Raw genomic sequence first — 256,178 nt, 5'->3', positions numbered from 1 at the left:
CACTCATGCATCATGTCTTGTACAGAGTTGTTTGGTGAAACATCATCTCACCCAGGTGACTTAGACCCCCTACAGCCTAGATTTGGCACACTGTGACTTCTGACTTTTCCCAAAACTAATTGAAAGGGAAGAGATTTCATATTGTCAATGAGATTCAAGAAAATAAGATGGAGTAGCTGATGGCAATTAGGAGAACTGTGTGAGGTTCCAAAGTGCCTACTTTGAAGGAGACTAGAGTGTCATTGTCCTGTGTACAATGTTTCTTGTATATTATATCTTCTTCAATAAATGTCTCTATTTTTCATAGTACATGGCTATATACTTTCTGGTAAGACCTACACACATATAGGGGATATATGTACTCTATTGGTTCTGTTTCTCTGGACAACCCTAATACAAATGGCAAGAGTGTGAATTAAGTGATGCAGATGACATGAAGTAATTAGAGCCCGGTGTGCACAGCCTTGAGGCCACAGTGAGGACCCTGGATGGAATTAGAGCAACCAAGAGGGTGGTGTTATCTGACCCACATTTTAGTACAGTCACTCTTGCTCTTGTTTGGAAGACCAGAGTAGAAGTGGGAGCCCATTTATTGCAGTAGTCTAGGTGAGAAGTAATTATACCAAGTGCTGGTGCTAAAATAAAGTGGGTAGATTTGACAAATATTTTGAGAGCCAAAAGGACTTACTGATGATTGAATGTTGGAGAGAATGGGCTAGCTGGTGAAGGAAAGAGGACCCAAAGGCAAAAACTGTTTATATTCATCTCCATATCTTCAGCCCCTAGAATAAAGCCTGGCACATTGCAGGTGTTCAGTAGCTGTGTTGAGTGAATGTACCCGTTCCATGTGCTGAGCTCTGTGCCCTGTCACGGTCACCTTGCTTCTTTCATACAGGGCCTCCTCTAGCCCTTATAGCATCTTCACAAAAATTAGAAAAAAGTGCCCCCTCCTTCAGGTAGACACGACCCATCACCAATGTGCACCGATCAATGAGCAAGCATGGGCTACATTTTGCCCCCTCCTATTCCTTCAACTGGCATCCTTGTGCAGTCTGCACAACCACATACGGCAGCCCTGACTTAACAGCCCTGGGAGATAGTTTTGTGGCATTAAGCCCTGTATGCATGGGGAGCATTTGAGCTCCAGGGGAAGGACGCTGCCTGCCTGGGGACACGGGCCTGCTGCTGTGGTTGAGATTCAAATCTGCCCTCTGAATCCCTGTGGGCTCTTTAGCCTTGGAGCCGCATTGTCTCTCCCAAATCACTCAGCCCATCAATAAAAAGCTAAATTCAAAATGGTGACTTTGCTTCCTTGAGTTTCTCATCTGTCTCAGTTACTATTGTTAGAGTATTTCACATTTACATAGTATCCAGTAGTGCTCAGTCCCTTACAAAAGGCAGCAAAGGAACATGAAACCAAAGGATCTTTTAAAAAAAATAGAATAAATAAGGAATGGCTGGTTTACAGGGAGTTTAGCTCTTGGATAAAAATGAACTGTGGTATATTGATTTAAGGGGATGCTATAAACAATACAGAAAAAAAAAAGAACGCCCAAGTGCAAACTTTTTTCTCTGCACACCTGACCATGAGGGTCAAGGACTTAAGGAGAAGAAAGAAGTGCCCTACAGGAGGAAAGGATTCTCCCTTTAGTAAACAATAGCACTTAACACTTAATAAGTGCTTCATGTGTGCCAAAAACTGTGCTAAGCCCTTTATATACCTGATCCAAATCAATCCCTGCACAACTCTATTATTACCATCATTTGACACTGGGGAAAGCTGAGGCCCAAGGCTATGCAGCTAACAAGTGACAAATCTGAGATTTGAACCGACACAGTCTGGCTCTAGAGTCTGAGCTCTCACCTCTAAATTACACCACCTCTCATGTCAGCTCACCTGTTTTAACAGTGTGACCCTTTTGAGCCCTAGGATAATTAACAGAGGATATCTGGTTCTCAGGCTCTTAGGGATTCCATGTCACCTGTCTGCTCGATGATTAGGGCATGGCCATCTCAGCCTAGCTTCAAAGTAGACAATTTGAACAAAGCATGTCAGAAAAACCCTGCTGGGGGACATTTCACAATCTCATCAGAGTTTTAATATTCTCCCGATATAATACCATAATTACTCGGATGGCACGGGAGATGGAGGAGAAAATGTCAGCCAGGAGAGAGACTAAATGAGCCTGGCCCTTGGAAATGTGGGTCCTGATTGGTCCCTTCTGACTCAAGATTTCTTTTCTTTTGTGGCTTTCAGCCAATAAGCACAGAAGTATCCAAATGTTATCGAGCTTTTAGGTCCTTGGTCCCTGCCATCATAAAGTGCTACCATCAAGAATTCTATGGGTCTCAGGCATCAGCTGGAGGGAATGTAAGACTTTTTAGAACAATAGGAGGTCAGGGTATCAATGGGCAATTCCCATTTACTTCAGGAAAAACAAGAGAGAGAACTCATGAGCAGCAGTGACTCCAGACCCCCAAGCCTAAGTTAGGAGCCAGACAACTGTCCCAGCTCTGGTTGAAACTACCTTAAAGTGGGCATGGATGCAACTATTGTTTTGGTTGACTCTCTGGGTATGAGGGCACAGCATCTGATGCTCTTATCCAGCTGCCGGCTGTGCTGGCACTCCCTCCCCACCACCACGCACACTCGCACTCACCACCACCTCACTAGCTTTCCTGCCCCAAGTCTACTCTGACCACCTCTTGATGTCAGGACGTGTATGACAAAACTATCTAATGCCTCGATGCCGGTGTGGAGGGAAGGCCTTGGTGACATTAAAGACATAATGAGAAATAGTGTTGTAACTTCTGCTACCTTGAATCTCACAGCTCCGCTCAGATATTACAAGTCAGATACCTAGACCTGGGCTTTGGGTTCCCACACAGCATCATCTCTGCCCTGATTTGACATTCTCAACACCTGCCTCGGGATGTGCAGCCAGCCACACCTCTTGCCCCAAGGTGCCATCAGGAGTCTCTGGAATGCATCCAAAGCTGTGCTGAGTGCTGACCTACAAGGCAAAGTGGACGTGAACAATTTTTACTATTATAAAGTGTGTAACTTTGGGTGATTCACTAAACTTTGGATTCCTCATCTGTAAAAATGGACACCCACCAAGTGCACCTATCTCACTGGGTAATCATGAAGATTAAGTCACCTAATGGATGAGAAATGGTTCGGTAAACCACAGAGGCCTAACAAGAAGAGCACACACATTACACAAAGTTTTGTTCATAAGGGGCAGAGATGAGTAGGAAACAAACAGATTTTTTTAATTGCAATACTAATTATTTTACCTTAAGGTGGTAGTAGAAGCAGAGTGACCCTTCTTCAAAGTTCCCTTCCCATCACACAATCCCTCAGTCCCAGACTCCTTCCCACGGCCCCATTGCACTCAAAACATCACGCTCCCCTATAAAAAGTACCTAGCAGGATACTTATATTCAGTAGAAAATTGCTAAATATTCATTAAACAATCATCTCTTCTACACAACAACAGAACATCAAGAATTTAGCTATACGTGTCACATAGAGTTACATTCTTAGGGATCCTCTAGAATTTGTAACCCAACCCCTCATCTTGGGCAACGGGTCCACAAGTAGGCCCACTTAACTAAAGAAATTCAAGAAGCCCAATTCAAGGCAGACAGATCTTCTTGTTTTACTTCCAAACCTCCATATTACTTCTCGCCTCCCTCCCTGTGTACATGCTCCTCCCTTCTGCCTGGAATGCCCTCTCTCCTTCCTCCACCTCCACCAGGATCCAACTCATGTCACCTCTGTAAAACATCCCCCACCAACTCCCCTGGACTAACAAGTCACTTCTGCCTCCTCCTCTCAACAATCCTTATAAGACCTCCACCAGCTCTTAATTACTTGTGTGTCTCTACCCCACCAGGGCAAGCGTCATAACTAAGCACCATTTGTGGTGTATCAGCCCCCCAGTTGTTTACAGGATGAACTAGTCCTCTCTCTGTTCTTTTAGGCAGGGATGAGACAGCCAAAGGCAAAATCAGAGGAAATCAAACAACCAGGAACTTTAGTTTACACTCTGATTCCTCAAGAACACTTTTGCAGGCAGCGTCACCACCCGCCCCCCTCCCCCCGCCCCGACTCAATTCCTTGACCTCCAAAAATAATCTTGCAAAGCATGGGATGAATTACCTGGGCATAGGCAGGACTTTACAAAGAGTAATTCTATTTGACCTGATCCCTCTACCCACCCTTATGTTGGTTTAGAATAGTTAAAGATCACTGAAGCTGAATAGCTTGGGTTTAACTTCTAGCTCTTCTAATTACTAGGGGTGCAACTTTAAGCAAATTATCTTTCTGTGCCTCAGCTTTCTGATACATTAAGTAACAAGAGTGGTGACAACACAGAAGGTGGGCAAGGCTTATAAGAACTAAATGATACATTCTATGTAAAGTGCCCAGCTCTAGGTACACGATGTGTTCCAAAAAAGTAATTGTAAGGAGTCCAAACTTAAAGATGACAAACCCATTCTATTTAAATCTTCAGAAGGCTGGGTTTGTTCCAGGACATCCTGGGCAGAGAGCAGGTGTTGGGGACATTCTGGAGTTCTGACTGGAGGCTCAGCCAACTGGTGTCATCGACCTTTGGTTCTAAACTGGGTCCATCAACCAGCTGTGGCCCTTGCCTAAGTAGCTTATTTTCCCAAAGCCTGATGTCCCCAGTAGGGCCAGCAGTACTGAGCTATCTCACGAGGGGGTGCGGGAAAGATCAATTCGTGTTAGCAAAGTGCTTTGGAAATGTAACATGCTAAATATTAATGGGTCTCTCTGAGTGTCGGGAAATGTGCAATCTGAACTCTGCTCAGGGCAAGCTGAAGGTGGGGAGAGCAATTCTGGGCAGCCCGTTGCCACATCCTTGGTCTAATTGGGAGGTGGTGCTGATGAAGGAGGGGTGAGTGCAGTGAGCATCTGGGGGCTGGGCAGGGCTGTGGGATGGCAGCTCTGAAAGGAAGGATGTTCTGAGGAAGCACCTAAGCCACAAAAGACAGAGACCTGGGGTAAGTTTTGGATGAACCCAGAAAAGCCCTTGAACTTTTTCTTTTTTGACAGAAAGCAAACACAAGTTTACTGCTCGCTCTCCTCTCATTCCTCAGTTCTGCAGAGGACAGCACTGTGAAGATGTCAGCCATCTGAGTTCCCATCCTGCTCTCAGCCTCCCAACCATATGGGCAGGGTGATAAGTAGAAATTCATTTAACCTTAGCCCAACTCTCAGTTCAAAACATTTAGTGTGGCCAGACATCAGCCCGTGCCATTGCTGAACAGCTCTGGAGTACGGTATCCCTTAGCACACAATTGTCACCTCTTCCAGGAAGACTTCTTGGGCTCAATCAGGTTCAGCTGGGAGCTCCACTTTGGGGCTCCCATAATGTTCTGTGATTGTTCCTATAAGTGCATGTAGTAGACTCTGTCAGTGCTCTACCCACATCCTTTTGGCACCATCATTTCCTATACACCATGGCTTTCTACTACCTATGACCACACGTGTGCCCAGCCAGAGGTCAGGGCAGGCCAGAAGGTGGGAGTTACTGGGCGATTCTCAGATTCTCACCCTCAGTGAGATGACACTGAGACAGCTTCTGCACTAGGCCTGAGCAATCCCCAGGGGGCCTGAGCTCCAGCTGCCCACAGCAATAACCTGCTCATTAACACATCCTATTTCAGTTTCTTTTCCTTCTCTGTCTCATTTATCTCACTCCTCTCCTGGAACTTCCTGGGATCACTGCGTAGGAACCACCCCTCGGGCACGCAATCTAAGACAGAGCACTTACCCCACTGCATGAGAGGTATCTGTTCCTGCCTCTCACTCTCACCACATGTAAGCAACTTAAGGGAAGAGACTGTGTCTACTTCATCTTTCTGTCCTCAGTGTTTTGCATCACACCTGGAACATAAAAGTTCATTAACTATTTGCTGAATAAATGAATGAATGAATGAATAGAATATTGAGCCCAAGGATGATGTTACTAATATCTGTCACTTGCTGAGTTCTTCTATAAGATTTGCATCACTATTCTCAATAACAGCCCAGAACCAAGGAATTCTATTCCAGAGGTTAGAAGAAAAACAAATACCTGTAATAACTGAACTTTCCAGATGTAGTCAAAAGTTGCTTGCACACCCAGGCAGCGAGCTGGCATCTCAGGCGGACTGCTCCCGAGATCCCTGCATGTCCCTGCAATTCTGGCCTCAGGAAATTCATCACTTCAGGCAGGACAGCTGCTTCTGCCGTGTATAACAGCAAATGCTCCTTTCTCCTCATGCCAGCTCCTCGGGCCTCCTTTCTCTTTTCCATTCTTCACATTAAAAAAAAAAAAAAAAAAACCCGGCTGGCTATAGTTCATGAATTTTCTGCAGTGTTGCCTTTCTTCCTGACTTTTTTTTCTTTCCCAGGGCTGAAAGAAAGGGAAGAGCTGAAGCTAAAGAAGAGGCCAGCGCTCCCGGAAAAGCTAAAAGCAACCGAAGGGACTTGACGGGGTGTCTGGAGAAGAACATCACCGTGGAAAGTGTGGCAATGTGTGCGTGACATACACAAGGAGGTCAGGCTGTTCCACGTCTGTTTTCTCTCACCTTCTTCAATCTTTACAAAAGTGTTCAAACTCGAAATTGCATGATAATCAATGTAAGAACGAATAGAATTCCAGCAGAAGGAAAGCACCTAAGCAATTTACAGGGAGGTCACCTCCTGCACATTCAACTATTGGCATTTGGGGAAAGAGAGCCACAAAGAAAGCGAGAGAGAAGGAGCAAGCAATTACAATGTAAGTAGTCTAGAACATTCTGCCTGCCTGGCCACCCACTGAGCTTATGCCCCAGTGTGAACATGAGATGGGAGCTAATAAAATAATTGGTAATTAGTAATGGAAATTCTTATTATGTACCAGGAGCTAGTCTATGGACCTTCATGATGTCATGAATTTGGTCTTCAATATAACCCGATAAGGCAAGTACTATTATCGTCCCGTTTTACAGATGAAGAAACTGAAGCATAGAGAAGCCGAGTAACTGCCTGAAGTCACTCAGTAAGTGGTGGAGCAAGGATTCAAAATTAGACAGTCTGGCTTTAGTACTCACAAGACTGAGTTCCCAAACACCCGCTACAGGAGAAGCATCTAAGCAGCTGAGAGTGATTTGGGTTCAGAAATCCACATTTTTCATACTGCGGGGCTCCTAATGCAAACAAGCTAAGGTGTACAGCATCCTTGGGTGCACAGCTAAGAATCTGTTGCCGTGCTAAGGATATTCAAGGGAAATTTTGGTGATATGCCACTTTTAGTTTTCAATGCTGACCTGAGAATGTAAGTGTTACGCTGGATGTGAATCCTCTGTGCGTGCGATTCGTCTGGGCCCTAGATGGAAACCCTCCCAGACAGCCGAAAGGACTTGCAGGTCTCAGACCTACAGTCAAAATCTTTGAGAAGTCATGAAAGTAGGAAATACAACATTTGGGCTCATTTTCAAAGAAATTCGTCTTGTTTCTACTGAATAGTTATTTCTACCAACTGTAGTCAAGGAGGCAAAATGTTCCTATCTGCTGGAATTCTACAATAGACTATCAAGAAGATTAACTCATTCATTTAGTAAATTCAATATTTACTTTGTATCTATTACAGGCCAGGGGCCCTATTCTTGGCACTGGGGATACAGCAGGAACAAAACATAAAACCCATGCCTTCACAGAGCTTGTATTCTATGGGAGGCTGTCAATTAATAAATAAATATACATATAATTTCAGGTAGTGATAAATGTTATTAAGCAAGGCAGGGTAAGAAGATAGCGAGTGACAAGTTGAGGCCGAGGGTAGATGTTGGCTCTCTCTGACATCTGAGCAGAGACTGAATGAAGTGAGGCCTGAGGAATGTGCACAGTGTAAAAGCCCTAAGATAGGAACCCCGCAGGTTGGAGGGACAGCAAGGAGGTCTGTGCGATAACAGAGGGAAGTGCAAGGGTTCATGGGGATGATGAGAGGTGGCCAGGTGCCGGGCCATGTAGAATCCCATGCAGTGCTGTAAGGACCTGGGGTTCATTTCTCATTGTGCTGGGAAGCCTTAGAGACCTTGGAGCAGGAGAGTAATGTGATTTGATCTGGTTTTTAAAGAGATAATGTTGACTGCTGTCTGGACAAAGGACAAGCCATTACTGTTCTCGTCTTTGGAAGTAACTGCCTTTCCCTCTGTAATTCCACAATATTTAGCCCATTCTCTATTACAACATTTGTTTTACTGTTTTTCATGCCCCCCCACTAGAATGTAGTTTCCTTGGAAACAAAAATCTGAAAAATCTGAGTTAATTTGTCCTTGTCCCTCCACTTTGATTGCTCCTAGGAGAACTCATGTCTACTGGCACACACAATGCCTAGAACAGTGCTGAGCAAATTAAATACTCAATAACTCTCAAAAATGACCAACATTGTAATGAGGCAGGTTTCAACTGAAAAGGAGAGACTTTTTGAACAGAGGAGTAAAAGAATTGAATGGCCTGCCTTCAAAAACGAAGTTTCCCATTAGAGAAGACATTCAAGACCTCCAGTCTTTTGCAAGGAATGCTGTAGCATGGCAGTGCAATCATTACAAGGATGCTTATGCCTTTTAAGGATCTTTGGAACCCTGAGCTTTTATTATTCTGAGAATAATTGTCAAGTCATAAAAAATAACAGAACTTGCTCCATATAAGCATTTGTGTGATCCACCCCAAAAAGTCATGGCCACACTTCCACAGAGGTTCTCCCTATCTAAAGACACCTTGATGTACCTTGTCAACCTGGTGAACTCTTTCTCACCTCCCGACACTCACCTAAATGCCCTTCTATGTTAGCTTGTAATGTGAGTCATTAGGGTCCCAAATGAAGTACTGTGTCCACATTGGGCAACGCAAATTAGGAGGAAGGTAGACAAACTGGGGCACAACCACAGGAGGCTAACTAGAAAGTTGGGGGGGTGGTCTGCAAACAAAATACTATTAAGAAATGGCTGAGAACACTTAGATTTCCTCTGGAAAAAAGGACCAAGGTGGGAGGGCAGGGGTATGGGAGACACAACAGCCATCTTCAGGTAGTGAAAGAGCTCTCACAGGACCTAGGGAGAACCTTACTATGCACTGTCCATAAAGCAGGTGTAGGACCAATGGAAGACATGACAAGGAACAGATTTCTGACCTGCCTAAGGAAGTACCTTTCTAATATTTAGCTCCAGGCCTTTCCTGCGTAGAAGCACAAGGTGTTTTAATTGAATTGGAGGGTTAACAATTCGAGCTATTCAACAATGAAATAGACTCACAAAGCCTCCAGAGCAGCCCTCCAGAAAGCAGTAGAAAGGAGTCCTACTGGAATAAGGTATATTGGATTAGCTCAGGAGAGGCAAAAGCTTTTACTTGAAGTCCCAGCCATGAACGTTTGGCAGTGGCTGCCTTAAACACTGCTGAGAACACTCTGAGGCTGTGTCTCTGCTTGGCAAGCAAGCGCGTGGACGTCAATGGGCAACGTCTGCTGCGAGTAGAGGACTAGGGAATGGCAGCGGGAATGCCAGCCCCTATATCTCAGGACTCTTTCAACCCTTTAATTGCGCCTTCTTCTGCTGTTATATGCTTTCGTGTGAGGCCTTCGGTGGCCCAGGGACAACTGCAGGTATGGAATACACACAGTGAAGTGTCTCCCAGTCTCCCAAGCGGGGACACATTGCTGCAGTCTGCAAAATCAGCATGGAACGTCCATCCGTGGGCCCCGTGGCTTTCAGATGTGCTCAGAGACCTGGGGCGGCTGGCATTGATTCTGTTTGTTTCCTTAGAAGGAACAGTATTGATCTACTGCACCATGAAATCTGCTCCTGGGTCAGGTAGTTCCAACAAGCAATTCCCTTGTCTTCGGCAGCCATTTCAAAGTCCCCTGGACACTCTACTTCTATTTGGCTCAGCCTCTAGCTAACAGGCTACTGATGCTGGGCACCGCTGCGTACCCCCTGTTTAATCAGTATAACCCCCTCTTCCACCTGCACACAAAGACACATTGAGCATTCACCTCTTGGGTGCCAGGAACAGGGCTGGGCACTCAGCATAAGGCTGACTCCAAACCTCAATGTGGTGTGGACGACAGATAAACAGATAAATTACCAACTCTGATACAGGCAATTCTGGCAAAGAAAAGTGAAATTTTAAGGCTGGATAACAGCATAGGAGAGAGATGGAGCTCTACAGTGTTGGCCGGCAGCTGCTGGGAGGGCTTTGATGGACGGGTCAGCAGAGGAGGCAGGTGCGTCTTGAGGACTGAGTAAAGATCTCTCCTAAAGTAATTAGTACAATGCTATAGTTTGGAAGTTCCTCTAATGACCTGACAAGAGCTCCGAAGATTGGTCAACAAAGTGTGAAATCAGAGTCAGGGCTGGACAAGTTGTGAGGAAGATACGGTTTGGCATTTCCCTTCTTCCTGGATCCTCTCCTGCAAACACGGACCCTCTTCCACAGGCCTGGGATGCCCTCCCATCCTCCAACCCCAGCCCACCCAAGAAGAGAGCACCCTGGGCCCTTATGTTTCTCCTTTGGAATGAGGGGTTTGTTCAGGGTTCTACCTATGTCCTACTTTCTGTGAATTCTGCTCAGCTCCAGACCACTCAGGCTCCTGCCATCAAAACTGACCTTCCCCACCCTGTCTGTAGCAGCGTTATTCCCAACAGCCAAAATGTGGAAGCAACTCAAGTGTCCATCGATGGATAAATGGATGAATATAGTGTGGCGTATACATACTGTGGAATATTTATAAGCCTTAAAAAGGGACATTTTGACACATGCTACAACATGGATGAACTGTGAGGACACTCTGCCAAGCGGAATAAGCCAGTCACAAAAGGACAAATATTGTATGTTCCACTTACACGAGGCACCCGGAGTAGAGAAATTCAGAGAGACAGAAAGCAGAGTTGTGGTTGCCTTGGGCTGGGGAAGGGGAGAAGGGAGAGTTGTTGTCTGATGGGAACAGAGTTTCAGTTTTGCAAGATGAAAAAGCTCTGGAAATTGGTTATACAACGTGGACGCACTGAACACCACTGAACTAAATACTTAAACGTGGCCGACATGGTAAATGTAATGCTTTTTGTATGTCACCACAATTTAAAACATTTTAAAAGTATCAGCACTAAAATAAAAAACAAAAATTCACCCCAGCCTTCCCCTTGTGCCGTCCTCCAGGACCGAGCGCAAGCTCCTGAAGGCAGCTGGCCTCGCCTGCTCATTCGTCTCACCACCTCTGAGTCTCTGATCTCTGCCGGAGAAGCCAGTTCAGCCAACAGACAAACTGTGCTAAATGGGTGATAATCAGATAAAGTGACACTCCTCCCAGTCAGTACACTCTCACCGCAATCGTACGGAAATCGGCCTGGGAAGCCGAGGGGCACACTCGGTGAGGAACAAGCAGGAGCTGCAGCAGTCCCTGAGGCGAGGGGTTTCAGAGTCCTCGTTGGACCGGAAGCTCCAGGACAGGAAGCCCGTGTCTGTCCGCACCACAGCCACTGCTGTGCCCTAGCCCTTGGCGCTGGGCCTGACGCTTATATCACACTCCAAATGGTTTTGTTTTCCTCATCAGACTGAATGAATACATTAATGAGTAAATGAAGCTGGCCCCTTTAAATGATACAAAGTAAGCAGTTTTAAGCAGAAAGCATCTTATGGGAAATGGTGTGTTTTCTGTTGTGCGCTGAACAAGTTGGTTCAGTCTGCCAACACCCTTTCCTTTGGAGAAGCCTCTTCTCCCTCATTCCTGTGGTCTGAGGGCCTGTCAGCCACCGTGTCCTTCTCTGCAGGCCACAGGGACAGGCATGTGGCCCAGGGTGGCCACTTCCTTCGAACTCACTGACTTGTCCAGATGTGGGCACAAGACCCAAGCACGGTCCATGAGAATCCTGCTGGGAGATTTGCACGTGGACACAAAGATAGAAAGAGCCTCTCTCCCTTTTGGTTTGCCAGCCAGTATTCAACCTTCCCATCAAACGGAGAGATCCTACCTGAGAACAAAGCCACAGAGGCAGGGCCCAGAGCTGCAGAAAAGGAGACAGCATCCTGACTGCAGCGCTTTAACCTCTGGATGCAGCTGCGCTTAAAGCCAGGCCCACTCTAGAACTTCCCAATTATGGCAGTCAATGCATTTTTTTTCCTTAAGCTTGTTTGAATTGGGTTTGTGGGCCTCACAACAAAGAATCCTGACAAATACAGTCTGTTCATTTCAGTCTGAGCATTCTCCATATGTGTTTCACCTTATGACATTGACTATTTTTAAGAGGCCACAAAATGTATTCTGCACGTCTTTGTAGGCAATGCACCAAGACACAGCATACAAATCTGGAGAGAAAGAATTTGAAAAGCCAGTGTTTGTCCTAAGGGACATTCTAATGAAGGTGAAGGGCTGGGGGAAGGAAAGAATTTCATTTAGCTAGTATTTTAAAGTTATCTGCTATGTGCCAGCTGTTTTCACAAGTAATTGCAGTTAATCATCACCAACCCTGAAAATAGGGGACTAGTATGTGTACTTTATAGATAAAGTCATGGTTCCGAGAGGTTAAACAACTTGTCCAAGACTACCCAGCTATTAATAGGTAGAACAAGATTTCAAACTTAAGCCTCTGACTCCAAGGCCAGTGGAACTTGCCACTGTACAATCCTGCCTCTGGAACAGGAGATAAGACAAGCTCACGAATAGGATGAAGAAAATAGGGGAATTCGTTCACTGATTTACTCAGCATATACTTATTTAGCATCTGCTATTAATCAATGTCTGTGAAAACACTTATTATAAACCAGTATATACACATAAGTGTAAAATACTATTAATATAAACAACGTACCATGCTAGGCACTATAGAAGGGGGGGAATAAAAATAAATAAAATACTCTTTTTTTCCTCAGGGGCATGCAATAGAGTAGACCTAGAAATATTACATGGCAAAGTATGATTAATGGCATCAGGGAGGCTCAAAGTGCTGTGAGAGTTCTGAACAGGAAATGCTCACATCTGATGGAGGGAGCTGGAGAGACCTGTCTTTAAAGAAGCATATTAGGTAAGTGCAAATGAATGCACTGCTAATGATGTATCTACCCAGGTGCCCATGGGATTTTGGGGGGGGGGGAAGAAAAGAAGGAAGAAATAAAAGAAGGGAGGGAGGGAGGAAAGATAGAGATGGGAAAGGAAAAAAGGGAAGGGAAAGGGAAGAGAGGAATGAAAAAAGGGAAAAGGACCAAGGAAAGGGAGGGAGGGAGAGGAAAGGAGGTGAGCAAGCAGGCAGAGGGATGCTGCCAGGGAGCCCCTGGCTGCGGACTAGGTAGAAGGTTGTGGAGGAGGGATCTTTCTCCAAAGACACTTTGCTAGGGCAAGTAACCTCTGGACTGATTACTCACTCATCCATTCTACTTATCACTGCAAAATAACTCAAATTGTTACTTAATCCAGTAACCCCCACATTTTAGGAAGCTTATAATTGAAAATTCTAGAGGCTCTAACTTGAGCGGGAATAAGAGTCACCTGGGGAGCTTGCTGAAATGCAGACCCCAGGCCCTATCTCCAAAGATTCATTTTTCAATAGCACTGGTTTGAGTCCGGGGAACTTGCATTTTTTAAAATCACTTGGGTGAATCTGATGCATGTGTTCTGAGGGCTGCACTTTGAGAAACGCTGAAGCCTAACTATATTGTTTCACACATAAAGAAGCAATAGAGTCCCAGAAAGGTTAAAAGATTTTTTCAAGGTCACATGGCTAGTTAGTGAAAGACATCCAGGTGCAGAACTTGAATCTATGGACTCTCAGTCCATTGCTTTTCCCCACTATCCTTAATAGCTATGCAGCTCAAAGTCTGCCCTAAATATTAACATTATAGGGAGGAAGATCAGCCCTTGGCTTCCAGGAACATCCATGTGGACCACATCTTGAGAACCACAACTCTGAGTCATCCCAGGGTATAAGATTTCAAAACTAACTTCTCTCTAATTCCAATGTTAACTTGCACATAGTTATCACTAAATAGATATTTGTCAACTTGATAAATCCCTAGCTGGAATATAAAAAAGAAAAAAAGGGGCTTTACTGAATATTCAGGTAAAAAAAATAAGACTTCTGGGCAAGTTCTTGTATCATCTTGCCTCCATAAAGTTGCCTTTGATTCAGACTAATTTAATGAGTACCTACTATTTTCAAGGTCCTGTGTTCTGTACTTAGGGGCTACAAAAATAAAAGTCAGCCTTTCTATTCTGGTGAGTGACACATTATACAGGTTCAAAAAAGCAAATACTTACCTACTCAGGGAAACCAGAGTCAGAGTATGTTATATGTCATATGTTATTGAGATTTTTTTTAGATGAGTCTTAAATAACACATAGGATTTCAATAAACAAAATATGAAGGGAAGGTGGTCCAAGGGGAATTTCCCTCACTGGCAGCAAGGTGTAGAAGAAGTAGTAAATAGCCCAGTTTGGCTGTAGCTTGGACACCAAGGAGAGAGTAATGGGATTATAAGACTAGAAAGATAATAAGAAGACCCTGTAATAGAGGACAGAGATTTAGGATTAAAAGCTGGGGTTAAGTTTGAAACATGCTGAGAAATCCTTAAAATGTTTGATTGCTTTGGGGTTTTAGGAAGATGTTTCTGACAGAAGTGTTGTGCAGGGAGGGTAAATGCTGGGCTATCTAGGAGGCAGGAAGACCAGCCGGGAAGGTGATCCATCTGAGAGAGAAGTAATGAAGGTCAGAGTGCAGCCACAGGCAAAAGTATGAAGTCATCGTGGCTGATCGGCTATAGGATGTAAGGGAGAGGAGTATGTGGTGACTCTAAAGTTTCAAACTTGAGCAACTGAATAGTCCAATATGGAGAAGCAGGGAAGCAAGGTTGACTTGGTGGTGGTGAATATGTTGGTGTTAGATGCTAAGATGAAAACTTCGTAGACAACATACAGCCACTCAACAAAGAACTAGCATTGCTGGAGATGGAGGTGAGGAGGCAGGTGTTAGCTAGGGGTATAAAGGAGTCATCTACATAATGTGACCATGGAAGCTCCTGGAATGGGTGAAAGCAATGAGATATAAAGGGAAAACAGTGAACAAGGGTATAATGGTTATATGTTTTAATTACAAAACAGAAAGACCTATATTTTATTATTTAAATAATCCAAAAAATGTATTGGCTCATGCAACTGAAAAATCCAATGGAGTGGGATTCAGACATAGTTCAATCAGGGATCTGGATCCATTATGCTTCAGTTCTCTAAGCTCTGTTCTATTCTGTGTTTTGACATTATCTTCATACTAGATTCCCTCAAGGTTGTAAGATGGTGGCCAACAACGAGTTATGTGTGTGTGTGTGTGTGTGCGCGTGTGCGCGTGTGTGTGTATTAATGATTTTATTTATTTACTTTTAGAAAGAGGGGACGGGAGGGAGAAAGAGGGGACGGGAGGGAGAAAGAGAGGGAGAGAAACATCAGTGTGTGGTTGCCTCTCCTCCAAGCAACCCAGGCATGTGCCCTGACTGGGAATTGAACCTGAGACCTTCTGGTTTGCAGGCCAGCACTCAATCCACTGAGCCACACCAGCCAGGGCTGAGTTTTATATTTTTTATCATTTATACCTGACAGGAGAGAAAGAACTGGCTTCCCTCAACTATGCAAAGTCTTGAGCTTCACCCTAATTGAATCACCTAGGTCACATGTAAATTTCACGTTAATTTCTCTGGTATGCTTTTCTGTGATAGGAAGAATGGGTTTATACCAACAGGCTCAGGTCACTTATAACTTATCATCAGAGCTGAAGTTGGGATCAATTCCACCCAACTCTCCTGCCTGTTATACGAAGGAAGGTAGAGATCATTTAAAGTTCACTATGAAGTCCAAGAACAGCTTCTTCTAGAGCTACAACGTTGGTAGGATAGGGGCTCTAAGGAAATTGTACTGCCATGGAATCCCAGACAGGAGACAATTTCAATGAGGATACAATAGCCAACAAGGAGGTGGGGCCATTTGTTTGGGTGATTAAGAAAATTATCAGTGGTCTTGAGACAGTTGCTTTGGTTGAAATGTGGTCGTTAATGAAAGCAAAAGATTGAGAAGGAACTAGACGATGAGAAGATGATATTTAGACTATTCTTTCAGGAAAATGGATGGTGATGGAAAGAGAGAAGTTCAGGGGTAGAAGGAAAAAATTGTTTATTGCTTTTAGGAAAAGAGAGACTTGAGGATATTTGCAGGCTGTGAGGAAAGAGCAGGAGAAAAGGGAGAGATGGATGATGTGAAAAGAGTGGAATAATTAATGCAACATGGTTTTGAAGAGCCAGGAAAGAATGAGGTCAAATACGTAGGCAGACAGTTTTGTTTGAAAAGGAAATCGGACACCTCTTCATCAGAGATCGGCCTAGAAGGCGAGCCAGGGTGAAAATGGACATGCTGACATGGGAAAGAATTGAAGAAACTCAGGGACACGTGCCTGTGGCTTTCTCAGTAAAATCACCTCTGGAGGGTGAGAGTGGCTGGGTGCCCCAGGCAGACCCAGAAGATTTGGAACAACTGCTGGAGGAATTCATTGGGAGAGACTATGAAACATGAATAAAAAGGCTGGAGAACTACAAATTAGTACAGTTTTTCTGTAGAACAGTCTGACACCTTGCAACAAAAACCATAAAATAGTTTCTAGCCTTTGACCCAATAATCCTCCTTCTGGGAATACAATGAAAATAACTGAAAAGGAAATATAAGCTATTTGCAAAAAGATGTTTATTGCTGCCCTGTTCATAATAGGAAAACCCTGGAAACCACCCAAATGCTCCACAATTGAGGAATGGTTTAGCACACTATGGAACATTAATGTGATAGAATATTATATAACGATTTCAAATGATAAATATGAGTTTTCTGTCAATACGTGAGAAAGTGCACACAGAAAAACTGTTAGGTGAACAAGGGAGAGTATGAAATAGGAGGGATAAGTTGATTTCTACCCTGAAAAATGATGTTTATATAATGATGGGGTTCATAAAAGGTCCCTGAATTATGTAAACAGTTGGCATAAGCAGGTGAAGAGATTTTTTTCCCCTTTAGAAAATTGTTTAAATACACATTTTTTAAAGAGTTGCCAAAGAGCTAGAGAAAGGCAGCGTGTATTAATAATGATGCTGATCTGCAGGGCTCTCGGGCAATCTCCCTCTGCAGAGAGAAAGGTATTAAGAGTAGGGACATTCAGAGCCAAAGACTGGGAAGGTAGGTGGTGGGTCAAAAGACAGGGGTCACCAAGAGATGACCAACTTCTTTGTTAATGTGGCTCACGATGGTGCAGGATTCAGAGGGAGGTGAGCGAAGACAACAGCTAAGGGGACTAAGGAAATTGGAAGGAGGAGAGAGACTGAAGACAGGAAGGAAGGGGAGGGAGGTGAAGAGTTGTGCTAGTGGAAATAAAGGAGTGGGAGCGTGGGTGCTCAGAGGGGTGGTACAGGCCTGGGTCCATGGGATGACAGGAAGATGGGAAATAATTGAGTGGTGGTTGAGGGGAAGGTAGAGAAAGGTCCCAGGAGTAAATGTGGTTGAAGGATAGTAACAGCACATAAACATATCTGGAGTAAATAGGAAGTACAACAAACACAATAGCCATTCATCCATTTACTTACCCAACAAATACTCAATGAGTGCCTACTATGTACCATACATTGCTCTAAGCATTAGGGAACCAACAGTGAACAAGACAATGTGATTTGCCCCACCAGGGACAAATCCCCACTGGGTGGCCCTAAACCACATTTCCTCTCTTTGCATATGGTTGATTTTCAGTTACATTTTGTTAAATGAATATAGAAATGAGATAAATTCTATTGGTCTTTTAAAGCAGGGTCCATTCAGGATACTAGAGCCCAGAAGCACACGGAGGGAGGGCATCAGGGCTGTTGGCCTGCTCTGGGGCAGCTGGGAAGTTGCCGCTCAAGCAGGTGGGCACAAGAATGATGGACAGGTCAGGTTTGCAGGGATAGGATATATCAAGAGAGAGAGTGATGTATTGCAGAATGTATTCATGGACTGTTCATCATATTTTCTATGAAGTCATTCATTCGCCATTTACTGGGCATTACCTGGGCGCAGCTCTGGACTCAGGACTGTGGGGCCTGTAGAGATGAAAAAACTCAGCTGCTGTTCTCAGAAAATTTACAAAGTTGTAAAATTGGAGTTGGTCTTGAAAACGGGGGCATAAGAGGAGAGGAGCTCCTTCTGAATGCCCCGGTGAAGGAGGGCGCTGTGACAACTGCTCAGGCTCCGTTCCCCTACTGAGCTACCTGAAGCTGGACGCTGTGCTGTGCAGGGTTTCCAGGGCCTGGCTGGAGGCTGGAAAACCACTGGGGACTGGGGTGCTGGGGACGGGAGAGGCTGAAATGCCGAATGCAGAGCAGAGATTAAGGAGGGGAGTAGGAGGGGTGGGGAGGTAGGGATACCTGAAGCGGTTGCTGGACGAGGGAGAGGGAGAATGGTGGAGTGACAGAGGCTAGTTCTGGAAAGGTGGCAGTGACCTTTTTTTAGGGCCTTACCCTGTGGGGGAGAAAGTGGACAGAGGACTTCAGAGGAAGTGGTATGATGCCCTGGAGGCAGAGGAAGCCGGAACTCACAGTGATGGGGAAGGAGATGGATCAGTGGGACTGGCTCGGGACCTAGACAGCAGCACAGGCCCCTCTGCAGGTCTCCCTAAGGGGCTCTGGCGCCAGGGGCAGGGTGGGTGTGTGGTTGACAAACCTTTATGAAGCTCAGACAGTCCTGGCTGCTAATTCCTGCTCTGCCATAAACCAGCTATGTGTCCTTGGACAGGTCACTTCTCTTCCCCAAGCCTCAGTCTCCTCATTTGTGAAATAGCTTAATCACCTGGAGGATTACATGAAATAATTCATAGGAAGGATCTTCGGAGTGCTGGCTGAGCCATCAGTACATGCTAGTTGGTATTTTTATTAAGAACTTTACCCAGTTCTGTGAAAGACACAGAGAAGCAAGATAGAGCCCCACCTCCTTCCTGCTGGAACTCCCTGTAATGAGGAGAGACAGATAAAAACAAGGGATTATTATCAACTAGAATATAATGCAGTAATTGTTAAAACAGTAGCATGCCTACTAAGGGAGTCTGAAAGAGGAAATAATTAGTTCTGCCTGGAGAGGTCAGGGAGGGCTTCCCAGAGGAAGGGACACTGGAGCTGGGCCATTAAGCAGATCACCTGGCAGAGAAGAGGGAGAAAGGCGTCACAGGCAGAGCAGCCGCATTGAGCAAAAGCAGGGAGGCATGCAAAAGCAGCGTGGGTTTGGGGAATAGTAGTGAGGAGTGCTGCTTGCCTGCAGCCTGGCAGGACCAGGTGGCAGAGGGCTGGAGGGTCTTTGGGGGCCAGAAATTCTGGGAACAGCCTTGAGCTAAGGGCCTGGGCTAAGGTGTGTAGATGGATTCCTGCCACAGTGGGCAATTTCTGAGCTCTTGTCAGCGACAGAGTGACATGCCCAGGAAAGGACAGAAGGAAGGGGGTGAGAGCCAGTGCAGGGAGACCAGCAAGGAGGCTGTGCCTCAGATCAGGCCCTGCCCCCTGCAGCTACGCTGCAGTGCCCCTTCTAAATGAGTTTGTGCTTAGGGAGCCAGGGCCTCTCTGCAGCAGTTAGTCCTCACTGGTACCCAGAGTGCCCAGAGACTGCTGTTGCTGCTGCCCACAAGACCCCTTGGGAATACAGTACCGAGACCTCTAGGTACACTCCTGCCATTCTAGGGGTGCTCTGTGAGCCCCACACTAGTTTGGGGGCCCTCAGGAGGAGTGAAAGGACAGTCCCCACCGGTCATGTTGATTTTTCTTTAAAAAAAAAAGAGAGAGCTTTACTGATTAAGAGTGATAAGTGTCTCTCACTGATGAAGAAAGGATTTTAATAACGTCTGCCGATGACTCTTGCCCTGCTCTGCAGAGATAGAACTCACTCTTCTGTCCTTTAATAACCCAGCACTGCTGGGGAGCCCACCCTCGCTGCTCCCTCCTCCTCACCCCAGTGGCACGCCGCCCTCTGCCCCCCAGCTCTGGTCTTCTCCTGCTTCCTTAGTCGCTCTCTTGCCCCTGCTTCCAGATTCCACTTTCCGCTTCTTCCCTCCCATGTCTTCCCATTTCTCTGAGAGGGTCATGAGGCTGGAAGGGACCTTATTAACAGGAAACTCATTCCGAAGAGATGGGTGGGCTGGCCAGTGTGGGAGATCCCCAGCACCCCGGTGATGATCACGTAGGCCAGAGATCTGGCTGAGGAGATTCGTGTGAGCAGATAAAATATGATTCTCAGACTTCAGTTTACTTTAATTCATGTATGGAGCTTACTGAAAACATAGCTCCAAACCTAGTCCCTGAGCTTGGCTCTCCGGGTCTGCAAAGGGCCCGAGCATTGTCATTTCCATGGGAGACCGAGGCAGGACGCTGGCAGCTACTCTGTGAGAAACAGGGGCACGCTCCAACAGTTACTGCCCCAGACACTCCTGCTCGTCCCATCCAAGAGCCTTTCCTCCAACTCCAGCTGTTTTCAACAGTCTACCCAAGTCCGGAGCCATTTTGATGGTTCGGGCACTTGCATGGTATGGGATATTAAAATTGGTTTTGCAGCCCAATGTTTATCGACCTTAGGCATGTAAAGCATTCAGGTGAGCACTTTGTATGCTCTCATCTAATGCCCCACCATGCTGTCAGGTGGGTCTTATTATTCCCCGTCCAAATATTAAGTGACTTGCCCAGGGCTTAAGGCAGAGCAGAGATCCAGGCCTGAGTTGTCAGTCCTCCCAAACCCACCCCCTCACCCCAGCTCCATGCCACTCACAAAATGAGTGCACTGGAGGTAGGCCAAAGGAGAGGAAACATTTGGGAAATTTCTTTTATGGAAACTTCTTTTCCCATGAGAGGTTCAAAGGAAACTGCTCTTCAAGAAGAAAGGCCTGTTTCCCCAACTGTTGCCCTTTCCCCACGCCTTCTTACGTTTGGTTGACATCCCCCTCCCAGGTCACTGTCTCTCCCTGCTCCACGCCGCCCCTGGACTCAGTTCTGCACCACCCAGTCTGCCGTCATTCTCCCAGGCCCTTCAGCCGGCACTGCGTAAGTTCCACTTGATACCCTCTCTCCTTCAGCCCTTACACCAAGCCCTGGGGACCCCTCCACTGCAGCCTCTCTGGGCTTCATCTCCTGATTATTTTCTGGCCCCCCCACCCACCTCTGCTACCTTCACCACTTCATGCCTGGAAGACTTCCTTCATTACCTTCCTAGCTAGAGTTCCATCCTCCAACTTTCCAATATCCTAGGATGGCAGCGTCAGTTATATCTTCCTAAACCCGCGGCTGTCATCTTGCATTACTTTGCTTGACCATCTACTTTGGCTCCACATTGCCCTACCCACTGAGTCTAAACTCCCCTGCCACCCAGCCCACGGCTCCCTGATTCAGCAGCAGTAATTCTCCTTTCCTGTAGGTCCAACCCTTTACACAAGGTTATTTCCAGCCACTAGGTCTTTGTGCAGTGTTTGCCCTTGGACAAGCCCCCTGCCTCTCGTTTTCTCTGATCTCAATCCTTCCTTCCTTCACCAGCCCAGTTCCAAACTCTTCGCCTCCACAAAACCTTCTCCAGCTGAGCATGCTTTCCATTATGTTTAATTCCCTAATGCTCAGTGTGCGTGGTTGGTATTGCACGCCCTTAAACTTACTTATTTGTTGTCTTAGAATTACTGTAAGGTTGTTTCCGGTCTGTGTGTTTTTCTCTCCCCAGCCAGACGCTTTTGATGGCTAAGAACAATAACCAGACCTTCTTGCTCTTTGGTATCCCCTCCCCCAGAACACAGTGAGTGGCTTTAGTAACTTTGTATTGAATTGAAACAATTCCTAAATGACCATCCCTTTAATTACAATGAATGACTAGAAAGTCTAAAGCCAGTGGAGTGTGTGCTTTGTGGATAGAAATGATCAACTGAGATAATGGGGACAAAGAACCCTGGGCTAAAAGGTAGGACACAGGCTTTGTAACCACACATTTTCTTCTGAGCAGCTGTGTGACCCAGGGCAAGTAAGTCCCTCCATTTCTCTGTGGGGAGGAGTCAGATCAGATGTTCTGTGAGCCCCTTCCCAGCCCTCACATTCTATGGTCCATGCTAATCCACCCACCCTATCTCCTCACCAATGATCAAGGGCACATGTGTCCCTCTGGACCTTACCTTACTTACATGTGAAATGGAAACTATAGCAAGAGTAGCTAATTTATATAATTGTCGTAAGGATTAAATACAACTAATTCCGACAGCTCTTAGCCTAGAGCCTGGCCCATAGAAAGTGATCAATGAGTGGTAGCTGTTATTAAGTCACTTGGCCAGGGCGAAGAGAGTGGGGTGTGCCCGTGAATGAGAAGGAGGCTGACCCATAATGTCCCGATTTTAGTAGTGAGTCTGAGAGCCCATGAAGCCATCTGAGCTCTGGAGAGGTCAAGGTAGGGCCCCGATTCTGGGGCCCTGCCCAGCAGCCTTGCTATGACTGGAGCACCAGCTGCCCCGTTAGTGGCAACACTGCTGGCAGTGGGGGTGACCCTGTTGTATAGTCCCATTGATTTTCTCATTGCCTTTAAAAAAAAGATTTTATTTATTTTTGAAGGGTTATAGAGAGAGAAAGAAACATTGGTGTGTGAGAAAGAAGCATCGATCTGTTGCCTATTGCACATGCCCCAGCTGGGGACTGGCCCCACAATCCAGGCGTGTGCCCTGACTGGGAATTGAACCAGCGACCTTTTGCTTTGTGGGATAATGCTCAACCAACTGAGCCATGCCGGTCAGGTCCCATTACCTTTGAATGCTGCGTATTAAAGGCTTTGCAGATCCACTCTGTTACCTTCTTTCTTTATTATCTCCAGAGCCTGCCCAACTGCTTGGGAGAATTAAATTGCTTGGATGCAGTAAACCTTTCCACAAGATGAGGCATCTCTTCTTGGGCAGAGCTCAGAAGTCAGGAGCCTTGGAGCTCCTCCTGGCTCTCTCCTCAGGTCATGTGCTCACCGACAAGGAACCTGCCGGGGGCAGATTGTGCAGGTGTCTCCTCTGGTCTCACCTGGTCTCAGCCTGCTCCTGGTAAGTAACTCTGCTTGATCGTCCTCTCCTGTGTTCCTCATCGTCCTTCCTGTTGGCCCCTTCCATCCTCGCCTAGATCCCAAGATCCATGCTCTGGCCCTGCCTCCTGGTGGTCTCTTTGTTGGGCGACTCCATTTAGTATTCTGGACCCTAATACATACATGGCTTTATAAAAATCCTTATTCTGAACTCAAGTCAGCCTTGACTTGCTTATTTGTGAAATGGGAATATGAGTTCTCACCTCAGGACCAGAGGGAGATGAAGTCCATGTGGTTCACTAAGCAACAGAGGCCAGAGTAACAAGCACTGCTCATTATTTTTGAGGGAAGACCAAAGATAACGAGGTTGATATTTCATAGTACAATATATCTATGCAAATTAATTTTCTCCCGTTCACCCTGAAAAGCAAAACACCAACTTAGAGATGTGACTGCAACCCACTCTCAGCTGGCATCCTCGTCAGTAAGCCTCTATCCTCTGAGGGTCCAGTGAGTTTTTAATGTGGTCAGTCAGAATTAAGTCTGATAAAGAAACTAAGTGATCAAACATAACACTCTTCTCCTCCCTTGCAATGATATAAAGAAAGGGTAGACTTTATTGTTAAATTAGTATGAAGGGTCATCTCAATGAGGAAGTTTAAAAAATAGTTTGGAATAAGTGTTGCTTCCCAAAGTGACAGCTTTGAAGGCAAATGCATTTACATGATTAAGCTTTGATCTATTCGTATGTTAAATAGGACTTTCTTGGTGGTGAGCGAAAGAAAAAAATCCCTAAGGGGAAAAATAATTTATTGCTTCAGTGACTGAAACATCCACAGTTAGGTCTTATTTCAGGCATAGCTGGATCCAGGAGCTGAAATATATTCAAGACCTAGACTTTCTTGATTTCTCAGCTCTTCTCTTGTGCTTTCTTTTTGTTCTCAAGCAGGCTTTCCAAACAGGGTGGTCCCCAGTGGCTCATAATTCAAACCCAATGTAAAAGAATGCTATATTTTCTCACCAGTTTCAACAAAAGCCCCAGGATGGGCTCTTACTGACCTGGCTTCTGTGATGCCTTTCCCTAAACAATCACCTTGGCCCAGGGGATGAAATTCCCTGCGTGACAAGGCCTGGGTCATATGTACATTCTTGAAACCAAATGTACCCCACATGACCCAGAGTGGGGAAGGGATGGCTCCACAAGGGGAAAATGAGGTGCTGGTACCAGAGGAGGGGCAAATGCTTGCTTGGCCAACAAAAACAATGGGGATACATTGTGGCCTTCTTTTGAAATGGGCTTCCTTCTTGCCATATTAAAGTGGCACAATCAAACAAGGTTTTCTTCTAAAATTTTACCTTGTTATATTACAGTTCATAAAATAAATAGAACCATAGATGCTTCTCAAAAGCAATTGATACTTGAGAAAAGATTTTTTAAAAGGAACTGCTTTATTCATTTCTGGTTGCCTCTTACAGTGTCCTTGCACTGAAGTATGGGGCATTTTTCTGGAGAGGTTTTCAGAAAGGTCCAACCAATTAGCATGGACATGTCCTCATTTGTTCTCCCCTTTATACAACATCTGGCTGGCATGTTGGGCAACACTCTGTGGTTATAGAATAGATGAGTGGTTTCAAGCCCTTTTTAAAAGCAGAACTCTTTTTTACAATTGCCATTTCCCCAACTTCTCAAACAGATGACAGCAGAGCTGCTCTGGGTCACCTGGGGTACAGAAGTTAAATCCCATCTGCTAAGCTTTCTCCTAACCCTGTTCTTCTGCCCCTCTCTGCCAGCCTCCGATTCGTGAATGCAAGGCCCAGAGGCCCCAGGAAATACAATTAGAAAACCACTGGAATATAGCAAGGTAATTGCCTCTTGAGAACAAATTTGGTTTCAACACCACAGTGGGGAAAAAGCACAGAATGGACATTTTGGATGCTATACCTTCTTTATCTCATTTAATGCCCATGACAGCTCCATGAGGTAGCAGTTATTACCCCCTTATTCAGATGGGATGACTGAGGCTGTCCAGATATGGAGATGGTTTTAAAGCCAGGTCTCTCCGATTCAAACCACCCCATGCCTCCTTGGATATTTCCAGAGTGCCTGCTGTATGCCATGTGGCACACTGGGTGCTTGGTTATGACCTACTTCATTGGATCATTACAACACCCTCTCCCCCCGAAAAAGAATCCAGATGCTAAAGACCACCTACTATATGATTTTGTATAAATTTCAAAAATACATCCCCCTAACCTACAATAACAGAAATCAGAAGCGGCAGTGGAGCAGGGATGGATGGATGGTGGGTGCGGGCTGGGAAGGCGTCTGAGGCAGCCCTGTGCAGAGCTGGCAAAGCTCTGTATCTTGATCAGGATAATGGTTACGTGGGTGTACACAAAGGAAAAAATTAATCAGCTGTACACTTAAGAGTTGTGTGATTTATTAGATGGAAGTTATACCTCAGTTTTTATTTAATTAAAACACTATAATTTTAAGAAATCATCATTGTAAATATAAGGAAACTATGGTTCTGGAAGATAGCTTGTCTCCATCACACTGTCAGGACTGGGACCTTCCAAGGACTCTGTGATTCTGAACTCCCGGCACGTGGGCTCATTTGGGCATTTTCAGTGGCCTTTGGGGAGGAGCAGTAATGTCAGGGATCGTCCTCCAGAAAGAGCTGTGGTTGCTCCAGATGGTGGTCGGTCACTTCAGAGACCCATGGCCACGTTCTCTTCCTCGGCCTCCCCCACCCCTGCCACACCCCCGTCCTCTTCTCTACTGTTTTGCTTTAGTTCAGTGGCTCCTTAGCTCTCTCTAATGTTTCTGCGTTGGTTTGAATGCTACACAAGCCCTCCCTGGGGAGGAGGACGGAGCACGGGGAAAGGCATGGGCTCGGAGCCAGGAAAGGCACGGGGGCAGAGGTTGTGAGTGGGTGAAGGAAGGGAAGCCATGCCTTCCCAAATGCCACCAGGGATACTTTGTTGTCGTTTTTTTTTAATGTACATTATATTGATTATGCTACTATAGTTGTCCCATTTTTTTCTCCCCTTTATTCCCCTCCTCCCTGCACCTCCCTCCCACCAGCATTCCCCCCTTCACTCATGCCCATGGCTCATACATATAAGTTATTCTGCTTCTCCATTTCCTATACTATTCTTAACCTGCCCCTGTCTACTTTGTACCTACCAGTTATGCTTCTTATTCTCACCAGAGATAGTTTGTCTCCTGTCAAAGGCCTGGCCTCTGCTCTCCTTGGTGCTCAAAGCCTCCTGGGCTAGTCCCCAGGCTGCCCAGAGAGCCCTCCAGGTATCGCTTCTGCCTTTTCATACCCTGCCTAGGTCCTTTGCCTCTTCCCTTACACTATAAAAACAGCTGCTATTTTTAAGCTCCATTGTAAGGGAGACCCTGGGATTCAGGCCAGGGATCCAAGGAGCTGGGAAACCTCAGTCCCAGGGGCCAGACCGGCAGCATAGCTGAGTGGATAAAACGGCAGTAGCTTGGCACCGACTGGGTATAAATCTAAGTCTGATGATGAATCGCTGCGAGGCCCCTGGTGAGCCCCTTGCTCCATGGATCTGAGGTGCTGGGTTAGGGTCACGTGCAGAGTTAAAGGTCTGCCTCCCTCCAGTCCCCTCCCCCTCAGATCCATTCTCCATGAAGCTTTAGGGACAAATCAACGCCAAGCCCAAATCTGGCCACATCACTCTTGCACCTAAAACTCTTCAATGCCTCTCCTTTCATCCGGTAGCACAGGGGAACCATCAGAGGGTTTAAACAAGGAAATAAGTGCTATAATAGAGTTGGCGCCTGAGCCAAGTCTTTCAGGAAATGTGCAGAGAGCCCCCGGAGAGGACTTATGTGAAGTTGGAATGACTGAGCAGGACAGGTTGCCACTGTCAAGGCCAGGCTGGACTATTCAGACTTCATGTATAGGCACAGGCAATAGTGAAGATTTTTAAACAGAAGAATAATTTGGCCATGGTGTTTACCAAAACAAAACAACAACAACAACAAAAATATATATATGTATATATATATATATATGTATACACACACACACACACACACACACACACACACACACATACACTCTGTAGGCTGGAGGCAGGAACATCATTTATTTACTCATTCAACAAGCATTTACTGAGCACCTATTATGTGCTCACTATGAGGGGTCCTGAGGAAATGGTGGAAAACAAAGATACGGATCTTGGCCTCCTGAAAGATATTGTCAACGGAGAGGAAAACTATTGGACAGGAAATGAGCCATGTAATGTGGGATGGGAAGAAGTGCAGGGGGTGGTGGGGATGCTTATTGGGGAAATCTCATCTAGTCTGGGGTAGTTGTGATATTTCAGCTGAGACCAAAGGATAGGAACAAGAGGTGCCAGAGGAAGCATTGTAGGCAGAAGGAACACACATGAAGATCCCTGAGTCTGAAAACAGGAACAACACATCTTTGGAATTCTTTAAAAAGTTGAATATGGCTCGAGCTTAGAGTGGAAGGGAATCCTGGTGGATGAGGCTGGAGAGGCAAAGGGCAGGGGTCGTGGGGGAGGCTTGAACCGAGGGCCTGCGGGAAAGCCCACTTATCATTTTAAAGGTAAACTCTGGCTGCAGGAGAATGCATGAGCGGAGGAGAGAAGAAGGATGTGGGGCAGCGATTTAGGAGGTCATTGCGATGCCAGGAGAAAGAGGTGGAAATGTAGCGGCAGCAGGTGGAGAGGAGTGGACGGATGCCAGGGCCCTGGGGAGGCGGAACCTGCAGGACCTGTTGGGGAGGGAGAGAAGGAGAGGAGCCGGGGAGGGCTCCAGGGGTGGGTTGGAGATGGCCACAGCAGGACGGTGAATGCCTCTTTCCCTTTCAGCCCCTCCTGAACACAGAATCATGTGTTCCATGCTTTGCCCTTTCGTGGAATCATAGGCTCTTGGAAGCCAAATACCAGGTCTTGCTTTTCCCTGGACAACACCTGTCCCAGGACCTTCTAAGTAACAGATACTCAGTGAATAGCTGCTTCATGAATGATAGCCATTGAGGAAACATTTGAATTGATCCTGTCTGTGGCTAGTTGGGCCAGTCCTGGCCAGGTCCACCTTTCTCTCACCTCCACTCCCCACTCATGACAGGCAGAGCCTGGGGCAAGGGGCAGAAGCAGCTTGTGGGCACAGTGCCACCTGGAATACTTAAAACATGAATTGCGAGTCAAGTGGCCCCTCTCACAGTTAATCGATGGCAGCATATCCTGATCGCTTTCATTATTATTATTTTCTTATGCATGTGTGATCGGGAGATTTATTGTTGAGGCTACAGAGGCAAAATCAATTATTCATGTTATAAATTAGAAAATGATTTATGTCTACAGGAGACGGGGCCTCAGCCAGCCGAGCCCATTACAGATAAGCTTTGCTGAAAGGACCAAGATTTATCTGTAAACTTCACAAATTGCAGCTCGCCAATCCAGTCCTTGCCCCAAGCCCTCCCCCAGGGCACCCATCCCTCTTCCCGAGTCCTTCTCTCTTACTCCGTAGTCCACCATCCCTTGGACTCTTATTTCCACTCCCTGCTTCCCACTGACTTCCTTTGTTCTTCTTTCCTATTTTTACCTTTGACAAGTGCTTACTAGCATCTATTTTGGGGGCAGAGATGCTTGAAGCTCCTAAATAAACTTTCTGGTCTCTGGGTACAGCCTGTCCTGTACTGGGAAGAGTTAGCTAACAGAATGAAGGGGAAGAATCCTCTTCATTCAGTTCATCTGCGAACCTGTCCAGAGGAGGAAGGACTGAATCATATCTCTCAGAACAGCTAAATCCTGCCTCTGGTCAAACCACTGCCCAGCATTTGCATTCTGTCTTTCTCTGAGAGACAGAGAACAAGGTGATGAGAAGCAATGCAAAGATGTGGAGAGCACACGGGCTGCCCTGCCAACTGTGTGACCTTGGGCACGTCATGCTCACTGAGCCTGTTTCCTCATCTGCAAAGTGGGTTTCTAGCAGCAGCCCTACCTCATGGGACGGTTGCAGGAATAACAAAGAAGGAAGGCAGGAGCACCAAGGGTGGTGGCCCCGCCTGTCACAGTGCCTGTCACACAGGGAGTGCCTGCAAGAGGTTCATTTCCTGAGATTAGTTTCATTTGGGTGTGTGGACAAAAGATTGTGAGTGGAATATCCTTCTGTCTCTCCTTCCACTGTTGAACAAGAACAGCTAGCTGCCTGGGACCCGAAGAGGAACTGAGCTGGGATCCTGATAGTAAGGGAGAAGTAGGTCCCGGGGCAGCCTCTTCCAGGGAAGACATCACAGGCGTGGGGAGTCAGAAAACCCAGGTTCCAGACTTGCTCTCTTATGAACCTGCAACTAGGGCAAGTCACGTTACTCTCTCATTTTCCCCTCCTGTCAAATGAGGACGGGAATGCTTGTCCTGCCTACCTCATAGGTTTTTGTATCACATGAAAGGAAGGCTCTACAATGGCTCAGAAAACTCAGAGCCTCTCAACAATCTTGATAAGAGTCACAACACCTTACAGCATTCTTACTGGATAATATTATAGGAGAAAATCTACAAAAAAGGTTTTTGTTGGTTGGAGGGACACTGTGGCAGAAATACACTTAAGGAGAATCAGTCTTTTAATGAGTGAACGTAACTAGAATGCCTTGACATAGCTGCAAATGCCCCCAGGGGAACTGTGCACTGGATCAGGGGCTGTGGTGGCCCTGCCAGCCCACCGATGCCTAAACTCCTGGCCTAGCCAGACTCTTAGATCCAGGGCTAATATGATGGCATAGTCTTATGTCTGATTTGGTGCAGTGGCCAGGAATTCTGGCCCCAGAGAGCATCACCTTCCGAGAGCCCACAATGTGTCAGGTGCAGGGGATACTAGTGAGCAGCACACCAGGCTCAGTGGCTGCCCTCAGTGGAGGAGATGGACATGAAACAAAACCACATACACATGCACACACCTACCAAGTGCAAACTGCAAGAAGATTCAATGATGAAGATGAACACGGAGCTCTGCGGTCCAGGCCAGTGGCCCAGGTCCAGTATGGGGAGTCAGGCTAGTCCCTCATGAAGATCTGGGTCTAAGCCAAGACCCAGAAGACTGAAGGACAAGTAGGAGTCCTTCATATCTAAAATACAGGTAGCAGCATTCTCCTCCAAGGTAACAGTAGAGTCCACATATTTGGGCAACAGATAGAGCTTGGGGTTCAAACCTAGCTAAGAAGAGAGAGGAAGACTAGAATCGGGGCAGAGAGAAGGGGAGAAGCATTTCAGAATGCAGTGTAGGCCTTTCCCCACAAAGCTGCTTCTTGGAATAGAGCCTCATTACTAAGGTTGATATGAGATGCTGCCTGTGAAAATCGCAACTTAAGTGTTAGACTGCTATACATATCATAGTTATCATCATCTCTGAATTATCAAGGAAGGAAATCAGAGCTTCGGAGGAGAAGGAGGTAGCAGACAGAGACTCATGACCGGAGCCAGCAGCTGCCCCTGGGACACCAACCAGCTTGGATCAGGACGGGAGCTTCAGCTCCCGCTGGAGAGGGAAATGCAGGAAGGTGATGAACTGGCTTTGGCAATGCTTGGCTACCTCGTTGTGCCAATAAAGTCACCGGGATTGAAAAATGGAATGAACTCCCTCCCTTGCCCTTGTCCTCGGGTGTTCTATGTGTCTGAGCTGTTCTTTTTGCTGCCAAATTACCTTTGCTCCCCTCCTTCTGAAAAGCTGGTGGTGAAATGACCCCACTATGTAGGTGATACAGCTACGCTGAATACAGTAATGATGTGGATGGTACTGAAACTAAAGGTGGCTGGACTTACAGGAGAGGGGAGATGGGTCTGAAGGGAAAGGCCGTCTGGCCTTTCATTTAAGGCAAGAGGCAACCTATGGGGCTTTGTTTAAAGGTTAAAGGGAATCAGTCTAAAGTGTTTACCAGCAGAGGGTCAGAATCAGGGAGGCCCAGAATGGAATGGAATATGGATTCTGCCACTTTGCAGCTGTGTGATCTTGCGCAAGTTACTTAACCTCTCTGAGCCTCAGTATGCTGTTCTGAAAAATGGTGGAAATAATATCTACCTTACTGAGTTGTTATAAGGGTTAAAGTTACTTGTTTAACTTAACATCTGATGGTATTATAACTGTTCAATAAGTGGTAATTGTTGTTGTTGTTGTTATTATTATTATTATTCCTGCCACCTGAACCTACCAGCTTTCTCTCAGAACCTGGAGAGAAGGCCAGGAATTAAATTAAAGCACACTAAGAGAAAGAAGGTAAGGTTGACAGCAGGAAAATAATTATGCCTGAGAAGAATATAGGCTCATGTAGAGAGCAGACTTTATCAAGTACTTGAAAGCCTGACCCAAAACCCCATTTTGCAGGTCATCAGTTGGAGGGTGGGCACAAGAACAGAGCAGCCGACAAGATTTATCCTGCCTGGCCCATGCGGGGTGCAGCCGGGTTCTGAGGTGGGAGCCAGACGGATGTAATCGTAACTGAGTCTGGGCTTTTCCTCTTTGAAAGAAACTCTAAGCCTCTGTGCAGGGAATAGTTTAGTATAAATGTAATAAATTCTCAATAAATTATTGTTGAGAGGCAGGGAGGTGGTAGGGAGGATAAGAGGGAAGAAGGGAGAAGAGGCAAAGGAAGGCAGACTCCAAGGGAAGATGCAGTGGGAGCAGAGTGGGGGTCTGGGCTCCCACCTGTGCCCCGTCTGCCATAGCTGCCAGGTAAGCAGTCCGCATCTGGTCGGCGGCACTGCCTCAGAAGCTCGGCTGTGTGTGCGTGTCATAGAGTCTGATCCCTCTCCACGCTGCTCTGAGGCCTCCAGCTGGTCCACAGCCCCTCCCTGCAGGTCCTGGCAAGCCTGCAGCTCCCTCACCTCCAGCCCCAGTTTCAGGCAGGGCAGCACAGGTAGGAGCTAGCTACTCCCAGGCCACTTTCTGCTTCCCTCCTCCTCTGACCCCACGGATCTTTTCAGCTGCCATCCCAGCTTCTCTCCTTGCTTCACTGACCAAGCAGCTCATCTGCGCGTGGTCCCTCAGTCTCCAGAGCCTTCCACGCCTTTGCCGCATTGGCCTATTCACCCTTCCTAAAGAGCACCATTGTCTGAAACCTCCCACATCCTCCTGCCTGCTTGAAAGTGCCTATTCCCTCGCTTCCTTGTTACTGATTCTTCCCTACTCCCTTACTAAAGTAGCTTCTTTTGTCCTGTCCTTCGGATGGTAGTCCCACTTAGTTTTGAATTGAATCAATGTGTCAGGTTCTATCCAGGTCATATTAGGAGAGACCCCTCTCCCCAGAGACACCTCCAAATTTCACAGTCTAGTACATTGCATGCCACCCTCCACCCCTCTCCTCCTGCCAAAGTGTACAGGTGGTGCTTCCATAAGTCCCTTCATTTACCTCCTCTCTCCCAATATTGATTGCATAGAAGACCCAGCTCAAATGCCACCTCCTCCGTGAGGTCTTCCCAGAGCTCAGTCATCAGAATCAATCACTAGCACTTGGCACACAACAATGTTTTAAGCACAACTCACAGGCTGCCTGCATTAGATTCGGTCAAGTGCCTGCCTCCCCACCCGATCCCTACTCTAATTTTATAAACAAGAGTCCTCCCTTACACATCTCTGCATCCTTGGCACCTAGCTTGGGTACTACAATAATGTTGACTAAATGGTGGCCACTACGGTCTGGCAGGCCTACCAGGTACTCAGCTCCCTAAAAAGATGAAAGGTGTTGTTAAGAAGGACATTGCTTCAAGTTCACCATCCCCCAAGGATGGAGCAATGAGCTGGCAATGTTCCCTGTCGCTCCCCGTGGCCTCCAGTGCACACAGAGAACGAACGGCCCCTGTGTGTGCAGTTCCCATCTGCCTCGCGCTGCCGGGTGGCGACTGTCTCCTGCAACAGTGCTGGTTTCTCCCAGGACCTCCACGTCTCTCTCGTCCACACGCGTACCCAGCCGCTGAGCACTTCCCCCACCTCCACACACTTTTTCACTTACACAGTTTCCTTTGTCCTCTTTGGAGAATAAAAGATACATAGTTTTGACCCATTAGCCTGTATAATTACCAAAAATCATTGAATTTGGGCCATAATTCATCTTTGTTGCTTTCCCAATTTCCATTTTCCTTGTCAATGACACCTTCAGGTTAAAAATCTCGGGCACTTGAGTCTCTTCAGATTTGATCCTTCCCCAAAGCCAAGGAGTCCATTCATTTTTGGGAATGTTTCTGGATTCATTCTTCCCTTCCCATTTTTAGAGCTGCCATTCATTATCAACACCTCGACAACTCATACCTTGAGAACAGCCTGTATGGAATGCTAGAACAGAAAACAACATTGGAAATCATGGCTGAAGCTTCTCGTTTTAGAGATGGGGACGCTGAGGCTTAAATGTGAACTAACTGCCCAGAGTCACACTGAGAGACAGTGAGCGCCCCATGAGGACAGGGTCCGTCCGTGTCTGCCATTTCGACTCAGTACTCCCAGCACCTGGCAAAGTGGTACATAGTGTCCAACTTAATAGGTACAAGCCCTGACTGACAGGATAAATTCAGAGCTGGGTCTTCTGACTGCTGGCCCAGGGCTTTTCCACTCTGCCAGTGCAATGGCCACCTGGCTCATTCTGAGCCACCAGGGCACACCTTACGAGCTAAACTGCTTTTTTCCATCCAACACATGCTTCCTCTGTCTGGCCATTCTGCTTCTGAATGCAACACAGGTCCTTCTTTATTGCCTCATAATGAAACATGCTGTCCCTCCTTTCTCAAATCATAGGGGCATTAATTTTGTTCTTTCAGAAAGAGTCTAATAGAGTATGTTGTTGAAGGTGTTAGAAGAGAATGGGCTTTGACATCCTAAATTCATGGAAATCCAGAGCCGATCTCCCTGCAGTAGGATCCTAGGCCATGAAATGTAGTGCTTGAACTGGCCTGATGTTGATAGTAAGGACCAGGACATCAGGGTGGAGGTGGGGGGCACAGGGCCAGGCACGAGAAGGTAGGGAAGCCAGAACTGTGGGAAACGTAGACTCGTCTGGAGAAAGCAGAGGTCTGCTGTGACCAAAGGCTCATCAAGTAGGGAGAGGTCAGGACAAGTTCAGTCTTCAGAATAAAAACCAGGAGGTGGTTTCACATAATAGGAATTGATATCGCCACTGAATGTTTCCCTGTCCAGGGGTCTGGAGCTATGCAGCTGAAGGGAGGACTATCTCCAACTATCCCAGTGTCTTTAGTCAAGCACCCAATACTGTGTTTCTCCCTCCGCATGAGTTTGCTTGGGCTGCCGTAACCAAGTGCCATACAGACTGGGTTGGTTTCATGTGAGGCCTCTCTTCTTGGCTCGAAGACAGCCATCTTCTTCCTGTGTCTTCACACAGTGTTTCCTTTGCACTCATGCATGTCTGTGTCCTTATCGCCTCTACGAGGATACCAGTCAAGTGGACCAGGGCCCACTCTAGTGTCCCCATTTTAACTTAGTCCCCTCTTCAAAGATCCCGTCTCCAAAAACAGTCACATTATGAGGTACTGGTCTCCTTCAACATATGAATTTGGGGGGGACCAAAATGTAGCCCATAATGCCCTCTCTGAGGACAGAGTCCAGGGGTGGTGTGGACACAGGATAAAGGCTGCAGAGGACCTGCCTGGCTTCTCCTTGACATGTGTCCATGGCCAGGGAGGACTTGAATAACAGCTGACGAATGCCCACAGGTGTAGGGTGTCCAGTTACAGAGCTTTTAGCAGGTGCTGCTTCTGAGACTGTGGCAGCAGTAGACAAGTTCTGAGCATGCAGTGTCTTCATTACTGTCCTAGGAAAGGCAAACTCAGACCAGAGGGGGACATCCAAAAGTCTGCTTGGGCAGAATCAAGGTGTGGGATTCAGCTTATTGTCCCCCTGGTGACAGGGGCTGAGGGACTCCAGGCAGCAAAGAACTCCCTACAATGAGGGTTGGGAGCCAGAAAAGCAGCTCACTCAGCAGGACCAGGATAGTAGGAAGTAGAGAAAAGCAGCAGAGCCAAAGACCCCGGGAACGGAGGCCTGGTGTTAGACTGATTGTGCTAATGGCTCCAGTTAATAACCTTGCTGAATTGCACCCTCTACTCTGTAATTTGTAGTCCCACCCACTCTGATTCTGGACTCAACCGTGTAATTTGATTTAGCCAACAAAATGTTAGCAAACATGTTTGCAGGCAGAAACTTCCTAGGTACTTATGTGTTTCCATTCTTTGTATGTTGGAGTTGTTGGCCGTGCACTCCAGCCATGCCATGAGAATATGTATGGGGGAGCCTGCTAGACACTGACAGAGAGCTGAGTTATCTCATGCATCCCAGTCATCCAGCCATCCAGTGGCAGCCATCCTAGATCAGCCAACCGCAAACCAACCACCCCACAGATCCAGCCATTACAGGAAAGTCTTCCAGCTGAGCCCAGCCTCAATCATTGGCCCACAGCAAGTAAATAAATGCATATTGTTTTAAGCCTCTGAATATTGGGGTACTTCATTAGACAGCATTGTTATGGCAAAAAACCCCAAAAACCCCCCAAAACCCTAATTCAAGAGACAAAGCAAGACAGGCAGCATCCAGCACCAGACAACAGTCAGTGATCCAGAGACCACTGATCTGAGGGAGACTAACAACTGGAGACCCTAAAAGCACAGTCTGGCAGAAGGCTGGAGGCCAGCTACAGCTAGACTTGAACCCTAATGTCAAGGCAACTTCCTCCTTACCTTATACACCCAATTCTCCCAAAATCCTTGACTAACCCTGCCTTTAGTCAAGGTTATTTGTACATTTGCCTAATTCTCATACTAGATTTTATATGCCTTGGTTTATCCACCATTGTCTCTCCCCTTCTCTCCATTTCCCAAAGGTGCCAGAAAAACATACTGAACTAAGAGCCAAGAAGCCTGGCTCTTCTAATACTGAGTGACCTTGGACAGCTCACTCCCTACTGATACTCAGTTTTATTGTCTGTTAAATGAGGGGTGGGGCCAGGTGCCTTGTAGAGTCTCTCCAGCTTCGATATTCTAGGACTCCCTGTCACTGGTGACCCCAGATTTTTAGTTCCTTGCAAGTGCTTTCCCTTTACTTTCCACCCTCCAGTTGTTTTCCTTGTCTTCCAGTCTGTATGCAGTTTGTTCCAGCTACCTGAGAAATAAAACATTAAAAACCTGTGCACTTCTGGTGTCATCTATTATCAGCTTTCCCTCATCATCTATTAGGAAGAAACATTCCCCCTTATCTTCCTCTTGTTCCTAGTGTATTTTAAAGAATGTTTTTCTATTTCCTTTTATATGTTTTGCAGGGTGCATCTCATTTCTTTCTCTTTTTTTTTTTATTTTTCTCTTCTCACACCTATACATTCTGGCTATTTCTTTGTTCTTTTCTTGGGCAATTGGGCCAAGCTTCCTGTTTTTGCCTTTCCAACTGGCAGATCTATCTCTCTGCAGCTTTTTGTATGGCCAATGAGATTTCTCCTGATCACTTACCAACCTTGATCGTGTTGGAGTTTTTTCAAAGTCCTTTAATTAATTCTGTATGCTGGAAAGCTGGTTGATAGTGATAGCTCTGCAACTTAACTGAGTGACCTTGAGGAGGTCCCTTATCATCTTACAGCCTCAGTTTCCTCACCTGTAAAATAGTGAAGTACCACCTGCCTTACTACTGGCCAGAGAGGTTATAAGGCTCTGAGGAGGAGATGGTAAGACTGTCTTTGGTAAACTGCAGAGAACTGCATAAAGAGAGGGGTCATTGTTTTTGTGGATAGGCTTGATCTTCTGCCTCAAAAAGTGAACTCTTCAGGTACAACCAAGAAAGGGAACTTTTTTTTTGGTCTGGAATAGCCTTCTGGGCAGGGCTGCTCACCTTTCCTGGGCCTGTTTCCCACAACCTCCCCACTTTGTCTCAGAAGGTAAGACCAGAGCACATATTTTCATTTGCCCAGGCTGACTCCCCATCATCTTCTGCTTCTTAGAAAAGGTCCTCCCTCACTTCAGGTGATGCCACTTGAACCACCATTCATGTGCCATGTGTGTCCTTTCTCCCCAGCAGGCAAAACCATGAGACTCAGGCTGAGCAAACACAGCAGATGCACATGACAATCAGAATGTTATCTGTGACTAATGCATGAAAATTGGGAGAGAGAAGGTACTTTTCTCCTGGTGTTGCAAATCAGAGACAGTGTGATGCTGGGACTCCTGGCAGCATGTCGTGAGAGCCTACCTCCAGAATAAAGCGAAGCAGAGAAGGAGAGCCAATGGAACGGGCAGAGCCGTGATGATGTCATGTGTGACGTGCCTCCCTCCTTCTCCCCTCCCCTCCAAGATTCAGCATACCTGAAGCTCGATCTATATCTAGATTTTTTAGTCTTGGAACCTAATTACATACTTTTTTGATTAGGCTTATTTAAGTTGGAGAAGTTATCATCATCCTTGAAGATCTCTGCCTAATACACCTCAAATCATTCTGGAGACTCTGCTGCTCTAACCACCGGTTGTTGTCCTAGGTCCAAGACACCAAGGAAGCGCTTAAAGGAGGAAGGAGATCAGAGCTGGTCTTTTCCCCTGTAAGTGCACGTAAGCTGAGTACAGACTAAAGTGTTTCTTCCTCCCATGGTGAACTTATGGGGGGAGTCATGAGGATTTAGAAAGACCCCAGCCTTTGGAGGGAAACAAACATGAGCCTTGGTCCTGCTCCACTTGTAAGCCATGTGATTTCAGGCCCATACCTTCTCTGGGCTCCTGTCCTATGGAGCTGCTCAGAAAAAATTTATGTACAGAGCCTGACTTATAGTAGACTTACACTCAATAAATCATACCTACTATGAAAAGTTTTCCAAAATTCTTGAGTTCAACTTTCTAAATTGAAATGGTCTTTCTTTTGTGTTTCCTTTTTCTCTTGGACATCTGGGTTTTTATAGTTTTTGACCATTTCCTGCAAGGTTCCTTCAGACTTTAAAATATTCAAAGATTTCTTCCCTACTGTACCTGGATATTGCTTGTGTACACTAGGCCCTCAGTGACTGTTTGTGGGATGAATAAGTAGGTGAATACTGAATTGGAAAGTGCATTCACTTCATTATAGTTCCACCTTCAGCACCATGGAGCTGTCCACAGCACTTGCTGAAACCAGAGAGTCGAGTCAGAATTTAAAACATAAATATGAATTGTCTAGCAGACTTCTTTAACTATTTCAAGTGCATTAATTGGTGTCTCCAACCCAGAGGCAGGCTCCTTGGTAAGAGGGAACTTTTCATGTGTTGTATTTTTTCTCATTCTTCCAACAAAACTTTATGCAAGTTCCTGTGTTAGGGAGGTATCTATTGCTCTCAAAGGGCCTAGAGACACCCCAAAGTAAATGTGCAAAACCAAAAACTATCCTCTACACATTTCTAGACACCATGATGTCTGCTCCATGGGGATAAAAACAGAATCACATGATACTAAAGTGGAAAAAACCTTAGAAATTGTTAAATATCACTCTTGGTACCACATTTCACCTTCCCAACCACACTTTATTTATAAATGCAGAAACTGATGGCCCATGACTTTTCCAAGGCCACACTTCTACTTTGTTATTTGTTTTTTAAACAACTTCCATACATTCAGGTATTAAAAGCTTTTAATTTAACATTCTTCCTACTTCTCCCTGTGGTCAATGGCCGCGTGACACTCCTTGCCATGAGTCTACATTGCTCCTTTTTCCTCTGTCTTCTCCAGAAGATCCTCTCTGCTTTGTGTTCAAGGCCACAGCACCAATCTTTCCTATTTTCATGTATTCTTTTTTCTCACATTCATCTGGCTGCAGAGCTGGCCACAAATTCCAGTCATACAAATATTATCACAGCCACCAGTGCCAGGAACCCCTCTGAGAGAGAATGTTTTGCAGATTGCCTCTGGGAAGTCAGGATCCCCCTGCCAGAATATCCTGTGTTCCTCTCCATCACTTTGGATATAGAATTATTCACCATGTCCTCTCCCTTGCATAGAGCAGGAAAACGCTTCCATCCCCCTATTATTTATGACGTCCACAGGGGGTGGGTATTATTCAGACATGGTACAAATATCTGACTCAGAAAGGGAGAAAAGAATCACCTGGTAAAGTCAGAAAAGTGACCGCCTAGGTAAGATCTTTAGGACCCTTTCAGATTGCTCCTTACACACTGAAGTCATCCATTATTCTCCCACTCCAACACCCTTTTATATGGACACATCAACTCCACTTTCCTCTACCCATCTCTGGAAGAGACTTTCTGAGGGACAACTGTGCTTGGAGAAGAGGAGAGCAGAGAAGGATACACGCATGTGTACATTTGCTAGCTTATTGCTGGCTGACTCCCCAACCAGACTATAAGCTCCATGAGGACAAAAACCAAGTTGATTTTGTTCACATTGTTTACCCAACCCCTGACACATGGCAATTATTCAATAAATACTTGTTAAATTAAGAAATAAATAAAAACCAAAGAGAAACTGGAGAGGCAAGCAGAAGAGAGGCAACTCCCTGCTCACATCTCTCTGTCTTGCAGCTAATGGAATGGGATGGATGAGAGGGCAGCTTATCTTCAGAGGCTTGTCCAAAGGGCTCTCTCTCTCCCTCCCCTCACTCAAGGGCCAGGGTTGCTTTCCATGACTTCTGATCCAGGGCTGACATTAGTCTTCAGGGTAAGACACAATGAGCAGCTGACTCTCTCTCCTTATCCTTGTCCAATCATCTGTAACTGTGACAGATGGCGCCAGGGAGGGCTGCTTGTGAAAAGAGGCAGAGGCAATGAAAAGACCAAGGCAGAGGGAAAGGAGGTACTTTGGGGTTTCAAATTCAGGTCACTCCTGAGCCTTCCTTTGGTCTTCCAATATAGGCTGAGCTGTCTCTTCAGCCTGACATAGAGGGTTCTGGGGACATGGGTGTCCTGGCCAGCTCGTAACAATCTATGTGCAAGGCATTGCAGACAAGATCTTTAATGAAGGGACCAGGAGATCAGAATTTATCTTAGCTTCTTTAGAAATGCCCAGAAGTGCCATGGGCTCTGCATGTCTTGGCTTGATGATCTAAGCCTCCATTATTTGACCTTCAAATGACTTTACCAGCCTCATGGCCCATTATATTCCCCCTATGCCTCCTGGCATTCCCTTTATGCCCCCTATGACTTTTCAGAGAATTTGATTAGCAACTTCTAGAACTCTTACAGAGAAGTCAATATGCAAGTATAGCCATGACTATTTTGAAAAAGAACAAAGAGAGGAATTTGTCCCATCAGCTGTTAAGTCATATTGCAAAGCTCTATGGATTTAAATAATGTGGTACTGGCTCAGGGACAGAGCAAGAAGACAATGAAACAACAGAATCCAGAAATAAACACAAGCATTTAAGGAAATACGATATAAGAAAGTTGCTGTTTTTAATTAGTGAGGAAAGATTAACAATTCATTATATGATTTAGAACAAATCATTCATATGGAAAAAATTAGGTCAGATCCTTACCTCACACCACATGAAATACATTCCAAATAGGTTATAACCCTTAAATACTCTCTATTTTATTATTTACATTTATTTAAATATGTACTTCCATATCTATCTGCCTTTGTAACAATCCCTCCATCTACAACAGTGATTTTCAACTGGTGTGCTGTAAGAATTTTTCAAACATACAATATCTGACTATTTAGTCAGGGGCACTGACCTCCATCCCCTTAGATTTTCAAATGAAATAGTGAGAGTAGCCAATACAACAACAGATGCCTGGTATGAATGAATCAAAATCATAGCTAGTTTTCCATCAGATCAGCAAGAAATACATTTTTTGGTGAACTGTAGAATGTTGCTAATTAGTTATGTGTGCCATGAGATGAAAAGAGTTTGAAAATCACTGGTCTAGATTAGTGCAAGTCTTCACTCTGCCTCCCATCTCATCCAAACAGCTCTCCCCTGAAAGCCCAGGCTACACACACCTCCACTCAGAAGCTTTCTGTCTTTTCCGCATTGAGGTGTAAGCTCAAGGACAGGACCTGTATCGTACCTCTATATACCTATTTTCAGAATCTAGACAAGTCGCATGTAAGAATAAGGAGCTCTGAAATCTGAAAATATAGACAAATGGCAATGATTATGGTGATGATGATGATGATGATGGTGGTGATGAAGAAGTTTGACTCAATGCTTTGGTAAATAGGATAGATGACTCATGGTTTGCAAACAAAATAATCTTCATCAAGCACCCTAATTAGATCAATAATCAGAGATTCATGTTCAGTTCCTTCTCTGACAACTATCTATTAATTCCTGATCTGGAAATCAAACTTAAAATGATACTTGTTAACCAAGGCCATCCAAGAACTTTACTGGCCTATATTCAGGAAGGTTAAAATGACACCTTTTAGAAATAAGCAGTATAATCATAGGATCAAATTTTTTAAAAAATCTCACCACTAGTCAATTCATTAAAAAGCATTTATTGAGCTTTTTCTGTGAGGCAGAATCTACACAAGATACAATACAAAGGGCTGAATTCAAAGTTGTCAGCTACAAGGAAATATAGCAATATATGCCATATTCTAGTCTTGTGATTAACAACACAGATTTGAAATCAGAAATATGTGGATCTAAATCCTGACTGTACCACTTACTTTCTATGTGAGCTTGAGTGAATTATTTTACCTCTATAAGCCTATGTTTTCTCATCTAGAAAATGGAGATAATATAAGTATTTTATAAGGTTGTCATGAGAATCAAATGGGATGTATGTGAAGCACTTGGCACTTAGGATAGCAACAGACATGTAGGAAACAGTCAATATACACTATCAGTACATTTTTTGTTGTTGCTGTTCTGGAACAGTAGTTTCCAACCTGTGGACAATAGATCCTAATGAGGCCCCAGAATTATTACAGGGGAACTCGAAGTCTGCAATGACAACTAAGTAAAATCTATAGAATGAATAAATAATATGCCTCTTACACATGTATCTTACTATTTTTCAAATGGATATAAATACTGCTATAATGAAAAAGAACTGATCTTAGGTTAGAAAGAAATATCACTGTTCACTTTATCACTTGCTATTTTCCCAACTTGCAAGCTACAAAAAATTAATTAATTAATCCTAAAACAGAAGATTTTGCTTCCTTTTCCTTGAGAAACTCAGAAACATGTGTATGAGTGGCAGACAAAGGATCCTAAAATCATTCTCTGCATAAGAGTCTTGAGAGAAAAATCCCCAACTGGGTATTTGAGCTGGAGGTTGTGCATTCTTCTCATTACCTTTCCTTCCACCTGAAATTGCTCAAACATGGGAACCAAATCACCAGGGTCCTTCCTGATATCAATGCTCAGCTCAAGGTGGCTATGCCACAGCTAATCCTCCAGGTTTTTCATAACCATCACTACAAATAAGGAGAAAAGCCACAAGCAGAAGTGGGTCCACCTGAGGAGGGTGCTGGTGAAGAGAGACCCAAAGCAAGGTGAAGGGGCCACTTCTTAATAGAGCGTAAGGGATTTGGAATTGTGAAAAGCAACATTAAGATTGATTTCCCTACAAAGTGCCTTTTCGTAAATGCTATCTTTGGGTCTTTAAGTAGATAATCTTTATTTTCAGGAACTTTTCTGAGAAAATTGAACTTGAATCTTTTAAATGCTGAAGCTTTATTTATTGAAACCCCTTTTGGTCTCTGGTGACCCAATATTTTGGTCTCCTCTAAAGTTATTGCCAACTTTAGATTTCCCAACTGAAAAATCCAGGCATGTACTGGAAGGTGTGGCTGAGAGGGTATGTGTGAATAGTGGGAGTCAGCCTAAAGAGACTGTAAGCATCTCACTAGGCAAGGCCCAGACACAGAGGCCAAGTGCTCAACCGTCCAAGCCAAGAGAGAGAGTTTTGCTTTATCAGCTTCCAGAATTACAGAATCAACAAGCCACTGAAGCTCAGAGAGGGAAGGCTCTTTCTCAGGGTCAAGGAATGAAGGTCTAGAAGAGCTGGAATTAGAATTCAAACCTCCTGGCTCACAATGACACCTTCTGAATCTGCCACATAGCCCTTTCCCACAATGACACCATGGAGAGGGAATCAAGGAGCCAGGAAGCCCCAGAGCTGAAGATAGAAAAAGACTACACAGACCCACCTTCTGCCATGCAGCTTTTGATTAGTGCCAGAATAAGGATTTGGGGGAGCCATAGGCTGGAGAAGGAAAGAGGCTAGGCAAAATTTCCCCTGGAACGTGGCTAGGAATTCTACACAGGACAATCACTGATTGCTAGTCCCTGTTCCATCACCCCCAGAAACTCTGGAGGCTGTTTCACTTAGCATCCAGCTTACTCAGAGATAGAGACTTGAGAACAGATTCAAGGAGTCTGTTGATGGAAAAGTAAGTAGCTCTGGGGTCCACAGTGTGTGGATACCAGATGTCCTGAGCTTATTTGAAATGTAACGTGGTCCATTATAGTGTACTCTACTAGCTTAGCAACCCCCAAGAATATAACTCTGGTCTAACAGTTCCACCGCAAACCTATGGTAGGTCTCCTACTGGCTCAATTCAAGTCACATTCTTATTTTTGATCCAATTACAGTGGCCAGGAGAATACAATGTTTTGATTGGCTAAGCCTAGGTCATATGCTCACTGAAGTTCCAGGGACAGATTAGAAGAGGGATGGTTCCCCAAAGGAAGAGCGGGATGCTGTGTCCAGAAAGAAGATGTAGGGCAGGCAAAGACAACAAGTACCCACTGCACAAACAAACCATAACTTCTTAGCATCACTCTCCCAGCATATCCAGGGCATCAGCTGGCTTGCTTGACACCTAAAATGACTGAAGTGTTATTGTGCACCAGTGTGTTAATGTTACCCATTTCTCACCACATATTTTTATACTTGCTCTTTAATGAAAGGCCCAATATCACACCTTCTTTCAGTGACCAATGGTGAAAAATCACAACTCCCAAAGCCAAACAGGGTTGGGGGAACTTTGAGAGAGAACAGCCTTTGAGCTGCTTTTCAAATGCCATATGCCATCAGCAGCATTTCCTCTTATCTTCAAAGAGCTGACCCTAGGCAACACCGCACTTTACTTACAGGTATTTTAAATTCATCATTTAAAGGCTAACACAGCTGTTTGTACAATAAAGACTCAGGTTTTTCAGCACAGTGTGTTTATGTATTTGTGTACATGACTGAGTCTTATTTCAAGCACAAACAGCCCGGCTTGAATCGTTAAAAGACTTGATCATTTCCAAATATACAAATATACCCGCTCCATCTTCCAACTACCTTTGCCCACCCTTCAGACTTTGAAAGAATTCTGCTGGGGTTAAGACTGCCACCACTCCCCCTAGACAGCCTGAGACAGGGTTAAACTTTGCACCATGTTGAAAGAAAACCAATAGTTTAGCTAACTAAGCGATTTGGCCTACATCAATTGTTCCAACTGCCACAACACTGGCACTGCCCTGCCAAGAAATGACTCAACATTATCAAGAATTCAGGAGCAGCTAGAGAGAGAGAGGTTTATCTGCCAGCCAAGAGTGCTTCACTCAACCTAGAAAATCATGTGATAGCAATGCAAGTCAGTGGGCAAAAGACAAGGTGTTCATGAGACCATGCTGTCCCCTAACCCTCAGGTGGAGTTCCCTGATACTTTCTACAACGAGGGGGCAACCGAGTCTTTAGACCATCATGAATCTGCACCCGCGTCCTGGGCTCTTCTTCTTGAGATTATGTAAAACTGTGCCACAGAATTGAAAACTTTTAGGTTTGGAGATGAGCCAGATCTAAGTTTAAGTGTTGGCTCTGCCACTTATCTGCTCTGTGACTGTGGGCAAGCCTTAGTCTCCACATTTGTAAAATATGGGTGAAAATGCCATATCACCCATATGCCTGTCTGTTGGCTCTCATAATTTAACAAATATTACTGAGCACCTACTCAGTGCCAGACTCCAGGGTTATCGTAGGGAATGAGATATGTGGTCTCAGTCATCACAGAGCTCTAATTATTTAAGTCACCTAATAGTGTATGCAAAGTAATTGCCCATAGGAAATGATAGTTATTAGTAATTAGGGAAACCTAGAATCCTAAAACCTTGCCTATTTGCAGGGAGGAGGGGGTGACAGAAGGAAGCAGCATGGGAAACAGCTCCAAAAGACCTAGGAAAATGGGCTGAACTTTGAAGTTCTCCATCAGTAGAAGAAATAGTTTGTGGATAAACCATTAGTGAGTGCTGACTTTTAAGTAGGAAAAGTCTTCAAGACCTAGTTGGAATAATCAGAACTTTCTCAACCTTAAAATCATGTTAACACTCATATATTGTTGTCTTCATTTCACCTATGAGGGAGCTTTGGCTCTGAGAGGTTAAGTGCCTTGCTCAAGGTCACACAGCTGGTGATAGAGCTGGGACCAGTACCTGAGTCTGCCCAATGCCAAATCCCATGCTATTAATCCCTGTGCCATAGCTCCTGGAAAGGACCATGAAGCTCTCAGGCTCTAAAGGAAGCAGCCTTTCTCCTGAGGGCCACATTGCTGCTGCAAATACTGAGCTCAAAGTTACTCTGAACAATAGACACTTGTGTATTTATTCAATAAATATTCATTAAGTCCAGGTACTGTTTGGCTTTGGGCATACAACACTGAACAAGATAGACAAAAATCCCTGTCCTTATGAAACTTGTATTCTAGTAGGTGTGAGAGACAATAAACACAATAATAAGTAAAATAGACAATAGGTTAGATAGTGATATGAGACAGGGAGAAAAATGAATCAGGGAAGGAGGCTAAGGGGTGTCAGGAAGTTGAAATTCTAGATGGAGTAGCCAGAGAAGGCATTGCAGAGGAGCCTGTAGTGAAGTAAGCTATGCAGATGTTCAGAGGGAGACTAGAGAAAGAGTCAGAGTCCACTGAAGGCAGAATGAACCTGTGACTTGGCTTTCAGCCTACCAAACCAGAGGGTCATGGCAGCCATGAGGATGTGCCTGACAGATCGCCAACTGTAGGGACAGGATGGACCAAGGCTCTCAGTGCCAGGCTCTGAAACCCATCATCCAGTTTCCTCCAAGGCCCTGATTCCCACAGGCTGTTCTAAGCATGAGAGCATGGTGGGGATGCTCGGCAGGCCCAGGAGACACTTCACTCCTCCGACAGCCAACCCTGCTCAAGGATGCCTTGCAGCCTCACGGACCCTTCCTTAGCTCTCAGGGCAGTGAAGCATGCTTTTGCTCAATCTTCCTTCCTGCACTCAAGGTCAGACCTGCATTGCTTCTTCCTGCCTTATTTAGCTCCCTCCCCATTTTTTTCCATACAGATGTTTCCCCAAATAAAATTTGTGCACCTTTACCCCATCTTAGCATCTGCTTCTTGGAAGACTCAGACTGACATAGGTTGGGGTGGGGGCAAGGAAGGAAGGAAGGGAGAAAGGAAGGAAGGAAGGAAGGGAGAAAGGAAGGAAGGAAGGGAGGGAGGGGGAAACTAGAGAAGAGAAAAGGGAAAGGAAGGGAAGGAAAAGAATGGAAAGGAAAGGAAACAAAACAACAACAACAACAAAAATCAACAAAGGAGGGACCTGGGCTTCTGGTGGTAGGCTGTGCTCACTGAGCGTATCCTAAATTATCTTGGTTGAAGTGTCCCTGTTCTGCAGACTCATCCATTTCTAGGCTTTTGTACTTTTTTTCCTGATTGGTTTTGGTAATGTCCTAGTGGAGTTCCTTTCAAGTAAACAACAAAAGCTCCAGCATTGTCTCAGCTAACCAAAGGAGGGAAGGCGCTCATCCACAACCCGATACACACACAGCAGAAGTCTTGATATCGGCAAGGGGAGATCAGGAGCCAGATGTGATGGTGGCAGCAGCCAGCCCTGTTGGAGGCTGAGAAAGACATTAATGCTAGAGGCCATCTGAGGATAAGAGTGGGGAGGAATGAGAAAGGACAGCTGGGAGTACATATCTCACCTCCTAGGCTTGGTTCAGTGATGCGGTACTGGGTGGGTTGATGTGTGGGTATTCCTGGAGGGAGGAGAGGAGGGCTGAGGATATGAAAACCCTTTGCAGGGTTCAGCAAGGTCTATCTTAGGCTCACTGACTTCAGTTTCCCTATTGGTTTGAAGGCAAGTAAGTCATTGCTGGCTGTTCTGCAAACATCAGCTCCAATCGATAGCATCAGAATCGTTTCTTTGCCCCATTTGTTTTCAACAGCCTGCCACTGGCGGTCCCCCACGCTGGCTTTCTCCAGTGGCAGCTGTGTTCTGTGTGCTCTCAGGGCTCCCTGTCGGTGTACAGCCTAGGTCCCCAGCCGAGCTGCAATCACAAGTTCAGGCCTTTAATCTCCTGCTCAGAGGGATAAGGCCCTGGTTCGCCTCCCTGAACAGATTATAGGCACTTTCTGCACAAGCAACAAACAGTCTTCTTTTCCCTTGTTCTGCGCTTGCTCTTGAGAATTGCACTTCTGGGCAGGCAGAACCTTCCTACCCAGAATCTCCTAAAAACTCTGTAAACCTCAGCAGCTTCAGGAAAGGCTAACAACTAGGCTTCTAGGAACAAGAAGCTCATGCTTTGTTTCCCCCTACCACTGCCCCCACCAAAGGATTGGGTTTGCTCTTGAGTAATGTTCTGCCATGGCCAGTCATCCCCATCAAAGCAGATCACTAGGTCACTGGTCCTGCCTTTACCCAGGTAATTCCAAGAAGCTACGATTATCCATTTACCTGTCTATCCACATTTCTTTGGCAAATCTTTCTGAGCCCCTACTGTGGTAGGCAGTTAGACAGGCATGAGCAGAGCAAAGATGATAGTCCAGGTACAGAAGGTCACCAGGGTGGAAGACCTGGGTGTCTAGCAATGGGATAAACTGGGAAAAGGCCTCACCTCCAGGGTAACCTTTCCTCCCCTGACACATCTCTGGTCATGCAGTTGAAGCCCCCCGACCTTTCATATCACTGGTCATGCAGTTCAGACCCTTCCCTGACCTTTCCTCCCCTGGCATGTCACTAGTCATGTGGTACACCCCCTAGAGGAGGAACAACGGGCTGAAGAGTGTCCTTATGAGACTCCCATGCGGGCTCTTGCACGACCACCCCTATTTATTTATTTTGCTCCCTGTTTCACAACCACTCCCTCAAATGATAATCCCTAGGGATAACATCTAGGCCTCAGTTGTGTTTCTGTTCCAGGCCCAGAAAAGTGGCAAAACCAGACAAGCCATGCCATGGCTGACATCAGGACCAGACCCACTGACTAATGACCCCTGCCCTGGCACTGATCAATCGGTGGACACCGTGACCCTGAAAGGACACACCTGGAAAGCTGATGAATATTCTATTGGGATCCCCCCCTAAGACCTCCAGATGAATACTCTCCAGCTGGAGGGCCCAGAGTGGCTGTCTCTATTGAGGATGCTCCTGCCTTTCCCCATTCCCTTCCATTAGGCACATTGCCTCGCCTCTCCTTTTCTCCTAAGCTCCAAGAGCCCTTCTTTTGCCCCTATAACTTACTTCCTTAGCTTACTTTCTTAGCTTTCTTCTTTAGAAAGTCACTTACTTCTGTGACTTTCTAAATAAACTTTTGCTTATATTCGAGTCTTGGCTCTGAATTCTTTCTTAACCAGAACTCAAGCACTGAGGTTGCTGAACCGAGGTCTCATCTGGCTCCACCAGTTTAACACCTGGTGTCGTTTCGCCGCCAAGACTACTGCGTGTCTGGCTCTATGTCACCCATGGTGTGCACAAAGCCACCCCCAGTGACTCTTCAGAACAACAGAAGAGAGGGCTGTGTGGACAGCCGATTGCCACCACTCATTTAGCCAAAAAGAAATGGTCTCCACATCCTGGAAAACTGCACAGTGGAGCATGTGACTTGGGGAGGGGATGCTATTTGCTTTGCCACTTATTCTGTTTTCCTTTATATGTTGGTTTATAACCAAGTCTGACTGTGCCAGGCCATGGATTTTAGCCATGTTGGGGACTGTTCTATATGGGAGACTACTGACTCACAGAAAATGCCAGCCAATGAAGTGATAAAAATGGGAACTAAATAAATACATTAAGTGAGAGGGGTGTGGGTGGAGGGAGGTAGGGCATTTAAACTACTTTGCTCACTGCTATATCCCCGACTCCTAGCTCAGTGACTGGCACATAGAAGATCCTCAATACATACTCACTGAATGGATGTTAAATAAATTGACAGAGAGGGGGGCTAATTTTAAAATTAAGATTGGGGGGGGCCATAATGTATTATTCATTAACAACAGAAAATAATGATGAGCATACTTCCTTTTATAGCTAAGCAAGAGTATCAATGGGAGGAGACACAGGAAGGGAAGCCATCAAGGTGATGGCCAGGGGAGACACCAAAAGAGAGGGGGAGTAAAGTGCAACCAGTGATTGGGGAAGGTCCCCATTTCCCTTTTTCTTCTCTGACCCATCTGGTATTCCTTGTTCACGGCATGCGCTCTGTTACTCAAACACTCACCAAAATCCACCCTCAACATGACCCAGATTACAAATATTTCAAGCCTCTGATTCTTTCACTGCCAAGGCTGGCCAGTCCAGAAGATCCACGTGTGCAGCAGAAAGGACAAGGGTGGAAAACAAGCTGGATTATCTCATTCGGGCCTCAGAACAGCCCTGCAAGGTCCATGTTCTCATCCCACTTTGTGGATGGGGAAAATTGGGGTGAAGAGGAAGGTATCCAAGGTCACACAGTTAATAAGCGTCACAATTTGAATTTTTCCCAGGTCTGACTTGAAACCCTGTTCTAGTTTTGCTCTGCCACTACCCATGCAACTATGGCCAAACCATTTCACCTATTTGGGTCTCAGTTTCTCCATCTATAAAATGAGAATCTCATGAGATGCCCACCTAGTACAGTTCCACTTCCAGATCTGTCTTTCCATCAAGGCAGATGCCCACCAGTCCTCCTATGTGCTGCTGCCCAGACACCCCACCTCTCTCAGCAGCTTGGACCTCCCTCCAGCAAACAGTTCCCAGCAAACAGAGCCCAGCAATGCCACCACTCGCCTTCCCCAATCACAGCCAGCCTGACTCCTAGATTTACTGCCATTCATCAGCTTCCTGTCTTCCACATCCCCTCCTCCGCTGAAACTATTCCCTCTTGCCAACCTTCAAACCCCAACCAACCAGGAACCACTGTCTCCATGGAAGCACACCAGCTCAGAGTGAGTGACATGCCTAGGGACAGGGCGGGCCCTCCTCAAATATCAGAGCCTTCCTCCACGTTGCCATTACAGTTGTTGGCCAAACAAGCAGATGCTCAATTGAATCTGTTGCTGTAAATAGTGAGAAGTGGGCAGGGGAAACAATCTTAGAAACATGACACAGGCCACACACTCTTTTTGCTTCTTCACTCCTTTTCCCTGTATCCCATGTCCCGGGACCTGGAGTTTGGTCTTCTCAGAAGTGCAACACAGCATTTATCTATTTATGACAGACAGCGGTGCTTTGTGGCAGGATGAGGTAGAGGACAAATCAGAACAAAGGTGATAAAACTGCAGCAAGTGGCTGGTGGAGGCTGGCGATGATTGGCTGCCAGCGTTGGGAGCTGGCCAGGGCACCTGGGCGAATGCACTGGCAAAACAGGGCAGTGTCTTGGCATGTCTTCTTATTCTGAGATTTAGGTCGAGTTTTGGGCTGGAGAACAAAAAGCCTCCTCTTAACTCCTCCAAGGGAAAACTGGGAAAAGGGGGTGCAGAGCTGGGCCTTATAGAATCAGGTGGAGAGGTCTGTTGTCACCAACTCTGGCAGAATCACAGGTGGCATATTGCCTCCAGGCAGCTGGGACGCTGAGAGTTGCTCAACCAGTAATGATAATGACAATGCCTTTTATTAAGCAATGCTCAGTGTTTACAAAGCCTTCACACTGAGACCCAGTCCACACAACAGTTCTGTAAATAAGTAGGGCATGAAGTCCCCACTTTACAAAGGAGGAAACTGAGGCCAGATCTGACATTCAAACCACAAATTCATAAATTCTGTCTCGGCCTGGGCACTCCTCCTCGCAACAAGTTCCCTAACGTGGTTATCTGCACAAACAAGACAGAGCCCGGAGAAAGGTGCTTTCCTCTTAGAGAGACAACATGGTGCAGTGGTTAAGCGCATGGACTATGGGGCCAGACTTACTGGATATGAATCCTGGCACTACCACCTACTAATGGTGACCTTGGGCAGGTCATTGCTTCCCCTCCTCATGCCTCAATTTCTTTATCTCTCATAAAGGGATTATAATAGGACTTACTTGCTAGGTTGTTGGGAGAACTACATGCATTTAATACTTGGCACCCTGCTACGTAAGTGTTAGTTATCACTGTCACAATTAGGTGGAGCTTTGAATTCATATCCCAGAAGGCAGGACTATGCAGGAACATTATTTCCTTCCACAAAAGGAGACCATTTATTCCCTAAGATATACAGCTCAGTCTGAGAACATGATACACCTATGGGATACAAGGTCACATCGAGCCAAAGGAAGGGCAAGAGAGCAGGAGAGGGGGCTTGTCCCAAATGCCTGGAGTGAAGCTGTTATAAGCCTCCTCCCCAAGGCTCCTTAGGTCTGGGCAGTAACACCAAGTGTGACTTCTTTAGGGAGAAATGAAAGGGGGATAAATAATAGCATCTTCTCACAAGGGTTGCTGGCATTAGACCATAACCCAACGTCACCATCCTTGGGAGTGGGGGAAAAAGTGAGGTGGCCAGGAACAAACACGTCATCTGATAAGGGGCTCACCCCCAACTGCCCTGTGCCTCTTCACCAAGCCTCTGTAGTGGCCCAAGAGTCCTTGAATGAGCCTGTTTCATCAAGCTGTTTAGAGGCAGACCTTGTCCGTAATTCAGATCCTCTAGCTCTTGCCTGCCTACAGTGTTAATTTCACTCTGCACATCAGCTCTGTTGGCCATTGTCCCGAACACCTCTGAGTCTTTTTCACCATTGAAAAAATGGGGGTCATAATTCTAAATGAGCTCACAGGTGTGTTTGGAACTACTCTGGGAATGGCATAAAAGGCCTTTGCAGATGGGAAGGGCATTTTGGACTGAATGAATAGCTAGTTTAGGCTCAGGAACAGTGCTTCTAGAAACAAGCAGCGTTGGACAGGTAGGACCGTAGACTCCTGGGTGCTGGAGGAAGATCCGAGGGAAATGTCTCACACCTGGAATTGCCCCAGATGGCCACAGTGCTGACTCTACTCTTTCTCCACACTCTAAGGAACTGCACACACTCACTTTTAACGGCAATATTGGGAAACTATAATTTCATGACCCACAGGCAGTGTTTCTTGACTTTTGGGGGACTGTGGACCCATTTGGAAATATAAGTAAAGTGACAGGCTCTGTCCCCAGGGCCATGTGTTGCATATGGATGCTCACAAAACTTTTCTAACTGTTTTGAAGGTATCACAGTCCCCTCCGAAGACTGTCCCTGGATCCCCAACTTGGGACACATCTTTGTGGTTAGTGGGTATATAGGAGTGAGAATTTCCTAAGCAACCTGTAAGTCATAAGAACTTTTACATTTATTGAAAACGCCACACTTTACAAAGTGTTTTTCATTTCATATTCTCACAGTTCTTACAGCCATTATGTTCATGATGAAAATAAGGCTCCGAGGAGTTAAGTGATTTTCGCCCATGGGCACACGGTTACTACTGATAGCTACAGTTTACTACAACTACCTGCCAGCCATTTCAGATATGTTAAATCTAATTTCCCAACAGGATTTGAACCCAAGACTGCCTGAGTGCAAAGCCCATCCTGTCCATGTAAGGGATCCTTGGAATATAGAATAAGCATTTTTGTCATAATAGGGCTGTTTGGTTAACAAAGGAAAGGATTTTGCTTAAAAGGAGCATTTGGATAGTGTAGTTACATTGGCATTTCTCCAATATAGAGCAGGCAAAGAATGTGTATTTAGATATACTTAATAGTCATAACAGCCTGCCCAGATTTGGGTTTTTCAACCTGGCCAAACCACCATGCAGCTGGCCCCAACAACAGCAGGCTCTGGACGTACCAGGCACATTAGCTGTAAAAGCCCTGGATGCTCTCAGCGCATGCCCACTTTTGCTCCTTGATTTTTCTAGCACTTACTTAGCATCTGCTCTCTTGGCTTATCTCCTACACAAAGCTCCATTCCTGCTTCTCAGACCTGATGACCAATTGAACTTTACTTCTGTTGGAGCTCTGGCTTCTCTTTCAGATGCTGTTCAAGCTCAGCCTCTGTTGTTGCTCTTGCCCTCTCTGGGATCAAGCCTATTGGGTCAACATTCTCCAGCCAAGCATGGGCCCCTCCCCCCAGAGCAAATTAATATGCTGCATTCTGGCTTAACAATCAGACTCTTGCTAAGTAGGTTTGGTTGGCATGAATCAGCCATGCACTGATCCAACTCAGCTCTACCCTGAACCTGAGTACTAAGTCTCCTGGTGTCCTCACTCCCATGCTCTTACTATGTAAGTCTGAGTGCTGGGAAAACATGAGAGAGCCATTCAGTTATGCATGCATCCATTCACACATTTGTTGAGCACCTACTGAGTGTAAGACCCTGAGGTATAATGCTGTGGCTATATCATGGGAACTAATATCTTCTGAGCTCCTACATTGGGCCAGACTCAGGGCTGGGTGTTTTTCATATATTCTTATTCAGATCAAGATAATCTCAGACTTAAGGTGTATAGCTTTGGGAAAAAAATGGTAACAAGATATGTAAAACTAGCTTAAACAAAGAAAAAAGGAGGAAACTTCAGAGGTTCATGGAAGAGATAAAATACATGCAATAATCACCATATGTGAGTTACTGTTAGAACAAAACAATATGAACATTTGAGGGAGCAAGATGATACATGCTAGTAGGAGGTGTCTTTATATTAACTTTTCCATTAAATGGGCTTCTCTATATTTTCCACAGTGAGTCCCTATCTTCTCAGTCATTAACACATGTATTTTTCTTTTCTACCCCCCAGACAGATAAATAAATGTCTTGCCCATCGTATGACAGCAGCAATTCTACTCATTCAGGCAGCAAATCAAGGCAATGATACGGACCCAATGCATCTTGATTTCCGAATGGCATTTGACAAATGCTTTACCTGGTGCCCTTGAGGATGTGATGGGGAAATGAGAACTGGGTCAGAGGACAAGGAAGTGGAGTCATAGCTGAATGAGCAACCACAGTCAAAGAACGTTGATTAGTTTTTCTGTGTCAACCCAAAGGAGGGCTCTAGTGGCATGCCACAGAGCTCTGTCCTTGGCACTGACCTCATTGTCATTGTTACCTGTGACTCAGAAGACAACTGACAAGCCTGCAGCAGACACAGAGCTGGGAAGCATAGCTCCCACCACAGATGACAGAATGGAAATAAGAAATGACCTCAACAGGAAGGAACACAGGGCTAAAACCAACATGATGGAAAGAGAAGAGAGAAATGCAAAGTTCTGCATTTAGGTTAAAAATTAATTGCACCAGTACCGGATGGGGTAGACCTGGTTTGGCAGCAGTCCATGCAAAAATGACCTATTTGTTTGTTATTCTGTAAATTGTCTGCTAGCTCTGCCTGGTCCAACTGTGTTATGTGGTTGATACCTGATACACAAAGTACGCACGATCTTGGCTACATTAAGGGAGGTAGAGTGTCTCTGGTCTAGATCATAGCATGGCCTCGGTGGGCTCAGAACTAGTCAATTCTGTCTGAGTACAACCCTCAACCTTGGGCGTGACTGGGGAAGAAGGGCCTTGAGAAATTGGAGCATGTCCTGAGAATGGCAGCCAGATGGTGCAGAAGCTGAAAGTCATGTCCATAAAGAAGTCTTAAGGGAGCTGGAAAACTGCAGACCAAGAGAAGGAGCCAATCAAGAAGCACGTGAGTGCTGCCTCAAACATGTGACGGGTTGTCACGTGGAAGCTGGAGTGGACTTCTTCAGTGGACACCTCTAGACCCACCATTGATTGGTTGGGACCCATGGGACAGACACACTCCCATGGCAGACCCTCATTTTCAGACTGCCCACCCATACTTGCAGGAAAGTAAAGAACTTACAATAACTTGTCGTTGTCACAATTAAAGTCACATTAGTCCTGGTGACTTGGCCTCCAGCAAGAGTCTGGTGGTTGAGGAAATGTCACAGCTTCTCTCCCTGCCCTCCCCCACTGCCCCCGCGAGGAGGAAAGGTGTTCTGCAGACCGTGAGGTCTGAGAATGCTGACTAGGGGCAGAGCCTGAGTGGGACAGGAATTAATAAACCCACGGTGTACAAAAATGCTCTTGGTCTCTTGTGCTTTCATCTACTTCTTGCTGACAGGTGCGGCCTTTTCTTTCTTTCCTTTTAAAAAATATTTGTTGTATTTTTTCCATTACCATTTAGTCCCCTTATACCCTCTCCCCACCCCCAGCAACCACCACAGTGTTGTCCACGTTCATGAGACAACATGTTTCCTTTTCGCTCAATCCCTCCACCCCCTAACCTCCCCCTGCCCCACCAGCTGTCATCAAATGTGGCCTTTTCTTAACTTGAAATATTCAAAGCCAACAGTTGGGTAGGCTTTTTCGGTATGGAAGTTGGCAGAGTGGCCTTTTGGCTGGCTTTGGTCTTAGACTGTCCTCCTTGGTGGAGCATTCTGTAAAGGGTCCAGCGCGGCTCACTGGAACCCCACACCGAGGACTCGGCCTGGAGTTAATTAGGGTAATAACCCATCTTTTGCCTTGTTCCCTGTGTTCCAAGATTCCAGGGACCTCCCATGGAGATGTGGCAGGGGTCCCTTACTTAGGGCCCTAGACAAAGACTATACGAGTCTCCCCAGTCACCTCTGATTGTCATGGGACAACTGAAGACATGGACTTGTCTGTCCCCCAAGATAGACAGGCCCGTCTACCTCTTCAGGGCCTTTCTGGCTTGTTTGCCAGTGTGGTGACTCTGAGCGAGTTATCTAACCTGTCTTGTTAATTTCTTCATTTGTAAAATGAAGCTAATATGGGTCCTACCTTCAAGGATTAGTGTGAGGGTCAGGTGAGATAATACACGTGAAGTTTTTAGCACACTGTCAGTCACAGAGTAAGTGTCCGAGCTCAGCATGACTGTTGACCCTTCTTCCCTCTGCTCCCTTACTGACCACTCTGGGCAGAGATAGATAGGGTATGGGTGTGCCCGGTGCCCATCACGTGTCAGTAGCACCACACTCTTCTCTTCTAATCAAGAAAGTGTCCAGGAATGCATCCTGGCTGGTGTAGCTCAGTGGCTTGAGTATGGGCCTGCAAACCAAAGGGTTGCCGGATCGATTTCCAGTCAGGGCACATGCCTGGGTTGCAGGACCAGGTCTCCATTGGGGGGGCATGTGAGAGGCAACCACACATTGATGTTTCTCTCCCTCTCTTTCCCTTCCCCTCTCTCTAAAGTTAAATAAATAAAATCTTTAAAAAAAAAGAGAAAAGAAAGTGTCCAAGAATGCAAGTGAGTAAGTAAAAGGGACACTATTATAGAAATATTCTTGAACCTGCACAGTTTAATTTAAGGAGTAAATAATTTGCCAACTTCACCATTTTATTTTTAGGAAAAATTACTGACAGCATATGTCACAACTGATCACACCGTTGGGCTCTGTGACACCACGCTGAGAGCCTTGCTTATAGCACTGAGTGTGTGTGTGTGCACGTGTGTGTGCGTGTTAGACAGAAAGACAGGGAGAAGGGGGAGAGAGGGGGAGAGAGAGAAAAAGGGCAGGGGTAGAAGGAGAAGGAAAGAGAAAAAAGGAGAGAGAGAGAAAGGGGGAGAGGAGAAAAAGGGACTGAGAAGAAAGACATATGCAGATTCCCAGGCCCTACCCCTGGTGGTTTTCTTTCCGTAGATCTTTGCGGGGCACTGGGCTGTGTGCCATGTTTTCTGGAACTATGAGAAGCACAGATCCAGAAAACAGAACCAGAAATTTATGCAATTGAAGCATTCTGTAAAGGGAGGTTCAGTAAAAAGCAGAATTTTCTGAAAAAGTAGAAGGTTTTGTCAGGGGCACTGTGTGCCCTGTTCTTGGACTCACACAAGGGCTCAGAGGACCCGTGGGCAGAGCAGGTCAGTGATCGCCCTGAGGACACAGGCCCTGGCTGAGCCTGCCTCCTCCTCCCACCACGGGGTCTCCGTGGAGCTGGTAGGGATGTAGGCTGAATTCAATGTGAGCTTCACCCCACCCTGCAGCAGAACTAAGAAGCAAAATTTGTTTGGAAGCAGCTCTCTTTTCTTTCACTGCTACATCCTATGTGGGTGGCAGGGAGGTGAGTAAAGACTCAAGGTCAGAGCCTCAGTCTCTGCTAGGCCACTCCTCAACTGCCCTGGCAAAGGCTCAGAGCATCCTTCCTCACAGAGGTGTCTACGCCTTAACAAAGGGACTTCTAATATTGACAAAGCCCCATGAACCCGTCTTTAGGATCTGGTGGGGACTTTTCTATCATGTCCTCACCTACCACTGTAGCATTTGCAAACCCTCACCGCTGCAGACAACACAGTGGGCAGCCATGAGCAGGGGTTCTAGGCTACACAGTCCCCAGAGATACAATGCGAGCTGCATATGCCATTGAACATTTTCTAGTGGCTACATTAAAAATAGAAAAAGAAAGAGGTAAAGTTAATTTTAATAACGTATCTTATTTAACTCCAAATATATCCAAAATACTACCACTTTGTCATGTAATTGATATTAAAAATTATTAATGAACTATTGTACATTCTCTCTTCCTCTTTATACTGTCTTTGAAATTGAGGTTATAACTTACAATTAAATTACATCTCAATTCAGACTAACCACATATCAGGAGCTCAATAACCGTATCTGGCAAGGGGCTACCTGATTGGACAACACAATTCTAGTCCCTAAACTATCCTGAAACTTCATAGCTTTTCTACTTACTAGCACATGACCACAGGCAAGCAATTTGACTTTTCTTTATCAGACTTGCCTCCTTCATAATTAGTGATGATAGTAATAGTGTTTCCCTCATAGAGTTGCTAGGAGGGTTAAATGAGTTAATATGCATAAAGTATATGGAAGTGTGGCTGATACATAGTGAGTGCTCTGAAATTCAACCCTGCCAGCTCCATCACATAGGAAAGGCAGGAGTTTTCATCTTCTTTTCTAATTTTTTAAAAAAATTAGACACGCACATTTATTAAGCCTCTCAATATGTCAGACTGAGAGATAGAAGTCATGATCTCATTAAATTCCCCAGTAGCCCAGAGAGGAAGGGATGACTGTCATGTTTTAAAGAAGAGGCTCAGAGAGGTTGCCTAACTGGTCCAAGGCCACACAGTAAGCGCCTGGCAGGGCAGGGATTCAAACCTCAGTTCTCCTGATTTCAAAATCCTCTTCTTTTCACTGAATTGTGTGGCCTGAAAAGAGGTGACCCAAGCTCTCAGAGCAGGTGGTATGAACTCAGAGGGCGAGCCACCACCTGGTTTTCCAGCGATGGTCTTCCAGTCCACCACGCTGCCTCTTGGAGAGTGGAAGGGTGGCACTGTAACAGCGTGAAGGGGACATTTTTGGTGAACAGATCCTTCCAGGAATTCCTTCAAATTGCATCTCTTTAGGTGGCTCCCCGAGTTTGCCAACAAAACTGGGCCTCGGAACCCGAGCTAAAGGTACAGGGAAGATGAAGGGAATGGGAGTTTTTTTAGATTCACCAAAAATACTTCACAACGTCAGAACCCAATCCTTGCTCAGTGTCTGCCTGGTTTCTATGTCTTTAAGTCCTCAATGTCTTGAAAGAAGGAAGTGGGCACCCTGGCCAGAGTGACACAGCAGAAGGATGGGTCCGGTGCCTCACCCTGGCTGACGCTTGCCCGGGAGACCCCAATGCCCAGCCTGCAGCTGAGAGCTGATCAGGGGAAAAGGACTAAAAAAAACCTGGGAGATGCAGGACCCAGGATCCAGTTACAGAGAAAAAGTGGGGAAAAAGAGATAGTGAGAGAAATAGAGATCAGCAATGCAGCAAAAAGAGCTTTTAGTGATAATTAATAATTAACATTTCTAATGATGTCCTGGCGACAGGAAGAGGCCAGCCCAGGGCTCTGGGGCACTCAGGGTGACGGCGACCTCCAGAAGGAGCGGCAGTGCGAGCCTCATTAACCTTCCTGAGCCCCTCCAACGCAGCCCTCATGCAGCCATCCGGCCGCCTGCTGCTGAGATGGCCACTGTCGTGATGAGTCCGGGAGAAGGCAGGGGCTGGGGGAGTGATTTCAGGGAGATGGACTTCTGGTACAAAAGGCTTCTTGGGAATATCTTTTCTGGGCTCCCTGAGCCAGCTCCTGTGAAAGTCAAGTGCCCGGCTTTCTCTTGGCCATTGCAAACCACCGAGGGACGGCATGTTCAAAGAGACAGAATATTCCTAGGGAATGGCAACATGCCAAGAGCCGAAGGAAGGAAGGGAAGCAATGGAAGGGAGTAAAGGCAGGGGAGCGGCTGGGTTGAAGCGGGCAGCTGTCCCAGGAGGAGGCAGGTATGGCTGAAGCCAAAGCGGAAGCAGGGGGGTCTGGTTACACAGTTACAACTGTGATGGTGGCAGTCAGACAGGGTAGCGATGGTGCCCCCAGAATGCATACAGTGGAGACCCTGCCTCCCAGAAGTAATTAAGGTTAAATGAGACCATAAGAGTAAGGCCCTACGCAGTGGAGTAGGTGTCCTTATAAGAGAAGGGGACACCAGAGAGCACCCCGGCCACTACCTACCCAGAAGGAAGGCCACGTGAGAACACAGTGAGGGGGTGGCTGTCTGCAGGAAGCAAGCTCTCCCTTTGATCTTGAACTTTCCAGCCTCCAGAACTGTGAGGAAATGAATTTGTTGTTTCAACCACCTAGTGTATCGTGTTCTTTTAGAGCAGCCAGAGCAGATTAACCGTGGTGAGCAGAGTGATTGAAGCAATGAAACCACGGGTAATAGGCTCTAGGGTGAGCAGCCATCCGCATTTGCCCAGAACTGAGGGGTTTCCCAGCACACAAGGTTTTCAGTCCTAAAATGGGGACACTCTCAGGCACCCAGGATGGCTGGCCACCCTGGCTGGTAGGAATAACAGCAACAGCTATCATTTATACCGCATTTATTCACAGTTAATCCGCCCCATTCCCAAAGGATGTGGACGCTTTAAGCCCTTGTGTACTTGACGGATGCCGAGCGTTTCACAAACACATCTGTCCTGTCCGCTGGAGCCAGCTCTTTGCCCGCCAAACTCAGGCTTGGCCCATGTTACCCCAAAGGCCAGTGTGGACCCCGCCAGCTGGAGGGACCCTCTGCAGCCAAAGTCCTCGTGGCCCTGAGGAGCCCTGGCCCCCTCACTCGGCGCCAAGCAGATGCCCAGGCCTTCTCCCTGGAGCTCGGATTTCTTCGAGCTGGGCGAGGCTGGGCTTTGGCAGGCTTCGTGAGCTTGCCAGGGGCTTCTGAGGAGGAGCAGGGCTCCGAGTGTTCGACAGCAGCTCTACCCACTGCTACGTGTGTCTATTTTATCTGTTGTGATTTTTTTTTATTTTGAAATAATGCCAAATTTACAGAGAAGTTTCAAGAACTTTTTTTTAAACTCTCAAATCCCCTTAGTCACATTCACCAATTGGCCATGTTTTGTCCCTTTGCTTAATATTTCTCCTTTTTTATTTTATTTTTTATTTTATTATTATTGTTTTTGGTTCTTACCCGAGGACATGCTTATTGATTTTTAGAGGAGGGGAAGGGAGGGAGGGAGAGGGAGAGGGAAACATCGACTGGTTGCCTCTCATAGGTGCCCTGACCAGGGACGGAACCCACAACCCAGGCATGTGCCCTGACTGGGAATCAAACCTGTGACATTTCAGTTTATGAGATGATGCACCAACCAACTGAATCACACTGGCCAGAGCTCTCTCTCTCTTTTTTTAATCTAAAAATATAAAACAAATTAAGCTTTCCTAGTGTGATATAGATAGAGAGCAGGGTATATGTAGCATATAAGTAAATGTACCCATATATTTTGGCAGCTCAATACTTGCTTACTAATAGAGATGGGCCATCATAACCTTTGGTGGCAAGACCGTGACTGCCTAGGGCTGGGCGTGAAGGATGAGGAGCAAGGAAGCTCTGGGGGGATGATGGAAACATTCTGTATCCTGATGTGGTAGTTACACAAAGATATAAATGTGTCAAAACCCACCCCTCTAAATGTATACTTACCATAGGTACATGTTACTGTAGACAATTTATACTTCAATAAAGTTGACTTTTAGAATGTATCTTTTTTTTTAAGTTTAGTGGCCTCAGTTCTGAACGACCCAGCAGACAAAAACTAATGCCTGAAGAAGCATGGATTTTATGCCCTTAATTATCATACATTTATATGGCTCTCATATGTCAGGCTCTGCCTTAAGCACTTTACAAAAACTCATTTGATCCTGACAACAAGGCTGGGAAAGGGCTATCACAGTCCCCGTTGTACATACCAGGAAGAAAGGTTCACTAGTGGCCCAGGACGGTGCAGCTGGAAAGTAGCAGAACATGACTTTGCGCCCAGGCAGGCTGGCACCAGAGTCCCCGCTCTTTGATGCTGTGCTGAGCTACTTTTTTAGGTGATCATGAGAAACCGGGTTTGTCTCAATGTGGACTGTCCAGGCCATCGCAGAGACGCCCCCGACCCCCTGGGACCAGCTGTTGGGCGGGGTGAAGCTGACTGTCCCAGGGGCTTTGCTTTCGAGCACCCACAACACCCGCCTTTCCTCCACTCGCCCCCACCCTCGGCACTCGCCGGGTCTGCCGTCCTCATCTCTAGTGCTGTTCAATTGCTCAATTTTTGGAAGCATCCAGATGCCACTTAGCCCAGTGCTGGAGACAGAGTTGGTCATTTGAGCCACTCTGTCTGTCTCCAGGAGATATTAACAGAAAAATACCAGTGTGTGATTTCCTGAAGTTCTGTATTTCAGGAGCTGGGGCTGGTTTCCCAGTGATGGTGCAATTCCTGTAAGTTAGGGCTCTGCGGTGTGGGGGTGGGGGCATGGGGCCAAATCTCAGGAGACCCAGTTCACTCACGGGCTTCACTACTGAACTGCTGTGTGATGTAGGGCGAGTCACTCCTGTCCTCTGGGCCTCAGTTTTCTCACCTAGAATAACAGGAGGTCAGAGCAGATCAGAGCTTCTTGGCCTTTGGATTCCCCAGAAAGTCCATGGATGGGCTTCAAATGCTCTAGGACACCCGCCCCCCACCAAATTTGTATGTGGTGTTTATAAATATGGTTAAAGGGGAACATAGACTCGTCTGGTTTTCAAAGGGATCCACCATTCCTCTAGAATATCCATACTCGCCCACCAAGGTCCTCTCTAGTTCTAAAACTCTAAGGTTCTATATCTCAGTCTAAGTCTCCGTGCTAACGTCAGCCCGGAGCCTTCACTCACAGAGAAGGACAAAGGAGACCTGGGACGTTCATCAAGCAATGACGGGTACGTTGGGCTCCTGACTGCGATGCAGTCTTTCTTGTTTGTGTGTATATTCAATCACTCATTTACTCAGCACATATCTATTATAGTAACTATGACAAGATTCCAATAATTTGATCAGTAATTTCACAAATGCCCAAAGCCTCAAAAATGCCCCAGGGCTTGACACAATACCCAGCACATAGTAGGCATTCTATGTATATTTAGCGAATAAAACAGTGAACTGGGGAGCTGGCTAGGTGCTGGGAATGGGAACATGGGGAGAGGAGCCGAAACCCCAAACCAGTGGACCCGAGTTTCTACCTCAGCGTGACTCCACGCAGCGCCTCTTCCTCTTTGGACTGTCCTCGTCTGTCTGTAAAGTGAGAGCGCTAGACCAGCCACGCTCCCAGGCACCTTCTGGATTGAAGGGTCCAGGATGCTGAGACTGCCCCAGGCCACTCAGGTAGGGTTGTGGGAAGAGCGGTGCCTAAGGGTTCCGTGTCTCAGGCAGCTCTCTCGAGAAGTGCATTGGTTCTCTATTCCAGTGCAACAAATTAGCCTAAATATTAGCACCTTACAGCAGTAAGTGCTTGCTCCTTCTCACCGTTTCCAGGGTTGGGAACCTGGGTAGTTCTGGCTCAGGCTCTCTCATAAGGCTGCGGTCAGGTGTAGGCCTGAGTGGGGGTCACCCGAAGGCCTGAGGGGGGCTGGGAGCTCTGCTTCCAAGCTCAATCACGTGGCTGACGACCGGAGGCCTCCGTTCCTGGCCACATGGGTTTCTTCATAGTGATGCTCATGCCGTGGCAGCCAGCTTCCCCCAGAGCAAGTGGTCTGGAAGAGAGAGAGTCACCAAGATGAAGGCTGCAACATCTTTGTGACATCCTATCACTTACATTGTGTTTTATTGCTTGTACAGCTCAGTCCTGTCTGAGTGAACTACATGGGGCGTGACTGCTGGGAAGTGGGGGGCGTCAAGGGCCACCTGGGAGCCTGGTTGCCACACTCAGGCTGAAGCTGAATTCCACGAGGCCCCCATTTAGACAAGGCCACTGCTCTGAACTTCTCTGGTGGGGGCAGTCTGAGTGGGGAGATTGGGCATAAGCCAGCCAGCATCATCCGCAGACTGTCCTACCTGCACCTTTCCAAAGCAAGCCCAAGAATTCTGCAAAGCTCCTCACTGATACCCTACTGCCCAGCGCAGCCCTGCAAGGGCAAGGTCAAGGTCAAAGCTGGGCAGGGGGCTCAGCAGGGACCACCCCACACAACCCAGCAAAACCTCAGTTAACCAGAACAAGGTGAACCAGGACCCTCACTTAATCATATTTTTCCTGTATTCAACTTCCCCACACTGGTAAATAAGTCTAAATACCATGGTCGATAATAAAGAAGCAAATGGCAGAGAAATATGTTGCTATTAAGGATTTAAAGAACACCTTGCGGGGTCTACATCTGTAAGTTTGTACGCTCGACATCTAGAATATTGCAAGACGCTGCAATATCCAGAGTGACCAATGAATGATCTGTTACCTTACTTTGCTCATTAAGGCGGAAAAGTGAAATAAAACATTTCAGAAAGTTTTTTTTTAAATCAACATGTCTAATAATGCAGGCCTTTTTTGCTGAACTTCCATCTAATTAGGAAATTAAATTAACCAGACCATTTCACTTCCTCTGTAAATGGGGTTGAATTTCTCCTGGTAGCCGACTCAGACTCCTCTCTCCACTTCCCTGACGGATCCGGCACTTCCCGCCCCGCCCTGCAGCCTGGAGTTGTCGGGAACCTGGAGATGGAGTGCGAGGTGGGTTCCCTCTCTGTTCCGCTTCCTTACATCTAGGGCCTTTGGCCTCTCCGAGCTCCTTTCTCACTTACAAAAGGAGAGTAAAGTACACGATTCTCCCAAGAAGCACCAAAACAAACAAACAAATAAATTACACCATTCTTTGGGTCTCTTTTTGCCCTAACATTCTAGGACCCCTTACACGGACCATTTGCTCTCTCTTCACTTCCTGATATCCAACTGCTTTTTCAGGATGCACGTAAAATGCTGTCATGAAGCCTCCCTAACCTCTGTGGACAGAAGTAATTCCTCCCTTCCTTAGGGTCCTTAAATTAATAGGCTGTTTTATGTGTTATGTACAAGATACTAAGCTCTTTGAGAGCAGGGGCCTGGTCCTTTTCATCTTTGTATCCCTTAGTACTGCACCTAGCACACAGTAGGTGCTTATGCTGTGGTTTGAAGGCAATCCAGAGTGTTGAGATTTTGGGGCACACTGCTGTATTGGCCGCCCCCAGCCAGCAGGAGGAGCACATGTGCTCCTTCAAGCAAGCCAATTCTGCACCTGCCGGGAGCTGATGGATGGATTTACCTCGGAGGATGAGAGAGGCCCATGGGCCTGGGATGAAGGCCGGGATGAGAGAGGGACCGTTCGTTGTGACTAAGAAGCCATCATTTATCCTGCAACTTGGTAAACAGAATAACATCTCAAGAACAGAGAGCAACCTTCATGATAAACTCAGAGAACTTCCTTCCTCTAGGGCCTGCAAGGAGTTACACTGGTGATACATTCTTGATTAAACACTGTGTAACTTGGGGCATTACCTCTGTGATAAATTGGGAGATAGAGGCCTGCAACCTCATTATTTTTAAGGATATTTAATTACAAAATTCTGTAACAAAATTACAGCCTTATTAAAACGGTTTTTCACCAAAGAAGGGATCTTGAAAGGTGAGATGATGCCAATAGGATAAGTGCTGTGCCTTTATGGTTTTCCAAGAGCTTCCCTGTGCCACTGAACTTGAGCCAGAGATCAGAAGGAGGATATAAATAGCTCCCTACAGAAAACAGCCCCTTGGAGAGGGTAGTCTCTCTTTCTACCTGCCCCCACCTAGGAAACTAGGATTCTATTAAGGAAGGCTGTTTGATGGATAAACCAGCTTCTCTTTAAAAGAACAAACACCTTCATGTAACAGGTGGCTCATTAGTCACTCACACCTTAGTATGAATTACACTACTCATCATATTCCAGTGCCACATCCCCCTAATGTGGGGGAGGGGATTGTTAAGCCTGAGAATGGTCAGTTTGATTGTATATTAGAAGTCATAATTTTGAAGCACAGGGTACTCTGGAGGAGGAAGGCCAGAGTATGAGCCTTTGCAGGAAGGCTAAGGAAGCCAGAGTGGTGTGGCAGACATGGAACCGAGGGGGCACCAGGAGGTAAGTAACTATTCTGAGAACCATACTGTTAGCCACTGCCCCTGGCCTCTTTCAAGATCCTGCTCCTCACCAGTCAATGCATCAGACCACACAGCCTAAATGTTCATCCTGAAAACATGGCAGGCTTGGTGGTTTGACCCTGAAGTAATGGTTTCAGCTCTCAAAGACTGAGACCTGATCTCCTCAACCAGCAAATAGAAAGAGTCACCTTACTCCCCTCATAGGAGCCACGCTGATGAGTGCGTTTCTCTGCCTGGTGCAGCAGTGAGTCCACACTGTTGCTGCTGCTGCTACTGTTGCTGCTGTTGTTGTTCCTGCCGTTGTTTTTGCCATTGTTGCTGTTGTTGTCAGTACCTGGCATATAAGAGGCCCCCGATAAACCCTGGCTGGTATAATTACAAAATCACTCTGTGTCCTGCAGCTAGGGTCGGCCCGTGACACAAGGTCTGCTGCTCATTACTTATATCCACGTTAGCGTCTCACCCCTGAGCTGCCTAATTAGGAGCCAGAGAAAGGTGTTGAAATAAACCAAGAAACCTGACAACCCCAGCTGTGCTCCTCTTTTTCACTGTGCGGACCCAGTGTATTTGAGCCTAGAAGTAGCTCCTCAGGAGGTGAGGGCTCCTTCTAGGAATTTGGTATTCTGGAGCAAGGGTAGAAATGGTTTGTAAGTGCCAGGTGCCTCATGGCAAAGCTCCATCAGGTTCCAGCAATGTCACTCCAGGCATATCACTTCACTTCCTTTTTTCCCCTTGTTATCTGCAAAGCAGAGACCACGTTGGTGGGACTACTGTGAGGACCTGATGCCACCGTGCCCACTCAGACCTGATGCAGAACAGAAATTCTACATCATTTGCTTCCTTTCCTCCAGCTCCTTCTCCTGTCCCCCACCTCCTGGTAAAGGCCTAGAACATCAGAGCTGCAGGGAATCTGAAAGACCAGCCAGCTCTGTCTTATGTTTCCAGATTAAGAAAGGACATACAGCGAGACAGAGGCGGGCCCGGATGAGAGGCTGGATGGCCCGCTCCAAGCCCGTGCTCGTCCACGGTGCGCCTCTGCCACCCTATCATTAGTGTGGGGCTGTTGGCACGGAGCTCCACTCTCCTGGTTCTGTTTAATTGGGATTGTGGCTCTCCTCATTCTCTGAAATTACATCAGTGAGGCTCTAATGACCATTAGCCACTGTGGTTTTTCCCTTCCGAGGTCACTCATGTCTTTGGCTATGAACTCATCGGTAAGCATGTGTACTCGGCTTGTATTTTCAGCCAGATCTTAAGAATTGTGCCTGAGTCTGGGCTTTTCCTTACAAGTACAGGACTCTCAATGCAAATTCACAAGCCAGAGTCTATTTTCTGCAGCACATTCAAATGTGAGTGAGTGAGAACAGATAGTTTATAACCCCAAGATGCTAATCTACCTTTCCAGGTTCTGAATGTGGCAGCAGAAGTAATAAAGTTGGAGAACAGAATAGGTTCTAGGCCTGAGTGACCAATTAAGCCTCCAATTAAATGACCAAGAGCAATATCTATAAGATTCAAGCTAATTACAAGAATTAATAACAACCACTACCAACAAGCTCCCAGACACTTCAACTAAATCAAATACTGAGGATAAGAAATGCAAAGCATCTTATTTTCAATGCATCTGATCTTTTACTGCCTGCCTGTCAAATTAAACCAAGTCCTAGCTCTGGTCGCAGCTTACCTCTGGTCTGGGACATAGAGGAGAGTGGTCCAAAGAGGAAGGAGGCAAGGATGACAGGAAACCACGAGAGGGACAAGAAGGCCTCTGAGTTAAATGCACAAGATACCGGTCGAAGGGCCTCTTCTCCCCTGCCACTCCAAACAGTCCTCCAGTGAATATTTATGGACTAACTCTTCACAAGCACTAGGGACTGGGGATTCAGCAGTCCCTGCCCCCACGGAGTTGACATAAGATAAATAAGATAATCTCAGAGAGTGCTAAGCCCTAGAAGGCAATGCAGTAAGTTAATTGGACAGTGAAGAACTGGGCTTGCATAGGAGCGCCTTGGCTGGATGGTTGGCATCGATAGCATCTCTGCAGAGGTGACCTCTATGAGCTGAGCCAAGCCACAGGACGAGATGGGAGAGGGAGGCGGTGGCCCAGTGGTACAAGGCGTGGGGAGGCCGGGTGAGGAGAGGTGTTGCAGAAGCAGGTCCTGGAGTCAGACAAACCTGTAATCTCTGCCCCCAGGTTTAACAGCATGGTGACCTTGAGCAGGTTACCTAACCTGTGAGCTTCAGCTTTCTCATCTTTGAAATGGGGATGATGATGATGATAGGACCAACCTTACACGGTTAATGTGAGGAAGGAATGAGAGAAGCCATCTGAAGGGCTTAGTGGAGGCCCTGGAATACGGTCAGTAAGCTCCACCTTCTGTTATGAACTTCACCTCATGCCTCCCAAGACCAGTGCTCCCAGGCCCTGTGCTCATTGCAGCCACCACCAGTGAGGAAGCCACCAGGTGGCAGTCTTTTGAGCTTTTCTGGTTTCCCCGGTGATGGTCAGGACTATTTTGCCCTTGTTTTCACCCAGTGGGAAAGTACAAAGACCCAGTCCAAAGATTAGTTGGGTACAGAGTCACTAGAAATATACAGGAAGTATTTTCTGATTTCAGCAACAAAATTCAGTGGAGAGAACACCAGAACAAGAGTCAGACCTGGATTCTAGTCATACCATCCAGCTCAGCAATGTATTTGATCTGTCTGGGCCCCAGTTTCCCCATCTACCTATGCACCACGGGATCGGTGTGAGGCCCAGATGAGGTGCTGTGTATGGAGTGACTAGAGGTTGTCTGGAGCATGCCTGAGCGACAGTGTTACTACTTACTGGCTGTTCACTTAACCTCTCAGCCTTCTCACCTGTAAAATGGACATACTGACAGAATCCCAGGCTTGTGGGGATGACTGAAGTACCTAACGCATGTGAACAGCACCCAGCACATGTAATACATTTCTAAGGGTGCGCTGTCACCATGTGTAAAGCACGGTGTAGGCGGACCAGCGGGGGAACACAGGCCTTGGTGGCTTCGGTGGGGTGGCCACTGGGGAGCTGTAGAGGAGAAGAGCGGCTGACAAGGGAGGAGCTCCCAGGACATCACGAATAAGCAGAGAGAGGAGAGAGCTCCGCATGGGGATGGCGAGGACAGGCCCACAGCCACCGAGTCAGGGAAGCCTCTCCTGCCTTGCCCTTGTTCCCAGGCGGAGATGACAAGGTACAGGAGGGACATCACCTATTGGCCCCGTGTCCCCGGCCCATTCCTGTCCTCCCCGTCTTTCTGGTGAGTTGAGCATCGATTCTCTGCTCTATTGTATGCTCCTTGAAGGCAGAAAAGGTCTTATCCATCTTTGTTCCCCCACTGGCCTAACACCTAACAGTCCTGGATAAATGCTGGCTGCTGACCCATCTATCCTTGGCCATGCTGAGAACTGGTCACATCCCAGACGCCCCCGGGTTGTGCACTGAGCCAGAACTCTGCCAGCCCTACTCTGCCTGTGACCTGGGGAGGCTGGTGACGCTGTGTTAATGTCCTTATCTGTGAATGTGTGCGGAGCATGTCAGAATGACAGGCAGGAGGAGAAGCACAGGCACCGGCTGGATTTCCTGGGCTTCCCATTGGCCCTGGACCTGTCCCTCCCGCCCGGAAGGCTCTGAGGTGGGGGCACAAGGCAATGAGTGCTGTGTAATGGAAGGGAACGAGTGCGGGGAAGAATCAGAGTCTCGGGGAAGAGTGGCAGGTGTGATGGGATGGGCCCTGCGTGCTGCAAAAGGGCACCCACATCCCCAACCCCGTTTTGCCACTTGTGAATTTTGTTGCCAGGGAGGGATAATTTCATCTTGCTGGGCCTGTTTCCTCAACTCCACTACAGGGAAAATATAAATATCTACTATGTTGTCACAAAGGACATGGTGCCTGACCCACAAAAAGTGCTTACATGCTCATTGAGTAACTTGATGAGATAGTGCATGAGACAACGCTTTGTTAACCCCAAAGCAGCCCTGTTAAAGCTTTTCTGCCCCAATACTCAAAATGCAGGAGAAAGGGTCATCAAACACCCTCACCTTAGAGGTCTGGGGCAGGGGCCTGTCTCATCCAACAGGATGTTGGGAAGATCTTTTCAAGGCTCATGCTTTGTCTAAAATACGCATGCGCAGTTTTGCATTTCATTCCATGACAGACCCAGATTTGCTGAAATGAAAAGTGCATTTTCAGTTTTTTACCCATAAAATTACCTACCACCCCTCCTCTTGCCCCCTCTCCCTGACACATCTAGTAAAGATGGCTGCTCCAGGAAGATGTGGCACTTTTATCGGGCGTAATTTGTGGACCTGGAACCTTTCCCAAACACTCCTGTTTAAGGAACACGGTGAAAGAGAGCTCTTCAGGTTCAGTTATTTGTATTTACTACTTTGGCGGGCCAGCCTCTGCACCCTGCTTTACTTAGACAGACTGCTTGGCTTTGGCGTCTGGGTCCCATCCGCCCCTGAGGGGCCAGGATAAGCTCCTTGCCTCCACGCTGCGGCGCTGACCAGCCCCAGCCAGCAGGCAGTCATTGAACAGATAAGGCACCAAACAGCCTGCAGGCCTCTCCACTCAGAAATCCGTTCTTGCCACCAGACCCTTACCTCCTGTGACCCCGGGGCCTGCCCTCCCTTCCCTGTTCCAAGCCCTGGCTCTGTCTTGGTGTTCTTGCCCACCTCCCAAGATATCCTACACCCTCCTCCTTGCTGCCCGTGCCCCGGCTCTGCACTCGCAGCCATCACATCCACCTCTTGCTGAAAAGAGAATTGTGCTCTGGCTCTTAAAGACCTCCAGGGGAGCAGTTTCCACAACCTCTGCAGGAATCTCGTTCTAACATCTCACAACTCTCACGGAGAAGAAAGCCTTCTTTTCATGAAATCTCAATTCCTTTCTTTCTGTTGCTATGAGCATGGAGTTGCTTTTATTCTCAACTAGTTTGAGCTACACTTAAACAACCATAATTCCTTGTGATTTTCTCCCTGCTTCCCAGGGTGTGGAATTTGGCTTTGCTATAGTCAGCCCTCAGCTATTGTGTGCACGGCCCTGGGGCAGGGCCGGCCCTGTGCCGGGCAGAACAGAAGGGCGCTGGCTGAAGCCCAGGGACCCTTCCACCATGGAGGCGGGGCTGAGCCAAGGGTGACCTTGCACTTCTCTTGCACTTGGGTCCAAGTGACCTTGCACTTGGGTGCCTGGAAGAAATGAATCAACTGACTCTGTGGGCCAGACCATAAAGACGTTTATGGGAACTATAAGACCAGGTCTCTATCCTCAGGAATATCAATATGAAAGAAGCAATTACTCAACTCTGTGGGCAGAGGGCAATGCCCAAGAGACTTAAATTCATGTCTCTCCTCTGCCTTATATTAGCTGTACCACATTGGACAAGTCGCTTCATCTTTCTGAGCCTTTGTTTATACGGTTTGCTGTTGTTTTTTAATTCTGTTAGATGCAACACAAATGAAAGGATTACTATAGATCTGCGTGAGGAGAATATAAAGGCAGGGGGACCTACAGATCCGCCATCTTAGTAACACAACTTCCAGGGGCTAAAGGTCTGGAAGTAAAGAGAGAGACGCAAGTGAGTGGCATTTCAAAGGAAGGACAGGCAGGTGGAGGTGGCAGGCTGGGAACAGAGGCTGGAGGAGAAGAATCACAATGGTTAGCTCACTCGCTATGGAACACTCACTGTGCCCAGGCACTCTGCTGAGTGCTTTGCATACTTTGTCTCACGTGTTCCTTCGTAAAGCCCCAAAATGGGCTTTATTATCCTCATTTTACCCTTGCATCTAGCAACTCATAACAATACCTCCAAACTCTAAAGCTGAAGTTGTGAGAAATCCATTCTACCTTTAATGGAATTTGGTGTCAAGATGAGGTGGAGTTTAGGACAAATCAGGGAAGAACCAAGAGGTACAAAGATAGGTGGTGTGGGGGAGGAGTGCTCAGTGACCCCTGGTTAACGAGGTCAGGATGGAGTAATGATGTCCTTTGATAATTTCAAACATGGAGCTTTTTCCCCAGAGGCCATTAATTCCTGCCCACCTGTTCTTGTTAGCCCTCCCCTTCTATCCTACTTCCTCTTGGAGCAGGCTGTCTTCCCACTCCTTCCTCTGTCTTTTCCCTGTGTGTATCTGTCTGTCTGTCTTGCCCCCCACCTCCTCCCACCCCCTGGCTCAATTATCCTTTCCATCTTCTTTCGCGCCAGTGCTTGACTCTTTGCTGATGAGAAGAATCTTCATGTGCAGTTCAGACATTCAACTCAGGCTAGAAACATTCCCACCACACCCTTTGCTTCTTTTCCTAACACCCTCCCCTCCCTTTCTCCCTCCTCCTGATTCTTTCCCTCCCTTTCTTCTTCCTATTCACTTTCACCCATCCCTCTGTCTTACCTGAGGAGGAAAGTGGCCGGGGCACCCCTAGCCCAGGAGCTCCCTGGCATTTGCTGCTACTAAATGGCTACTACCATTCCCCAGAGGCCACCAGGTTTTTTTCTTCTTCTTTACACCATGACCATGAGCTCATGTCTGTCAGAAACTTGGCTGGGTTGATAGCTGGGTGTGCCAGACCAGGAGGGGCTGGAACCTGGATCAAGGCTCACACCCCCAGGCAGGGTCAGGATCTGGGGAGGTCCTGGCAGCTGGTAGTGGTAGGAAGAGGCCAGGCTGAGGGCGTGTCAAAGGAGGCTGGCCTGAGGCAGCAGGGAGAGGCTCGAGGAGGAAGGTGATGTCGGGAATGTGAAGCAGCAGGTGGAAAAAGACAGCCATGGGGAGGAAGTAGCGTGTCCAGACCCCTGACTCCTAGTCCCTAAGCACCAGCGGTACCAGGGTGGGAGAATGCTACAAACACCTCGTTATTAGAGCTGGGGGTACCAGACAGAGAGCCCTGGCAGAAGAGAAAGGTAAGAGCAGGCTCTAGGACTTAAGAACAAAGCAAAGTAGGACCATGGTCAACAACAAGGCCAGCCTTTAGAGTCAAGATGAAGCTTCCCTGCTGTTGATTTAGGCTCCAGGGAGCCAGCTACACCCCATGGAGGGTGTGGCTGGCTGAGCTGCAGCAGGCATAGGAGCCATGCAGTCAGGGGTCACCATGGCTTTCCCTTTTACTGCCCGTCTCCTCCATATCGCAAAGCCACCCATACAGTGTGGGACAAGTCAAAGCACTCAAGCCATCTGGCAGCGGAGTAACCTGATGAAAGGACACCTGCATTGTTGTCCCGGACTCCCAGTCCCGAGAGGTGCTGACTTTTCCAACCAGACTCTGCTAGGACTCCAGAAGCTCCTCCTTCACTCCATCTCCTTTTCTCAGGTCTGCCCTCTGTCTGCCCAGAGCAGTCAGCCTGCAGCCCGCACCCCCAATTCAAACTTTTCTGAACTAACTCTCTCCGACCACGTGGAAGTTCACCACGGTTTGTGGATTCTCTGCAAGAGCTTCTGTCATCTCACCCCTACCCGCCTCCCCTCAAAAGTCCACTCTTCACATCTGCCACTTACAAGACACTGTAAACACAAGTGCTCCTGAGCCTCACCAGCCGCCTGATAAACATGTACTCCATAGAAGAAAGGACTACAACCCAATCCAGCTCGGGGAGAGAACAGGTGATTTCCTCGTCCTCCCTTAACTCTTACTCTGTTCCTAGCCCATGACTTCTCGTGTTGTTAGTGCTGCTGCTCATGCACACCCTCACGAACATCCATGTCTTTTGGGACAACCGAGCCTAAAATGTCATTCCACAATCCATTACCTGCAATTCTCAAATCTGCAAATCTCTGAAAAACGAGAGGTGGATTTTGAGTTGTTTGTTGTTGTTGTTTGCAAGTGTAGCGCCGAAACCCACCTGGCCACAGACACCCCAGGCCTGCACTGATGGGAAGCTGCTTCATCCTCACACTCATGCAGCACGAACATTCATATATTTTACTGTAGAAATGTTAACGTGGCTGATTATGAGATACTGCCCAAAGCCTCGCAAGGGATGTTTCAGAATATATGGTACCTTTCGAATCCTAAAACATCTCTGGCTTCGAGCCTCGAGGAACTGTATCAACTTCTCTTTTCTTTTTGCAACTGATCTGTTCAAACAGAAACATCTCTAAGAGCTGAGGTCCCCTGGCCTTTCCTCTCCATCTGGAGAGTGAGAAGACAGCCAAGTACATTGGTGAGGGTCACAAGGAAACCAAGGGTAACATGTCTTCCGATTTGGAGAAAGAAGGGTTGACTTTGTGTGACTCTGAGCAAGTCGTGGAGCCCCTCTGAGCCTGAAAAATATGTGTGTGAATATGTATGTATATATGCATGTGTGTGTGTATAAATATATATATATACACAGAGAGAGTGCGCGTGCGTGCGCTTGTGCAGAAAAGGTCCAGCCGTTGTTAATATAATGAGAACAGTTTGTGTGACATCGATGTGTGGACTGGAATGCACATGCATAAACAATGACAGCTTCATTGTACTAGTCAGTGGGGGCGGTAGAAGCCATTGAGTGAGTGTGTGTACTGTGTGGCCATCAACATTCAAAATGACTGAGCAGTGGAGCAATGAATCTGCGTCAAATTTTGCGTTAAGCTTGAACGTTCCTCCATGGAATCTATTCAGGATGATTCAGAAGGCCACAGCTATGGGCACTGGTGATTGGCAGCTTCGTCACAACAGTGCGCCTGCTCATGCAACACATCTCATGCAGTTTTTTTGTGAAACATCAAATCACCCAGGTGACTCAGGCCCTCTACACCAAATTTGGTGCCCTGCAACTTCTGGTTTTTCCCAAAACTAAAGTCACCTTTGAAAGGGAAGAGATTTCAGACCATCGATGAGATTCAGGGAAATACAATGGGGCAGCTGATGGCGATTGGGAGAACTGTGTGAGGCCCTAAGGTACCTACTTTGAAGGGGACCGAGGTGTCATTGTCCTGTGTACAGTGCTTCTTGTATCTTGTATCTTCTTCAGTAAATGTCTCTATTTCTCCCTCCCTCTCCCTCTCTCTCTCTCTCTCTCTCTCACACACACACACACACACGCACACATACGAGGTCTGTCCAGACAGTTTCCAGCCACGTGTTATGGGGTGGGGAGAGGGGGGATATATATTAGCTCCTGAGGCCCCTCCCTGCTCCAACAAGCTTTCAGAATGATTGAAATGACATAATCAAAATTTCTTGAGTTTTTAGAAAATAAAGTGCTACATAAACTTTTAAGAATTTTTTTGAAGAGTAAATATGTTTCATTGGAATAAATCAACCAGCAAACACTGTGTGTTCCCTCTGTGCCCAGTTTCATGCTGGGTTCTATGAGGTAGTCGAGTATAAGGTACAAACTCTGGATTTAAAGGGGCTTTCATTCTGATGGGATGGCCAAGCTTTATGCGTGAGAAACAGTTAGAGAGAAAAGAGAACAATATGCATAGTAGAGTGCCAAGATGTTGCAGACCTGCAGGAAAGCTGAAAAGGCAAAGTGCTCTGGCTAGAGCAGTTTTGGAAAATGGTATGAGGGGTGAGACTTAGTTTGGGTACCCAAAGATAGAAAAACAACATTTTAGGTGAAAGTCCTGAATGAGTAAGTTCCAGGGACAGTGTGGAGAGAGACTTCCCGAGAGTGAAAAGGGCTGGAGTCGAGGTATGGGGAGGAGGCTGAACAAGCCAGATGGGGTAAGGAGCGCGCTGAAAACTCGTGTCTTCCTGCTTGGACTGCCACGACGAGGCACCACCTGTCCGTGTCCTCACATGTCTTTTCCTCTGTTCCTGCCAGAGAGGGAGATCTCCACTGTCTTTCTCTTCTTATGAGGCCACTAACCCTAAGGAGCAAGGTCCTACCCTTTGACCTGATTTTAACTTAACTGCCTCCTTAAAGGCCCTGTCTCCAAATACAGTCGCATTGGAAGTTAAGGCTTCAACACACGAGTTTGGGGGTGGGGGACTCACTTCAGTCTATGAGCTGTTCCTGTGCCCTGAGAAAGCAGGGTGCACCTGCGTGATTGTGAGGGTGAAATGTCCACCATGAGATGGGCGGGACAGGGCTGGAGTGTTCAGTGGACACAGGCATGAGCTGAGCACTTGGACATGGAAGACGTCAGAGGAATTAGAAATTTCAGGATCAGGACAGCCTGGCCCACGGGCTCAACCCTGACAAATTCAAGTGCAGAAACCAGATTGCATTTCCTGGAGAACTTCCTGGAAAGAATGTGTCCTTCTGTCATTTCTCGCCTTTCTCTGTCCTTCCCCAGCACCTCTGGTCTGTCGCGCCCTTACCTGGCTAGCTGCAAGAGAGTGTGAGATTATTACAGGGCTCTTTGGTGCAGAGAGCCTATTCACATCTGGGTGGCTGATACCGACAATTACTGCGCTGGTTACTAAATATGCCAGGTTCGGGTGAGGTGAGGCTCCACAGCTGGGGCTGCTGCTCACAGCTTCACCCGCAGAAAGAGAGGTGAGAACGAAAACCAAGAAAGGTGTGCTCAGATGCATGGGATTGAGTGAAGCTGGTTAATTACCAGTCACTTGCTGTCTCCCTGAGTTAGAGTTTCTGGGTTAGGAACACTCATAGATCAGACAGAACATGACAACCTGCAACTTATTTCCACACTAAGAGGGTGGTGGGGACCAAGATGCAGAGGCAAGTGTGGGAACGGTTTCTCAGATGCCAGGGCCATCATCACATGACTCAGATGCCCTCAGACGGGGTGGAGGCGTGATGCAGCAGGGTGCAGAGCAACTGGGCTCCTCGTGGGGAGAGCTGGGGGTCAGGTGTGCCCTTGGCGCTGAGTCTACCTGCTGCTAGGTGAAGCCTTAATCTGCGGTCCTAGATTAAGTTTCAAAGGATCCATAAACCCCCCAAAATTGCATGTCAACATGTATGTGAGTGTATGATTGAGCATTTTTTTCCTGAGAAGTAGACCCATAACAATAATTAGATTCTTGAAAGGCTCACGGCGGCCCTGTGATCCCCAAAAGGAAGGTGGTTATAAACTACTGCCTCAGACCCCTCGAGAAACGCGTGTACATCAGGCAGAGAGAACCCCAAGAGAGACTCGGAGTCCCTAATGATCCTGAAATTATACTCGAGGTGTGTATGTGTGTGTGCTCTTCTAAAGAAAGAATGCAATAATTTTTGTCAGATTCTCAAAAGCATCTGAGGGTTAAGAACTACGGCAAGACCGGTGGCCTGAACATCTAGAAGGATAGCCTATGCTTGGCTACTTCTTTCAAAGGGCAGTCACAGAGACCTGAAAACAGGGCCCAAAGTAGGCCCTGGAGGCTCTGCTCAAAACGTGGGGTAGCGGGGCCTGCGGCCAGGGGTCGGCTAGCGGGCTCTCCATAGAAGAAACACTGAAGTCATGTTAAGAGTGAAGCGCCCTGATGTCAGGGCGATGGTGACAAAGGCATCAATAACTGGGAGAACAGTCCTATCTCCCTGTCTCTCTGATGATTTATTACCAGATGTTTCTCTTCGAAAGCCCTGTCTGTGCCCCAACTTTCAGAAGCCCAAAGCCCTTCCTTAGGAAACCTCAAAATTCATTCAATACACCCTCACTGGGCGCCTGTTATGTGCCAGGCTCTATTCTAGGCACACACATAGGGGAATTAAGACTGTCATCGACCTAGGCTCGTTTCCTGCCCGGCACGCGGGTATTGGAGCACTGCTGTCCAGGAGCGCTCTTCCCAAGCTTGGCCACCACGACCCCGGGTCCTCAGGGGTTGAGGCCACGGCGCCCACCGCAGCGGGCTTGGGGTGGAGGAGGAGGGGCAGCAGTACCTGTGAGCAAAGCGGTGAGGAAGCCTGGAAGGACGCACGGGACCAGAGTGGGTGGGCCGGGCTTAGCCCCGGTGCTGCCGGGGCAGAGGCCGGCGGGGTGCGGTGGGGGCTCAGCCCGAGCGCCGGCAGGGGACTGGGGGAGGGGACGCTGCCGCGGCCGCCGCGCCTAATCTCCGAGCGGTGCTCGCCCGCTCCCCTCCCTCTGCGGCCGTCGCGAAGCTCCGCTCTCCATACAGAGCAGTCCCCCGGAGGCGCTCGGACACGTTCCCAGGCCAGATACGGATCGGCTCGGCGCTCGCTCCGCAGCGCGAAATCTCGCCCTCTGCGCGGCTGGCGCGGCCGCTCCGGCCTGGCCCGGCGACGCCAGGTCGCTCCCGGAGGAAAAACGCGAAGGCAGCGCCGCCACCCTCGGCCCTGAGCGCTGGGGCGGCCGCGGGGCCCCGGGCTCGCTGCCCTTCCTTCCCTCCCCTTTGCCTTCCTTCCCGGCGCTGCGTCCCGAGGGACCCATGCTTCCCGCCGGCCCCGGGCCCCCAGCGTCCCGCCGGGCGCCCTCGCCCCCCTTGCCAGGCCCCGCTGCCTTCTGAAGGTTACGCGCCGCAGCGGCGGGGCGCTGGGGACGCCCGCCCTCGCCGCCGCCTGCGCCGCCGCCCACCCCAGCGCCTGCCGCGCCTGGCCCAGCCGGGCTGGTCGTGCTGCCGGCTGCTGCCACCGCAATCCCGACTCCTAAATCAGCCCGGGGAGGCGCGCCCTCCCCCACCCGGCTCCCCAGGCTCCCCGGGCCGCGATTGGCCGCGCGGGCGCCCCCCGCCCCCGAGCCCCGAGCTCCAGCCGCCGTGCCATTGGCTGCGGGGCTCCGCCAGCCTTTACATAAGCCCCGGCGCGCTCGAGTGGAGTTGTATAAAGCGGGCGAGCGGCGTCGGGGCGGGAGGCTCGAGGCCAGCCCGGGACCGGGGCTGGGCGCTGGAAGGCGGCGGCGGCAGAGGCTTCAGCGGACGCCCGCGCTCCAACGCCCCGGGGAGGTGGGGCCGAGAGAACCGGATGGCGGCTCCCAGTGCTGACCTCGGCGTGAGTACCCGCTCCGTGCCCCCAACCTCAGACGAAGAAAGTTTCTCCCGCCCTAGGTTCCCCTCCCGATCCGCCCTCAGGGGGTGGCGGGGATGCCACCCGGAACCGGGGAAGACAGAGACCGCCAAGGTGGCAGCGGCTTGCTTCCAACTTGCCAGTGGGCTGAGGACTCGACTGGCGCGCGGAGCTTCCCTCGCGGGCTGGGGGCGAGGCGGGAGTGGGGTCGGAGGTGGCGGAGAGGTGGGAGCAGAGGTGTGGGGCGACAACCCTCACAACTGGGGGCGCGCTGGAGGTCAGCTGTTTGGGAAGGGGGTACTGGGGCTGAAAGGGGGCGGAGCAGGTGAGGAGGGTTGTGCTGGGGACATTGGGGAGCCACTCAGCCAGGCAGGCTCCGCTCCGGGCCGGGGAAGCTACTGGCCTAGGCCGGGTGCCTAAGCTTTCAGATGGGAAAGAGCCGAGGGGGGCTGGCGTTCCTTCCCCGGGGAAGCCGATCTCTCCCGCACAGCGCTGGGTGGCAGAGAGCTCCGGTAGCCAGCCCCGCGCAGCGTAGCTGACAGCTGCCTTTGCTGGACCGAGGTGTGGTTTCCTCGCGCCAGCCTGTCTCAGGCAAGCCAGCTTCAGGCATTCCAGGGGAGCCGGAGGTCCTCCTCCAACCCTGTGGGAACACATAGAGGCTTCGGTGGGGCAGCAGGCCAGGCTTGGGGGCTTGCCCAGCAATGCAGCGTGCCTCTTCACAGTACAGTAGTTGGGAGCCCAGGTGAGTCCCAGTTCTGCAGAAGCCAACTCAAGAATCCAAAGTCATCCCAGCCACCTCGGAGTGGCGGGGAAATGCTCTCGGGGTTGGAGGAGCACACGCCCCTTCCTCTGGGGATGACTAATGAATATTGCCGCTGCTGGTGGTAGGGGGTGTGCCTGGGGTGGCTTCTGTGTGCCCCAGGAGCGCTTCAGCTCTCGGGACAGGACACATTCTTGGGTCACACTCGAAATGTCTTCTGGGATGGGTGCAGGACTTCCCAAGTGAAGCCAGGTGGAAAGGAAGGGAAGAGGGTTCCAGGAATAGGGGACAACTCTAGTGCTATCTTGAATCTGGGGAGAACTGGTGCAGGAAGAGGCACGCTATGGATAAGAGACTTCTTGACCCTGATGCCCTGGGGCTGGGGACACCCGAGACTGAATTAGAGAGAATTTGGAGCCATACTGTACCTGTACCTCACTCTGAGCCATGAGGAAGGGGCGAAGGAGGATGGAAAAGTGAGAACATGGCGGTTGTTCCAATATGGCCTTTGAGAACGCGTTTTCTCTCCCTCTGACTTGATTAAAAACATCCTTCTGGCAGCAGGTCCTAAAGTTAATTTAAGAGGCATTGAAGAGAGTTTCGGGTCTTGATGCTGGCACAATGGACCACGATTAGACGATTCAGGTTTCCAGGTGGTACTGCTGGTCTCTGGAGAAGGTCAAGGGCGGGCTTCTCAGTTGGGGCTGAACCCTTCACCTGTACCCCATCCCTGAACATGGGTGCGTGTTTTGAACTCCTAGGGTAGCTGCTTCAGCCTGGAAATCTTTTATGGGGGCTATCAATCCATACTCCCAAACCCAGCTCCATCCTCTGCTTGCAGTCAACATTTTTCTGCTGCATTTCCCAAGACTGCCTTTCCACTGGGGATGTGTAGGGCAGACTATCTGCTTGTTACTCTTTCTACCCTTCTGTCCACATGGGCGGCACCTGGGGCTCTGAGCCCTCGTGTTTATTGCTTGGCACCTTGATGTCTGGTTAAGAGTTCCTGTTGCTGTACATGAGTGCCCCTGTGAATGTGTGGCCCAATGGCCTATATAATTCTGAGGAGCAAAACATAGACGTTTCTAGTGAGAGGGCCACAGACGAGGAAATTTGTCTTTTTAAAGAGCTGTGACAGTCTTCTGTCTTCTTGCTGCCTGCTGAAGCAAGTGAAACTGCCCTGCAGGCTCTTTGGTGTCCAGTAGGGGGCAACAAAGGCACCCAGCTCAGGACCACTGACTTTCTTACTTCTTGCCCTTCATTGGCCGTAGTAACTTAATGCTCTAATCAAGTAAAGGCCACAGCCCACCACGGTGACCTTCATGATTGAAACCCTTTCACCACATGCTCCCTGGACTTCAGGTGGTCCTGCGACCTCAGGTGCAATGGGGCAGATGCAAATACGACATTCCAAGGAAACAGAGCTGATGCTTAGCCCCACGCGCCCTCACTCTCCAAGATTGTCCTTTTGTGCTGGGTGTCGGTGTGCTCTTTGAACTCAGTAAGCACTCACAGAGCCAAAGACGGTGAGCGCTGGGTGAGAGGAATCTTGAAGAGCATCGAATAGTCCAACCTTATCTCATCTCCAACACTCACATGCACACTCATTTCACTGATGACAAAACTGAAACCCCATAAAGGCAGGTATCCTGCCCAAGGTCACATGGCTGTTTGGTGGTAGAGATAGGACTGGATCCTAGGGAGTCCTAGTCCTCTACTCAGAGCTCTTTCCACTCCCTGACCTGCTACCTCTTTACTACGAGCTGGATGTGTGTTCCCTGCGCGGCAGATACTCATAATTGCCAACCGATCAGAAATAAGTAAATTAATGAATGTAGTAATTTGCAGAGATCTCCTTTGAATCTGTTATTTAGAGCGAGGCAGTGAGGAGCAGATAGAGTTCTTATAATGTACATATATGAGTAACAGAAATTCCTCATTATTCTTTCCCCTTTCTCCGTTATCTCATTATTCCAAGTGGGTTTTTTAGGCCAAAGCAGTGTGACTCCAGGTTTCTGTGTGTCCAGTTAGGAGTCAGAGGGGCCCAGTTCCTCGCAGTGGCCTTGAAACCCAGGCCTGGAGCACTTCCTGTCTTCCGCTCGGGTGGGCTGGAGTGGGGTCTCTGTGTCCTGCAGCCTATGGGGCCCCCAGCATGCAGATCCTGGATATCTGTGTACTGGAGTGTCCAACCACTATTTGCCCATTTCCCCATTCTCGCTGCTCCCAGCTCAAGGTCAGACTGCTAGAATGTTCTATTTTTGCAAAATCCTTATGTTAGGGCTTCTTGGGTGACGTGGAAGATACTACCATTTCCATTGTCCTTTTTTGTTCCATGAATCTGCCCGGCGACATCTGAGCTGGGCCTGGGAAGGTTTGCTGAGTGGCCTGTGGGCTGGCCCCTCTGTTTCCTCTCCCACCCTGCTCTTTTGCACACGGTGTGAGGTTCCCCTCGGAGCCTCAGCTGACGTGGCAGTGACCCTCAGGAGGAACCATTGCTGCCTGCCACCTGAGAATTCCAGGAGGTGGATCCTCTTCTGTCCCCAAGGCTCACCCAGGGAGTGCTTGTTGGCAGGGAAGATGCTTGCGTTTTCTCATCTCCTTCAGGCTCACAGATAAGTTGGGTCTTTATCTTCAGGCGGAGGAGGGAGGCAGTAGGATAAGGTGGACCACCACAGAGCAACGGTTCCTCCGTTAAAGTGGGGTCCTGAGAGGCTGTGCTGGAGATCCGTGCCAGCTCCCAGCTTAGCTAAAGACTTGTGCCGGCATTCCCAAAGCTCGGTCTGGTTCTGGACAAGGCCAGAGGAATATTACCTAAAATACAGCCGTAGCACAGGGTTTTTGTTTGAAAGGGAGAGAGGATATAGAGTTTGAGAAGTAGTATTACACCCTTAGAAAACAAGAAGTCGCCTCTTTCATGAGCCCTCTCGATAACTGACCTTACGCCACTCCCGCTGGGAAGACAGCCCAGTGCAGTGGGAAGGACACAGGCTTGGAATCTGGCTCCCCTGCTCACTGGCTTAGAGATCTCAGACAAACCACTTAACCTCTGTAGGTCTCAGTTTCTTCCTCTGCAAAATGGGGAAGCTGGCAACGCTGTGATGAGGGTAGGGTAGTGAAGACGGAGGAAGACAGTCTCACAAGCCCCTGCCCTCGGTTAAATGTACACCGGTGTCTGGTTGGGAGAAGATGCTATTGCAGGATCACATTGGGTCTTTCTTTTCCCAGCAAATGAGACTGAGTGTCCAGGTCTGCACATGAGCTTCTGCTCGGAGCAACACTGGCAGGATTCCTTCCTTGCCTTCTTCCCTCCCCCACCTTGGGGCTTTCATTTTGAGGTTTTGCCATGCTTGGGGAAAATAAATTTTACAAGTCCCAGGATAATTCTGAATGTGATGGAAGGCCCTGAGCTATTGATTCCTAAGGAAGGATCTTTGTGCTGGGAGAAGCCTTCCTCGGAGCCCAGTGATTTAAGAGTGCTGACAAATCCGTGCTCACCGAGCCTCCTGCAGGCTGCAGATACAGGCTCCCGGGCCAGCTGGGGCTCTGCGAGGGATTTCTGGGGAGCCAGGCCGGTTGCTTAGGGGACATAAACCCATGAACTCTCCTTAGAAGAAAGTATGAAACCAATTGGTTCATTATCACACCAAGCACACCCTGGGCCACTTAGGGCATTTAAGAAATGAGAAATAGAAAGGGGCTGGGAGGTTGTGTTTAAAAGGTGTGCATGTAGGTATGAGGGAGTCAGGGAGAGAAAGGGACAGAAAGATCTTTTTCCACCGAATCACTCATGATCTCGACTTTATTGAAGTGCTTGGGCAGTCTTGGAGGGGTTCCTTTGCGTCCTAGACATTTGCAATTTTGGGAGACATTTTTGGTTGTCACGACTGGGGCAAGGAGTACTACTGGCATGGAGCAGACAGAGGTCAGGGACGAGGCTGACCATCCTCGAGCGCACAGACGGCCCCCCACAAAGAGCGTGGTCTGGACTAAAACACTGGTAGTGCCGAGGTTGGGAAACCCTGGGCTGGAAGCGCATGGCAGCATAGAATCCAAGCACATGCAAGGTGGGAGGGGTTTGAGAAGTATTCTCACCCAGCTCTCCCACTTCGCAGCTGAGGACCCTGAGATCCAGAGAGGTGAAGACACCAGCCAGGGTCACACAGCAAGCAAGTGGCAAAGCTGGTCTGAGACTGACTTACCCAGACTCCCTCCAAAGTTGTGGTGGAGATTAAATATGAGCTGTGAAAACACTTAGAAAATTATAAAGAGACCATTAATATTGCTATTATTAAGAATTGGGGAGTTTGGAAAGTTCTATTTCTGGCTATGCCACTGACTCATTGTGGAACGCTGGGTGCATCATTCCCCACCCCCATGCCTCTCTGTGAGTGAGAGTGTGCCGGGGGCTGGTCTCAGCACACGGGAAGTATACCACAATCAGTGTCTTCAGAGAAAAGTCCGAAGATTTGCCCTTCAAAAACCCGAGGCACTTAAAAAAAAAAAAGATAAAAATTTTCCTTGAAAGAAATCGTGTTGACTTCGTAAGAAGCAAAGCGTTTGCTTCTTGGACAAGTTCCAGTACCCTAGCCTTGTAAGTTGGTTCCAGCCCAGGAAATCTGATCAACATCCGGAGGAGAAACTGATAGCTCCGCAAATGACAAGCAACTAGATTTGTCCCTACTCCCTCCGGGAAGGGGGGGCGGCAAGTCCTCTGCCACCGTTTCCTGCTCAACCCTCTTGGCACACAGAAGTTCCACAAGGGACTTCAAGGAGGGGTGGGAAGGTGTGTTAGTAATTAGTAAAATCCTACTTACTTAACGGGCATATACTTAAAGATCTCTTCCAAGGGACATTTTGACATATTACTTTAATTAGCCACAGAAGAATTGTGAGTGCAGAGAGTGTAAAATGACCCGTGCAGTTGTTTCCAGTTACTCTTATCTTTGTTTGCACCTGACAAGGACAGTGACAAGGTCACAGGAGTCACCGCTGAGCTCTGGGTGTCCCATTGACCGGAGGAGGGACCGCAGGGACTTCCTAACAGCAGTCTCTGCCTTCCTAGATAGTGGCCCCGAGTGGCTATGTCTTACTGTCACCTCTGCCCTCCTTCGATGGCTGTCTTTAAGGGCCCGTCAGGACTCCCTGGGAACCCAAATCCTCGCCACCCCCACGGGAAGAGGAGCGCTTGTAGGGCGGGTGGGAGCAGCCTCTCATGGAAGGCTTTGGTTGGTGTTTTCACAGAAGGGCGTTCCCTGGTCTGCCCTCCTTGCACTCGGGATTGGAGGTCGGAAGCCACTTGAGACTCACCTTAGAGGACCAAGGTTACACTCTTTCTTTCCCCAGTTGGGGGGTGAGGGGGTCACTCCATAGACCTCACCCATCCTGTTCCTCCATGAACGTTCTGCATGTGAAGGGCAGGCCTTTTGGCCCCGGGGGTTCAGGCCTTGTCATCAGAAGGGCGGGGCAGAAAGGCCCTTTGTACCGCCAGCAGTCCTGGCACCTGCGTTTTGTCATGTTCCCGGTCCCCCCGTCTCTAAGAACAGACCGTTTTTTGGAAATTGTAATCATGCGTCTCACGTCTAAGAAGCTATGTATATCCAAAGAGACTTTTGCAGGTGGGGAAGTACGAGTCCCAGATGGATAAATGCTGTTTTGCAGGCAGGGTGGGAGGAAGCACTCTGTCTTTTGTTCTCAGCTACACCCTCAGTGCCTAGCACGGTGCTTGGCATGTGGAAGGGCTCAATGGGCGCTCAGGGGGTGAACAAATGAATGAGTGAACATAGGTGTCCATTCAGATGGGGAGGCGGTTCTTGGTAAGAAAGCAGATCGCCAAATTGGACTGGGTCAGTAAAGCCAGTTTCCCTTCCAGCTCCTTCCTTCTTCCCAGAGCTGGCGCTCGGCACCTGGGCTCTGTGAACTTCCGGAGGTCCCACTGACCAATCAGGGTTTGAGGAGCCCGTGCAGGGCCCATCCTGTGAGCTGGTGGACAGCTCTTGGCTTCGAGCAAGGCCAGGCTTCTCTGGATGCTCACGCCACTCCCCCTTCCTCCTCCTGCTATAAGGGGGCTCAGTGCAGGCTTCCCTGGCCCTAAGCAGATAGAGAGATGATCATTTGGATTTCCACTGAAGACAGACTAGGGAGTGGATCCCTGCTTCACAAAAAGATTCCTGGGAGGATGCTTTTAAATAGCCTGGCCCACAATGCATGTTAAATGATTTAGAGAAAAAAATCTGACCCGCAGACACCCTGTAAAAGAACTTTGGAGGTCACCCGGTGCTGTGCCCCGCCCCCACCCCAGGATGTCAGACCCCTCTGTGATCCTCTCACTCGCTTTTCAGAAGCTCAGCCAGCCCAGTTGTCCTGCACCCTGCTGCCCCAAATCTAAAATGCTCTTTCTAAAATGCAAATCTGATCATGTCTTGGCCCAAGTTCAAAACTTCCCTCACGGTGTGACTCCAGGCTTCTTACCTCAGCAAAGCAGGCTCTCTAGGTCCCAACAGCTGCCTCCGTGCAAGACTGTCTCCACCTTCTCTCGCATCTTCCCTTCTTCTCCCTCCCGCTCCACACCCCGACACTGCATTACAGCAGCAGCACCTGCATTTGTGACGTGCACCAACAGTGCACTCTGTCACACCCATGCCTTCGATCCATGGGCCTCCACCACCTGGGATGCAGCTCCCCTTGGGATTCCCTTTCTCCAGGGAGCCTTTGCTGCCTGCCCTTTCCACCCGCCGGCGTTAGCTAGCTCATGCCTCCTTCCTATGGGCACTGTCTGGACATTATACCTATTACTACTCTGAGCTCTGTTAATACTCTCCCCAGTATTATGACTTGCTCTGGTAGACTGCAAGCTCATTGACTTCAGAAGCCATGTCTTATTCATCATTTCCAACCTGGCCCATAGGTGTCTACAAAATGCTTGCAGAATGAATGTGTATATTACAGTAAACTGAGGGGTTCCACCTTTGAAAAGCAGTATTTAAAAGTCAAAGAACTCCACTAGGTCCCTAGACAAATTAGAAACAGAAGCAAGCTTATTCTTCAAAGTCTTACAGTACCTTGGATCCCACTCAACATTTGGCAGCTACTCCTGGAAGGGGAACACCTGGTGGGCCTGGGTCCGCCTCCTGAGATGCGCTCATTCATTCAACAAACATTTATTAGCTATAGTAATAGTCTGAGTGTTGCTACTGCTACCTACTATGTATGGGCTTTCTACTTGCCAGGCATTGTGCTCAGCACTTGACACTGTCTCATTTCATTTTCCCTTTTCTAGACCAGGAAGTCTGAGCTGTTAATAATACTTACTAAGGACTTGCTATGCCTTGTGCATAAGGCTAGGAGACTGCATTTGTCCTCTCACTTTCAGAAACACTATTTCATTAGCCTGCTGGTCTCTGTGACACCTCCTAGCCTGGGTCCCTTGAGTTTTCATCTGTCTTTCCTGGAGCAGGACCAAGTCTCCTCTCCGTCTGAGTGTAGCTGCAGGCAGCGTCTGGAGCTCTCTCCAGGTAGAGGGAAAGAGAAGGAAGCCTTGTATTTTCGTGGTGCTGGGGAAGATGCATAGGAAAGGTGGCCCCAGGGAGGTGGGGAGGTGCAGAAGGTCTAGCATTTGTCTTCCAGGCTGGCAGTGCAGAGGACCAGGATGGGGGCAGGCTGGAGAAACGCCAGTGACTAATGCCAGTGACTGAGGCATTTGAATGTACACTCCGTGGGAGGAGCAAGGACTTTATTTTGTTCTTGCTGTTTTCCCAGCATTCAGAATAGATCCTGGCATAGAGTAGGTGCCCAAGAATATCAAATGAATGAATGAATGAGTGAATGGCACCCTCCCTCTGTCTGTCCCACTGGGGCCATGGCGTCTGCTTCCAGCCCCGCCCCCCACTGCTGCAGTGTTCTTTCCCACACACCACTCCGACCAGGCCACTCCGACCAGGCCACTCAGACCAGGCCACCCCTAGCCCTCTGACTCGTGTTTCTCCTGAGGCCTCCACAGTCCTTTCCAGCCTCCTGCACCATGCCCCTCCCCCCAGCTGCCCCACCCCCACCCCCACCCCGCCCTCCTGCTGCACAGAGCTTCATGAAGCCACACCGGCCTGCCTGCCCGGCTGCCTGCACACACTGGCCCTCAGCCTGGAGCGGCTTCTCTGCCTTATCTCTGGCCAGCTCCCCGCCACCTCTCTCAGACCTTCCCCAGCTGCCCAGGTAGAGGTGATTGCTCCTTCCATGGTCTTCCCATCTCATACAGTCTAAGACAAGTTTGGTGTAATGAGAGAAACTGTTTAGCGTCCAAGAACACCACTTCTGGAGCCAGATGGCTTAGGCACAAATCCCAGCTCTGCCATGTACTAGCCGGCAACTCACTTAGCCTCTCTGTACCTTAGTTTTTTGTGTTTTTAAAGATTTTATTTATTTATTTTTAGAGAGGGAAGGGAGGGAGAAAGAGAGAGAGAGAAACGTCAATGTGTGGTTGCTGGGGTTCATGGCCTGCAACCCAGGCATGTGCCCTGACTGGGAATAGAACCTACGATGCTTTGGTTCGCAGCCCGCACTCAATCCACTGAGCTACACCAGCCAGGGCTATATCTTAGTTTTTTTCTCAGCTATAAAATGGGGACAATAGCAGCGCCTACCTCATCTACATGAAGGGTCAGAAGGATGCCTGGCACTTAACAGTGGGTGTTATTATTACTACCCATTCCTCTCACAGTACTTGTTACGGGAGATATTCCTCATGTAGCACTTGTGACGTGAAATTGCAGTAAAAATCCATTCGCCTTGTGTGCAGGGTCCCAGGAGTTCAGCTAAAGATGACATGCTCAGCTCTGAGACCTAGGAAGGGAGTTCTGCTAGCTGAGAGGGGAGCCACTGGCAAGTATTTGCTGTTGCCCGGATGACAGACGGGGTGCAGATCCCCGGCAGTGGGGACAGAACGTCAGGGCAGCTTTGAGAGAGATTCGTGAAGCAGAATCGACTCAGCCAGCAGTTGCCAAGAATGAGGAAGAAGCGAGAACCAAAGATGACACCAGCTTTCCAACCTGAGTGGCAGTGCTGGGATTTGAAGGGGCCCAGGGAGCAGCATCACACATCCCTTCCAATTCAGGATCAATGGACAGAGAGAAAGAGGGAGGGAGAAGGGAGGAGAGAGGCAGGACTCAGGCAGATGGAGATTAAAATGCATCATTACAGATACAGCTGTTTGGAAGGCCCGGCTCTGGAGTGCGGTCCACGGGGCCTGCTGCTGCGCCTGGACCTCCCACCGCAACCCTCCCAGTGGGCAGGGGCCAGGGCTGACCCTGCCTGGCCAAGCCCAGAACATAGCAGAGAGTGGCCTCTGCAGGGAGGCGGGTCCAGAAAGGGCTCTCCAGGCCCAGTTCTTCCACACTGACCAATCTGCCCCTGCTCCTGCCCTGGAGAGGAAGGAGTGGGAGAAGGAGAGAGGCCAGAATGTTACACTAAGCCAGGGTCTCTCAATCTTGGCGTTATTGACGTTTGGGGCTGGATAGTCCTTGTAGTGGGGGCTGTCCCATGCATTGTAATATGTTCGGCAGCATCCTGGCCTCTATGCATGAGATGCCAGTAGCACCCCCCTTCCCCGGCCATGACAACCAAAAATGTCTCCAGACACTGACAGGTGGTTGGGGGCTAGGGAGGGAGAGCAGTCATCCCCGGCTGAGAACCACTGCTCTAGTCTCATGCAAGTCCGTCTGGATGGAAACCTGAGGAGTGGGAGAGGAAGGCTTGCTCCTAACTTGTCCCAGCAGTTGGGGCCTTTAAATAGGCAGCGCTAGAAGGGTAGATGGGGGTGACAGCTGGGTCCTCCAGACCTTTGAGGCATCTGCTCTCTGTCTTCTCTTCTTTCTCCTTCCCTCCCTGTCCTGCTAAGGTCTTAGCATCCTTTGAGGTCTAGCTACACCCCTACCTCTAGGAAGCATTCCCCAGTGCTCCTCCCAGCTGATCTAGACAGCTGTGTGCTCCCTCCTCCACTGCACCCCTCACCCTCTCTGGCCAATATTGACCAGCTTTCTCCTTGTGACCCCAGTGCTGCTGAGCACAATCCCCGGCTCCTTGGGGGTCCACAGGAAGTTTCGATGTGAGTGAATGAGCCAAGGCAGCTTCTCTCAGCTCCTCTCCAGTGATGCCTTAGTCCTGGGCATTCCTTTGTGGGTCTCTGTGCAGCTTCTGCTCTCCCTCAAGCCCCTGCCCTCCTACTGTGTCTGGGAAGGCTCTGTGCTCCTTGCTCACTCCCAATATCTGAAGCATTCAGGGCTCTCGCTTTTGTGAGAGCTCAAGGTGGTATCCTTGGCTCTTTCGATAATTGCTAAATAACTGCTTGCCCCGAAAATTGCCCTGGAAGCCTCTCCCCACAGCTGCCTGGACCCACATCAGACATCTAGGTTGCTTGGTTACCAGTTTTCAGACCCAATTCAGGAAAGTCCCGAGGCCACAGAAAACTGAGTTTGGCTGCCTGTGACCTGCAGCCAATGTCTAAAGACTATCTAACCTTACTTAGCACAATCTGGGGAAGGAGGGGACGTGAGCAGTGAGGCGCTGTCCTGCCTGGCCCCCCGCAAGGTCTTCACCAGTTCACTTGACTTTTAAAACCTGGGCACATCATGTGATTCCCATGCTACAGACAAGGACACTGAAAATCAAAAACGATTCAGGAGCATATCCAAAGTCACCAGAGAGTTTATGGTGGCTTTAGATCCAAATCCAGGTCCCCAGCTCCAGGCATTGGGTTTTGTTTTTCCTGTCTTCATTCTGCTGAGGTTTGGTCAAGAAGTTTGCTTAGAAAGCATTTTTAAGAAATTATTACTAAAAGCAATTCTTCTTACTGCCTGACACACAAGTCCTACCGTCTCTCACCCTTGTCGAGACCCCTCTTTTCCTCCTCCCCACGCCTCCTCTGCAGGAGCAGACGCCTTCCTTGTGGAGGCACCAGCCCTCGGGCCTGCACCCCTCTGCCCACGCACTGCCTGGGATGGGTGGCCTCGCCTCCTCCTGCTGGCGCACTTACACTCGCTGCTGGGTGTCGCTCCTGCCTGCAGGCACCACTCGCAGCGCTGTGATGCCGATGCTCGACACCCAGGCATTCAACAGAACAAAAAAGTTCTGTCCAACCTACTGTTTAATTCTATTTTTAACTTGTCTCCCCAAAGATTCAGCTGCTCACAGGGGTGTGACAGGAGGTTCCCCGAGCCAGCCTTGTGAAATGAGAGGTCACTCAGGGTGCCTGCTGCCTTGCTGCCGCAGGCAGTACCATCCTCTCTGCTTTCTTCCCCAAACTCCCTACTCCGCCTCCTCCTTTGACACTCTCCAGCTAAATAGATTTTCTTCATATACTTCAACAAGCGGGTGATGAATTTCGGCAGCAGAAACATTTTTCACTTCAAATCAGATTGCAGACTTCCACTCCCATCTGGGGACCTTGAGTCTGGGCCAGGGGTTCTCAGTCCGGGCTGCCCATTAACGTCATCCAGGAGGTTCCTAAAAATAGGCAGCGTCCAAGCCCCACCCCAAACCAATTAAGTCTGAGTGAGGGGCGTGGGCAGGAGCATATTTCTAAATACTTCCCAGGTGATTCTCTTGGGCAGCCCAGGTTTAGGACCACTGGTGCAGAGCCTGGCTGCTGCGAGTGAGGTCTGTGGACCAGCAGCCCAGCCGTCACCTGACAGCCTGCTGGAATGCAGACTCTGAGGCCCCAGCCCAGACCTACCCAATTAGAATCTGCATTTGACCAAGACTCTCCGGTGATTTGTAGGCATGGTACAATCTGAGAACTGCTTGAAGGCAAAAGTAGTTTTTAAATAAGTGTATAAGTTGCATTCAACTTATTTATTTTAAGTTGCAACTTTAAATAAGTTGCATTCAAATCACCTGAAATCTGGTTAAAACGCATATTCTGATCTGGTAGGTCTGGGGTAAGGCCCAAGATTCTGCATTTTAACAAACTCCCTGCTGGTGCCCCCAATGTTGCTGCTGTGGGGACCACTCTGAGTGGCCAGCTGCATTTTGGTGAGTTCCTTCATCTGAGCCTGGAGAGTGGAGAGTGGAGTTTTATAGACCTTTTCTAAGTTTCCTCACCGTGACTGTTTCCAAGTCCACCATCAGGGCAGGCCCCCAGCCCACCATCAACCCGGCAGGTACTAAGCAGCGCCGGCGGGTGCATCGGGCACCTTTGACGTGGCAGAGGATTAAAACATAAAGGAGCGTTCCCCCCGCCCCCAGCGGGGAGGCTCTGCACTGGTCCACCCGTGCCAGGTGATTTCAGGTCCCACACTAATGATGCCCGATCCCTCTCTGGCCTTGGACCCCAGCAGGGAACTATTGGAGACCCCTGCTGAAAAGCTGTGTAGTTCAAACTCTGTCTAATATGCTCAGCAAGGAACATTCCACAGGTTGGTGTGAGGTTATAGAAGAAACTGGGAAGAAAACTGATGAAAGTCTACATTTTTTTAAAAAAGTTCTTCAATCCATTCTAAAATTTTAGAGCTGGGAAGGGACTTATAGAGCTCTTTTCCCAAACCCTAATTTTGGAGAAGAAAGCTGGGACCCAATGAGACCATGGCTTGTTCCAAGTCACCAGGCAAAATAGGAGTCAGACCATGGGGGTATTATTTCTTCTTAATGTTGCTTTACGTTATTTATCTAGAAATGGATGGCATGGAGCAGCCACTTCATTCATCTGGCTCCTTTAATTAAAAGTTGCACAGAAAAGGTAAAACTCCGGAGGCTGGATCATGGTTCTTGCCCCCTGTGGCCTTCATCAGAAAGTTTCTCCCAGTTGCTGGTGTTACCCTGATAGGACCTGCCTCCCATTAGGGTGGTGCATGGGAGGAACAATCTAGCTTCCAGAAGGCATACCTGATGCCATGTTTCTCTTTCATGCCCATTACAGATGTAAGCTGATCACAATACTCTTTCAAGCCACTGCCAATCAATTGGATTTGGATCTCAAGCTGAAATGCATTTGCTGTCCTTACAATAGAGGTCATACCTTGAAAAGTCTGGTGACCTTCAGGTCCACACTACATTTCAGCCTGTCTGCACCAGTTAGAAAAAGCTCTTGAGCTTCCCATATGTCTCCCCACCCCCAGCTGCTCATTAATCCAATTATGAGTTTCCTTTATCCACCCAAACTTCCCACGGAGTTGCAAAGTCTCCTAGCAGTGGGTTTGGCATTGGTGATTAGACAGCCCAGTGGAAAATGCTGCCTTGTTCGGACAGCTCTTTCATTTGGACTGAACTGACCTGACTCGGATAGTGCAGTGCCCAACAGTGCCCCGTGAGGACACCCCAAGAACCGCCTTCTCACGGAGGCTCCCCGAGGTTAGTATCTGCCCTCCAGCCGGAACCCTGCCCCTCCAACAAGGCGTTCAGGAGGCTTCCGTGTCGTGTTTGGCTCTGAAGGCAGTGCCTGGGCCTTCGTTTGGCCTCTGGTTCTGAACTGAAGCAAGCTTATTTGCTGGCAGCAGTACCTGTCTCCGTAATGGGGAGTCAGTCTTCAGACGTTCTCTTCATTAAGACATCACTCTCAGCCTTGCTCTCAGCTGCTAGACGCACTGACAAGCCAGCAGGAAAAATTCCGTCAGGAAGGGCATTGCTACCTTTTGAAGGCAGGAAGCCCCCATCTTCCCTGTGGGACTGGACCCCCTCAGCCTCGGTGGGACTTGTGCCAGCAGAGCCCTTCACGCACCCTGTGAGTCCTGATCCTAGGCCTGCGGGCAGGGTCTCTGCAAGGCGCAAGGTGCGCTGGCAGCGTCCTGAGCGTCTCCCTCGCTCAGGAAAGGAGGGGCGGAGTCCTTCCACCTCCTTGTCCATTCCCATCTGTCTCCTGGGTGTGAGCCACAGGCTCCCGTGGCCCCAGGCTGCTCGGCAACACCCTGAGTTATGTTAGTGATATAAGAATGAATTATACAATAGATTATACATAATTAATTTATAATAAAACACACACGCAACAGTTTAATTTCTCCAAGTGAATGATGAGCTGCCCACCAGGTCCTGCTGGAATGCATTCCCTGCTGGAATACATTCCCTAAATGCCTGCTTCCTGGTCCAGAGGCCATGGCCAGCTGCCCTGGCGAGGGACCTCGGCCAGGGAAGCCTGCAAAGTCAGACTCCCTCCAGACTGCCTCTGGGCTCTGCCCTGCCTCCACTGTTGTTCCAGACCTGGGCGCCCGTGGGGGGCTCACCCTACCCCTGGACCGCTTGAAAGCTGTTATTTTCTTCATTCTCCCAATCTTTCTCCCAGAGTATGGGAGATGCCTGTGTATTGATTCTCTACCATTCCTTCCTTCCTTCGTTCACCCACTCAACAAACAGCTATTCAGTGCCTGTTATGTGCCAGACACCATCCTTGGCTTGTGCACATGCATGAACAGAACAGGCAAGATCCTTGTCCTGGTGGAGCCTACCTTCTAGCAGAGGGAGTCAGACAATACAAAATAAACCTAACGGATAGGTGTGCTTTTCAGGGATAGGTACTGTGGAAAAAGAAAAGGCAGAGCAGGATATGGGTGACCAGGTGTGAGGAGGGGGCAGGCAGAGGGAGTTTTAAAGAGGAAGGACAGAGCAGGTCTTTTGTGGGGGGAGATGGCAGGGTCAGAGTGGCCGGGCCTCTCGTGAGCGGGGAAGAGAGGCACTTCTGGGTCCACTGGGGGTTGGATTTTCCCCAGTTGCTTTAGCTAGGAAATCTTTCCGTGACATTTGTGACTTTTGGTTTCAGATGTTCAGGATGTTTCTGTTCCTGTTTCTGCTGTGGTTTCTGCCCCCCACTGAGGGGTCCACGCGGACTGAACCCATGTTCACGGCAGTCACCAACTCGGTCCTGCCCCCCGACTATGACAGCAACCCCACCCAGCTCAACTATGGTGTGGCAGTGACTGATGTGGACCACGATGGGGACTTTGAGATCGTTGTGGCAGGGTAAGTGCCTTCCACCTTGTGTTTGATGGATGCATCAGTCAGCTTTTACTGTGATAAGGCTGAGAAACAAATAACCCCAACATCTAGTGGCTCTCGACAACATACATGCCCACTTACAGGTCTTGGCTGGGCTCAGTGGGGGTTCTGGTATGCTACTTCTTTGCCTTTGGTTATAGCAGTGAGGGGATGGAGGGTGGATCCAAGAAAGGTGTTTAATCCACACCCTTTCAAGGGAGAAAAAGTGAATGCTTTGCTTCAAGGCACTTTCTACAAAGCCTTAGTTATACAGGTGCTACTTCCTCATTAGTGGGATTCTAGAATCTCTGTGCAGGAGGGGTTTCACAGAGACAGTGGTGATAGAAGGGGATGCTCCGTCTGCCTTTGCACAGCGTGTGACATAAGGATGAAAAATCTATTAATTGTCCATTTAGAAGAAGAGGGGAAGATAGGAATTAGGAAGGATATAGCTAACCTCTAAACCATGCTCCCTTCTTTCCTGAGAAGCAACAATGTAGAGCAAGAAAGGCGTAGCATTTGGAGACCAAATAACTGGAGTTCATGCCCCAGATCTACCAGAGTTGCATGGCTTTGATCACCCTCTTATCTTCTGAGATCCAGATGCAGTGTCTGTAAAAATGGGGACTGCCATGCCTTCCTGTCCTGAAGCCTCCTCAACAGGCTATCATACTGGACAGTGCCCTATACATTCTGCCGATGATATTAATAGTGATTGTTTACTGAGCACTAATCTGTGCCAGGCACTGTGCTCATGTTACGTGTGTTGGCTTATTTAGTCTTCCTGGCAACACTAGAAAGTGTGTGTGCTATCATCCCCATTTAGAGAAAAGGAGACTGGGGTTCAAAGGTGGGGAGCAACGTGCCCTCTGTCAAGGAGATAGTAGGTAGATGAGTCAGGAGTTATACCCATGGCTCCCTAACTCAACAGCTGCTAAACCACATTGTACGAAGTATAGTTTTCACTTCAAAAATAATTTAATCAATAAAAACACTACAGGGAGCTGTCAGTCTTCTTCTGGGAGACCTGAGCTTTTATGGCAGCATTGACCAAAGTAACTGGCAGGTAACATTATTGGAACAGTTGCATGTAACAGTAGAAAGCATTGACCTTGGGAGTGGAAGACCTGGTGTTAATTCTCACCATACCATCCAATAGCTATGAGCCTCGTATACATTAATTAGCTATGGAGCCCCTACTTTTCTCATCTATAAAATGGGCACATTGAAATCCCCTGCACAGGGTGGTGGTGAGGATCGGTGGTGGTGCTGTATTAAAAAGGTTCTTTGTAAAGTGCATTTCTTCTTTCATTTGCTCCTTTCTTCTACCCGGTGAAGAGCCGAAGGGACTACCTCCTAGACCTCCTAAAGGTCTGGATTAGCACGCTGTCCAGTAGAACTTTCTGCGAGATGTAGATGTTCTATGCCAGTGCTGTCCAGTATGGATGGAATCCACTAACCATCCGTGGCTACTGGGCACTTGAAATGTGGCTGCTGTGACCAAGGAATTGCATTTTTCATTTTATCTCATTTTAATTATACAGCCACATTTAAATCAGCACAGTTCCGAGTAAAAACTAAAGAGCAGAGTGTGACAGAAAAGGGAAGAATAGAAATGATTGTAATGACCCTTACTGCCTGAGGTGAACCGAGTAGGGTGGGGGCCAAGCAACATGTCTCTGTGTCCAGCTCTGTGACTGCAGTCAATCTCCGCACCAGAGAGAAGCACTCCTGGCCCAGTCCTGCCTCCTGGAGCCACCCGCCACTCTGCCAGTCTCTTGGTTAAAGGGCTTGGATTCATTTGAGATGTTCTGGTTGACCCTGCTGCCTGCTGGGTGACATTAGCCTCCCCTGGTAGAGCCTGGGGGCTGACAGAAGACAGAGAACAGCGGGGCGGCCGTCCATCCCCTCCTCCTGGGACCCCCACAAGTTATTCCTGTGATCACGTTGTCCTTTCTCCTTGGACGACGGGCTGCAGGCGCCGGCCTCCACCCCGCCCACCCTGAGAGGAGCACTGGATCGCCGCTGCACCTGCTGAGTGTGCAGCCTCTTTCTTTCCAAGGGCTGGGCATTCGTTTCACCTTCCTTTTCTGTGACATCTTTTGCCCTTTCTCTCAAGAAATTGGCTTTTGTGTCCTGTATGCCACAGAAGCTGGGCCATCATTTGTAATCAGCCTGAAGCAGAGGTATAAACCTTGTCCAGCTTGCTGCTTCCTGTGGGTCGTGCAGCCCTTTAAAACCATCCTCTGGAAACGAGCACCAGACCATCCTGGGTCTTGATCCTGGGTCATCTAGTGATGGGGGGAAGATCCCTGTCTCTTTTCCAAGGGCCCAGGTGACCCAGGCAGCCCCCGCCTGAGAGAGCTTGGTTTGCTGAGTGTTCTTCTGGACGATGAGATCGCTCACCCCAACAAAGAAGAGGAGTTCCACAGAGGACAAGATGGCAAAATTGGGCAGCCTCCCAGCTCCGGGTCAGGCCTTCTTTGTGGCTATTATGAAGCATTGTGAATTCCCAGGGCAACGGAAAGTCACGTTCTAAGTTAAGTACCAAAATACATTCCAAAGGCAAATATAACTTTTTATTATCTTCAGCTTAAGATGATTTGTCACTGTCTTCTTCTCTGGGCCGGATAACCAAGGGCTGACTACACAGACATATTTAAATCAGGACCTTGGGAGGTCATTCGGCCCACCCCTTGCCTCCCAAGGAGGCCACACCTACAGTTTCTGGAGGCTCCACTGGCTCAGAGCCCCCACCTCCCCCGTGAGCGTGTGTGCAAGCGCCATGTCGTCCAGCCCAACTCCTTGTGTCAAGACTCTATCTGGCTAATCCGGGCCCCTCGTAGTAGAGCTCACTACGCCATTTCTTTTAACTTCAGTTTTCTGTTGCCTTTGAAGATAGAAACCGGTGGTCGCCATCCATTCAAACAGTGGCAGCCGGGACCGCTGCCCTGCCTCCCGTTCCCTGCGGACTCCCTGGCAACATCTCTGACTCCGACTTTTATTCTGTTTCATCCGCCCTGCACCCATATTACACTCGGTTTCTTCTGTTTGATTATAGACTCTCTGTTCAAGAATCATGTCGCAGGAAAATTGAAATTTTAAAAAGAATTGCATGTGAATGGTTTTACCTGGAGCACCTCTAGTCCGGCTCAATAGAGGCCCACTGCCTATTATTCCATAGACCTTTCCATTAGCTGGCCCCAGAAGGCAGTTACGTTTTCCTCCTGGGATAGTGTCCAGCTCTTCAGTTTATAAGGTGCCCGCACCTGAACTTATCTTGGATGTGTTGACCTTGTAGCGTGTCTGATTCAAGCCCTGTTGCCTTGAGTATTTACTCTCTGAATAGGCTTGTTTTGTTTTGCTTTTTCGGTATCCTCGTTCTGGGTATTGATGGCATTGATTCTGAGCAAGTTGTAGGCGAGTCTGTATTGTGTTTCTGATTCTTGAGTTAATTGTGATGGAAGGCGTGTGCGTGCATCTGACTCTGGGAGGAGCAGAAAATGACCGCCCTTTGTTCTGCGGGGACAGGGGCGGGGATGGGGCAGCCCTGCTCCTCTGCCCCAGCTGGGCGAGTGCCTCCGCATGTGGAGGGCTTATCTGTAGACCAGCAGGTGTGTGATTGCCGTCTGCTCACAGTCTCCCCCCTGCAGGGTGAGGGGAGGATTTGATCACCCCCAGAGAAGCGTGCACACGCACAGACCATGGAGGATCTCCAGGACTGGTCCCCTGGGTGCATAGAAAGGCCAGTGGCTTCCTCTCTTCTCGGTGCAACTGAACACCCAATCCGAAGCCTCACCTAGTCTGCAAAGGAATTCCTCTTGCTGTCAGTCTTGCACGGCTCCCTTTAGAGCCGCTTTTGTTTCCTGGGATCCCCCTGGAGGTCTGAGATAACCCCTCTGCCCCGTCGGTTTCCGACAGGAGTGTTGCTCTTCCGACAGGAGTGTTGCTCAAATGGTAAAGTTTGGATCTCAGTTTACATCGGTTTTTCCACACAAAGGGCATTCGTTTGATAAAATCTTAATGCATTCTTCACACTTGGAAGGATTTCATTTTAAGGGATGCTACGTATCATAAAGCCTTGCTTTATTTATTTTTTCTTAATTTTGCCACTATGTCAGAAAACTTTTTTAATTTACTGAAGTTAATTGAAGTATTTAAAAGGCAAACTGTACTCATTTACCAGATTAATCATAATTACATAGGAGACTTCCTTGCCATTATAAATAATAAAAACAATGATAAAGAATAAGATATTTGCCTATGATATAACCAAAGCAGCATTTATGTATTTCATTATAAGTACATATGAGATACATGAAACATATATAAATATAATACATGTAGTTTGTATAGATATAATAGATATTCCATCCATATAAATATGTTTAGATATACGTAGTATATGTAAATATATATTCACATGTACACATATACTTTTAATGAAATAGGAGAAGTACTTTTGAACTTTCAGTCCTAACCGCTGCTTTGTGAAATATAATGTTTTCATAGATTTAATCATCAGTTTCTATATCTTAAGATGTTATATGATTTCATTCAATTTCTCTTTTTTAATTTAAAATATATTTTACATTTTGAAAACACTTAAGTACATTTTATTACAACAAAAATCACACAGTAAAAATTCATCTTCACCAACCCCCACCCCTCCTCCAAGCCCACCCCTGGCCTCTTCCAGAATAACAGTTGCTTTCAGTTTGGTGTTTACACTTCTAGAAATTCCTATATAACATGTATGTTTATAAAAAATATAAAAATTTTTGGAAGAATCAAACTGATACATATTGTTCCAAACTTGCTTTTTTTACTGCATAGTATGTTCGTGGTTCGAACATACAGGTCTAGCTTATTTTTTAAGTTGCTTTGTGTGAATGCACCACATTCATTTTGCCACTCCTAAGGTGACATTTAAGCTGTCTCTAATCCGTGGCCACTGCAAACAACGCTGTATACTATCCTTACACACATATGCAGATTTCTCTCTGGGATCGATACCAACAAGTGGAAAATGCTAGGAATGATACGTCCATTGCAAATCTTAATAGATAGGGCCAAATTGTTTCCAGTCTTAATCTTTTTCTATTTAGCCATAGTCTAGAAATAAAAGGTGAGCCTTGGGGTTATTGAATTCAACAGCTGCTCGAGCACCTACTATGTGTACAGCCACATGTGCTCTCGGGTCTGCACTTTATCAGTTTAGATCCGATAGTTCAAGAAGGTGGAGGGAGGAGGCAGCCCATTCTGTATCTGCAAGAGATGCTGCTTCTGTTAACTGGATTGAGGAACTTCAATACTTTCTAGTTCAAACTGCTAGGAGGACTGCCTCGAAAGCTTCCTTGGCAAAAATATATTTCTTAAATGGTTCAACTTTAACCCTGAAATTCATTGTCATTGGTGTCATGGAAGAATGCTTGGGGAGCAGGGGTGCCAGTTCTTCTGCTCTGCTTAGGCATGATTTTGAATCCTAATGACAGGAGTTGGAGCAGGAGCCAGGCCTTTTTAACCTGTTCTGAAACCTTTCTGAAAGTGTTACTCGGCGGTACATAGCAGGTTTTCTGCCCTCTCCCCAGCCCTGGGCAACCATAAGCAATGAGCAAAAATTCTGTCCTCCCCACCCCGAGCCACAGACAGCGCAAAGGTCTGAGACCCCTTTGTGATCACCCTGGCCGCACAGGCACCCGGGGCAAGGCGTGCGAGTATGAGTGTCGGCCTTCCGCAGGTGCCAGGGCCTAATCCCCAGAACCAATGAATATGTTATCTGACACGGCAAAAGAGACATTGTAGATGTGATTGAATGAAGGGCCTTGAAATGGGGAGATTACCCTGGCTTATCCCAGTGGGATCAATCATCGGGTCCTTAAGAGTGGAAAAGGGGAAGCGTAAAGTGAGGTCATAGTGATGCAGTGTGAGGAAGGCTCAGCCCACCCACCCTTCCCGGCTTTGCAGAGGGAAGGAGGGGCCAGAGCTGGGGACGTGGGTGGCCTCTAGAAGCTGGAAAAGGTAGGGAAACAGACTCACTCCTGCAGCCTAGAGAGTCTGGAACACTACACAGTTCTGTCAACACCTTGACTCTGGCACAGGGAGACCAAGGTTGGCCTTCTAATACACAGAACTGTAAAGTAATCAATTTGTATCACTTGATGCCACTACATCTGTGGTAATTTGTTACAGCAGCAATAGGAATCTAATATAGTAGGTAAAGGTTGGGTGGTTGGTGTCATTTTTCAGAGAGGTGATGGCCATTACCTCAGGGAATTCCAATAGTATTATTTTATTAACTTCACAGCAGTAAAATAACTACACTACCCACAGCATAATATTTAAAATAATATATTTAAAATAAATATACCCTAAGTAAAGTGCTGTTTTTAATCAACGACAATCTCCTGTCTCGGGAACATGTGCAATTTTGGAAAGAATTCCTAAAATCACGCTTCGTTCCCTGGCGACCACCTGTATCATTTCCCCCTGCAGCTCACTGTTTGACACCCACTGCTGTGGGTGGTTGGAGGTGGGGAGAGCCATTCGGAGCTTTGAAGGGCCTCTCTGCTCTTGGTTGGGGAAACACGCCCAGACTGGTGGGACCACCGGGCAGCGATGCAAACCTGCAAACAGCGAGGACGGCCCCTGAGGCACAGGCAGCGCGAGGGTCTGTTTGACGAGGGGCAGAGGTCTCTCTCCAGGCCGAGGAGACCTGCAGGCTTACTTGGATTTTGTTGTTTGTTTTTAAGTTAATCTTAAATTTTACCAAAAAAAGTAATTTTCGCAAAGTAGTGAAGAATATTTATAAAAAAGCCATTCCGAAATAGTAATACAGCCAAGGCTAAAATTGCCTCTGCTGAAAACGGCGGAGCTGCTTATAGTAGTCTGAATTTGTCATCCATTCAGAAAGCGGATGTATGCCCTGTCTCCAGTCCCTTTCCTTTAAGTCTCTCTTCTCCCCATTTTTTTTAAAGTGGTGGACTGGCTGCAAGGCCTTCCCTGTCCCCTGTGTCTCCCTACAGGCTCCCCAAGAAGGCGCAGGCACACAGCCGACTGTGGCCTAGGTCGACCCTCTGCACCCTTTACAGCCTTACAGCCCAGGGGCCTTCTGCCCACTGCCCTCCTCCCTCCTTCCCGTCTCTCCGGCCCCCCTCCCCTGCAGGCACACCTCACAGTTCCTTTTGGAGCATGTGCTATTTCCACTCCCAGGATCACTTCTGCTCCCGCCCGGGGAGCCCATCTGACCTCTGCCTCCCTCTCTTGCCTTTTTCCTCACACACCCCTTCTTTCCAGTCTCCTGCTGACCTGGTGGGCCACTTTCTTTCTAAAATGCTGTGGTTAGACCTCAATTTGCCCTCCCAGGAGGAGGTTACTTTCACAGTGCAGGTATTTAGGAAACATGCAAGGATGTGAAGAAGCTATAACAATCATTCCCCACTTCAGATTTTCACCGTGCGCTCTCCCGTGTTCCTGTTTGCGGACTGAAGTTGTAAAGGGGTGGAGAGCAGAAGAACGTATGTCCTGTGTCTTATTTACATCATCTCATTTTAAACCATCACAGCAGCCCACATGGATGCAGTATTTAATGAATCTAAATTGTACACTTTTTTTTTTCACATTTTTTTACATCACTAAAATTGAGACGTGACCTACAATATCAACTTGCATTTAATTCACAGCTTTCCACCCCCCCCCCCGGGGGTGTAGAAGGTAATGGTGGCTCTTATCACTGATGACACCTTAGATTTAATGAAAGCACTGTAGACAGCGTTGTCCCTGTTTTGCAGCTGAGGAAACTGAGGCCCAGAGATCTGCCAAGGGTCATAGAGATGGTGGAAAGTGTAACGGTTATTCTGTATGTGCGCACTAAGTTGGTTAATTTTGTCCTTCAGGTTGTAATCTTTATTAATATTTTTCTTCCTATAAGTAACTGAGAGACTTGTTTTGAAATATACTACTATGATAGTCTAGTCTTGTTTTTAAAAAAAAGTTGGTTGGGGGGCCTTTTTAGGCAGTGGGGTGGGGGAAGATTCTTGTTTTCTAAATCCCACTTTTTGTCTCTACTGATTTAGGATTTATATGCACTACTTCTGTTCTTTTAGTGGTTTCCTTTGAAATTTTATGATATATTTTTAACTCAATAAGCTAAAAAATGGCCTGGCTGGCACAGCTCAGTGGATTGAGCGCGGGCTGTGAACCAAAGTGTCGCAGGTTCGATTCCCAGCCAGGGTACATGCCTGGGTTGCAGACCATAACCCCCAGCAACCGCACATTGATGTTTCTCTCTCTCTCTCTATCTCCCTTCCTTCCCTCTCTGAAAATAAATAAATAAAATCTTTAAAAAAATGAAATAAAATGCTAATAGAAATATAAACTATTTAAAAAAACTAAAAAATTGTCTTAACCCCCTTCTATAACAATACAAGGACTTCAGTGCACTTGAGCTCTGGACACCTCTCCCCGGCCTGCATACAGCATTCTGTCATTACCCTTTGTTAGTCCTGTCAGGTATTGTTACTATCATTGTTGTTATCTACAGACAATTTGTGTTTTTTCTTAAAGATTTTTATTTATTTTTTAGAGAGAGGGGAAGGGGGGAGAAAAAGGAGGGGAGAAACATTGACGTGCAAGAGAAACATTCATTGGCTGCCTCTCGAACACTTTCAGCTGGGCACCTGGCCCACAACCCAGGCATGTGCCCCGACAAGGAACCAGACTGGTGACCTTTCAGTTTGCAGTCCAACACTCAACCCACTGAACCACACCAGCCATATCTAAAGACAATGCTCTTTATGCACTTCCATTGTTACCACTTTAGTTGCTCATTTTTCCCTCTTGTATTTCAGAAAGGCCTCTGTGATTATGTTTCTTCCTCCTGATATGCTTCCTTTAGGTGTTCCTTTACTGAATGCCAGATGCTAATAAACTCAGGTTTTTTTAATCCGAAATATATTTATTGAATTTCTTTTCTTGAAAGAGAAATTTTATGAACATAAAATTTTAGGTTGACAGGTGTTATTCCACTATCTTCTGGCTGCTGTTTGTTGCTGAGATGCCTCATTAGTAATGCCATTCCTCCGCAGGTGATCTGTCTTTTGTCTCTTTGTCATCTTTCGCATTTTTCAGCTTTACTACTGTGTGTATGTTTATGGATCTCTTTATAAAACCTAGCTTGTGCCCTGGCTGGCGTAGCTCAGTGGATTGAGCGTGGGCTGGGAACCAAAGTGTCCCAGGTTCGATTCCCAGCCAGGGTACATTCCTGGGTTGCAGGCCATAACCCCCAGCAACCGCATATTGATGTTTCTCTCTCTCTCTCTCTCTCCCTCCCTCCCTTCCCTCCCTAAAAATAAAAAAAAATAAAAAAAAGAATACAATTTAAAAAAAAAAAAAAACCTAGCTTGTTCTTCCTGAATCTGACCATTCATGTCTCTCATCAATTCTGAATAGTTCTCAGCCATCTATTTTTTTTCATCTGTCCTCCATTCTCTCTACTCTCTCTTCTTCTAGGACTTCACTCAGAAATGTCAGGTTTTCTCATTCCAGCCTCCACATCTCTCATCTGTTCCCATGTTACTTTATCCCCTATCTTGCTGTGATGCTGAATTCTGGGTAACTTTCCAGGTGTATCTTCCAGTTCACTAATTCTTTCTTTAGTTGCATCTAAACTGTTGAGTTTCAATTTCAAAAACTGTTTTTTATATCTAGGAGTTTCTGAGTTTTTTTTTCAAACTTCCCTAATCATTTCTGATAGTGTCTTACTGCTTACTCATTTTTGTGACTTCATCCTTTGTTTCTCTAAATATTTCATACATAAATATAGTTTGTATTTGACAGTTCTAATATCTGCAGTCCTTGGTGTTTAATTGTGTTCTTTGTTTCTTTTTCTGCTGCTTATTTGGGGTGTCTTGCCTCCTTACTATATTTGCTTGATCTTAAAATATGGAAAATTCCATGGTCCTAAGTTGTAGATACTTTTCACCAGAGAGGATTTGTACCCATCAATCTGAGGGCCCAGGGGTCCTGCCGACCTGGAACACTCTAGCTCTCTCCTATAGCCATGTAGGGTTATGGACAATAACCCAGTATTTTTGACATGCCCTAACATTATGGTCACTCTATATGCTAGCCATGTGTGGGCAGTGGAAAGGTGAGCAGGGCAACAAGGATTCTCCCTAGTTGGGCACTATGTGAGAGAACAGGATTGCATTGGTGGGCTTGTGACAGAGGATAGGGTAGCAGAATTTTCTCTTTGGGTCTTCACAGCACTTCTTTCCTTCTTTGGAGAACTAGTCTAATCACAAGATCCTATGGGGCTGTCAGCCAAAGTACCCCTGGTGGCCACTAGAGATTAGTCTGAGAATTTTGTAACATAAGACTGTCCAATTAGTGTCTTGATCTGAGATTTTTCCATCCTGATTCTAAAAAGAAAAACTCTACCTTTGATCTCAAATCATCAATTGTAAAGATATATCACAAGACTACCATGGGGATATCCATGTCCTCTGACCCATGAAGGAAGCTGAGGGAAAGGAAATGACATCCATGAAGAAGAGGAGAGACTCCTGAAGGCATCAAGGCCATGGTTTCTGACCCCGAGGTTCCGAGACTTACAGGTCTCCTGCAGCTCTCCTTTGGTTTGGGGAACGCTTTGCACACTTTAAACAGTCCTCGCATCCCCTCTTTTTTTTGTAGAGCTACTTTTGCCATCTAGTGCCCAAACTAATGACTTATAAATTTAGACAAGGGCAGCCCCTTTGCAGACCAGAGCAAGCACCCCACTTGTTATGTGTTGCAGACCAGAGCATAACTCTGCCCAGCCCCAAAGAAGATCCTGTGGCTATCTAGTTAGAGGAAAGATCCATAAGATTATGTAAGAGCAGTTGATGATCTGTGTTCTATGTTAACCTATGTTTCTGAAGGAGTTTTGCTAGCTAGCGCCTATTGGAAAAAAAACCCTCAATCAAAAAAACAATTCCAATGTTATTTAATTAACAGTAAATATCCTATATATACACATTGACCAAGAATTCTTTTAAAAATTTTCCCTCTTACATTAGCTTACAGCCTTCTAAAGGCAGGAACTTTCTCCTCCTCTGTGCACATAGTCAATATTCAATAAATGAATGAAATTAAATAGGCAGGGGTCTTATAGATGGATGGAGGATCTTAGGTTAATTTAAAAAATTAAACACTAGCTATACTTAGAAGTGATTGTTTCAAGAGCCTTAGCCTTGAGAGCAGCATCAATCAATTCAATAAACAAATCCTACATGCCTACCTGCATGTGCAAAGCTGTGTGCTCAGTGCTCTGGCCGATACAGGAACACACTCCCTTCCTTCAAACCATCTTAGTCGTACAAGAGATAAAGCATATGAGAAAATAACAAAGCAGAATGTCATATGAGCTATAGAGGAGATACTCACTTCACGGTCAGCTCACTTATCAGGTTCATTACCCAGTGACTATTCCAGTTTCTTATAAACACTGCATTTCATCTGAGAGTGTGGCAATAAGGCTTTTTTTCTTCTTGTACGGAATTTCTCTACGAGGTCACAGGCTTGATCTTCTCTCGCTTAATACAGCCAAGGCCCCTGTGTTCATTTCCCTTTCATTAAACCACAATAATTCTTTGTTGACTGAGTAGTCCCAAGGAACTGGCATCATCGAGCCTCCAGTTCTGGTTCTTCCTGGTTCCTGTCTAACACCTCTGAGAGGCAGTGAAATTCTCCAGAATGCACCACTAACCAACAGTTGTACAAATGCCAGACTTTTTCAAACATATACTTTTCTATCAGTCACTGTTGTTCATATCCTTCCCTCCAAGCTAAAGCAAAGTATGGAAAAAGGATAGGGTAGAACAAAGCTAGACATTTCCCCCTACCTCCTTCAAGTAAGATGAGCCATAATTCTAGTCACTGCAGGATCTTTGCAAGTTGCTTCCCTATTCTGGGAAGGTACAGCTGCACCAGCTCATAACGATGGCTGCACTCCCTCAACTCCCATCAGCCACTGCCCCATCCTGCCAGCCTGGGAGGGGCTTCATTAATGACAGTTCAGCACCTGGCTCCTGGACAGCACCAGAGCTATGGGCTGTGTCCAGAGGCTGAACCCTATCCTTCCCCCATTGCCTATCTATATGCAAGCCATTTTGTTTCCACAAATTAGGAAGACTTTGAAAAGCATGGCAAGTATCATTATAAAAGTATCATTATAATGACTTACCTCTTGAGATAAGTCATTAATTTCAAAAGCAAGAGCTAGTGACATAACAGATATCTCCAGGTTTCCAAGGATGTATCTAAAATCTAAGTCAATCTTTTGAACATACCTAACATTTCATGGGAAAATAAATCTTTAATTTAAAATCTAGGAAGTGAAGAAAAGGAAAAGTTCCTTCTTGGTTCAAAAACCTTGAGAGCTAAAGTTTTTAGGGACACTGGTAACTTTCTGATGTCTATTAGAGAGTAATACTTGCTAGGTGGAGACAAATGAGATAAGGCATGTAAATTGCTTGTCAGAGTGCATGGCACATACTAAATGCTCAGTTGTTAGTGTGTTGAGGGTGATTGTGTTTATTTAATGCCTAATGTAACAATGACAATTTACCTAGACCAACCCTCATCTTAGAAACTCTGGTGGTCTCTCTATCCTTTTTTTCCACCAATGAAAGAATGGGGCACTGCAGAACATGTTTTGTTTTTAATTAGAACTATATGTCCTCTGTTGTTAATTTTTAACACGGTCATTGAAACATTCTTACATTGTGTTGTCTGCAGACATGCAACCCTAAAATAAGTTGTCTTGTATTTTACTTAGTTTCCTATAAATCAATGTCCCACCTAGAAGGAAGTTTATTATTAGTCAGCTCTTATTCATTCATTCTACAGTTTTTATGAAGCTACCGTGTGCCAGGCTCCTTACTGAACGCTGGAGGTTAGTAGCAGAGAAGAGCGACTCCTGCCTTCACAGAGCTCGGAGAGAATCAATATGCCTGATGAATTAAAGAAAGTCATATTTGGGGAAAGAATTCCAACTTCCTCCGACCAAATCTTTTTTCGGAATTCAGAATTTGTAACCCACTATCCATTCTAGCTGAAAGATGCTAGTAAGAAATGGAATGATTAAAAAAATGAGGTAGGAAAGAGAAAGGACATGACTGGGGCAACCCATGAATTAATCAGCCCCTGAATAATCAAGAGGTGATATATAAAATGTAAGTCCTATGGTTCATGCCTTCTTAAATAATTAAACATATTAAAGGAGGGACAAAAAAGACCACATTTCGGGAGAAATTAGTAGCCTTAAGGCAGAGGGTGAGCAAAAAAAGAGCTCTATAATAGCATGTATAAGCCTTTTCTATATTATAATAAACCAAGAAGGTTGCAGTAAGAGGGATGGCTATATGGATTCTCCCATATATTTTAAAGTAGTGGTGCCAAACGAGAGATCACAGAGTTATTACAAGGCATCTGAGAATTCATCTGTGCATGGACGTTTTATCAATAGGCAGTAAAGCATAGCTGCTATTATATGGACATTTTTAACATTAAAAAGGTATCTTCATACTTGAAAAGAGTTGAAAATTACAGTCTTAAAATACGTGCTCATTTACTGTTGAAAAAATGGGGTTAAAAGGAGCCAGAGAGAGGTCACTGAAAGGAGAAGAGAGAGAGAGAGAGACTTCAGACAAGAGCTGGAGAAGGGATGAGAGGACAGGAGAGTGGGAGAAGAGAGGAAAATCATACGGGAAATGAAAGGGAAATTATGCAGCCATGCAGCCCTGCATTGAAACCCCAGCTCCTTCTCCTCCCAGCTGTGGGACCTTAGAACAAGTTGCCTAACTTCTCTGAGTTTTGGTTTCCTTGTTTATAGAGACCATCATAACAGTAAGCTACTTCACAGCCCAGTGGTAGCAGTTAAACAAAATAATGACACAGAATGCTCGGTCCTTTCTCTGACATATGGAAAGTGCTCAAATATCAGCTACCATGACGATCAACATCATTTCTTACTTTCCCACCTTACATCTACCCATGAGACCTTTCAGTCTTACCTGCCAGCGAACACCTGAGTGCTGCTTTCTGTTCAATTCTCATCTTTAATGAACTGGATTAGTCAGAACTCTTTTGATTGCAAGAAACACTAACCTTGGCTTACCTCTCCTCCTCCCCACAAAGAAGGGGGGATCTCGTGGAGGCATATTGAGGTCACTCACTTAACTCAAAGAGAATCCGATCAACTGAGCCTCGAGAAAGCAGGCACGAAGGCAGCAGGGGGATGTCAGGGCTGACAGGAGCCAGAGTCCAAACATCGCTGGGTCTTTCTCCCTGCTTCCTGCCTCTCATCCCTGCCTCTGTAGCTCAGCCTGTCAGCTTCGTTATTTCAGAGCATCTTTCTCCCTAAGTCTGCAACCAAAACCACCAGCAGTTCCTGGGCAGGTATCTTCCCAGCCTGACCACCAGAGAGAAACTTCCAAGTAATTACAAGAGAAAGATTCTGAGTGCCCATCCCTGTGGTTCAAAGAAATATTGGGATGGGAAAGGGGAAGTGCTGCTCCTCCAAATGTAAAAGGTTCTGTTCCTAGATCCAAGAGGGCAGAGCGCTGACCTGATACAGTCACTCAGCAAACACTCATTAAACACCTACTGTGTGCCCACACCAGGATTCAACACCAGTGACACAGAAGTGGCCAAGACATTCACAGTCCCTGCCCTCATGGAGCTGATGTTCTAACAGGGCAGACAGTGCTGAACAAAGACAAAGGGAATTTGGGTCTCTGTTCAGGAACAAAGTGCACACATGCACACACCGCCTGGGAGAATCTCACACAGCTTTGCCTAAATCTGAGAGGACTAGGTCACTTGCAGTTTTTGAGACTTTCAGTATATTAACAACTGAAGCCTTTGTCACCACCCCCAGAGGCCTTGGGTGCAGAGCCCTTCCCCTTTCCCATCCTGAGGTTCTCCTATAATCCCTCAGTTCAGTGTCCACTTCAGCACCCACTCAGCTTCCTTTCTAACCCTCAGTTTCAGGGTTGTTTACTTAAAACCTGTTGAGATCCAGTGATGCAAAAAAGACACCAGCTAAATTTCCAAGAAAATTTGCATGCTCGGAATCATGAGCTAATGGTAGAGAGCTCCATAATGGTAGAGATGCTCCAGATGAACTCCAGTCAGGGAAAAAGAACAAAAGGGAAAGAAGAGGAGAAAAATCGGTGCCTTGGAGTCTTTGCAGTGTGTCGTCTGTGAGAACTGTGGTTCAGAGAGGAGTTAACCAGGGCCTATTGCGGAGGCCCATCGTGGGAGCCAAAGGGGCTACAGGGCCTCAACCTGACGGGTATGAGATTCACGTATTTGTAGTAGATGCATCGGGTGTGTATTTGTGTGTGATGTAGTCCAAGTATTTCTTTCTAGTGTGCATATTTTTCAAATTATGTGAATGATTTGGGCAACCCTGTTTGAACATTTTTTCATTTTTTTTAATATACTAAGAGTTTCAAAAACTGGAAGTAACCAAGTCCTCTCAAATCTGAGGAGGGCCTGGCACTAGCATTTAATGAGCGCACACTACGTACCAAATTTCGTCCTTTGCCCTTTACATGCACTCTCATTAGAGAGGTACCATTGTTTCCTATGTTATAAAGGAGGAAAGTGAGACCCAGAGATCTGTTCTCTTGCTAAAGGTCACGCAGTTATTAAGGACAGAGCTGGGAGAAGGTTGTGACCTCTTTGGCTCTAAAATGGAAACTCTTTCCTCCCTGCCCCTGGCTTCTGAGCTGGGCCAGTCTAGAACAAAGTTGTTCTCACTTTGTAGCAAAACTAACTAAATAAGGATGATGTAATTTTTTCATAAGCAAAAAATATTCCATCTATAGGACTGATGTTTTTAATTCTAAGATTTTGTTCTTTTTGCTTTTTTGGTATTAAAATATTTTTATGATTATCATATCATAGATGGTAGTTATTGATTTTTTATTGTCCTTAGTTGGCAAATCCTGGGTGAGTGCTGCAAATTTGTGTTCTGAAGTTTCACAGAGCCACAAAACCACAAAGTTTGGAAAGCGCTGGTGTGTGTAACGTTGGCATCTCAGACAGGCAGAGCTGCCCTTCACTGAGTGCCTGCCCTGTGCGGGCACTGGGCTGGACGGTGTCCATGCACCACCTCTGCTCAAACCACTAGAGGGAAGGCTTGCCCTCGATTAGCAGATTAGGGAACTGAGGCTTACAGCAGTGAGGGTCCTGGGGGAGAGTCTCGGGCTCCAGCCCCACACCTTCGCCCTCCCGTGCATGGTGGCAGGAGCCCAGTCTCCCTGCCATCTGTGCATCTCCCCCCAAGCAGCCCTTCTCCCACCCCCAGGGCCTCATGAAGACACCCGTGCTCCTAGCTGGGGTTACAGCCTCACTTTCCCTTCATACTTCCTCTCTTCTAGATCCCACCCTTTCCCCAGGCACTGCAGCTTAGATTGTTCTCAGGGCTTCCATGCACAGCATTTTAGAGACTGAAGCCAGTTTGTGGGACTCTGCTGGTCCTCTGGCTTAGAAGAACTCCTAGAGAAACTCAACAGGAAGGAGGTGGGTTGTGTGCTTCCGTTCCTTGTTGGTCAGGAACACTGAGGCCAGATGAGCTCCCCAGAGCTCTTGGCAGTTCACAAGGAGCTCTCTTATCTCAGTGCAGGGCAAGCTAGGGTGGGTGGGCCAGACACTGCCCAGAGGGCCTCGGGGCCTGCCTTGCATGTTCATAACAGTCTCGGCGCACTCACATGGCCTTCCCCCTCTGTGCAGGGTTTGGAGCGTGGTTTACCAGTGCACAGGCTGGGCCTGGCTTTCTTGACAGCTGCACATTCAGCCTGCACAGGGAACCTTGGCACTTTGCACAGACAAACGTACCTTTGGATTGACCAAAAGCTGTTCTCACATATGCCCCAACACACCCATAGTCACAGCCTCATCGTGTGGCATCCAGTGATGGCCAGATGCAGGCGTGGCAGCCATACATGCAGACTGGAGAGCACCTGTTCTCTTCATTGGGAAGAGGAGAAGGACTGAGCTTGTTCCCTGCGTTCATGAGTGCTCTGGGGGAGAGGGCCAGGCCTGGCTCCGCCTGGAGAAGAGGGGACCAGACCCTGGCCCTGTGTAGTTTGTAGGCCATAACAGATAAAGGGGAAGGTCTCCATCCTCTTATAAAACTAGAGATGGCTAATGAGGCCACTGTAATTTACAAAGTGGGGAAAATGTTGACAAATACAGCAGAGCTTAATGTTATACATAACATTATGCAGAAGTATTAATAATAATAGCAGGACCTTGCTGTGTGGTACGTGTTTGTCATTTTTCTGGTGTCTAGTGTTTACTCTTCCTAAAAAGACCCATCCTTCCTTGTAAGAAATTGCTTCTCCCCTTTTGTGGGCAGTTTTAGAAAAACGGTAATCAGGGAATGCTGCTCTCACTCCACAGAAGCCAAAAAGGCCCCTGGAGGTTCTTCCATCTGATGCCAATGAGTAGAGCCAAGAGGTAGACAGAATCCCGAAGCACATCCAGTTGGAATGTCCCCTGATGCTGTCATTTTGGGGCAGAGCAATGCAGGGATGGAAGAAACGGTTGAAATTTAGTCATTTTCACGGTAGCACCTGAGCTAGGCTGTCAGAGGTTTCTGGCTCCGTCTGGAGCTGTCTGTTCCGAGCCTGGTCCTTCCCTCTTCCCTTTGCACCAGCGAGCTTCCTCGTAGCCTGCCAGTTTCCTCTTCACATAAGTTAGGTAGAGTTCGTGTCTGTTATGTTTATAACCAAAGAACCCACCGAGCATCACCGGCTTGAATTAGTGCTGCTCTTCCCAGTGGCCTGATGGAAGGTCATGCGCCTGGTCCAGAGGTGTGGTCCCCACGTGGGCGGTGCTGAGCCTCCGCACCTGAAATGGCCCTGGGGGCTGTTTCCGTGCCACGGAACAACACGTGACCTTAGCACCAGGCCTCAGTTTGGACCCCAAATAATATTACCCGCTCAATCAGCTGCTTATTCACCAGACTTGGCTACAGATGCAAAAAACCTTTTGACTGTTCCCAAAAATAAAATCCAGCTGCATAGGGTGAGGATCTGTCACCATTGTGCTTATTCCAAATAATGTGGCATCGATTTGAAGAGAATTCTCCAGGGAGTTCCCAAAGTCTCTGGGACAATGGCTGCAGTCTTGGGATACATATCTGGCACTCTGGATGACTGTTTAGAAGGGGAAGGATGCTCATTTGAATGGCTAGTAGCCCATTTCATTATCCAAAAGTCATAGTCCACGGTGGAAACATATTTCTAAGCCTAAAAATTAGACTTTGTTTTAAAGACCTTTTGGGAAACCCCCTACCCACAGCTGAGAACACTCCCCCTCAAACTCACCTTCCAGCCCTGACTGGCGTGGCTCAGGGGATTAAGCATCAGCCTGTGAACCAAAGGTCACGGGTTCGATTCCCAGTCAAGGCACATGCCTGGGTTGTGGGGCAGCTCCCCAGTAGGGGGCAAGATGAGAGGCAACCACACATTGATGTTTCTCTCTCTCCATTCCTCCCTCCCTTCCCCTCTAAAAATAAAATCTTTTAAAAAACTCACCTACCAGACACGGCCAGGTAAGGCTTTCCCCTGCATATTGGAAGGAGGTGAGGTTTAACAGGTAGTGTCTCTTATCTGTTGTCCTTCTAAAGGATATGTGTCCTGTGCCTTGGGCTGCAACTCCAAAACAAGAGAACACGTAACATCCATCAGCAAATCCTGTTTTAGAGCCTCTTGCTTTGTAAGTTCCTCTGAGAACGGAGATAGACTTGCCCTTACGTTTCCCAAAATAAAAATGTGTGTATTTGTGCACGTGTGCACACGTATGTTTGGATGACACTATGGGCCCCAAATTAAAACATCAGAATAGGTGGAACACACCCTCCCCTTCCCTACCCCCACTTTGATGTGGGCACCTGGTTCTGTCCATACTCAGTCAAATAAAAGGGATGAATAAATTTGCTGTCTTCCAGCCCCATGCCATTGCCAGGTCCAGGGTCCTGGACCATCCTGACAACAGAAGAATCCCACCCTCAAGCAGGCTGCAAGAGAATGTGGTCACTCCTGATGTTTCCTTTGATAGGAGAGAAAAAAAGAACTGACTACTGCATTTTGGTGTCTGGCAATTTCTATCTCTTTGTGATCAAAAGATCACAGCCCAACAAAAGGAGAGAGAGGAGAATCTCTACTTTTGGCAGGCTCCAAGACAGTCTTGGATTATTTATTTGTTCTGTAACTCATTTCTGTCAAACATTCTTTTTCTATATGTTGTCATAAAAAATTGAAATGCTAGTTTCTCAGTGGATATCTGGGCTTTAACTACCTGTCTGACCTTGCACAAATTATTTAACTTCTCTGAACTTGTTTTCCTGAGTGTAAGCACAGTTCCGGACACAACACAGATTCTCAGTAAGTATTTGTGGGTGAAAGAGATTATTTCTAAGGTCCCTTTCAACTCTAACCCCTGTGGTTTTCCTGGTAATTGAGTCCTGGGGGAAGGAGTCTAGTGCGCTCCTTCCCCGAGGTGGACAGCACCATTGCCCCTTGGCATCTTTCATAGACACTTGGCATTTTTTCTCGAAAGCATTATTCTGCCATCCTCCTGAGCATGCTCAGCACCACAACACACATATCTGGTTCATCTCAGGAGTCTAGAATTGAAGGTCCATGTGGTTTACCCAGCAGAATTGCTATTGACCATCATTGCTCAATGCTCCTGGCTTACGCTTGTCAAACGTTGTTTGCTAATTTCCTCTGAATATTTGAAAAACTTTTTATATACAGTAGCTGTCCAACTTCCTTCAGCTCTTAGTTGTGTCCTGTCATCCATAACAGACCGGCAAGACAGTAAACTTTGTTTAAGTGTATAGTCGCTCTTCGTGGTCCTGTTTCTCGGTTGGCCAGCGCCTCCATTTGCACAGCCAAGGTGTTTCTGGGGTTAATGTTGTTCTTTTGTAAAGTTGATTTACAAAGTGTGTCCCCTAGAGGCCCACCCCTAATCTGAATTGTCAACCGGGGACAGCAAGAGATTGATGATGGGGGATTATGATTGTCTGCGTGTCGCACTTTCATCCAATTTTCTGATGTGTTTTGGTAATGATGTTGACAGTTGTGTGAAGATCTGTTACTGAAATTAAAGCAGCAGCAGCCGCATTTTTTAGCTTGATGATTACATTTGATTAGATCGGAGTGGGTTTTACTTCTCCCTCCAAGTCGGCAGAGATTTACTGGCCACCAACTGATTTAACTTCATGGTAGAAGGTGGTTGGTGACATGACTTACCATCAGAGAAAGAAACATCAAGGAGCATTGGAATGAAAATCAACTTTATTTGACTTTTGCAAGATGACCTTGACAGGGCTGAAAATGTACACATGATCAAAGGTTTCTGCCCATAGAGCATCATGGAGAAAATAAATGTTGACCCATGGTGGTGGGCCTTTGTATTGATGAGCATCTTCCAACAGTAGCTACCATTTGAGTGAGTCATGGCTTTCGTGAAGTTAGAGAAGGTAAAAAAGAATAGGATTATGGGTTCTGGATTTTTCTTGCCTCTGGCAAGAGGTGAAAGTAAACCATTTATAAGTCCAAGTCTACATGACTTAAAACCACAGCAAGACGCCAGCAAAGGTCCTGAGTGACCCTGTGCAGGAATTTCCAATGAGATGGCATGTATAATTTTACCCTGCATAAGAATTCTTAAAATAATCACAACCAGTAATTCACACAATAAGAGATGCAAATGGACAAGACACAGAAAAGTATTGGTTTGGCCAAAAAATTCATTTGTTTTTTTATGTAAGGTAGCTCTAGTAGCTCTTACTTGTCTTTAGCTTCATTCAAAACAATTTTGTTAGATTGTATTATGAAAGCTGTCATCTCAGTGTGTGTTTTTTTAAAAAACTTACCAAAATTGGTGAATTTTTGTGTAGCCACTTTAATATTGAAGATGGAAGAAAATGCACAACATTTTCAGCATATTATGCTTTATTATTTCAAGAAGGGTAAAAATGCAACTGAAATGAAAAAAAAAAGATTTGTGGAGAGGGTGCTGTGACTGATTGAATGTGTCAAAAGTGGTTTGTGAAGTTTCGCACTGGAGATTTCTCACTGGACGGTGCTCCATGGGCAGGTAGACCAGTTGAAGTTGATAGTGATCAAATTAAGACATTAATTAAGAACAATCAACATTGTACCACATGGGAGATAGCCAACATACTCAAAATATCCAAATCAATAAAGTTATTGGTGAAAATGAAGAACTTGTGTTTTATTTTACAGAAAAAGCCATACAGACTTTTTGGCCAACCCAATAATATATATAATGTCACCAAGGATTTTGAAGATGCAAGTAAAACCAGACTAATTTTCAGTAACAAAACTGGCAAAAATTTAGGCAGATTATTTTACTCAGTGTTGGCAAAGATGCTGAGTGGTGGAAATTTTCATGAACTGCTAGTGTGAAATCAAAAATCTGAAAAGGGCTTCCCAATACACCAAGGTTGTGGATTTGATCCCTGGTCAGGGCACATACAAGAATCAACCAATGAATGCATAAATAAGTAGAACAACGAATTGATCTCTCTCCCCCTATCCCTCTGGCTCTCTACAATGAATCAATTTTTTTAAAAAAATTTTTAATCTGAAAAGAAACTTCTCAAAAAGTACTAAGGTCCTTAAATATATGCATACCCTTTACCTCTATAATTCTACTTCTGTAACTCTATCCTAGGGAAATAATCAGAAGTACATGGTCAAAAATTTGTGTGCAAGGCTATTATTTGTTGCCCCTTTTTGTAACAGAAAAAAAAGAAGCAAATTTATTATCTATTAATAACAAAATGGTTATTTACATAACAACATGATGACATTCTATGTGATCCTTAAAAATTCTATTCAAAGAATATTTAAGGACATGAGGGATATATTCATGATATCACAATGAAGAGAAAGCAGCATAAAATAAGATTTTATATGGCATGGTCCTGACTGTAAAACATTGAAATATGCACAGAAAAAGAATAGAAGGAAATATACCAAACTATTAACAGTTATTCTAGGTGGTTGATTTAGAAATGATTTTGATTTTCTTCTTCAAGCTTCTCTGTATTTTTCGATTTTTGTACAATTTGCACAAAGCACTTTTTTTTTATAATCAGGAAAAACTTGTAATGAGCATAATCACAGCATCCATGGAATCACCCGAGGATTTTTTTCAGCATTTCAGCACCTCAGGATGAGGACAGGGAGAGCAATTATGTGTTTCTCTTCACCTAATTTGGGAAAATTTAGGAGAAATTCCATGGGTTCTGGATGCCTTTCTTGTTTTTTCAGCTCCTAGATGCTTTTCTGCACCTTGCCAGGAATCACAGGGCTTTTGCAGATTTCTCTTGTCTGATGCTGCAGGATAGAATCGAAAGCGCGTTCCTAAATAATTACTGTACCTGAGAAGGTCTGTGAAATGCTCTTTCCAGAGCTCGGCGACAGCTTCATTCTTATTTCGCAGCTCTCCATCCAGAATAACGAGGGAGCCGGTGGCTACTCCACATGTGCGTGCGCACACGTGTGTGTGTGTGTGTGTGTGTCTGACACTTAAATCTACATGTGTTATAAAATGTTGGAGGAATGCTAGATGTTTCCACAGAGTCATTTCTCCATCTCGTTGTGCCAAATTTCTTTGAGCCTCTGCCCTGGTTTATAGATGTCTCCATTTCTCTCCCTCGGAGTTGGTGTCAGGTTGCTGGAAATTAAAAGCCTTCTGCCTCCTGGCTGTGGCGTGAGGCGGTTGGACCTACATGATCTAAGGTGCCTTCCCAGTCCAGCCTGATTTGTTTTTATGACACTCGAGTTGGTCACTTCCTCTATCCTCTCATTTTTCTTAAGAAAGTGTAATGTTTTGTGGGAGTGAATCTCAGGACTTCCTCGCAGACACTACTGATGGTGGATTAAAGCCCACCTGCAATCAGCAAGAATGGAACTTCGGGTGCAGAATATAGTATTGAGATTCTAGAGGCTCAGAAGCAAGGCAGGCACGGTTTTTGATTTATGGAAAGGCAGTACCCAAACATTTGCCCACAACTGAAATGGAAGCAGATACCTGGCTAGACACAGCTCCCCCAAACCCACCTGGTATGACAGCAGTCCCCAACATTTTTGACACCAGCGGCTGGTTTGTGGAAGACAATTTTTCCACAGACCAGAACCAGTCCACGACCTGGGAGTTGGTGACCCCTGTTATATGAGGGAGGGGGTGACAAGTAATATTTAGTGACCACCTACTGTGTGCCTGGGGTGCTAAGCACTTTACATAAACCTTCTTCTCATGTACTCCTCAGCAATCCTCTGAAACTGAAACTACTGTCCCTCCACCCCGCATTTTGAATGTGAGGAAACTGAGGTTTAAGAAACTTTTCTGAGGTTGATTTGAATTGCAAAGCAGTTTGACTAGTGTGTCCCAAGCTTGCTTAGAAGAATCACCCAGAGGGTTTGTGAAAGAGACAGCCCCAGTCCCTTGGAGCTTCTCGGACAGGGTGGTGGAGGAAAGTCCTGGAAACTGGTAGTTTTAACAAGTGCCCCTGGTGATTCTTATCAAACAATACTGCAGTGGTTCTCAGACCTGGCTGCAGTCAGAATTACTGGGGGAACTTATTTTTAAAAAAAAATCCTGGTGCTCAGCTCCACCCGAAGACATTCCGATATAACGGGACTGGGCTGGGACCCAGGCATCAGTGTTTGGAGGCACTTCGGGTGATTCTAGAGTAAAGCCAGGGTGGGGGATGGGGGTGTGGGGTACCACTGCCCTGCCTTCTCTGCGGATTAAAATTTAATGGGTCTGACTCGCCTGAAAACAGCTGTGCCACAAGAGGCGCACTGGTTTGCTGCCAGAACTTTTAAAACACACAATACCTAACTATTAATCAGGGACACTGACCTCTTTTCTCTTAGATTGTCAAATAAAAAATGACAACAACTAACACAACAATAGCCATTTGATGTGAATCAATCAAAATTATACCTACTTTTTGTCAGATCGGCAAAAAATATATTTTGGGGTGCGTTGCAGAATTTGAGTAATTAGTTTATGTGTGCCAGGAGATGAAAGGGTTGAGAACTGCTGCTGGAGAAAAACACTGGTAAAGGCAGAGTCACTCGGTGCAGACCAGCTGCCTTCCACTCCCAGCACAGCGGTCAGAGGAAGTCGTGTAAACCTACAAGAAGAAAAGCACAACACCCAGCAGGGTCTGACCCCGGTCCTTTCATCCATTTGCTTCCCAGCTCCTGACTGAACACGAGAATCTGGTGCCCTGAAGATGCTCCCTAGGCCAGAGCTTGGACAAAGAGGGAACCCCCTTGCCCCTTCACTGCAGTGGTGCTCAAGCTTGGGGGAGGTGTGTGAGAATGCTATAGCATTTTGGCTGTACCGAACCCACATGCCACGTGGACATAAGGAGGCCCAGCCCTGCCTCCTGGCCAGTATGAAACCGTGCTTTAGAGAAAGCATTTCTCTAAGGGAGCTTTCAGTTAGGCCTAAGACCTTTGGACCATGACTTGTGCAGGAGATATCACTGAGACATCCATACAAATGAGCCATCGCCCCTTCCCCTCCCTCAGCGGTAGGTTATTACACACACTTCAAGGTACAAATGTTCATTCATGAAATTATTTGACAAAATGTACGCAATGCCTCCACAGTCCCAGACAGTGTCCCAATAGCTGGGGGAATGGCAGACCAGAGTCTCCCCTTCTTGGAGCTCTTGTAGGGAACTAACAAATATACCAAAAGAAAGATAATTTCGGAGCATGGTAAGAGAGATGGAGCAAGCAGATCAGGGTGATGTTGCAGAGGGTGTAGCTGTAGATTGGAGGGAGCAGGAAGCCCTTTTAAAGGGAGGACATTTGAGCTGAGACTTGAATGACAAGAGGACTAGTGTTTCAGGACCAACGAGAAGAGCCCCTATGTCAAGGATGTCACACCTGGGTTCTTTTTCATTTTTTAAAAATTTTATTTACTATATTTTGCTGTTATATAATGCATATCCATGATTCTGTGCACATTATAAATGGGATTATTTTACCCTATGGATTATAATCATTATGCCCATGTTTAATGTGCATCCTTATTTTTCCCTCAAAGATTTGGGCAAAAAAAGGCACATTATACACGGCAAACTATGGTATTTATTTTTTTATCTTCACCTGAGGACCTTTTTTCTTTTCATTTTTATCCTCATCAAGAGGACCTCTAGAGAGAGAGGAAAGGAGAGAGAGAAATATCAATGTGAGAGAGAAACATCAATTGGTTGCCTCCTCTATGTGCCCAGACCATGTGGACTGGGGATCGAACCGGCAATCTAGGCATGTGCCCTGACCAGGAGTCAAACCCACAACCCTTCAGTTATGGGATGACACTCCAACCAACTGAGCCACACCGGCCAGGGACACCTGGGTTCTTAAGAATAATGAGAGCGCAGAGGAACCTGCAGCTGCAAGTGTCAAAGGGCAGAGGGAGCCACTTGTACAGAAATCCCTGAGGCAGGAGGTGCCTGGTGCATGTGAAGAGCAGAAAGCAAGCTGAGGGCCATGTGTGCACAACCACCACTGCATTTCAGAGCTCTAGAAAGCTCTTTGCCTCCGTTCTAATGGGAGCCTCATAACAGCCCTGTGGTATAAGAGGAATGAGAGTATATATCCCCATTTTTTATTTTTGTGTGAAAAAAAACTGAGGTGGAGAGAGGTCACCTCAGAAGGGCTGGTGAGAAATGGAGCCTAAGACAGCGCATCTCAGACTTTGTGCGCACACAGATCACTGGGGACCTTTTCAAATGCAGAGTCTCACCCACTCAGTACGTCTGCAGTGAGGCCTGAGGTTCTGCATTTCTGACAAGCTCCCAGGTGATGTCACTCCTGCTGGCCCGTGGCCCATACTTGGAGTAACAAGGCTGTAGGTCATTGTTTCATATTCTGGTTATTTGGTCAAGTGGACTCTGTCCTTGGAATTGACCACCTCCTACCTCCCCAGAGGTCCAGTGTCAGAGGTGGAAGTTCTCGCAGACGCTGATGGAACACCCAGGAAACGGCCGTGGGGACTGCCTTGCCCCCTGGTGATAGAGCACCAGAAAGGTCACCCAGAGTCCTGGCTGGTGTGAAATCCTCTCTTTGTCTTAGGCAAAGCCTCTGTGTCAGGCTGTACATACTGATGGCCGCAGAGTATCGGCTCCCTGCCACTCTGATTTACGCTCGTGAAGTGCTCATCAATTCCCATAGGCAACTTCTTGAGTTATTTTAGGTTTTCAGTTTTGATAGCAAAAATCAGCTCCATAAAGCCAACATTTCTCTTCCAGGTTGCATTTCCATGTTGCCTTGCTCATCAGATCTTATTTCCATCAGGGCCTCGGAGCCGACGTCCCTCCCCAGGGTGCTTCAGTCACAAATTTGGATGAGTGCCCTGGAGAGCCACCATGGAGATTATCCTCCCCCCAGAAAGGTAGTTAGTATAGATGGTAAACATCAGGCTTTCTCTTCAACAACAGGAGTGCCATTGCACTAGCTAGCCACCGTTGTCCAGAGAGGGGACCAGACTTGATTCGGGAGACCTCGCCATGGCCCGCCGCCTTGGATGAGCAGGGCCAGCCCTAGAAAGGAGGCGTATTAACAGTCCCGAGCCTTGTTCCCATCTCGCTCATGTGCCAGACAGGGTTTCTGGAACTGCCGATCTCCTCGACCACAGCGTTCCAGACACCACGATTCAGCTCCAGCCATGACGAGCAGCCAGCCAGCCAAAAGACTTCTAGAATCTGTCACAAAAGATGCCCTAGTGGAGGCCCCTTTGTCAATCACCCTGGGCCCTCATAGCTGTCATGGGCCCACCTGGCCCAGCTGTTCCCAACTTACCCATAAATCCCAGGCAAACCCAGTACTAATTCGACAGGAAAAAGCGAGTGAATACTAACTGCAGGGAAATGCTAGGCAAACACTCCCGCTTTTCCCATGGCATCCTGAAGGTCTGGCAAAGACTCTTGAGTCACTTGGGGAATTATTTATTTCGCACCTTTTGCTGATGATCCATGGGCCTAAATTAACAAAAATGACTGAGCTGACCTGTATTTGTCTACATTCTATTCAACTCAACTAATACTAATGAACTGCGTGACGGAACCTTGCTAATCACTTGAGAAACAAAGACCAGAAGGTGCCGTCCCTTTTGTCAAGAAGGTTGTAATCTACTATAGTTGAGCCTGTAGACACGTCCACAGATGTCTGCCATGCAAAGGAGAATGGCATAAATTCAGGATTCAAGGCAAGCACAGAGTGGGGTTGGGAGCTGGGTGGGAGAGGAGATTAATACCACCTGGAGAAGTCTGGAAAGTTTTCATGAGAGCGGAGGCCATGAATCTGGTTTGTCTGTGGGACAGGCAGAATTTCAGCCTGGGGATAAACATTTTTAGTGAAACAAACATTATCTGCCATTTACTAAGCTCTTACCATGTATCAGATGCTGTTCTAAGCACTTTACATGTGTTAGTTCATTTGATCATCCCATTAACCCCATGAGGTGGGGACCTATATTATCATCCCCATATTATAGGTGAGACAGGTGAAGCCCAGACAGATCAGGTAACCTGTCCTGGTGGAGGGGGCTGGGGGCAGCTGGGATTTAAACCCAGGCAGCCTGGAAGCAGTGGCCAGGCTGGTAACTCCTGAAGCCTATTGCTTGTATGTACAAGACATGTGGTTTTCTTTTTTTATTAGTCTCATTTTACGATCACTAATCAACTCTGTTGAGCTTTGTTAGAAGCAGAGTAAGCACTGAGGACCTACTGAAGATGTTTGTTTACTCCCTCACTGTGGGCCTCTGAGCCGACTAATCAGCACCACCCTCCCGGGGAGCTCAGCTGCACAGCCCACCTTTCTGAGCTCTAGGAAACCAGGAACGGGCTCTCCTGGCCAGCCATGCCCCCACCCCGGAGAGGCTTTCCAGTCCTCAGAGGCCAGCTGAGCCCATCTGTCTTTCTCTAGGGCTTCGGGTTCAGTGTCCGTGGTCGCTTTAGGGTCCTAAGATGTGAGATGTGGTTGGGGGAGGGGCACCCCAGGGAGATGATTCGTCTTTCTTCCACGGTGTCAAGGCTCGGGGCTGTTCGTGTCAAGGCTCGGGGCTGTTCGTGGCCCCTCGAGGAAGCAGGGAGGAGGTTCCTCACCGGATAAACCCAGGAGCAGACTCGGCCAGGTGTGCCCTGATCACTTCAGGGGGCTGGGGGAGGCTCTTGGTGCAGAGGAGAAAGTAGCAGTTAGGAAGGGCCTCTGCCTGTGATGTGGGGGCTCGGAACTGCCCCCTGCCCCGCCCCCGATGTGAGGCTGTGTGTGCACCTTTCTGTCACTCTCACAAGAAGTCCATGAGGACTCTCCAAAGGAGAGGTGGCCGACAGGCTGAACAGAAATGTTGCCACCTCACAACACCATGTCCTTAAGGAAGAAGAGATGGCTCAGTTCTGACCCGGGCCAGGGTACCAACAGGGTTAATCCTCCTCCTCCTCTTTGAAGCCAAGTGATGTTGAATCTTTCAGCTGCTTCCCCACTGAAGAAAAGGAAGAAAGAGAGATCTGCAAGCTCCCCATCCCCGCCCCTCCTTGCCCCCCCCCCACCCCCCAAGCCAACAGCTCTGTCCTCTGGAGCTGGGAGGTCTGAAGGCTTTTGAAACTTCAGCCAGAAGGTGGGTCGGGAACAGGGCTGCTGCCCCCACCCACTGCAGTCTCTGGAGGAGAGTGGGGGCCAGCCAAGAGTCAGCCAGCTGGGCCCCAGGTCCCTCTCTGTCCTGAGATTGGTCCAGGAGCATTTTGTGTTAAATGCCGACATATAAATTTGCAGACGTTCCTTGTGAGCAAATTGGATTCTTTCAACGGCCCTTAAGTGCTGCCATTTAGTCAGATTTAACAGGAGGCTCTGGCCACCCCCAGCCCCACCGCCACCCCTCCCTACACTAGCCCCTCCAGAGTCACCCCAAATCGATCCCAGGCCAGCCACAGACAGCCAGGGGCTCGGGCACACTCCAGCCCTTCTCCACTGCTGCCAGCGTGTCCTCTTGGCTTCTTCCCCACCGCCGCTCGCCCGCCGCCGCATTCCCCCTCTCCCCTCTCCCCTGCCTCCCGCTCCCTCTCTCCCTCTCGCCCATCGTCTCTGTCTCCCGCCCGCCTGCGCCTCTTCCCTCCAGTCTCTCCCTCCTCCTGTCTGCGCGTGGCAGCTGCTTCCAATGCAGCGAGATGCACCAATTCATTCAGCCTCGCAGACTCTTTAAGGTCGTTACTAAATATATCAAGCAGAAGAAAAGGGTCTTTTTTCCTATCTCCGGGCAGGGAGCACAATGCTGGCCTCAGGATCCCAGCTGGTCCTCCCTGCTCCCTGAAGTCCAGAGGCAGCCCAGTTACCCCAGGGTGCACCCCTCCCATGCACAGGCAGGGGGCAGACCCCCACCCTCAGAAGAGGTGCAGATGTGAAAAAGGGTGGGGTTTGGGGAATGCCAGCGGGATGCCGAGAATTGGAGATGAAGTCCATTTTATACCTTCAAGAGTTAAAGCTCCGGAGAGAATTTCCACCAGGGCTGTTTCTCCCTCTAGATTATTTCTCTTTATTTTTAAGGAGATGGGCAGTGTTCAAAGGGCCGTCCTGTCAGTCCGGGAGAAGGACTTGTACTGGAATGCCCTGAGCAGTGTTGTCTCTGATGTTTGTCTACATTGTAAGCCATGACCTTGCTGCCTGAGCAGTAACCGCTGGTGAACCGCCAGACTTCAGTGCGGCTATCAGACAAAACGTACAACAAAGTCAGCGTGCGTGTTACACATCAGGGTGGACTCCTGGCCGGCTCCCTCCGCCTGGGTCACGGTTTCACAGCAGTCCCTCCCTGAATCCAGTCCTCCCTACTACACCCAGACAGCCCTTCCCGGGAGTCTCTGAGGCTCCTTCCCCTCCTCCTAGAGCGTGTGGGCAGAGCAGGCTGAGTTGTGATGTAAGAGAAACGCCTCCTCCGCGTGCGAAAATATCTCCTGCACACACCATGCAGAGCCCACCGTTTAGAAGTTCTTTGAGCGCAGATAAAAATATGTAAGTGAAGTGGTATTTTATCTTCAAGTAAAAAGTAGAAGAGGCCACTGGAGAATGTTTTTTATTTATTTATTTTTTGGTCATGGGTTCTTTTATGAGACAAAGAATGCAGTGGTTGTCTCCCCAACTCTGTCATAATCACAAAATTCTGCATGAAGTATTTGTGAGGTGCATGAACCCCCTGTAGGGCCTGTCCTCAGACACGCTGGACCTCCAAGTAAGACCCACGGGGCCAAGCCCTGGCTGGTGTAGCTCAGTGGATTGAGCTCAGGCTGTGAACCAGGCATTGCAGGTTCGATTCCCAGTCAGGGCACATGCCTAGGTTGCAGGTCATGGCCCCCAGCAACCGCATGTTGATGTTTCTCTCTCTCTCTTTGTCTCTCCCTTTCCTCTCTAAAAATAAATAAATAATATATATATATTAAAAAAAGACCCACGGGGCCAGAGGAGGGAGACTGGGGACACTGGCATTGCCATGACCGCCTAAAAAGAAGACGCCGTGACAATGGTCAGGAAGGAGAAGTTAAGTGGAGAAGAACATTCTAGAAAAATGATGTGTCACTGAAGCTACAGACCAACAGGGGTTCTGGGTGGAAGAAAGGGTGACCAAGAAACGCCTGAGAATGCTTAGAGGACAGGAGGACTGAGAAGTGTTCCTCAGAATGAGAATCTGGGGACAAGGACAAGATTCGTGTGTTCAAGGTGTGGCCCACAGGCAAGATGTGGGGAGGGGAAGAGTGGGCTCCCCCTCCCAAGTCTTGGGCCAGAGGGGAAAGAAGCAGCAACAAGTATTTTGTAAACACAGAAGAGGGAGCTGTTCCATTCTGGATGGAAGTTAACAGGAAGATGAGAGATTTTTTGAGGTGGGTCATTAAAAAATAAATGGGAATTCATCGGCAGAAAGCGTGGTTGGGGTGGGCATTCCAGAAAGGAGGAAGAGCATTTTCCCGGAGCTGGAAACATGAAAGCCCTCACCGTGTCTGGATATCCAGGAAGACCGTGTTGGTGCTACAGTGTGTGTGGAGCGAAGTGGGAGGGAAACTCCTGAAAAGCCAGCAGAGGCCAGAGGGCACCGGGGCTGAAGCGTTTCTTCTTTATCTTGTCAGGCAGCAAACAGTCAGTGAAGAGATATTTTTAACATACTCCCCACTCTGACTCTAAAAGCAATACATGCTCATTATAAACTTTCTTTGAAATAATGGGAAAACATCCAGAAACATACACATGATCACTGCTAACGGTTTGGCATAGTACTTTTAGTTTTCTTTCTATGCACTAGGTTTCGTTAAGTCTAAGACACCATCACCTGGGAGCACATCCTTACTTTATGAGCCACTAGGAATGTGCAATTACACTTGATACAATGCTTCTTTTCAGGCAGAGAGAGGTGCGTTCCATTTCAGAGAGCTTAAAATGTGAAGGGAACATGAAGCTGTGCCTTGGAATCGATGAAATAGGGCTATGCCTTTTTTTCAAATTTAAGTTCTTATTGTACCTCAAATTTTCTGTCCTGCTTCTTTACTTAGAATTATACTACAAGAATTCTCCAGGTTATACAGGATTTATAAAGATGATCTTTAACAGCTGCATAGTATTCCATTGCGTGATGTTTCACAATTCACACAGTCATTTCCCTATCGATAAGTATTTTGTTGATTCCTTCACTACCTCAGTGAAAAATGATACGTGTAAGTTTTGAACATTTTTAATTTTGTTTTTAATATTTTCCTCAGAGACAAATGCACAGCATGAGCTAAACAGTGCAATGGCATAGGATTTATCTTGACAAACACATTACTCTGCCTGTCTCTCCAAAGGATATAAATAAACTACCGGTGAACTTAGCTGCAGCTCTATGTTCAATCCTGTAGCTTTTCTTCCTAATCGTGGTAAAATGTACATAACGTAAAACTTACCACCTTAACCATTTTTAAGTGTTCAGTGACATTTGCACACTCACACTGTTGTGCTACTGTCCCTACTGACCACCCCCTGATGGGCCTCTGGTAAAACTAAGACTCTGTTCCTATTAAACCATAGCCACCCATTCCCTTCCCCCAGCCCCGGCAACCACCGTCCACTTTCTGTCCCTATGAATTTTATTATTCTAGGTACCCCACGTAAGGGAAATCATGCAGTTGGTCCTTTTGTGATAGACCCATTTCACCAGCCTGATGTCCTCACAGTTCATCTATGTTGTAGCACCTGTCTGAATTTCCCTCCCTTTTCAAGGCTGAATGATACTTCTTTGTGGGAATGTAGACCACATTTTGTTTATCCATTCCTCCATTGGTGTGCATCAGCATTTATCTTAATTTTGGATTTTCTCTCTAGAATAGATTTCTAGTCATCGATCAAAAGGTATGACAAATTTAAACTCTTGGTAATTGTGAAGTACTTTCAAATACTTTATACAAATTCATATTCCCTCTATCGGTGTACATGCATGCATGTCAGCATTTGATGTTGTTATTTGGTTTATTTTTGATACTAGAAAATGCCATTGTTTTAATATGCATTTCTTGGAGCATTCCTAATGAAGATGAACTTTTCTTACATCTTCATTAGCCAGATGTGTCTCCTCTTAGTAAGTTGCCTTTTTGTGTCCTCTGATCACTTTCCCATTAAAGATGTCATGTTTTACTTATCACTTTGGATGTGCTCCTTATAGATGAGTGGTTCCTTTGAACAACCACCAGGATTCGTGGAGAACCTCCTGTCTCGCATCCAGTACCATCTAGGCATTAAAGATACTGCTCTGAACCATCAGACAAAACCCCCTGCCCTTATGGAGTTGACATCCTAGTGAGGGAATGAGACAGTGAACAAGAAAATAAGCCAACGATGTAATATGTTAGATGGTGTAAGTGCTAAGGAATAAAAATAAATTGGGGAAGAGAAGTAAAGCATTGGTGCCTAGGTGTCAGGGGAGCCTCACCCAGGAGTCTGAGGCCAGCCCTGGGGGAGGGCGAGGAGGGAGCTGCGGTCACCAGGCACAGGGTTCAGTTCGCACAAAGGCCCTGAAGCAGGAACATGGGCTGTGGGACTGGCGCAGAGTGAGGAAGCTGCAAGGAGTGAGAAATCAGATCTGAGTGCGGCCAGAGCAGTAGGCTGTGCCAGCCCTGAGGGCTGCTCGCTTCTTGCTCTTAATGAGTAAAAGGCCGATAGGACATAGATTTTCAGCAGAGGGGTGACATAATATGACCCTCACTTTGAAGGAAGCTCTATTTCCATGTTGAAAATAGACTGAAGGGAGAAAAGAAGGGAAACCAAAAGAATTGTTGGGAAGTTCTTACATTAACCCAGAGGAAAGATGATGGGGGTTAGACCAGAGCAGGAGAGTGTGAGAAGTCACCAGAATCTGTATGTGTTTTAAGGTAGAAGCAATGGGATTTGCTAACGAATTGGATGCAGCGTTTGAGAAGAGCTAAGCAAGCCTTCAAGCGTTGGGCCTGAGCACCTGGAGGTCAGGAGTCGAGAAAGGAGAGACAGCAGGAGTGGGTCTAGAGGGGTGATTGGGAGCTCAGTGTTTGACAAGTCACATTTGAAATGTCTATTAAACATTCAAGAGCAATATTAAGTAGGCAGTTGGATATATGAGCCTCGAGTTCAGGGAAGAGGTCCTGGGCGGAGATGATATAAATTTGGGAGTTGTCAGTGTGTAGATGGTATTTAAAGCCCTGACACTGTGCAAGGTCACCAAGGAGTGGTAGATGGATGGGAGAGGGAGAGGAAGCCCAAGGCTGTGCCTGCTGCCTCCAAAGTCAGGAGAGATGTGCGCCTTTCCACATGGTTTTGGCACCTCGAGGGTTACGAGGCTGGGAGTGGGCAGGGGTGAGGACTAAGATGTGATCACAACTGTGTTTCAGATCAGTGGCTTTGTAGAGTCACCTGTGGTTTATCCCACCTCTCCTGAGTGCAGAGAGAATGGGAGAGCTTCCCTTCAGAGGTCCCCAGCAGGCAATGGTTAAAGTCTCGGATTTCCATGGTTACTTTTGACCAAAGATCAGCTAACTCTTTCATCTCGAGAGCCATCACCAACAGGGTGAATCACATGGACAGCCCTTTGATACTGACACAGGAAAATGTAGCAGGAAATAAAGAAAGGTGGAAAAAGAAAGGAAAAGCCAGGGGCCCAAAGGGAGGCTGGGGGATGGAACGGCAGCCATGTTGCTATCCGCCCGCTCCTCCCTTCAGCAAGGATCCTTGAGGGCCTGGGAAAGGGAAGAGCATCAAAACACCTGGGGATCCTTATCAATCTATTTTTCCTTGGCCCCCACCCTGACCCCAGGAGATTCTAGAACCTTCTCTCCTTATCCCCAGTGGAGAACCCTCACTTTTAAAAATTATTTTTAGAGAGAAGGGAAGGGAGAGAGAAAGAGAGGGAGAGAAACATTGACATGAGAGAAATATCAATCGGTTGCCTCTCACACGTGCCCCCACCAGGGACCAAACCTGCAACCCAGGCATCGTCCCTGATGGGGAATCGAACCAGTGACCTTTCACTTTGCGGGACAATAGCCAACCAACTGAGCCACACTAGTCAGGGCAAGAGAACCCTCACTTTCCACGGTGGATGTGCTCTCCATTTGGAGCAGGGATGGAAAAGAAGTGCTTAGCCAAAAGGACACCTTGCAGACACATGGTTCCTTCCCTGTGTGGCTCGGGGACGTATCAATATTAAGAAGGGTGACCATATAATTTCTTACCCAAACCAGGTCACTTTTGACATGGGAGGAAGGGGGACCTACTAATAATTACCCAAAACTACAAACATAAACTGGGACTGTTCTAGGCAAACTCTGGAATTAAGAACACCAGTGTAGCTCCAAATATGGTTGAGAAATCCCAGTGTCGGCATCACCTAAGGGAGATTATTTCACTAATAAATCTCTGAATTCATCTCCAGATGTGCTGGCTCAAAATCTTTGGGGATGGGACCCACCCTTGGTAGAGGAACTCTCTCTTTATCCCTTCCTCTCCCCTCCAGAGGTGATCTGTCGTCTTTTTGGACAAGGCTGTGGCAGGAAGGAAGGACTGCTGGCTGGGGAGCAGTTCCTCTCTCCTGCAGTGGGGTGGCCATTCCACTTCTAACTCGCCCTAAACCTGGGGCAGCGTCACCTTCCTGGGAAATTCAGCCCTCTCCCTATGTCAATTCCGTGTCTCTTTCCCTTGGACTTTGGGCTACTGCATTTTCCCTGGTCCACAATCATAAAACATAAAGAGTCATCCCTCTGACTGTGGATGCCCAAGACTTTGAAAGAAACAGCAGGATTAACTCCTTCCGTATCGATCCCCTGGCACGTGGCTCTCCCACAAGAGCCAGCCTCACTCCTCCTTCATAATCCATTCTGGCTGACATCTATGAATTCAAAGTCTTTTTGAGTTCCATTTATATTTTAGGACTGTTTTCTCTTCTTTGGATTACAAATGCCTTAAATTTCCTGCCTGTTGACTAGTGCTTCCTTTATTTGTCGTAAATTCCAGTTCTTTATCCTTGCCCAGATCTTAGACCTCTGGAAGCTAGGAAACGATGAGTCTGTCTGGGAAGCCATACATACTCTTTCCTTATATGGCACTTCTGTTTCAACATACAGCTGGAAGGGGCCTTGAACATAGTCGTTTGAACTAACTTTTCCAGTGCCAACCACCAGATCTCCCCTTTCCTCATAGCTGCCAGTCCACTCGAATACACTCGGTGATGGAACACTTACTACCTCCAGAAGCAACCAGCTCCAACTTCGTAGAATGTTTTTTAATGGAGGTTTTCCCCCAGCTTTATTGAGCTATAATTGACATATAACATTGTATAATTTGGAGGTATACAATATAATGATTTGACATATGTGTATATTGTGAAATGATTACTACAGTAAAGTTAGTTAACATATTCATCACCTTACAGAATTGTTTTTGTTATTGTTGCTTAACAATCAGCATCCCCTAGGATAGAATGATTCATGGGGTGTTGGGTTTGAGTTGAAGACATCGGTGTGAACTCATGTTTAGCTCAACATAGACACAGATCACTACATATAGAAATATTTATAGATATGTATATATACACGAGTTAGAATACACCCTTGTTCTGGCATCTGAAAGGGCCTAGAAGCAGGGGATACCCCAATAGCAACAAGCAGTCCCAGCCCTCAGATCTCAGTTTCTGAAATTAGTCTCCAAGAAAGGGAATCGGGGCTTCCAGAGGAAATGGCTGATTCTAGGACTAGGGCAGGAAATATATACGATGAACCAGATCATCTGGTAGTGGTAGAACGCAAGGAAGTGGTTAAAAAGCCCACAGTAACAGATATGTCAAACAGGTTAGGAACCAAGTGAAAGAACTTCCAATGCCCGAAGCTGGAGCAATGTGAGCAACAACGTAAAGTAGCATTGGATTATAACCAAAAGTGTAAAATAAATCTCACTGACTCTATGTGGTAGAAATAGATGATTGAGAAATACATAAATGAGGGAGAGTAGGCAAATTTCCCATGTATAAGAATTATATATTATAGATACTTCATCCTCAAGTAGGTAAGGCATACCTCCCTACTTCTTAGGTGGGGGCACTGCATAGTGACCTGCTTCCAAAGGATGCCATCTGGAAAGGGAGGCGGAAATTGGCAGACACGGCCTCAGCCCGGTTATCAAGGCCCCTATCAACAGGGACAAATCACGTGGAGAGTACATACCCTTGATATGATGGGATGAATATGGCTTTTTATCTCTGTGCTCTTCCTTCCAAAAACCAATAACCCCAGGCTAACCACCAGAAAAACATCATCCTAATTGAGGGACATTCAACACAATACCTGACCAGTGGCCCTCAAAACTGTCCAGGCCAGCCATCAAAACCAAGGAAAGTGAAAAACTGTCACGGCAAACAGGAGCCTCATGTCTCTGTAGAGGCATGACAACTAAATCTGACGTGGTTTCCCAAACTGGGTCTGAAATGACAAGGGATCTTAGGTGAAAACTAAGGAAATCCAAATAAAGTATGGACTTCAGTTGAAATGTATCGATACTGGTTCGTTATGTATAATAAATGTAACATACTAATACAGAGTGTTGACAGAGGAGACTGAGTGTAGGATATAGGGGAACTCTCTGCACTGTATTTGTAGTTTTTCTGTCAACCTAAAACTATCCCAAACTAAAAAGTTTGCTTAAAAAAGAAAATCAGCCTTTCCTGCCCACCTACTCACCATGGCTCTGTCCTCAGCCTCAACCCATTCCAGAGCACAGCCCACATGCTCGCCCCTCCCCCCGCCCCGTCTGTCTTCTCGTTTCCACGTCAGAGATCCTCATCTGCTTCACCAGATCCTCTGAGTCTTGGTTTCAGTTTCTCTCACTGACCAGATCACCCTTCTCCAAAAATCTGTTAGACAGTTGCCTCCCAGGTCCACTGGCCTGCCCAGAACTGAACAGAGCAGTCTGAGTGCGGACTTGCCCAGGGAAGAGGAGAGCTCCGTCACCTCCTTCAGCTCACACCCTATGTCTCCATCAGTATAGCCCAGAGCGACTTCAGTGACTTGTGCTTTGGGGGGCAGGCACCTCACATCAATATCTCCATGTCAACTACTCCTTTTTAAAATACAGCTTTACTGCAATCAACATAAGGATCAACTTTCCACAAAGTTGAAGCCTAAGCAAAATATGGGGGTAGGGGTATCGCCTCTACTACTGGAGGCAATAGTGAATGCTCCATTGATGGCATATTCAAGTGCACTTGGCAGCTACAAAGAAAGGGGAGATTTGGTGGGTGGAACTGAAGAAGGAAGCTCAGCTTAATAATGTTTACAGCCCTCTCTCTGCTCTCTGCCTGGTGCGGATACAACAGGAAGACGGCCATCTGTAAACCGGGAAAAGGGCTCTCATCAGGCCCCAGATCCGCTGACACCTCAATCTGGGACTCCCAGCTTCCAGGGCTGCATGCAACATTTTCCTGGATCATTCTCTAGAATTTACTGTTATAGGGTAATGTCAGTGTGAATAAATAAAAGAAAAACTTATAATATATAGATACATTGGGAAAAGGGATGTCACCTGAGTATCTTGAGGACAAGATCACGACTCAGAGGCTGGGAAGCACTAAACAACCACCCTCCCCCAATCCTTAGGCGCTGCGGCTGAGTCTGGTTTTCCTGGCAAGACTCCTGCTTTCTTTTGGGTGAGTTATGTCTCAGGGGCTCTGGCATTTGTCCTGCAATCCACCCTACTATCCATCGGCCTCTCCCATGTATGGTTAAGTCTAAGTGGGGAAAGGCCCCCTCCCCCACCTACAGGAGGCTCCTAAGCAGAGGGAAGTGTTCCTTAGGGTTCCCTGACTTACAACACACCGTGACACCTTTGACCCCACTTTATTCAAACTGAGTCAAGGCCCAGTGCATCTTTTATCAACAAAATAAATAAAAATGAAAATAAACAATCCTTACCACAACCAAAAAACATAATGTTTACAGACCTCTGGTCAAGTTACTTAGCTGCTCTCGCTTCAGTTCCCTCATCTTAAAAATGAGGACAACAACAGAACCTACCTCATAGGGTGTTGATAAACAAATGAATTAGTATACAGGCAGCTTCTGGCATGCGGTGTTATGTGAGTGTTTGCAGTTATTTTGAGTTACTATTTAATATTTGTTTTCAGGGTGGAGGTAGTCCAAATGTAAGGCCTGCTATCAGCCCCTGTAAATCAACCCCGACTCACAGATCCCTTTTGGATCCTGGCTTCCTCCCCAGCTTATGTCATCTGCCCATTTGATCAGCAGGCCCGTCAGTATCCCCTTCCAACCCATCTGTGCGCACGTGGAGTGGAAGAGATGGCGGGCGGAGCCCCGCGGAGAGTGTGATGAGGTGATAAGGCGGGTCTCCTACCAGCCGGCTGGTGGTGTGCCAAGCAGAATGAAATACCCTCCATCTCTGGCTGCCAGCTTGGTCTTACCACAAATCATGACAGGCACCTTACACATGCTAATGACCAACTTCCTTTGGTTTTAAAGACCAGTCATTTCAGAAACATCAGGGTAAATGATGGGCTCAGTAGCTATCGAGAAAGAAGTTAGAGGGGCTGGCATCTGAACTTAATTAGACTCCTGTGCTCTTTGTAAGACCCGATAAGGTCAGGCAAATACATTCAGCGTTAATAACATTATCGGCACCGCATGGTCGGCAATCATTGCCAAAGTCGATATGTCAAGTTTTTGTGTCTCAAAACATGTGTCTTCTGTTCACACTCAGGCTTGTTTCTTATGTGCCAGCAGCTGGTGCCACATCTGGTAAGCCTGTCTCTGCCGTGACTTCTCTTCTCCTATGAGTGTTTTATGGGACACCCTACCCCACCTCAGTCCTTTTCTTAGAAAAGTGCTCATTCATTCATCCTCTGATGGCCTGTCACGAGGCAGCCCTGTGCATTTGCTGCAGGGACCAGTGTGGACAAGATGAGCTCACACCCCAGGGCAGTGGGTCTCAAACATCACTGTGCAGAATAACAATGAGGGAGTGGGGTGCTGAGGAAAGACTTATTTCCAGGCTCTCCTCCAAGCCCATGGTGTTAGATCTGGGGTGGGGAGAGCATGGCCTAGGGCTTGCATTTCTAGCATGGCCCTAGGTTATTCTGATGCAGGTGATGGGAGGACCTCACTTTAGGAAATACCCATCACAGGCCATCTACTATAATGCATAATTAGCATAATTAGCAAGTTGTCTGTCTTAAAAGAAGATCAGGTAAGACTTAAGGATGCTTACACACAAGCCAAAGCCTGAGAGAGGTAGGGAAAGTCTAGAACAATCATCGAGGTCTGATTTTGAAAGGAAATGCATTTAAAGCTTGAGCCTTGGAGACGAACAAACCTGCACTGAACTCCAGGGCATCACCTGGTACCTGTAGGTCCTTGGGGAAGTTATGAAAGCTCTCTGATGATGCCTCATCTGCAAAGGGCACCTACCCACCTCTCTCAGGATGGGCAGGTTAAAAAAGACAGAAAAAGAATAAGTAGCATAATACAGGGTACTTACCAAATTGTGAGTAGATTGCTCCACAAATTACTACTAAGAAATAGTACTAACAAGAAATAATCAGGTAAATATTAATCTACCTTACTGAGGGGTTTCTAGGTTACTTTGTATAGGTCATGAGTAGCCATCAAAGTTTTAAAAGCCAAGGTCATGTTTCATTTAGTCAGTTAATACATATTTATTGTGCACCTACTATGTGTTGGGCTGTGCCAGGCACCGAAGCAGACTAGGTTCGTGTTTTCAAAGGTGGCTCTGGTGGCAGGGTGGGGAATGGGCTGGGGGCGGGAGACTACTACAGACTGTCTCAATAGTCCAAGCCAGTGGCTCTCAAACTTGAACAGGTGTCAGAATCACCTGGAGACCCTTTTAAAAAATACAAATGGCTGGGCCTCATCCTCCAAGTTTTGATGCGAGAAGTCAGGGGTGGAATCTGAGAAGACTGTTTTTAACCAGTGCCCAGATGATGCTAGAGCCGCTGGTCAGGGGACCACTGTAGGAGAACCGTGGGTCCAGACAAATCAGAGCACATGAAAATGTAAGGAAGGGGCCGGTGCAAACGAGGGTCAGCAGGGGCATGGTTCTAGATGAGGTTTGGGGGTGGAATGGACAGGAAGCGGGGATGGAGGGCCCCAGGGATACTAAGTCTGGCCCCAGGGTTTGCTCCTCCCTGGGTTTCCTGCTCACCTTTGGGGTCCTGCCTACCAACCCCGGCTTCAGGGGCAAGGAGGATCAGCTGCAGTGTGGGTCGCGCTTCCCTTTGGAGCCCTCAGGCCTGTCGTCCACGTGGGGTTTCCCGCTGTGGTCTGTCCTTATCTCTGTGTATGTTCAGAGGAGAGCCTTTGTCCCTTTCTGTTCTCCTGGGATGTTGATGCCGCCGAGAAGCACGGGTGCCGTTCCGCAAGAGTGCCCGAGGTGTGTATTGAATTTCGGTGCCAGATCGTTTAATGCGTGGTGGCAGAGGGAGTGGATGTTGTTCGGATTCGTGTGGAACTCTCCGCCTTTCCTATTTTCTGTAGAAAGACCACAGAGCCTTGCTCGGCAGCTGCCCACCAGCCCGCCCCCCATGTTCCCGCCTGCAAGAGCCTGGGGGCACCGAGGGCCCCGGTCCCCACGGCATCACCAAAGCTCCTTGTGAAACCCGATGAGAAATTGGAACATTTGTGCAGGTCTTCAGAGCATGCGTTCCATTTAAAGGTCCCCGCCACCCAAGCTGTTACTGAATTAAACATCGAAACAAACAGCAATCAATAGCCTAATATTATGTTCTGAAATGTGTTCTTTAATAATGACTGTGAAGCTCTTTGAGGGTGGAATGAGCCTGCGTGCACACTGAACGGCGATCGGCTTTCATTCCTTTACAGCTGCTAATTTTGAAAAATGGTTCTGAGCGTTTCTTACTGATACAGAGTGTCCTGCTTTCTGTGGATCAGAGACTTCCCCTGCTGTGACCCACCAGTCCTGGTCTTGTCCGGGAAAGCTGCTTCTGATCTTCTCCGTCTCTCTCCTTTCTCTTGTCTGGGACGTTGACTAGGAAATGGAACAGAGAGCCCTTGCGACCTGAGGCGCAGCTACAGACGGGCACTGGGTGAGGGAGAGCAGCAGGCGTGGCACCCGCAAGACCAGGACAGGGATGCTCCAGGGCTTTCTGAAGAACGTTAAAGGCGTGGAAACTGTCTGCTGGGATCTCGTTTGCTCAAAAGCAGACCACCCACCAGGGCAGACACAAGGAAGACAGACCACCAAGTACACATGGAAACGAACCAGTTACTATTAAAATTGGATGCAAGCCTGGGACCATTGCTTATTACAGGGGAAGGCATAAGATCAATACATGTGAGCATTGGGGTGTTTACGCCCAAATGTCGTCAGAATCCTATTCCTCAGATCATCAACACCCTAAGGGGAGGGAGAACTAGGAAAGACTGTATTTTGGCTTTTGGGGTTAGGATTGTAACACCCTGAATATATGCTTAGCTCCTCCCCTCCTTTCCCTCTGACCCAAGATCCATACTGATAACTTACATTTTCTGATATTGTTGAAGTCATTTTCATTGTTTTTTTTAATTATATTGAAGATACAAAGATACCATATACAAAGTAGGCAGAGCAGTATAAATGAACTCCCCGTAATTTGGTGGGTTTTAATGACCGTTTTTCCTAATCACCGATGTCTCAGAGTACAGTGTTGCTCTGTTGTTATATTTCTTCTTTGAAGTGACAAAGGATGGGAGAAAGAATAGGTTGTTGAAAGTAGGGGCAGAATATCATTATTGTGGTGTAGAAAGAAGGTAGGACTTAGCACTTCTCTGGACTTCCCTCTCCTCCGTGAGGGCTCTCCAGACGTGAGCAGGCAGAACCAGCAGTCAGTCTGCTAAGGGAACTGCAGCCTAAGGCAGGTGGGGTGCGCTTCTGGCTGGTCATCTGACATTAAGTCACAAGGCACGGTGCACCCCAGGGTCTGGAGAAGCCACAGTGAAGGAAGAGAACAGACCAATTGTTTCAAACAGGGAAATTTTTTAAAAGAGTGTATCTGTCAATTAAAGAACGATTAAGTTCAAACAAGTGGCTTATAAACGTTTAGGGCACCGTGTGTGACAACCAGGAGGTAGCACTGGCTGCATGCACAGCTAACCTTGTTTCCTTGGATGGGCAGAGTGCTGTAGACGTAGTTTATTTCCACTTTAAAGAAGCAGTAAAAGCCTTCCTCACATATCACTGTAGCTACCATGTTGACCTATGTGCCAGATGATTTTTCTCTTAGCAGAGTCACTTCCTAAAGGTTGAGTCAAGAGCTTTAAGTAAAGCGATGCTTTAAGTTCAAGTGCCTGGGGCTCTGTCCTGGGTCCTGACTTGATTAACCTGTTTTTCACCAAGGACTCCAGTTGAAGATACAAAACGCATGCTAATGAGGATCGTAAATGGCAAACTAAGATGGAAGATGAAAGAATAATGATTCCACATTTGAAGACAAAAAGGTTTATTAGTTAAGCAGTTACTTTATCTCAGATACACACTCGCAGGTACAGAGACGTGTGTACACGTGTTTGGGTTTGACTTGGAGGACACTAGTGTTGGTATGCTGAGCTCTCCTTCCTGTAGAAAAAGTACAAAACCGTGATGCTGCTGGCAACGATAATTGCAATTTATTGAACGACTACCATGTGTCAAACAATGAGGCAGGCTGTGCAGAGAAGATCAGACCTAAGACTGGTGTCCTTAGTAAACCTCACTGGCAAGGCTGGTCTTTGGCTAGCATATGGGAACTTGGCTTTGGGGAGAGCTCCCACTATATCCGGGACTGATGAGAGGTAGCTCACTGCGCCTAAACTACCTACACAAACTGTGGTTTATGGCGAACACCTGCTTCCCTTCTGGGAGCCTGGAATATTGGTATGTGCTAGGCAGAGGGTGCCTACGTGACCAGCCTCCAATACAAATCCCGGACGCTGAGTATCTAATGAGCTTCCCTTGCAGACAGGCTTTTACACATGTTGTCACAGCCTGTTGCTGGGGGAATTAAGCACATTCTGTGTGACTCTCTGGGGAGGGGACTCTTAGAAGCTTTTTCCTCCAGACTTTGCCCTGTGCACCTTTTCCCTTTGCTTATTTCACTCTGTACCCCTTCTCTGTCATAAATCATAGCCATGACTAAATATATGCTGAGTTCTGAGACTCCTCCTAGAGAATCATTGAACTGGGGGTGGTCTTGAGGGACCCCTGATCCACAGTCTTGAAACTTATTACATCCTATAATTCTTACAGCGATCCTACACTTGTTCTCAGTAACTTGCAGATCCAGGGCTTGAACCTACAACACTCCTGGGCTTGCTTGATCCATAGAATCGCAGAGCAATGTGATGCTCTTTTACACTTCCTGCTAATACAGGCCCTGAAGTCCTGCTGCTCCTGAATTTCCAGCCTTCCAGTCTCATTTCAGTGTCATCTGGGGTGAGAATACACCACTGAACCGCCCACCACGAAGCAGCAGGGGTGGGGGTTCGTCTCTGTTTTTTCAAGCCATGGAACCGATTCCTGTTAGCTTCATCCCTGTGGATTCTCCCTGCCTCTCTTCCTCAGTGTCTGGCCCCCGGGAGACCAGTTGATTGTATTTTCTGGCTAAGAAGGCGTGGGTGTGGGTGCCCACCAGGGGTAAGGGGCTAATGTTGGCCCCACTAGGTGGCCATGAGCCAGCCATTTTTCCTTTTCTTATCAGATAAAAAAGAGACATGCTCCAAATCCACAGAATGTGCCACCAGGAGTGAACCCTGATGTCAGCTGTGGACTCCGGGTGATAGCGATGCACCCGTGGAGGAAGTTAATCGATTGTAACGAATGCACGGCTGTGGTGCCGGGTGTCGATGGTGGGGGAGGCCATGTGTGTGGGACAGAGGGTCTGTGGGAACTCTCTGTGCTTTCCACTCTGATGTGCTGGGAATCTAAAGCCACCCGAAAAACATAAAATTCATTAAGTTTTTTTAAAAAAGGAAATGCCCCAGCTCTCCCAAGTGTGGTTTAGGGTATGGATTAAAACAGCAAAAGATCGCCACTTTCTTAAAAGGGTGACTAATTTCTAACATCCCCCACTGCTAGCTCCACTAAGTGAACTGAAATGTCTTTGAAAGAGAAGAAATTGTCCCCTTTCTTTTGCCAACTGGCATGTGATGTGCCCATCTTCTCCTCTAGCCTGAGAAGACCCAGCATGCTCAGTTCTCTGTCTTTAAAACGCATCCTTCGCCTCAGGCGCCCTGGGCTGAGGGGGCCAGAAGTTTGTCATGGAAGGACCTCTTTCATTAGCATCCTGTCTCCAGCAGCCCCGCTTGCCTGCAAGGGCTGCCACAGGACCCTTGCAGGGGTCTGAGGAGGCAGAGAAGGGAAAGGCTCCCCCATGCTGCCTTAGGGGTGGTACAGGGGTGGGAGGGAAGAGAGCCTCCTGAGGCCTGCCCCAGTGCCCCCCCCCAATCCTCCCCCGCCCCCCCCGCCCCCCCCCATTCAAATCCACATCTGACTGACACAGGAAGAAAGTAGTGAGAGGTTAAGATGCAGCTAATGAATGTCATGGTCACTTCCTGCTTCTAAGCCCCTCCCCCATCATCTCCTCCACCACCCCCTACTCAGTGCATCTTCTCACACACTTTAAATACAACTTTCTGTGTGGAGGGTCCGTCACACTCGAATACAACAGATATGATCCATGCAAGGAGACAGCCCCCATTGCAATGAAATTGTACCACCTTCAGAAGACTAAGTTCAGGGGCCAGCCAGGTGAAAGGCAGGAAGAAAGCTGTGTGACAGTGTGAGCTCTGGGATCTCACAGGCCTGGTTCATGGAATGGGCTTCTGATGCTTTGCAGCTGTGCAACCTCGGGCAAGTTGCCTAACCTTGCTGAGTCTTAGTTTCCTCATGAGGAAACGGGGGCTAACAATAGTTCCTACCTCACAGAGTTGTTGTGAAGGTTAAACGAGGTCATTAACATGCACAGCCCTCATCACTGAGCATTCAGTGAGTCAGCTGCTGCTTCCACTGTTGACAGATATCGCTGATGCTGTTCAGAACAAGCCCACCTTCCCAGGGCCACGGTGAAAACATACGCCTTTTATTATCACTCAGTCCACTTCTCCACACCCCCTCCCATGCCACAGTTCTGTTACCTCCCTCTCCTCGCCCTGGGATGTCTACCGTCGCCCCCTGCAGAGGGCCCTCCAGTGCGGGCACGCTCTTGGCCCAGTGTCTTCTTGGAACATTTCCATCTCCTCTTCGGAGCGGTGCCCTGCCTCTCAGAATGCACTTTCCAGAAAGTTTTCCCCGGCCCTGACACCTTCCCCCGGGAGCAGATCTGTCACCCTGGCGTACCTGTGTGCCTTGAGAGACACGGGTTAGGTCTTTGTTACTGTCTGTTCCTTTTGAGAACCTCTAGTGGCAGATTTACATGATTTAGAGGAGAATCTGGCCCAAAGCAAATTGTTGTTAGTTTGGGTTTTGTTGACAGCGGCGGTGTTTTCTTATTTGTTTTGTTTTGCTTAATTACCACTGTTGCTGAATAGAACATTCATTTTTAATGATTGGGATGAGATCCTGTCCAAGATGAAGACGTATAGAAGCCGGCAGTGGCAGGCAGCGTGCCTTGTTTCTAGCCCTAGGAGCACAGCGCCCGCAGACCCCAGCCGCACCCAGCACTGCGCCCTCACAACCCAGTGACCTTCACGGCGTCCCTTGACCTCCTGTGCCTCATCTGTGAGAAGGGATGACAGGTTCATCTGGGGGAACGTGAGAACATGCAGATAGATCCCTTAGCCCAGTGCCTGGCAGGTGGTAAGCAGTCAATAAGTGCTAAGCTCTCATTATGACACATTCCAAAATTCAATCAGAACCTATGCTTAAAGCAGCTGTTTTGGAATATGTTGAAGAGATTGATGTCAGTCAGCCTGCCTCCTGGAACTCACATGTTTCATTCATCTGGAAGCCCTTCACAGAGGCAGGTAAGCGTCCCTTTGCTGCTTACGTGTCACCTCACAGTTGAGTCGTGCTTGGCCACTGAAGCTGCAGTTGCCTGTTGCTAGGTCATCTAGATCCCCCAGATGTCAGCAAATAAAGCTTTGCAATAATTAAAGATGTCAAGAAAGTCCCCTGCCTCCATCCAGGGACTCCCCCTCTTTGGGGACTCACGTCTCAGGCAATGGCTGCACCTGAAATCCATCGCCGTGCATGTGACTCAGACCCTTTGAGTGCAGTGTGGATGGCAGCGTCATCTCACACGAACCAGGAAGAGGGGCGTTGCAAGCCACTGCCCTGGGCAGATGCCACCCCATCCTCTGAAAGCTCCAGTGAGGGAAAAACAGCTGGACCCACCTATTCTGGATAAACATTTTCTTTTTTAAAATTTTTTATTGTTATTCTAGTACAGCTGTCCCATTTTATCCCCCTTTGCCCTCCTCCACCCCACCCACCCCCCACTCCCACAGTCCATCCCCACACCATTGTCCATGTCCATGGGTCATTCATACATGTTCTTTGATTAGTCCCTTCTCCTTCTTTCCACCATCATCCCCTTCTCCCCTTCCCTCTGGTTGCTGCCAGTCTGTTCCATGTTTCCATGCCTCTGGTTCTATTTTGCTCATTATTTTTGTTCATTAGGTTCCTCTTATAAGTGAGATCATAAGGGAACCCTAGTGCATTGTTGGTAGGAATGCAGACTGGTGCAGCCACTGTGGAAAACAGTATGGAATTTCCTAAAAGAGCTAAAAATGGAACTGCCTTTTGACCCAGCGATTCCTCTGCTGGGAATATACCCTAAGAATCCCAAAATGCTCATTCAAGAACCTATCCGTGCACCCCAATGTTCATAGCAGCACAATTTACAATAGCCAAATCCTGGCAACAACCTAAGTGCCCATCATTAAATGAGTGTATCAAAAAACGATGGTACATCTACACGATGGAATACTATGCAGCAGAAAAAAGGAACTCCTACCCTTCACAAGAACATGGATGGAACTGGAGAATATTATGCTAAGTGATATAAGCCTGTTGGTGAAGGACAAACATTTTCACTTTTAAGAGATCTCAGATTTACTGAGTACTTTTTAAGCACCATAGGTGCATTATCTCACTCAGTTCCCACAACAAGCCTTTGAGGTAGATGCTGTCATCGTTCCCATCGCCCAGGTGAGAAGCACGATGCTCAGCCAGGTTAGGTCACTTGCCCAAGGACAGGATAGAGAAGACATTTGAGCCCGGATGTGTCTGCCTCAGAGGTAGGCTCCCAAACCTGGACCCCTGCCCAAACAATGCCGGGCTGTGAAGTGCAAAGCTCTGGTTTGCAAGCTTTTTCTCAGTGTAACCCTTTGGAAGAGGAAGACAATCTTCTTCAGCCTACCATCTCAACAAGATCAGAATGGAAATGCTGTGGTTGAAGAAAGGAAGGGGAGAAGGGGATAATGGTGGAAAGAAGAAGGGACTAATCAAAGAACATGTATGAATGTCCCATGGACATGGACAATGGTGTGGGGATGGACTGTGGGAGTGGGGGGTGGGCGGGGTGGAGGAAGGCAAAGGGGGATAAAATGGGACAACTGTACTAGAAGCCTCCTCATCTTCTCCTCTTCCTCTAAGTGCTCCTTGAGGACCTCTGGGCCCCAAGGGCATAAAACAAAAACCTCTAGGGAAATAGGAAGGAATATGGATTTCAGAGCTTCTGTTCTTTCTTTGTGGTGGGGAATACAAGTACTGGCTTTACTGAGTTGTTGGGGAGGTTAAATGAACATAGGAAGCACCTAGCATGCTCCTCAGATACTGTTACTATGATCCTAGCTGATAGGCCTATTGGGGAAAAATAAGAGTAATTCAGAAGGGCCTGTACTGCGTTGAATGGTGCCCGCGACCCCAACAAAGATACATCCCTGCCCTAGTCCCTGGATCCTGTGAACATTACCTTGTATGACAAAAAAAGATGCGATTAAGTCAAAGATCTTAAGAAAGAGAGTTTATCCTGAATTATCTGGGTAGACCCTAATGCAACCACATATTTTCTTAAAAGAGAGAGGCCAAGGAGGATTTGAGAGAGGAGGAGGCAATGTGACCACGGAGGCAAAGGTGGAGTAAGGCGGCCACAGGCCAAGCGAAGCCTGCAGCCACAAGAAGTTGGAGGAAGTTCCATCCTAGAACAACATCTGGAAGGAATGCAGCCCTGCCTAGACCTTACTTTTGAAATGCTGGCCTCCAGAACCGCAAGAAAATGAATGTCTGTGTTAAGCCACCCAGTCATGGTCATTTGCTACGGCGGCCCCGGCTTGGGCCCAGCACATGCTCTGTACCTGGGAATTGCTTCACACAAAGATGGAGGAGCACATGCTGGAACCCTCGGGATAGAGAGGTGCACACATTATTCCTGGACACAGGCCCACCGACTTGGTGAGAGGTCCTCGCGGCTCTTTCAAGACCCTTGCAGAGGCAGAATCTCCTGGTTGCTGTGGATTTCCGCTCAGGTTTCCACTTTGCTCCTGAACCTCAGCTCCAGCGATCACAACATTGAGTCAGTTATTTGTAATACCCAGACTGTCATTTCTGACAACGGGCCTGCATTTATCTGTTGAGCCCAATGATTGTGCAGACAGGAGCCTTATTTGTGCTGTCACCGTGGAGCTTCATCACCATCCACATCCAGGCCTGGAGGGGTCTCTCAAAGGGAACTGTAATGCCTCCTGGATGCTGCTCTCACTGCATCTCCTCCTCCCTCATTTCGCTTCACTGTTAGCCTTGAACATTGTAAGTGGAGCTGAGCCAAGTTAGGGCTGGGCTGCTACATGGGGCTAGTGTGGTCCGGGGCCCAGCCCGGTCTTGCCACACTCCTCAGCTGCAATGACGTTCCTCCCGGAGTGATTCCACATCAGCCAAGCTGCGGAGTCTTCTCCATGAGAGCCATCTGGCATTGATTTTTCACCTACACCTCCGAGAATTTGCCAGAGCCACAAAGTAAAGAAGCAGTAATTCTTTTTTGGCCACTATACCTGCTGAGGGGTTATCACATGCTAGTTTTGCTCTCACTGGTATAATCTGGAGAGAGCTTTGCCAAAAGGAATTGCTGGTCTAGTTAAAATAATATTTTACTTCATGAATAGAAGACAAGGCATTATGGTTGCGTAAAAAGAAACTAGAATTTGGAGTCCAAAGAAGTAAATTCAAGGTTCAGCCAGCCCTGCCACTTTCCAGCTCTGTGACAGGCACATGACTAACCTCTGGTTTTGCATTAAAGGAAGAGAAATAGTGACCCCACTGGATCACTGAGAGGGTTAAGTGACAGAGCTGGCAAACCAGAAAGCGCTATGTAGCCACATGCACGTGTTTACGAGACCACTGGGTTCTGTGTTTTGAGTCCCGAGATCGGCACCAGGTTAGCCCGCCTAAGACCCTGTTCTACTACAGCACCAGTGTTAGTGCCAGCCTTCGTGCACTTGAGCTGAGTCAACAGAGACCTGCAGCCAGCTTCCTGTCACATGCTGCCTCATCTCTGATTGTCATACATTGAATTTCCAAAGATGCTGGCTGTTTTTCTTTTATTTCTAAAAGAGAGGATTATGGTTTGTGTCGCTCTGTTTCTGAAGGAACCAAATGCAGCTAGCAGAAGAAGAAAGCCTACGCCATCCCCAAGGACCCAGCACTTGCAGACGCTCAGGCTGGATCCAGCCCTTTCCTGACCTGTATGTTGGGAACACCGTGGGCAGAGCTGCAGAGGGTCGGGACCCACTGGCCCTGGGAAGGGGTGGTAAGCACAAGGAGGAGAGGGGAAGGTTCATAGGAAAAGGCTAATGAAATGAATCACTGCTTTCCTGATTTCTCTGAGCAGGAACCTCAAGTGGCTGAGCCGTGGGCTGGGTTCAGCCCAGTAGCCCAAAAGAATGAATGATCCCTTAAATGGAAGTCCGCTCCACTCCAGGAGAACTAGGAAGGATGAGGACAATGTGCTTGTTTTTCTCCACCCTCAGGAAGAACATATATTCACAAGTGCGGAAGGGAGACTGAAATGCATTGTGAATTAGTCAATACTATAATCCTTCTCGGTGTTTATGCCATAGCTTGTCCTCTGCATGTTCAGCTGTTGTGATGTCGTTTTAAACCCCTAAATGGCAGAAATGACATCCATCCAAATCCTTTTGTACTCGACTCAGAGCACTGAATGTCAACTGGTCCTTAATGGATTTAGATGAGATAGGAAGGACTAGGGGTGGGTCTCACAGGTTGGTGAAAATAAAAACCACCTGGGAGTTTGTTTGAAATGCTGATTCGGGCCTCTGTGTCTGGACATTCTGATTCTGTAGGTCAGGGCGGGGCTCAGGAATCCGCATTTTTAACAAGCTCTCCAGGTCTTTCTACTATAAATGACCTACAGGCTACTCTTTGAGAAACACGGACCCAGACCAGCCTTTCTCAAACTTTAATGTGCACATAAGTCTTGTCATCTTGTTAAAATGCAGTCTCTGGCTCAGCGATCTGGGGCCTAAGAGTCTGCATTTTTAACATGCTCTCAAATGTCGCCAGTGCCCCCTGTCCCCACCCCCACTTTGAGTGGCGAGGATTTACCTGCTAGTCTGCCGCCATCAGGATGTATCAGCTCCAGCAGGGGGCTTTAATCTAGATGGATGGTTCAAACATAAATTGTCTGTGTTACCTAATATCTCAGATTATAGTCATGTACCTTTCATTTGTAATGAAAATAACTGTTTATTTTAACTGCCAGTCAGGTCATTTTTACACTACAAGCACTTTAAAGAATAAATAGGTATATTTGGTACTTTCTCACTAATACTTCATGCACATGGTCTGTCCCTCAACTTGAATGCACATTTGCTCACACAGCCCGATTCTGATTAGTGTTAATGCGTGGCTGAGGGAATTCAAGCCAGCTTGGCAACAAAGACCCCTCTGAATGAATGCCTTTCATAGTTGGCAGCTTAATATTTTTCTAAAGCAAGAGTGTCTTCTAGGACTATTTCCTTCAAATCAAAATGAAGAGTGTAATTCACCAGTTAACACTTCGTAGCAACTAGAAGGCTTTTGCTGTTTCCTCCAATCATTATTCCATGAGACACAGCCAGGCAGGCCCCCATTAGCTGCAGCATGAGGGAAAGCCGGAGGAACGTGATTTTCCCATTGGGATGGGATAGCCAGGGTGCCTGGGACTGGAGGCCAGCAAGAGGAACAGCGTAGCCACTGGGTCTGGAGAGATGATGTGGACATCCAGATGGGGCCGAGACAGCCTGGCCCATGTATCCTGACAGGCGCAAGGGATGGGGCTCCAACAGTGACTTACATGAGAAATTCCAACCAGATAGTCATCATAGGAGAAGCTCATTGTCATGAAGAGGGGCCTGCCACCCAGCTAGAGAGTCTGGCCCCAGACTCTAGCTGGACACAACCCTGGGCCTTTTCTAAGTTGAAAATGGTCATCTCTGTTCCCTCATGAGCTGGACCAACAAGAGCCCACCTGGTCCTTGTCTTCATATGACAGCCTGCCCTGTGCCATCCAAGACCTGTCTGTTCTTGGCCCCTCACCAGGGCCTGTGACTTGTGTCCAGCAACCTGTGTCTCCTTGCTTGTCCACCCCAAGCATCAGGCCAGGCTGGTTTAAAGCAGCCTCCTGTATACGTCATGCCCGGCCCAGTGCCCAGCCCCAGGCTTCCCCTCTGCTGGAGAAAACAGCAGCCGCCTTCTGACGAGGCCCTCAACAAATCCCTATCATCTTCCTTCCACAGGGCTTTCCTGCAGCTCACCGGGCCTATCATTCAGCTCCTGTCAAATAGGGTAGAAGAGTGTGGGCTCCCCAGGGGGCCCGGGTGCTGCCTCTGCTGCAGACACAGCCATATATCACATGGGCACGCATGTGCACATGTATATGTATGTGTGCAACACCTACAGCTGTGTCACAATTTACGTGTGCTATCGCATTTGACCTTGAGGTAGAGCAAATATTATTAGCCCCACTTTATAGATGAGGAAACTGAATTCTAGTGAACATAAACAGGTTCCTTTATCAAACACTCTGTTAGCAGCTAGAAGAATAAAATATAGTCCAGAACTCCGTGGAGCTCACAGTCTCCTGTGCTCAAGGCTACACAGGTAATAATCATAATAACTCATTCTTTCCAAAATATTTATCGAGTTCCCATTGACTGAGTGTATTGGGAAAGGAAGACAGATATACTAACTACTGTTTATCGAGTGCTTGCTCTGTGCCCAGCATTGTATGAACCACTTTATAGGTATTATCTTAATTCTCAGCAAAACCTCATGGCAGGGGAGCTGATATCGGGAAACTGAGGCTTGAACAAGCTGAGTAACTCGTCCAAGAAAACCTACACAGCCAGAGAGTTGCAGAGTAGGGGTCTCCCCTTGCCTCCTGAGTGAAGTTCCTCACCACAGAGACAGCACAGGCTGTCTCTCAGCCTTTCTATTTTAACTGCAAGTCCAGGGTACCTTCTGCTGCCCCATGTTGCATGCCCCTCCCCCACACACACACATACACAGAACCCACCTCACACCTGAGAGCAGACGCTCCCACCACCCTTACCCACTGCTCTCCAGGATCAAGGGCAGGCAGCTCCCATTTCAGATCTAAGATCCTGAACACCTGCACTCATCTGCTCCCACCCAGCTCAGCTCCCTGAGGCAGCCCTGCCTGTGCTCCACCTCTGCCCGTGCCCTCCTGTCCAGGTTGACTCCCTGGGCCCTGTTCCGGCCTCCCTGCTGTGATTGCTGCACTCCTGAAGCAGAGTGTATCTTCTCTGCACCCTCTAAGATGTATCCTGTCCCACCACCTGCCCTCTACATCTCACCACCCTTCAAGTTGTCCTAACTTTACCCTCCGAAGTGGCACACCCCGCATGCCCCATTTACCATGGAAAGGAGCCATGTATTAGCTCCTCAGTTGCTATTCTAACTGCCTCCTTCCTCAAGCTGTGACTTCCACACACTCCTTTCGGCTAAGAATCTTGCCTCTTGTTTACCTCTGAACAGACCAAGGTCTCTGGGCATCAACTTCCTAGTCACCATCGTCCACCTTGCCCTGTCTTCTTACCCATCCTGGCTTCCTTTCCTCTCTCTTAACTCCAGGCCTTCCCCCACCCACTGGTACTTTACTTGCTGTTCCCTTCCACCTTCTACACATCTTGCCTCGATCCACTGCTCTCCAATCCACTGCCCTCCTGGGTCTTTTCTTCTTGCCCACAACCATGCACAGGCCCCAGAGCTTGGTGAAACCATCACTTAACCCCGTGTCTTCTGACCAATATCCTAGGCCTTCCTGAACCCTTCTTGTTCTCATTGAGTCCTCTATACTATTGCCCATCTACTATGTTATGCTCTCAATCTAGCTTCTCTTTCCTCTGTAAGGAAACAGCTTCCTTGAAGGTCATCAGTGGCTTCCAAATTGCCCAGTCCATTGGCTTGTTCCATCTTTCTGACCTCTTGGGGTTACAGCCCTGCCCTGCTGGGGTTACACACCTTTCTTTTTAACCTTTGCTTTCCTGATTTCTGTGCTTTCTTGACTCTGCTCTAAGACTTACTGGCTTTCAAGGAACAGAAATCTGCTCAAGTTAGTTCAGAAGTTTTTGGAAAAACTCGAGAATTTCCATTCTTTTGTGCCATTGTTTCAGTTCCTCTGCCACACAGCCACCAGCCAATGCTCTCCGAGATAGTGCTTTGATATAATGGTGCACCCTGTTCAGAATCCTTCAGTAGCTCCTCATTTCCTACCAGACAGAATCTAAAGTCCTAATTTACATGCCGTGTCTTCAACAATCTGAGATGTCGTGTATGTTCCAGTTTGCCTTCTACTCGTTTCCACTCATCTCTGTACTGTCCAGCTAGTCTACCCTCTACTCCCTAAGCATATTTTTCTGTTCACTGATCGGCTTCGTAGCTCACACTGTTTCTTTTGTAAATGCCTCATATATTTTCTCTCAAAATCCTAAGCATCCTTCAAGTTCTAGATCAAATGTACCTTCTTTGTAAAGACTTTTTACCCCAGCAGAAGTGGTAAAGACTTTTTACCCCTCTTCCTCCTCTGAAAGTCTAGGACTGGCGACACTTCTTATTTGCCATATTAGACTGGAGGGTCTGTGAGCAGAGAATTACATCCTGCGCCGTGCAGGGTGCCCAGACTGGAGACAGGATCCCGGAGGGTGGAATGAACTCCTTAGAGAATAAAGAGTTTATGTTTTTCACTCTTAAAGAAGAGTGAAGCATCCATTGGCTAACTGCCCCACTATTCTGCCCTAAAATTGGCCCACATCTTCAAACAAAAGAGAGATACAGACAAAAACCAATGGCTTTTTGGCTGGAAGCTTCTATATAATGATAGCAAGAATGAAGAAAGTTTGAATAGAGATTTAAAGTATTTTTGTGACCACGCAGCTAAATGGTTTGTCTGAATCCGTGGAGAGTTGATCACAGAGTTGGGCCAGAACTCACCAGTGTCCCCTCATGACCCAAGCTGGGCTCATTGCTGCCAACTCTCAGCGCCCTCCTGCCTTCCTGCCGCTAGAGTGCTGCCTGGAACAGAGGCCTCAGGAGCAGGCAGGAGGCCAAGAACCAGACCCATTTCCAGAACATAGTGACTCAAACAGTCATTCCACTCTCTGTGTTTACCTCTCTCTGGGGCTTCTGGAGGGGAATGGGAGGACCTTGAGGTATATCTAGAGGACACAGAGACTTGGTGGTGCCAGGGAATCACTGCTTTCCTTCAGTAGGCCCTGGCAAGTTTGTCCCCAGAATGCACAGACCCAGATGAATGGCTGTCTGTCTAGAGACACATTCCTCATCCTTTCTGGCACTTCGCTTCCTGACAGTACGTGGTTCCTGAGATGCTGCTCTCACTGGCTTTGGCACTGGTTTAAGGCAGTCAATCATAGGCTCCCAGCTCTGAGGATGGACGTGTGACTCAGCCTCAGCCAATCCAGCCCTTCCCTGAAGTCTTTCCCATTGGAACTAAGGAGAGAAAGCATCTCCACCCTGTGCTGAAACTGAGGTGTGAGACAGAGTGTTACCACAGGGCAAGCCCTATGAAGCGGGATGGGAATGAGGCCAACAGACAGAAGGAGGACAAGGAAAAGAGAAATGAGGTCCTGACAACCTTCTGGTCAGAACCCTGGTTCCGGTCACCATGATGCCCACCTGTACTCCTGGTGTTCTGGTCATTTGAACATATGAAACAACAAATTCTTCAACTAGTGCAAGTGGAGTGTTTGACACAGCCTTCATCTGTCACCTGAATTCCTCCTTTGATAGTTCATGGAATCCCCGCCTCCTTGTCTTCCTCTCTCTTTGAGATAAACTTGTATTGTGGAATGGAGCCATGGTCTTTACCATCATCGGCATCAACATCAAACATGACTAAGCACCTGGCTTTCCTGGTATTATCCTAGGTATGGTGGGGGACAGAGCTGCAACTGGCAGCCTCTTCCGTCTGGGTGATTCCATGCCCATCAAAATACAAGAAATTTCAAGGGCACAGAGCAAATGCTGAGCACAGATCTTTTATAGAACAAGGTATAAATCAATCAGTCTGCATGGAGTTTTTACAGAACAGACACTCATCACTGCAGATCATTCTGACCTTTGGGTGCCAAACATTCCTTTCTTGAAAAACCACCCACCTTTTAGGACAAAAGGCTTTTATCCTTCATCTTAAAGTCACCTTCTTTGCCCTCTGTTTGTGAGGTCTTTTCTACCCTGGTTAGCTCCTAATTCAGGATCCAATTTGCCTGTTTATTTCCTGAGATGGATGCCCTTTCCAGACTTACCCCATTGACTCCCTTTAAAATTCCCAGCCCCGGAGTTTTCACCACACCTAGAACTCTCCCAGTACCAAAGTCTCCATTCCTTTAAACTAAGACCTGGCCTCTGGATACATCCTATTCCAGGACACACCTGTGGATCTCCTATTTGAATGTTTTTCCATATGTGTTCTGTTCTTATTTAACTTCAGTAGTTCACTGGATTACATACATAAGTAAAGAAAAAAAGAGCAGACACAGATCTCCAAAGAAATCATCTACATTAAAGATTGTACATTCAACATGGGAAATGGATGTGGGAAGAAAAGAAAGAAGAGTGAGAATGAGGAGTAAGAAAACAGGTTCCTGGAATCCTTGGATTTCTTGTTATCCTTCTACCCTCAGGCTCTGCACAGATCCTCAGATATTCTGAGATGCAAGTATCAGCTCAACAGATCCAGGCATCCCTTGGGCAGAGCTGCCTACCGTAAACTCAGATGGCTATCCTAGCGAATTTCCCTGACATAGGAACAATACTTTTTCCTCCTTTCCGGTAGGAAAATTATTTTTCCTCTCAAGTCTGAAATCATAGGTCATCATTATCTACTGTCTTTTCCAAAAATTTAGTGGCTTAAAAATAATTTATCAGCCCTGTCTGGTGTGTGACTCCATTGGTTGGAGCATTGTCCCATAACTAAAAGGTTGCAAGTTCAATTCCAGGTCAGGGCATATACCTGAGTTGCGGGCCAGGTGCCTGGTTGGGGTGCATGCAGGAGGCAACTAATCAATGTTTCTCTCTCACTTTGATGTTTCTCTCTCCCTTCCTTTCTCTGTAAGAAAAAAAAAAGTAATGGAAAAATGTCCTTGGATAAGGATAAAATAATAATACTAATAATTTATCATTTTTCACAATTCTGTGGGACAGAAATTTGGGCAAATTTGGCTGGGTGGTTCTTCTGCCCCGTGTGACATCAGCTGGTGTCACTCACTCGGCAGCATCCACCGGTTGGCTGGGCTGGGGTAGAAGGCCCATGACGTCTTCCCTCAGGTCCCTGGCTCCTCGTGGTCTTGCAGAGGCCTCCCAGCGGGGCTGCACTGTGCTTCCTCAGAGCGTGATTGTCTCAAGGTAGTGACATTTTTATCACGGTGACTTGGCTTTTACCAGAGACAATGCAAAACTGGCCCAGCTTCACTTCCACCATGCACTGCTAGTTCAGATTCAAGGGGAGGTGAGCCCAGTTTCAAGGGGAGGCAAGAGAGATTCCACCTCTTTTCGGAGGAGGAACGTGTGCACACAGAGAAGGAAGACGGTGGCAGCCATCCGTATGCACCCCACTCATGGACAGGAAGGGGGCACGTTCCTGCTCACTGCCAAGCCTTAGACAAACCCCCATGTAGAGAACACGGTTCTCATCTTGGGTGACTCTTCTGTCCCTTTTTTCCTCTGCAGATTATTTTTTCTCACAGTCTCCATCCTAAGATCTAACATCTCCCTTGCATTCAACCTATACTTCCCCATATGCTCGTTTCAGAGAAACATGTATTCCCAAGTACTGACTCCAAAGTAATTTTTACTAAAGCTCATACTAATTCTGGGTTCTGTTCTGATAATGATTACTTAGAACTTTTAATATACCCATTATATAAGGTTGGCAATTCTTTTAAGTCAGGAATAGTAAGTCTTTTTCTGCAAAGAACAAAATGGTAAATATTTTCAGCTCTTGGGCCATACAGTCTATCACAACTACTCAACTCTGTTGTATAGCAAAAGCAGCCATACTTAGTATGTAAATGAAGGAGGATACTCTATGTTCCAATAAAATTTCCTTTACGAAAGTAGGCACCAGGCCAGATTCGGTCCAAAGGCCATACTTTTCCTGATCCCTACTCTAGACTAAGAGATAAGTTTGCTTTTCAGCTTATTATGTCTAATGATTAGCTGTTTGACTTTCAGAAAGTCACTTTTTCTGAAACTCACTTTCTTCATCTATAAAATGAGGGTATTTCTGTGACCGAGAATAAAACACCCCCTTATGCCTTTAGAGGACTTGCTGAAAGTGGCCACAAGGTGGGTTGTTCCTCTGTGACAGTACCTCATGGCCCTGTTCATATTTCCACAACTTTGCGACTTCCCCAGGGTCTCTCTGCCTGTCTCCATAGGTCTGCACCCCCCCTCCTCTTCCGTGGCTCTGCTTCTGTGCGAGCCGGTCCACCTGCGTTTATGCGTGCGTCTTCCTCTCTGTGTCAGGGTCTCACTGGCCTCCACTTCTGCTCTTACTCATTCTTGGGTGTCTCTACCTGCATTCTTTGTGTGTACATACCTCTGCCTCCTCTTTCCTCCCTGCCTTTCTCCCCCGACTGTAATGTTGAATAGCTATATAGTTCTTCATTATTTTCTGTTTTAATAAAAAAGTTTCTTATTCTTAATTTTCAAAATAGCATATTTTATATTTTTTCAAATTAAAAACCATATGTACAATGAGCTGTCATCTGTAAAGTACTTAACACAGTATCTAGTATATAGTAGGTACCCAATAATTATTACATCCTATTATCCAGCTTCTCTTTATGTAACTGTCTAAGAGGTTATTTTTTCACATGGGTCAACGATTCTGAACAGAAAAAAAGGGTCGATCCTCTGTATCTATAACACTTGTTATTCTCTCTCACTCTTTTCCAAGACAGCAGCTCTTGGCCTCCTCTCTGTCATTACTATTTTTATATCTATCTTTGGGGAACTAATGAAATGGGGGTTACCCAAAGACCAGTCAAGAGACCAGTGGCTCAGTCAACCTTTTGCTCAGCCACCCAGTGACAAACTGGTGCCTTCCACAGGATGTTTCTCTGTTGTTACACGTATTTACTGAGCACTCGTTACACACTAGGTGATGAGGAGGCTGAAGTGAACAAAGCAGGCACAGCCCCTGCCCTCCACAAGCTTATGGTTCACTGGGAGAAATGGGTAATAAGTAGGAAACCAAACAAGAGTGGGCCAGTGGGTACAGCGATTAGAATACCCAGGAAGGGAGGATTTCTCAGAGATGCTTTCAAAGTGAGACCTAAAGGATGAGAAGAAGCCAGAGGGAAGTGGAGAGAGTGTGTGCCAGTCAGAGGGAGCAGTCCCGTGAGGGGCCGGGGGCCGGGACCTCGCCTGATAGAATGTTGGAACCCGTGTGGCCGCAGGAGTTCGGCCAAGCGGGCAGCAAACCGAGCTGGGCTTCCGGTCCAGGTGTGGTAAGGACTCTGGGTTCCCCCAACCTAATGGGGAGCCACCAAAAGGGTGTAAGGCAGGAGAATGGCTGGTCTGGTTTATGTGTTAAAAAGATGACTCCGGTTATGGTATGGGCAGATTAGATGGATGGGGGCAGGCAAGGAAACAGAGAAATGAGGCTCTTCAGAGATGGTGCCGGTGGGGGAGGAAGGGAGAGAAGGATTTGAAATATTTTAAGAGGTACACATGACAGGATTGGCTGATGAATTAGATGTGAAGACAAGGGGGTGGGAAAACCAAGGCTGGCGCCAGGTTTCCGGCTTCAGTACTTGGGTGTCCATCGCAGGGCAGAGGGGGATGGGCGATCAATAGTTCCATCGGAGATGACTTGCGGGTGCAAGGAGAGGTGTCAGGTAGGCAGTCAGATATATGAGCCTGCGCTTGGGCTGGGGATTTGGGTAAGAGATATAAATTTGGGAGTTGTCAGTCTTGGGAATGAATATTATCCTCCAGCGGAAGAGGACGGAGAAAGGAGAAGGGGCCCCACACCAGGCCTGGGACTCCAACATTAAGAGGGCGGAGAGAGGAGGAAGCACCTGCAAAGGGGACAAAGGGGAGGGAATCAGAGAGAGAAGAAAAACCGGAAAAGGATGGCAACCTCAGAGCCAAGAGAGCAGTGTTTTACGAGGGAAGTGGTGAGGTGGGGGCGAGGGAGACAGAAAGGCTGTCCCTAGATGTGGCCACACAAAAGCCACCAGTGGTGGTGACAAGAGTAGCTTGACTGGACTTGGAACGGAAGGAGGAGGATGTGGGTCGGTGTGGACAAACGAGTGGTGAGAAAGTGGAGACGGCTTGTGAACACAACCCCGAGAATGTCAGCTGTGAAAGGGAATGAAGAAATATACCCACGGAGGATGAGCCACCCGGTGGGATGTTTGGGGGTGAGAAATACTAGAGTGTGTTTGGAAACTCTCAAAGTGATCACTGGAGAGTGAGACACTGTGTCTTGGTTGTTTTTGTTTTGTTTTTGTTTTTGTTTTGTTTTTGATAATGATGAGAACATACAATTGAGCGATTCTTCACAGTTTACCAAGTGTTGTCACACACTCTCTCTCATCCTCACAGCCATCCTGTGAGTTATGTAGCAGCCCCAGATAATAGATGAGGAGGCTGAAGCTTAGAGAAGTTGAGTGATGCGCTCAAGGTCAGTGCCAGGAAGCGGCAGGGACAGGAGCCCACTCCCAGGCTGCTCTGGGCCCAACCCTCGGACCCCTCCTTGCCCACAGCAGCCCTGTCCCAACCGACTGGCACCAACACTGGATGCTACTCACACAAGTATGGGTTGCACCCTGCTGGTGTCTTTCAAGCAGACTTTCCAATCGCCACCAAACCAATCACTTCTGCCTGCTGGCCCAGCCTTGGATATGATGAAGTCACATCTGCTTTTTAAAGACATGGACCCTGTCCCACTGCTAACCCCGTTTCACAGAGCCTCAAAGCCTCTTGAACTTCTAGAAGCACCCCACAATCTCTGGCAGGTGTCAGAGATGAAATCGTGAAATTTCACATACCTTACACTCGACCCCAGGGGTGTGGGAACTGACAGCCCAGAGGGATTATGGGTAGGTTAGCAACTGTGGCTAATCTCTATACCTCAGTAAAAGTGCCCAGAGTTTTCATATTTGTAAAATTATAGTATTATCATGAGGATGAGATGAGATAGAAGGGTGTTTAGCACCTGGTGACTGCTCTATCGATGCTACCTATGATTGTTTTTATTTATTCATCTACTCACTCATTCGCTCACTCTTGCATTGGGCATTTGTTGGGCACCTTTTCTATGGCAAGCCTTGCTCTAAACACAGCAAATGCAGAGACATAGCTACATGCTTCTAGAGCTTAAGAAACACATGAATTAATGAGAGAAGTGATGTGGGAACTCAAACAACTCTGCCCTTGCAGGAATGAGTGAAATGCAAAACACGGTGCATATGCAGAGAACAGATCACATCTGGCGGAGACAGTGGTTGCTGGGCAGGGTTCATGGGAGGCAGGAGGGTGGGGAGAACATTCCCCACAGAGGGGATAGCTGCAGCTGAGCTGAGTCACAGGAGCCCAAAAGGGCAGATCCTATTCAGAAACCCAAGTGGAGCGTCAGCTCTATGCAGAATAGTGGGGTGGGGTGGGGGGGGGGAGCGGATAAGGCAGATTATCCTGAGGGAAGACTATGAGAACTCATAGCTTTCTATGACCAGCTTGACTGACAGCTAAGGGCAGCCTGGGCAGAGGGAAGGAGTGGCAACGCCCTCTGTGCATTGGCCCCAGAACACTCCATGGATTGTCAAGAACTCTACCTAGGAGCTGTATTGTGTCTATAGCCCTGGCAGGTTGGGGCGAGGGGCGGGAGTCGTGGGCGGAGAGAAGAGAGAGTGTAATGTTCATGCCAGGCTGCCATGTAGGTTGGGTAGGACTCTGTAGTTCTCACTCTACAACAGATGGAGGAATTAAGCCAGCCTAGTAACCCCATTCTGCAGGAACTAGCACCCCCAAATCTTCAAAGCAAAGGTGATGCAGGGCCATTTGCTTGCCCAGGGTCACCACCATGGGAGCAGGGACCTTGTGTGCATGCCCATCATCCCAGATTTAGAAGGAAAGGACTAACCCCCAGTGTGTGCTGGACCCACGGCCCCTCACTTCCTCCTGGGAGTTGGCTCCAGAGGATGGTAAACACATGCCAGGACACCAGAAAGATGGGGGTAGAAAAGGGCATGTCAAAGCTGGACCTTACATGTCTCCCACCCATAGTCTGGGGGAGAACACACCTGCTCTGCCCATCCCCCAAGGTTAGGAGACCCGTGGACCGAGAGATGCAGACTCAGAAGGGCTCTCACAGAGCTGCTAGCCCAGTGCCTTTTCAACACTGGCTCTGGAATCCAATTTAAACAACATTGGATGGAATGGGTTGCATAAAATAAAATACATCAAAATGCTTGGGTTGAAACCCAGAGTGGAGGGCCCAGAGTACCCCCCCATGGCCATATTTGCCCACACATTTTGATTCAGTCCAACTCTCTTGTTTTGTGGAACAGAAACCCAGAACGTGGGTCTCCGACCATCCAAGGTCACAAAGCTCATCTCTGGCATAGTCAAGACCTGCCAGAAGCGAATGAAATCAAGGATGAGAAAGCTCTTTGTAAACTGTAAGGTACTGTAGAAGCGAAGGGTTGTTATCGCCACTGTTTGCAGGAGGACCTCGGGCGTTTCTCACAGTTGCTACTTTGGAGGGCGGGTGCTGCCAGGAAGAAAACGCAGAGGACCACAAGCGTTGGCACCAAGGACAACACAGAAAGAACATGTGATTTGGACCCTGGAAATGGTTAGAGGCCCAGCACTGCTATGTACGAGCTGTATAACCTGGACAGCTCACGTTGCCTCTCTGACCCTCAGTTTCTTGTTCTAGAAAAATGCCTTACCTACCTTCCTTCTGGGATTATGTGGGGTTCAGGTGAGACAAACCATGTGAAAGTGCTGGTAGCCAAGCCCAGCACCCTGGGACTACAGTGTCTTGTAGGAGCAGCAGGAATGGTCGTAAACAGAAGAGTCAGAGGCTCAGAGGACTAGTTTTTAGCACCCAGAAGGCACTTCCTGTCCTTGGGGGCTGATGCCAGCTGCTGACAGAGCTGGAACCCATGTGCTGTCTGTCCTGCCCAGACGCACCCCCCAGGTCATGCTGTGCCCTCAGCACAGCCCTCAGATGCTCTTTGTCAAGACGTCTATGTCCCAACCTTCCATCAGCAGGTGCTGACTCAGCCCCCAGTGAGCTCGGTCTCCCCATGCGCACACCGCAGGTGCCAGGAGGCGCCCGGCCAGTTGTTCAGCATCCCCCAAACTTTTCTGGCTCTGCACCTTGGTGACAATGGAAAGGGCCAAGTTGGATCCCTTTCAGGAAAGCAAGAAATGATTTCTCTCAAAAACCTTGGAGAGTTCTTTCTGCCCTCCCTGGAGTGCTCTCTGCCCAGGACCATCAGAGGCTGGCAGCTGAACTGAGATGTACGTGCTCAGGTTAAAACAAAGGCGGAGGCGGGGAACTAATGGGTAGGGGTTGACTGGGCTCCTCTGGAGAGCCTGGCAAGCTGGTGTTCCGGGATTGGGAGGGGGCCCTCCGACGTCCATGGCCGTGCTCTCTGCGGGGAGACCTGGGGCATGCCGCTTTCTCCAGATGGAAGTGTGACGGGAGGAAATCGACCATGAGACACGTAAGCCTTTATGACTCAGGTGTGAGCTCTGAGGTTTCACTCATCCAGTCATTCAATACGTATTTATTGATCACCTATTGTATGCCAGGCACTGTTGTAGGGCCAGGAGCACAAAATAGAGAGTTCCACCCACATGGAGCTGAATTCCTGTGGGACTGGTCACAGAAAGAACAGATAACGGAGACGATCCAGACTGTCCGCTGGTGGTGACAGCCATGCGGGGAGAGAGCAGTGGGGGAGAGGAAGGAGTGGAGGCTGGTGGTGGGGCAGTGCAAGTTTCCGGATGCGGCAGGAAGGCCTCACTGAAAAGGACCAACAGAGCCAGGGCCCGAGGGAGGTGCAGGGGGGGCCAGGGCGGCGGGGGGTGAGGGGGACAGCCCTGCGGACATCTGAAGGGGAAACATCCTGGGCGGAGGGAGCAGTGAGGCCGTGTGGCCGCAGGAGAGTGAAAGGAGAGGGGTGATGACTGATCAGAACTTCAATCTTTTGGTGTGAGTTTCGTAGAAAAAGAAATCCAGAGAGTCTGCCTAGTGACTTTAGATGTGTTCATACTTTCCCATCTAAGATGTAAATTTTATATTTACTGTGTAAATGTTGGGACTTTCTGTCAGGAGAGAGCCATTCCAAAGCTCAATGACAAAGCCTCTGCTCCTCCTCAGTGCACTCACGCAAGGGCCCTGGGGATAGCACGAAGGGCCTGAGAGGAGTCCCAACACCTGGCTCCTGCTCGCTGTGTTACCCTGGGAAGGGCGCTGACCTCCCCTGAGCCTTAGTTCTCCTGATGAAGCTCATCAGTTGCTTCATCTGTAAAATGGGTTTATTATACCACCTCCCTCCCCTCCCTCACTTAATAGTTGTTACATTTAATGAGATCATAAATAGGAAAGTGCCTTTTACATTGAGACGGGCAAGGTCAATGCCTGGGAGTTTCTTGTTTTCTCCAGCAGAGCCTGTGGGGAGGGGTGCTTGCTGGCTTCCCACTCCCCCACTCCTCACATTTTTTCCTGTGCGGGCCCAGCTGACTCTCCCTTTGCCTGGGCCCATGTCTGATTCAGGGACAGACATCAGACACCCAGGGACCCCCACGCCAAGGCTGCTGAGGGTTCCTCAGCTGTGCTGTGGGGCTGAATTGCCCCGTAGTGACCTCTCTGGGACGACTCTGAGCCATTGCTGGTCACATAGAACCAGGTAGCCCAGCTGCTCCTCCCAACATCCTCTTCCCCTTCTCCTCCAGGTACAACGGTCCCAACCTGGTTCTGAAGTACGACCGGGCCCAGAAGCGGCTGGTGAACATTGCCGTGGACAAACGCAGCTCCCCCTACTATGCACTGCGGGACCGGCAGGGCAATGCCATCGGGGTGACAGCCTGTGACATCGACGGGGATGGCCGTGAGGAGATCTACTTCCTCAATACCAATAATGCCTTCTCAGGTAAGGGGCTGGGGCCTCTTCCTGCTGCCCACCTTCATCCTCCCAGCACCAGCTGGGGGCAGGGCTTTGGGGACCCCGGCCTTCCTCAGGCTACTGTCCTGGCCTGCCTCCAGGACCTTGCTCTGTTCCAGCAAGGGGACCCCGTCTTCTCTTGTATGTGAAGCTTGTTCTCATCTCCTGGCCGCTGGGCCTGGAGCGGAGGGCCTGGGGCGGAGGCCCAGTCCTCACCTTGAGCACATGAACCAGAGTTCACGTCCTCTTGCCTCCCAGTATAAGCAGCCCCAGTCCTCCCACCCCCTCCCCTTCTCCCTCTCCCCACTGCTCCCGCCTGGCCCCCACCACTCAGCACTTCTCACCCAGGTGGCCACCACAGCCAACCAATGGTCCCTTGGAATTGCCCTCCATACTGTTTCAGGGGCAGGGTGCTTTCTAAAATGCTTTGAAATCCTTCAGTGGCCCCCACAGCTTTCAGCTGAGCTCATTTATTCACTCCACAAATTCCTGCCGAGGACCTACTCCATGCCAGACCAGAGGTGCTGGGTGAGACGGGCACCACTTGGAGGCAGACAGACCTTCAGTTCATGGAGCCTTTTCTAGTCCAGAGCATCCGTCTGAGTCACCGTCGGGGTCATGTGTGAATGTGGATTCAGACTCAGCCATTCTGGGTGGGGCCCGAGACCCTGTATTGCTCACACACTCTTGGGCTATGAGGATGCTATCAGGCCAGGGACCACACTTTGAGTAGCATGGTCCAACACACCAAGGAATGGAGGAAGGAAATTGATGCCCAGAAGGCTAAGTAATACTAACAATAATGATAACACATAGTACTTAAATAGCACCTACTGTGTGCCGGGCCCTGATCTAAACACTTCATAATAATTATCTCATTTTTTTTAGTTTTTAAATATATTTTACTGATTATGCTATGACAGTTGTCCCATTTCCCCCCTTCATTCCCCTCCACCCTGCACACCCCCTCCCACCCACATTCCCCCCCTTTAGTTCATGTCCATGTGTCATAAGTTCTTTAGCTTCTACATTTCCTACATTATTCTTGCCCTCCCCCTATTTTCTACCTACATCTATGCTACTTATTCTCTGTACCTTTTCCCCCCTCTCTTCCTCCCACTCCCCTGTTGCTAACCCTCCATGTGATCTCCATTTCTGTGGTTCTGTTCCTGTTCTAGTTGTTTGCTTGGTTTGTTTGTTTTTGTTTTAGGTGTGGTTGTTAATAATTGTGAGTTTGCTGTCATTTTGCTATACCTGTTTCTTCTTTTTCTTAGATAAGTCCTTTTAACATTTCATAGATAAGGGCTTGGTGATGATGAACTCCTTTAACTTGACTTTATCTGAGAAGCACTTTATCTGCCCTTCCATTCCAAATGATAGCTTTGCTGGATAGAGCAATCTTGGATGTAGGTCCTTGCCTTTCATGACTTTGAATACTTCTTGCCTGTAAGGTCTCTTTTGAGAAATCATTTGACAGTCTGATGGGAACTCCTTTGTAGGTGACTGTATCCTTATCTCTTGCTGCTTCTAGGATTCTCTCCTTCATTTTAATCTTGGGTAATATAATTATGATGTGCCTTGGTGTGCTCCTCCTTGGGTCCAACTTCTTTGGGACTCTCTGAGCTTCCTGGACTTCCTGGAAGTCTGTTTCCTTTGCCAGATTGGGGAAGTTCTCCTTTATTATTTGTTCAAATAACTTTTACACTTGTTGCTCTTCTTCTCCTTCTGGTACCCCTATGATTCGGATGTTGGAACATTTAAAGATGTTCTGGAGGTTCCTAAGCCTCTCTTCATTCTTTTGAATTCTCATTTCTTCATTCTTTTCTATTTGATTGTTTCTTTCTTCCTTCTGGTCCACTCCATTGATTTGAGTCCCAGTTTCCTTCCCATCACTATTGGTTCTCTGTACATTTTCTTTCATTTCACGTACCATAACCTTCATTTTTTCATCTAATTTGTGACCAAATTCAACCAATTCTGTGAGCATCCTGATCACCAGTGGTTTGAACTGTGCATCTGATAGATTGGCTATCTCTTCGTCACTTAGTTGTATTTGCTGTGGAGCTTTGAACTGTTCTTCTGTTTGGGCCAATTTTTTTGCCTTGCTCCGCCTGTTACATATGAGGGGCAGAGCCTTAGGCCATTCACCAGGGTGGGGTATCACATGTGGCTGGGTTGTGACACTGTACGTGGGGGTGGGGTCCAAGAGGGAACAATGGCACTTGCTCTGCTTTCTGTCGGATTTCAGTCCCTTCCACTGCTTCCCCCAAGCAAACTGGGCCTTTCTGGTGCTAATTCCCGTGTTGGTGGGCTTGTGCACGTTCTAGGACCTTGTGGGTCTCTCCAATGAACTCTCCTATGAGGCTGGGAGTCTCTCCCTGCGCCTCAACCCCCACAGGTGTTTTTAATCAGTGTCCTGAGGCTCTTTCTCAGTCCTGGGACCCTAGGTTGCACAGTCTGTTTCGCTCCCCAATTTTGCCTGGTTTATCTGAGTGCAAATGTGGGACCCCCAGGCAGCCAGCCACCTTGCACGCAGTGCCTTGCTTCACAATCACCGCCTCACTGGGTCTGCCCATTGCCACCCCATGCCTGGGGTCTGCCAGCTGCCACCTGTGTGTCCAGGTTCGCCTGCTACAGTCTTGCACACCAGGGATGACTTACTTGTCCAGTACCACCGCTTTTTGTGCCTCGACCCCTCTCCACCTGGCTTCCCATCTCCATCTGCGCCCCTCCTACAGGTCTGGATGAACATATCTATTTTAACTCCTTGGTTGTCTGACTTCCACACAGTTCAATTTTCTGTCAGTTCTGGTTGTTATTTTGTTTCTAAATTGTTGGTGTCCCTATTTTGGTTGTGCAAGGGGGCACAGTGAGTCTACCTACGCTTCCATCTTGGCCAGCAGTAATAATTATCTCATTTAAGCCTCACTGAACCTCAGTAAAGTAGGTACTGGTGTATCTCACTTTATAGTTGAGGAAACTGAGGCCTAAAGAGATCACATGACTTTCCTGAGGCCACACAACTTGTAAGTACCAGGACCCAAAAGCAGGGGCCTGATTCCAGCTTCATCCTTTCAATCAAGACACTCTATGGGCTCACTCAGTCCTGTGTCTTCCAGGCCCAGCAGAGAGCCTGGCTCATACTGGGTGCTCAGTGTTTCATGAGTTGAGGACTGTGCTCTGGGGGCTGCAGGTGGTCCCCAACCCCACATTCTTTCACGCCTGACCTCCACCCACTGTTATGAAGTTTTCTCCTGTGAGGCCATGACATCAGCAGGAAGTCCCAGGCCAGGGTGTCCTCCTGAAGGATGCAGGACCTCGTGTGCCTGTAAGGCCAGCTTGGGCGTGCACCTGGGTTCTTCCAGATGGCAGCAGCCTCTTGGGTTGGTCTGGATGACACCTTGTGCTTCACACCTGTGTCTTCACCACCCTAACCTCCTATGGGCAGCTGATCACCTGACTCCAAGGACCCCCTTCCCTTCCTTTCCTCCTTCTACACACGTGGGCTGTCCCCTGGGCCCATAATGTTGCCCCTACTGGTTGTTGAGCCCAAGCCAGGGTCCAGTCCCTAGACTGCCTCTGATGTTGAGCCCTGCCAGTTGCACGAATGGGAGGGGACAAGGTTGGGGCCCATGCCAGGGGTAGGGGCGGGCAGGGCTGGCTGGCTGGCAGCCAGGCTTATGCAGCCAAGAAACAATGAGCCACAGCCCCGCATGGTGTTTTATGGGTTTTCATCTCATCTTGCCACCAAGTGAAGCCTGAGAGATAGTAATTATCCCTACACAAATATCAGGGCATGATTACCCAGCTGGATTTACTGCCCTCTCTCCAACCAAGCCAAGATTGGATTAGGACACAATTAATTGATGGGCTGATCAACCCTTTAATGTGGGGCAAGGTCAGGAGGGGAGCAGCAGCAGCAAGGGACGGCTGAGGAAGGGGCGAGTCTGCAGGAAGGCCCTGGAGGGCAGGGAAACAGAAACAGGGAGAACTGTGGAAGAAAGGGGGGCATTCACTGTGGGCTCTGCTGGCAAGATGCCAGAGGAAGGGCACACTCTCCTCCCTACTCACTGAGCATAGAGCACCTGGGCTGGGACCTGTCAGGTGTCTCTGAAGCAGCAGCCCCTCCCATCCTCTTAGAGTCCTCCTTTGCGACTCCCAGACCAGTGGCACTCAGCCAAGGCTGCACATTAGACTCTCCTGGGGAGCTTTTAGCATGCCCAGTTTGCAAGGTGCACCCCAGTCCAACTCAATCCGAACCTCTGGGATGTCACCCAGTTGTCAGATCTCCAGGTGATTCCCTCGTGCAGTCGGAATGGGGGGCGACTACCCCAGAGTCACGTTAGCTCCATGCTCAGCCTAACCACAGCCCTTTCATTCACTAGTGCATTCATTCAGTGGACAAATATTTATTGAGCACCTGCTGTGTGCCAGGCATTATTCTAGACACTGAGGATGCCCCAGTGAATGAAACAGAAAAATTCTGCCCTCATGTTTACACACTGTCCCCAGCATGGCCTTATATTTCTCTAGGTATCTGACTCCCCTCTCCCAGGCCCCTGGACTCTAAGCTCCTTGAGGGCAAAATCCCTGTGTTGGTCCTTTTGTGCATCCCTCTGGTGAAGCCAGACCTTGAGCATCCTAACAGCACAATCAACTCTTAATAAATAAATCCAGGAAGGACAGGCAAGACACGAGCCATTAGGCCTGAAACAAGGTTTGCTGACAAAGGGGAGGGGAGACAGTCAATATGGAGCCCCCCAGAGGTCCTGGGCTTCCCGGGTTTGTGGGTCGAGGTGTTCCTCTCAGAGAGGCTGGAGCGGAGCCTGGAGGGCTGGGGCAAGGATGGTGGTGCCCGGCAGCCTCAGTCCCAGGCGTGCACCTCCCAGTGACCTTCTGTGGTTTGAGGGATGTCTGTGGGTTTAAGTTAATTTTTCAGTTGAGTGATTCAATTGATTCATTGACAGTGGGTGGGGTGTGGAGCCGGGACATTTGTGTTGTGTCAGCACTTCCCTGGGTCCAGCTGGCATGACACTCAGCCACTGCCACCTCAGGGAACCCAAGGTCCTCTCCCAGAGGCCCCGGCCAGCCCCGCCTGCCCATGGCATACAACTGGGGGCTCCTTTAGCCTGCGCAAGAGTGTCAGACAGGCCTGTGGAAGGACAGTCCCTCTCTTCCTCAGCCGAGTGGCCCTGGAAGAGGGCTGAGACCCTAAATCCTGGCAGTGTCCCATGGGGGTCAGTTTGTATAACCTGGGATCTGCCCTTTACTTACTGGGTGACCTTTGGCAAGATATTTGACCTCTCTCAGTCTCAACCCCTTCATCTGTAGAATAGGAAAAATCATACCAACTTCATAAGCTCAAGTGCAAAGGCTCCCTAGACTCTATACATAAAGTCGTTACCACTGCCTACAACACCCTTCCTGATGTGAGCCAGGTTGCGTTTCTGACCTCGTTTCCTCTTCCTCTTGCTCACCAGGGTCCCACCTGAGGCCTTCGAGCTGCTGTTTCCTCTGCCTGAAATGCTTTTCCCACCACTGTTCTCAGGGCTCTCTCCTTACCTTCATTTAGGCCCCTAATCAGATGAGGTCTCCCCTGAACACTTTAAAATCATACCCTGGCTGGTGTGGCTCAGTGGATTGAGTGCAAACCAGAGGGTCACCAGTTCGATTCCCAGTCAGGGCACATGCCTGGGTTGTGGGCCAAGTGCCCAGTAGTGTGTGTGCGAGAGGCAACCACGTATCTCTCACACATTGATGTTTCTCTCCCTCTCTTTTCCCCCTCCCTCTCTAAAAAAGTAAATAAAATATTTAAAAATAAAATAAAATAAAATAAATAAAATAAAATTAGACCCCTGTCACTCCTTACACCCTAAACTTGCTCAATTTCTCTTCATAGCATTTGCTGCTGTCTGAAAGTATGCTACATATTTGTTTGTGGGTCATCTCTGCTACTCTTCTCCTAAACCCCACGAGGATGGAAACTTTGTCGTGTTTGCTGCTGTATCTCCAAGACCAAAGAAGTTCGTATGCCACTTAGTAAACATTTAATAAATATATTTGACCAAACAACCAGGATAATGAATGAAAAACATTTCTAGTGTCTAGGACCCCGTAAATGCTCTCTAAGCCACAGCTGTTATAATTGTGGCCTCTGGAAGTGTCCTGGGCAGAGGAAGCAAAGGCCTCCCTCCTTGTCACTGGAGGGAGGGAGACCCTAGCAGAAAGAGAAAAAGACCGTACTGTAAACCACACACCACCCAGTCGGGGGTTCCAGGCGGGCATGGGTCAAGGGTTAAGAATTGGAGAGCAGATGAGATGGAGGGAACAGAGGAAGACTCGCCACGATGCCTGGGCCGGGAAACCAGCTCATGGCTTCACTGACCTGGAAAAATACGAGTTTGTTTCAGGCAACACTGCTTGGTGAGAACCACGCAGAAGAGAGTGTGGGGCAAAGGGGGAGGAGGGGCCAGTCCCAGCACCTCCCTCCACGTCCAGGATCCCAGGACCTCCTAAGTTCCCAGTCAGAGCCCATCCCCCGGGGTCCTGCACTGGCCACGCAGCTGCTGCATGCCATGGCCCCGACCTCTCTGCCCACCTGCTGTCTCCAACTGCACACACCTCCCTGCTCTTCTGCACACACAGTGCCGTGCTCTCCTCGCAGTGCTGCCCCTTCCTTTCTTCATTAGCAGTCAACTTTGGATGTTATTTCATGGCAGCACGCTAAGAGCTTTCTCGTTTTTTACAGCGACTTCATTCTCCACTGTATGGATTTGCCATCCATTGAGGTGGTCCTCCCCTGATGAACACTTAGATTCCTTGTGATCTGTGGCGCTTACCAGCAGGGCCACCAAATCAGCAGTTTGTGTGACATGCCGCTCTCCACCAGTGCAGGTGTTTCTCTGTAAGTTCGTAGAAACGGGACAGTTACAGCACAGGAATATCCGTGGGCGGGTCTGACCGTCACGGCCAGGTGTGCTTCACAGGCACGTTCCCAGCGACGCCCCGGCCGCCCCGATGCCAGGGAGCATTTCCCAACATCCTCAGCAACCAACACCACATGTCATCGTTTTAAAAATTATTTTCCAATCTGATAGGAAATATTGGTACCTATGTTTAGTTTTCATTTTCATTTTTCTTCAAGTGAGTGAGGCTGAGCATATATTTATATATTCGAATCTCTTGTCTGCTCATAGCCTTTGCCCATTTTTTCTTATTGATTTGCAACATTTCATTATAAATTAGGAAAATTAGCCCTCTGTCTGCAATACATGTTGCAAGTAGTTTCCTCTTGTTTGTCATTTTTCTTTTATCTTCGCACATGGTGGTTTTTGCAATGCAGAAAATTTGGATTTTTATGGACTTGGATTTATCACCCTTTTCTTTGATGGCTTCTGGGCTCTGTGTTATACTTAGGCCTTCAGCAGGGGCTTTTGTAACTTCTCGGGGAGGAGGCGCCGGTCACTGTGCCAGAGAGAAGAAAGGGAACTGGGGGCGGGAGGCACTTCCAGCCTCCTCTGCCTACACAGCAGATGAGCCGTCTGCTCTGGAGAGCGAGCACTCCCCTTGTCCGGAGCTCCTTCACCCAGACCCGGCTCCCGCTCCGGCTGCACCCAGCTGCTCTACACCCTGCTGCTCAAAGTGTGTTCCACAGCCCAGCGGTGCTGGCAAAAGCAGGAAGCTCCTACATATGCAGATCTCAGGTGCCACCCCAGACCTCCTGCGCCAGAATCTGCATTTTAGCAGGACGTCTGGGATTTCCTGTGCCTGGTAAAGCCGGGGATGCACGGCTCCGTGTCTCGACCTCTCTTTCCAGCATGCTCTAGGTTCTAGGGTGTCCTGATCCCCGGCCATGTTTCCCTTGGAGGCACAGCCCTGACTTTCAGCTCACCCGGCGTGGCCCCACTTGGGGAGATGAGCTGCTCAACTACTCTGGCTCCCGGCCCCACCCCTACTCTGCCTCATTCACACGTGGCCCCATAAGCAGCAAGAATGGGGCGAGGCTGTCAAAGCAGCAGCATCATGGGGCTCAGAGGACATTTTCTTATAACACAGTACTAGGTTCCTTGGCACCCAAGGACTCCCCTCATCGCTCCCACCCCAGGTCTTTGATGTGGGGGCAGGGGGGGAGAAGAGGGGCTCTGCAGTCAGACCACAGCTGGAAGTTCACCACTGCCACTTAACAGCTGTGCAAGCTTAAGCCAAGGATTTTGCTGCCTGAGCCCCGATTTCTCTCTGTAAAGTGAAGACTCTGTCTTCCTGGTGTGACGGTGCAGAGGGCCGAGTGCGCTAATGTGGGGAGCACCGGGCAGGGGCTGATCAGATTTTTCTCTTCATCCTGGGATGGAAGGGAAGACCGGCATCAGAAATATTGAGGGACCCTTGGGAGCCTGGGTTCATTCTCTTTTAAAATGTCTTCTGCCCCTGGGGCCATCACTACTTTGCTGGTTTTTCTTGACTAGGTCTTGTGAAGCATTTTAGACTCAATGTTACAGATGCCCCCCGGGGCTGCGACCCACAAGGACCTTCAGTGGCCATGCCCTGTAATCCCCTGGAGACCATGATGGGGGAGGGGGAAGGTGGTGACGATGGTGATGGTAGTGATGGTCCCCAGAGGCTGCTCCCTGGGACCCAGTGTGGTGGTGTTCTTATTATTTCTTGAGCTTACCATGTGCCATGTATTGTTCTAAATAGTTTACTTACATTATCTAATTTAATCCTTACAACCACCTGATGAATAGGTGGCCATTCTCATTATGCCATGTTACAGAGGAGAAAAATACAACTTCATGAATTGCCCAAGGTCAACCTGGGCTGCTGATGTTGCCAGCTACCTCCCTAACCCTGCTGTCTGGCAGTAATCCCTCCACCTTATGAATGAGGTTGGAGGCTGGGCCTCTGCCCTGCCACACACGTTCGCTCACCCTTCTCTCTGCCACCAACACCAGCCCGTGACTCGGGTCATCTCCCTGAAGTTGGGCAGCCCCTGGGGGAGGGGGCGCTCAGGCCAAGGAGCCTTAGGAAGAGTCCTTTATGGCCCAAACTCACTATCCCAGTGGCTCCAAGTTGCCCTGTGGGGGCAGAGCTAGGTGTGGAGGGGACGAGGGGATGGTGAATGGTCGTTTGCTTGAATGACACTGCTGCCATCGATGCAGAACCTTCTTTCCTATGTGTCTGGTGGTACCTCCATCTCCGCCCCTTCTTCCTCCTGCACTCCAGTGCGGCTGCTCCCTGGGACCCAGTGTGTGGCTCTGGGCTTTCCCTTCTGCCCCAGCTCGGGCCACACTACTCTGCACGCTGCACACTGCCCACTGCCATCCCTATGGCCAGTGACCTCTTCGACATGCCTCCTCAGCCACCCTGTGACCACCTCACAGCAAGGTGTCTGCAGGCAAGCTCCTGCTCCCACCCCTGCTGGCCCAAAGTCCATGCCCACACATTGTAAGCCACTACCTTGCCCTGACCCGCCACACCCCGCCAATCCCTCTGCCCTTCCGGCACCCCACACTTTCTCACACTCGTCGTCACCACCCTGGATCGCATGAGCTACAACAAAAGTAGCCACCACACTTCATTTTCCCCTTGCTTGCCCTCCACTCACTTCACTGCCAGAGCAATCTTCTGGAAACACTGTCTTCGCAGATCAGGAACCACCCATGAGCCCCCCGCTCTCAGTCCTGGCAGCAGTGGGTCTCTGCTGCCCTGCTGCGTTTCCCTTCTCCGCCTGCACGAACCTCCTCTCTAGGCAAACTCTGTGCCTTTGTGTATGCCACCCGCCTGCCCAGTGCGCCACCTCCTCCTGTCTGCTTGGCTAAGCCACTGAGTGCAAGGCTCAGAAGCACAGGCTTTGGAGTCAGAAAGACCTGGGTTTGAATCTCTCTCCACCTTTACTAGCTGTGGCCTTGGGCAATTAACTTCTCTTCCCCTCAATTTCTCCATCAGTAAAATGAGCTTACACTCTCTCTCAGGGTAGCCCCAGGGTTTAGCCAAGATGATGGTTGTAAAGGGGAATGCTTCCTGTAAAGCCTGGCCATGCTAAGTGCTGTGTAAACCAGAGTTACTGCTGTGTTACTCTGACCCTTCAAGTCCCCTTTCAGGTACCTCCGCCACCATGAAGCCCTCCCTGACCACTGGGAGGGGAGTAGCCTCCTCCATCCTGGCTTCACAGCAATTTCAGGGTGTGCTGTCCTGTCCTGCCCTGAGGGGTTCTGCTAGCTGTGGGGTTTTAGGCAAGTCCCCTTGTCTCTGTGCCTCGGGTCCTTCATCTGAGGAAGTGAAATGGGCATGAAGATAGTACCATCTTGTGGGCTTGTGCTAAGGGTTACGAGTGAGGGTCAGTATGTGAAGTGCCTGGCACATAGAAAGCGCTGGAGGAATAGTAAGTAGCACGAGCTTTATGGTCCCTTGGCATCTCCTCTACCCATCTATCCCTCGTGCTGTCAATCGGACCTCAAGTGCCCTGAGTCAGGGGTGGAGGCTCCTGCTTCCCTGGGGCCTCCCACAGCACCAACACTCAGCGGGGCCTGGCCTCACCCACTGGGCCTTCCCACCTGGCTGCCTGCAGCCACTGACAGCTCCTCAGGGCTCTGAGGCCTTCGAGGCTCCTTTAATGCAAAATGCCAAAGTCAGGGTGGGAATGGGAGTCCCCAGAGGTACCTCTCACAGGGGTGTGGCCCTCAGAGCCCCCTGCCCTAGAACACCGTCCTGTTTCTCCCAGGCCCCTGCCCTCTCAGAGTCCCCCTCAGGGACTCAGGAGAGCCCCTCTCTCCTGCAACAAGCAGGCTCTCCTCTCCAGGAGCAGCTGCCCACCCGCACTCCTGACCCCCCGACTCAGTGAGGGACCCCAGGGCCAGGGCAGAGTGCAGCTACAAGAAGCCGGAGGCGGGATCGGGTGCTAACACAGGCCAGGGGCCAGTGCAGGGTGTTTATTGCCAGTGCCATCGACCCGCACAGCTCGCTGTTTATCTGTCTTCCTGACACACCTAATTACCCAGGTTGCAGCTGCCAGAGCATTTGCTCTTCCTAAATCACGGGCTCCATCCCTCCCGTCGCCCAGGCCTCGGGCCTCTGCCTGCAGAAGGGCTGCCATTGATTTTGCCATTCCCATTTATGATCTACAAGGCTCTGCATCGCTGCTGCACATTTTACCTTAATTAGTTTATTCTTCTGGGTGTCCTCGGTCAGCCTGGAAGCCAAGGGGCTGGGACAGGGGAAGAGGCCAACGGCACTGGACACCCTAACCCCTCTGGCCACAAAGCCCAGAGCCCGGCCAGACACCAACACCCTAGCACAGCAGTTTGCTAAGAGCAGACTAGTTCTATGGGATGCTAGTGGGTGAACTGCAAAAAGGGGTTTCATGGCCAAGTTCATTTGGGAAAGGCAGGATTCAACAAAATTAAGCGGATAATTTATTGCAGGACTTTTCAAAGTTTTAATAGATGGATTGATGTCCATTGTGAATCTCTGAGAGGACATTGCAAGGTGTGGTCTTCCCCAAACTCGGATCGTCATGAAGCCCTTTCCCCAGGCAGCTCACAGCACACAGGGTTCCACAAAGCACACTTTGGAGGGCATTGTCTTGGGTGGAATTGGAGGTGTTGAGGCAAACAGCAGGGCACAGAGTCACCCTGGGCCCGTTGTGTCCTCTTGTCTCGCTGAGGCAGGAACTCGGCGGCTCCAGCGATTTCTCCCACTGACGCAGAGGTGCCCATTGGAGCGATGCAGAGCCCCAGCTACTGGCAGCGGCTCTCTCACTTGGCCCGGGCTCTGGGAGAGTTCAACTTCGGTATTTCAGGGGGCACTAGGCTCGCTGGAAGGACAGTCTAAAGGGCCCCTGGTTTGACAGAAAAGGGCAAGGGTCACTGACTGTTGGTGAAACTGGAGACCCAGCAGCCTACAGGGCCCCTCGGAGGCCCCCCAGGCATCAGGACGTGCTGCCAAGGCTGCCGCTGCCTCAGGGGCGGCTGTGGGGGTGCAGCCTGCGTCCACAGTCCCTCTCCGCCGTCCCAAAACCCGGAGCGCTCTGAAAGCCTCAAGTACTTTAAGTTTGTGGGGAAGATGAATTGATAGTAAACCCTACCCTGAGCTGTCAGGAGCTACTTATGGCTTTATTTATCCCACTTCATGTGAATATTCACATATTTATCTGCAGAAACATTAATGTGGTTAATTATGGGGTGCCGCCCCAGTCCCTGCCAGGGTGTCATGTAATAAACGGGGTGTGCACAGTGCTGCATTTCTAAAGTACGGAGGAGAAATCTCAATTTGCAAACCCTTCTGGTCCCAGGGATTACAGGGAGGCTCAAGCAGCTCAGGGGTGCCTGACCAGGTAACTCCCACAGCAGCGCCACAGGTGGGGGTGGGGGAGGGGCAGCTATCTTCCCCGGCTCTCACAGAGGACACCAAGGCTGGGAGAAGGGGAAGAACCGGCCCAGGGCCCCGAGCTCCCGAAGTCAGAGTAGCACCTGGGCTCCTGTGGGGCCGGCTCCTCAGGTGCCCAGGGGCGCACCTCCCAGTTCCCAGCAGCTCTGTGCAGCAGAGCCCCCCTGCAGCTCCTCAGCCCAGGCCGCCACCTGAACACACACCTGCGGTCTGCCTCGTGCTCAGCTTGTGAAGGGCCTTCCCTTCCCTGGGAGCGCCAGGCAGGGCGGCTGGGCTCCACTCCGATGCCAGCCCCTGCTGTCTGGCGAGCAGCCCCGAGACCAACCCCAGACCCCACAGGCTGTACCCCAGCCTCTGTGAGCCCATGTGGTGTTAGGCAGCCCCCACGTGAGGCCACTCAGAGAGCAAACCGTGCTGTCCTCTCAGGCAGTGCCGCCTGAGGGGTCCTTCATACAAGACTGCCCTCACCCACACATTCAGTCACTCACACTCACTTTCACACATCCACTCATTGTCACACTCACACCCCCTCGCATACACTCACTCTTACTCTCGGGGGTCCTCTCTCCCCAGATTCACACTCACTCTCATACTCACACACTCATTCTCATTCGTTCATCCATTCGACCCCACACTGACCCTCCCCGAACCCCTGCAGTGCAGACGCGATGCCCCTAAAGAACCCCGCAAGCATCTCGTCTGTGAAGTGGGAATAACTATCTGTCTGACACCGCCTCTTTGGGGGCTGCTGTGCTGACCTTTAACACGCATCACACCACTCACTGTTCCTCACGGTGAACCTGAGTGCAGTCATTGTCACCCCCACTACAAGCAAGGACACTGAGGCTCAGAGAGCTGAGCACCTTGCCCAGAGCCAATGGCTGAAACCTAGAAGTAGAGTCTGAGTGGAACTGACACTGAGCCTCAGGCTCGTTTACTCTAAACTCCGAGGTCTTGACCGCTGCCCACCCCGCTCCCTTCAGGCCCCACCCATGGCCTCGCCCCCGGGCCAGCCAGAGAGCCAAGGCCAGCGGCTCTATCCCCCACTCCACTATCCACAGCTCGCCTTCCCCGGTCCCTTCAGCTGCTGCTCTCTTGTGTCTCCCGTGCAAGTCCTTGGGGGCTGAATAGGGTCCTTCCTAAAACATGAATGTTTGGGCCTCACATTTGCAAGAACTAAACTAAGGGTAAGGGCAAAGGGGGGCGCTCTGTTTCAGTGGTTTCAGAAGGGCTTGAGCTCCCGCTGCTGGAAGTGCCTTACCATGTTCCCAGAACAAAACTTCTTGGCCATGGATGAGCTTCAGGAGGCTGCAGACCTCCTGTGATTACGTGTGGCACAGGTGGCAAGCACACGGCCCACGGGTCACAGCCGGCCCTCCACCTTGTTTTATCTGGTCCGGGACCTTGTTTCTACCCAGCAGCACTGACCTCCTTGACCCTAGTTAAGGGGTAGTTACATATATACAGTCCTAAAATGACATTCAGCCCTTTGAAGGCAACCCCGAGGCTGATGTGGCCCCTGGTAAAAATGAGTTTGACACCCCTGAATATGGCGTGTTGTGTGGGGCAGAGTCCCTGAGCTGAGGGGTCTTGGCCTCCATCCAGTTCTCAAAGGGGTCAGTGTCCCAAAGAGATGAAGACCACTACCCTCTAGGGACCTCCCAGGGCTGCCTGAGTGCCAACCCTACTGCCACCTGGCTCTCTGGGAGCGGAGGTGACACACCTGTCAGGGCTCAACTTCCAGCCCCTTCCTCAATTAGGACTCAGAGACCCACCCAGGTTCTGCTGAGACCCAAATCCAGCCCTGCGGGGAATAGAGGGACAGCCTCTGGAGAAAGACATTCTGGGCTGAGGCTGGGCGCTGAAATATGGGCACCCCAGGATCTCCCCGCTGATATTGAGGGAGCACGTGCAGACAGTGGAATCCCGTAGCCGAAGGTCATGTCACACACATGGTAGCAGTAACGCTTCTTCCATAGTTTCTGAGGCCAGGGTGGCCGTTTTTGTAAGCCTCAGAGTCTCTGTTCTCAACTGAAAACACCCGAGTGCCCCCCAGACAGAGGAGCCACACCTGCCGGAGTGCCCACTGCAAGGAGCGCTCACCTTAACAGACGACCCATCCACCTGTGGCGGGTACTCTGGAACCCACCTGCACCCTGGCCCACCCTCCACCAGCCTCCCTCTCCTCCTCTCTCCAGGGGTGGCCACATACACGGACAAGTTGTTCAAGTTCCGCAACAGCAGGTGGGAAGACATCCTGAGTGACGAGGTCAACGTGGCCCGCGGAGTAGCCAGCCTCTTCGCTGGGCGTTCTGTGGCCTGCGTGGATAGGACGGTGAGTTCAGGGGTGCGTGGAGGGCCGGGAGCAGGAGGGGCACACAGCGGTGTGAGAGCCCAAGGGGAGCCAATAGGCAGATGTCCCCAGACAGAGGGAGGCTTTCGAGGGTGGAGCTGAAGTTTGCACCACCTCCCAGCTCCCCGCATCTCGCACCTAGTAGATGCTAAAGAGCAACAACCGGGACCTGCAGGGTGAGGGGTGTTACAATGTACTTTCACATCATTTCTCCCATGAGGCCTTCCCAGCAGCCAGTGAGGAAACTGGCCAGATACTGTTAGCCCCCGGACAGCGTACTAAGGCCCAGCTTCGAGCAGTGACTTACTTGCCTGCAGACCGGAAATGGATTGGTGGTGTGGCTAAGACCAGAATCAGCTCTAAACCTCATGCTCATTCATTCATTCAACCAATATTTAGAAGTGCCTACTATGTGCCAGGCATTGAGCCGTGAGGCCCCCCGGACGAACGCAAGCATGGCAAAGGGGCTCAGGGCTGGGCGAGTGGGAGGTCACCACAGTGTGCGAGTGCTTTAGTCAATCCCTGGCTCCACCAGTGCTTTCCTGCCCTGCTTGTCCGCCCTGCCAGAAGGGTGGGGAAGAAAGGCCAAGTAGGGAGGGGAAGGAGCAGCTGCAGCCATCTGCCCTGTGGGGCCACCTCCACCGGGCTCGCGTCCCAGCAGCCCCAGCCGGAGCTGGAGGCCTGCTGTGGAGGTGATTTATCCCTCCTGTCACCTGCTCCCTTGCTGTCCCCTCCTCGACTTTACAAAACAATCACTAAATCAGGGGCCCAGCTGCTGCCCAGCATCCACAGGAGCGTCTCTGGCCCCCATCCTGGGGGCTGGGGTGAGGGGGCTGGCTCCTTTCAGGACTGAGGTGGCACAGAGGGGATTGAGGATTCAGTGTGAACCTTCACAGCAGAGGCCTCCGGGCTGTGGGAGAAGGCAGGTGCCAGGTATAAATATTTATTTCTTAACAAGCTGGTGCTGAGAGGAGAAGCCAAGCTGGGCTGTGAAGCCACATTTAGCCCTGACCTGAATCGGTGCCACCTGGACTCCTGCCTGGCAGGAGGGAAGGGGGAGACGGCTCTGTGTGCGGCTCCAGAGAATGGGGAGGGTCTGAGGGGTGCCAGGCCCGGCCGTGGCCGTGGCTGGGGGCCTCTGCCCAGTCTCCCACCGGCTTCCTGTCCCGGTCTTTCAGGAACGAGGCTTCCCATACTCCGCTAAGGTGGGAACCTTCTCAAAGCCGGTGGGAGGGCCTGAGAGTTAATCACAAAGAGGTGCACTCTGTCCTAACAAGGTCATCTGCACACCCACACACTTAGCCACAGGACAAAGGCACCGTGTGAAATGCGAAAAGGAAAAAAGGCATTGGCACGCAGCACAGGAAGCGGGCACTTAGCAGCTCCCTCGGTCCCTGCTCTTTCAAGCCTCAGCCTGTCCGCCGCCAGCGGAGGGGTGGCTTTTCTTATTCCGCCACCACCTTGGCCGTCCCCGGGGCCTGAGAACTGTGCAAGGAGGAAGAGGAAGAAGAGGTCAAGCTGAGAGACAGGAACACAGTGTGATGCAGGAAAACACAAGAGCAATAATAGCAATAAGAGCTATCGCTTATTAAATGAACAACATGCCCAGCCCTGTGCTAAGTAAGTGCTTTACAAGCATCATCTTATTGAATCCTTATAACAAGCCTACGAGGAAGACATGCTGTCATTATCCCCATTTTACAGATGTGGAAAGTAAGCCTTAGAGCAATGAAGCAACTTGACCTTGGTCACATAGCCAAGAATTGAGTCCTGCCCCCTGAAAATGAACCACGGAACCTTTTATCCTCTGCCTCTGGGTGAACTGGTACCAGTTACAAATTCCTAGCCACAAGTTCCGTTTCAGCATGCACCCTGCTCCTTCCTCAGCCCCACAGCCCTCCCTGGGGCCCTTTAGTCTACCTGGTTGGTGGTTCTCAACGTGTGCTCCCCGACCAGGAGAATCAGCGTGGTTAGGGATGTAGATGTTCAGGCCCCATTTTATCCCACCCTCCAAACGTAGCGAATCAGAATTCCTGGGGGAGGGGCCCCGCACTCCGGATTTCAAGGAGCCCTGCAGGTGATTGATTCTGAGGCAGCCTTCAGTTTGAGGACCATCGCTCAACGCCAGGCAAATGTCGCAACCCCACCACCCGCCATTCTCTCCCTCTCCCCGTCCAGCCCCCGTTTGCTCTCTGCCCCAAACCTGGAACGGTGCCTGCCCTTCATCTTCGGCTGCCTCATCACTCACCCACCTTTCTGGATCCAACTCAAAGCCAGTCTCTTACAAGAAGCGTCCCCTGATCGATAATGATTATGCCTCATGTTTATATAGCATTTTTGTCTTTCGAAGACCTTTCGCGTGCTCTGTCTCATTTCATCTTCTCAACAACCCTGCCAGGAAGCAGGGAGACTATGATTCCCACTTAACATGTGAGGGGATGCAGCTGAAAGGGCTGAGGAATCCGCCCGAGGACAAAGAGCCGGTTAGGGGGTTGAGCTGGGGCTAGGGCCCAGGCTAATAGCCCTAGGCCATCGGCTCTCAGAGTGTGGCTCCTGGACCAATAGCATCAGCTTCACCTGGGAACCTGTCAGAATGCACATCCTCATCCTGCTCCAGACCCAGAGCAGAAACTCTGGGGATGGAACCCAGCTTCTACATTTCAACAAGCCCTCCACAGACTAGGCTAACTGGTGAGACCCACTTCCCTAGACCCAACGCTGCAGAAACACGGAATGACCTCCCTCTAACCCTCCCAGGACTGTGGTCAGGTTCCCGTGAGGATTTCTGCCGTCCTCTGCAACGGCCACACACCTGTGCTTGTCAGTTTAACTGCCCTGATACAATGCAGTAAGGAACTAGGTATAACTGAAATGTCTAAGTACCCTAATTTTTAGCAGAGTGCATTTCCGTTTATTTGGCTTTAATTGCCCATTTGTTGATGAAATTGCTAACAGCTGGCTGGGTCGGGAACAGTTGCAGTGATGGTGCACTTTCCCCTTTGGCCCCGCTCACTTGCTCTTTATCCAGCCGCTCCACACACGTGTGCCGCGCTCCCGTGGCGAGTGAGAACCCTGCACTGTCCTCCCCTAATCGTGCAGTCCTGTTGGAAGCCGTGCATCCCAAATGTCCATTTTGCATAGGGATCACTTGGGGGGTCTTTTGACAGTGCAGATTCTACCTTAGCTGGGTGGCCCAGGTGGCTGGAGCACCATCCCATACACCAAAAGCCTGTGGCTTCGATTCCCAGTTAGGGCACATACCTAGGTTGCTGGTTCGATCCCTGGTCAGGGTACATACGGGAAGCAACCAATCAATGTTTCTCACATCTATGTTTCCCTCTCTCTCTCTCTCTCTCTGTCTCTCTCTCCCCCCTTCTCCCCCACTCCCTCCCTCCCTCCCTCTCCACCCCCTCCTTCTCTCTCGGAAATCAATAAACATGTCTTTGGGTGAGGATTAAAGAAAAAAGAAGTACAGAAAATGCAGGCTCTGATTCAGCAGGTCTGGGGCAGGACCTGAGAGTTCTAACATGGTCTCAGATGACACTAATGCTGCTGATCCAGAAACCCCGTTGAGTAAATCAATTTGCAAAGCGCTGGTTCCCAGGTAGCAGGGTAGAGACTCAGGTAGCCAAAAAAGAACGGGCGTAGGAGTCCTTAGGGAGAGTGCTGCCACCCTCCCCAGCTGTGTCCCCTGACAGGCCCTGCCTTTCATTCTACATTCAGCAACACTGAACGACCTGCTTGTGATTTCCCTGGACACATCGCTCTCTGTCTCGTCCCTGCCTGGAAGGCTCTTTCCCCTCCATTTCATCTGGCTGAGACTCCTTTAGAAAACCTTTTCTGAATTTCCAATGGTGAAGCGCCCTTCCCCTGGGTCAGGGGCCCCTCTTCTGTGCACCCAGGAGATCCTGTGCATGCTGCCTCAGTCTCATACATGATTGTATGACTGTTGACACATCTGAAGCTCTCAGGACACTGAAGAAAATGGTCCCAAAGAAGAGATCAAGTCAGTGACCAGTTAATCGGAACAGAGTTCTGCTCGTGGGGCCATTGGATAAGAAACAGAAACAAGCAAGAGGGTTGAAGAGCGGAGGTGACAGAGCACTCTGGTTGCCTTGAACTTGGCTGTTTCTCTTGCATCGTTTTCCGTTTACGGCCTGCCTTCAAACTTGACCATATAAGCAACCTAGGAATGAAGACTTGGTCTTAAGTACATTTGTAGCAGACTGCCTTGCACATAGTAAGAGCTCAAGAAGTTCCTAGGATGTGATTAATTAGAGGGAAATGATGTAAAGGTGAGAGGAAAGATAGAAAACTGTTTTAGAAATCATGTGGATCTCCTGGGGGAAAGGAGGCATCCATTGGAGAAATAACATCATTATAATGACGGGCAGAAAGGAGCCTTTCATCGGCCGTGTCTCGGACTACAGAGGAGAGCGACTATAGCAACGAGGAGGATGCAAAGGAAAAAACTAGTTGAGACAGAGTTATAACGGCAGAAACAGTGTAACAGTTCTCCCTATAATGTGGGGACAACAAAGGGATGGAAGAGGGAAGGCGGACCCCTGCATTTCCGAGCCTCTCGCGCTGCCAAAACAGAGGGATGAAGAAGTGTCTGGTGCGAATGGGGGAGGGGGAGGTCTCAGGAATTTGCTTGTCATCTTGGCTGGAGTGAGCTTGAATGGGGGAGCGAGACTGAGAATAATGGGAACTGGTAGATCAATCAATCAGCAAATATTTATTGAGCAGCTACCCTGGCTGGCAGCTGGAGAGAGCTCAGCTGGAGGGAGGCACATTAGAAAATTGTCTCTAAAAAGGTGGTTGTGGGGGGGAGAGAGGGATGTGTTCTTCTGGAACAGGAGAGAAAGAGGAGGGGGTGGTTTCTTTGTGGGACTGCAGGGGGCATCACGCCCTGGGTAGCCCCTGGGAAAGCACGTCAGGGCTGTGCCAGTGCGCACGAGGCCCAGGGAGAAGAACCGACCCCATGAGACAGCTGTGGTCCTGCGAGCGAGCAGGGGGGCGGAGGGGCGGAGCCGCTGGCCCTGTGGGAAGGACCTCAGTGAGCCCAGAGGGGCCTGCTCACCCACACCTCTCCCCTCCCCTCCCTCCTCAGGGCTCCGGACGCTACTCCATCTACATCGCCAACTATGCCTACGGTAACGTGGGCCCCGATGCCCTCATTGAAATGGACCCTGAGGCCAGTGACCTCTCCCGGGGCATTCTGGCGCTCAGAGATGTGGCTGCAGAGGCTGGGGTCAGCAAGTATACAGGTATGCAGGGTGACAGGGAGGCTGCACGCTGGGGGGCTGGGGGGCTGGGGGCCTGGGCGAGGCCGGGTCCAGATCATCAGAGACCACAGGAGAGGGTGGGTCCCTGGGGAGGGAGGATGGAGACTTTATTTCACCCCAGCACCCACAGAAGGCTCCCCCAACGCTGCCTCTCCAAGGGTTGATGGGATACCTGTCAGGTTGGGCTTTAGGAGGCCCCTTAGGGTGCGTGGGACATGGGGTCTGAATCCCATAACGTCGTCCCATCCCTGGAACCTCTCGCCCCATTCCCTGATGTGACCCAAATGATGGGTGAACAGGTTCTGGAGGAGAAAACTGACAAGTCACAACAGCTGAGATTTAAAGAATTCTTTATTGCCAAACAGCAGATGAAATTATTTACTTACACATAAGCAGCCAGGAATTGAGTGCTAGCTAAATCCTTAAGCTTCAGCTGGGTCCCGTCTCAGATAACTGAGCTCAAAGAATTGTGTTCTTGTTCCAAAACCTCTCCAGCACTTTTTTAGAAGGCAAGCTCCCCCCCGCATCTTTCTGGATGGGGGACCTATTGTCAGAGTCTCTGACAGGGAGATCTTTCTAGGGAAGGCTGTTTTTCTAATTCTAGCACGGCTGCTGACTAAACTCTGATCATCTGCCAATAGGCTGCCGATGGCAGAACCGTCCAGTTCCTGTCTGGGGTGCCAGAACTCAGGAAGCCAGGGCTGTGCACATGAACTTCAGCCTCACATGAACGTCAGCTTCATTCATACTGCATCCACCCTTCGGGCTTAGAAATTCTCTCATTGGTTTACCTTCCCACTGTATCCGTCCCAGTGTGCAGTACAGGCTTCCGAAGCGGCAGCCCGCCTGAATCCGAACCCGGGGCTGGGAGGGCACCTCAGGGGTCATTTGGGCTGTCCCCCTGCCTCCAGACACCTAAATGGTGGCATAATCTCAAAGCCCTACACAGAAAGGGTTGTCGCAGCCTCCCCTGAGTTGATGATGCCTTTCTCTGGCCAACTTTCCACGTCGGTGAAAGGAGGAGGCTGATGCTGGCCTGTCTGACTAGTTTGTGGGAGCACATGAGTAGACAATAAATACTTTGCGCAGCTCAAGCCCCATCAAAGCCCTCCAGAGCTGCACACGTGAACGTGTAGCAGAAAGGCTGAGTGTCAGTAATACACTGTGTCTTCCTCAGAAAAGGAATAAGCATTCAGGAGCTTCAGCCTAGGTGTGTACAGTCAGTTTGTTCTGAATAGGTCCCAGGCCTGGGCAGTGGGCTGGCTTGGCAATTAAGTGCCTTGATCTGCAGAAGAAAGAGGGTGGGCTGGGGACGCGTAGCACTTGAAAATGATGAGCCAGAGGGAAGGCGAAGTCTGGGAGAGGGGGTGATACCCAGAATGAAAGAATTCAGAAGGTTGTAGCTGGGTGTGAGCATGAAGGGGACATTGTTCACACCGGCTGGGCTGGCAGCGGGCCTGGTAGGAACCGAGGCGGGGGAGGAGCGGACCAGGAGGAGACAGCTGAGGAGCGGGGACGGGGCTGGGAGCCCCGGCCAACTGTGCCGGGCTGCACTGGAAGGCCTGGGCCGCTCAAGGAAGGGGCACCGCTTCCGTGGAGCACACAGGCAGGCCAGGGCAGCTGGCGTGCCCAGAAGACACGTTAGAGCAGCTCCGCAGACTTCCAAAAGCCATTTGGCTGATGAGAACCTATTTGGCTCACCAAGTTACTAGTGGGTCCGCCCGCCTTCCCCAGCCCACCCTTTCCCTGCCTGCCAAGCACCCCAACTCCATCCTGCAGTCCCTTTTGTCATTCTGTTGACAACTCGTGGACATCTGGTTGGAAAACTCTGAGTCCCTTGAGTCCCGGGAATGGACCCTAGATGTGAGGACCGCCCCCGAGCCCAGCCCGACTGCTGAGGCTCTGGCACGTGGCCAGTGCTGAGCTCCAGGCCAGCACCACAGGGGCTGGGAAAGGTGAGGAAGAGGGCAGTGAGGTGCAGGGCCCTGAGCAGCCTGGGAGGGCAGCAAGCCATGGCCGGATGTGCAGTCAGGGAGCCACAGGTCCCTGGAACCAAGCCACACACAACACCCATCTGCAGAACAGACCTCTGAGCACTCCCATGTTATAAAAGAACAAACAGAGGTCCAGAGACAGAAGGGACCGGCCCAAGGTCACACAGGGTGGTGGAGAGACACCAGCAGTTAGAGCGCCCATCCCCTGATACCTAAATTGCCACAACCAGCTGACCTTTCTGATGACCTCCAGCCTGAGATCCTGCTCCAGCCTGCAAGATGGGAGCGCTGGTGAAGGAGGCCGGCCCTGCCCCCACTGGGAACGCAGCCCCAGGGACGGACACTCAGACTTTCCTTTGCGGCCCAAGCAGGTGCCTGACCTGGGGTGCTCAGGGCAGCCAGGGAGGCCCAGTGACCCCATTGGCAGGCAGGGTGATGGTGCTGCCCACACTGGCTGTCTGCTCCTCCGGAGGGGGAGGGGAGGCCTCCTCTCCAGACAGTCAAGCTGCTGGCAGCGGCTGCTCTCCTGGGTCACAGTGCCATCTAGTGGCCAGCCTGCCCACTCTCTGGGGACTCGAGGGCCCCTGGAGGGCAGCTTTGGGAGAGCCACGGGTACTGAGTTGAACTGAGGCAAGGCTGCTCCCCATGGTTTCTGGTTGGATGAGAATCCCAAACCCTGACTTCCCCAGCTGCCCGCAGCTCCTTGGAGCCTGGAGGGTGCTGGGAACTGCCGTCCATGGGAACCCTGAGAGTCGCTTCTCCCGTGGCAGAGGGCCTGGCATGGAACCCCCAGCGAGGAGGGTGGGGACTAAGCAGACTGCACTGCCTCTGGGGCCCAAGTATCCTTGGGCAAGGCCCTCAGTCCCTGTGAGCACCCTGAACTAGCCATCTACCAAAACGGCTAAGAGGACGGTGTCTGGCGCCAGAGCGCCAGGTGCAGCTCCCACCTCCCCCATGTACTGTCCAGGCCGCAGCGGAGGCAGGATTAGTACCCTCTGTGGGCCTCAGTGTTCTCACCGGCAAAATGGGGGGTGTCGTGAGAATGAAAGGAGGTGAACACGGGGTGTGCCCAGCACAGGACCTAGCACACAGGCGGTGCCCCCCAAGCGTCACCAACAGCAACACCCATCTCCCCTGCGGTCCCAGCAGTGATGCCAGGGCCCCCTCCCGGGCATCTCCTGGGGGAGGGAGTGCCGTGCTGGGCACAGGGGGAGCACGAAGCCTGCAGGCCCAGCCCCCGTCCAGGAGGCCGTCTCTACGTGTCCCACAGCCTGTCCTGCAGCCCTGGACACAAACACAGGCCCCTTCATCCCTGTGTCCCCCTTGGTCCACCTCTCTTCCCTCCTGTCTGACCCTGCCTCGGCCCGAAGCCTGCCCCACCCCAGGACCTCTGCGTCGAGGCCTCACCCTGTGAGGGAGCATCTGTCTGGGCTGCAAGGTGGTGATTAAAGAAGCCTTAAAGGAAATTTGGAAAGAAGATGGAGGTGGAGTCATGAGGTCGGCTGGGAGCAGAGCGAACAAAGCGGAGGGCAGGTCTGATTTACAGGAAGTCATTATCGGAGGAGAAAGAGATGCCCAAAGCCCAGCTGAGGCCTCTGGCAGGCCCCCACCAGCCCGCTCCGGAGAGGTGACAGAGGGCGGCAGAGTGGAGGCTGCGGAGCCTCCCAGCTCCCAAGGCGGGCGCTGGCCTTGCAGCGGGAGCGCGGCCAGATCTGACAGGCGGGAACAGTCAGGCTGGAGCGACAGCCTCCCCCGCCAGGGCCCTGGACCTCTGCCAGGGAGACCCAAAGCCTCAAGACACCCAGGCTCTCAGATGCACTGGATGATTGGCAAGAAGGGACATGACTTTTTTTTTTTACAACAAATGCAGATATGTCATACAACACAAACTCAATCTCAAGACACACTTTCTTAAGCTAAAATAAGAAATTTTAAAGACGTGTCGAGCCCGTGGCTGGCTACTCTGGGCCTCTCCAGAAGTGCAGAAGGCTCCTCTGTGGAGGGGGCGCTTCAGTGGAAGTGCCTGAGAGCACAGTGTGGGGGTGCCCCGGCCCTGGGGGCACTCAGACGCGGGTGTGGACTGTGACCAGTGGTCTGCTGGCCGCCATCGCGCCTCCCCGAGCCTCGGCTTCCTCACCTAGGAAGGGGCGAGGCGAGATGAAACACGTTCAGTTCCTGCCCCACAGGACTGAGCATCAGGCTGCCAGAGGAGCTGTTCCTGCCACTGCTTTACCTGCCTTCTCTCCTGAGACAGTGTTTTCCTGCCCCTCACTGCCTGGGGGGCGGGGTGCACAGTGAGGACCGACTTCCCTCCTGTAAGGCCCTGGGTGCCCACGGCATGGGAACCCCCACCCAGCAGACAAACGCTGGAGCCTGTCCTGCCCACCTGCCATACCCCCCACCCCTTCCGCCCCCCCCACCCCCACCAGCATCCTGCAGGTGCGGGCAGGGAGGAGGGAGGACTGGGGAGCAGTGCACAAGTCCTTGTCTGATGCCCATACGGGGCCCTGCCCGGCATCTGATGGCTCACCGAGGGCTTCGGGGAGGGGGTGGGGACAGGCACCACTGGCACCAACACAGTGTTCCTTTGTGTTAGGACTTCCAGGAAATTTAGAGTTTAAGACCCTGTTGCCATCCTGCCCTGACCCTCACAGCCCCTTCTCCAGCACGCGCACACACACACACACACACACACGTGCGCACTGCCCATTCCTCCACCCCTACATTTTCTAATATCTTTGCTATTCTTTGTCAACACCTTGGACACTCTTGGCAGCCTGCAGGCCCTGGCGTCCACCAGCACCATGTTCCTATCAAGGGCTCAGCAGGCTGCTCTCACAGGTCCTAGTTCCTTGGCCAGCAGGCCTCACCTCCGCCGCGGCCTCCACAGTGCCTGTGTAGGTGGGCCCAGGATGGCCCTCCCAACCACGGCTGTCCTGTGGCCTGCCCTGGCCAGGAGCATGCACTGAGGAGCAGAGATGGAAGGAGCCTTGGAGACCTTCTCGTTCTCCCGCTCATTCACGGGCAGCGAGACCAAAGCCTGGCGAGCACAATTCCCGAGGGCCTGTGGCCAGAGAGGCTGCAGAGGCGGGGCAAGAACCTGGAGGCTTTTCCTTAGTGCAGAGAATCCCCCTGCCTCTTGGTCCCTGGGGCCCAGGCCCACAGTTTGGGGCGGTTCAGCAGCACACACCCTCTTCCCCACAGCCTCACTTTCCCTTCCTCGACCCACCCCCCAACCCCCACACTCCTGGGCACTGGTCCACGTGCAGTCTGAGAGATGGATCACCTGCCCCAAACTGGGCTTGGGTCTGCGTCACCTGAGTGCAGGGGTCAGAGGTGGAGGGGTGTGGTTCTTGCGGGTAAACGAGGCTGCCCCATGGGGCTCTGGCCCAATGAGCAAATCGTCAAAGAGGGTGCCAGAACATGGAAGGAGGGAGGGGGAGCCAAGGGGACACATTTTCCCCAGTAACCCCACCCCTCACACCCAGCCCAGTGGGCGGAGAAGCATTCAGGAAGGGATGGGCAGGGAGCAGTGGTTACACCCAGCAGCAGACCAGGAGGCCTTTGAAGGGATATTATTCACCCAGCAGGTGGGAAATAGTCCCAGCTAATGACTGTGTGGCACCTGACATTTTCAAAGGTACCCTCCAAAAACCAGCTGACTTAATATTTATGACAGCTCTGAGAAAGGGCTATTATTGTTGTCCGTCTTTCTCTGGTGAGAAGACAAGATGCCCGAAAGGTCCAATGGTATATCCAAGGTCACACAGCTTGAACTTTCTCGTCCTCCGTCGTTCCCACCACAAGGGCTGCCCCTCCAGCCCCAGCTGGGGCACTGCTTATCACTGAGAGGCCATGCCTGCCTCCAGTATCTGAGAACTCACTGATGCAAAGTCATGTAGCTTCCTGTTGGGACATCATGCTCCAAGGCCAAATCAGACATTCCTAACTGCCCCCTGAGTAGCCCCATAAGGTGTGTGCTCAAGCCTTGGGGAGGGGGAGATGGAGGGTGACAGAGGAGGGGGGAAGTCTGGGGGAGAGGGGAAGGTCCAGGTAAAAGATACTTGCTGAGTAAGGGGCCTCTGCTGTTGGCCGGGCGGGAATGGGAGTGTCAGGCTGCGCCTAGGGTGGATGGATTGTATTGGTTTGAAGATTTACTCGCTCGCTCTGGGAGAGCCGTCTCCCCTGCAGCGCCAGTGAGGGGTGTGGACACCTGGCCGCCCTGCCTTCGACCCCAGTCTGGCCCCTCCACCTGAGGCTGCGGCGGCTCGTGCCGAGAGGCCAGCTCCCAACTGTCAACTCACCTGCTCCCCGACTGTGCAGCCAATTTGCCAAGAAGGAGTTGTGGGTAACATCTCTGTTATGGTCTGATTGCCATGGCAATAAATTGTCACTAATTAGTAGTGTGGTTACCATGGCAATTTTCTAGTAATTACAGGTTACAAATGGTGCAAGGCTTCAACCCAACCCAATTAGTTAATTAGAAAGATTTAGAAATTTGTCCAAGAGGGAAATAACCTGCTTGGTAGAAAATGAAGGGAATGTGTCACAGCTTGGGAGCCAGAGGCGGAGAGGAAATTGGAAGATGCTGGAGGGGGGAGGAAGGATGGGGTTGGTGGCTGTAAGTCCCAGAGCCCCACCTGGAATTTCCAGAGGCCCAGGCAAGGCCAGCGGTCTCTCGCTAAAGCCTACTACGGAGCTGGAGTCTGGCAGGACCAGGGCAGGGACAGCTGCCAACAGCCACTCAGCCGCTCCTCTTTGAATGGGCAGACGTGGTGCCCAGGTTGTGGCCCAGCACCCTCACTGCTGGCTTTAAAGGAGAGGGGTCCAGAAGCTTCCCGCACCCCACTGTGGCTCTCCTAATGAAAGTGCTTGTTGCATCTTGGGTGATGATCCCCAACAGCGTTTGGGACTCAGTGGCTTCACTTTTACGAGGCTTGGGCTCTCTCTGAGAGCTAATAAAATTTCCCAGGAAGCATCTGGGAGGCACAGGGCCCAGCATGTGTGGAGGAGGAGCCCCCGTGAGAGCAGCAATGCCCTTCGCCCCATCCCTTCCCCTGACCCCAGACACTGGCTCTGGTGGTCAGAGTCCGTTTATTCACTGGGGAAGAAAGGGCCAATGATTTCCTTCAGGGGCCTCTCCCAGAGGGCAGGAGGGGCCTGGCAACCAAGAGAACCCCCACCCCACTTTGGCCCAGTCACCTAGTGGACACCTCTGCGGCACCCAGAGGCCGCTGGCAGGGCGGCGCCTGGCCCAACATCCCTGCCTGAGCTCTCGCTTACTTAAAAAAAAAAATGTACGTTCTTCTGAGAGCTCTGGTAACCATTCCCACAGCACTGAGAAGCAATTTATCACATGCCCCTCAGAGTTCACTGCGCACAGAGACCGCCCAGGGGCCCTGCTGGACTGCACTGCCCGACCAACCCATGGTCAGGGACCTGAGATGTGGCGTGCTGACCAGCTCCCCGGCGCCGGTGCCGCCCTGCGCAGGTCCACCCGCCCGACTCTGAGCACCAGGGCGCTCCGGTCCACAAAGACTTTCAGACCCTCTCCTCGCTTGCTCGCTTGCTTGACCCTCTCAAAGACATGGAAATACCAAAAGCAGGCCACGCTATTCCCATTTTGCAAATGAAGGAGGTGAGGCTAAAAGGGTCACGCGGCCTCGTAAAAAGCCAAGCCAGGGCTAGAATGAATGTCCTGGTCCTGGTCGGGCTGTTTTCTGCGCGAAGTTTCCGGTGTTTGGGGGTGTGGCTTTTCGGGCTGCATCTGAACCCCGCTGGTCCGGGTGCTTCGTTCAAGATGTCTGGAGTTTGGACGCGTTGACATGGGTAGCTCCAAGCTGACCTTGGAGAGACTTCAGGCTGTCATGTAGGTTTGGCTGGATCTTTCTTTAAAAAAAAAAAAATACACTTCACTGGATATTTTCCTTTTAAAATAAAGAAACGATTCTGTTGGAACAAACTAAACAATATGAAGACATTCACAAAAAAAAGGCCACTACCATCGCTTCCTCCCTCCCCAAATCTTAGCTCAGCCAGTAGCCGGGGAAGCCTGGTGTGGCCTCTCTCACGGTTCCCAGCCACAAGAACAAGCTTGCACAAACGTGTTCAGAAATATCACATATTTTTCTTTTTCCTTTTTTTTTTTAAGAAAAGTAAGATCACACAATGTGATTACTTGGCAAATTGCGTTTAATGTAAAACCATGTCATGGGCACTCCCCCAAGTCAATACACGTGTGTCTGTGCCGTCTTCTGAGCAGCTGTAACACGGTTCATCACACAGATGCACCCTAACCCAACGGCCGGTCTCTGCGGATGGTCATGCAGGTTGTTCCCAGCTGCTCACTAGGGCAGTCAAAGCAAGGTAAGCGTCCTTGTACCCATAGCTGGAACCCATTCCTGTCAGTTCCTAGAGCAGGAACGCACCCTGTGTCCTGACCAGCGCACATGTGACTCGGGTGTGGGTAGGGTTGTCAGGGAAATCTGTGACTTGGCCAAGGCATTGTGGGTAGAGCTGGGTTTCGGGATTATCGTAATTTAGCCATCTCCGTGTTCCTCAGCTTGTGGTATCATCCCTCTGGTACAAAGTGACTTGGTCCTGCCCCTCACTTACCTCAACGTCAGTGTGGTCGCCGTCTACACAGATGTGTGGACCTTCAAGCCCAGGTCTGGGCTCAGGGGAGCCTCTGGGAGGTCAGAAGCACCTCTTCCACCCCATCCACAGGTTCTTCAGAGGCACCGTGAGCAAGCTCCTTGCAGGCCTCAGAGGCAGCCACCTCCTCCACGCAGAACTGGGGCTTTGCTTCTGCCACTTACTGAGGGTCCATGTCCTCTCCTAGGCGGCCGAGGTGTCAGCGTGGGCCCCATCCTTAGCAGCAGCGCCTCCGATATCTTCTGCGACAACGAGAATGGGCCCAACTTCCTCTTCCATAACCGGGGTGACGGCACCTTCGTGGACGCGGCAGCCAGCGCTGGTGAGTGCAACCGCTGCCCGAGTCCCTCGGTGCCCAGATCCACAGGGGCTCTGGGCGCCCTGCCCCCTCAAGCATGACCCCCCAGGCCTCCAGGAGAGGCAGCCTCGGCCCCACACAGGGAAACACGGCTTGTCGTCTTCAACCGCACACCCCCCACCACGGCTCAGGCCCAGGGGGTGTTTGCTGCCGGGGAGAGGGAGCCCAGAACTCCTGACTGTTACTCGTTTTCCAGCAACTGGACCTGGCCCATGTCCCCCTGAGTCCTGCTTGAGTCCCAGCATCAACTCCCCCCGCAAGCTTCCTCCCTCCATTTCCCCTCCCCACGTGGATCTCAAGCATTCCGTTCAATCCAGTCACCGTTCTGGATTGAGCTCCTGCGAACTGCCAGGCTGGTGCTAACAGCTGGGAGTGCTGACCTGAATGATGTTAAGACCATGCTAGCCGCCCCTTTCACACACTCACAACTTTCTGGAAGGGGAAACAAAGAAACAAATCGCTATAATAAGAAAGGGGATAAAATTCACTCAAAATAGCACTCTAGCTCCCAGCTCTGCTCCCCCTTCTCCCTTTGTGCTCCGCCCTTATCTGCCTCAGGGCCTTTGCACCTGCTGTTCTCTCTGCCTGAAGTGCACCTCCCCCTTCTCTGTCTGCAGAACTTATTACCCTTCAACACTCAACTCACGAGTTATCTGTGAAGACTCCCCTCCTCCCTCTGTGCCATGGGGCAGAGATTGGCCCCCTCCTCTGTGTTCCCACTGCCCTTGCACGTACCTGTCACTTGGGCTTCTACATTGCTCTCACACCTCTCCATGTCTACAAGGACTGAGCTCTGTTCTATTCACTCTCGACACAATGCTTGGCATGCAGTGGTCACCCAGCAACTTTTGCTGAATGACAGAATGGACACGATAAAAGTTGATGGACTCAGTCAGTCTGCCCTTCCACCACTTCTCCCTACCCAGGCTCCACCCACCTTGCCAGTGAATGAAAGGTTTAATTTCATCTCCTTCCTGGTGGCCTAGAGACACACTCTGGCCTCCGGAAGAAGAGATGAGCAGGGGCCTAGAGACGTAGATCAAAGGTCCTATGGGCTCCAGCTGGTGCCGGCAGGAACATCAAATCCCTGAGCGGGCGTCCACCCGGTCTGTGACATACGAGTGCCTCCTCCCAGCTCTCTGCTCAGAGTTCCCGTCTGAGCACCCACTCCCCTCCCCCCACACACACACTTGTAACCAGGCAGCTCCCCTGGCTGGTCCTCCCCACAGCTTGCCCCTCCTAGAGCTATATACTCTGGCAGCAAATTTTCTCATTGCTGAAAAATCATAAGATGAAGGCGAGGTGGTGGTGGAGAGAACCTAGAGGATTTGATAAGGTGTTAAAGAGATGGAAGCAGAGGTGAGCGAGCGGGTTGGAGTGGGAGAAGGTATCAGGCGGGAGGAGAGAGGAAAGGTGCGAGGCCCATAATTGAAAGTCAGAACGATTGCAGGGGTTTAACAAGACATGTCAAGAGGGCATTCATCACCCAAACAGATGCTGCCGTGAAATGCAGCCTGGTGCCGATTACTCCCGTGAAAGCGAACCAGCTCCTTGTCACGGCGCCTCGTAGGTAGGAGAGAAATGGGCCAACACAAAAGGCCACCGGCATCAGGGCTGGGGAGTTTTGTGGAGAATTAATGGGTTATTAATCCTAGAGGCTGGAAGTCACCCCCATTTCTTTGCAAACCTTCTTTCTCAAGCCTGGGTCTCCCTGCCTCTCCTCCCCCATCTCCCACCCCCATCCTTTAGACCCTCTCCTCCCCCAGGTGGATGCTCAGCCTCCAAGGTTCTTGGGTGGAGGGGGGCACCCCTGCCTTCTCCTGACTCCCATCCTCAGGGCCTCCATGTTTGCAGCTGCCAAGAGCTCCCTGTGCCCCAGGGTCTGTGATCCCCACTCCGCGTTACATTGTCCTGTTGTCTGCCACCTCTGAGGGTCTGGTGACCAATGGCAGTCTGTCGTCTGAAAAGAATCAGTGTGGCTACTTAGCCACACCCACCCCCTCTCAGGTCTGTGCTTGGGCCGAGGGAAATGCCCACCTTGGGCAGCCCGGCCGTCAGGCCGTCCCTTTGGGCAAAGCCACCCTCTACCCTCCCTCAGGACCAGCTCAGTCCCACTGGCCACTAGCAGATTGGGGGACAGCGTGACCAGGTAACATTGGACACATGAGCTTCCCTTCCTAGATCGTGCAAGACACGCTCTTGGTTTCTGTCATGGTGCGGTATTTCCTCTGCTGTCACCAACGCCCCCATTTGCCTTCTGGTAAATTATTTATGTCTCTTTATTTATTCAGTAAGTATTTACTGAAAACTACCAAGTCACCACAGGCACTGAGATAGATGCTGTGCGAACAAAGGTGAATAAGAAGGCAGTCCCTGACCTCATGGAGCCTGAGGTCCAGTAGGAAAAGTGACCCTGAGCAACGAAACCCCAGGGGAACATAATTATGCATATGATCTGCACCATGAACAGAAAGAAGGGGGGCGCTGTCAGGGTGAATTCCAGGGCCGGTGGGAGGGGCTGTTTTCATGGGAGTGGTCAGGGAAGGCTTCCCTGAGGAGGTGACTGGGTGGCTAATAGAATTAAAACAAGGAGCCAGGGAACCAAGAGCCGGAGAAGAGCATTCCACGAGGAGAGAGGGGCTTGAGCAAAGACCCAGAGCCAGAAAGAGCTTGGTTCGTTTGAGGAATGAGAAAAACACAGGAGCCAGTGCTGATGAGTGGGAGCAATGGAGGGGCCAGAGAAAAACCAGGTGTGGTGGGCGGGGACCCTGACCTCCCCAGGGAGCAATTTTGGACTTGACCCAAGAGTGCTGAGGAGCCACTGAGAGATTCAAGCAAAAGCTGCTGATTGATTTAATGCGTGGGGGTGGCTGGGGAGCGCTTCAGTCCTCTAGAGCTTTTGCTAGTCTCCCTGCTCCCCATGCTAACATGCTAACCCCCGAACTGAGTAAACACAATGTGCTTGCTGGGCAAGCGAGGCTGGAAGAGGAGTTTCCAGCTCCTTCTGCAGCTGGATGGCTGTCCCCCCTCCCACCCCAGTGGGAAGATTCAGAGTCTGCAGCTGTGTCTCCCCACCTGCTCCCAGGAGGGCAGGGACAGTAGGGTGTCACCCCCTCTTATTGTTCTTTGTGGGGCCCCAGCCAGGTGAGTGTTTCTGGAGCCTGCAAGGGCACTGACCTGAGGGCCCCCGCCTTTCCCCCAAGGTGTGGATGACCCCCACCAGCACGGGCGAGGTGTTGCCCTGGCGGACTTCAACCGTGATGGCAAGGTGGACATTGTCTACGGCAACTGGAACGGCCCCCACCGCCTCTACCTGCAGATGACCGTCCACGGGAAGGTCCGCTTTCGGGTAAGAAGGGGTCTCTGCCTCCCACTGCCCTCCCTCCCCACCCCTGCACTGTGAGTGGCCCTGGCAGGTCCTGGGTGCCTCCCCCCAGACTGAGAAGGAGCTGTGGCTCTGCAGAGCCTGGGAACGGGGGTGGGGAGACACAAGGAAGGTCTTGTAACATCTTGGGGCAAGGAGGGACTGCAGCCTGGGCTGCTGTGACATCTCTAGTGGCCGGAGCAGAGAGAGCCAGTGGCAGAGGAGAGCCAGCAGCCCCAGAAGGTGGGCAGAGCCAAGGAGATTCTGTGACAGGCGTGTCATTCTCTGGATGGTAGCATTTTTCCTGATGGCTCTTGGAAAACCTGATCTGAGCAAATTGAGGTTCCCGCCAAGGGTACAGTGGGGAGTGGGAGTGTGGGCGAATTGAGGCCACAGAGATCCAACAGCTGCCCCCTAGGGACAAATGGCAGAGCGGGGACAAACCCCTCTCTATGCCCCCGATTTGAGCTGCCAGTAGACTGTGATGCCAAGAATTCTTCAAAGGGGCTGCTTGGTGACAGTAATGGAGGTGCTGCCAGCCTGGCGAGCCTTAGTTTGGGGCTCTCTCACAAAGGACAGTGGAGGATAATAGCTGGTCAGAGCTGATCTTGGGGAGTCGGGCTTATTCTGGAGTACCTACCTGGGTCTTGCCAAAAACCTCTAAGGGACTGACAAAGTTCCAGCATTTGCCTGAGGTTGGATGGTGCCGGGGAAGTCTCCAGGAACCTTGTGGCTAAGCGACTGCCCCCGGCCACCGCCTCGGGGTGCTCAGGCCCAGCTGCTCGCTCCCCGCAGGGGCTGGGGGCCAGGCTCTCTGGGTGCGGGGGAGCCATGCCCTGAACTCGGAGCCTCTGATCATGGGATTTGGGGGATTTTCATCTTTTATTCAGGTTTTTGTTCTAACCCAAGCTCTCAACCAGCAACAGTCTTGCCCCCACTCAGAGACGCTGGACACAGTCTTCTCTGTTGTCACCGATGGGATAGAGGGTACTGCCAGCAGCCAGTGTGCAGAGGCCGGGGTGCTGCTAAACATCCCACAATGTGCGGGACAGCCCCACAGCCGAGAACGATCCAGCCCCGATGCCATGTGCCAAGGTCAAGGAGCCCGCTAACCTTCCCGATGGCGCCTCCCCAGAGCTCACAGGGGCAATAATAATAATAGTAATAGATGCCCCATTTATCAAGTGCCTTCCGTGTGCCAGGAACTGCGCTAAGCACTTTACATACATTATCTTGGAAGCCCAGGCGTCCAGTGGGGCAACCCCAGGGGGACTATGCAGGTTTCCGTTTTTTACAGGATCAATAGCTTAATGATGAGTTAGAGATCGTGGGGCCTTTGTTCCCCAGCTCTTAAAGCCCTGCTCAGCCCTCCCCGGCCAGCTGGCTGGGCTCCTCAACAGCTTCATTTCTGCGCTGATAGGGACAACCTCCCTCCTCGGCCTCCCCAAAACAGGCAGCTCACCAGCTGCCCCAGGGTGGCTCATTCCTGCAGCCAATGGACAGGGCCTGCAGTACAAGGCCAGGGGCAAAGCCAGGTCAAAGAGCAGACAGATACTCCCCAAAAGACCACTGTGCCCTTCCCAGCCCCTCCGCACGGGCCCTGGGACTCAGACAGGCTCTCAGGGGTCTGCAGGTCCCTCTGCACCACTCTCCCTCTGTTCCAAAGGCCAGTCCCACCCCTGTGACCCTTTGCTAGGTCCACTGAAGCCCTGTCCACACTTTGGGGTCCCCCCTGAGCCCTGTACAAGCACCTCTACAACCTCCCAAAGCAAGCTTTTAAAAAAAAAAAATCAAAAGACTCTCAAGAAACAGTATAAGGTAACAGAGGCAAAAACACAGCCAGAGGTGGCCTCTGCCACCTTCCATGAGGCAGAGAGCAGGGGCAAGGCCAGGACAGACTGCCAATGATCTATCTCATGCCCACTCTGTGCCAAGCATTTTACATGCAGTCCTCACAACCTGGGCCACTGTTACTATGCCCATGTTACTGATGAGGAAAGTGAGATCCGAGAGGTTCAATAACTTGCCTGAGATCACATAGCTCATCAGTAGAGAAGTCTGGATTCCAGTACACAGCCCTTTCCTGTATCTACCCAGCTACACAGCTTCTGACTCTCACTAAGGAGTAAGGACATGTGCTAGAAAGGGCGATGCGTCTGGAATCAGAAGCCCTGGCTATGGCCCTGCTCCTTAGCTGTGACTCGGGCAACTCCCCTCCCTCTCCAGGACTCAGTTACCTCACCTGTAAAATGGGAGAGCTAATGTCTGTGCTTCCTCACGTGATGGATGGGAGAGCCACGTGTGACCCCAAGTAGGGACAGCCACGTGCTTCCCTGGTGTGGACTGGGACGGCTCCTCTTCCGGGCTGTCTCGTCTTTGACCGCACGCGAACACAGCGGGGATCGGCATCTCACCCACTCCCGCCCTCCCGCGTGCGTGCCTGCCTGCTGACCCGCAGTCCTCTCTCCTCCCAGGACATCGCCTCACCCAAGTTCTCCATGCCCTCCCCCGTCCGCACAGTCATCGCCGCCGACTTCGACAATGACCAGGAGCTAGAGATCTTCTTCAACAACTTCGCCCACCGAAGCTCATCGGCCAACCGCCTCTTCCGGTAGACGCTCCAGCTTGGCTCATGCCCACTCGCCCTTGACGGTGGGGTAGGGCAGGAACGTGTAGAATCTCGGGGGCGGGGGGAGTTCCCAGGGCTGAGGGGGAAGAAGGCACCCTGATGAAGGAGCAGAAAGGAGGGAAGAACAGAGATTGAGTGAGAGGCTGTGGGCATGGGGCGTGAATTCTGGGTAGGAAGCGGGCCTCCTGGTGTTGGGGGTGGGTAGTGGGCAGAGGGGGTGTGGCCCAAAGTGTCCCCAGAAGCCCAGCCCCGCGGGATAGAAATCCCACCACCACAAACAGCCGTTACAGAGCCCAGCCTGCTCAGGTGCAGCTGGGTGCAGCGAACACAGGCGGGCTGATTGGCTGCAGGGCCTCTTTAAGTGACCGTAAGTATTTTTACCTCCCAAAAGGTAGATGGAACATCCCAAATAAATTTGACCACGAGACATTTTTTTCAAAGATTTTTATCTTGGGTCTGGTGCTCTGCGCCTTTGGGAAATGCTGGATGACCTGATCAATGGTGGACAAGTACACGGGAGTAACCGAGTGGGAAAAACCCACAAGCGCCTGGGCTTGGGTCCGGGGAGGGAGGACTGGGTTCGGAGGCAGCGCTTTTCCGAGAGGGGTCGGGAGACCGCTGGCATCGGAACCACCCAGAGCGCTTCCTTCAAGTCGAGCCCCAGGCCCAGCTTGCGCTCCTGAGCCAGAATCTTGGGAGGCAGGGCCCGGGAAGCCATTTTTAACAAGCGCATTAGGCAGCAGGCGTAAAGTCTGAGAACCACTGTTGGGGGGCAGCCCTCAGAACCTGCGTGGCCTGCGATGGCCCTGCTCCTGGTGTGAAGCATGCTGAGGGCGCTCGGGGCTCGGGCCAGGTGGGGAGAAGAGGGTCGGCCACGGGGCACAGGCCAGATCACCTGTCGGGCTCCCCCAGATCCTCACCCCCTCCTCCAGGAGGGCCCCAACTATTAATAAAAGGGGAGAGCTGAGACTAAGCATGTTTAAAATATAATTATTAACAAAGCATCAATCCTGACTGAATGTAATCACCCCCCGAAGGCACCAGATTTACTAATTAGGTGCCTTGCAAAAAGCTTATTCACAACTTCCAGATTAATTGAGGAAGATCAATTGCTCGTTAACAGAGACACTGCCTTCCTTCTCCGGCTAATAAAGTGTCACTTGCCAGGGTCCCTAATCACCAAGGAGTCCAGTGCTCTCATCTCTGTGGTCCAAGAACCCCTGTCCACCTCCCCTTCAGGCACCTCCCCTGTCCACCTGCCCGCCTGCCTGGCCCCCGTCAAACCTCCATCTCCCTCTGGGCCACCCCAAGGGCTGTCTGGCACAGAGCTGTCCTGAGTGTCACGATGAAGTTGCCCCCAAGTCAGTGTGTTTGCTTCTGCGCAGCAGCAGTGGAAGCTACTTCCCAGGTGCGTGACTGTGCCCCGAGTCCCTGTGGCAGATGGCTGGGTCGTGAGCATGCAACTGAGGCCCCCACATAGCCAGCAGCTCTGCGAGTTCAGCACCCGCCTGTCCCAGTCCCTGAATGGAACATGGTGGGCTCCTTGTAGGAGGCACTGTGCTTGAATCTGCAAGTCCTACAGCAACGCCTCGGCCGACCAGAGAACGCGCTGCCCAAACTGGATGCTTAGTGAGAGTGTAAGGGGGCCCCATTGATAATGGCAGTACAACAGGCATCAGCTGGGACACGCACGGTCACGCAAGGCATCCATCTAAACGCCTCCGATCCGTTCTCATCTCTCCACCCCATGCCACCCCCGTGCTCTCTCTAGTGGATTCCTGTGCCCACCTCCCGCCGCCTCCCGCCGCTTCCCTGTGACTAGTCCCACAGAGCAAACCTGGCCACATGCCTCTTCCACTTCAAACCTCTCACAAGCCTTCTCTTTGACACATCCCACAGCTACCAGTTTTGTCCCTAGCCTCCACGCTCCCCACTTCCCCGGCTTCTTTCATCTCTGGGCTGTGCCAGGCTTGGACCCCCATGGTGCCCACACCCTCTGCCTTGCTGCTCCCTCCTCATCTGGATGAGCTTACCCAGCTCTGCCCGCCCCTCGGCCCCACTCTCCCTGCCGGCCTTCAGCACCCTGCCTGAGATTCCCTGTCATCAGGGATCCTGAGCTCCTTTCTTCCTCATGCTCACCATAGCCACAGGCTCCGGTACACAAGTTGCTGCGGAAGAACTTGTTCAGCGAATACATACATGCGGTAGAACCGCTGGGCTTTATCCTTATGAACCCTTAACTGCCTTGTCACCAGAGCCAAGAGGTATCTCTGCCCATCTGTGACAGAGTCTGCAGGACCTGAGTGGTCGAAGGGACGGGGTATTGGCAGGCTGAGGCGTACACACCTCCAGCAAGTGTGCACACAGCCAAGTGCAACCAAGCACACTGTCCACTGCCCAGACTGCACACGTGGGTGTGCTGGGCACAGGTGCCCCGTGTGGACAGAGGACATCTCTCAGGGCATCTGCTCAACCCCATAGACACCCTGCAGTTCTGCCAACACTCTCTGCCATCCAGCCCCCATAGGCTCCAGCTCAGTGGACACCAGGCTCCTCCTGAAAGCACTAGCCACATCGCAGTCCTCTGGTGACTCTGCGATTTGGACGGACAACAGCCACCTGTAGTGTGTGGGGGAGGGATACAGATGCGCCCTGGCCTCTGTCTGCTCCCAGCATTGCTCCACACATTGAGGGCAGAGCCCCCATGGCTGAAACATCTAACAAGTGAGAAAAATTAGAGGGAGAGCTCACGGCCATCAGAAGCAGTCAGCTCAGTGTAGAGAAAGAACAGGACTTTCACAGTGGACTTTGCTGGAGCAAATATCACTGTGATTCAGAGTTCAAAATAGACAGAAGCCCTGCAGCCCAAAGGGACCCCTTCCCTCCCTTTGCCTTTGGAATTCATCCATGCATCCCACAGACATGTGCTTGGAGCTCTCCAAAAGCCAGGCACTATGTTAGATGCTGTGGAGATGCAAAGATGAATAATACATGGCCCCAGCCTGCAAAGAGCTCACAGCCTAACTGGGAAGATAAGGCGCATTTATACAGAGCTTTTACCCAGGCAGAAAGTGATAAAGGCCAGACAAGTGATAAAGGCAGAGCAGCAAGGCATTGCCTCTAGCAGGACGACCAGGGAGAACTTGGGGGATGTGGCATTTGACTGGGGTTTGAACCCTGGGTACCACCCAGAACTTGGAAACAGGGCCACTTGAAGGAAAGTAAAGGTCACTTGAAGGTAGCTGTGTCCTTGTCCCTTCCCCATCCATCAGCTGGCCTTCCCCAGACTGTCTATAATTCATCCATTAGAGAAGGAAAAATCAATACTTACCTACGTAAATTAAAACCCAAGAAGAGAACAGGCAGGGTGTAGACAGGGTCTGTGGACAGAGTGGCTCACAGGCAGGCGGGTTGCAGCCCACGAGCAGGGGGACCCAGGATGCTCAAGGCACAGAGCGTGGAGTGAGCCCTTAGGTCTCTAGGTCCAGGGGCACCCTGGGGCCTCCCCAGCTGGTTACTGCTCCACGAACGGCCTGTCTCTTCTCCAACAGCGTCATCCGCAGGGAACACGGCGACCCCCTCATTGAGGAGCTCAACCCTGGAGATGCCTTGGAGCCTGAGGGCCGGGGCACAGGTGAGGCACCTGAGGGCTCGCCTGCCCTCTCCCACCTCAGTGCTGCCCATGCCCTGGGAGGAGGGCGGGAAGGATGGGGCAGTCTGTCCCACCACAAGGCACTGCCAGTCCCTCCCGCTCTGAGGGCTAAGGCCTAGGGCAGGAGAAGGGGGAGTTCCTGAGAGAGCCAGGCAGGAAGCAGAGGAGGGATGGGTGGTCTAGTCTCCCAGTCCCAGGGTGGCTGAGGATGGGGCTGGGGCTGTGGCCCAGGGTCTGTGGGCAGTTGCTTCTCTGGCAATGTCTTGATGGGTGGGGTTGGAAAGGAGAGGTTGGGCGTCCTGAAGTCTAACCCCTCCCCTCTTGGCACTCAGCCTGGTGTCGAAGAAAGAGCACTGGGTTAGGAGTCCCAAGACCTAGTCCTGCCATTGCCTCGCTGGTGGTCTTGGAAAAGTTACTTCCTCTGGGTCTTGTTCTCCACGTCTGTTAAATGGGGGCAATTACGCCTGTCCTCCTTGCCTCTATGGGGTGTGGTGAGGACCCAGAGGAGACCATGTGTGTGCAGACATTTGGTAGGTTGGCGAAAACTGTGCAAATATAAAAAGCGTGTATAATATAAAGACCAGAACAAAGTCCTCGAGGTCTGAAGAATTAGCGCCCACCATAGCTCCCATTAGATGTCCCGGGAAGGAAAGGGAACCCCTTTTCGGTGAAATTCTATCATGGGATGGCTGTTACAAAGGGGTGCAGCGGGGGTCCCAGCCTGGGTCTCCCGCCCCAGCACCTCCCCCACTCTGGGCTGTGGACTGCGGTGCCGGGGAGAGGCCCCACGCCCGCGGGTCTCCGGGCCAGCGGCCAGCGGCCAGAACAGGTGTGCGTTTTTGCAGGGGGTGTGGTGACAGACTTCGATGGAGATGGGATGCTGGACCTCATCTTGTCCCACGGAGAGTCCATGGCTCAGCCGCTGTCCGTCTTCCGGGGGAATCAGGTGTGCGGGGAGCTCGGGAACCACGAAGCCCAGCCTGGCGCGGTCCCCTGGGCCGGGGTGGGTGGGAGCAGAGGAGCCCAGATTCGGCCTGACAAATGGACACGCAAGGCCTGGAGGAAGCAAAAGAAAACGTGCCAGCAGCACGGCAACCCTCCCGCAGGGCCTCCCAGGAGAAACCCTCCGCCCCTGCGGCTTCGGGGGCTCTTCCTCAGAGACTGTTCTTTCGGAGTCTGCCGGCTTCCCTCCCCCTTTCCAGCGTTTTCCTTCTCCTCTCCCTTCCCTCTGCCCCCTTTCTTCTCTTCCTTTCTCTCCCCCTCCCCGTCTCCTGCCCTGGGTCCCCGCTCCTCCACCCACCCCGCTGATGCCGGCCTGCCCTCTCCCCTCCCCACAGGGCTTCAGCAACAACTGGCTCCGAGTGGTGCCGCGGACCCGGTTTGGGGCCTTCGCCAGGGGGGCGAAGGTCGTGCTCTACACCAAGAAGAGCGGGGCCCACCTGAGGATCATCGACGGGGGCTCGGGCTACCTGTGCGAGATGGAGCCCGTGGCGCACTTCGGCCTGGGTGAGTGGAGCCAGGGGAGAGGTGGGCGGGGAGCTGCTGGCGGACAGTGGGTCCTGAAACCGCCCCTGGCATCATGCGGAGGGATGCAGGACTCACAGCTCAAGCATCTTCCCGGCACCACGTCGTTGCGACAGACAGCTGTGGCAGACGCCAGCTGTTGGGGGCCACGCTGCTCTGAGATGAACCTGACCTCAGGAAGGCGTTTTTGTGTGCCCTGCCCCTTCCAGGGGTCCCAGCCTTGCTGCCTCTGTCAAATTATTCACCTTGGGGTCAAAGTATTTAATTCTCCACCTGTCTGGGCTGTTGCCTTGTTCTTCACACAGTGGCCTACACCAGTCTTATCCACCCCGGCTACCGCCCGGGCCTCTTGAGAGTTGGCTCTGTGATTAAAGTGTCTCACCAAGCCCCTGGTGACAATAGCAAACTCTGGCAAGGATGGAAAGAAGCTAGATCTCTCCGACATTGCTCATGGGAATGTACAATGGTACAGCTATCCTGGAAAATACCTTGGCAGTTCTTTTAAAACCCTAAACGTACAACTACTATCAGACCCAGCAATTGCCCTCCTGGGCATTCATCCCACTTGAATGAAAACTTATGTCCGAAAAAAAATCCATACAAGGTGGTTCGTGGCAGCTTTCTCAGTGATAACCCGAACCGGAAACAACCTGGATGCCCTTCAGTAGGTTAACGGCCCGACTAACTGGGGCCTGTCCGCACCTCAGACTGTCACTCAGCAGTGAGGAGGGATGAACTGTTGAACACAGGGCCTGGATAGCTCTCGAGGGCACCATGGTGTGGGGGGACAGGCCGATCTCAAAACGTCACATACTGTTGGCTCCATTTACACAGCATTCTCCAAATGACAGAACTGTAGGGACAGGACACAGATCAGGGGCTGCTGGGGTAGGAAGGGTGGAAAGGAGAGGGGGCAGCCCGAGGGGGGCCCTGGTGGTGACGGAGCGGCTCTGTGTTCGACTGTGGTTGCGGCTGCACGGGTCTGCATGTGTGATGACAGGACAGAGAGCCACCCACACAGCTTGTGCCGACATCTGTTTTCTGGTTCGACCTTGTACTGTTAGTTCTGGAACATGTAACCACTGGGGGAAACCCAATGAAAGGTATACAGGATCTCTCAGTACTATCTTTACAACTTCCTGTGAATCTACAGTTATTTCAAAATGAACCATTTTTAAAGAAATATATTGCCCTGGCTGGTGTGGCTCAGTGGATTAAGTACCAGCCTGTGAACCAAAGGGTCGCTGGTTCAATTCCCACTCAGACCATATGCCTGGGCTGCAGGCCAGGTCCCCAGTGTGGGGTGCACAAGAGGCAACCACACATTGATGTTCTCTCCCTCTCTTTCTCCTTCCCTTCCCCTCTGTCTAAAAAATAAATAAAAATTTTAAAAATATATATTGAGGGATGGAATTAGGAAAATAAAAATCTAAAATGGCTTCTTGAGGAGGAGGTGCAGTAATGGAAAAATCGTTGAAAAACACTGAGGGAAGTGGAGATCCAAGAGTGTCTTTACCAAAGCACAATGGTTAAGAAAGCATTTGAGCCCTGGCTGATGTGGCTCAGTGGACTGAATGCCGGCCTGAGAACTGAAAGGTCGCCGGTTTGATTCCCAGTCGGAGCACATGCCTGAGTTGTGGGCCAGGTCCCCAGCTGCGGGCATGTGAGAGGCAACCAATTGGTGTATCTCTCACATATGGATGTTTCTCTCCTTCTATTTCTCCTTCCCTTCCACTCTCTCTAAAAGTAAATAAATAAAATCTTTTTAAAATATATTCTTTTAAAAAAGAAAGCATTTGAATTGAATACATGTAAGTTCAAAATCAGACACCCTCCCTCACCTCTTGAGGTCATACAGAGGTCACATAAAAAGATAGGCAATGTACTCTCAAATTAATAAACACCTACATATACGAGTATGTTCATATTATTCACATAGCCTATGCACATAGGAAAAACTGGAAGAAAATGCAAAACGTGTGCACAGGCATTTTCTGAGTGGCTGGGCTGATGTGGTCACTCTTGCTCATTGTAGGCACAGTGGGACTTTACTCTTACTACTCACGCCACCCTCAGGACCGCCCTGTGAGGTGAGTGCTATTTCCCCCCATTTACAAATGGGAAGGCTGATTAGGAATCCTGCTCAGCCGAGACCACAGAGTAAGTAAATGGCAGAGACGGGATTCAAATCCAGACCTGCCTGAGAGTGGGATTTTTATTTTCTTCCATATGGTTTCTTATGTGTTTTACAAGGAAACACATTTTATAGGAAACACATAATTTTTATGCAATCTGAAAAAGAAGCATAAATATTTAGGGCACCCAAGGCCAGGTTATAGGAGCACGTTCTTGGGCAATTTCACCCTGCATGGGTCGGCCTGGGATCGGAGCTTTTATCACTGTTAAGGCAGCCGTTTGCTGTGCTGGCCCCGTAAGTACGAGATGGCTTTTACATACATAGTCCTCTCCTGCAGAACAGCAGCAGCCAGCATGGACTGAGCACTCAGTACGTGCCGGGTGCTGGGCTAAGGGCCTCACATGAATACCACCTTCTTTTGTCACCATAACATGATGAGTCATTAACCGCATTTCTCAGGTCAGGAATTTGAGGCTCAGGTTAAGCAACCTGCTGCAATCACACCTTGAGAAAGTAGGGAGGGCTGGATTTGGGCCCCAACTTTTGAGACACTGCAGTCTGAGATCTTGGCCACTGTGACTTGACTACTTGACCTTCTACAGCTGCTCTGTGTGGAGCCAGCCTAGGTCACCCTGCTTTGCCTCCTGCTGCTTGGACATCCCCTCAGTTACCAGGTGACCCAAGTGGGATCGTCCAAGCACCCAGGCAACTGCCATGGTATCGTAGGTGGGATGTTGGTTCATTCAGGAGCCAGGCTGGGCATCAACCCTCACCCCATTGTACAGCTCAGGGAATTGAGACTCACATAGAGAATCAGTGGGGAGGCCAGGACTAGGGCTGGTTCTCCTTCCCCACATCCCATGGACTAACCTCTGCTATTTTAAGACATATTATTATGGGTGTCACTGGGTTTCTTCCCTGGCCAGGATCTGCCCTTCCAAGGGAACAGACCTGCTCTGCAACTGGGCAGGCTCAGCCAGGTCACCTGGTGGGACCACGGGGCCCCAGAGCCTCTGTGACTCTTTATGACTGTCTGCTTCCCATGCTCAGGATGACAGATGATACGTCTCGCTGGAGCCCTTCCTGACTGCCAGTCCTTGATTTTGCAAGCCATGGGTTTTGTTCTGAGTCTGAACTCTGGCTCAAACTGCTCCATGAGTCCCCCTGCACACACACTCCTCTCTATTGCCAGAATCCACTCCCAGAAGGCACTGAAGGAAGGCGGCTCTTGGAGACTGGCCCTTTGGAAAGGAAGGCAGTGAGAATCCCCAAGGCAGCTCAGCAGGCCATGGGGCCAATAGCCTGGGGCACAGCGAGGGCCAGGAGGCTCCATCGCTGCAGCTGCAAGACTCCAACATTCGGGAGGATCTTCTTCATGGACCCAGCATAGCACAGGCCCTCCCAATCAATGGGGCAGGGAGAGAAGGAGCTGGTGGGAAAGGGTGGATGAAAGGAAGGGTTCAGCAGAGAGAACAGGGTGGAGATAGACTGAGACAGGGCCTGGGGGAGACCAAGAGACACAGAGAAACCTGAAAAAAAAAGATTAGACAGAGAGGAAATGCTCCCTGCCCTCCAGCCTCACCGCCCAGTGAAAGAGGTGGTAGACGCAGGAACTTGGTGCGAGCAGAATTGACTGTGCCGTCACCCTGGCCCAGCGGCCGTGAGAAGACCGGGAAAGGGCGCTTTAGTTTTGCTCTGGGAAGCTTTCCCAAGAAAGTGGGCCCAGAACTAGCTCTAAAAGGATGGTAGGGGTTTGGAAGGCATGGATAGGGGGCTACAGAGAGCATTGCAGGAGCTGTGCTGGCTTGAACAAAGGCCCAGAGAAAGGGTGCCCAGTGTGTCCCCAGAATGGGAATGGTCTGGTGGGGGTGGGGCCTGGAGGGGAGGCAGGACTAAACTGTTGGGGCCCCCAGAGCCAGGCTGAGAGGGCAGGTGGAACGGAGAGGCCTGGAGAGCCAGGAAAGCCCAAGCCAGTCCTCCCCGGGCAAGGGTAGGGCTCAGAGGGAGCCCAGGGGCCACCAGCAGGGGTACCAGTGTTTGTCGTCTGTGTCCGACTTAGTTCCCAGTGTAATGCCCTCTAGGTCCACCCATGGTGTCGCAAATGGCAAGATTTCATTTTTTATTGTTGAATAATGTTCCATTGTATTTATATGCTACATCTTCTTTATCCATTCATCTGTTGCTGGACATCTAGTTTGCTTCTGTCTCTCGGCCATGGGAAATAATGCACAGTGAACTGCAGCAGTGGGGGTGCATAGGCAGGGTCTGGCACAAATACCACCCCTTTTTATTACTAAATCTCTTATTACAAAATCATAAGCATGTCATTCTGTAACATCACACTCAAGCACACCATATAACATTTTAGGTAAAGTGTTCAAAGTAAAACTATAAATTATTACACCCATAGTATTACCCTCCCAACCACACTCACGCAGGCATGACTTCCGCCGGGCCCTGTGTTCTTTTGAATTTGTATTGTTTTCTGTACGTACCCAGAAGTGGAATTTCTGGATCGTATGGCAGCTCTATTTTTAATTTTTGATGCACGGTATTTCATTGTGTGGCAGCAGTCATAACTCATCTAGCAGGTCCCCTTCTGAAGAGCAGTTCGACGGTTTCTAGTCCTGAGCAGTCGATCTTGGGGTGTTTGGGGTGAGACGGGGTGTGTCCAAGACGTGAGTGCAAGACACTCTTGCCTTGAAGGTCTGACTTACTGAGAATAGATGCGGGGCCTGAAGTCGTGCTGGAGACAGGGGCCCCTGCAGGGAGAGGGCTGCTGGAAGCTCCCCTGCCAGCGCTCACGATGCTCTGCTCACCCCCGACTTGACCCTGCTTCCTTCTGTTACAGAACAACAGGGGGCCAAAGGGTGATATACTATTACCAAAAGGAACCCCCAGGTTTGTTATGTCCGCTGCCAGAGGAAAGACGTCTCTCAATGCCAGAGATTTGTGAAAAGGAAAGGAAATGTTTATTTAACGCTATACAAACTTAAAGTAGTGACCTAATGTCTTCATCAAAATCCCATAGTCCCTTAAAACACCCACAAACACACACAGTCCTTCCTTCCCCCTTTGCCCAGTCTGGGGTACCGTACCTCAGGAAAAGAAATAGAAGCCCATGGCTCAGGCAGCCCCCAGTTCTTCCCAGTAATCCCTCTAGGCTGGTAGGCCTCCCTCGGTTCCTGGTTCCATCAGCTGTGTCGCTGGGACCTCTGCTAAAGCCGGGTGGTGGTTCCCCCTTCTAAAGCTGTGGGGGTTCTCACTCTGGCAAAGCCACGAGGTTCTCTCTCCACTGCCCCAGCTGCGTGGTCCTCTCGACACAATGGCAGTCAAAGTCCGCACTCTGGCAAGGCCGCATGGTTCTCTCTACCAGGGCTGAGGGAGTCCCCACTTTGCCAAAGCCGCATGGTTCTCCCTCCTCAATGGCTACAAGAAGTTGGGTCGCCACTCTGCCAAAGCTGAGTGGCGGTTCTCTGCTAAAGCCGCATGGTATTTCTCTCTCACAAGGCTGCAGGAATCCCTACTCTGCCAAAACCGTGTGGTTCTCCCTTCAATGGCTGCCACGTCTGGGTTTAAATCCCTGTGACAATCTTCCTCTGCAGCCCCATTTCCAACTCCTCCCACCATTGGCTACACTTGCTAGCACTCTCATATCCTTCCAGCTTTACTGGGCTGCCATCGTGAGTCTGGGCAGGTGTAGCCCCATGTCATGGAGCCAATCTTCTCCAAGCTCTCACACAGGCACTAACTCGGGGGACCTGCCCCCCCAGTTACATCTTGGTGGGGAAGTTACTTCCATCCCCCTGGCTCAGAGCATGGCTACAGCTATTTAACATATCTATGCAACCAGTTAAAGGTTATAGATATGTTATATGGCCATGCCAGAGGTTAGCTGCAAAGCTGTTGCCATGCAAAACAGCTCTTAATGGCCCTGCTCCATTTGTCCCTTCCCACAACCCACACCTGGGGCAGGGCCGGCGGTGGGGGGGGGGGGGTTGGTGGTGCACGGGGGATGGCGTTGAGGTCATCCTAATATTTCCTGAATACCTTGAGTTCTGGACCCCATTTCAAATCCCTATTTGGGGCCCCCCTCTTGGCTGCATCCTGTTACACTTCCTCCCTCCGTGAATCACCCCTGCCTCCTCCTGACTTTGCAGCCAGGAGCATCGAGAGTGTGGACACATCTGTGTGTGCCCACAGGAGCCTCTCAGCAGACAGCCTCCTGGGTGCTTCCCACCCCCCCCACCCCCCCAACCCGGTCACATCCCTTGGCCCAGCTCTGCACCGGCAGTTGGAGGGCTCAGCATCTCAGACCTTCTGGAGGGTCCAGGCTGTGTGGAATCACACCATCAAACTTCAGGGATATTTCATTCTGTGGTGGGGGAGGTCCCCAGAGGGCCCACTGTGTTGTGCAGAGCGAGCGCTCGGCTTCCTCCTGCGGAGCTGTCCCTTCTGGAGGCATCAGCCCCCACCCTAGCTGCCCCTGCTCAGGGGAGCCCCTGGCCTGCCTCTCCTCCCCTCTCCACCCCTGCTCCTCCTGGGGCAGGTGGTCCGCCAGGCCCATAAATAAGCCCTTCCATTCACAGTCCTTGTTGAGCGCCCCCGCTGCCCCCTGGTTGCTCTGAACTCACACCCAAGCTCCTGCATCCCCACTCCTGCTCATCCCACACCCTGGCTAGCAGAGGGCTGAGGCAGCTCGACAAGAGCCAGAAAACGAAAACAAGAGCCAGTAATCTACTTGCCCCATTAGGGGCTCCCCCGCTTGGCCAGCCCACCCCAGGCATTGAGGGTGCCCCCCACCCACACCCACCACCTTCCTTTCAGCTCGTTGTTTGCAAGTGACTCAGAGCTGCCTCCATGCCGGCTGGTGCTCATTTAGGGAGGGAAAATTCAGTGGCCCACATGAAAACTGCTTTATTAAAGTGCAAAAATATTCCACCAACTGTATTCCCACCATCTGTTTTGCTTGTAATTCTGAAAAGCACAACTCTCTGTGCCTGCTTGGCCTTTGTTCTTTAAAAACTTCCAGAGGGCTGTGGCTGGTTCATGGAGCCACCCCTGCTTGCAGACCCACAGGCCTGGCGGACAGGCCACCCTGTGCAGTGTCCGGGAGCCGGAGGGCCCCTGGCTGTGCAGCTGATGGAAGACCAGAGATGGCTGGAGCGGAGGGAACAGCCGGGCCTGGGGACCGGAGCCTGGGTTCCAGTCCTAGCTCAGGCACCCGTGAGTCCTTTCACCTCGCCAAGCCTCGGCGCCTGCACCTGCAGAGTGGGGCTGAAACACCCACCTCGCAGAGTAACCGGGAAGGTCCAGGTCGGCCACACACGCTAAGGCTCCAAGTCCCTCCCAGTCTCCTCTCCCCGCCACCCCACCTAACACACATTCTCACACTGTGCTTCCCCACTTTGAGCTTTTCCCTGCTCGGCAAACACACGGGCCCTACCACACCTCCTGCCTGGGCCCATGCTGCACCCTCCGCCCGGCACACTCCTTCCTTTCTCTGCCTCCAAACTCCTACACTCCTGCAACACCCGACCTGAGTGACTCCTAACACTGCCTCTCTCACCAGGCGGCACCGATGCGATGGCTGCACTTTCCCAGCTGACCACCACGTAACCACTGTGTTCATGGCCCACCCAGGACTCAGCTCCTCCCGGATGGGGCCAGGGCCTGTCTCCTTCCTGCTGAATCCCAGACCCCTGCAGGAGGCTCGGCCATGGTGCTCGGGGGTGGGCTGGCCCGTAGAATATAGAACAGGGTGTGGCAGGTAGCAAGTCTCAGCCCATCGGCTCTCAAATGGAAATGATGAAACTAGTACCTTCCCCATGGCACGGTCGTGAGGGTCCCGTACGCTACCACGGAGAGTCACCTGGAACAGTTTGGGGTACACACGTCCTTGTATTATTGCAGACAGTGAAAGCCCTCAGGCCACTGCGGAGTGCCTCCATGCCTGAGAGATGCTGGGGGTGGCAGCAGGCAGGGCTCATGTTCCAGGGAGGAAAGGCTGTTCTTCCCAGAAGTGCTAGAGCTCTGGGTCACACCCCCATCTTACAGATGGAAAAACTGAGGCCCCAAGAGAGCATCGAAGTCAGTGAAATAATCAACAGCAGCAAAGCAAGTCCTCCAGAGCTGTGCTCTCACAGCTTACGTACCTGGGAGCCCCGGCCCCTCCCCGGGGCCGGAGGAAGGGAGCGAGCAGGACTCAGAACTACGTGCTGCGAATACAGGATATAAACTTGTGATTGTCTATGAATATTCGGCGACTCTGTTGAGTTATTTGTGGCACTTCAGTCAGTCTGGAAAATGTATTCATGTAGCTGTTCTGTTGGCTTAGGTGAGAAACAGTTGCTTCTCTTTGTCTCCTTTTTTAATGGAAAAATGCTTACTTTTTACATATGCCGCTCAATTTGGACGCTGCACGCCCTACAAATGCCAGGTCTGTTGAACCTCTAGAAACTACTTCAAAACAGAAAAAGTCTGCTGACACCTCAAGCCCATTTCTACCCGCTCCCCCCAAAAGGAATTATTAGAGAATGAGGGAGTGGGGGAACAGTGGGGCTATGAGCAATGTTTTCTGGCTGAATAAAGCGAATCCCAGAACCAGGAAGGCCGGCCTGGGAGGGAAGAGAAGCTGCACCGTGTGTGGGAGTCTCTGCTCCCCGGGGGGCTTCTCCCTGGTCCTGCTGCCCACTGCCCACAGAGGAGGGGCCCCTCGCCTCCACCACTTCCAGGGTGTGGCAGCTGGTCGCTGCCCTCATTAACTCCAACACAGCAGCAGGCAGGCTGCAATGTTCCAAGGAGGCTGGGACTCAGGAGAAAGCAGCAGCTGTGCCCTCCCCCTCCACGCTGTCTCAGCCCCTCCCCCAGAGCCACCTCTGCTTGTGAGCCTGCACAGGGATCTCCCTGCCCGGTCTGGACGTGGCGTCCACGCCTTTTCTAAAACATGGGAACCCTATTCATACGTGAAGATGTTTCACAAACTACCCTCCATCTCCACTGTACCTATCACTGTAAAGCCCATAGACAGACAAGAAAGGCCAGAAGCCACTATAAATTCAACAGAGCTTTTCGGTTTCACGTGTTTCCTAGCAGCATCTGTGTGCGTACGTTCAGAGGGAAGTCGCACATCCACAGGGGTGACACATCATTCACTCAGCCCACAAATGGTGCTTGGGGGAGTGTTTTGGGGTGTGTGACCCCTGGGCACCCACCCACATCTGGGCAGCTTGGGTGGGTGCTAACGAGGGGCGGCCCCCCCCCTCCCTGCTGAACGCTGCCCTCTTCCCCAGGTAGCTGACTAGGAGAGCAGCCTCCCCCCGCAGGTGAAGCTCGGCTTGCCGTGCTGTCCACCCCAATCCATCACCATTAGCCTGACCTTGCCGCGTGACAGGCCTGGTACCGGAGGCAGGGAGCCGGGGTCGGTTTTGACAACGCCTAAACATCTGACAAATCTCTCCAGCTTGTTTTCTGTTGGCCATGCAATGCATCGCTCTGTGGACGTGTGCGGACAGGTTCCCTGGGAATATTCTCTGAGCGTCTCCACCAGCTTCTGTAAACATCTCAGCTTCGCAGAGCGGCCTCTCTCCTGTGCCCCCCACCGTCTGGGTCTTTGTCCTCGGCGTTTGTTTAGAGCTCTGCTCACATGTCATCTCTCCGAGAGCCTATCCCCAACCGCCCTGACCAGAGAAGGCCCCCAGCCAGCCCTCTCTGCTCCACTTCCCTACTTTTGTTTTCTTCTCCGAGCTCCTCAGTATCTGAGGTTGCCTATCTGTTCACCTGTTTGTCTGTCTGTCCCCGCTAGAGGGGACGCTCCCTGAGAACTAGGACACTCCGCTGACAGAAAGAGCTTGGCCTCTGGCAGGCTATGGATATCAACAAACATAAATACAAACATGTCAACTGAGAGTCGGCTGCAGAGCTGGGGTTTGTCCCGAGGGCACCCAGCTAGCCCCCTCCCACCAGCACAGTGCAGTCAACCTGCTTCCCCCCTGCCCCCCCAAAACAGACTCATGAAGACTGGCCTGTGCAGGGGTGCCCAACCTTCTGGCGTCTCTGGGCCACACTGGAAGAAGAACGGTTGTCTTGGGCCACACAGTAAATACACAAATGCTAATGAAAACTGATGAGCAAAAAAAAAAAAAAATGATTTTAAGTAAATTTACGATTTTGTGCTAAGTCACATTCATAGCCATCTCGGGCCACATGCAGCCCATGGGCCGCAGGTTGGACACCCCACTGGGCATAAATTCTCGAGTGGCACTCTCCAGTGTGGTAAACACTAGCCATGTGGTAGCCACTAGCCATGTGTGGCTGTCAATAAATGTAACTTAATTAGAATGAAATAGAGTTTAAAATTCATTTCCTTATTACACTCGCCCCACCTCGAGTGCTCACCGACCACTGTGGCTAGTGGCTGCCGCGCCACACCGCACAGGGGACGGCACCGCACAGGGGACGCCGCCACCGCAGAATGCTCTGCTGGGCAGTGCTGCTCCGACGGAGTGAGCCTCGCCGGCCCTGCTCGTGGCTGCCCCAGCACTCAGAGTGCTCAACTAATGTTCTTCATTAAGTGAATGAACAAAGGAACGAGGGATACTTCTTCTGAGAACGCCCCCTCCCTCTCTCTGCTGCTGATGCTTTCTTTCTCTTCTGTCTCACAGGGAAGGACGAAGCCAGCAGCGTGGAGGTCACGTGGCCCGACGGCAAGGTGGCAAGCCGGAACGTGGCCAGCGGGGAGATGAACTCGGTGCTAGAGATCCCCTACCCCCAGGATGAGGACAGACTGCAGGACCCAGCCTCGCTGGAGGTGAGAAGGGCATCTGGGCCTCAGAGCCCGTCCACAGACCCATGGGCTGGAGCCGGATTCCCAGGCATTTGCAGACTCTGCCTCTAGAACAATGGAGGTCTTACAAAGGGCAGGCTTCACAGTGATCCTACCATTTGTAGTGTGCGCAGTACCATGCACACATCTCTGCTGCTCCTCACAGAATGCCCAGGGTAGTGGCAGGATTTGTGCGCCCATTCTACAGAGGAGGAAAGCCGAGACCAAGGCTGCACAGCCAGTTGTGAGCAGAGTTAAGAGTGGACCCCAAGTCTCCTGTCTCCTTCTCAGCTCTTTCCAAGTCTCCGACGAGCCTCCTGTTGCTTTGGAGGGTGGGAGAGGGCCTCTGGGGGCTCTTGGAGGAGGAGCTCTGTGTTCCAACTCTGAGGGGCTCAGTTGGTTGTAAACAACAGGAACTCAAGTTCACACAGAAGAGGGGCCTTGTAAGGAGACTTCTAGGAAAGCTCACAAAATCCCAGTGAAGGAGAAGGATGAGCAGAAACCATGGCAGCTCAGTGGCCTCTGCCCCAGGAGAGCTCCAGGACCTTTGTCATTAGTGCGCTGGCCCCGGGCTGAGGAGGACACCACCCTTCCCCAGTATCCCCTCCGCCCCTCACTGCTCGGCACCGACAGTTGACATTTTCCCCATTTTGTATAAAGTGTTGTCTCGAATCCCCTGACCTGCCACCAGTCTGCTGTCCCTGAGACCCTCACATAGACATAGCAAAGCCCCCACAGCCTGGCATGACCAGGTTTCCAAATTTGTCTCAGCCTCAGTTCAAATTCTGGCCACAATGCCTTTGCCTCCCTGCTCCTGCTGGGATGCGCACCACTGGCCCAGGGGGCCCTGCCCAGGGAGGTGGGGGAGAGCCCGGCTTGCAGACGCCCACAGCTATGAGTGGGGAAGGGTCTCAGAGAAGAGGGTGGGGAGTGAGCAGACACCTCAGCAAGCTTCTCCCCCCACTCATCACACTTTACCCCAATGGAGGCCCAGCCTCAGACTCAAGGCAAGGCCATGGGAGGGCCAGTCTGTGCTGACCATTCTGGCCCAGACACGCGGGTGCTACATGAGGGGAATGAGCAGGAGTTCGGACTGGGCCTGTTCTTGGCCTCCCCTCACCACCACCTCCCCCCAACCCCCGGCACACACTCCCCACCAGTGTCCTATTCTCAGTGCAACGGAGGAGATCCTGGCAGGGAGGGGCTGCCCCCAGGCCCAGAGCTAAAAGTATTTCTCATTCTGGGGTCAGGGTGGCAGCAGCTCTGTGGCCGTGACTCGGAGGGGACCTGAGATGGGATCTTCTCAACTCACTAGTGTCTCTGCTTCTGCCCACCTTGCAGTGCGGCCAAGGATTCTCCCAGCAGGAAAATGGCCATTGCATGGGTGAGTTGCGTGCAGGCACTGGGGGGTGGGGCAGAGGCCAGCATCTCCTTGGGAGCACTCAGCCTGAGCCCTGGCAAGGCTCAGGTTGCAGACAAGGTGTGGAAAGGTGGGGAGGGGAACATGTTGTTTGTCTCTGGAGCTCCAGATGCAGAGACAACCACCATGTGATTCACTAAGGTGGGAGTAACACTAGCGACCAGCTAACTGAATCACCACAGTTTGGGGAATTGTCAGTGCTTCCCTGCCGTAAATACAGAGAGAATGAGAATGGCCATGAGACACAAACCGCCGGGACAGTGCTCACAGGGAGGCTTGGCTCCTGGGGGCTGTGGCGGCTTCAGCCTGGCCAGCCGGTGGAGCAGCACGCAAGGGGGCTGACAGGCAGGGGCGGGCATTGCCAGGGGCCTTGGAGCAAACCAGGGTGTAGATTGTGATCTCGGTACCGAAGGGGATTGCAGCCTTATGCAGTACGGAGGGCAGGTGGCTGCCAGGACAGCAGCTCTGGGAAGGTCCAGTGACCTTCTGAAAGTCCCCCAACGGCTGGGAGAAGAAGGCCAGCCTTGAGTCTCCGCATCCAGAAGGCTCACAGATGTCTTCTGTGCCATTGGCTAGCAATGAGGGGTCAGGTCAAGGATGCCTCTTACCTTTCGGCCCTCAGGAAGCATTCTTCCTCAATCCACTCGGCAGGTGTCTGTCAGCCCCAAGCAAATGGGTTTGCTACTGAGATACGAGAGTAAACAGAACATACAGACTCGTCTTCAAGGGGCTGAGAGCCAATGGGAGAGGCACGCAAGTGAGCAGCAATGCCCACAGAGTGAGAGCAGGGCTGGGCTGAGGGACCGGGGCTGGGGGCTGCTCTGTGAGAGCGCAAAGGCGGGGCCCTGAAGCAGCCCAGGGAGGGCTCAAGAACGTGCCCCAGAGAGAGCAAGGTCTAAGCTGAGGCCTGAGGGGCGAAGAGGAGTGCGCCAGGCACGGAGGGGAGAACGTGTTCCCGTGGGGGGCGCTGGGGGGCGTGTGAGAGAGTGGAGGAGAATGGCTCCCACGGCGGCTTGAGGAGAAAATGAGTCCCCTCCCCTCTCCATGTCCCCACTCTGGCCACTCCAAACAGAAATTCCAGTGTCTTCCTTGTGCACCTGAAGGACCCTGTGAGATCACCACTCCAGCCGCCTCTTCCTTCTCACTGCCCAGCAGACAGTGTGTGCCTCCAGGGAGCTGGGAATTTGGGCCAAGCACCCCCCCCCCCCCGCCGCCTGCCGCCACAGGGCGTTCCTCCCAGTGGGGGACACAGACCACAACCCTTGACCCAACAGCTGGACTGCAGGCGTTAAGAACCTTTTAAGCAAGGTGCTCTCTGGAGACAGTTCTATACACAGTGGTCAGGAAGGGTCTCAAAGGAGGGGGACCTGTGAGCTGAGACTTGAAAGATGAGAAGTGTCCAGACGAATAGCTGAGGGAAGAGCTTTGCTGGCAGAGGGAAGCGTGAAGACCACGAGGCTGGGAAAAGGCTTAGCATGTCAGTAGAACGGGAAGGAGGCTGGTGTTCCTGGAGAGGGTGGAGGAGCCAGGTGCCAAGTCCAGGAGAGTCTTGAAGTCCCAGCAAGGTGTCTGGACCAGGTTCTCAGAGCCCTGTGCCAGTACGCAGGAGAGTGGCATGTCATGATTACATTTTCAAAAGATCACTCTGGCTGCCAAATTGCAGATTGGATTGGAGGGAGAAGTGGAAGCCAGGAGGCCAGTCAAGAGGCAGCTGCAGAAATCCAGGCAAGAGATGGTGCTGGTTGGGAACAGGCTGGGGGCAGGAGGACGGGAAGCAGGTGGACAGACAAGAGGGGTGCCGTGGGGGCAGAACTGAAGGGATCTGCTGTTCAGTTGCCTACAGAGGTGAGGAAAAGGAAAGAATCAAGGGTCGCACTGACTTATGCTTGAGCAGCTGAGGGGATGACAGTGGCATTGAATGAGTTAGGGAAGATGGGAACGGGGGCAGAAGAGGTCTGAGGACTGGAGGGAATCTAAAGTTCCATGTGGGACCTGCTAAGTTGAAGATGCAAGTTAGACAGCTTTCCGAGTCTGGAGCCCCAGGGAGAGGTTGTGGCTGGAAACGGGAAGTCTAGAAGTATTCACATACGAAGGGCCCACCTGGAGAAAGTGTGGTAGATAGAAGCAGACCCAGGACACAGCCTGAGTACCCCCCTCATGTAGAGGTCAAGCACAGAAGAAGCCCACCAAGGAGACTGAAGTGAGGAAGTGGAGGCCCAGAGAAAAGGAACATGTCCCAAGTCACAGAGAGCAGGGGCAACAGAGCCTGAGCAAGGACCCAAGCCCCCCCCCCCAAGTGAGTGACACCCTTACCTTCCAGACACCAATGAGTGCATCCAGTTCCCGTTCGTGTGCCCTCGAGACAAGCCCGTGTGTGTGAACACATATGGGAGCTACAGGTGTCGGACCAACAAGAGGTGCAGCCGGGGTTACGAGCCCAACGAGGATGGCACAGCCTGTGTGGGTGAGTCAGTCCCGGCCGCAGTCCACAGTCCAGTAGCAAAAGGAGGTTACCTTCTGCTGGGGTGCTCTGGGGAGGCCCCAGATCAAGGCCCCCAGCCCCTGCCTTCTCCTGGCTGGCTGGAGTTTCCTTAGACCCCTCTTAAGTCTCCAGGAAAATGGTGACAGAGGCTTGGGGAAGCCCCATCACTACTGCCACCAACTGAAGGACCCTTGGGGTGCAGCATTCTGGCCAGAGGCCGTTGCTCTTCCTAATTCTCCCTCCTCATACTTCCTAAAACAAATGCTCTCACCTTAAGGCCAGCCCACCTATTCCTACCTGGGATACAGACTGGCTCCTACTATGTATTTGTCTGAATTTCTGAACTGGTATTTGTCTTCTTCCTCCCAAATACTTTTCCCTACCCCCACCCCACCCCCACCCCCTTTCTCTTTTTCCCATTTTCTATCTCTCTGCTCCATCCTTTTTGCAGCTCAAGTGGCCTTTTTAGGTGGGTATCCTTCTGCAGCCTTTAGAATCTCTGAGCCTCTCTCTTGGGCCTCATGCCTTTCTCTAGGCCTCGGACTTTGCCTTCAGTTATATGCATTATAAATCCCATCAATAAAGGAAAAAAACCAACAACCTTTGTGGAAAACTAAATTCCTCCTGCTGCCTGTCTCTCTCTCCATGCCCAGTAGATTCTGCTGTGTGCTCTCTGAATGGACAGTGGGGCGGCCATCTTTGAAAAGGGAAGTTTGGGAATACTGATATTTGTGTATCTTCAGGTTGTTTGTGAAGCCTTTCTTTGCATGTTTTCTGAGAAAACAGAAAAGGAAAGTCTCCTCTCGGCCCAATCCATCCTCCCTCACTCCAGAAGAATCAAGATAGTCCTATATTTTCTGTATCCTCCTGTGTCATGAGCAGCTTATTCTGCCCTTAACAAAGATGGCCCTCAGGTGGTTGCTTGCTCAGTTGACTCAATAATGTACCACGTGCCTGCGAGTTGGCCTGCCCTGTTTCTGCTCTGTGAGCTCTGGCTTCCTATGGTAGAGAATGGGGGTTGGCAGTGACAATGGGAGGGGGAAAAGGTAGCCCTTTGGGATTCTTGATAAAAATGTTGAAGTTTGAACTTGCTAAGTCTTCTAGCCTGTTTCTGGAGAAATTATGCCAATAATTCCTCTGCTGGATATTAGTGCCTAGCTGGTGGAAAGATAGTGTGTCTGGGGCAAAGCAGATGCTGGTTGCAATAGTGAATAAGCAGCAGCCCTTCCATCATGTGGCACTTGGAAAGCAAACCATGAGATAGGGACAGTACCCCTGAACATGAGCAACGGTTTGGGCGTGTGCGCCAATGATCACCTGTGCGAGACTGGAATCTGGACCAGATGAGCAAGACCCAGACTTGGAGGGAGTACTCTGGACCTTTTACCTGGGAACAATCACATCTTCACTCTGGGCCTCAGTTTCCCTAATCTAAATAAGAGAATTGGGCTGGCATATCCCTAAGGGCCCTTTTTCTAAGGTACCTCAATGTGTAACTGGACACAGGCATGGCTAGTCTCAGGTTACCCTGATTTTTAGAAAGGACCTTGCAACCCAGCTTCCTCTGCAGTATGCTTGGAAACTGGGAGCTCCTGCAGCCAGAACGCCCTTTGGGATGATGTAGGGCCGCAGAATGCTTTCATGGCCAACCTCAGTAGCGAAGGTTCATTATAAATCACAAATCTGTTGTTCGTGGAGGAAAAAGTCACCCCAAGATATAATAGAATAACACTTGAGAATGCAGCAAGCCTTTTTAAAACATATTGAACAAAAAAAACCTACCATTTTCTGATATAACATTAATACTCCCAATAAATCACAAAATACAAATGCCTTGTAGCTAGTACTGTTTTTATACTCAGAACAGGAGCTTAAATGAAAAAATTTCAAATAGAAACAGCTACAAGTTCACAGAAAAGCATATAGCAACTTAAAAATCACTCCACTCCTGAGAGGCCCACCTCTGTGCGCCGCCGTAGAATTAAAGATCAGAAAGACCCTAGAGAGGAGGCTCAGAGAGAGGAAGTGATCTGCCCAGGGTCACGGTGCCGGCCGGCCCCCAAGCGAGGGCTGGAGCCCTCTCCCACCACACCGTCTCGGCAGCGGGCAGCAGACAGCACGGACACTGCTCAGACTGTTCCCTAGTCATTCCGGAAGATGCTGCCTTTTTAGGAACAAACGGGTAGATCTAAGGTAGGAATATAAGTAAAATCCAAAACCCACGGAGGCACTGGCTCCAAATGCAACGGTAAACAAGATAACCGTGTCCTTTGACTGGCCGCGCACACAAGAAATAAGGGACGGGACAGCCAGTGAGGCAGTCGGCCACAGACAACAGGAGGTTCAGGGTGAGAGCAAACGTCAGAGGGTGGCTTATCAGCGGTGACGATGAATCCCCGCACTGCAGGTTTCTTACATTTTTGTTGTTTTGCCTACGTGGTCAGTGGGGCCAGATGGGTTACTAACAGGAGTTCCAACTCCCTCCAGCTGTTAAGAGCACAACTACAATATCCCGACTCCAGGTTAAGCAGGTTTTCCATTAGATTCACTCATTCAACAAATGTTGGTTGAGCACTTACTATGTGCCAGGTACTGAGCTAGGCTTTGGGCATGCAGTGGTAAGTTAAAGTGGCATGGCTGCTGTCCCCACACTAGCTTCCTCCAGCCAGAGCCCTGCGTATGGAGTAGGAATGAGACCCAGAGGGGCTTCTAAAAGGTCTGGCTAAATTCGGGGGCTGCTATACCAGAAAGCCAGCTCTCTGCATTTGTTCATAAATTTATCTCACAAGCATTCATTGAGAACCTCCTGTGTGACAAACACCAAGTTCCCCTCATAAGGAATGTGACAAGGTCCCTCCAATGAGTGGCTCGAGTTCCCTGCCCCCAAGATGCTTGTGTCGGAAGAAATACAAGGCGAAAAGACACAGAGGATACGTGGGTAGTGAACCAACTCAGCTTTACCTGCTCCGAAACAATAAGGCCTCCGCAGCGGCCGGGAATCCAGACTTTGTGAGCCAAGGGCCGCCCCAGTCCAGGGCATTTACTGTTCTGTGCGGAACCAGTCACAGATAAGTGGGCACTGAACTGCACCCAAGCCATCAGTCTCTGCATTCCCATCTGAGGCCCATGGGGGCCCTAACTCTTGCCTTCCCCTTCTAAACACAGACAATTCAGTCTTTTCTCTGTCCCCTAACCCCACTCCTGACATCTTTATTGGCTGGCTTTGCGTTTTTAACAGAAACAGTAAATGCCTTTGGAGCTGACCAATAGTGGGGGGGGGGGGGCACCTGGGAAGGATTATGCAAATACAGGAGCTAGGACCCCTATGAAGGGGGTGGCCATGACTCACGCCAGCAGAGCAGGAAGATGGGCTAGCATTGCCAGAATGCCATTTTTTCCAGAAAAGCCAAATCATAAAAATAATACTATCTTTATTCTGCCCAAGAATACTCCTCTTCCCAGGAATGCACCCTATAAAATGACAATATTAGCTTACATCTAGTGAGCTTAGAGTGTCTGCCTTGGACCAAAACTCTTCACAAGAATCAACTCACATAATCCTCACAACAGTCCCAAGAGGCAAGAGCTCTGATTGTCCCGGTTTCACAGAGAAGCTGGGTGGTGTGTCCGGGGCCACACGGCTGGGTACACAGCAGCAGGACTCCATGAGGGCCGTCCAGCCCCCAGCGGTGCTCTCACCTCCACTGCTTCCTTCTCCTTTTGGAGTGGCTAACCAGTTAGGCAAAAGCCACACTCTCTCATGCTGCCCAGGGTCAAGGGATGGGTTGGGAAGGAAGGAATGGAGTCCCCGGAGGACCTGAGATCCGAGACAGTCTCCCCACGGCCACATTCAAGCTGCAAGAACAGATAGCAGTGCCTGTGTTGAGTGCTCGCTGGGCCCCGTGGCTACCCTCACGGACGCAGAGTTGTGAATCACCCACAGTTGCCAGCCCTGCTCTGGGGAGGTGCCATTCTGAGGGCCAGGAGTTTGATTATGTGTCACTCTGGCTGCTATGGCCCCCTCCCAGGGTCTGGGCATCACAGCCTACCAGCACCAACGGTCGGGAGCCCGAGCGGGAACTTCACTCCAGCCACGGGCAGAACTGTCAGTCACCTCCCCAGAGCCTCTGGGAGGCAGGAGGATGAACACTCCAACTCATTTTCTCAGGGAGCAGATTGCAGAACGACACCCCCAGCCACACTCTCGGCCTAGGAGGCAAACCTTCCCCAGGGTCAGCCATTGTCCCTCTCCCTGGGTGTGAGTCAGCCCCCTGCCACGTCCTGTCAGGGGCTGACGTTCGGTCTCCTTAGCAACAGGCACGTCCTGGAAGGAGGAAGAGGGAGGGCGAGGGAGCAGGGGCTGACGGACTCCCCAGATAATGCAAGCCCCTCCTTCGGCGGCTTGTCCTCTTAAGGAAACGCTGTTGGACAGCAAAGTGGTCTAAAGGGTAGGCCGTCAGAGAAAAATGAGGCACAAGAGGAGAAAAAAACAACCCTCCTCAGGGAAGGGAGCTAACATTTACAGAACGGGCGCCTGCCATGTGCCAAGAACTTTACATATGTATCTCCATTAATCCTCACGCCCATCCTAGGAGAGAAATGTTATTAGTCTACTTTATTACCAAAGAAGCAGAGGCGCAGGAAGAATAAGTTACTAAGGCAACTAAGTGGCAAAAACTGGGATTCAAACCCACAACTGCCTGGCTCCAAAGCCTGTGTCCTTATGGGGGGCAGTCTCCAGGTAACTGACACCTGGGCAAATCATTTAACCAGGTGTCACTCGGCATACACTGATCGGACTCCTACTGAGTGGTGACAATTCTAGTGACTTGGGATATACATCTGGGAGCAACATGGGCGAAAGTGCCTGAGTGCCCCAGTGACATATGGCAGGCGCTAAGCGACATTATAAGTATATAGTGTATTGGAGGGTGGTAGGTGCTGTTTAGGGACAGGGTTGAAGAGCAACGCTCAGGCAAATTGGGAGTGCTGGGATAGAGGCCAATGCCATTTCAAATAGGGTGGGTCAGGGTGGGCCTCGCTGAGAAGGAGGCATTTGAGCAAAGACTTGAAGTAGGTGAGCTGTCCTTGAAACTCAATTTTTTTAAAAGATTTTATTTTAGAGAGAGGGGAAGGGAGAGGGAAAGGGAAGGAAACATCAGTATGTGGTTGCCCCTTGTGTGCCCCCTAGTGGGGACCAGGCCCACAACCCAGGCATGTGCCCTGACTGGGAATTGAACTAGCAACCTTTTGCTTTGTAGTCCGGTGCTCAGTCCTCTGAGCCACACCAGCCAGGGCTGAACTCAATTTTTTCATCATATAATGAGGATAATACCTACTTCACAGAGTTATTGTATTAAGCAAGCTGATATGAAACACATGATGTGGTGCCTGCACAGGGTAAGCCCCCAGTAAATTAGAAATGTTATTAAGTAGCAAAGGTTAGGACAGAGCCCGGATCTATTTAATGCCAAAGCTCCTGTGGCTCCCAGCACACCCTGCTGTGGCCCAGGTCACCTGGGAGTCTGCAGTGGGGGAGATGGGGAGGAAACTGGCCACCCACAGGGAGCTGACAGCTTTGCAGGGACAAGACCTCAAAACAGCCATAGGGAGCAGAGCAAACCCTCCCGGGGCCGGGGCTGTGCTGTGCTCAGCTTAGTTCTCAGGCGGTACCATTCCCAAAGAGCATAATCGTGAAGTCAAGCAAATGGAGCAGGGAGGGCGTGGCATCGACAGGGCTGCATGGAGCAGAGGTCACTGGGAACTAGTGGACTGGCCTGGCCATTCTGCCCTTGGCCATCACAGAATCCTAGACCACTAAATCTTGAGGCACCCGAGAAGTCATCTAGTCCTGCCCCATCCCATCCTTTTTAGATGAGGAGACTGAGGCCCAAAAAGGAGTGGTAACTTCCTGAGGACCACGGGCTCACCGGGGATCTGATTCCTTCCTGCCTGGGGCACCTCCTTGCCCACTCTCCCTCCCGCCCAGAAAGCTCAAATATGTCACAGGCACAGCTGTATCAACAGTTTCAGAAACACGGGGAGCAGGGTGGGTGGGGGTGGATAGAGCACTTGTTCTTTCGCTTGCGCTGACACAGAATCAGAGTCAGGGTAAGTGCCCACCAAGTGCCCGGAAGAACCATGCCCGCACCCTGGAGCAGAGCCGGGACGAAAGCCCTAATGAAGGCACCAGGTGCAGAGGGGTTCCTGCCCAGCTGGGAGAAGGGAGGCTGAGGGCAGGGTCAGGACCATAGGGGATGAGGGTGAGGACAGAAGGGGAATCTGTGTCCCTCCTTCCCAGGAAGTCCCTGCCCGGAACCTCATGACCTCTGCTTGCCAGAAGGGAAGTCTAGGGCCCCAGGGAAGTCCCATAAAGGTAGCTCATCCTCCTTCACTGGCAGCCCCAGGGCAGCCATGACAGATTTGTCCCCCGGAACCATTTAAGGCGCCCCACCCCAGAAAAGATCCGAGGACAAACTCTCCTCCCCCTGCCCCAGACCTGGGTGCAGAACTTCTTGGGAAGGAGGAAAGCACGATCACATACGTGCCCCGACTGCCCACGGGGACCCGGCAGAGGGACAGGCTTAGTCCGAGGGAGGGTGGTAAACCCCACACAGACTTTCTCTGCACTTCCCGGTCCCTGGGCTCAAGATTACAGACCTTGAAGGGGGAGAAGGAAACCGGGAGGTCTCAAAGCCTCACCTCAATGCAGGTGTCTCGTGTGCCAAAATGCACATTCTTCCTTAGACAGGTGATACAGAAGCTCTACAGCCCTCCCTCCTTCCTGCCTTCCATCCTTAAAACCCTCTCTTCCCCCGAGACTCTGGGACCAGAGGGGCTCGGCTTGGAGCCCAGACATACCACCTACACACTCTGTGAGGGACTCAACGTACGCCGTTTCACACTCGGAGCCTCAGTTTCTTTATCCACAGAACAGAGCCCTAACCACCCATGGGCCTGTTGTGAGTCTCCGTGGTTATGAAGCATGCCAGGTGCTCAGTGCAGGGCCTGTGTGGGTAAAATGCAGATGATATTATAAAACCTGTTCCAGGCCCCTTAACCTCCTGGCTCCACTCCTGGCAGTGCCTGATTTGACAACCATCCAGAGTCATGAACTGGGGCAATATCAGGGCAACCTGTAAGAACCCTCCCTGACAAGACACAGCCATCACTCAGCGTTACAGATGTGGGGTTCATTTGGGGATGGGGTCACACAGCATCTTCCCTGTGGAGAGCTCCAGCCCTGTACTTAGATCTGCCCTGGGGAGCAGAGGGCCAGTCAGGACCCATCCATTCACCTGCCCCCCCCCAGGCTCTGCGGGCATCCGTCTCAAGCCAGGCAGGCTCCTCAACCACCCCCGATCCATCGGTCATCTCCTGGCACCCGTCTCCTCTGCATCCATCCATCCATCTGCCTTCACTCTCTAGGGCTCCAGACCCAGCCATTCCTGGCAAAACATCAGCCCCACCAGGATGTACCCGCCTCAGAATAACGACATTCAGGGAGCGCCAGGCAGGGGATGAGTGGGGTGGGATACACGCTTCCTCCCCGCCCTTCCCAGAACAGGTGGAGATCATGAGTGGAGGTCACGGCCATGGCAATAGCGCTGAAAGCAGCTGCCCGGCACAGGGGATGGCCTGGGGTCACTGCCGCTACCCTGTCATTGAGCTATTCCGTGACCACTTGCCGTTGCATTGTATCATTCAGTGACCACTCACCTGTCTGCATCTGCCTAAGCTGCTTCTCAGTGGCACGTTGCCCCAGGGGCCTGAGGATTACCTGTTTGTACACACTTATCTCTTCCTGCCCGCCTGTGACGGGCTACATTTCCCATTCACCTGCCAGGGGTGAGGCCGAGACAGGCACTTGGGGCAGGGGGAGGACAGTGGTGGGAATGAGTGAGACAGGATCGCCATCCTCCGGGAGCTGACAGGGGAAGCGGGGCAGAGGGGGAACGGCATCACCACACATGGAGTCCTGTGAGCTGCGTGTATACAACCCCACCTCCTTCCGGGGCCTCGCCCGGCCCCACTCTCAGGTGGGACCTGGTCCCCACTCACTTTTCCATTACAGAAAGCAGTAACTTGAACTACTCCAGAATAACCAGCCCCTTCGTGCCCCTGCCAACCTAATTTTTCTGCGTCTGCATTTGCCCACCTGCTTCTCTTTGGGTCTGAAATCTACAGGAGCCGTTCAGGTGGGACGGCGCCTTTGGTCTGACTTGTGGCGCACTGGCAGAGCAAGAGCGCGATCTGGGCCGGACACTGAGGTCCACATCTTGGCTCTGCGCTGTGGGCGCCTGTCAAGTTACCTAGCCACCTGGAACATCAGCCTCCTCATCTGTAAAATAAGAATTCACATATAATCACCCACCGGAGTGTTAGAGGCCTAAATGGAATACTAATGTACACGAACGTTCCTGGCTTATATTAGGGAATCAGTGAACCCTTGGATAAATGTCTGTTTATTCTATGGAAGAATCTGAAATCTGGCTATAAATCTATATCATGAGGCCACCGTATAATGAGGTCCTAGCGTAACTTCAGCAATAACAATAATATCTTACATTGGAGAAACAGACTGCTATTTATAAAGATGCATTGACATAATGCTCTCATTCTACAAACGACGAAGCTGAGACTCAGGATAGTTAAGTTAATTACGGAGGGCCCAGGGACGCGGGCAGCCCTCCGATGGCCTTCACACTCTTCCACCTCCCCTGTCATCCCGATTGGAAAGCACAAGTCCCAGGTCAGCTCCAGGACGCTGGAGGCCAAGTTCAGCCATCCAGCAGATGCTGAAAAGACAGGCCCTTAAAAACAGCCTCTTAAGGGAAAGGGTTGAGTCAAGGGACATGTATAAAGGACCCATGAACAAGGACAGTGGTGGTGTGGGGGGAGAATTGAATGCGGGGGGGGGGGTCTGGGCAGAGCAGGGGAGAGCAATGGGGGGAAATGGGGACAACTGTAATTGAACAACAATTAAATTTTTTTTAAAAAAATGGCCTCTTAGAGGAAAAGCTGTGAGCTCGGTACAGTCTGCCCCAGGTGCTGCCAAAAAAGTAAACCCTCCCACCGTCTCCTGCAAAGGATCAGGTGGGAACCCCGCAAGGCTGGACTCTGAAAGCAGGGAAAGAAACTGACTACCGAACACCTGTTCCATGACAGGCACCTTCGCAGCCAGTTTCTCACTGATTCCTCAAAACCAGTTGTTCTCAACATTTTGAGAGGGGGTGGGGGCGGGGGGGTCACATACCACTCCGAGAATCTCCCAAAAGCTGTGGATTCTCTTCCGCCATAGGTTACACCAATTTGTGTACAAGTGCCGGAGGAGAGGGTCAAGGTTAAGAGCCCCTGGTATAAACCTGTGCTGTTTTAGGATTTCCGTTTTTTTTTTTAAGATTTTATTTATTTCCTTTTTTGCTATTGTTGGTTTTATTTATTTTATTTTCAGACAGAAGGGAATGGAGGGAGAAAGAGAGGGAGAAAAGCATCAATGAGGGAGAGAAACATCAATGTGTGGTTGACTCTCGCATGCCCCCTACTAGGGACCTGACCCACAACCCAGGCATGTGCCCTGACTGGGAATCGAACTAGTGACCCTGTGGTTTGCAGGCCAGCGCTCAATCGACTGAGCCATACCAGCCAGGTTATTTCCTTTTTTGAGAGAGGGGAAAGGAGGGAGAAATAGAGGGAGAAAAACATCAATGAGGGAGAGAAACATCCATCGATTGCCTCTCACACATCCCCAACTGCGGACCTGTCCTGCCCTGACTCGGAATCGAACCCACAACCTTTCTGTTCACAGGCCAGCGTTCAATCCACTGAGCTACACCAGCAGCCAGGGATGTTTTAGGACTTCCGTAGGCACTTCGTAGGACCTTCTCTTTTGGATACCCCACCCCTCATTATGTCATATATTTTCATGTATATCCATAGCTCACACTAAATTATACTCACACATATACACATCAAATTGAATTGCAGTTGACTGTTTGACACAATGTTATATTTTATAGATACATAATAAAACATTTTCAGTTTTGTGCTTTCTTCCCCTATTTGGGAGCCAATAAACCTCTTTGGTAAGTTTTATTGAAATGTATCATACATTCAGAAAAATACACAAATCTTGACTGTGCAGCTCAGTGTGTTCTCACAGAGCGAGCGCACCTGTGCAGTGGCACTCCGCCCGAGACATGGGACGCCGTGGGCACCCAGCAGCGCACCAGGCGCCTCCACTCACCGGGCCCCACGCCAGGACAGCCACTAGCCTGATCTCTAATGCTACGGATTAGTTTTGCCTGTATTTGAGGTTTTTGTGAGTGGAATTGTAGAGTTCATACTCATTTTGCGTCTGGCTGCTTTCATGAGACCCATAAACTTTTTATTCAGGTGTCAGACAGTGTCAGAGGCCTGTGAAGAGCTCATAGGTTGCAGGTACTGTTCAAACCAGGGGCTCTCAACTTGCCTTTATATTTTTTAATTTTTTTATTTTTCAATTACAGTTAGCACCCAGTATTAGTTTCAGGTGTATAACCCAGTGATTGGACGTTATTGCAATTTGCTAAGTGATCACCCGATAAATCTAGCGCCCAGCTGACACCACACCTTCACACTAGGATCTCCAGGGAAAGTCTGAAAAACCCTGCTGCCCAGGCTGCACCCCAGAACAGTGAAATCTGGGGATAGGGCCAGGCATTGGCAGTTTCTCTTGCTCCCCAGGTAACACCAGTTGCAGCCAAGCATGAGAAGCACTGGTCCGAGCAGTTGTGTAAAGCATTAGTATCCCTATTTCGCAGCTGGGAAAACTGAGGCTCCAGGAGTCTTTCCCACGTGCTGTCAGGAAGCCAGAGCTCCAGTTCAGATCTGACTTGGAGTGGCATTTGCACGGCCTTCATCTTCCGCAAATAGTAAAGCCCAAACCAGGTAGGGGTGCTTCCTGAAGAGCCCCTCCTCACTGTCCTGGAGTTTTGGAGAAGGGAGGTGGGGTTTCCCAGGCTGCCAGACCCCACTTCTCGCCTGCACCCTAGGACATACACACATACACACCCTCCAGGGGCTGGCTGTAGGGAAAGTTGCCATCAACCTGACCCCACCTTTGGCTCACACCTCTGGAAGGCACAGTCAAGTCCTTGCAGGTGGGAGAAACTGCTGGTTTGGGAATCCGGGGGAAGTTTTCCACAGCTGAGTGGCTCTGGCCCAGGCTGCAGATTCCCGCATGCAGTATACGATTCTGCCACTCGGGGGCACCACGAGCTTCTATAAACTGTGATTTTCAAACCGCTCCCCACCCCACCCCCATGGCCTTTGGCCAAAAGGAAGCCAGAAAGTGGAGTCCTGGGGCAATGAGGTGGGAAAAGCAGGCCAGAGCTGCGGGGGGGGGCTCCTCTGCTCGCCGGGGCCTGATGAAGCCTGTTGCCCCACCCAAGGCTGCAAGTGCCCCATACAGACAACAGCTTAGAACAGCGGTGTCAAATGCATTTTCACCGGGGGCCACATCAGCCTCGTGGTTGCCTCCAAACGGCCAAATGTCATTTTAGGACTGTATAAATGTAACTACTACTTATAGTTAAGCGAGAGCTCGGTGCTGCTGCTGGGTAGAAACAAAGTGCTGGGCCAGATGAAACAAGGTGGAGGGCCGGACACGGCCCGAGGGCCCTGTGTTTGCCACCTATGACTTAGATCTAGGATGTTGGCCTCCCTAGATGACCACAAGCTCTGAGGAAACAGGGTCCATCCTTCAGGGTCAGGCCTGCTGCCTCTTCCAGAACACCCAGCCCTGCCTGCTAGGCTTGAGGCAGGTGGGCAGCCTCCCCCTCCCCTCCCCTCCCCTCCCCTCCCCCTCCCCTCCCCTCCCCTCCCCTTCCCTCCCCTCCCCTTCGTGATCCTGGAGCATAGAGCATAGAATTGGTCCTCCATCACCACAGGGAGAGAAGCAGCACAGGGCCTCAAGCTGAGCAAGTCCTTTTATTGGAAAAAGAAATAATAAAACAAAAGGCCACTGCGTCACCCGTGCCAGCCATCCCACTGGAGAGGCACAGGTCAGACACGAGGCCCAGTCACACGGTGGACCAGGGTGGGCACAGGCCGGGTCCAGGGGTCAGGGGGCTGTGTGGAGCCCACTGGACTGCAGCGTTCTGGGGCGATGCCTGGACCAGACAGAACCCGCCTGGGCCCGGGGGCAGGGACGCCCTCTCCAGCTCTCTGGGCAAGCACCTCCTCCCCACACGCTGCTGCTGTGTCGGAAGAAAATCAGGTCCCTCTTTGGTTTCAGAAAGCTACCTGCAGTGGCTGGTCTCTCATATCCACTTCTAGCACCTCCTGCCACCGAGGCAGGCAGCCTCCTCCCGTCCATCTTCAGGACACCAGGACGGGGCAGCTTCCTTCCCACTGAGCCTGGGCAGCCGGGGACTCATGAGCTGGACACCCCTCTTTCCTTTCAAGAAAGGGGTTTCCCTGTTCCCCTGCAGGTTGCCAGCTCCTTCAAATGTCCAAGGCAGCCTCACCTACACAGCCCTAGAGAGCCCAGGAGCCTGGGCAGCTGAACGTGCAGCATCCGTGGCCCCGATGCCTCATCATGGGGGCTGGGACAGGGGCGTAGAAGGCCCCAGAAGGTTGGCTCTGCTCTCTAGAACCCCAGCTTCTCTTCTGCTAGAATGTACACAATAGAGTCAGAAGTGGGGGAGGAGCTTGCAGCTGGGAAAAGGCCTGGAAGAAGAGCCAAGCCAGCAGCCCCGGGGACAACAGGCAAAGGGGCAGTAGGACATTTACCTACAGGGGCAGGCTGGACCGCAGACAGAAGCAGCCACGGACCATTGCGCAGGGAGACGAGACAGGATGCAGAGAGGAGCAGCCGTCGGCCTGGCAGCTGAGGGGAACACGCGCGCACTCACACACACGCACTCGTGTGTGTACACACACACACACACAGATGCAGTCACACACACCTCCACATACACGTGGCGTGCCCACATTCCTGCCTACATGCGCACCGACACGCTCTCACACACATGCAGGTTCCGATCTGAGGAACTGGGCTTCGGTTCTGGAGGTTCAAGCCCCACGGCCACACCTCTCCGTGAGGCATTTCTCCAGACGCTTCCCAGAGGCCCAGGCTGTGTGTCCAATGACCAGCACCTGGTGGCCTACAAAGTCTCAGCGGTTGGATGCTTCTTGGCAAGGCCAAGATAGCCTCAGGCTTTGGGTGGAGAGCAGGGAAGCCGCAGGTCTAGAAGAGGTCGGGGCGGGGACACTGAGAGCTAGCTCTCCACCAAGGCATGCACAGTCTGACTGACCGCTCCTGTCTCCCCAGACCCCAGATTAGGTGGAGGCAGGATCACAGGCAGGCAGAGGCCGTGGGGCGGCATCAGGAAGCACAGACACTGGGAGGCAGCCACGGGGAGTGGGGCCCCGAGGAGAAAGCCCTCAGGGACGTGGCGCTTGGGGTGAGGAATCATGCGGGATGGGAATGCTCTGTGACACAGCTGGGCCCTCTCTGGGGTATTGGAAGAGTTGCTGCAGAAGCAAGGGGCTATCCAAATTGTGCTGTCCCCACCCTAGCCTGTGTGTGACCCAGACCAGCCCTATGGGAAGAGCCGGATCGGGAAGCGGACCGTCCTTCCGGGGGGGAAGGGCAGGGGGTGCGGCGGACGGCCTGTGGGAAACACCGGCCAGACGCAGGCCTCCCGCCCGGGGCAGCAGGTGGGCCCACAGAATGACTCAGAAGCGGGTGCTCTGGTAGCGCAGCCGCCGAAGGTCTGCAAGGCCCTCGGTCCTGCCATATGCCTCCCTGCAGGGACTCTCGGCCAGTCACCGGGCCCCCGCCCCGCCACCCCCAGCACTGCTGCCACTGCCACTGCTGCCACTGCTGGAGCTGCCGCTGCTGCACCGGTCCTCGTAGATGGCGATCTCTATCTGGGGCAGCGTTAAGGAGGGCTGCCAGCTGCCGGCAGGGCGGACAGGGTCCTCTGGCGGAGGCCAGCGGAGAGCAGAGGGAAGAGCTGGTCCTGCTTCCTGGACAGGAAGAACGCAGAGGCCTGGAGAGCTAGACCCAAGACCCATGGCTCACACTCAGCTCAGTTACGGAGACTTGCAGGGCCAGGCACCGAGAGGGTGCACGGCCAGGATCAGGGGCTCACACTCCAGAGGCCAGTCACCGAACCCAGGACGTCGCGTGCCCAGGATGTGGTGTTTCCACATGGGACGTGCGAGGCCTTTTGTGTCCTGAGTTCAAATTCACCTCGCTCACTTAGAGCTACATGACCTCTGAGCAGTCACCTCGCTTTGTTACCTGTCAGCTACCACGGCTGTGAAAGGGGCTAATAACAGAACCCTGGGACTATGGTGAGACTTAAACGAAGTAGTGCGTGCCAGTGCCTGGGGCGTCGCACGGGCACGGTAATAGCAAGAGCCTCCTGCTGGGCTTCGTAGACATGAGACTCTGGCATTTAGGTTTTCTTTACTCTTCCTGTCCATCTCTAGCCAAATTTATTTTTAAGCATTCTACCCTTGCTGCTGCAGCTGCTGCTGCTGCTGCTGGAGAGGGCAGCGTGCACACCTGACAGGTGGAGTGAGCAGACCTGCTCCTTAACCCTCGGCCAGCCTCCCACTGAGACCTCATTTTTCTTGCCTGTGCCAGGGGGGCCACAGGACCACCATGCGGGGTTAAGTAGGTTTATGTGAGATTGTGGGCATATAAGAGTATGTGGAGATTTGCGCGTGCCCTCAGGGGCAGTACAGGCTCAACCCCGTGAGCCGGTGAGCCGCCTGCAGTGTGCTCATCCACTGCATAAAGGGAAACAGTAAAGGTCCCCTTGTCATAGGGGTGTTAGGAGAATTACATGGGTCCACAATTTCAGCGCACCTTCTATCACACCTGGCATGTTCTAAGCAGGGAATACGTGTGGCTCAACAAATAAAAGCAAACCCTGAGATTCACAAGGCACTAATAACGTACGGTCGGGGAGGAGGGCTGGCAAGCACACATGTGGGGAACCCCAGGAAACCCTGAGCAGAGGCCCCTAGAGCGGTCCCACTTCCTGGCAGCCTCACCGCAGACCCCACTGGCTGGCAGCCCCGTGCCCCGCCCCGCCCCGCCCCTGCACACAGAACAGACAGGAAGGATACAACTCTCATCCCACGCTCGACGGGGTCCGTGAGCAGGAGGCCTCGGGGGGCAAAGACCTTCTCATTCTGCTCCTGGATGTAGCGGGAGATCTTCTTGAGAACCTGCCAGGACAGGGGCCAGTTGAGGATGAGGGTGTGGCCGGGAGGCCTGGGGAAGGGGACGCAGGGCAGTGAGGAAGGGACTACCTTTTCGTAGTGGGTCTCCATGCAGAGGAAGATGAAGTAGGCCGTGGCGCAGGCCAGGCAGCCCTCCAGGTAGGAGCTGCCCCCAATCTTCTCAGCCTCCGCGTAGAAGCTGTTGAGGGTCTTCACAGTCTCCTCAAAGAGCTGCCGCTCGATCTGGAGGGAAGGAGGGAGGAGAGACAAGGAGCCAGGCCGAGGTCAGCCTCCCTGGGGTGTGAACGGTCACCTGGTCACCTGGTGTTGGGGGGAGTGGTAGGACCACACCCAGTGTGGGGGCAGCACACAGCAAGACCAGAGAGGCTGCAGGTGCCCATGGAGCAGAAGGAACACTGGACCAGGAGTCGGGAGACCTGGGGTTCAGACCTGCCCCATCAACTAGCTTTGTGAACTCGGACTAATGACTTAACCACTCTGGCCTCAGTTTCCACATCTGTAAAATGGGAGTGAGAATGGCTACTTGGCTTCCCTCAAACAGGAAACTTCTACGCTGTCCTAGATGTGGATGTTTTCTACAGAGGATTAAGCAAGAATTCTGGTGACTTTGTCACCCCACCAACACCCCTGCTGGTGGCCGTGACAGAGCTCAGAACCCAACTGGCAGGGGCTGTCCATGTTTGGATGGACTTCAACTGAATCAGATTGATTGGGTGAGACCTCAGGGGTGTCCTTCTAGGAGGGGGCACTTCCTTCCAGACCAGAGTACATGGAGAACATGGCAGCCCTGTGTGTTTAGACAACTGGGAAGTGGCCCTGGCTGGTATGGCTCAGTGGATTGAGCACCAGCCTGCGAAGCGAAGGGTCTCCTGTTCGATTCCCAGTCAGGGCACATGCCTGGCTTGCAGGCCAGGTCCTTAGTTGGGGGTGCACAAGAGGCAACCACACAGTGATGTTTCTGTCCCTCTCTCCCTCCCTTTCTCTAAAAATAAATAAATAAGATCTTTAGACAACTGAGAAGCTATCCTGACTGCATCCATAATCATAACAGCTAATATTTACTGAGCACTTCGTATTTGCTGGGCATTTTTTATGTATTCTGCATTTAGCCCTCATTACAATTCTATCAGTGAAGTAGGATTATCATCCGCTGTCACAGGAGAGGATGATGATGCTCTGCTCTGCCATCCAGGCAGCCGTCATCTCTGGTCTCCCTGCCCCCAGCCCAGCCAAGCAAGCCTGCTGGTCAGATCAGGTTACATACAGCTCTGATCGAAGCTTCACAAGTCTTCCCATCTATCGCCCCGTAAGGTCCGGGAAGTCCTTACCGCCTGGTCCTGTGTCCCCGCCGAGCCAGTCTCCCCCTGCTCTCCTCACTCTGACCCCACTTTACCACGCGGACCACTCCACTGCTGTCTCCTGAAAACGCCACCCGTCCTCTGTGCCTGTGGCCCTCTGCTGCACACTCCTCCCCCAGGCCCCCCGCTGTCCCCCTGCCCCTCACCCTTACTTCCCTCAGGTTTCACCTTGCACAACATGCTGCCCCGGCCATTCCTTATCCTCAGCTCTCTGTCCACCTCGACCTCCTTCCTTTTTTTTCCAGTATTTGTCACCAGCTGAGCTACTATATATATACGCTTTTTTTTTATTTTTTGTACACTCTAATAGAAATAAACTCCATGAGTTTGCACCTCTATCTCCAGTGCCTATTACATAGGAGGCACTCCATAAATACTTGCTGAGTGCTGAGTGGACTCGTCCGAGGCTACACAGCTCTGGCCTGGTCTGTGCTTTTCCCTGCACAGCCTTACACTGGACCACCTGGGCTGGAAAGCCGTGCACCACACCCAGCAGGTGTCAGAGTGTCTGTCACTCCATCTTTATATTCTTCAGAACCCCTGTTCCCCTCTTATTCCCACAGGACCAGAACTGCTTATCACATAGGTTAGGGTCCTCCCAGCCTGCACAGGATAAAATCTCTCCCCATGAATGGTCAGAAGCTTTGGGGTTCCCAGCTACTGTCCCTACAGACCTTCAGGGAACACACAGAGAAAATTCTTCCATCTGGCTCTTGACCTAAGCCCTAGACTCTACCCTAGGGGTCACTCCACCCCAAAGGGCAGGTGGACAAAAACAAGGAGACTCACATGGCTCCCCCAAAGCTGGTTAGGAGGTCAGATCAGTAGAAGCCAAGCCTGCCCTGCCTTCCCAGACGCCTTTAGATCTGCCTGGGCTGCTGAGAGAAAGGATCAGGGTCTGCCCTCTGCCCTCGCCCAAACCCAGGCCAGCTCCCTGGCAGCCTGGAATGGAGGCCACGTACACCCCCAGAACTAGGAGTAAAACCCAGCAGGAAGAGCTGATGTCTTGCAAGGGGCCGGTGACCCCTGAGCCACACTGGAAGCTGGGTCTGGAGGGAGGGGCTAGGAGGAAAGGCCTCGGGAGACAGCCTGGGCACCAGGATTTTTAAGACTCCCCAGAACATACTAACTTGGGGTTGAGAACTCTGCCAAAAAGAGGAGATTCCTGATCCCAGGCCAGAAAAACTGAGCCAGCATCTCTGATGACACCTAATATCACCCAACAGGACTCAGGAATGTATGTTTGCTCAACAAGTTCCCCCGGTGATCCTCGTGCGGCTGAAACCAGAGAGCGGCTGGGCTAGAAAACGCCTGCGATCTCTCCGGTTCTAACTTTCAGTGCGGTGACAGCAAGACTATGTTGACGTTTCTTAATGCTCCCCTGTGAAGTAGCTGAACAAGTTACTCTTGAATAAGCCCCTCCCTGCTTCACTGAAGCCTGTGTTCCAGGTTTAGCAAAAGACATCGTTACCCGGCTGTCCAGCTCCGGAGGGAATTTGGTCTGGAACTGGCAGATGGTCCCATCGCTGTAGTCTCTCTGGATAAAGACCTTGGTGGCCAGGGATGCGCTTCGCCGGAGCTCCTGAAGATTGTGCACCTGCGGAGACATAGAGAAGACACGCGACTGGAGTGGCTGGCCCTCCTGCCGGCTTGTCCAAGACTGAGGGGCTCAGGGGGATGTGGGTCTTTCGGTGCTAAAATCAGGAAAGTTTCTAGCAAACCGGGACAAGTCAGGCCCCCTACGTGTGCTCCAGGAAGATCTTCCGGAAGCTGGTCTGTAGAGTTTACCCCAGCAGATGTCTCGAACGATCCCCGAAAAACCTAGAAAAAAGCCAGAAGCAGGGCCAAAACTGAGCCAAAGCAAGAGGTTCTGGAATAATCAACAGTCAGAAACAAATTTTCACTAGAGGAAAGGACATCCTGGTGGCTGGCCCAAATCCGTCTCTCTCTCTTTCTCTCTCTTTCTCTCTCTCTCTCTCTCTCTCTCTCTCTCTCTCTCTCTCTCTCTCACACACACACACACACACACACACACACACACACACGGTGGGGCCTTCCATACTTTCATTCATTCAGCAAGTATCAAACGTTCACAACCTGTCAGGCCTTGGCTTAGGGAACCCAGCACTGAACAAGACTGAAGTCTCAAACCCTGGGTGGAGCTTACAGCAGGGCTGGGAGAGGGGAGTGTGGGGTAGAGAAGTACCTGATGCGCCCATGAACTCGGCCAAGTTATGGCCCGGGTAGGAGAGCACCAGGGATGGTTTTTACGCCCAGCACTTCTCACCATGCATTAGAAGAGACCCACACATGTCCAAGCCCCCAGAGAAAATTGTGGATAAAGTGGGCTGAACCAGACATGGAAGAAATTCCCTGCCCTGGTAGGGAGAAGGGGGGTGACTCCTGTCTCCTGTCCACATACCTGCAGACTTGACATTGACACAGACATGGGCTCAATTCCACAAAAGAACAGGGCCTCTTTCTTCTACCTCCAGCCTCACTCGTCCACGTTCCAGACAAGCAACCCACTGGGTGAAATATGCCAGACATTAGAACCACGTGGAGGCCAAGCCCCAAAGGCAGTGAACACACAGCCAGTTCATTCTGTGTAATTAAGGTGAATCCGCTCAGTCACTCAGCTTTCATTTATGGAGTCCCTACTATCGCCAGGCTGTAGGGATGCTGAGCAGAAGACAGTCTGTGAGCTCCAGGGAGGAAGCCGAGTAAATAAATAATGAATTTGACTGTGATAAATGCTACAGAGAAGTAACATCTTACCCAGAAGCACTGACTCAGAAAGGCTTCCTGAGGTCTCTGTTGAGTCATAAAGGAAGGCCAGGAGTTACCAGTGGCAGGGGCAGGGGCAGGGGCAAGGGCGGGGTAGGAGGGAACGGGAATCAGAGGGAGGAAGAGGCAACCCAGACAGGAGGAGAAGCTTGTGCAAAGTAATAAAGACAGCCGAGAGAGCAGTCTACTCAAATGACTGGAGGCAGATTTCAGCAAGAATGGAGTTGGTCTGCAAATCAGATAAGAACACTGGGAATGGGATAGAGGAGAATCAGATCAAAAATTACTAGAGGGTTTGTGGAAGAGAGGATTTAAGATAGAAAAGTGTTGCTTAAAAGCTGGGGAAAGAATAAGTAATGAGAGAAAGGTTATCAATATGGTGGTGGCAGCAGCAGATAATTGGTAGATCAAGGTCCTGAAAACACACAAATCAGAGACCGACCACTATTCAAGACCTTCCTAACCAGGTGGACCTCGCTCTACCTAAGAGATGCCATCCCCAAGTGCTGTGTTGGATTAAATAATGCCATGATTTTCGACTATTTTCATCTCATGGCACACATAAACTAATCACTAAAATTCTGCCATACACCAAAAAATATATTTTTTGCCAATCAGACAAAAAATGGGTATAATTTTGATTCATTCACACTGGATGGCTATTGTGTTGGCTGTGTCATTTTTTTTTCTTTGACAGTCTAAGGGAAAAGAGGTCAGGGTCCCTGACTAAATAGTCAGGTGTTACATCTTTGAAAAATTCTGGCAGCACACCATGGAGCCTCTTGTGGCACAGCGGTAGAAAATTGCTGAAATAGTGTATAACATGTTCCTCTGGTCTTAATAGTTCTTGATCCCTCTAGTCCAGGTTTCAGTTGAGAAAGTGCCCTTCACGTCTGCTAGGATCTAATGATAACTTTGGAAAATAAAGAATGCTCTGTTAATGTAAATAAGTTATTCATCATTGTGTCTCTCTGTCTGGTTAAGGTTTTATACTGTTTTATTTTTTTTATTTTCAAAAGAAAATGAAGGGGCTGTGGCCTTCCTCTGCCCTTCTAAACCAACTGACATGACCCAGTCCAGCCTGGGGATGGATTCCCCTAGCCCAGGAAGGGTCATGCTGGCAACTTTGTGAGTGGTGACAGGAAGTGAGCATGGCTGGGTTGGGCGCAAGGTGGAGGGATCTTTGTAGTAGTAGTCCAGGGGAAACCTGGATCTAACGCCAGGACAAAAAATGATAGTGAGAGTGGAAAGGAAAGGAAAAAACAGTGCTTCAGCCATTCTGACATGGACTCAGCTTCCTCTCCTCCAACACCCTCCTTGTCTGAATTCACACACAAGCCCTGGGAGCTACCATGAAGGTATGTGTCTCCAATGACTGGCTAGCTGTTGACCACAGCCACCTCTTCTTCTTCCTAGGCACCCAGGTCGATTAATTCTCAGCCTCCCTTGCAGCGAGGTGTGACCACATGACTAAACGAAATGTGAGTGGAAGTGATAAATGGCATTCATTGGCTCAGCTCATAAGGACCAGCTACTCCTCTGTGATCATTCCCCTTCCACAGAAAGAAAGGGAGATGTGTTGGAGATGGTGGAACCACAAGTTGGAAAGAGCTTGGGTCCCTATATCACAGCCTGGAGGAGAGCTACCCGCTGGCTAATGGGGAACACCTGTCTGGGACTTTACTGAGTGGGAAATGAATTTCTGTTACATTATGCCATTCAGACTTTAGGGTGATACCTTGCATAATGCAGTGCTATTTACTCTTGGCTTTTACCCACGGAGTCTCTCCAAGTAGCCACAGCAGGAGGGGTCAACACCCTTACCAACCCTAACATTACCCTGAGCCTTAAGGACATGTTCCTGACTCTGGGTGACCAGGGATCTTCTTTCCTCCCTGGACAGTGTTTGTGGGGCCTTGAGGAGCTGAGCTGCTAGAGGACAGGATCAGATACACTCTATACGCCAGAGCCTTAGTTTCGCAGACCTACTTAGAGCACGCCTGTCATAGACCCATCTGTGGTTAGTGAGGAGGAGGAGGGTTTAAGGCAAGGCTGGGTCCCCTGGCTATCTCCATCCCTGGGGGCTCAGTTGTGAAGTACCAAAAAGCTCTGGTGGAAAGATGGACCGCTGACCTAGGAGCAGGAAACCTGGTGCTAGTCTTGACCACATGGCCCTGCAAAGTCTTTCCTTCTCCGGGCCTCCATTTCTTCAACTAGAAACTGAAGAGGTTGGAACTAGGTAATCAGTAAAGCCCCTCCCATCTCTGATATTCCAGAAGCCTCATCAGGGGTTATGAATGCAAATGTTTACAGGGACTACACAGGAAGTGGGCCAGGTGGGGACGGCCAGGTGGGGACTGTGGCTAACCAAAGAATTCATGTCCTGTCTCAAGAAAACACCTGATCATTGCCATGTGAGAATGCATGCCTGGTTGTGATTCTGATTTTTAAAGAAAAATTATAAATCCAGATTTTCTTACTATCAAATATCCTGATTTTTTAAATGTTTCCAGTAAGTTTTTTACATTTATGAGCACTAAGCATACCTGTGAACCAGATTCATTCCTAGAGCTGCCAGTTTAGGACTTCTGAATAAGGAATCCCATGGCAGAGGGCCCTTGGACCAGAGCTAGAGCCAGATGCCCAGCCACTTGCTAGTTATTTAGCTTTCAGTAGGCTGGCAGGGGCTTTAGCCAAGATCACGATGCTCTGGAATCCCACAAGAGGACCCCAGAACATGCACACACCTCTCCCAGAGGTCACAGCTTCTGTGCCTGCCCTGGATGCTTCCCCTGGGCACTGACCCGAACGCCTGGGCTTCTCATCTACCTCTCACCTTCCTCATCAACCTCTCACCTTCCTCATCCCTCCCCTCTTTCTCATCACTACCCCAGACCAGCTGGCAGCAGACTAAGGACAATACCAAGGGGTGTTTCATAAAGAAGAAAGAGAAAATCAATGGTGAGATCTGCTGGTACCTACTTTCAAACTACAGTTTGACAGAGAGGGAGGGGGAGGCTGCCTGGAGAGTGGGTACCCCAGGTCAAACGTTTAGGGTCTGTACCAATAGAGACGACCTGGGAGAGGTGGAAAGAAGCAAGCACTGGAGTACAGGTGAGCATTCCCAGGCCTGGTCTGCCTAGACACACAGGAGGCCCCTCCTGGCCCACATCTCCATCCTCATTAAAAACAGCTAATTCCAGAGGATGCCTTTGAGACTCAACTTGTGAATCAGGAGATGCAGCTGATGAGCCAACAGCATGCTCCCTGCCTGGCCAGGCTGTGGAGGAGGAGTGAGGACCATGAGTCACAGGCAGCCAAGCCAGGCCTCAGGATGGAAACCTGGGCACAGGGTCTCCCTGCTTCTCAGATGACAGGAAAGCCCAACCCCGATCCTTTGTCTGTTGGTTGTTACCCCCATGTCTCAGAGATCAAACCTGCAAATACCCTGCTTGGACAGTGCTACTTGGATGCATTTTAAAATGTCTGATGTGCCAAACTCCTCCTCTTGGAGAAGCCTTTGCCAGCCAGGCATTTCCTAGCTGTCCTTGGCCACCTGGGCAGACCCTGCTCCCAGTGACACACATTCGCAGAGGTTTGTCACTCAGGAAATGGGCTCATTACAGTTTTCCAAATGAGGTCACTGTATCACTCAGGAGGCTTCCCCCTCTTCTGAGTTCCTTACACATACCCTCCCCCAAAGCTGACTCCTAAACAGAAATTAGGGAGCAAAAGCATCCAGTTTCCTGCCTTCCATCCAGGGATCCAGGAACATCCAATCTGTCTCTCTCTCTTGCTCTCTCTCTCTCTCTCACTGTTCTCTCCCTCCCTCTCTCTTTCCCTCCCGTCCCCACTCCTCCCCTCAAAACACCTTCTGTCAGAGCTAAGGACTTCACATTCAGAATCCTAAGAGAATGGCCACAGGAGCTTGGCATGAGATTTTCCGTCTCCCAACAGGTTTTTCCTGGCAATCCTAATTCATTCCCAACATTAAAAACAGCCTGGGGAGAATGACTCACTCTGCAGCCCAGATAATGTGCACGGCCTGTGCCTTGGCAGAGCTAAGGCTTCCTCCTTCCATGAGAGTCCATCCAAGGCAAAATTGGGAACTGGACCATGTTGGTTCTCAGCTCCCCATCTCTTCTGAGCATTCTTCTGTCCTCTGCCCTCCAGCTGACCCAGCCAGGCCAGTCCCCACACTCCAGCTATTCCTGAACTCCCTTTGCACCCCTCCCCCCTCAAAGCTTCATGTCAAGACCCCTAGTGCTCTCCTGTCTATTGGGTAACACAGCAGGCTAATTGATACACCTGGAAACAGCCAAAACATCACTGGCCATGGAGACAGAAGACTCATGTTCTAGTGCTGGCCCCACTAATTTTTAGCTATACTTTTTTGTTTGATAAGTCTCAACACTCCAGTTACATCATCTTTAAAATGAGATAATGATGCCTGCCTTGACTCCTTCACAGGGCAAGCTTCTGAGCCTCCGTTGTTTCATCTGTTAATTGGGGATAATAATACCATCCTTGCCCACTTCACAGGGTTGCTCTAAGACTCTAAGGAAATCACACATGTGATAGTGCTTTGAACACAGGAAGGTGCTAGAGTCACAGGAGCGAGATGAGCAGAGCCTCTCCCTGGGCAGAGTCACACATGCCTAACAGCAAGCCTCTTGGAAACATTGCCTCGACCTAGAGATGGGAGGCTGCTGGTTGGAATCTGGGGAGCTAGGGAGATATGCTGGGACAGGTGGGCCTCTTGGAATCTGTCAGATCACATCACAAATGTAGCCATCTTCTCTGCCCACTCTGTTGGTCCAACTGTGCCTACATGGCTGAAGCTTCCTTCCTGCCTAACACCAGCAGCCTCTGCTGCAGTCTGGCAGCCCCATCTGGAAGGTGACCAGCTCCTTGGCCATCTCTCCTTTGTTCTTCCTGCTCTTCCCAGTGTCTTTGGCACTTTCTGAGCACTCTGCATCCCTTCACCCTAGAAACCAAGCTCCACGGGTTTGTCTAGGGCTTGCTCCTCACAGGGTGCTGGGAGCAAGCTCTCCTAGCTAACACTGTGCTTGTCAGAAAGCCAGGTGATGCCAAGCAGCTGCACCTTGTTCTGTGGTGGCGAGGACAGAATAACAACAGTAACACTTAGTATTGATGTCACACTGCTCACCAGGATGCCCAGAGGCACAGAATCATTCAAAAGCCTCTGCTGTCTCCATGGCTTGTGTCCCAGCTGTGTTGTAAATGGGGAAACACCACAAAAGAAGTCAACATCAGAACCGGGGAGACACTGGTGTCTCAGGTTCCACTCCAAAAATTCAAAGGGAGAAACTTTCAGTGCTACTGCTGACAAGCTGCGTGAGTATCAAGTAGATCCTCCCCTCCTCCGTGTGTTAGCTTTACCACTGATTAAGTAGGAATATAAAGAGCTTCATTCCCCTCTCGGAATGAGAGGGTAGAGAAGGTAATTCCTGATCTCTTAAGCATTACACATAGATTCTACCCTGATCCAACAGGTCCCTTGGTTTGGCTTTTAAGTGCCTTGAAGGTGACACATCGATAGGCACACCTTGAAGAAGGTAGCCCCTCCCATCAGACACAGGAGAAACGTCAACACCTTGGTAAAGGAAACTCTAGTGAGGTGAAAAAGCAAGTAAGTGTGCAAAAGCAGGGTTCTGTCCAGGCAGCTCATTAAAACCAACCATTGGGGTTTTGGCCTGAGGATTCCTTGTCTTCCCCTGGCCCCTGAAGGAAACACTGATGTGGAGGTAGGTCTCTCATCCCTCATCCAGGTTTTGGGGCTCAGAAGCAGATGCACGCATGCATAGCAACACCAGCCAGCTGCATTCCCTCTCCTAGGCTCATTTCCAAACCCCCAGGGAAGTGGTTTCAGGACTTGCAGTCTAGGGGAAAGGGAAACCCCAGCTAAAGCCCAGGAGCGACCCTGGCGCTCGTGCCAACAAGTGGCATGGGCAGCTTCGGGACTCCAGTGGGGAAGACTGACACGCCAGAGGCGAGAGGAGCTCTCAGCGAGGAGCCCCTCTCTTCCACTCTCCTGCTACCCCATCCACTCATTTCCTCCAGACCCGACCCGAAAACCACACCGGTCCCACCCTACCCCACCCCACCCCACCCCACCCCCGTCATCCTTTCCCACCCAGTAGGGCACGGGTGCTTGCCCCCTACCTCGGTGGCCATGTTCTGAGGGCGCTGACCGCTCCAAGCCGGCTCGGGAGCTGGCCAAGGGGGCTGTCAGCCGTGCTGACTCGGCCCGGGAACCCGGTGCGCTGTCCGTAGTGCTGACAGGGGCGCCTCCGGCCCGGGCGCCCTGGGCAGGCGGCCCGGCGGGCCCCTAGGTCCTGGGTCCGGCCGCTGTGCTGTCCGCGGTGCTGATGCGGGCCAGGTGAGGCCGCGCCCGAGGCTGTTCACCGCCGGGTCGCCGGCTGCCGCCGCTCCTGCAGGCAACGGCCGGGTTTCTGTTCGACAGCGACAGTGGCAGCAGGGAGGCGGGGCCAGGCGCCTCCGCAGACCCGGAGGGGAAGCGGCGGCCCCCAGACTCCCGCAGCCGCCTGCCGGAGAGGAGCCCCGCCCGCGGCCCGAGGCTCCGCTCGCGCCGCCGGGAGGCTCCGCCTCTCCTGCCAAGTGAGAGCGCCGGCCCCGCCCCCAGTGAGAACGCCAGGAGCTCCCGCCTCTCCTGCCGGCCCCGCCCCCAATGAGAGCGCCCTGAGCTGTTTGCTCGCTCCACGGGGCTGACGGACACCCGCCGAGGAGCGGGGCAGGGGCTGAGGCCAGACACCCCAGCCTGTGGGGGCCCGGGTCCTTCACCCGTTTGTCCTCGACTCTTTACCTTTCCCACACCCTTCCCATCTGGCCCCTCCCCCACCGCTGCCTCTTCCGGATTGTTTTCTCCTCCACAGTTCCCCGCTCCCTGGGCGTGCACGGACGAACCCCCTTCTCCCGTTCTCTCCTCTTCACTGTCGTGATCCCTATTAGCTAGGGGAGGGTGCTGCAGACCGCAGAGAACCATTTCTTTTCTCTAAAAACGTTTCCGCGGCTCCTCCCCCGGTACCCTGGGGTCCCTTCCTTCAGGGAGCTCCGGAATCGGAGCCGGGTCTCCCTGCCGCGCTTCCCGGCCGGCCCCGCCCCTCGGGCTCTCCGCTCCGCGCTCCCGAGTTGGCACACTCGGCGCCGCCGCTCAGAAACCGCACGCCCGCCATGCCAAGCCGGTCCGCCCACTCTCCACGGATGACAGGTCTGCTCCGCTGTTGCCTTCACATTTTCGGCATCACACCTTCCAACCCGATGACCTCTTTGCTTCGTAAACAAAGAGGAAACACCAACAAGGGTGCCTTTTCCCACACCTATAATACCCCTTGTGTCTTTGAGGGGGAGCTGGGCGTGCTCCCCTGCCGCTCCCTGCAGCCTCGGGGTCGGCAGCGGCAGCCCACACACAGGGAGGGACGGGCGCCAGGACCACTGGGTTCTGACTCACGCCTCGCCGGCTGTATGACCTGCCTGGGGCAACTGCTTTTTTCTGTAAAGCATTTACATCTGAGCCTTTTTCTGTGAAACGTGTTGGACTAAACTAGACTATTTCTAGGGTTCATTTTTTTTCCCCTTCAACCTTGTATTTTGAAATTTTCGAGCATACGGAAAAGTTGAAAGAATAATGCAATAAACTATAGCGTCCACCTAGCTTGAACAGTTAACGTTTCACCGTGTCTGCTTGATAGACAGAGAAACAGAGGACATTGGACTAGATCACTAGACAGTGACAGACATTGGGAGGCTTTATTCTTAAGAACTTCACCAGGCATCTCCCAATAAGGGCACTCTCTTACCTGACCACAGTATTATTGCCACACCTTTAAAGATTTCATATCATCTAATAGTCTGAGATAAATTAGTTCTCCTAAGACACGTTAACAGCAATGACCCTCCCCTCAAAACTTCCCCTAGAACTTTTCATGTTTAACAGCTAACATGTATTGAGCACTTACTATGCACCAGGCCATGTTCTCTGTGCTTTACATGTATTATCATATGTAAGCCTCGGTTATTCTCTCAATTAAACAGATTGTTAAATTATGAGTCACTTAATAATAAATTATTTAATAACAAATAATCAAATGAATTATTATTCTTTGATTATTCCCACTTTACAAAGAAGAAACTGAGTAAGTTGCCCACGGTCACGTGGCTTGTGAGGAACAGAGGCAAGATTCGCACCTGGGCAGCCGAGCTCCAGGGCCCATGTGGGCGATGCTCCCGCCTGCACTGCCCCCCTCCAGCACCTTGTAGACCATAAACTAGCACAGCAGGAACCACATCTCCAACTGCCGGTTTCACGGATGAACACACTGAGTCCCCAAGGATAAGTGAGAGGCCAAAGTAGTTAAAGGCAGATGTTCTGTTCCACCTTAGAGTCTGGCAAATTATTTGGCATCAGGGAGCAACCTGAAAATAAGTGTGAATTTCATGGTGGACACTGGTAATAAATAAATGCATAATCTGATCATCTCCATGTATAACTTTCTCAGTTCCTTACACTGGATTTTGATCCTATTTATTAGACAACCACCTGGAAACCACTCTCTTCACCTGATGACAAGAGACCTGGATGAGTTTATTCAACAAATCCATTCATTCAGAATGTATTTGTCAGATTCTTACTATGTATCAGGCACTCTTCTAGGAGCTTGGAATACAGCAATGACTAAATGCACAAAGACTCTATTGTTATTGAACTTGCTTATTACTTGGGTTAACTATACAGATTAGCAAATTGTATAAAATATGTCCAGGTATGATCATTGCTAGGAAGAAAAGTAAAACATAGAGATGAAAAAATGTGTGCATATGACAGAAGAGGGGTTACTTTAGAAAGAATAGCCAAATCTCTTTTGATAAGATGAAATTTGGACAGAGACCTGAAGGAAGTGAGAAAACTTACTTGCAGATTCCAGAGGAAAGAGTGATAAGGATTAGAGGACAAAGTACAAGGGCCCTGAGGCAAGAGTGGGTTTAGCCTCTTCAAAGGATAGCAAGGAAACCAGTAGCTAGACTAGTGTGAGCAGCAGGAAGAGAGATGGGAGAGGAGATCACAGAGGTAGCAGAAGCCAGGTCTCAAAAGGCTTGTCAGTCCTGATAAGGACTTAGGATTTTATTCAGCAAAGGAGATGGCAAGCCTTAAAAGATTTAAAGCATAGCATTATCTAATTGCCATTTTTTTTTTTTTTTTGAAGATTACTCCGGATGCTAGGGCCGGGGAAGGCAAGGATACAAGCAGTGAGACCAATTAGAAGGCTGATAGGCAAGATACAGTGGTGGCTCAGAACAGGGTGGAGGCGGTGAGAATCGGCCATACTGTAGATATAATTTGAAGGAAATGCTGACAGGTTCTATGGATAGATTGGGGTGTTGGATAAAAGAGACTCAAAGATGATTCTAATTTTTGAAATCTGAGCCACTGAAAGAAGGAGTTGCCATTTACTGAGCAGGGAAGCCTAGGGGCTGAGTAGGGATGGAGAATACAGAGTTTTGGATGTGTTTAGTTGATTTAGGATTGAAATTAGATATGCACATTATATGTCTCAATAGAGTAGGCATGTGAGGTTTAGGGGAGAGGTAGAGGATTGGAGCTGTGACTTCAGGAGTCGTCAGGATGTGGGTGAAGTTTAAAACGATGGGATGCAATGAGATCAGCTAGAGAGTGGGTGGAGCTAGAAAAATCATTCAAGAACTTATCCTGGGCACTTTGTTACTTACAGGCTGGGGAGACAAAAGGGGACTGAGAGGATGGCCAGTGAAGTAGGAGGAGGCCCAAAAGAGAGTGGTGTCCTGGGGCCAAGCCAGACACCTGGTAACAGAGCCTCACTAGCTGTGCTAAGTGCTACTCACATGCAGAATAAGATGAGGACTGAGAAATGACCACTGAACTTGGCAGTGTCTACAAAAGAACATCCAGCCTAAGAAAAAGTCTTATAAAAGTTTATTTTATGACAATTACAGGAAACAAAATCTCAACGAGTTGAGAAAATGCTCTGGAGATTGGCAGTTTAGCAGCTTATTTTATACATTAGAATCAAAGGAGGAAACCTAGGAAGGATTACATGAAATGCATTGGTGGTAGGTTAAGGAGGCAGGAGAAAGCAAAGCGGGGAAATCGCTGAGATTGGATAAAAAGCAATATAGGGAGGCACATGCTTCTTTTACATTGGTGGGTATAGGATAGTTAACATTTACAGTACAGAGAGATGGCCTGTGAACAACAAGATAACAATGTGGTCTCATGCTCTGGTACTGTGCCTTCGAGGGGTCTGGGAAATAAAATTACTCTGACATTTCAAAGGTATGTTATCTTATATGCTCAAAGACAATAGACAATCTCAAAAGTAAAGACTGACCTTTGTCAAGGAAACTACAGGCCTAGGAAGTGACTACCCACCATGACCCATTTTAGTTAGAGATTTTTATGTTCAGACCACACTGCGTGGTTATTTTCCATCCCTGGGTTTGTAAGGCCACCACGCAGGCCTCCCCTGAGCTTGCCAGGTTTAGCACGTGTCCCCTTTTCCAACTACAGCAGCAACAAGGTCCCTGGTGATCCTGATAAGAGCTGTTTTAGTGGAGAGCAAGGATGAGATCTTGATTACAGTAGATTTGAGTTAGAATGGAGAAGAGGAAGCAGAGATACTGAGAGTGTAGACAACTCTTTAGAGGCATTTTGATGTAACAGGAGCAGAGTAGCCCGGCAGCTTGAGGGAGAAGTAGGAGCCAGGCAGGCTCTGTTACAATAGGAGACCTCAGAGCTTGTTTGCTGATAGGAATAATTGAGTGTGGAAGGAGACATTGATAGGTTGGCAGAGGATGGGACTCAGGGCCAATGTGGAGGCATCAAAGTGGGGATGGCTTTGGAGAGGATGGCTTTGGTATCATTTTCCACCATGATACCATGGAAGAAGCAGAATAAATGGCCGGGGATGTGAGTTAGGAGGTCTTGATAGTATAAGCAAAGACCTGAGCTCTCTCTACTCCTTACTCTGCTTCAACTAGCCAGAGATTGCATGCATCATGACCTTCCTTGGTAAGTACATTCAACCTATATGGAAAGTTTGCCATGTGCCAGGCAGCGTGCCAGCACTTTCCTGTGTCACCCAGAGTTCTCCTGCTTGTCATTGGAATGACAAAGCTAAGACTGGAGAGAGAACCTTGAGATCATCCACACAGAGATGAATGGTCCCTTTTAAAATCCAGCACCTCTGACTGGAAAGAGCTTTTTATCACTACATTGCCTCCAGGGCTGTTGCAATAATTTCAACAGACCTCGAGGCTTGGAGGCATCAAAGTGGAGGCCAGGCAGAAAGGTCCACATGTGGGGTGGGGAGGGGCCATGCCCTGCTGACTCAGGCTGTGGTGGGATGCTACAGGATGGAATGTTCCCACACTCCAGTCATTGGGACTTGAAGTTTTGAGGCAGGAGATGTTGAGATTTAATCTGACTAATCATTATTACCCAGCTGCCCTGGGACCAACCAGTCCTATACAAGAGCCTGGCTCTTTGATGTTTTTGTTATAAATTAATGAGTTCGCCCACAAAATAACATCAAAGAAGATCCACTAACGAATTTGCCGTTATCACTTGCCAATCTACGGCTGCACTGGAAAGTCTCCACCACCACCCCCCATAAAAGGACCACAGCCAGAGAAAGAAACCAACGGAAAGACTTGGAAATCATAATATCTGGAAAGAGATGAGAGAAAAATGAAACCTGCACACTGCAGAGCAGACAGGGAAAAGCTAGCACATCTCAAGGAAATGAGAGAAAAGCAGTGGAGCCAGGGACATTCTCAGCACTTGGTTCGGGAAGGAAAACGGTTGTGTGAATGCTTGAAGGGGAAACTGTGGTCTGGAGAGTCAAATGGTGTTGTCTCAGGGCCCCTTGCAGGGATCGGGATCAGGAGGAAGTGTGTGGTAGGAAACAATGTCCCTGGAGTCAGGGGATGATATCAGGTTTCAACCTCTGGCTCTGATATTTACTATGTAAATATAAGTCTCAGTCCCTCAGAGCTTCAGTTCTCTTTGATCGATAAAATGCTGACAATAATTGTCCCTCCCTGATATGATCCCTCCAAGCTTTCTCTGGGTGTTAGCTTACTTTTCCAAATCTGGTCTTTTAAGGGGAAAACAGGAAAAAATTTATGGACATTCCTTGCTGGAGGTATTCCCACAGTGACATTTCTTTCAGGCCCAGCAAGATTTCCAGAAACACAGAAAAGATCAGCAAATCTGCTTCATTTATCTCAGTGAACAGTTCTTGAACATCTACTGTATGCTGAACAGAAAGATAGCCATGGGATGTTTCCAACTCTCCAAAAATACCAAAATATATCAAGTGATGACCAGGCTCTGTGATAAGTGCTAAGGTGGAGCTCCTTGCCTCAGAGCTGGGATCCAGAAAAGGTTTTACAACTGCATGATGTTTGAGTTTGGACTTCAAGGACTAGTGTCACATGCCCCGACAGCAGATAAAGAGGCAGATGTGCAAAGCCAAGAAGGCATGAAAGTTGCCTGGAGGCAGGCAAGGCAGAGGCTGGCGGACTGATTATCCCACATTTGAGTGAGGGTAAGCCGGGAGGAACAACAGGGGGTGGGGGGAGAGGCCAAGCAACCCAGAGTTCCAGCATGGGGAAATAAAGCCTCAGACCTCTGGCTATAAAAACCTGTGGGGGTTGTGGGGGTTTCGGGGGTTGTGGTGGTGGGAGAAATTCCCAGTCTCACAGGAGCGTCTCTTGGAGGGGCCCATAGGACTGTAGAATGTACACAAGCTCACCCACCCAGGAATCAGTGCCTGAAAGGGCGCAGTCTGCTTGTGGGAAGCAAAGTGACTGAAAGCAGGGAAAGAGCAGAGCAAGCAGCATTATTTTCTCTCCGACCCATTCCCCACATGCAGCACCACAACACAGCAAAGATGGGTGTCCCACCCTGGCAAATACCTAAGGCTTTGTCCCTTACAACATAGCAGGTATGCCGAGACAAAGAAATACGGCCTAAATGAAAGAACAGATCAAAACTCCAGAAAAAGAACTAAGCAACAAGGAGATAAACAACCTATCAGATGCAGAGTTCAAAACACTGATAATCAGGATGCTCACAGAAATTATTGAGTACAGATGCGAAATAAAGAAGTGAAGGCTATGCAAAGTTAAATAAAGAAAAATATACAGGAACCAACAGTGAAGGAAAGGAAACTGGGAATCAAATCAAAGATTTGGTACAGAAGGAAGAAATAAACTTTCAACCAGAACAGAATGAAGAAAACAAGAATTCAAAAAAATGAGGAAAGGCTTAGGGACCTCTGGGATACCTTTAAACATTCCAATGTCTGAATCAAAGGGGTGCTAGAAGGAGAAGAGGAAGAGTAAGAAATTGAAAACTTATTTGAACAAATAATGAAAGAAAACTTCTCCAATCTGGCAAAGGAACTAGACATGCAAGTCCAGGAAGCTCAGAGAGTCCCAGAGAAGTTGGATCCAAGGAGAAACACAAGACACATCATAATTAAATTACCCAAGATTAAAGATAAGGGGAGAATCTTAAAAGCAGTAAGAGAAAAGGAGAGTTACCTACAAAGGAGTTCCCATAGACTATCAGCTGATTTCTCAAAAGAAACTCTACAGGCAAGAAGGGACTGCAAAGAAGTATTCCAAGTTATGAAAAGCAAGAATCTACGACATAGATTACTCTGTCCAGCAAAGCTATCATTTAAAATGGAAGGGCAGATAGAGTGCTTCCTAGATAAGGTCAAGTTAAAGGAGTTCATCATCACCAAGCCCTTATTACATGAAATGTTAAAAGGACTTATCTAAGAAAAAGAAGATCAAACCTATGAACAGTAAAATGACAACAAACAACCAGCAACAACTGAACCTTAGAAAAACAAAAACAAACTAAGCAAACTACTAGAACAGGAACAGATCACAGAAATGGAGATCACATGGAGGGTTATCAGCGGGGAGGGGGAGGGGGAATGGGGAGAATGGGGGGAACAGGTGCAGGGAATAAGAAGCATAATTGGTAGGCACTAAATGGACCGGGAGGTTAAGAATGGTATAGGAAATGGAGAAGCCAAAGAATGTGTACGAACGATCCATAGACATGAACTAAGAGTGGGGGGCAGAATGCTGGAAGGAGGGGGTGTGCAGGGCAGAGGGGGATAACAGGGAAAAAAAAAGTGGGACAACTGTAATCGCATAATCAATAAAATATACTTAAAAATGGAAGAAAAAAAAAGAAAGAAAGTTGCCTGGAAGTGCAGAACCTCCTGAACCAAACTCAAGAAAGCAGCTGCCAGGAAGCAATAGGAATGATTGATTGCAAAGGCCCCAGAAACGTGAATGGTGGGGACCCACCCTAAAAACAGTATCTGAAAGTGGAGTCACTAGGAAGTGACTAAGCTAATGGGGGGCTGCCTCCCTTTCTTCATTCATAGTCTGTTTTCAATATCCTCCTCTCTCCCCCTCTTCCCTGCCCCCCTCTCCTAGAGGAAGTAGAGTGGGAGGCAAGTTTCTATAAGAATTTATAGCTGCTCCAGGAGAAACTGTAGATATTGGGATGACATGGGGAGACTATTAGCCAAAAAGCTACCTGTCGTTACTGCAGCCACTGTGCGGGAGGCCAGGGAGAATCCCGGAAGGTATCGGCCCCTGCCCTAACTGTGGCCCAGAGACGCTTGGGAGTAACAGTCATCAAATGACTGCGGGGGCTCACTTCCATACCAAACAAACTGGCGCAAACACACCAGTGACTCCGAGCCACAGCCAGCGGGGGGAGGACTACAAGGCTGCTGATTAAATGGTGGAAATTCTTTGAGGAAAATATATGGCATGGGCATAAAGGGTAATAGGTGCTTATAAAGCATCATTAATTATGAGAGCCAAAAGGGATCATGGAGTTCAAACCAATTTCAGCTACAGAACCCTTTGTTCAAACAAAATCTTGCGTGAAAGTCAGCTATCTAAAACAATAAAAGAAAGTGGATTTGGATGAAGGGAGGCAGAACTTACCTGCTCTACCAGCCCCCTCACTCCCTACGGAAGCCCCCAAGACACCCCTGAGTCCCGTACGGCTCAGCAGAATGTGGGTGTTTTTTTAACACATGCCTATGATTTTAAAAATTCTAACATACTAAAAGGCTTCTAATAAAATGCAAGAGCCTTCTGCCTTTTCACTCTTTTGGCTGTTTCTGCTTTAAATTTTTCTGTTAGTTTTCTGTACATTGTTAAATGAAAGATGTGCCTATGGTTCTACTTCTTGACTCACTGACTTCAGAAACCTCGTCCTGCTTTCTGCACTGACAAAAGAGAACTTAGCTCACCCTGCCACCCTCACCCCTCAGTACAATTATGGCACTGTTCGAACTTAATTTTTACTAAAGTAACCCAGGAAATTAGCTTAAAATTCCAACCAGGAACATGGGCTTATAAAGCAACACAGTAGTCCTTCCTGTCTCCTCCTTCCGTCCCCTTCTCCCACCCTCCTCCCCGCTAAGGCGGGCTGGCTCATGGGAATGGAGAACTTGCTGTTTACTTCCCTTTCTGGCTCTTCTTCTATAGCAATCATCACGGTTTCTGGCAAACAGTATCACTTATTATGTCTTCTGCTTGTCTTGCCTGCTAAATTGTAAGCTTGGGTGGGGATCTTTGCTCTGTTCACTGGCATATCCCACATGCCTAGAATAGTGTCTGGCTCAATACATACTTGTTGAGCTAAAGCAAAACTCTGTGGGAGTGGGAGAGAAAGGAGCAGGGCTCCTTTGAGATGGTGTGAGAACCAATCATTTTACATCCAAATTGTTCTATGGGAAGGAATGAATAAAAATGAAAATTTTATTTTGGACAGGATGCCAAATTCTTCTGGATGGTAGGAGAGGTGCTATAATTGGTAAAGACCTCAGTTCATACTCACTGGCTTTGCAAGTTTGGACAAGTTGGTCCAATTGCCTTGGAAGGAGAGTTGCTCATTGCTTAGGTTGGTGGAGGCTGGGTAGGAAATGAGTGTTGAGGAAATGGCCTGTGTCCACCCTGCTCCCCCAAGCACAGCACCTGCTGTGGGAGGAGAGGCAGAGGGGCTTCCTGGGGGGAGCAGACACCCTGAGACCCAGAGCCAGGGGCCATTAGCCACAGGCTAGGCCCTGGGTGCTGGCAGGAAGGAGAGGATACTGCTCCGAGCCCATCCACCTGGGACTGAGTCCCATCTTCAGATACATCTCAAAGCCCATCAGTCCCAGAAACCCTTTTTTGAACCATCCCACTCCCGACACAGGTTTTACAGGCCCCTTTCTTAGGGCTGTGACCTTACTGGGCTTTGCATGGTAAACCATGGAGCTTCTGGAATTCCTGACCACCGGCAAGGCCACAGGGCAGGTTCCAGGGCCTGGGATGTTTCCAGAGTCTTCAGAGCTCTGTGAGCTACGGCACCATTCCCTGCCCCATGTCATGTCATGTCTCCCGGCCCCCCTCCCCCCCCCCCCCCCCCGCCAGGCCCCTTCGGGTTTCCCTGTATTTACAGCTCCCTCAGCTGAAGGGTGTCAGGTTCTTCACCACACACTGGGCCCCTGCTGTGCCCGCAGCCAGCCCATCTGGCTCCTGCCTGTCACTCCCAGGCCCTTGTCACCACTTCTCTCCCTCACAGCCCCCACGCCGGCCACAGTCCCTCAAATGCCCCGTGTTCTGTGTCACCTCTGCACCTTCCACCACATATGCTCTGTCTGGAATGTTTTTTCCGTCCTCTTCATCTGGATAAATCTCTCCAGATCTCAAGTTAAAGTTTGCTTCCTTGGGTAAGTACAGTTTTTATTCTTCCCCCTACATTTTGTTTATTCTGATTATATTTATTAAAATGCTATTCTTTATTGAAACTAATAATAAAAATTAAAACTTGTAAAAAATAAAAAGTAAAATTTTCTTCCTTGGAGAAGCCTGCCTTGGCACATGAGTTGTGCTTAGGTGCCCCTATTATGGGCACCCTATACTTGCCCTACAAAATAATCATACTTCCCACAATTTGTTTGTCTGTCTTCCCTTATTAGACTATAAGGCCCTCAAGGGCAGGAGCCTGTCTCCTCAGCTGCATCCTCCGTGCTCAGAATAGTTCCTGGAACATAGTAGTGCTCAATATTTGTACAGAAGGTAGGTCGATCTACAGGAAAGGGAATGACTCCATTCAGCCCTCCAACCTTGGGCCTCAGGCAAGGAGAGTTACAGTCCAATCCTAAAGGAACTTTACAGTCCTGTTTGGGAAACCCAACTCAGACACCATGACACAATGAACCTCTGACAGGTGCCCCAGTGACCTATAGAGACAATGAGTGTTGTGGGAAAGCTGAGGAGGGAGAGGTCCCAGTGGTCTGGTGACCGGATTCTTCCCCTGGTCCAAGGGACCTGAGGAGGTTTCTGAAAGATGTGTTTGAAGCTTAGAGGAGGACAGGCAGTGCTGGACAAACGGGCAGCCAGAAGCTAAGGAAGGGGGAGGTACCTCTGAAACAGCCCACCAGGCTAGCTGATTTGAGCTGTTCCGCAGAGGTACCTCTGAAACAGCCCACCAGGCTAGCTGATTTGAGCTGTTCCGCAGAGAAACCAGGCTGGAGCCAGATAATGAAAAGTCGTTAAAGTGAGGCAAAGGGGGCCTGCAAGGGAGCCCAAATAGTGAAGTCATAAGGAAAGCAATGTTCTGGAACAGGTCACCCGGGAGCGTCGGGGGGGGGGGGGGGGGGGGGATGGGTTAGAGGGGAGGGGCTAAAGCAGGAAGAGCAGGGAAAAAAGCCAGTGTGCCAGAGGGGGTAGCGGGGTGGGAGGCACATGGGTCACTGTCTAGGAATGAGAGCAAAGGGACAGACTCCAGAAACATTTTAAATGGAGTTGCCACAGGCTGCGGCTTCCAGCTGAGTACAGGAGATGAAGAAGGGAGGGGCGGATAGAGGACGCAGCACTGTCCATCCATCTCCATGGCTGGAAGAGGCCATGGTCAGAAATCACAAAGGCAGCCTAGGTAACCCTGTATGTGACAGATGTAAAGGATAGGGGAAGCTTCAGAGATCTTTTTAGGACTAAGGGGACAGTGTGAGACAGTAAGTTAAGACTTGGGAGGTCTTGCTATAAAAGTAATGGTTAATGCCATGAGAGTGGATCTCTTGACCTTGAGAAAGTAACCAGCTCTATCTAGTCTTGGACAAGATGGTGCAACTGGAATCAAAGATAATTCAGACCAAATCCCAGCTGTGCCCCTTACTAACTAAAGGCCCTTGGGCAAGTTTACCTTGGAGAGCCTAGGTTCCACATCTGTAAAGTGAGAATAATACCTAAGTTAAAGGATTTTTTGTAAGGAATGAATACAATGACCTGTGGAAACAGCCAAGCTTGACTCCTACCCTGTAGCAGGGTTCAGCCAGGGTGGCTGATGGTGAGAAGAAGTCAGTGCGAGAAGAAGGGAAGATGGTAAATGGAGACCCAGCACACAGAAGCGTTCATCACAGAAGCCCAGGGAGGCAAAGTCCTCTGGACGGGTGGGTGAACGGTGTCAAGTATTTCAGAAAATTCAAGAGCACCTGGAGTGGCAGGAATTACATTACCAAATCTTTACAGAGCACAATTTGGAGGAGTACAAAAGGAGCTGGTGATGCCCTGACTGGTGTGACTCGGTGGGTTGGACATTGTCCTGTGAACCAAAACGTTGCTGGTTCAATTCCCAGTCAGGGCACATGCCTGGGTTGCAGGCCAGGTCCCCAGCTGGGGGCGTGTGAGAGGCAGACAGTCGATGTATCTCTCACACATCATTGTTTCTCTCCCTTTCTCCATCCCTTCCTGTCTCTCTAAAAATAGTAAAATCTTTCTTAAAAATTGAAATTAATTTTTTAAAAAATGAAACCACTGGACAGGACTCACCTAGTTCAACCTTCTCATTTCAGCCGGAGAGGGGAAGGGACTTGTCCTGGGTTGCCCAGCAAGTTTAGCCCATACTGGCTCCGTCTGCCCAGCCAGAAATCCCCAGTGCACCCCCACAGAACACAGAGACGCTGACAATGTCAGCGGAGAGGAGGCCTTCCGGGGGCTGCAGAATCAGTACAAAGCCAGTTAACAGAAGCTGAGAACCCTCCCAGCATCCCTGGCCCCGGCTCCCGGCCAGAGTACAATAGCCCTGCCTGACATCTAGGAACCCTGGGGCCCTTGGTGCCTGTCACCTGCCCTCAGAGTGTGGAGGATCCAGCCGGACAGCCCACGTGCCCGCTCCAGGTTATTTATAAAGTGTTTTCATGTGAGTCAGGTGCAGAGCTGCCCAGTACCAGCAGAGGCCATTCCCATGGAAATGCTCTAAATGATCGTAGGTGCTGGGATCCCAACCCAATCCTTAGTAGCTCTGGGTAGAAAGGGGGAGGCAGGGGGCTGGGACCAGCAGGGGTCTGCGGGTCTGCCATGATGCCCCTAGCAGTGGTCTGAGCCCCGAGCAGGATTGTGAGCCCAGGCAGGCTAGTCTTGTGGGGGACACAGGTGGGAGAGCCCCAGGCAGGGGAAGGAGGACTTGTCCAGGTAACCTCTTGACCACACATCCCTTGCCAGCCAGTACGACTCCCCTGCACCCTCCCAAAGCAGACTGACAGACAGACAAGCCCAAGACAGGTCCCACCCCCGCACCCAGGCGCTGGCTGCTCCCACCTCTATTCCTGTGTGTACTGCTCTCCACCTCCGCCAACAGACCAGCTATTTATATCTCTCTGGAAAGGGAGCCAGCCGGAGCCTCCAAGCCTCTCCCTGCTTCCTGCTCCTGGCAACACTCTAATTACTTCCTCAGCTGGGTGCCGCCTGCCACCAAACACCCTGGCTGGGGCCACATCAATAACTGCCCCTGAGCTCACGCCCAGCTTCCCACAGAGGCAGCCCAGTGAACATGACCCCGGCAGGGCCTGCCCACCCCACCCCACCCCACCCCCCTGCCGCCCCCAAGAAAATGCACGTCCTTTTGTGAGCCCGAACTGAGGGCACATGGGGGTCTCTGGAACCCACCCTCTGCTCTGCAGCCCCAGCCACAACCCTGAAGCAGCCACTGTGTGCCTGGCACACTCTGCAGGTGACAGGAGGGCAACCGAAGAAAAGCAGCTGCCTGCCCTCGGGGGAGACCAACACAAACAGCTCATCAGGGGCGCAGGAGAAGGAAGTAAATGCTAAACGAAGACACAAGCTGCGCCCTGGGCCTTCAGGACCTCAGTTTTCCTTCCCCCTTATTTTTTCTTACTATAAAGAAAAAATAATGCCTTATTTTTTCTGCCTTATTTTGCCTTATTTTTCTTACTATAAAAGCAATTTGTATTCATTTCATTAAAAAAGCATAAATGCAGATAACAAAAGAAAAATTGCAATACCTTCATTATCTGGCCACCCAAGGACAGCTGGCCTACACCTGAAGCCCAGGCTTTCTGAAAACAGGGCAAGGTCGGGTCTCAGATCTGAGGGCTCCAGGGACCTCAGCCTGGCTCCGGGACAGTCACTGGGACCATCAAAACTTACCAGAAACAGACAGAAAGATTTCAAAGCAAGATAACAAGAACAGTGTGACATGTTTATGGAAAAAGGAAAATTAAAAAACTATGTAAGTGCCTAAAAATGTTTGGAAGGATATAGACCAAAGGGTTACCACTGGTCAGCCATAGGGAAAGGAGAAGGTGAAACAGATAAAAGACATTTTTATTCTAGAAATTTCTTTAGTTGAACTGTTACAGTAAACATAATGTTATAGTTTTTAAAATTAGTTTAAAACAAAAAAATTGCTCCATAAATAATTTCCAAATTATAGTATTATATTATCTTTGCAATTAGAATAACATAATCTTAGCCCTGGCTGGTGCAGCGTAGCTCAGTGGATTGAGCGCAGGCCTGTGAGCCAAAGCATTGCTGGTTTGATTCCCAGTCAGGGCACATGCCTGGGTTGCAGGCCATATCCCCAGTATGGGGTGTGCTAGAGGCAACCATACACTGATGTTTCACTCCCTTTCTTTCTCCCTCCCTTCCCCATCTCTCTAAAATCTTTAAAAAAAAAAAAGAATAACATAATCTTGAAACTATGGCAGGTAGAGCCGCTGTAGAAAACAGTTCAGCAGTTTCTGCAAAGTGAAACATGACATCACTGCACGACCCAGCAATTCCATTCCTAGGTGTGTGCTCAGGAGGACCGAAAACAGGTACCAGGAGACACTTGTCCACACAAATGGTCACAACAGCACCACCCACAACAACCCTAAATGTGGAAACTGCCCAACTGCCCATCGCGGGCGAATGGAACGGCCGCTGGAATCTGTGCGCTATAAGAAAGAATGAGCGCTCACGGGTGCCCCCACCTGGATAAACCTGGAAATTGTGTTACACGGAAGCAGCCAGTCACAGAGGGTCATGTACTGTAAGATCCCCAGTCATAGAAATGACTCGGAAAGGCAAACCCATGGGAAGGGAAGGTGAGTAAGTGCTTGCCAGAGGATGGGGGAGGGAAGTTATCACCTAACAGATGCAGGTGTCCTTCTGGGGTGACGAGAACTTTGTGAAACTAGACAAGGGTGGTTGGTTGCACAGCATGGCAAAGGCACCAAATGCCACCGCGTTGTGTGCTTTGAAGCGGTCAGTGCATGACGTGAATTTCACCTCGATTTTAAAAACACCCACCGATGAAACACTGGAAGTACTCAGTCTCACCTGCCCTCCTGCCCCCCACCACCGCCCCAGGCCCTCTTCTCACCACCAGCACTGCCTCCGCGCCCCTTCTACCTGCCCTGCGGCAGGGCAGAGCCACAGGCTCCAGGGCCGTGAAGCCGCAGAGGACAAATGTCGCTGAGTAAGCGAGGGGAACAGCGGGGCCAGGAGCGGGGAGGACAGAGAGAAGAGATAAGAGCAGCCCCGCATTTTATTTAAAACTGCCTCACACAGAACCTTGGGACAACTACCACAGGTCAGTACTTTTATCCCAGTACTTTTTAGGCCAAAAAACCACCACCAGAAAAAAAAAAAAAAGCACAAGGTTCTATGTGACGTGGAGACAGGGCTGAGACTCCTGTCTGGAGGGCAGCCAGGGACCTGTGGCACAGCCCCAG

General features: G+C 49.8%; 2 protein-coding genes across 4 annotated transcripts; one reads left to right on the top strand and one right to left on the bottom strand.

Annotated features, from left to right (window-relative positions):
- Window positions 1-78,415: 78,415 nt before the first annotated feature.
- Window positions 78,416-215,242, top strand: CRTAC1 (cartilage acidic protein 1). Its single transcript, XM_045854395.1, has 15 exons — window positions 78,416-78,559; window positions 94,066-94,265; window positions 159,389-159,585; window positions 174,177-174,313; window positions 179,445-179,601; window positions 188,455-188,589; window positions 191,829-191,974; window positions 194,464-194,600; window positions 198,170-198,252; window positions 199,116-199,216; window positions 199,608-199,776; window positions 210,595-210,740; window positions 212,097-212,139; window positions 214,496-214,639; window positions 215,109-215,242. Exons 1-15 carry the CDS (start codon window positions 78,533-78,535, stop codon window positions 215,225-215,227), a joined length of 1,941 nt encoding a protein of 646 aa, XP_045710351.1. The 5' UTR covers window positions 78,416-78,532; the 3' UTR covers window positions 215,228-215,242.
- Window positions 215,243-226,618: 11,376 nt separating this feature from the next.
- Window positions 226,619-253,801, bottom strand: GOLGA7B (golgin A7 family member B). 3 transcript variants are annotated; one of them, XM_045854264.1, is made up of 8 exons: window positions 253,759-253,801; window positions 240,235-240,503; window positions 233,684-233,789; window positions 233,005-233,082; window positions 232,733-232,858; window positions 229,973-230,125; window positions 229,787-229,888; window positions 226,619-228,574 (listed from the first exon to the last, which is right to left on the bottom strand). In XM_045854264.1, exons 3-8 carry the CDS (start codon window positions 233,708-233,710, stop codon window positions 228,470-228,472), a joined length of 591 nt encoding a protein of 196 aa, XP_045710220.1. In that variant the 5' UTR covers window positions 233,711-233,789; window positions 240,235-240,503; window positions 253,759-253,801; the 3' UTR covers window positions 226,619-228,469. The 3 variants fall into 3 exon arrangements, with proteins under 3 accessions (XP_045710220.1, XP_045710219.1, XP_045710221.1); XM_045854263.1 differs by lacking the exon at window positions 253,759-253,801 and having other exon boundaries at window positions 240,235-240,655; XM_045854265.1 differs by lacking the exons at window positions 233,005-233,082; window positions 233,684-233,789; window positions 253,759-253,801 and having other exon boundaries at window positions 240,235-240,655.
- Between the last annotated feature and the right edge of the window lie 2,377 nt (window positions 253,802-256,178).

This window comes from Phyllostomus hastatus, unplaced genomic scaffold, assembly GCF_019186645.2.
Source record: "Phyllostomus hastatus isolate PE091 unplaced genomic scaffold, TTU_PhHast_1.1 phas_scaffold_1066, whole genome shotgun sequence".
In the NCBI taxonomy this organism is placed as follows: domain Eukaryota; kingdom Metazoa; phylum Chordata; class Mammalia; order Chiroptera; family Phyllostomidae; genus Phyllostomus; species Phyllostomus hastatus.
The sequence above is the reverse complement of the archived record's forward strand: the minus strand, read 5'-3'. Positions and strand labels throughout refer to the sequence as shown.

Bases quoted from the DNA above. Each gene is read 5' to 3' on its own strand.
- GOLGA7B (XM_045854264.1), bottom strand. From the start codon at position 233,710: ATGTCTGTGTCAATGTCAAGTCTGCAG. The intron at 233,083-233,683 runs GTATGTGGACAG...GCTTTTTTCTAG, and splicing joins TGTCAATGTCAAGTCTGCAG to GTTTTTCGGGGATCGTTCGA. The intron at 230,126-232,732 runs GTAACGATGTCT...CCTTCCCTCCAG, and splicing joins CTCCGGAGCTGGACAGCCGG to ATCGAGCGGCAGCTCTTTGA.
- CRTAC1 (XM_045854395.1), top strand. From the start codon at position 78,533: ATGGCGGCTCCCAGTGCTGACCTCGGC. The intron at 198,253-199,115 runs GTGAGGCACCTG...GCGTTTTTGCAG, and splicing joins GCCTGAGGGCCGGGGCACAG to GGGGTGTGGTGACAGACTTC. The intron at 214,640-215,108 runs GTGAGTCAGTCC...TCCTTTTTGCAG, and splicing joins GGATGGCACAGCCTGTGTGG to CTCAAGTGGCCTTTTTAGGT.